Below are 288,358 nucleotides of genomic sequence, written 5' to 3' on the forward strand. Positions count from 1 at the left end.
CCACCACCTGCACAGCCCTTAGTGTTGGTAACCCATCCCACTGCTTTCCTTCCCAGCAGCTCTGCACAACTGTTGTCTGATGTTGTACAAGTTGTCCATAAGGCAGTCCTAGTGGGATGAAATTCACATCCTTTGTAAGGCATCCAAAAGCACAGAAAACCAAAGGTATCTCCAAGCAACCCTTGCATATGTTCTTGTTTACTCCTAGCAAAAACTCAGCTGGTGTGTTAGGGGTGCCAGGGAGAAATTAAGCAGCCATGTGTTTCACAGGGTAGCTAGAGATGAATGAGAGTTACTGCTCAAGCCCACACAGATGCAGGCTGTGGAAGAATCACAGAACCAACCAGGTTGGAAAAGACCTCAGAGATCATCAAGTCCAACCTAATACCTATTACCTAATACCTAACACCCCCTGACAACTAAACCATGTCTCCAAGTGCCACATCCAATCCTTTTTTGATCCAGGGATGGTGACTCTGCCACCTCCCGGGGCAGCGCATTCTACTGGCCAATTACTCTTTCTGTGAAGAAGAAGAATAGAGATACATGCATCATTCATACTTTTAATTGAGCAGTAGTATGTTTCAATGGATTGCATTTATTGTAATTACATGTAACTATCCACACTCTTTGACCTCTGGAAGCATTATTTGTGGTTTTGTTTCTTTCCTTCTTTATTTCAGTTACAGCATGAGCATAAGCATCTCTTAATTTGGCTTTAGGACCAGACCTGCCAAAGGAGACCCAGGGCAGCACCAGAATGGGACAACCAAGAGCTCCTCAGGGAGATAGGACCTGCCCTGAACTGATCCACAGCTTCAGGGAGCAAGTCCTGCATGTCCTAAAGCATCTCCCTGGGGCTTGGGCACAGTTTTTTCAGGAGTGTTTTCAAGCAAGCAAAACTGTCCTGCAAAATCTTCAAGCAGAGACTGCTGTGCAGCCAGGACTCTGCAAACAGAGGTGACTAGATGGGGACAGGGGCTCAGGGTTGGCAGAGGTGGCCCTTGGAGATCATCTGAGCGATCTCAGCATTGCAGAAAGATTTCTTTCATGGACAGAATATCCTTAGAAAGCAGAGCCTGGGGCTTTTGCTGCTCAGTTCATAGGTAATGCCCATGCCTAAGGGGCTGCTTGAGACCTGCCAAGGCCTACTCTTCCCTACTGAATTCATTCTGAGCTCCCCAAGGTCTTACAATGGGACCATCAGACACAGTGAAATCAGCAGCTTACCTGCACCTCCCAGCATCTGCGTCTGCTGAGCTGGGCAGGTAATCAAGCAAGGTGGAAGTAGCTCTTGGGTGAGGAAATGTTTCAAGCCACCATGGATAAGACACAGGACCAGCAGTGCAGGAGGTCAAGTCACTGTGCTAATGCAGCTTTTCCAGAGCATGAACCAGGACTATGTTGCTGAGGGAGGATGGGAGATGGAAATCTCACAAATGGAGGAAACGTAAATTGCTTGGAAACATCCTTCTGACCGTTAGAAAAAGTGGGGGTTGCCCTCCAGGAAAGAATTTACCAATTCTGGTTTGTTAGAAAGAAAAAGAATGTAAACAGTTTCCCTAAGGCTGAATGGTTTGTTTCTCCTGTGAGACCAAGGGGGCAAACCCAGAAGTTTGTTGTTGAATTAATTGCCCAAATAGTAGTTTGGGTTTGGCATATGAGAGGCTGTCCACCTGGAAAAAAAGGAGAAGAAAACTGAAAATAACAGCCGGGGGGGGGATGGAGGGAGAAAGAAAAGAAAAGGAAAAGAAAAGAAAAAAAAGAAAAAAGAAAAGAAAAGAAAAGAAAAGAAAAGAAAAGAAAAGAAAAGAAAAGAAAAGAGAAGAAAAGAAAAGAAAAGAAAAGAGAAGAAAAGAGAAGAAAAGAAAAGAAAAGAGAAGAAAAGAGAAGAAAAGAAAAGAAAAGAAAAGAAAGCAAAAGAAAAGAAAAGAAAGCAAAATAAAGAAAAGAAAAGAGAAAAGAAAAGAAAGCAAAAAAAAGAAAAGAAAAGAAAAGAGAAGAAAGCAAAGAAAAGAAAAGCAAAGAAAAGAAAAGCAAAGCAAAGCAAAGAAAAGAAAAGAAAAGAAAAGAAAAGAAAAGAAAAGAAAAGAAAAGAAAAGAAAAGAAAAGAAAAGAAAAGAAAAGAAAAGAAAAGAAAAAGAAAAAGAAAAAAGAAAAGAGAAAAGAAAAGAAAGCAAAAAAAAGAAAAGAAAAGAGAGAAGAAAAAAGAAAAGAGAAGAAAAGAAAAGAAAAGAGAAAAGAAAAGAAAGCAAAAAGAAAAGAAAAGAGAAGAAAGCAAAAAAAGAAAAAAGAGAAGAAAAGAAAAGAAAAGAAAAGGAAAAGAAAAAAGAAAAAAGAAAAGAAAAGAAAAAAGAAAAGAAAAGAAAAGAAAAGAAAAGAAAAGAAAAGAAAAGAAAAGAAAAGAAAAGAAAAGAAAAGAAAAGAAAAGAAAAGAAAAGGAAAAGAAAAAAGAAAAGAAAAAAGAAAAGAAAAGAAAAGAAAAGAAAAGAAAAGAAAAGAAAAGAAAAGAAAAGAAAAGAAAAGAAAAGAAAAGAAAAGAAAAGGAAAAGAAAAAAGAAAAGAAAAAAGAAAAGAAAAGAAAAGAAAAGAAAGAAAAGAAAGAAAAGAAAAGAAAAGAAAAGAAAAGAAAAGAAAAGAAAAGAAAAAGAAAAGAAAAAAGAAAAGAGAAAAGAAAAGAAAGCAAAAAAAAGAAAAGAAAAGAGAGAAGAAAAAAGAAAAGAGAAGAAAAGAAAAGAAAAGAGAAAAGAAAAGAAAGCAAAAAGAAAAGAAAAGAGAAGAAAGCAAAAAAAGAAAAAAGAGAAGAAAAGAAAAGAAAAGAAAAGGAAAAGAAAAAAGAAAAAGAAAAGAAAAGAAAAGAAAAGAAAAGAAAAGAAAAGAAAAGAAAAGAAAAGAAAAGAAAGAAAAGAAAACAAAAGAAAACAAAAGAAAATTAAAAGAAAAAAGAAAAGAAAAAAGAAAAGAAAAGAAAAGAAAAGAAAAGAAAAGAAAAGAAAAGAAAAGAAAAGAAAAGAAAAGAAAAGAAAAGAAAAGGAAAAGAAAAAAGAAAAGAAAAAAGAAAAGAAAAGAAAAGAAAAGAAAAGAAAAGAAAAGAAAAGAAAAGAAAAGAAAAGAAAAGAAAAGAAAAGAAAAGAAAAGAAAAGAAAAGAAAAGAAAAGAAAAGAAAAGAAAAGAAAAGATTTAAACAAACAAAATGAAAGAAGAAAACACCCCAACTTGAGCTGCCCTCCTGATTTATTACTGTATCGTGTGCAGGGAAGTTAATTCCAGCTTTGTTGCTTTGGGAAGAGAGCACTTCCATTGTAGAGTACCCAAACAGGATGAATGAGTTGGCAGTTTGGCTTCATGAGAAAATGAGACTTCTGCCTCATCCACTCCATCCCCCATATCTTCTCTCTTTCCAGTGATAGGAAGTTTGCCACACTGATATGGAGCAGCATTGCTGAATACCCTAGCTAGCTATCTGTCTATCTATAGTGGGGATAAAGGGATGGCCTAAGTTACCCTGCAGGAGCATGGGGAGGAGGGGGAGGTTGCTAAACCATGCTATCTGAAGCAAGAAAAAAGAAGGCAAGGATATCTTTGGTCATGTTTCTTCAGTGTATCTCTGTTCACTAATGCTTGTTAAAATGGAGCATATTCCTCCAAAAATTGAGAGCAAAATCTCCATTTCAACAGCAGAACAGATGCTAAGCTGCCCTCTTTTAAAAATTCTCTTCCATGCCCTTCCTGCCTTTGGACTAAGTAGAAACACCCCCAAGGTTGGGTGCTGCATGCACATCTATTTAGCCTGGACCTGAGAAGAGCCCTGGCAGCCATGGCTGATGGCAGACCTTCCCCAGACAGCTGCTCCCTAATGTGAGAGGTCATCTACTGGGGTTTTTATGTCTGATAAGAACATCTGTTGTGCTGTAATGCCCATCAGATGCTGCTCCCAGGGTAGGCTGGAGGCCTGATAGCGATGAGCAGACAGTGGGGGAACCAGTCACAGGAGAGGGAGGAAACTGTGATGTGGGCAGAGCCAGCTGGAGGTAGGACTGACAGAGGGAAGATGAAGAGATGAGTGAAACACAGGAAGGGTAGAAGAAAAATGTGGGTTGAGGAGCACCTGCTGAGGGTCAGGGAAAGTAAGAGCTGGCAAGGAGCTTCAGAAACAAAGATTTTCATCTAGAAAGTGAATGAAGCCAGAGGTGTTAGTGTGGGAGAGATACTAGTGGGGGTGAAGGAAGCAGGCATCTGTGAACCAGTCAGCAGGGGAGTGCCAAGCAGAAGAGGAGGAGGATTAGTAGCATGGCATAGAGAGAGATGTAGGGGCTAAGGAGCAGATGGCTTGAGATACCTTCTGCTCCTTGTGGCTTGAGATAACAAGGACAAGTTGTTGGGCTGGCCAAAACACACAGTAAGCCTTGGCTTGTTAGGCTATAAATGGAAAAAGCATTCCTGAGCTGCAAAACTAAGTCAGCTACACTGCTCTCCCTCCCTGTTTTCATATACCAGCAGGATTAGCAGAGGTGTTTCTTGGGGGCTGTCATCACTGTGTTGCTTCACAAGAGCCATGAGCCAGTGCAATGGAGCTGCTGCAGGTCTTAGTGCTGCCAAAGGTACCAACTGCAGCCCTGCCCCAGCTCTTGCTCTGTTCCTTGTGCAAAGACCAGCCCCAGGGGATTTAGTTAGCTCTGGAAGGCACAAAACTCCTTTGCAGGAGGGAAGAGTGACCACTGTCACAGTGATGCCCCTGCTGTCAGAGCCCTAATTTCACATACCCGGGTAGAGGACAGCTCACACTGACTTACCACCCCGCAGCCTCACACACCTCCTCATGTCTGCTGACCTGGGAGCAAAGCTGCTCCAAAATCTCCAGTGCCTCAGTTCCTATTTGTGCCTCCCACATATAAAAGCACCTCAGCTCTCAGCCCCTCCAGCCTCAAACTCTCCCTGGGTGACCCTAGGGCTGCAAACACCTCCCAGCAGGGTCTTACCTCAGAGGATACAGCAGTTGTGTTGGCTATAGAAAGAAGTGTACTGCAGGAGGCAAGTGCAGGGGGCTGTTGGCAGTTCAGCCCCTGCCCAAAAAAAGCCTAACCTTTGTCCCTTCCTGTCAAGTCACTCCATTCCCTTGCCAAGCCTGGCACTGTGGGATGGGGTGAGCAGCCAGATCAGGGCAGGAGGCAGTTAGCACAGAAATCACAGTTTTGTTGCTGTTTTCAAAAGCAGCAAGATAGTAATTTGGGAAAAAAACCCTACCCAAACCCACCCACCAACTCAGATACTTGAGCTCTTCACATCACTGGGCCCCTGCGATGCTAAGAATCCCTGACTGAGTATCTTTAAAGAGAAGAGTTTGTGCAGTGTTTCCAAAGGGAGTTTGCTAATGAAAGGCAGAGGAAGAATGATTCAAAAGGGGAAGTGCCTCTTGGCTTGCAAAACTGAATAATCAGTGCGTGAAATGTTGAAAAGATCCACGTGGCTTTCGTGCTTCACTGCTGTGCCAGATACTCTGATGGCAAAGCTGTGTGGTCACCGGCACTGTGTATCACACCCCACCCCATTGAAATATTAATAAACCCCGTGTAATTAGTGTCAATTAGCATATTACCTCTAAAATGATGCAATGTTGCACATGGGCATATTCTACATATGGGCTGCTTCAAGAGAAGCATAGCCAGCGGGTTGAGGGAGGTGATTCTCCGCTCTGGTGAGACCCCACCTGGAGTACTGCATCCAGTTCTGGAGCCTCTGTTACAAGAAGGATCTGGAGGCACTGGAATGTGCCCAAAGAAGGGCCACGAGGATGAGCAGAGGGCTGGAGCTGCTCTGCTATGAGGAAAGACTGAGGGAGTTGGGGTTGTACAATCTGTAGAAGAGAAGGCTCTGAGGAGACCTTATTGTGGCCTTCCAGTATCTGAAGGGGGCTCCAAGAAAGCTGGGGAGGGACTTTGTAGGGTGTCAGGGAGTGATAGGACTGAGGGGAATGGAGCAAAACTAGAAATGGGTAGATTCAGATTGGATGTTAGGAAGAAGTTCTTCCCCCTGAAGGTGGTGAGACACTGGCACAGGTTGCCCAGGGAGGTGGTGGAAGCCTCATCCCTGGAGGTTTCTAAGGCCAGTCTGGATGTGGCTGTGAGCAACCTGCTGTAGTGTGAGGTGTCCCTGCCCATGGCAGGGAGGTTGGAACTAGATGATCCTTGAGGTCCATTCCAACCCTAACAATTCTATGATTCTATATGTAGTTTCAACATAAAATGGAAAACAAAACATTGGTTTAGGTGGTGCTTTGCCATCAGGTTGGTTGTTTGCTGCTCTCTTTCTCCCCCGGTCTCCTCCCTTCTGCCCTGACCATTGCAGACCCTTAAAGCTGACAAGACACCTCACATGTGACGTGCTACTGGCAGCACATATGACACAGCTACAGTGGCCAGCTGTCAAACATATCTCACACCACAGCTAAGCTGATATCATGCCCAGTTCCTCAGAAAAAGGGCAAGCCCATTCGCCTCATCTGACACCAGGAGCTGAGGGTACTCCAGCAAACCTACTGTGGCTTGGCAGGAGGAGGGCAATGGTTGATCTCTTATTTCCCTCATTTCCTGGCATCTCCTCCAGCAGGTCTGGTCACAGCCAGCCTTGACACTGGGCTTGCTGTAGTGTTGTCCACTAGGGCAAGCTGCACTTGGTCATGGGGATCCCAGTGTGTGCTGGGTTACACCCATCCTTGATGAGGGCTGAAAAGGAACCCAGCTGTGGCAGTTTTAGGCTATGCCTTTACAAATTTTTCACAGATCTTGAGCAGAAAGCAATAAAATGTAAAGAAATCACTACTGGGTGTAAAAAAGAAAATAGTCATTCAAATCAATCCCATTGGAGGTACCTACCATAAGATTTAGTTTGCAAAACAATCTTTCTCTCACCTTGCTTCCTTGGGCTGGGAGATACTAACTGGATTCTGCTTGACCTTGACTGCATTGTTGTGGCTAAGTTCTTATGTCTCTCTCTGCTCCTTTCTCTTGTGCCTTTTTGTGTACAGGGGGGCAAGGGGAAGGCAGGGAGGGAGAAGCTAGTAGCTTCCCCTGGTCTTTGACCAGGGAGGTCCTTGTGCTGTTTATTAATTGTAAACACCTGTAAATATTGTAAATACAGTATGTTTGTACATATTCATTGCATTTCATTGTAGATTGCAGTTTTGCTTGTAAATACAGCTTTCATTTGCTTCCAGCTCAGCTGCTCTGGCACATTTAATGTTAGGGGGGAATTTTCAACCCACCACACCAGCCCCTAGGTTGACAAAAGAAATCTGATCCAGGTGGGCAGAGAGAGAGACTTGATTTTCTCCCTCCCAGGAGGAGGGGTCCCCCTGGGTCAATGTTGGATTGGACAGCAGCACTCTGTGCTGGGTTAGGAACTGGCTGGAGGCTGAGCCCAGAGAGTGGTGGTGAATGGTGCCACATCCAGCTGGCAGCCAGGCACCAGTGGTGTCCCCCAGGGATCAGTGCTGGGCCCCATCCTCTTTAATATCTTCATTGATGATCTGGATGAGGGGATTGAGTCAGTCATCAGTAAGTTTGCAGATGACACCAAGCTGGGGTAGGAGTTGATCTGGTAGAGGGTAGGAGAGCTCTGCAGAGGGACCTTGCCAGGCTGGACAGAAGGGCAGAGTCCAAGGGCATGAGATTGAACACATCTAAGAGCCAGGTTCTACGCCTTGGCCACAACAACCCCATGCAGTGCTACAGGCTGGGGACAGAGTGGCTGAGAGCAGACAGGCAGAAAGGGACCTGGGGGTACTGATTGACAGCTGGCTGAACATGAGCCTGCAATGTGCCTAGGGGGCTAAGAAGGCCAATGGCATCCTGGCCTGTATCAGGAACAGTGTGGCCAGCAGAAGCAGGGAGGTCATTCTGCCCTGTGCTCAGCACTGGTTAGGCCACACCTTGAGGACTGTGTCCACTGCTGGGCCCCTCAGTTTAGGAAAGATGTTGAGATGCTGGAGCGTGTCCAGAGAAGGGCAACAAGGCTGGGGAGGGGTTTGGAGCACAGCCCTGTGAGGAGAGGCTGAGGGAGCTGGGGTTGCTTAGCCTGGAGGAGGCTCAGGGGAGACCTTATTGCTGTATACAGCCCCCTGAAGGGAGGTTGTAGCCAGGTAGGGATTGGTGTCTTCTCCGAGGCAACCAGCACCAGAACAAGAGGACACAGTCTCAAGGTATGCCAGGGGAGGTTTAGGCTGGAGGTTAGGAAGAAGTTTTTCAAAGAAAGAGTGATTGGCCATTGGAAGGGAGGTGGTAGAGACACCATCACTGGAGGTGTTTAGGAAGAGACTTGATGGGGTGCTTGGTACCATGGTTTAGTTGATTAGATAGTGTTGGATGATAGGTTGGACTCGATGATCTTGAAGGTCTTTTCCAACCTGGTCTATTCTATTCTATTCTAGTCTAGTCTAGTCTAGTCTAGTCTAGTCTATGCTGTGCTGTGCTGTGCTATGCTATTCTATTCTATTCTATTCTATTCTATTCTATTCTATTCTATTCTATTCTATTCTATTCTATTCTATTCTATTCTACTCCACTCCCCCTTCCTTTCCAGCAAGCCTATAAAAGGGGTGGACGTCTTTCACTTCTCTCTCTTCTTCCCTGCACATCAAATGCTTGAAAGCTCATCTCTGCTGCTGTTGCTGCCTGACCTACCATGTGGCTGCCAGAACTGCATCCACTCTTTCTAAAGAACTGAATCCATTTGCATCAAGGGAATCCAATGCCAGTTGGGCCTGGTTTTTTATGTTTTTTCTGTTTACCCTTTTCCTAATACCTTTGTAACCTTCCCTGTTACTGGTATGTATTTTGTTTAAAAATTACCTTTTCCTACTTCCAAACCGACTCCAGACCATGTCTTTTATGAATTTACCTACCCTTCCCCCTTCCTGATTTGTTTTACCTGACCAGGAAAGGGACAGGGGGGTGGGGTGGAATCTCAGTCTGTTACCATTTGGGCTTTTAGACCTTAAACCACAACACAGCGCCAGCCAGTCTCAAAGTCTTCACTGTGGTTGACGACATCAAGGCCACTGCCTTTCATGAGGGCAGGGGTTTGTTGCACCAGTCTTCATCTGCACCTTCTTAACCCATCACTGCAGCAGGGCTTGTGCAGCAGAGCCAGTCTGGTAACTATTGCCTCATCCTTCCCCCTGACCCCAAAGTCTGTTTTATGCTCTAGAAAGCACGTCCTCTCGGAAACAGAACTTATCTGAATGACCTTGCACCCAGTCCCTTCAATCAGTCATCTCATAAGAAACCAAAAAAATTGCTCTGATTTACATCTCTGAAGTCCTCACGCTCTACAGTTGCAACCAAGATAAGAGTCTTTGCCAGCTTTTTAGCACACAGCTTCTCAATTACCTTGAGTACTGTGTCCAGTTCTGGGCCCCTCAGTTTAGAAAGGATGTTGACTTGCTGGAACCTATCCAGAGAAGGGCAACAAGGTTGATGAGGGGCTTGGAGCACAAGCCCTATGAGGAGAGACTGAGGTAGCTGGGGTTGCTTAGTCTGGAGAGGAGGAGACTCAGGGGTGACCTTATTGCTCTCTACAACTACCTGAAGGGGGGTTGTAGTGAGGCAGATGTTGGTCTCTTCTCCCAGGCAACCAGTACCAGAACAAGAGGACACAGTCTCAGGCTGCATCAGGGGAGGTTTAGGCTGGAGGTTAGGAGGAAGTTTTACACAGAGAGAGTGATTGCCCACTGGAATGGGCTGCCTGAGGAGGTGGTGGGGTCGCCATCACTGGGGGTGTTCAGGGCGAGGCTTGACAGGATGCTTGGTTGCATGGTTTAGTTGATTAGGTGGTGTTGGATGATAGGTTGGACACGATGATCTTGAAGGTCTCTTCCAACCTGGTCTATTCTATTCTATTCTATTCTATTCTATTCTATTCTATTCTATCCTATCCTATCCTATCCTATCCTATCCTATCCTATCCTATCCTATCCTATCCTATCCTAATTCCCTTAAACCCCAGAACACTATTTCTTTAGCAAAGACATGTATTAAGGGGAATTAATTAACTAGGCTTGCCAGCTAGCTAATCAATTTTCTTGGTATAAATGGTTCTGATGGAGGAATGTTGCTCCCCTTGATTTCCCTGCATAAAAATGAAAAATAGGTCAATACCCAGCTGGAGGAATTGGGATGGGATCATAGTCTTTCTGTATATAGAGTTTTTTGCAAACTTAGAAAATGGGGTAAATGTTACTGGGATGTCACTTCAGAAATGGATTGGGAAGGTTAATGTAAAAACCATTCTGGTTTAGAGATCTTCCAACAACAGAAAATGGGAATTTTCATTCTGAAGCCACTTTTCCTTTAGACATTTAAAGACTGGCAAAATCAAGAGCAAAAATCTGAGGGAAATGTTTCAATTGTGTTAAAACAAACACAAATATTGACAGTGCCCACACTTTGTTGGTGGTGGCTTGGTTTTGTTTTTATTAAAACAAATCCTCATGGAAGAGTTTAATAACTCGGGGTCAGTCTTTCAACCTTGTGTGAAATGGAATCATAGAATCAATAAGGTTGGAAAAGACCTCAGAGATCATCAAGTCCAACCTGTCACCCAACACCTCATGACTAACTAAACCATGGCTTCAAGTGCCACATCCAATCCCTTCTTGAACACCTCCAGGGATGGTGACTCCACCACCTCCCTGGGCAGCACATTCCAATGGCCAATCTCTCTTTGTGGGAGAACTTTCTCCTCACCTCAAGCCTAATCCTCCCCTGGCGCAGCTTGAGACTGTGTCCTCTTGTTCTGGTGCTGGTTGCCTGGGAGAAGAGACCAACCCCCACCTGGCTACAACCTCCTTTCAGGGAGCTGTAGACAGCAATGAGGTCTGCCCTGAGCCTCCTCTTCTGCAGGCTAAATAATCCCAGCTCCCTCAGCCTCTCCTCACAGGGCTGTGCTCCAGACCCCTCCCCAGCTTTGTTGCCCTTCTCTGGACACCTTCCAGCATCTCAACTAAACTGTTCTGGTGCTGGTTGCCTGGGAGAAGAGACCAACACCCTCCTGGCTACAGCTTCCTTTCAGGTAGTTGTAGACAGCAATAAGGTCTCCCCTGAGCCGCCTCCTCTCCAGGCTAAGCAATCCCAGCTCCGTCAGCCTCTCCTCACAGGGCTGTGCTCGAGGCCTCTCCCCAGCCTCGTTGCCCTTCTCTGGACACATTCAAGCATCTCAATGACCTTATTAAATTGAGGGGCCCAGCAGTGGACACAGTCCTCAAGGTGTGGCCTAAGCAGCGCTGAGTACAGGGGGCAGAATGACCGCTGGACACACTGTTCTTGATGCAGCCCAGGATGCCATTGGCCTTCTTGGCCACCTGGGCACAGTGCTGGCTCATGTTCAGCCAACTATCAACCAGTACCCCCAGGTCCTTTTCTGCCTGTCTGCTCTCCAGCCACTCTGTCCCCAGCCTGTAGCACTGCACGGGGTTGTTGTGACAACATGGAAGATTTCTCTCCACTCCAGTAGTGCTTTTCACCACCAGCTGAAATCCCAGCAACAGGCCATGTTTCATGTTTTGTTCAACTTGACTCTACCCGTGTTTTTCCAGGCCTGGTGTTCAGCAAAGCATGGTCAAACTAATGACCCAACAGACTGGAACTTGGCAACACTGGCTGGTAACTCATCTGGTGAAAAGAAATTACCTTTTTTTCCTCAGGACGTATTTGTTTTAATGAAGGTGGATCCACTTTATTAGCAGCCAAATGTCTCCTTTAACTGGCATACCGTCCTGTGCTTCCTGAATGACTGATTTGACTACAAATTGCTCAGACTCTGTGATTTATTTTTCATCTCATTTATTGCAGGCATGAATACAGGAACAGGTAAACAGCTGAGCCATAAAAGTTTCTCTCTAGGCATGTTTTCAGCAAAATGCCATCATCTGATGATACATGCTGCTACTCAGATGAAACAAAATGGTGTGAGCCATCTTACCTTAAACCTGCTACCCTCCAGTCAATACTGCAACTGCCAAAGAAGCCTTCTCCTCCACTTATTCTTTCCTTCCCCTCCCTCTCCATGTCATCTACAGGTTCTTTTACAGCACTTTTTACAAAACACAGTTGTAAGGCTGATCTTACATGCAACTACTGATCAGCCTCTGTATATTTATTGCAAACTCCTTGAACATCAGGACATTGAAAAAAAAAGAAAGAAAGGAAAAAGAAAGAAAAAGAAAGAAAAGAAAAAAAAGAAAGAAAAATGAGAAAAAGAAAGGAAAAAGAAAGACGAAAGAAGAGGAAAAAAGGAAAGAAAGAAAAGAAAGAAGAAAAAAAGAAAAGAAAAGAAAAAAGAGAAGAAAAGAGAAGAGAAGAATAGAAAAGAAAAAAGAAAAGAAAAAATTAAAAAGAGAAAGAAAAAGAAAGAAAAAAGGAAGAAGAAAAAAAAAGAAAAGAAAAGAAAAGAAAAGAAAAGAATTAAAAAGAAAAAAGAAAAAAGAAAAAAGAAAAAAGAAAAAAAAATAAAAAAAATAAAAGAAAAGAATAGAGAAAAGAAAAGAAAAGAAAAAAGAAAAGAGAAAAGAAAATTAAAAAGAGAAAGAAAAAAGAAAAAGGAAAGAAAAAAGGAAGAAAAAAGAAAGAAGAAAAAAGCAAAAAAAGAAAGCAAAAAAAAGAAAGAAAAAAAGGAAGAAAAAAAGAAAGAAAAAGAATAAACATTATTTCATTGCATAATTATGAGTAAGATTTCATAACCAATGAACCAGAAATGCACTTAGGGGAAAAAAAAAAGGAATAAAATAGAAATAAAGAAAATAAATACAAAGCATATTTGTAAACAGTTCAAATGAAACCTGCCACTGCCTCCAATGAAGCATTTCACTGCTCCATTTCAAATGGGCATGTAGGCATCCTGTTGCAAGGGAGTTGTGAAGCCATGAGCTGAAAATGTCAGAGGAGCTGATTTTTCAAACACTGCACTTTCAGGCTCTAAGTATGTTTGAAACATGAAAGATCTGCACACACTGTGGGACTTGGCAGCGATGTGGGACCTCCAACAACATTTCTAATGAAAATCCAGTCATGTCTTAAAAAAAACCCCAAACCAAACCAAAATAGTGACAATAGCTGAACCACACAAACCCAAAGCACAGTTGGTTAGCTTCCATAAGACACTGCAACATGAGAAAATATTTATCTCCTTGCATAGCTATTTAAATGGCCAATAAATTTTGCTGGAATCACCCAAACATGACAACATTGCATTCTGCTGCTTCGAGATTTTATGCTGGAGAACTGGGATCTGCTAACTGGGACAGCTGGACTTGGGGCACTGTTAAAAGCCAGGGCCACCCCTGGGATAGGCTTTGCCAGTGTGGCTAAAGCGGGAGGTTTCATCAACCAGCTGCTCTCTGAGTGGGCAGAACTATAGTGAAGCCTCTGTGCTTATGCCACTATTAAGTTTCCCCAGCTCTCTGTTCTCCCCACTAGAGATAAAAGCTGTTCTGACAGCAGGGTGTTTCCAACAGTATATTTACACCTAACGTGCAAGGCTTTTGCTGGCAGAGCAAGATCATACATCAAAGCACCCTTGTATGATGTAGCTGTGAGGGCAAGGGTTTGCAGTGCACGCTTGACCAGAGGATGGAGAGCAGGATTCATCTCACTTAACTTTGAGCAATATAAAGGTAGACACTTAAGTCAGAGGCACCTCTGGAATGCAGTTCCTTTTGATCTCTTGTCAGGTGAGAGTTGGGCATGTTAATGTTAGGTGAGATGAACCCTTTCCCAGGAGAGCTGAAGAGACAAACTCCTCTCAGCTACCCTTTCCTGTCAACAGCTCTTAGAATCATAGAATCAACAAGGTTGGAAAAGACCTCAAGGATCATCAAGTCCAACCTGTCACCCAAGACCTCATGACTACTAGACCATGGCATATACCATCATTACATATATCAATGGACATGATAATGATAGCCTGTGCTGGGCTTCATGCTGCCACAAGTACATATGCAAGCTCCTTAAAGATAGCTCAGATACTTCTGCATTATTATATAGAGAGACCCTCAGGCAGAGTAGCCTTTAACACCTGCAAAGCTAAAGTCTAGGGGCAAATCTCAGCACGTGTTCATGTTGACACTGTCATGTTTATAGTGGTTTTGGGTAACAGGTGTCCTAACACTGTAATTCCCAAACAGAGAGGTGGAGCAGGAGTGCTTCTTCAGAGGATGTGAAAACTAAGACACTTGAGCACGGCTGAAGAAGGGGTACAGTAAGAAAGAACAAAGTGAGGACATTCTGCAATTGAAAGTTTAGTTTGAAATCAGGAAAACAGTTTCAATAAAGCTCCATTAGAGTGCTGAACAGGAAATGGTGGTGGCCAGTGGATAAGACACGAAAACAAGACAAGGCAATGTACTTGGGGTTGTTCTGTGAAGCCCTCCCCCAAGAAGCAAGTGGTCACAGCAGCCTTCTCCTCTTCTCCTGGTAGGAACCAAGGAGGCAGGAGTCTCTGCTCTCTCTCAGTGATGCCAGATCATGCCTCTGCTATATGGACTTGGCCACTGTAAAGTAACCTTGCTTCACATTTCTTGCTTTCCAGTTCCAATTCTTTCAGTTGAGGAATTTTGATAAAACAGAAGCAAAGTGTTGCATTTAAAATACTAAACTAATAGCTTGTTTATGAGCCAGAGTAGCTGATGGGCTGGTCTGAGTCAGGCACTCACTTTTGCTAAAGGCTTTTGCTTATGAGACTTGAGTGTCCTAACATGGGTAATTGGATATGTTTGCTTCCAAGTTTGAAGGCATATTGCAAGGCCCCCAAAGCCCACTCCCTGGCAATCAGTATGACTGAAGTGTGATGTGTTCAGATTTGGTTTTCCTGGTTTTCCTTGACAATGACTTTGCAAAACTGTTGCCAGTTAGCACACAACTGGGGGCTGCTTAACAGCAAGCAGAAGACCAGATTCATCCAGAGTCAGCACTTTGCCATTCCCAGTGTTACTTTGCTTTCCTCTCCCAAAACAGCACCTCTTTTCTTTATTTGCTTTTTACAGTGCTCACTTTTACCTGAGCGCAGGTAACATACGCTGCTGCTTCTCCCCTCTCTCCCTCCCCCCCAGCTCCTTCTGGGAAGTGGTGAGGAAAAAAGTAGCCTTTTGTGTCTCTTGCATTTCCCTTCCTTTCAGATTTCGTCACAGGGCTTTAATGTTCCTAATCCATTCTTAATAACCTTGGAGAAGTACAATAAAACGTAATGAACAGAAGAGTTCTAGCACTGTAGCTAGGCAGACAGTCACCCGATTACCCAGCAGAGTTACCTGAGTACTCCAAAATCTCCAGTCCAGGTGTGCTTCTATGGCTCCTTCTGCCCATTGCTTATGTTGAGCTACTCCATTACTTTCTGTGTTGTGAGTTCCTACCCAACAGCTGTGCTGTTTATTTTGTCCCATTCTGACAGCAACCAGAGAGGTTTGGGTTTGGTGGAAATAGCTGGGGAGCCTAATGCTAACTTTTTTTGTCCCACTAAATATAAACCAGACATAATATAAAAAAATACCTCCAGATTGCAATCCACAGTCTTGAGATGCTCCCAAGAATTCTCATTTCAGAAGAAGAGTACAAGCTCACTCTGCAAGAAACCCAGCCTCACATCAACCACTTCTCAGCCTCCACACAAACAGACTGCTTAAGCTGAGATGAAGCCATCATAATCAGTATTAAATTAAGGGCAATCTTTTATCTTAATACAAACAAGAGAATATAGTGTACAGAGTAACAGAAAAATATACATCTTCAGCAATACAAAATGCACAAAAGCTTTCCTGTTGGAAGAGTACCTTGTAGCTGACAACCAGGTGTTGGTAGCTTTCTAGATGACCCCACACGACTGAACTGGGGGAAGTGGAACTTTTTTCTTCTTCTTTTTCTTTCTTTCTTTCTTTCTCCCCAGGAAATCGTTGGCACCATCAGCTGTACACTATAGACACCTACCCTGGGGCTGTGGTTCTGCTAGCGCTGGACCGCCTGCCCCACCTGATGGAGATAGCTCCACTGGACCCAGAGGCTGCTTGCATGCTGGAGGTGAACGGGACATGTAGCCAGGCAAGCTCTCCATGGTACTGTTTGCCAGTACACACATGCTGATTAGTAGAGTGAAAAAATGCGTATAGACACAGCTAAGCCATAAACTATCATTGTTATTGTTATTATTTAAAGGGATCAATCAATTCATGTCAGTCAGGGAGGTGGTTTATCTACCCAGGAAGAAAAAAATCCTCCCCCATGCAAGCTACTTCCACACTGCTTAGGCTCTTCAACCTTCAGTGCTGAGGCAGAAGCTGTCTGAGTATGGGCAAACCCCAATGCCTAGGCAACCTGGAGAAGGTAAGACTTCTCACTTAGTTTACAAAAGTAGTATCAAGCTAGAAAATCAGTAGCAAATTACTTTAAACAACTGATTATGGTTTTTTCTTTTCATTAATGGAAATACAGTTAAGATTTAGTTGAAGGTTTAGGGCAAGACGACAAACTACGGGGAGCGTTGGGTGTGTACACCTGCATGGTGTGGTACCTTTCCCCTTTGCAGCTATTTATGTCTCTGAGTGAAGAAGGTTAAGGTTAGGAATTTACTAAGACAGCTGTTTATTTTTCTGTGGAGACTAACAGTCCTGGGGTTAGGATGTAATAATCATTCCTCTGCTTTAAAAATGGTTCTTTAACAAACAGCAGTAGCTCGCTGCAATTTTCCTTTGTACAAAATGACATATTTTCTATGATACTATCAAAATATTCTGCATAACATTAATTTCTGTGTACTTATTAACATATGTACAGAACAGTGTTTCCCCATAGAAATCAGTACATGCCTTACTGATCTTTCCCCCCCGCCCCCCGCCCTAGATTTACCAAAACCCAACCTCAAATTAATTGTGTTATTAGTAGAAAACCTCAGGAGAGATAAAGGATTGAAGGTTTATTTCCCATCAGCAAATGAATAAAGGAACTCCTTCAAGTTAGCCAAAGACTTAATCTTAACCAACCACGGTGAATCCAGGAGAGCCAGGATCGTCACACATTTTCCCAATGTGTTATGTTGAGTACACAGAAGCAGAGGAATGTAAACAGACAGAAGGCACATGAAAGGCCCCAATCCATTCTCCATCTGATGGAAGTATGAAATTCACAATTCTGTCATCAACAGTCTTTTCATCATTTTCTCTCTCTCGAGTTCACGCCTCAGAGTCTCAGCACTGTGTAATTAATGCACAAACAGCCAGTTATGGGAACAACAATAAGTCTCAGATTTCAACTTAAAACAATTAGCATTTTCAAAACAACAAATGGACGGGGAAGAGGGAAAAAAAGGGTCAGACTCGATTCAGTGAAAAGGCTGAGGATTCATAGAATCAATAAGGTTGGAAAAGACCTGAGAGATCATCAAGTCCAACCTGTCACCCAACACCTCCTGACTAACTAAACCATGGCTGATTCAAAAACAAGTTATCACTTGACACTGGAACAGGTTGCCCAGGGTGGAAGCCTCATCCCTGGAGGTTTTGAAGGCCAGGCTATATGTGGCTGTGAGCAACCTGCTGTAGTGTGAGGTGTCCCTCCCCATGGCAGGGGCTTGGAACTAGATGATCCTTGAGGTCCCTTCCAACCCTAACAATTCTATGATTCTATGATTCCTGAAGAGCGAAGAGAGGCAAAGGAAAAAGAAAAAAAAAAGGACATTAAAACCCCCATGTGGCAGAACAGTTTAGGATTTAAATTCAATCTCATTAAAGACTACTGATTTCAAAAGAAGCTGGAGTCTGAAAATGAAAGAGCTATAGTGAGTGTCATCACAAAGAGACTGATGTTACAGACTTCTGCTCCTCAGTGTGCTTTGATATTGGGGAACATCTATACAGGATGAATGTACGTCAGCCCTGCACACATTAGCATGTGGGAAGTAGAGCCTGAAGTCCTTGTTCTCACACTCCTAATCCCTCCAGAGCCTGCAGGTTCTGCAACACTGGCAATGCATTGAGTTAGTAATTCAATTTCTTCACAAATGATGTGGGTGGGAAAACCCCTGTTTGTGTGTTGTTCTGGGGGGTAAGTATCTAATGCTTGTAAAACAGTTTGTATATTTAAAATATGCAGCACAGAAACACTGCAGCCTGTTCACAGACCAGCAGGCATGGAATCAACCACTTGTGCTTGAGACATCCTACAGAAGCTGAGCTTGACATTACTGAGAAAAAACCCCAAAACACAGAAACCAAACCAAACCAAAATAAGCCAAAGCAAAGCAAACCAAAAACAAACCCAAAGAAAACCTGTGCTTGTTTTTCATTTAGAAGAGTAGATATTTGTCAACCTCAGCTTTCCCCCATGGACATTTGTGGTAGTTTCAGGCTGTACCTTAGACATTTCCCACAGATCTTGGACAGAAAGTAGTAGAATGTAAATAAATCACTATTGGGTGTAAAAAGGAAAATAATGATAAATGCTAAATAATCCCATTGGACAAACATCTTCCATCAAAGTTAGTTTGGTAAACTAACTCTCTCTCTTTTCAGCTTCCTTGCTCTGGGAGATACTAACTCATGCTTCTGCTGGGTTTTGCTGACCTTGGCTGCATTCTTTGTTGTGGCTAAGTACTAACAGACAACTCTCTGCTCTTTCTCATGTCCCTTGTATACAGGAGTGTAGGGGAAAGGGGGCAGGGAGTGGGGAATCTATTATTAGTCCCCTGGTTTTGTCCAGGGGAGTTTTTGTGCTGTTTATAAACTATAAATACCTGCAAATATATGTAAATATTGTATATTTTGCGCATATTCCTTGCATTTCATTTTAGGTTGTAGCTTTGCTTGTAAATGCAGCTTCATTTACTTCCAACTGGGCTAGTCTGGCAATGTTCTGTTTGGAGGGGGGTGTGTGTAATTTTCAATCCACCACACATTTAATTTCAAAAACCCCAATTGCAACAACAATTATTAAAAGAACGTTTTTGCAGTTCAAATAAAATTATTTGCCTGAGCAAGATCTGCACAAACCCCTCTCCAGGCCATAGGCCACAGGAATGGTATGCTGCTGGCTGCAGCAGTTAAGGAAGGTAGACTATCTTGCTCAGAGCAGGTATGGGTTACAGATACAGACTACAGAATTAACCAGGTTGGAAAAGACCTTTGAGATAATCAAGTCCAACCTATCACTCAACACCATCTAATTGACTAAACCATGGCACTAAGTGCCTCACCCAGTCTCTTTTTAAACACATCCAGGGATGGTGACTCCACCACCTCCCTGGGCAGCATATTCCAATGGCCATACACTTTCTGTGAAGAATTTCTTTCTAATATCCAGCCTTCCTCACATAACCTACTGTTCCACCCATCCTGGGGGAGGGCTGTGAGAGCCCTGCTTCCCCAGGGGACAAAAGAAACCTGATCCAGGTGAACAGAGAGGGACTTGGCTTCCCCCTCCCAGGAGGAAGGGTGCCCTGGGTTGAAGGTGGTCTATTCCACTCCCCCTTCCTGTCCAGCAAGCCTATAAAAAGGAAGACACTGCAGACATTTGCTCTCTTTGCTCCTGCCTCACCTGTTTGAAAGGACCAACAGCTGCTGCCAGCCTCCTGCTTCTGCCACATGGTCAGGCCTGAGGTTCAGACTGGATGTTAGGAAGAAATTCTTCACAGAGAGAGTGATTACCCATTGGAATGTGCTGCCCGGGGAGGTGGTGGAGTCACCATCACTGGAGCGGTTTAGGAGGAGACTTGATAGGGTCCTTGGTTTTAGCCAGATTTGGCGACGACGGAGGTTCTTGGAATCAATACGGCTGACCAATATGATTGGGTATTGATCCTTTATTGTTCCAGTATTGCAGGCCTATGGCTCAGGCCTATGGTGAAAGCATGGCACAGTAAAGCATGGAAGGAAAGGAGACAGGACAGGCAGGAAAAGAAGTGCGTAGCAAGGAAACTGCTACAATTTGGTATGCCTTGTTGGCATGGACTCATTGGTCCTCTATGAGTGACCACACACCACACTATTGTAGATTATTGGTCCAACTACGGATGACACACGAGGTTTGTTGATGCAGGTGCATGTCCTGTTGTCCCGAGATAACTTGCTATGTTTCTAGCTACCAGCGTCTTGTTTTAGTTACAGTGCTGCAGGCACAGCACTCTTTTGGCATACTGGTAGCTGGCTCTGCACTTATGCTGAGCATGGCCTACCACCATGTCAGGCTCTAGGCCTGCACTGCCAGATTGCTCACACCGCTCGTCGCTGGCATTCCTGCACTTGGTTGCATGGTTTAGTTGATTAGGTGGTGTTGGATGATAGGTTGGACATGATGATCTCGAAGGTCTATTCTATTCTATTCTATTCTATTCTATTCTATTCTATTCTATTCTATTCTATTCTCCCTGCTGCATCCAGGCTTCCCTGAAGGACTGAAATCCACATACATAGAGGGAGATACAAGGCCATCCAAATGGGGGTTTGTATATTTTCCTAGTCATCCTTATTCCTTATCCCTCCCCATTACCCCTATAGATAAAGATTTTGTTAAAAAAAATTACTTCTCCTACTTCCAACCCGACTCCAGATTGTTTTTTGGTAGATTTATCTCCTTCTCTTTACCCCTACCCCTTTTTCTCCTTTTTCTCCTTTTCCTTGGGTTTTTTGGTTTTTCCTTGGGTTTCTTGGGTTTTGGCTACCATCTGAGCTCTTAAACTCCAGTTAAGGCTCAAACCACTACACCCCTACCTATTTTGAAGTCGGTGTCAACTGGAAGCAACTGGAAGTCTTTTGGAAATGAAGGCAATGGCACTTTAGGGTAATTAAGACAGAAAGGGAGAGGATCAAGCTGATTCCTTTAATGAATCATAGCATTTCTGTGAAAGAACAGCACAGTACCTGTCTGCCAGCGAGATGGGATTATGCGACGTATAGATCGTCTGGACCGTCGGGGTTGGTATAGTCTCTGCCAAAGTTCTCAGTCCGGGTGATGAAGCCACCAGTGCTATCTTAGGAGATGACTGCACTGCAGAGCATTGTAATTTGCTGTCTGTAAATTCTGCCTAGTAAAATAAAATAAAATAATTTTAAAAAAATCAAAACCATAAAAAAATTATACAGGAACAGAAAGGAAAAAGAGCATAAATTAGCTTCCTCTGCTCTTGCTACCTTTTTACCGCCCCATTCCTTGCCAAACACTCAGTAACAGCAGTTAATAACGAGAACAAATGGGAGGCTGTAGCTGCAGCTGTTCCATGCGACCCGGGCAGATGCTTAACAGCCATCTCTTTGGATGGCTCTTTTGATGGCTCTTTTGGAGGTGTGCCTGAAGGAGAAGCCTGACGGCAAGGTGCTGTGTGAGCTGCAACTCCACATATGGGACTGGCAGCATGCTGCTTAGCACTATCGTGCTTTCATCATTGTATAACGCAGAATGCTCGCCACCTGAGACTTCTGAAAGCCTACACAATTTGCTGGTGGGTCCTCTGACTATTCTGTTTTCTAACAGCCAGGAGTGCAGGCTTGTAGAGTGCAGGTTTCAAAGTGTCTATCCCTTTCCCACATTTCTTAACTGGAACATATAGTGATTTATTTACATTTTACTACTTTTCTGCTCAGGATGTGTGAAAAAAATTAAAGGCATAGCCTAAAACTACCACAACGAGAAATAGCCTTTAGTGAGAGGCAACATTACAGCAATATTGAAGTGCTGGTTTGAGACAAACAGCAAGCAACCATCTCCTGCTTTTCAGGTGAGGCATATCAGCATTGCAATAATACAAGACTGGTCCAACCTATACAGCTGGAGAGAGGCCTGAAAATAAACCAGCCCTGTCTTGCTTTTTGCCATGAACTATTTCTTGTGCCAAACCACAGTGTCTAGTGACTGTGGTGAATGTATGACCCTGACCTGGGGAGAGCACAGAGTAATTGCAGTTTGCCTGCACATCAGGACCATTAGGATATGCTCCTGCTGGTATCAGATTCATTCTAACTTGATGACTTTTTCTTCTGAACTTGTTTGAGGCTGTAAGGCAAGAAGGAAGAAAAGTCACCAGTATAAGGGAGCAGCTATTTGAATAGTATAACTTTTTTTCCCCCCTTAATTATTTCTCAAATTCTGCAAGCCATAGAGGATCAATAAAGGCAAATCAGTTTAATCGGTGGGACAATTATGAGACCAGGAAATAATGGCTGTGGTAGGTTTGCTTGCTTGTTGTCGTTTTTTAACCTGTCTCTGTTCACGTTTCAGCTGAATGCACCCGATATGCTCCAAAACAACATCTGAAGCAAGATGAATTCCATTATTTCCACAAAATAAGTAAAATGGAAAAATGTAAAACTAGCTAAAGAAACTTGCCCTCCAGTCCTGGACAATTACAATGTGTAAATACTGGCTAATACAACATTTTCAAATGTCTCTAATGTTCAACGTCTGTGACTCATCTTACAAGCCCCAGAGGTGTCAAATTTGGTGTTCCTCATGCACCAGCTCCCTGACCTCCTAGGACTGACAGATCTTACTTTACAGCATGAGGAGGCACCAGTGTAAATTCTCCCAGCTTTTCTGAAATCAGCAGAGTGATAAGAAGGCTGAAGACTTGCCCTGAGTCCCCAAGTGAGTTTGCTCTGAATAATGGTTTTACAGTGGATATTCAAAGCGTCTTTTTATAGCTCTACGCTTGCACAGTACGTTTAAGCCAAATATTTAACTAGTCTAAACAGATATGGTTTCATTAATTTGTGACTCACACCAGCCTCAGAATATGGTCATTAAGCCTGCCATTTCTCCATGGAAATCTCTGAAATTCAGAGGGGTTCCTGGCATGAAGCTTATTTTTAAATGTCCCAGGCAACCAAGTTCTCTGTTTTTCCCTCTGTTAAACACAACGCAGTTGCGTACACACCGCCAAATTAAAAGCCCTATGCAAAGGTAAAGCCATCCAACTGTCATCATTCACAACTTTTCTTCCCCCTTCAATAATATTTCAATGTTTTGTTCCAAGCAAAAAAAAACCCAACAACAACAACAACAACAAACCCCAGACTAAAACCAACCACCACAAAACCAAACCTAAAACCCAACCAACCAAAAAGGTGAAGGGGGAGCAAGGAAAAGAAAACAGAAAGAAGAAAAACCAAAACACCAAACAAGGAAAGATATAACAAATGTTGCCAACTGAGACTGCCTGCAAGTTCTAGCACTGTCAAACAGCCTCGGCTTGTGCATCAGGATGAATTGAAACACTGCTGTCTTTGGGCTGAGACAAAGGACCTTGAAACACAGGACCAAAGTCTTATTGAACCTTCCTAATTGTTCTCTCATCTTTCTGCAGACCTCTAGGTAGCTGTTTGTTTACCATAGATATTTGTAGATAACTTGCTAAAAGGAGTGTATGGAATTGGATGATGACACATGGTTAGATTTTTATTGCTGTGGTGTTTTACATATTTATGATCTGGATTCTGCCCTCCATCCTACTCAGGAAAATGGGACTCTGTGGGGAGGAGAGGGAAATTCAGAAAAATGAGTTTGAATTACATTTTCCTTCTCAGCTCCTGAATGTTTGAATGTGCCTCGAAACAGCCATTTACTCCAAGACAGAAATTTCTGTGGGTAAGTATATCAGACTAGGTTCTAGGTTTAGTTTAAGGTTCTATCACTCTAGTGATGAAAATAAAGCATTTCATAGAGCCCTCCTAAATTTTGCTGTCATCATAACTGTTAGAAAAACAATGTTCTGACAGTCATCACTAAATAGTGGCAAAGCTATTCTGCATGCCTAGTTCTGCTTATTTAAGGCAGCACTGTGGAAGACACAAACACTGTAATTTTGGTTTCACCTTTCACACAGCTTGGCTGACCCACTGAAAAGTTGCTGTAACATATTCCCTTGTGGATTTTTTGGCTTACTTTCATTAGAGCTCAACAGTAGCTCTGACATGGCTTGGGAAGCACGCCTAATTCTGGCTTTTAAGTACCTATTTAGATAAAACCTAGCATTTAGATCAAATCCCATGATCAGGTTTACTGTGTGAAAGAAAAGCCTCTTTCTGTAAGTCATTAAATGCAGACAGTTATTGCACATGGCTGATAGTGACTGAAGTTACTTGTCACTAGTTATGTGCCAGTTAAGACTGCTGTTGCCAATAAAATTTAAGTCTGAAATGCTTAATTTTGCAAATTTAATTTAAAACTGCAAGTCAGTTACTGTGGTTTATAATTATAACTAGAGGCTGTGTCTTACAAAGTATACAATTTTGTCCTACTGATTACCTAACGCCTTTAATCTTAGAGTGGGAGTTCGATTTGGCCCATTTCTTTAATTGTCAAATAATAATTTTCAGGGTTTATGGAGTTGACTTTCACATTAGTCAGGATTTAGTGGGTTTGGTAAACTTAAACAAGAATTAAGTTCAGTACTTGATTCAAGTTATTAAGTAAACATAGACGTTTACATAGAAGGCTACATAGTAAACACGGAAGTAAACACAGAAGTAAACATAGAAGTAAACATAGAAGTAAACATAGCAGTAAACATAGGAGTAAACATAGAAGGTTACCATCGTAGTCATCGATGTAGACACTATAATTCTTCCTTCAAATTCAAATACAAATTCAATTAAAATCAAACCCCATTCCTGATGGCACAACAGGCAATTTCAGACAGAAGGCCATGCAACTGCTAGACAGAGGACTAAGCCTTTCCATGCCTTTATTGCTCTTTGCAAAGATGCTATGGAATGCCCCAAGTGTCCACTACAGTCCTGATCTGAAGAACATTTGGGGACCAACTGTATTAACAGCGAGCTTTGACCTTTAACCCTTAGTCCTCTGTCTAATAAGTAGCAATGTCTGAATGCAGGCAAGTTAATTGTTTCGACAATGGGAATATTAAACTGATTTTCACTTCAATTTCTACTTGAAGTTTATATTTTTTTTTCTTTTTCACTGTTTTTTTTTTTTTTCCTTTTGAGGACTGCTTAGTGCATAAGCTTCTGACATGGTTAAAAAAAACACCCAGCTGGAATTGTGTTAAATACACAGTTTTTCAGTTGCACATTCTACTTACAGAAAACTGTGGTACTGTTGTAAAAGGATCGAAAAAAGGATTAGATGTATCAGCAGGGAATGTCTTTATCTTTAAAAAAGATAAAGAAAAAGATGTTACTTTCAGAGCATAAAAATGCAAAAGAAAGAAAGAAAGAAAGAAAAGAAAGAAAGAAAGAAAAAGAAAGAAAGAAAAAAAAAAGGCAGCAAAGCATTGCAACTACAATGACATCATCCAACAAATTAGAGCAGTTCAGCAGTGCTTGAACCAGACCAAAAATGACCCCTCCAAAATGCATACAGAAACCTGATGATGAATAGTCAAGGCATAAATATGAAAAGTTGATAAATTAATTGCACCCTGTAATTAAATCTGCTGTGCAAACAGGGAGGTGATTGAACGCAATGTATCCTCCAGTTCTGCCAACTGCCACTGGATTATCATCTGCTCCCTTAAGGCAGCACTACACTTAAAAATATATAGTATGAAGTGCAGGAACTGCAAATTCTGTAGTGCAGGAACTCTGGTTGAAGAACTTGTGCCTTGCACGTGTGCTTTACTTCCACATTTTCAGTTACACAGTTGCTGCCAAAGGCAAACAATCACATAAAGTGGGATTAAAAAAAGCACTGGGGGACAACCATTTGTTTCATGCAGCTATGAGGTCCTGTATTGAGGAGGACTGTGGATATAGGATGATCTCAGGAGGTTGTTCTTGAGAAGGGCTTGGAGATGCAGAGGTGAGAGACCAACACGTCCATGTGCTGAGAAGCCCGAGAGCTCCCAGAGCTTGCTCCACAAGCATATGATCCCTGGTGTGACTGGGCCCTGCTGGTACTCACTCCTGCCCTTAAAATAATTTCAAATATTAAATGAAATTAAAGAGATATTAAAAGTAGCAACAATCTCTGTCCCACTTCACTGTGCAGGCAGTTTCTCATGATTCTCCTCTTTAGAATTCAGACCTTATTCATTCATTCAAAGACAGTGAATTAGCACCTAAAGGTGTCAGTTTTGAACTGTACTTCATATTTTCTGTTTGCAAACTCACAGACCCTAAACTTTTCACAGAATCACAGAATGTTAGGGGTTTGAAGGGACCTTGAACCATCATCCAGTCCAAGCCCCCTGCCAGAGCAGGAGCACCTAGAGCGCATCACACAGGAACACATCCAGGTGGGTTTTGAATATCTCTGGAGAGGGAGACTCCACCAGACCCCTGGGCAGCCTGTTCCAGTGTTCCATCACCCTCACAGTGAAAAAACTTTCCCTCATGTTTACATGGAACTTCCAGTGCCTCAGCTTCCACCCAGTACCCTTTGTCCATTCACTGGGCATCACCGAGCAGAGCCTGGCTCCATCCTCTTGGCACTCACCCTTTACATATTTATAAACATCGATGAGGTCACCCCTTAGTGTCCTCCTCCAAGCTAAAGAGCCCTCATCTCCCTCAGTCTCTCCTCATAAAGATATTCCACTCCCTTAATCATTTTTGTGGCTCTGTGCTGGACTCTTTCAAGCATTTCCTTGTCCTCCTTAAACTGAGGAGCCCAGAACTGGACACAGTTTTTGAGATGCAGCTTCAGCAGGGCAGAGTAGAGGGGGAGGAGAACCTCTCTCAGCTTACTAACCACACCCCCTCTAATACACCCCAGAACGGCACTGGCCTTCTTGTCCACAAGAGCACATTGCTGGCTCATGGTCATCCTGGGTGCTTTCTTGCCCCTGCTACAGCAGCATCTGTTGAAAGATGTCACTTAGGGACTGAGAAGGAAGAAGAGCAGAGCCATCTCCACCAGCTACCACAAATGTGAAGCTCCTCCAGCCTCTGGAGACTTTCATCAGCTACCAATCTTCATATGGGATTGCAAATATGAGAAGAAAAGGAAGAGGGAAAGGTAGGTGGACAGCTCTGTGTGCAGGACAGTCTCACGAAGATGAATTGCGGATGCTCAGACAAACAAAACACAGTAGCTGCTGGTGTGTGGACTGCCTACAGAAAAATTGCTGAGGCATTCTCTCTACTTTGTTATGGCCAAGTAAGAGAAATAACAGTGCTGAAATTTACAGCTGAGCACAAAAATGTCTGTGGTGGCAGGTGGAGCAGTAATTGTGTCCACAGTGCAGACCTGCTCAGCTGAACACATTCTGACACAATCAGGCTCTTCAACAGGAGCAAAAAGGACTACCTGGTGTCACACAGCTACAGAAACATCAGAAGCAACAAGAGGTCGAAGCTTCACTTATAAAAGCAAATGGAAGTGGAGGGAGATCAAGAAAAAAAATGAAAAGAGCATTTTTTCTCAAGTTAATGGATATAAAATTACCTATTCTTGGTATTTCTTGGTATTTCTGTTATTTCTACAGAAAGAAGAAGGAAGAAGTTCTTCATAGAAAGTGTGATTGGCCATTGGAATGTGCTGCCCAGGGAGGTGGTGGAGTCACCATCACTGGAGGTGTTTAGGAAGAGACTGGATGGGGTCCGTGGTGCCGTGGTTTAGTTGATTAGATGGTGCTGGATGATAGGTTGGACTTGATAATCTCAAAGGTCATTTCCAACCTGATTAATTCTATTCTATTTTCTATTTTCTCCTATTCTATTCTATTCTATTCTATTCTATTCTATTCTATTCTATTCTATTCTATTCTATTCTATTCTATTCTATTCTACTCTACTCTACTCTACTCTACTCTACTCTATTCTATTCTATTCTATTCTATTCTGTCAGAAAGCAGTCCTTATTATGCCCCAAAATACCACTTTTGGGAGAAAAGAGTTCTCTAACATTTGAGGTAGTCTGTATAATCACTGCCCTATTAGAATGTTCTTTCCTTCTGTGAAGGTCTGGTAACATTATCTGCTGTTGGCACTCTGCTTCACTGCCATCCCCTGTGCCTTGACTGGAGGCCTTTATAACATGATGGAGAAAATGTGTGACTTCACTGGGTTTGCACTGTCACTTTATATATTGGTTAGATGGAAGACAAACTTTAGGCCAAACACTTCACTAGCTTCTCAGCAGAAACAGAGCTATTAACACCTGAAGCAGTGCTATAAACACAGCCCTCAGTATACAGATAAAGCCAGCAGAATATTCCATGGTGCTTTATTTCGAAATACATCTGCACATCACAGAGACTTGGTTCTACTCAGAAAATGAGAAAACAGCAGCAGCCAAAACTTGTGGAGCACACTGGATTACCATTTCCTACCCCTGACATGCAATGTGACTTTAAAAACACCAGTTAACCATTAGACCTGGTTTCTAAAACCAGTGAATTGTTACTGAAATTGTTCAGTAAAAGTCTTTGTCTTCTGTCATCTGATTTCAGTGGCTGCAATGAATAATGGGCTGGAAAATGTAAAACCAAAGAGTTTCTTAAATCTTTCACCATGCAACACCCCAATGGGCAAACAAATTCTTTTGAGTGGGAGTAGTTCCTTTCTCCAATGATCAACCACTCAGTTAAAGCCAACTCCAGTTCACTCCCTTTGCATACAGCAACAAAACCCACGGGATAGGCAGGCAGGTATAATCACTGCCCAGGCAGACTGTGCAAAAACTTGGGTTCTACACAACAGCCTCATGCAGTGCTACAGGCTGGGGTCAGAGTGGCTGGAGAGCGGCCAGGCAGAGAGGGACCTGGGGGTACTGGTTGATAGTAGGCTGAACATGAGCCAGCAGTGTGCCCAGGTGGCCAAGAAGGCCAATGGCATCCTGGCCTGCATCAGGAATAGTGTGGCCAGCAGGAGCAGGGAGGTCATTCTCCCCATGTACTCAGTGCTGGTTAGGCCACACCTTGAGTCCTGTGTCTAGTTCTGGGCCCCTCAGTTTAGTTGAGATGCTGGAAGGTGGTCCAGAGAAGGCCAACAAAGCTGGGGAGGGGTCTGGAGCACAGCCCTGTGAGGAGAGGCTGAGGGAGCTGGGATTATTAAGCCTGCAGAGGAGGAGGCTCAGGGCAGACTTCATTGCTCTCTACAACTCCCTGAAGGGAGGTTGTAGCCAGGAGGGGGTTGGTCTCTTCTCCCAGGCAACCAGCACCAGAAGAAGAGGACACAGTCTCAAGATGTCCAGGGGAGGTTTAGGCTGGATGTTAGGAAGAAGTTCTTTCCAGAAAGAGAGATGGCCATTGGAATGTGCTGCCCAGGGAGGTGGTGGAGTCACCATCACTGGAAATGTTTAAAAAGAGCCTGGATGAGGCACTTGGTGCCATAGTTTAGTTGATTAGATGGTGTTGGGTGATAGGTTGGACTTGATGATCTCTGAGGTCTTTTCCAACCTGGTTAATTCTGTATTCTGTAAACCAGTGCAGCCACAAGAACTTGTAACAGGATGGAAACATAAATCAGCAAAACCATTGGCTAATCAGTTTTGGAAAAGGCTACATAGAAAAAAAGCCTTGACAAATCATATTTAGTGTGAATTCCAGGTGCACTGCATCACAGGCCACCTTATTTTGACCAGATGTAGGATTTTTTCTGCTTGTTGAACCAATGTCAATGTCAGCAGACAGATTTCAGCCACACACATTAAAGAGGGACAGTTTTGCAGAAAGGTACTATTAGAAACACCCTGAGGCACGAAATGTGACATTTCTGAGGAGCATGGAGTTTTGTGCAAGCTGATAAGCCACAAAGACACCATGTGTTCTGAACCTCACTGCCTGCTGCCACTCCCTCTGGGGCATTAATGCTGTGAAATCTCCCTCCTGACTCCATCTGATCTTCAGATCTCCCTTGCACGTCTTGCAAATAGCCAGAGGAGCCTGGAGTTCAAGGAAATGCTGCAAACAACATTGAGTGACATCTAAGAACCAACATAAGATAATTGAACTGTTTGAGTCATTTGACTTATCTACTTGGTGCAAGTTTCCACAGAACTGCAGGACTGCCATCCTGAGGCTCCCTCCCCACTTAATTCCTCTTGGCAAACTGAGAAAGCTTCACCTTGACAGTCATGTTAATTCCACAGTATCCTTGCTCATTTAAGTTCTGCTGGGCTCTCCTCACTGACCTTTCTCTGTCCATATACACCCCGGCAGCACACACCACAGTCTTGATGTCTCACTGAGGGGCTTGTGCAACAGGGCTAATACTTCACTCTCCGTTGGATGTTTTCCTTCTTCTTGGAATGACTTCACACAACCCTTCCTAACATACAGGCATTGTCAGGAGGTGGCTGCGTGGCTCCTTGGCTGTGCTTCAGTGACTTCTGGCCCCCAAAAGGACACTCAAGGGAATGCATGGGAGTGACGTTCAGCCTCTGCTGAAGCTTGGCTTTGCTGCAGCTGTAGCATTTCATAGATACTTAATGCATAGCAGTTTGTGGCTGCAGTGTAGGTCAGACACTATTTCGAAGGAGATCTACCTAAAACAGAGGTTAAGATGTCCCGGATAAAACCTCGAATCTTCATGACAACTTTTGCAAAGGCATCTGTGCAAATTCTGTTGTTGCTACTAGACAGAGTCCTCTGTTGATCTTCACTCTAATGATTGCAGTTCTGGTTTGCCAACACAGTGACTTCAGAAGTATTGGGAGGAGATAGGGGACAACAGCAGCTAAGTGTTATTGGTTGAGTTTTAATCTGCTGCTGTTAATCAAAACCATCCTGCCTCATGCCAGCTTCAGAATGAAACTGCTGGCTGGAGCAAAGTGTCATGGGGCTTGACGTTCAGATTGTAACATGGGAGGCTTCCTCTTCTGGCTGCTGCTTTTGGTTTTGGGTGCTGGCTCTTTTCTGCTGAGATGGCAGTGGGACAGGGAGGGATGGGGGAGCAGCTCCCTGGCTTGGGGTTTTAGCTTGCTTGCTTCTGCTTGCCATTTTCTGCTGTGATTTTCTGCAGAAAGGCTAAGGTAATTGTGCATTTGTACAATGATCATCTGATTTGCTCAGTAAACTCTTCACTTATCTCACTCTTTTTGTGCATGTGTTGTTCTTCCCTCATTTCTGCGTCAAGGGAGGCAGACAGGTTAACCTGCTGATTCACTTTAACCTGTTACAGAAGGTTGTTAACTCAGCCCAGCATCTCTACAGCACATCAGAAGGGAATGCATGTCCTGGATCATTCTCACAATGTATTGATTTGATAGGGGGAGCACACTGTAACATGTAGCTTTGAGAAGATACTATTTAAAAGAATACAGTACAGGAATAATTCAGATAGGACCAAAGCAAGATGGTGTCTGTGCTCTCAGAGCCTTCAGTACCCTTTTGCTGGTGCTGTGAATGCCAGCAAGCTTAAGCAGAACATAACCTCAGCACGTGCTGTCAGCCCAGTCACCATCCCCCGAGGAAAATGTGGCAAGGCAAAACAATGTCACAGTCTTGATGTGTTGGCTAAACTGCAGACTAAAGCTTGCAGCATTTCCATGGTCTTTCTTTGAAACACATTGGTTTCTACCAATGAACTCAATGATGATCCAGTGACAGGTGCCTAGATCTTGTGCACAAGCAAACAAATCCAGTGGCATCTTCGGCAGATGGAGGCTGCTGTCATAGAAGAAAGTCACTAAAGGTGAATAACATGAAGAGGAGGAAATGAGTGCTGTGATTCCTGCCGGCTGATTTCCTCAGGCAAGCCATATATATCCTGATTTCACTGCCAGCAAGCAGACTGTACATGCATTTTGTGCCAGTTGGAAACTCACCACTAGCCACACCTCTTTATTTCTGAGCACTGGCATCTCATCATCCAATAACTGTTGGTTCACCCTGACCTATACTGATGCCTATATATATTGAAGGGGTGGATGTCAGGAGGATGGGCACAGTCTTGTTTTTTAAACGGTGCCCAGTGGCAGGACAAACTTGAACACAGGAACTTCAATTGAAACTTGAGGAGGACATTCTTTACTTTGAGGATGGCAGAGCACTGGAACAGGCTGCTCAGGGAGCTGGTGGAGTCTCCACCTCTGGAGTAATTCAAAACTCCCTTGGACACAGGTCTATGCAACCTGCTCTAGAAGAACCTGCTCTGGCAGGGCAGTTGAACTAGATATCTCCAGAAGTCCCTTCTAACCCTTAAATTTTTGTGATTCTTTGATGTACATGGAAACTTCAAACTGAGGGACATTTCAAGACAAGCTAATCATGTATAATAATAATAATAATAATCATGTAGCAATCCTGTACTTTTTCAGTTGCATCAGGATCACACCCCTCTGTTGAAAAACTTATGACAGACTGATGCAAACAATGCACTGCCTGACTCTTGTCCAACACAAATAGTTCACCTTTCTGCTATAACCAATCTCTACTTGTGTAAGAGTAAAAGCTGGCTCAAAGTCCCAGAAACTCAACCAGTCACTGTCTCCTTGAATGTAAGGGTAGTAAGAAATGCTTTGCATTAATGTTGTCCTAGTTTTCTGGGCTACTGAACTCTGCCAAAATCCCCAGGAGTTTATGTTATTCATTACTCTAAAGGAAAAGAATAGCACAGGTAAATTAAAGTCAGTGCAGCTGCAGGGAAAGTGTTTCAATTATAAACTGGTGCAGTACTTTTATATCTATGGAAAAGGACACTTGAGCATGTGACTAGTCCCACTGACTACTGCAGCCTTAATCCATGCACATGCCTACAAATTTTGGATCCAAATGGGTTTGGATCCTCATGGACTAGCATATCCTCAAATACACAGATTCTGTCTTTACTGCAAGTAAAATCTTGTGTCCAAACATAACAGCTCATTTACAGATTCAAACACCAGCACTTTGCCAGGTTACCGCCATGAAACACATCAGATACCTCTGCATCTGTTGAGTCCCTCATTAAAGCAATACACTATCAAAGTAAAGGTATTGTTCCTTTTCTCAGTTTATTTTCATCTTTTCAAGAACAAATTGGCATGCTACCTTAAAAGCCAGTCTCCTGGTCTGAGACACTGTACTCGGGCATGTTCCATAGCTAAAGAGATTAGTCCCAGCCAAGGGATAATTCAAATCAACTAGGGTTATTACCACATAGGCTAACTCTCACCCATCCTTAATTACAGCAGAAATTTCTCCTTTGGACTGAGAGAAAAAGTACAGAACTCTCCTGCTCGAGTCAGAAATGACAGCTATTTCAATGCCAGAAGGCTGCTCTATCATTTGAGCAGAGCTGTGATTGCCCATAATTTGTTTAATGGGCAAAGGATGCAGGAGATCAATTATTAAACACATCTCTGTAAAACTGCCTGAAGAAGATTATAATGCTGCAGTGAATGGGAAAAGGGAAATGGGAGAGAGGCCAAACAATGGCAGTCCTCTCCCTGGAGGTCTGCTTGTGGCACCTCTTCAGGGGAAGAAACACCCTGCAAATAAAATGTCACAGGCAGATCCTGCCAGTGACTTCCTGCTCATCCCAGGAGGAGCTCACAGGGAAGCCAAACTGGGAGCTGGGGATTTCCTGCAAGGCACATTTCCTGCATCACTGCCTCCATGTTTGCTCAACTCAGATGCATCATGAGTGCCAAACTGTGCATAAATTCAGGTGACCAGAAGCCCACTGTACTTGGCACACAATTTCCCATCTTCAGTACTGCCAACAGGGTTCTCAGGAGGGTGTGTGCACATGGCTTAGTGTGTATACCAGATGGCATGGGCACCTCCTTCATCAAAATCCATCCTGGCAGCACCTGGCACTTTGCCAGAAGTGGTAAGGTGATGGTCTACAACATTGGAGCACTTGCAAGACTGTAGTCAACTTTTTGCCAGAGAAACAATAAATGACATCAACTTGCTAACTGAGTTTCATAGAGGTTTGCTCTCCTGAATTCCAAGGATGTTGCTCCTAAGAAGATGGTTGTTGAACATGAGATGAATGCTGTGCCATGAAGCAAGCCATAAATCCATAGTTACTCCATAGGGATGCTTTTGGGGACCGAGTTCCAAGGAATAAGTTTAAGGAGTAGGCAATAACTGTTCTCTAGTCAAGAGGTTGAAACTGGATGTACAGGACATCTACCTCTGTAGAAATTTTCTTCCTCAGCCCAAAACAGGTTAGCATGTGGTTTTTCAGAAGATGATACAAGGGGTAATGAACAGAGAAGGACTCTTTCTACATTGTTTTATAAGGCAGTTACCATGAGCGTTGATTAGCTGGAATTAAGCGACGCCTGTTTTCTTCCTTCCTCGATTAAACTACAGTTTTCCTCAATGATCTACATTACTTGGGATAAGGCACAGAAACCATGGAATTAACACAGACATGCTGAGATTTAGGCAAACTTCCATCTTACTACTTCACCTTCCTCTGAGTTACAAGACTGGTACTAGGCTCTGCCCAGGTCAATGCAAAAGATCTGGCCTGACGTCAATCTCACAAACCCATAACCAGGTCTCTGCTTTGCTTTTATTTGCTAGTAGTCAGACTACAACAAATTAAAGAGATATTATGCATCAGCGGGGGATTTTTCCCACTGTTGTAAACAACAATAAAAAGCAAAGGAAAAAATCAGTAGAATGGCCACGACAGAAAATCTGTGGCCACTTAGACCAGCACCACTTGTGGTTCATTAGAAGAGACTGGAACTGCTTAGGAATTCTTATCAGAGTGAATGCATTACAAAAGAATCAGTGTTGATTCATCCTTCTCCATACTTAAAAAGGTTATTTTTAAATGGTTTTACTCAGTGCTTTGTCAGAGGATTTTCTAGTGCCTAATTGAGAAATGTTTTGTCTAGAAACACGAGTTCATTGAAATTAATTAGTACTTGGAACGGAAACACTTCACAGTGAAAACATTTCAAAATGGCCTGATCCTTCTCTCTACCCTTCTTACCACACTTTGACATTTCATTCAGGATGTCTTCCAAAATATAGACTTGAAAAAAAACAAAGGAAGGCAACCAGATTTGATTTGTCCAAAGAAGGAGAAGAAAAAAAATCCTATCAGTTCTGACTATTCATCTGAGTGGCAAATAAAATTTGCTTGCTCTTTGTGCTGGTATTACAAGTTGTGTCACCCAGACAGTCATAAAAACAGCTCAGAAGGCAGATGTTTGCCTGTTCTGTTGGAGCTTGGAGGCAGCACTCAATTGAAGTTCCACAGAACAGCCAAGCATTTACCATCACACTTGCTATCACACTGGAAAAGATGTGAATTAAAATTACACATATATCAATTCATTAGTGGGTTGGAAAGCAAACAAACACACAAGAGTTGCTGGAGGCTAAATGCAGGTGTCACTAACCACAGTGAGGAAATGAGATTATGAACTTCACAGCTCCTGAGACCACAGGAATGATGTACTTCTCAGGCCAAAAGGAAAGGTGATTAATATGCCCTTTCCAAAAGACTTTGAGACATGATTGGTTGATCATTACTTTCATTGACAGCAAACATCACAGAATCAACCAGGTTGGAAAAGACCTCAGAGATCATCAAGTCCTGCCTATTACTTAATACCTAACACCTCATGACAACTAAACCATGGCTCCAAGTGCCACATCCAATCCTTTTTTGAGCACCTCCAGGGATGGTGACTCCACCACCTCCCTGGGCAGCTCATTCCAATGGCCAATCTCTCCCTCTGGGAAGAACTTTCTCCTCACCTCCAGCCTAAACTTTTCCTGGCACAGCTTGAGACTGTGTCCTCTTGTTCTGGTGCTGGTTGCCTGGGAGAAGAGACCAACTCCCACCTGGCTACAACCTCCTTTCAGATAGTTGTAGAAAGCAATTAAGTCTCCCCTGAGCCTCCTCTTTTCCAGGCTAAACAACCCCAGCTCCCTCAGGCTCTCCTCAACAGGGAAAGGCTCCTCATAAAAAGATATGCCTAGTTTTAAGTATGCTTTTTGCAGAGAAACTGAACATTTTTCTATCACATGGATTACTGTAGAGTCAGAAAGGAGATTTAGCCAGTGAATCCAAAAGTTGATGCTCTAAGCCTGAAAATCCCTATCTAGCTATTGTTCACTTTCATTCCTCTTAGGCAGATCTAAAACCTATTTTCTGCTGCTAAAAACATGAAACATGTTCACTTGAAAAGTGAAACAATAATCTGAAAGAACAAAAAGTCTTGACCAAAAGTATGATTGAATATATCAGACCTGATTTACAGCAAGATGCAGGTTCTAAAGATTTGCCTTCTCAGTTAGTTTTTTTCACCTCTCCTAACCACTGCTGAATTGCTGGCAATCTACATCACTTCTGAGACACTTTAGAAAACCTTTGGACTAAAAATTGTTATTTCACTTATTACACAAAAAAAGAGAAGGGCAAGACAGTCTTGCACTGCTTTGTCTATGGTGTTTGGCAATTGCAGGTGCTCTGCATCATTATCAGCAAATTTGCAGATGACACCAAATTGGGAGCAGATGTTGATCTGTTAGAGGGTAGAAGGGATCTGCAGAGGGACCTTGACAGGTTGGACAGATGAGCAGAGTCCAACAGGATGGCATTCAACAAGTCCAAGTGCTGGGTGCTGCACTTTGGCCACAACAACCCCATGCAGTGCTACAGGCTGGGGTCAGAGTGGCTGGAGAGCAGCCAAACAGAAAGGGACCTGGGGGTGCTGATTGACAGCAGCTGAACATGAACCAGCAGGGTGCTCAGGTGGCTAAGAAGGCCAATGGCATCCTGGCCTGTATCAGGAATAGTGTGGCCAGCAGGAGCAGGGAAGTCATTGTGCCCCTGTACTCAGCACTGCTTAGGCTACACCTTGAGTCCTGTGTCCAGTTCTGGGCCCCTCAATGTAAGAAGGACATTGAGACTCTTGAACGTGTCCAGAGTAGGGCAAGGAGGTTGGGGAGAGGCCTCGAGCACAGCCCTGTGAGGAGAGGCTGAGGGAGCTGGGGTTGCTTAGCCTGGAGAAGAGGAAGCTCAGGGGAGACCTCATTGCTCTCTACAAATACCTGAAGGGAGGTTGAAGCCACATGGGGGTTGGGCTCTTCTCCCAGGCAACCAGCAACAGAACAAGAGGACACAGTCTCAAGCTGTGCCAGGGGAGGTTTAGGCTGGAGGTCAGGAGGAAGTTCTTCACAGAGAGAGTTGTTAGCCATTGGAATGTGCTACCCAGGGAGGTGGTGGAGTCACTGTCCCTGGAGGGGTTCAAGAGGGGATTGGACGTGGCACTTGGTGCCATGGTCTAGTAGGCATGAGGTCTTGGGTGACAGGTTGGACTTGAGGTCTTTTCCAACCTTGCTAATTCTACGATTCTATGAAATCTTTTCTCTCAGGTTTGGAAAAGGCAAATAATTTCCTGCTGTTTTCCACCAACAGATGGCAGGTGAAGCTCTAGAAATTTATTCCCTTGATACAGCATGAAATAAGAAAACCTACAGTTTGCCAGTATATAGCTGGCTATAAATCAGCACTCTTTAATGTCTCTTCAAATGTGATCAAGATTTAGTCCTGGCTTATCCACCTGGCAGTGTAAGCTCTAGTCCAAATTTAGAAACATCCAAAGTTTGTATATAAAACTGTTCATTCTTAATTCTTTTATCATACACCATTAGGTCAAACCAAAGTTTGCCCACAGCATCTTTCTGTCATGGTTGATAAGGTGCTTCTCTGCATGGTGCAGTAGCTGTTACATTCACTCAGGTTCTTAGGATCCATTTTTCTGTAATTAAGCAAGAAAGCTCTCTGTTCACACCCATGTCACAAATCATACTGACTGTATGAACAGAATGGCTTGCCTGAAACTGAGAGCAGCCTGCAGAAAGGGACTTGGGGACACTTGTAGGAGAAGGGCTGATTTCAGATAGCTTTGGAAGGTTATGCTTGGTCTCTGAGTTGGAAAAGAATGTAAACACCTTGTTACTGAAGGAGAGAAATTGGCCAGAATTTGGTTGGATGAGTTCAAACATTGTTTAGGTTTTTTTTAGCCTATCGTATGCCTTAACTACAGGCATGCCAGTAAAGAATAGCCAATTGAGATGTGACACATATGTCTGCTGAGAGACTAGAGAACTTTGCTGTATAACATAATAAATGTCTTCCCCTGCTTACACCTTGTCCTGGAAGCTGTACTCAGGGTGGCGGGACAGCTAGACTACAACAAATGTTTCTTCACCATGAGAGTGGTGAAGCCCTGGAATGGATTGTCCAGGGAGGTGGTTGAGGCCCCATCCCTGGAGGTGTTTAAGCCCAGGCTGGATGAGGCTCTGGGGTGTCCCTGCCCATGGCAGGGGGGGTTGGAACTTGATGATCCTTGTGGTCCCTTCCAACCCTGACTGATTCTATGATTCTATGACTTTCAAAGCTTTGACTTCCAGTTCCATAAAAAAATAGAAACATGGGGAGAGAGGGGAGGACAGAGAGAGTCCAGTCACAGAAAGCCCTATTACACTGATAAAACTAATTTTAATAACTCCCATAAGCATACTTGTAATGTGATACTATCTTTCTTTACATATAATTGCACCATTTTTTCTTAAATCCCTTTTTTTTTAGTTCTGAAACACAGAATCAGAAGTGACTGAATCTCAGTAGATGAAGGAAAGGCTGTGGATGTTGTTATCTGGACCTTGGAAAAGCCTTTGACACTGTCCCCCACAGCATTTTCCTGGAGAAACTGGCTGCATGGGGCTTGGATGGGTGGATTCTTTGCTGGGTTAAAAACGAGCTGGATGGCCAGGCACAGATAGTGGCAGTGAAGGGAATTTAATCCAGTTGGCATCCAGTCATTACCAGTATTCTTCAGGGCTACATGCTGTGGCCAGTTCTGAACCATCTGGATGAGGGAATGGAGTGTATCCTTGGTAAGTCTGCAGATGACACTGAATAGGCTGAGTGTGTTGATCTGCTTGAAGGTAGGAAGGATCTGAAGAGGGATGTGGACAGGCTGGATTGATGTGCTGAGGTCAAGTGTATGAGGTTTAACAAGGCCAAGTACCAGGTCCTGTACTTGGGTTATGACAACTCCAAGCAATGCTACAGGTTTGGGAGAGAGTGGCCGGAAGGCTACCAGTTAGAAAAGGACCTGGGGGTATTGGTTGACAGGGACCAGGGAAGTGATTTCACTCCTGTAGTGAGCTCTAGTGAGGCCACATCTCAAGTACTGCGTTTGATTTTGGGCCCCCTCACTACAAGTAGGATATTGAGGTGCCAGAGCATGTCCAGAAAAGGGCAATGAAGTCTAGAGAACAAATGTTATGAGGAGCAGCTGAGGGAACTGGAATTGTTTAGTCTGGAGAAGAGGAGGCTGACAGGAGACTTCATTGCTGTCTACAATTACCTGAAAGAAGGTTGGAGTGAGGTGGGTGTTGGTCTCATCTCCCTATTATCAAGTGATAGAATGAGAGAAAATGAAATTGCAGCAGGTCAGATTTAGATTGGATATCAGGAAAAGTATCTTTACTGAAAAGGTGGTCAGGCATTGGAATAGGCAACCCAGGGAGGTGGTGGAGTTACACTCCCCAGAGGTGTTCAGAAAACGTGTGGACATGGCACTTCATGAAATGGTTTAATGGTTATGGTGCTGTCAGTTTGATGATTGGACTTGATGATCACCGAGGTCTTTTCCAGCCAAACCAATTCCACGTTTTAGGTGCTCAGTTTAGGTGCTTTAGTCTTTCTAGTCCTGACAATGAAGAAAGGTGTTTGATTCTCTTCAGGAAAACTGACTTATGTAGGAACCTGAGCTTCCAATCCTATCACCTCAGGCAAATGCCCCATGTTGGGCAGCACGAATGATCCCTTTAGATATTGCACCTGTCACTGAATGTGAAACAAATGGGTGCAATTAACAAGCCATTTCTCAAAAGCCAGGTCATAAGAGGCAAAACCAGCATGCTACCAGTGACCTGACAGTAACATGATACTAAGCTCAACGTGAACTTGACCCTCAAATGACAGCACATGTTAGCACAACAGAATTATTAAGTAATCACACTGGCTCAAAGTTATACATTTCCCCCTCGCTTGCTTTTGTCTGGAGACTCTCCCCCTGAAGAGTAAACTTTTCATTCAAACCTCAGCTGAGAGCAGCCTGTAGCCAGTGAAACTACAGAGAAAGGTCTGTAAACAATAACTGCTCTGTAGAGAACAAGCTGACCTTTAGAGATGTTAAACAAAACAAAAAAGGGTTGAGTGATGCTGTGCAGTATGTGGTCTCCAAAGTATTAAAACTAAGATAGTCCTGGAAGGTTAATTTATGAACATAAAGAGTCAGTGCATGGTGGGGTAGGAAAGGGGAAAGCAGGATTAGATAAAATATTTAGGGAAAATAGCCAGGAGAAAGAAAAATGTTTAATGCTGACTTCCACTACATGGAAACAACCCCCAAACTTATGTCATTTAGTGCAAGTCAGCTGCTAAAGTTTACATGAGAGATTCTTGTTAAAATTCTCATTCATAGGGTAAGATATGGTGTAATGTTTTTCAGAATAAGGAATTCATTGGTAAGCTCCAAAAGCTAACTGGTTACTGTTTAGCCACAAACATGTCATCAACACAGAGAAGGACAGCCTAACCTGTAGAACTTCATCGAATCTTTTAGGTTGGAAAAGACCTTCAAGATTGAGTCCAGCTGTTAACCTAATACTACCAAATTCATCACTAAATCATGTCACTAAATGCTATGCCTACATACATTTTAAACACTTCTAGGGATGGTGACCCAACCACTTCCCTGACCAGCCTATTCCAATGCCAGGTAAGGAATTTTTTGTAATATCCAATCTAAACCTCTGCCATCCTGAGGCCCTTTCCTCTGTTCCTTGGGAAGAGATTCAGTTCTGAGCTCCTCAGTTTAGGAAAGATGTTGAGTTGCTGGAAGGTGTCCAGAGAAGGGCAACAAAGCTGGGGAGGGGTTTGGAGCACAGCCCTATGGAGGAGAGGCTGAGGGAGCTGGGGTTGCTTAGCCTGGAGAAGAGGAGGCTCAGAGGAGACCTTCTTGCTCTCTACAACTCCCTGAAGGGAGGTTGTAGCCAGGTGGGGGTTGGGCTCTTCTCCCAGGCAAGCAGCACCAGAACAAGAGGACACAGTCTCAAGATGTTCCAGGGGAGGTTTAGGCTGGATGTTAGAAAGAAGTTCTTCATAGAAAGAGTGATTGGCCATTGGAATGTGCTGCCCAGGGAGGTGGTGGAGTTACCATCACTGGAGGTGTTTAGGAAGAGACTGGATGGGACACTTGGTGCCATGGTTTAGTAGTCATGAGATCTTGGGTGACAGGTTGGACTTGATCTCTGAGGTCTCTTCCAACCTTATTGATTGTATGATTGTATATGTACTGTACAATTCTTGGGGCACAAAGACTGTTCAGTTGACCAGGTTGGAGAGGAAGGACAAGAAAGGGGTTAGCAGGAACAGTGTAGATGATAGCTCTCGGATGAAAGGTGAAGAGCATGCTTATTGAACCCCTTGAAGTTACAGAGGGGCCATCAAATTCCTTCAGGGACTTTGTGAAGAAACAGTTCCATGGGCTTGAAACACTAGAAGGCAGAACAGCTAGATCTCTCTGTTCTTCCAGGGTTGGTGTTCATTCCCAAACTGCAATATACCACTGACAGTCAGTTGGTCCCTAGCTCCTGCCCAGCTCCCTGTACCAAACCTGTCTCCCCATCTGCAGCAAGTCTCTAGGCATAGCACACACATGTCTCAACATGCCTCAAAGTCAAAAAGTCATGGCTGAATATTCACAGCCCTGCCTGCAAGCAGGAAGGGGCCTAGGAAGGCATAAGCCTTCACTTCAGCAGACTTACAGGGGAAGCAACATCTCTCATCCAGTGGTAACAGGACACAAGCAGTTACTTACAAAAAGGTCACATACTGGCTCTGAAGCAAATGGCATGCTCCCACAGCAGCTTTCCAATACTCTAAACTAGAACTTTAGCATGTAGTGAAACCAATGCCCAGGACAGAAGTCCCTGGAACCAAGAATGTTTATGCCAAAAACATAGTACTGTACCTATCATGCTTTCTACATGCTTTTAACATGCTTTCTGGAAGACAGCAAAAATGGTTTTGACAGCACAAGGAGACAATTGGTACTAGGGCTAATTGCAATGCAACTAGCTTGGAGAAAGTTAAGGATCATACTGTGATCCTTTAACAAATCTGCTGGGAATCTAAAATGAAAGCCTGAGATCACTGAAGTAAAGAGGCATTTTGACTTCAGTGGGACCAGCATCTCTCCTTGGGTTTTAAGCAAGAACACAAAACACATACTTCTAAAAAAATGTTTTAAGAGTTAATAATCAACATGTTATAGACTGCTTTGCCTTCAAGTGGAGGAACTGCCCCTGTACTCAGCACTGGTTAGGCCACACTTTGAGGAATGTGTCCACTTCTGGGCACCTCAATTTAAGAAGGATATTGAGACACATGAATGTGTCCAGAGAAGGGCAACAAGGGTGGGGAGAGGTCTGGAGCACAGCCCTGTGAGGAGAGGCTGAGGGAGCTGGGGTTGCTTAGCCTGGAGAAGAGGAGGCTCAGGGGAGACCTTATTCCTCTCTACAACTCCCAGAAAGGAGGCTGTAGCCAGGTGAGGGTTGGTTTCTTTTCCCAGGCAACCTGTGACAGAAGAAGAGGGGACAGTCTCAAGCTGCGCCAGGAGAAGTTTAGGCTGGAGGTGAGGAGAAAGTTCTTCCCAGAAAGAGTAATTGGTCATTGGAATGTGCTGCTCAGGGAGGTGGTGGAGTTCCCATCCCTGGAGGTGTTCAAAAAGGGATCGGATGTGGCACTTGAAGCCATGGTTTAGTTGTCATGAGGTGTTAGGTGATAGGTTGGACCTGATGATCTCTGAGGTCTTTTCCAACCTTGTTGAGTCTATGATTCTGTGATTCTATGATTCTAAGAAAGTGCAGGCACACATCTTTGGAGTGGCTCTTGTGTAAGGCCTGAACACAAATTGTGGGCAGAAGGGACTTTTCAGACAACTCCCAAAAGCAAATCCATGACCACATTAGGAATCTATGTTAAAGGGACAAAGAAGCTTATGAAACCAGTGCAGCAACTGTAAAGATACCCAGACAGGAGAGAGAAATCAGCCAGCAATGAAAAAAAATCTCATTCAGATGATTAGCCATAACATTTGCTGATGTAGCCTGATTTCAGAGATGCTGATCTGAATTTGAGGGATATTCAGGATGACTGAATATCAAGGAAACTTACTTCATTCCTGTGCACTATCCAACATGCTGCACAGTAATCCCATTCATTTTGGCTGCAGAAAAATCACTGCCAAATTTTACATTTTTCCTGGCTGCAAACCGAAACTATTTACCATAGGTGTGGCCTCTGTGAAATCCATCAGGAGGTCACCTGGCTCCAAAGCAAATGCACTTCCAGCATCTGTGGAACTCTAAAAGCAAACAAGAAATCCAGCATTGAGAAAGACACTGCCTGGGTGATTTCTGTAATTGTGCTGGTTATTTCTGCATGCTTCCCCCCTAAAACATAGGTTGCCAAATGGATTTCACATTTCAGATTATGGTGTGTTTCTTTTTTGTTTATTATAGGACACAAGACAGACAACAAAATTAGGAACCTCTGAAATCAAGGTTAATATTAATTTGACTCTGATCCACTGCCCACTAAGCGATGAAAAACAATTACTGATTTTACTTTGTTCTCGTGGCAGGCTGTAAATGCTTTCTTACACAACATGTTAAACCCTATTACTACAACTCTGCATTAAAAACTACTCCTAAATGTGGAAGTACTTCATGCAAGGAAAACATTATCTGCAACTTCCTCCTACCCTTCCTGAATACATTCACATGGACATAAGCTCATCTCTTTGCATGTTACCTTGCCACCAGGTGAAACCTGTGTTTGTCCTTCTGATGCCTGTGGTGTACATGCTTTCTGTGACCCAGGAGATGCTGAAGACACAGGTGTTGATGTTGCTGCTGCTGCTGCCAGTGCTGGAGGAAGGTCATCTTCATCACTGCCATTGATAAAAGCAGACAGATCTTCTCATTAGGAAATGTCACCAGACTCTTGACCATGTGTTGGAGGAAGCATTGGCAACCTGTATATCAGTTATGGTCACAGTATCACAGTATCAAAGTACAGTAGAGGTTGGAAGGGACCTCAAGAGATCATTTGATCCACCCCCCAACCAGAGCAGGATCACTTAGGGTAATCCTCACAGGAATGCATCCAGGTGGATTTGGAAAGTCTCCAGAGAAGGAGACTCCACAGACTTTCTGGGCAGCCTGTTCCAGGGCTCTTGTCACCCTCACTGTGAAGAAGTTTCCCCTCATGTAGAGGTGAAATCTTCCATGTTCAATCTTGAACCTGTTGTTTCTTGTCTTATTATTGAGCACCATCAAAAAGAGCTTGGCCCCCTCCACTTGACACCCACTCCTGAGATATTTATACACACACTGATGTCCAGTCCTTTGGAGTGGAATTCTGTTTACTCTTGCATCTGTAATGCAGCCAACTTTTCAATTACATTAGATTTTTAAGAAGTTTTAATGTGTCTTTAAAAGTGGATTGTCGAAGTAATTCTCATCTGAAAATGCAAATCTCAGTATGATGGGCAAGTAGTGTTTCTATGGAGTATGTATACCTGAATAAACAAAATTATTTGATATTGCTCTGCTTCAATGTCTATTCTGTTGTACAAAAGCTGGCAGTACAGTATCTGAAGGGGGGCTACAAGAAAGCTGGGGAGGGACTTTTTAGGGTGTCAGGGAGTGATAGGACTAGGGGGAATGGACCAAAACTAGAAATGGGTAGACTCAGATTGGATATTAGGAAGTAGTTCCTCCCCATGAGGGTGGTGAGACACTGGAACAGGTTGCCCAGGGAGGTGGTGGCAGCGGCAGCCTCATCCGTGGAGGCTTTTAAGGCTAGGTTGGATGTGGCTGTAAGCAGCCTGCTGTAGTGTGAGGTGTCCCTGCCCATGGCAGGGGAGTTACAACTGGATGATCCTTGAGGTCCCTTCCAACCCTGACAATTCTATGATTCTATCTGGTCAGATCTATCCATGTGACTCTCCTTCACAAGCTTTAGATCAACAGGAGTTTTGAGACCTACTATGCAGCTAGTCTGTGCTATTATTTTCAAACTGTTTTTAAAGGACTTTGACTCCACAAAGGAGCTTTTAAGAAACATTCTAGTTTTCCCTGCCCCATTTATTCCATTTACAGAGGAAGTATTTCATTTAAACCATGTTGCATGCTTCCCTTGGGCTCTAGGCCACCAAGCTGAGATCTTTCCATCTCACCTATTGTCACCATTAAATGAAAGCCAGTAGAGAATATTACAACCTCATTTATTTCTGTAGAGGCCCATTGGCTATGAATCATGAGGCTCAGTGCACCTAGAGGCAGGACCTTTCCAATTGCTAATTCCAATTGCTAATTGCAATTACATGGAGTCACAATTATTGCAGTCACAATTTGCCTTACTGAACCTTTACTACTGGGAATGGTGTGTGAAAAGGAAAGACTGCAGCCTGACAGTTTAAAGCATGGGGGGAAATGATGAGAAAGTTATTTCTTTTCATAAAATGGCACAAATTTTAACTACCAACTAGACAGTCACTGTGTGCAAGAAGCCTGCCATGCAAGTCTGAGAGATGTTTCAAGAACAGAACTTGATTTGGTTTACTACTGCTTGAAGGCAGCATGCCTGGGCAACACAGTGGTTCAAAACTACATGGCATACAGGGTACATAGGCTTGTGGTGGATTGCTTGGGCAACAGCAATGGTTTCTTTTTTCTGTTATTATATAAAACTGTGGTGGTTAATGTTTTTTTTCCCCCCAGGCTTCAATTTGTATTTCTTCCAGTTAATGAGAGAAATCAGCACAAGAGGGTCAGAGTGGCTGGAGAGTGGCCAGGCAGAAAGGGACCTGGGGGTACTGGTTGATAGTAGGCTGAACATGAGCCAGCAGTGTGCCCAGGTGGCCAAGAAGGCCAATGGCATCCTGGCCTGGATCAGGAATAGTGTGGCCAGCAGGAGCAGGGAAGTCGTTCTGCCTGAAGGGAGGTTGTAGCCAGGTGGGGATTGGTCTCTTCTCCCAGGCGACCAGCACCAGAACTGGAGGACACAGTCTCAAGATGTGCCAGGGGAGGTTTAGGCTGGATTTTAGGAAGAAATTCTTCCCAGAAGGAGAGATTGGCCATTGGAATGTGCTGCCCAGGAAGTGGCGGAGTCACCATCACTGGTGGTGTTTAAAGGAAGAGACTGAATGAGGCACTTGGTGCCATGGTTTAGTTGATTAGATGGTGTTTGGTGATAGGTTGGACTCGATGATCTCAAAGGTCTTTTCCAACCTAGTTAATTCTGTTCTATTCTAAAATACCCTGGTCTTATTCAGGAAAGAAAATGCAAATCTTTTGGACCTGGTCAATAGCTTTTTTTACTAACACATTAAGCCAGAGTTGGCCTAGTTAATCTCTCATGTAACTGACATTTTCTCAGTCTTTGCTCCCCACTCTCAGGAGCAGTACACTGGCACCCTCCCCATCCTTGCTGGGCAAAGCTGCTCTATTGCACGCAAGGAAGAGGAAAACTGTCGAGAACTTGCCAGTTCAGAAAGGCTTCTTAGTGTCTGTGAACCAAAGCTAAGGGTTAGGGATCAGTCTTACCAGTCATCAAGCCATGAGCACCCTAGCAGTAAGACTGAGAATTTGCTTTCTTCAGTATTTCTTTCACAATACTCCTTTACAATTTCTTTGCATTTCCCAGTTTTGCATTCCAGACACAAGACAATGTAAATGGGATAGAATGTGAGCATATCAGCTAGGGCTCCTTTGGCTCTACATCTGGCCATAGCATAGATGACGTGTGGTTAGATGTGTTGGTGGGCTGTTCCTCATGCCTAACATTGGACAACTGAAAATCTATATGTAGGCAAGACATGCTCAAAATTGCTTCTTAAAAAAATCACAAATCAAAATCACTCCTGAACAGACACACTCTTTTTTTTATTCCCCCCTTGAAAAAATACTCTTTAAATATTGCATCTCTCTCTGTGTGTAATTACATTGTCTTTTCTATCACATGACCCTGCCCATAGTCTCCTTTCTATTACACCGGCTCACATCCCATTGCTCACCACATCAGCTCTTGCCATCTCAAACACCACTGCATTCTCCATAGTACTGTAACTCCTCATGGCCCCTAGCATCCTCATTTTCTTAGTGCTGTTCTCAGGTGTGGGGCCACATGTTCTGTATGAGCTTAAAGCTCTGGGGGACTGGCTGATGGGTCACTTACAGGAAAGGGAGGTGCTCAGCCTCTGGCCCAAGATTTTCTCTTTGCCATTTAAGAATAGGTTGGCTAAACACTTCCTCAAACAAAAATCAGCAAAACCCAGCAAAAATCTGCTGTTACTTCAGATAGGTCCCCTTGAGGTACCTATTTTCATTATTTTATGCCCTATTACTCACACTTCTCCTTTGTCTGTCAGACAGAGGAAGTTTAGGCTAAAGGTTAGGAGAAAGCAGAGAGAGCTGTTAGCCGTTGGAATGTGCTCCCCAGGGAGGTGGTGGAGTCACCATCCCTGGAGGTGTTCAAGGGGGCATTGGATGTGGCACTTGGTGCCATGGTTTAGTAGTCATGAGGTGCTGGGTGACAGGTTGGACTTGATGATCTTTGAGGTCTTTTCCAACCTTATTGATTCTGTGATTCTATGATTATTCTATGCCCTATTACTTACACTTCTCCTTTGTCTGTCATCTTCCATTTATTGGTACACACATTCCCTCTAGCCCTAACATACCCTGGAGCAATTAATTTCACCCAGATTCTTTAAAAAATGATTGCTGTCTAGTCTTTGATATCTCCAACATCAACTTACCTTATTACTTTACATCAATGGTTCCACAGGAAACTTCTTGCTTTTGTGTACATAAACAAGGTAACCTTTACATCAAAATTATGTACACAACATATGTCTGTTTGCCTTGTCTGCCATTTGTATTTGAGGACCAAGTTTAACCACCTCTTTAGGTTAAAAGTTAAATTGAAAGCTTTCCCCAGTGTGTGTACCAAATCTGTGACAATACCTGCAACACCAGATGAACTTCTTGCCTGTCCTTACACATTACTGTGCTTAAAGAGGAGGATCAGCTGCCACATCCTGTTCATTACCTGCCACATGAAGAGCATCAGATTTTTCACACTAGGGGGAATGGAACAAAACTAGAAATGGTTAGATTCAGATTGGATGTTAGGAAGAAGTTCTTCCCTATGAGGATGGTGAGACACTGGAAGAGGTTGCCCAGGCAGGTGGTGGAAGCCTCATCCCTGGAGGTTTTGAAGGCCAGGCTGGATGTGGCTGTGAGCAACCTGATGTAGTGTGAGGTGTTTCTGCCCATGGCAGGGGGGTTGGAACTAGATGATCCTTGAGGTCCCTCCCAACCCTAACAGTTCTATGATTCTAAATAATTGATCCTATCAGTGTCACAGCATTTTCCTTTGCTCACTGCTAGCTACAAGTCTCTGTGTTATATAAAAATCTGAACAATCAAATGCATCTTGAAATATGTAGGAGACTGCCTTCTCCTGGCTTGTAGAAAAAGAAGTAGTAGAAGCTGAGTCTCATTTGAGAACAGGACACTGCTGTCTGAGCTATTCTGAGGAGAGTGAGTAAGTAGGTTTCACTCAGGCCTTGGGAAACTGCTCTTACCAAATTCCCTGCTGCCAAATTCCCTGTCGCACACTAGCTTTAGGATTAGAATCACAGAATCAGCCAGGGTGGAAGAGACCTCCAAAATGATAAAGTCCAACTGACCACCCAACCCTAACTAATCCACACAGAATCACAAAAAGCAAGCAGTAGGGAAAGCTGGGTTCTCTTAATAGCTTGCACTATTAATTACTATCTCCTGTCTCATTTTCAAACCATACTGGTTGAGGAATCACACCAAAAAAGAACATGTTAGGTGGCCTGCTGACTATCTCGTGGCTGTGTGTTATACTCCAGCCTTGGTCTCTTGGACAAACACCAATTTGTCTAATTGCTTGCTGTCCTCTTAGTTTCAATTTGCTTTATTCCTCTGTTCTTTCTTCCTAATAATTTTTCAGGTTTGGTAATGTAGATTGTTATTGTTTTTCCATAACAAAAGCCAGTGTTCTTAGTAGTGAGACAAAATAAGCCATATACTGATATCTCTTGGAGAAAAGAAAAACTTTTGCTAATGTTGCCATGCATTTAATGACACTAAAATTGCCAGAACGACTAACAGTTGTTATTCCACACAGAAAGCACACATATTTTTTCTTCATAATGACATTGGTGTGCTTGTATTAACAACTTCATGCTGACATTGTCCATTTTTCCCCCCTTAGTTTCTGGTGGCCTTGTCTGTCCTTTCACATGAAGGACACATCAACAAACTGATTTCCACATCTCTTCAATATTTCACATCTCCAAAGACTCCACGGATGAATTATATGTAAATGGTATGCCAAAGCCCTGTAGGCACAGATAGTATTGCTAGTATTAAGAGACTTTGCTGGGTGTAGGTTTAGTGGGCTCAGCAATTTCTGCATGTGACAAAATCATGGAGAGAGGGAGAGACAGAGGGCACACTTCCTGAGTGGATATAGCTGACAGCGCAATCTGACTACTCAACAGCTAAGGACTGTTTACCTCATTTTGCAAATGGGGTTGCAATGAAGCACAGAGCAGCTTGCTCCAGCTCACACAAGGTCTTCAACATGTCCTTTGCAAAAGACATGTTTAATTCCTAACCTATAAGATCAAAAAAAGGCAGAGAGCCTGCAGTTCTGAGGGTTGGTAATTACTTAAGGATGGTGCATTCATTTCCTATTAGAAGCTTCTCAGCAAAGAAAGGAATGGTTTCAAGTATAACATCATTATCATGTAATTGCATCCATGCCTTTCAGAAGGCATAGCTAGAGCAACAGACAGCATCCCTCTTCATTTCCAGCTGTAGCAGGCAAAACCATAAAGATAACGCTGTATGTTACTTACAAACTGTACTGCCTTGTTAACTTCCTCACACGAGAAACTTTAATCTCCTGCTTTTCGGTAGGGCCAGTTGAGGGAGCAGTTTCAGGTCTCACTGGAGTTGGACTTCTAAAAATAGAAAGAAGAATATATGTGGCACAGCCTTTACTTAAACCACTTCAGGCATATCAACAAAGTTCTAACTCATCAACACATATTTATCTTGAAATGTAGCAAGTACCCATCGAAGATCATCCTTTTGTTCCATTTATAGTTCATAGGCCAGTGTGCATGAACAGAAAAGAATGTGTGAACTCACCATCCTGTGCACTGCATATCATTTATGAAAGCAGTGAACTGATTACAAACACAGAGCCTATGCCAGAGAGTATGTGAAAATGTCACTGTTTCCAAAGTGCAGCATTTCAATAACAGGCCAGCAAAACAGTCACTCCAGAAGTATTTTTGCAAAAAAATATGTTTAACAGAACCTCAAAAATGAGTTTATTAATTGTGAAACCTGTTCTGCTTAAAATAGTTTTTGCCTGAAAACAAAACATTATCTTTCTGCATTTGAAAAAGCAGCTCAAGGGGAAGAAACAAATGAATTTGATCCAAGAAAAGGTTACTTGCTAGGAAAAAAAAGCAAAACTCAGATATATTTCAGGTGCTCATGAATGTGAAACACATCTGCAGGGCTCCAGCAAAGGACAGAAATGGGAACGAGGGGACCCACATTAAAGAATATTCTTTATAACCATTTATCAGTAGATTTAATTAAGGCTTCAATGCAAAAAGCATAAATACTCAGTACAAGATATTCATGACCTTGGGAGGAAACTATTTGAACCGTGAGCTTCAGTGGCATGAATCACCTTAAATACTTTGATTTGAAGCAGCACATTATGGTTAAATATACCTTGTGTGTGTGTTATACATGTTATAAACACCATAAATATGCCAAATATTAAGAGTAATTTAAAAGCCTTGATTAACAATTTGTGAAATGGTACTCTGCCACATAACCATAAGTCAGACACTAAGTACTTAAGCAGCCCTACTGATTGCTGGTCGGACTGCTCACACACTGAGTTATGTTCCACAACTTGTAGAAGTGTCACAATATTGTTTCTAGTATTAATACATTTGGGTTGAATTTTTTGCATCTGCTTCTGTCATATTAGCCTTCAAAAGCCACAGTAAGATATTTAATCTTCAGGACTGTGGTGCCCTCTGACATCTCAGTAGGTTTTAAGCTTCAGTAATTTCTCAACCTGCTAATTTCTCAACCTGCTGCCCACCTACAACAGAACTTACTGGGATGGCACTGCCTTTGGATTACATCTTCAGTCTTCCCATGTGGCTTTTAGTCTTTAGGGAGGTCACATCTCCTTAATATGGAGCAATGGGAAGTATAAGAGTACATATGCCATACATCAATCATAAACTCAACTACTAGTTCCACTTCTCATGGAAGAAGTTTTGCTGGTTTTTTTTCCCCTAATTTTTGATCTCACTGATTTCAAGTCAGTATAGATAGCAGCAAGATTCATATCTAGCCCCTTCCTAAATTCAAATTTCAAGGTCAGTAATTTATATCTCAGATTCACAATGAGATTAATGCAGAACAATCCAGCCAGACTTTCAGGCATTTTGCTGAATTTGTGAGGGAAATGAGGGGAAGATAAAAAGAAAAGAAGCTCAAAGCACCTTGCTTTAACTTGAAGTCAGTATGTCTGATCTGGAAAGCTGTGAACCAACATCATGCTGGAAGACCTCAATGTCATTTTCATGAAGTCAGGCTTCAGTATGCATGGCTACTCTAGCTGTTCTTAGACAACTTTTGCTCGACCAAAGGAAGCTTTCAACAATGGAAAAAATTAGTTTAATTCAACCAGAATGATCTACAGTTCAAGTTCCAACAGGACCAAATTCACCCAACTGTCATGGAAAGTGAGAGAGAACCAAACAGGACCTACTCTTTATTCCCACAAATAGATAAAACACTTACTATCTTTCTTTAAATGCCATGAATTTACCAGTGAACGATACCAAAAAGAGCCAAGCAAGCAAACACCCCTCAAAAAAACCCAGCCAAGAAACAGTAACACTAGTCACACTTACTTCTATTTCAGTGATTAAGTGCTCAGATAAATTTTACTTGCATTTTGTATCCTGCCAGTAAAATACCCAGCTCACTTATTCTGCATGAGCAATACAATCTAAAGAGCAAAAGTTTCTTTCCTTTTATTATAAAATTTTGCCATATTGAAAAAGATCTCTGTGAGTCCAACCATCAATGTAACACCACCATAGCCATTAAACCATGTCCCAAAGTGCCATGTCTACACCTTTTTTGAACACCTCCAGGGATGGTGACTCCACCACCTCCTTGGGCAGGCTATTCCAATGCTTGAACACCTTCTCTGTAAACAAATTCTTCCTAATGTCCAATCTAAAGCTCCCTTAGTGCAATTTCAGGCCATTTTCTCCCTATTATCAAGTGATAGAATGAGGGACGAGGCTAACACCACCTCACTCTAACCTCAGTTCAGGTAGTTGTAGAAAGCAATGAGGTCTTCCCTCCAGCCTCCTCTTCTCCAAACAACACCAGCTCTCTCAGCTGCTCCTCATAAGACTTGTTCTCTAGACTCTTCACCAGCTTTGTTGTCCTTCTCCAGACACACGCCAGCACCTCAATGTCCTTCGTGGAGTGAGGGGCCCAAAACTGAACACAGTGGGTTGTGGCCTCACTAGAACTGAGTACAGGGTCATGATCACTTCCCTCATGATTTCTGATAGAAGCCAGGATGCTGTTGGTCTTCTTGGCCACCTGTGTACACTGCTGGCTCATCTTCAGTCAGCCAGGTCCCTCTGCTGAGCAGCTTTCCAGCCACTCCTCCCCAAGCCTATAGCGCTGCCTGGGGTTGCTGGGGCCAAAGCACAGAACCCAGCATTTGGCCTTACAGAAACTCATACAATACCCATCAATCTAGTCCATCTAGATCCCTCTGCATAGCCTCCCTAACCCTCAATCAGAAGAGCACTTCCACCCAGCTTCATGTCATCTGCAAACTTACTAAGGGCGCACTTGGATCCCCTCATCCAGATCATGAGGGGATCAAGTACCATGTGCGTGAAGGTTGGCCTGCCCTCAGAAACTGACTCATGGGAAAAACCCAAACCAAAGCAAACCCTGGATCATTTTTGGCTTCAGAATGCCCCTTGAGTGGGAATATGGTAGGGAAATCATGGGAATGACACACAAGGAAGAAAGGAAAGAAGAAGAAAAACATTTGACGGATACATTTTCTTGTATATAGAAGACAAAGAAGCTAAGCAAACACAGAAACATGCAAATCGTTTCTAAGTCTGTGCTCTAAGGGTTTCACACTTATTTCTTTTCCAAAGTTATGGCTGTCTGAAGTTAAGAAACAGTAATATGTTCTTTTTCACTCTGGTAGGCAGATTTTCTCAGAAGGCAGGTTAACAGGCAATTAACAGGTGCCCTGGAATGGGTCCGCACCAAGAGAGGGTCCCGCACCCTGGACAGCATGGTGGCTCCAGCGTCCGCGAGCTCTGGCTGGCCCATGAAAATGCTTAGAATCCATAACGCTTAGAAACTCCCTACAAAGTGCCCTTGGTTAAGGCCACAGTCCTGAAGACCTGATATTGTTTTGCACTCTTTGTAAGAACAGCTAGTAGAGAAAGTGTGCAAGAGAGCCTTGTGGGCCACAGCTATCTCTATCCATTGCAATTCCTAAACAAAAATCATCAAATCAATAAGGTTGGAAAAGACCTCAGAGATCACCAAGTCCAACCTGTCACCCAGCACCTCATGCCTAACTAAACCATGGCTTCAAGTGCTGTGTCCAATCCCTTCTTGGACACCTCCAGGGATGGTGACTCCACCACCTCCCTGGGCAGCACATTCCAACGGCCAATCTCTCTTTCTGGGAAGAACTTTCTCCTCACCTCGAGCCTAAACCTCCCCTGGTGCACCTTGAGACTGTGTCCTCTTGTTCTGGTGCTGGTTGCCTGGGAGAAGAGACCTGGCTACAACCTCCCTCCAGGTAAACAGCAATAAGGTCTCCCCTGAGCTTCCTCTTCTCCAGGCTAAGCAACCCCAGCTCCCTCAGCGTCTCCTCACAGGGCTGTGCTCGAGGCCTCTCCCCAGCCTCGTTGCCCTTCTCTGGACACGTTCATGTGTCTCATGAGTTTTGAAATTTCCAGCAGATGATAAGCAGCAGTAAAAAAATTCCACTTCTCTGAGCACAACACTACCACCTCAGAACCCCAGTTTTGCTTACAAAAAGGAAAGCTGCTTATTTTCTTGAACAGTTGTTGTCCTAACATGCCATAGAATCCTACATCAGTGTCACTGGCAGAAAAAGTCAGTGCACAGAGTAGGGATTGTTGGACGAGCTACCCTGACATAGACTGGAAGTGTACATATGGAGATACCGAGGTGTTAGTTTTGGATCCAAAATGCACACAGATTAGGCAAACATCGGTGCATATACTTCTGCATATATAGTCATGTCCTGACAGCACCTGAAAAAAGAAATGGTTCAGATTCAAACCACAGCAGGTGCATCAGCTGGTCAGACACAGAGAGATGGTAATTCAAATGTTCATAAGGTCTGTGCAGGTGAGGAAGGAAAGGGGAAATCACAAGAATGCAGACATTACTTTGAGTGACACTCCTCTCTTGATGATACATGAAAATTGTGTGTAAAAAGCTTCATCGCTTTGGTCAGCAAAGGTGTAGAACATATTGACATAAATTGAAAGGCAGCCAATCTCAAAGGCCCAGCATACATCAGATGTGCAAGCCACAGAAGGGGAATTACATTCTGACAACCTGTATGAGCAAACCTTCCTCTGCATGGGACATTCCAAAGAGTGCCTCTGATTACTTTGCCTGATTCATCTGTCCCCCTATAACTTGATAAAACAATATTTTCCACGCTTCTTTTCTGGTCTACAGCGTCATCAACCTCTGAGGTAATATTGAATTCTACAATACATGCTAAGCAGTTCCTAATGTAATTAGTCTTAATGTAATAGCATAATTTAGTTTTGGATGGGAAGATGTACGAGGAAAATCACAATACATGGATGCACAAAGCACCAGCTGGTGCTTATGCCTACTCCCACATAAGAAGGATATTGCTATTTGCAGTCCTACAAAAGATAAGATAATTCACATAACAAGGATCAACAAAGAGTGACACAGCAGTTGGTCTAAACAGAAAGAAATCCACAGACAAATCCTGAGCCATGCAGGATGCAAAGCATGCCAAAGCTGCTTGCAACCCAAAAGTATGCTATAAGGGAAAATACATATTGCAGTCCATCAATATACCACATAGTGCACAATAGCAAGTGGCAATATAAGCAATATAAGGATGATATTCAGACATATTTGAAGAAGGTACAAAGTAAGAAAAGTGTAGACCTTCATGTTAAGTATAGTCAAACTCTGTGTGTGAGGATCTGTGTGCACAGGCACACACACATACACACTATATCCTGACACAGGTGGTCATATCCAGAGAGACAACAGGCATCTCAAAGAATTTTCAGGAGAAATTAATGTATAGGCACTGGGCAAAGTTGTACAGATAATGCTTCTGCCTGTCAAAGCTTTGAATAAGGAGAGGAATAATGGAAGGAATTCTCTGGATGGGGTTTTGTGGCTAGCCGTTAATTTATTGCATTCAGCGAACGAACCTTGCTGGCAACTAAGTGGTAAATTTCTTCAAAGACAGTTAAAGAGGTTGCCCTGCTAGCAGCTTCTCCCTTTACTAAAAAATGGGTGAGGTTTATTAAAAGGTGAAGAGGTGACTACGTGATTTGCATTCATGTGACACACTGTAAGAGAGAAACCTCCACATCTCTCATCACTAGATCTGGGCTGGGTCTCTGTTTAAGAGGAGAGTGTGACCACAGGTGATAAGAAACTGCGTGACAACAATGTGTGGTTTTATATTTCCTACAATATTTTATGTTTCCTTCAATATACAACTGTTCTGGCAGGCAGCCTGAACCCTGATCTGTCAGGTCTACAAGAATAAAAAAGGCAAAAAAGCAGCATTTTGAGGCAGGGGATGAGAGCTTACCAAGATTATACATAAAAATATGCAGTAATCTCAAACCTGAGTTAAATCAGATATCTAATCAGTTGAATTCTTCCTGCATGCTTCTCTCTCCATACTTCCTGCACACCAAGGCAGGCACCTGATGTTTCTAACAGGCAGGGAAATACCTCTGTTATTCCCTTGTGTATCAGGAACAGTGTGGCCAGCAGGAGCAGGAAGGTCCTTCTCCCCCTGTACTCAGCACTGGTTAGGCCACCCCTTGAGTCCTGTGTCCAGTTCTGGGCCCCTCAGTTTAGGAAAGATGTTGAGTTGCTGGAACGTGTCCAGAGAAGGGCAACAAAGCTGGGGAGAGGCCTCGAGCACAAGCCCGATGAGGAGAGGCTGAAGGAGCTGGGGTTGCTTGGCCTGGAGAAGAAGCAGCTCAGGGGAGACCTTATTGCTGTCTACAACTACCTGAAGGGAGGTTGTAGCCAGGTGGAGGTTGGTCTCTTCTCCCAGGCAACCAGCACCAGAACAAGAGGACACAGTCTCAAGCTGTGCCAGGGGAAGTTTAAGCTGGAGGTGAGGAGAAAGTTCTTCACTGAGAGAGTTGTTAGCCATTGGAATGTGCTGCCCAGGGAGGTGGTGGAGTCACCATCCCTGGAGGTGTTCAGGAGGGGATTGGATGTGGCACTTGGTGCCATGGTTTAGTAGTCATGATGTGTTGGGTGACAGGTTGGACTTGCTGATCTTTGAGGTCTCTTCCAACCTTATTGATTCTATGATTCTATGTATACAGTATATACACCATTTATATATATATATATGGTGTGTATGTGTGTATATATATATATATGGTGTGTATATATATATATATATGGGGGGTGTGTGTGTATACATATATATATATATATATATATATATATATATATACCAGTACCAGAACAAGAGGACACAGTCTCAGGCTGCGTCAGGGGAGGTTTAGGCTGGAGGTTAGGAGGAAGTTTTACACAGAGAGAGTGATTGCCCACTGGAATGGGCTGCCTGAGGAGGTGGTGGGGTCGCCGTCGCTGGGGGTGTTCAGGGTGAGGCTTGACAGGATGCTTGGTTGCATGGTTTAGTTGATTGGGTAGTGTTGGATGATAGGTTGGACATGATGATCTCGAAGGTCTCTTCCAACCTGGTTAATTCTATTCTATTCTATTCTATTCTATTCTACACTAGTATAATTAGCTGATTAACAAGCCAGTGTGGTTGCCATGCTTGAAATCAGGTTTGTTTGTGTTGGTTTTTTTGTCCCCATCAAACTCTCCTCCCAGATTTGGACACTAAAGATGTCTAAAGTGATGGAAATACCTACATATAGTGCCAGGCAATTTCCAAGTACCCATGTTGTAACCTCTTCTTTAATCACCTGCTGAAAAACAGCATACTGTGGCATGGAAATAGTGTTTACAATTAATATGCCTCTTCAAAATGGCCAGCCTAAAAAGTAAGACTACTGCCCACTACTAACAGAGCAAAGTGCAATCACAAGTAGTCATTACTGCCTACAAGTGAGCTATTGTTTTGAAGGCTATGTATCAAAAGCCTTTCCTTCTGAAAACAAAATAACCACAACAAAACAACCCCCCACAAAATCAACAACTTGCATAAATCAAGAACACACAAACCCAGTTTGGATACCTAGCATACTTCTGGTAGAAAAGTTATGAAAACTGACTTCGTATAAGCTTTTTTATGTTTGTCTTTAGACCAGATATTTTTACCTTCAGCTTTTATCAGTTGTTTAAAGCATATTCCCTTGATCTCTTTTTATTTAAAGCTGAGTGTGACGGTTTAGGCTGTGCCTTTAAGAAAGACAGCTGGAGAATTCTCTAGCTGAATGTTTAAGTGTAAAAAGGAAAACAAAGATTAATTCTAAATGAATTTCATTGGTCAGATGTGAGATGTACCATAGCAAATATCTCTCCCATTGTTTTCTCTCACTCACTCCAGCTTCAGGCTGTCTGACTTTTCGCTTCTTAGCCAGAGAGCATGCAGCTGACCTTGGAATGAAACTGATGAGATAAGGAAACTAACTTTCTTAACAACTGCTTTAAGCTAATGAATTTCCCTTAATATCCTTTTCTCTCTCTTCCTCCTTTTTCACCTAATTAACTACTAGGAGAAAGGGGAGGAGGGGAAGAGAGGTTTGGGGGAAACCTGAGGGTGAATTCTCCTCAGGAGGATCTGTGTTTGTGTTCTTTCCTGTAAATTCTTGTATAATATAGTAAATACTGTATATTTTGTACATATTCATTGCATTCCATTGTAGAGTGTAGTTTTGCTTGCAAAATAACAGCTTACCATTCACTTCTCGGTCTGAGTTTAGCTGTGCTTTATTGTTAGTGCTTGTGGGCTAAAGCATCACACCACTACACTGAGCTTTTATTAAGTCTTCAACTATATCTGATATATGTGTATAAAATAGGCACCCTTTCTTCAGGTCATTGCTTGGTGAACAGCAACCTGGGGATGAGCAAATCCACCTACAACACCTGTTTGAGATAATGTTTGGAAAATGCCTCACTAAATTATGCATTTATTTGATGCTTTCCCTACGGACAAGAAGTAACAGACCTTACATTAGGGTCCTGCAGGGTGGAGGTCTTACTGGGATTTACAAAAGCGGTTTCTTCTTTCACAGCCTGTTAAAAGAAGGAACCAAAGTTTAGAACATTCACACATGTAGAATAATACAACTCACCTCACACAGAATCACAGGCTCACCAAGGTTGGAAGAGACCTCAAAGATCAAGTCCAACCTGTCACCACAGACCTCATGACTAAACCATGGCACCAAGTGCCACATCCAATCCCCTCTTGAACACCTCCAGGGATGGGGACTCCACCACCTCCCTGGGCAGCACATTCCAATGGCTAGCAACTCTCTCTGTGAAGAACTTTCTCCTAACCTCCAGCCTAAACTTCCCCTGGCACAGCTTGAGACTGTGTCCTCTTGTTCTGGTGCTGATTGCCTGGGAGAAGAGACCTGCCTACAACTTCCCTTCAGGTAGTTGTAGACAGCAATAAGGTCTCCCCTGAGCCTCCTCTTCTCCAGGCTAAACAATCCCAACTCCCTCAGCCTCTCCTCATCAGGCTTGTGCTTGAGGCCTCTCCCCAGCCTCCTTGACCTTGTCTGGACACGTTCAAGTCTCTCGATGTCCTTCTTAAACTGAGGGGCTCAGAACTGTACACAGGACTCAAGGTGTGGCCTAACCAGTGCAGAGTACAGGGGCACAATGATTTCCCTGCTCCTGCTGGCCACACTATTCTTGATCCAGGCCAGGATGCCATTGGCCTTCTTGGCTACCTGGGCACACTGCTGGCTCATGTTTAGGTGGCTGTCAATCAACACCCCCAGGTCCCTTTACGTTTGGCAGCTCTCCAGCCAGTCCGAGCCCAGCCTGTAGCTCTGCATGGGGTTGGTGTGGCCAAAGTGCAGCACCTGGCACTTGGACTTGTTAAATGCCATCCCATTGGACTCTGCCCATTTGTCGAATCGGTCAAGGTCCCTCTGCAGAGTCCTTCTGCCCTCTAACTGACTGACACCTGCTCCTAACTTGGTGTCATCTGCAAACTTGCTGATGACTGACTCAACCCCCTCACCCAGATCATCAGTGAAGATATTAAAGAGGATGGGGCCCAGCCCTGATCCCTGGGGGACACTACTGGTGCCTGGCCACCAGCTGGATGTGGCACCATTCACCACCACTCTCTGGGCTCGGCCCGCCAGCCAGTTCCTAACCCAGCTCAGAATGCTGCTGTCCAAGCCACGAGCTGACAGCTTGGCCAGGAGTTTGCTATGGGGGATGGTGTCAAAGGCCTTGCTGAAGCCCAGGCAGACTACATCCACAGCCTTCCCCATATCCACCAGGCAGTCACCTGCTCATAGAAGGAGATCAGGTTGGAGAGGCAGGACCTGCCCTTCCTAAATCCATGTTGGCTGGACCTGATCCTTTAGCCATCCTTCAGGTGTGCAGTTATTGCCACCAAGATAACCTCTTTCAGCTAAGATTCACTGTGATAAGCTACAATGTCCAATGTGCAGTGCAATAGTGTTAGAAAGAGCAATAGAGTGATAAAGGAGGAGAAAAAAAGGAATACTGATATTTCTGGTTCCTCCAGAAAGCATTTGAGCAGAAGCAATAAAAAAATCGACCTATGCAAACTTACTGCAGATGAGTTGTTCTTTTAACTGGAATAAACATTTATGTAGTCTAATCAAAAGAATTATACCAACCTGTTGTTGAATCTTTAAAAACATTAACTGAAAAAGAAAAAAGCCCCTATATTTCCTGCATACTGTACATGCAATTCACAGAAGATCTCACCCACTACTGCTCTCTACTAAATTACAGAGCTCTGCCTCACACACCAGTTGTCTACAGAGTTGAAAATACTAATACTGCAAAATGACTGCCCTGTTTTTTCTGGGACAGAACCACACAGTTCTGAGTTAGCTAGAAGAGTTGACCTGAGTCGGCCCACAGGTGTATCCCAGACCATAAACATCACACTCAGTTTAAAGATGGACGTTTGCTGATGTGGTGGTTTGGGCCTTAACTGGGACTTAAGAGCTCAGATGGGGGCAAGGCTGAGAATCCCTCCCCTGCTTCCCTCTCCTCTTTGTCAATAGAGAGGGAAAAAAAAAAAAGGAAAGGACCAAATCCACCAAGAAATAATTTGGATTTGGCTTGGAAATAGAGAGGTAAAGAATTTTCTTTAAACAATATATATGTATATAACAATTACAAGCAGGGTTCACAAGGGTAAGGAACAAGGATGGATGGGGAAAAAAAAGAAATATGCAATACAAAAACCACCTTTGCAAAGGTGTGGGTGCAGCAGGGAGGACCACGTGGCAGAGAAGCAGGGAAACCAGTGGCAGTCCTCATCCAAGCAAAATGCAGGGGGCCAAGAGAACTAATGGCTGCAGTGTCCTCCTTTTTATATCCTCGCTGGGCAGGGAGGGGGAGTGGAACAGGCCAATGTAGTTTCCCAGGGGGGAAACCCCCTGGAGGCAGGGCAATGCTCTTACAAGCCCTCCCCGCCCTGTTTCCAGGATGGGTGTTAACTCATCACACTTGAGGAGAGGGGAGCCTCATGCTAGAGCCTCCCATTCTTCCTGCTTCTGTTCCTGAGCACTTCTTTCCCATTTGGTGTGATTGCTACACCTTTGCTGGGCTGAGTAACAACTTCATATATTTCACATGGGCAGTGGTATCAGTTTTGTTGTTCCACTAAACCATTTTTCATTTCAGCTTCAAGCCTTCTCCCCTTTTCCCAGATCCACTTTTCTGCTGGGGAGGGGTCATCAGGTTATAGAGCAGCTGCTATAGTTTAGCCCCAGATAGAATCATAGAATCAATAAGGTTGGAAAAGACTTCAGAGATCATCAAGTCCAACCTATCACCCAACACCTTATGACTTCAAATGCTACATCCAATCCCTTTTTGAACACCTACAGGGACAGTGACTCCACCACCTCCCTGGGCAGCACATTCCAATGGCCAATTAATCTTTCTATGAAGAACTGGCTAAATTATTTCACCGTGAGGGTAACACTGGAACAGGCTGCCCAGGGGGGTTGTGGAGTCTCCCTCTCTAGACATATTCAAGATCCACCTGGATGCATTCCAGTGTGATCTGGTACAGGTGATCCTGCTCTGGCAGGGGTCTTGGACTAGATGGTCTTTCGAGGTCCCTTCCAGCCCCTAACATTCTGTGATTCTGTGAAATGTGGACAATGTCTTAGATGAAAATTGCTTGATTGTCCAGGCAGGTGTTTGTAGATTATGCTCATCAAATGAGATGCTGGGCTCCACAATCCATGTGTAAATGCCAGTGCCAACGCGATGCTGCATTGCTCCACATGGCTGCATGGCTGAAGACACAAGGGTATCTCCAAATCAGAAATAGGCTTGATAGGGTCTGGCATTTTCCTTCTGCCAAATGGAGAGCAGTGAATTGATGCAGTCCTAAGATAGAGTGATTTTTCAGTGCTTGGCATCTGAACTACAATAATTTGAGGCCAGTAGTTGAAATCAAGTGGAAGGAAATGTGTCAGTCTCGTGCTCTTCAAAAGGGATGAGACAGGTTTGTACAAACCCATCAAATACAAATCAAAGGATTTTCCAGACATGTAAAAATATCACAAATTTGAGGGGAGACCTTCCATTCAACACATGAGGGTACTCATTAATTTAAAAAAAAAAATATATATATATAAATAAATTGAAGATGAGTTTCTTCAATACCGCAGCAGTGAACTACAAAATGCCAGTAGGGATGCTCAGTGCTTGAGGAAATTGCCCAAGCTGTGATAGTTTTAGGTTCACTTTGCCCTTGTGCCAGAGAGAATAAACCTCTTGCTGCCACTTTTCTGCCCTGGTGAGACCACACCTGGAATTCTGTGTCCAGATTTGGGCTCCCCACTTCAAGAAAGACAGAGAACTGCTAGAGAGAATCCAATGGAGAGCCACAAGGATGATTAGGGGACTTGAGCATCTCCCCTGTGAAGAGAGACTGAGAGCCCTGGGGCTGTTTGGTCTTGAGAAGAGAAGACTGAGAGGGGATCTCATCGATGTGTATAAATATCTGAGGGGTGGGTGTCAAGCTCTATTCAGTGGAGCACAGTAGTAAGACAAGGAACAACAGGTTCAAGCCTGAATATAGAAGATTTCATCTCAACATGAGGGGAAACTTCTTTACACTGAGAGTGATGGAGCACTGGAAAAGGCTGCCCAGAGAGGTTGTGGAGTCTCCTTCTCTGGGCACATTTCAAATCCACCTGGATGCATTCCTGTGCAGACCACCCTGGGTGATCCTGCTTTGGCAGGGGGCTCGGACCCAATGATCTCTTGAGATCCCTTCCAACCTCTAATATACTGTGATACTTGCAAGGTCATTATTTATCAAAGCATCAGCCCTGGTGGGAATAGCCTGTCTCAGCTTGTACACACAATTAACTGTAGGGACAATTAAACTGGAATCACTGAGAGGCTGGATGGGGTGCTTGTTGCCATGGTTTAGTTGATTAGATGGTGTTGGGTGACAGGTTGGACTTGATGATCTCGAAGGTCTTTTCCAACCTGGTTAATTCTGTTCTATTCACTGAGAGCCTGGCAGAATGTGAATGCTGTTTAGCCCAGGCAAGTAGCTGAGGTGACAGGTTAGGAAGCATTTTGAGAAAAGTCCCTTTCTGTTAGAATTGTTGCACCTTGCACACTGATACCAAATGCACCATCACCAGTGAGGGGACCCTCTGAACCTCATCATCAGGTTTTTCCCTCTCCCAGGGGGCTAGTTTACACATAGGAAGCTAGTTCACAGCTGGTTTACTCAGAGGAGAACAGGACCAGCAGAGAAGCTCCACCCCAAGAGAGTGCTCCCCTGTATCGTGGTTTAATGTCCCTCAACCAGAGGTTTCCTCAGTCTTGGGCAAATGCTCTAAACCTCAAGAAATTAGAGAAAAGTGGGACATACACCATCACCACCAGTGTAATTCAGCTACTCCATGTTTTTGCAGCTAATGTTTTTCATTGGGAATAATTTCAGGACCAGAAGTGCAACTTTTAAATTCTAATAAATTCATAACTTCATGAAATTTAGCTCAGTTCTTTTCTTTTCTTTATTGATTTTTTTCTAGCAGCTCTGGCTAGCATAATGATTATCCAAAATCTAATGCTTTCTTGAGAGGAAAGAAAATGGTTTTTTAAGAAATGGAGAGAAAGCATTGAAAAATCATTCTTTGTTGACAGAAAGGAGCAATAGAGTAATGCTTCTTTGTTCCATAGAAATGATAATGTTTTTTATAAAGCTGTTTGGTTTCTGAGAGCTGTAAACACAAATCCAGCTGTCAGAAACCTAATACACAGTCTCTTCGTCCATGCTGATGTCTTAACAACATTTCATTGTTAAGCCTGACAAGGTGGATGCTTATTATATGTCAAATTGGTTAAGTTTTAAACCCATAAATTTTACTTTATTCTATTTTTCACCAAATTACTTGAGCTGCATTTGAAAATGCACTAGAATGCAACAATACAAAAGAGAATATGGAGACCAAGGATGCAGTGTAGGGGCTGTGACAGGGAATTAGCTGATTAAAATTCCACCTACTTAAACGCTGAAAGCTATGGACCTCATTAGCCAGTTAGAAGGGTTTAACTGTACTAGTCCCCAGTAGCTGACCCTTGGTTTCCCTCTCAGCTCTGTGACTGTATTACCTCTCTCCCTTGCATTCTCTGCATTGGAAGGTTAAGCCTGAACCTCAAGAAGTGGTGTATTCCTTAACAGCATGACTGACATCCTAAAGAACATCTCTTGGGATTACTTTTCCAGGTTATTACTCATGCTTCAGAGAATAGAAAAGACTCCTGCATCCACAAATAAGTACTAGAGACCAGTAAGCACCCAATGTGAACTGGAAGGAGAGAGGGAGCATGTCAAGAAATGGAGAGGCCTGAACAGACTCGGGTGATGAGGCACACACAGCGTGTGCCACAGATGTGCATTCACAGGTAGGTATTGATAAAGATGGCTAATTCTCCTTGTCTCTCCTCCATGCCTATGGATGAATAAACATAGGAAAATGTTATACCTGCAACCATTTTGGCAAAGGGCTTCAGCCATCAGGATCTGTACTGACTGACCTTGCTTTACTTGTTGGCTTGCTGACCTTACTTTATCAGGGGACATCATGTTTCTTTTCTTCTTCCTCCTAAAACTCTGCATGTCAGACTCACTAACCACACGAAGGCTTCTTCAGCCTTACTGAAAGGATGTGAATGTTACCCCAAAGTTGCACACTTGCACACAACTCACACAATTTAATTTGCAGATGGTTTGCCTACACTTGAAAACAAGTACATGTGGGATGTAGGATGCACTCCATCAGTGGAACATGAGAGTGCAGCCAAGGCTAACAGGAGTTACCTGATGAGAAACATATAGGGAGAGCCAAATAGAGGCTCTGTTACCCACAGAAAGACCAGCACTGAGCTGTGTAAGAACAGAGGCAGAAGCATGGAGCTGCTCAGATGTCCTTAACTAAGGCTGCTCAGCCAGAGGTTGCTGCTCTGAGAAGAGACGTTTCTGGGAGTATGTGGTAGTTTCACAGCTCTTGAACAGAAAGTAGTAAAAGGTAAATAAATCACTATTGGGTGTAAAAAGGAAAATAATGATAGTTCTAAACAGTCCCATTGGAGAGGTATCTACCATGAGAATTACTTTGGTAAATAATCTCTCTCTCTTCTCCCTTCCTCAGGCTGGGAGATACTAACTGCCTTTACTGACCTTGGCTGCACTACTTTTGTTGTGACTGGTATTAACTTCTCTGCTTCTGTCTCTTGTCCCTCTTGGTAAGGGGGAGGCAGGGAGGGAGAAGCTAGTAGCTTCCCCTGGTCCTTGGCCAGAGGGGTACTTGTGCTGTTCATTAATTGTAAGTACCTGTAAATATTGTAAATACTGCATATTTTGTGCATATTCATTGCATCCCATTGCAGTTTTGCTTGTAAATACAGCTTTTAGTTGCTTCCAACTAAGCTGGTCTGGCAAATTTAATGTTGGTGGGCGGGGGGCGGGGGGTGGGGGGTGGGAAATTTCAACCCACCATGGAGTAGCAGACCTGGAAACTTCATTTAGACATAAGCAGATCCATTTAATAATTACCCAAAGAGAAACAAGCTGGCTCTTCTGGCTACCAGATTGCTAACCAAACAAAATTAAAGGTCAATCCATTTAATCCATCCACACAATGTCATTCTCTTTTCTTATCTGCTCAGAGCACAAGAAAGCTTATTAGTATTCCAATTTCATATGCCATCAACTTTCTGTATGGTGTTAGAAACCAAGATAGAGCATTATTTTGTCATACTCAAGATGAGAAACATGCCTGGACCAAAAAAAAAAAGCTATTGTACAGGCTTTCTTTGTAGATAGATGCTATTGCTAAGAAATACTAGCTTCACTGAAAGATGAAAAGAGGAGAAAAGCTTCTAAGCAATACCCTAAGTGATCTACCTATGGGCTGCCAGGCTGAATAGAATAGAAGAGAGAAGAATAAACCAGCTTGGAAGAGACCTTCAAGATCATCACCTCCAACCTGTCATCCAACGCCACCTAATCAACTAAACCATGCAACCAAGCACCCTATCCAGTCTCACCCTGAGAGGATTGGACGTGGCACTTGAAGCCATGGTTTAGTTAGTCACGAGGTGCTGGGTGATAGGTCGGACTTGATGATCTCTGAGGTCTTTTCCAATTTATTGATTCTATGATTCTATGATCTCAACAGTTTTCAGACTGCTTTTCAGTCAACCCCTGAACAACCACCACCTCTGCTGCTGTCCCAGCAGCCAGGTCCCTTGGAGCCTTAGAAGAAGCGGGGAATGCTCCAGGGATGCTGCATCAGACCCTGCTGAGCTTCCCAGCAAGGGGTGGAAACACTTTCTGGCCCATAGGAGCAACTCCCCATATGAATTCATGAGCCCTGGTGGCTGGGTTTGCCTAGTGAGCAGCAGCTCCTTGAAGGAAGTGTTGGTGCCAAGATGATGGGGTACAGGACCTCCAAATGAGAGCTGGTTTCACTGAGCGTGTACCAAGTAGGAGAAAACAGGGAAGACACAACTTTGTCCACAGCCTTCTGTGCTTCTACTCAGATGACTAGCTCTGGCTGGGTCTGTAGGCTGGTGAGCCTTCACTGGGGCACTGCACAAGGCAGACACTGTTCTTCAAACCTCAAGCAAGCACCTTGGGAGCTAGTACACTCTATTCCATCACAAGAGGAATTGCTGTAGCTCTCACCCCTTCTGATCCACAACAGGAATATCTTAAATAAGCAAAAAAAGACTTCACAAAGAATCTGATCACTGCAGCCAAGGTGACGTGTCTGGTTCCCATCTGAGAGAAATGAGGGCCTGGAAGGCTCATGTGAAACATTTGATATCTCTCATTTAGCAATTTCACAAAGTTCTCAAATGCAGATAGGAAGGGAGAGCAACATAGCTTTCACATGTTTAGAGATCTTTGAAGGTGGGGAAGCAATCACTCTTACTGCAGTGGCCTGGAAATACTTCCCTCTCTTGGCTCCTTCCAGCTCTGTAATGATACTAAGGAGGTCTGAAGCATATCAGATTTTTCAGTTCTTTATCAACCTTTTTGTCATCAGCCACAGTAATTGCTGGCTGATCTCATCACCAGGAAGAATGCCCTGAGCAGGTAAAAGTACCTTGATGATATAATATGTCAATTGTATCCCTTCATGCAGAAAAGCATAACGGTTAGGTCTCTTGGGAACAGACTGCTGTTTTTCTCCTTCTTGAAAGGGCCTGGCACCATCTATCTCCTGGGCTACGGCAGGGCTCCTACCGATCACCATAATTAACAGTATGAGTCTCATCACAGAATCACACATAATCACAGAATCCCTCTGGTTGGAAGAGACCTCAAAGGTCATCCAATCCAATCCTTGACCCAGCAATGAAGGTTCAACATCAAAACATGTCCCTGCGTGCCAGGTCCACAGGCTGATTAAACACCTCCAGGGATGGTAACTCCACCAGTGCCCTGGACAGACTATTCCAATGTTTGATAACTCTCTCTGTGAAGAAATATTTCCTAACATCCAGCCTGAACTTCCCCTGGGGCAACTTGGAACCATTTCCTCTGGTCCTGTTAGAATACATAGAATACATAGAATAAACCAGGTTGGAAGAGACCTTCAAGATCATTGCGTCCAACCCATCAACCAATCCAACACCACTTAAACAACTAACCCAAGGCACCAAGCACCCCATCAAGTCTCCTCCTGAAAACCTCCAGTGATGGCGACTCCACCACCTCCCCAGGCAGCCCATTCCAATGGGCAATCACTCTTTCTATATAGAACTTTTTCCTAACATCCAGCCTGAACCTCCCCTGGCGCAGCCTGAGACTGTGTCCTCTTGTTCTGGTACTGGCTGCCTGGGAGAAGAGACCAACATCCGTCTGTCTACAACCTCCCTTCAGGTAGTTGTAGAGAGCAATAAGGTCAACCCTGAGTCTCCTCTTCTCCAGGCTAAGCAACCCCAGCTCCCTCAGTCTCTCCTCGCAGGGCTTGTGCTCCAAGCCCCTCACCAACTTCGTTGCCCTTCTCTGGACTCGTTCCAGCAAGTCAACCTCCTTCCTAAACTGAGGGGCCCAGAACTGGACACAGGACTCGAGGTGCGGCCTAACCAGTGCAGTGTACAGGGGCAGAATGACCTCCCTGCTCCTGCTGGCCACACTGTTCCTGATGCAGGCCAGGATGCCATTGGCCCTCTTAGCTGCCTGGGCACACTGCAGGCTCATGTTCAGCCTACCATCAACCAGCACCCCCAGGTCCCTCTCAGCCTGACTGCTCTCCAGCCACTCTGACCCCAGCCTGTAGCACTGCATGGGGTTGTTGTGGCCAATGTGCAGAACCCGGCACTTGGATGTGTTCTATCTCATGCTGTTGGACTCTGCCCATCTGCCCAGCCTGTCGAGGTCCCTCTGCAGAGCCTCTCTACCCTCCAGCAGATCAACTCCTGCGCCCAGCTTGGTGTCGTCAGCAAATTTACTGATGATGGACTCGATGCCCTCATCCAGATCATCAATAAAGATGTTAAAGAGCATGGGGCCCAGTACTGATCCCTGGGGCACACCACTGGTGACTGGCTGCCAGCTGGATGTGGCACCATTCACCACCACTCTCTGGGCTCAGCCTCCAGCCAGTTCCTAACCCATTGCAGTGTGCTCCCATCCAAGCCATGGGCTGACAGCTTGGCCAGGAGTTTGCTGTGGGGGACGGTGTCAAAGGCCTTGCTGAGGTCCAGGTAGACTACATCCACAGCCTGCCCCACATCCACCAGGCAGTCACCTGATCATAGAAGGAGATCAAACACCAAAGAGAAGAGGCTGGCTCACTCCTCACTCCAACCTGCCTTCAGGCAGTTGTAGAGAGCAATGAGGTCTCCCTTCAGCCTCCTCTTCTCCAGACTGACCAACCCCAGCTCCCTCAGATGCTCCTCACAGGTGATGTGTTCCAGGCCCTTATCCAGCCTCGTTGCCCTTCTCTGGACATGTTCCAGCATTTCAATGAACTTCTTGTGATGAGGGACACAGAGCTGAACACAGTACTCAAGGTATTGCCTCACCAGTGCTGAGCACAGCGGGATGATGACCTCCCTGTTCCTGCCGGCCACCAGGGTTTCTAATCCAAGCCAGGTGCCATTGGCTTTCTTGGCCACCTGGGCACACTGCTGACTCATGTTCAGTCGACTATCAACCAGTACACCCAGGTCACTCTCCAAGTTTCAGCTTTCCAATCACAAACCCCCAAGTCTGTAGCTTACTATGGGGTTGTTGTGACCCAGGTGGAGGGCCTGGCACTTGGCCTTGTTGAACTTCATACACATAGCCTTGGCTCATCAGTCTAACCTGTCCAGATCTCCTCGTAAAGCTTCCCTACCCTCTAGCAGATCAGCACAGCCACCCAGCTTGGTGTCATCTGCAAACTTACCGAGGGTGCACTCAATTGCCTCATCCAGACCATTAATAAAGATATTAAAGAGGACAGGCTCTAGTACTGAACCCTGGGGGACATCACTAGTTACTGTGTGCCAGCCAGAATTAGCTCAGTTCACCACCACTCTTTGGGCCCAGACATCCAGACAGCTTTCAATCCAGAGCAGACTGCACTTATCCAAGCCTTGTGCCATGAGTTTCTGAAGGAGAATGCTGTGGGAGACAGTGTCAATGGCTCTACAGAAGTCCAGGGAGATGATGTCCACAGCCCTTCCCTTATCCACTAGGAGGATCACCTTGTTGTAGAAGGATTAGTCAGGCAGGACCTGCCTTTCATAAACCCCTGCTGACTGGGCCTGATTGCCTGGTTCTCTTGTATGTGCCATGTGGCAGCACTCAGGATGACCTACTCCATAACCTTTCCTGGCCTGTAGTTCTCTGGATCATCCTCCTGGCCCTTCTTGTAGTCTGGCACCACATTTGCTAGCCCCAGTCAACTGGGACCTCCCCAGTTAGCCAAGACTCTTGGCAAAGAATGTTGAGTGGCTTGGAGAGCACATCTGCCATCTCCTTAAGGACCCTCGGGTCGATCCCATCTGGTCCCAGAGACTTCTACCCATCTAAGTGGCACAGTAGGCCATTGGTCCTTTCCTCCTGGATTGTGGGCCCATTTCTATGTCTTCCAGGTTCAGGGGCTGAACCCTCATGGAGCAACTGGTATCACTAACAAGTACTGAGGTGAAGGAGTCCTTCAGCAGCTCAGCCTTTTCCTTGTCTTTGGTCACCAGGTTCCACACCCAGTAATGGGTGGACATTCTCCCTAGCTCTTCATTTAACATACTTATAAAAGCACTTTCTATTATCTTTAATGACACTGGCCTGTTTGAGTTCTAGTTGAACTTTGGCCTTTCTAATTTTCTCTCTACATATCCTTGCAAGGGCCTTCTACTTCCTGAGTTCCCAGCACTTACACACATGCCAGCTATGAGACAGAGCTGACACATCCACAATGCATTGTTACAGCCTTATGATACCACTGCCACATTTGCATCCAGGATCCCAGGCAAGGAACTGAATGTTTCCCTTTTCCCATATTCTGGGTGTCTAAATCCTCTGTTCCCTTCTGTACTTTAGCAAGGCTATCACATCATCTCCTCAGCTCCCTCCCTGACATAGAGGTATCATTGCAGGCACACTTCTAATGAGCTTTCATCTATCATGTATTGATCATCCTGGCCCACACATGTTCCAAATCTTGTATTTTTATACCTCTGACACCCTTCATTTCCTGTAGCCTCACTTATAAAGTTGAGCAAACCTGCTTCCCTGTATGACTGAACACAGAGAATTGGAAGCTGAGTCATTTTTAAATCCCATTGTTACAAGCAATTATAACTGACATGATGTTGTGCTCACTGCTGTTCCACTCAAGAGTCCCAGCACACTTGTTTCTTTCTACCTAGCTTGAAATACACCAGAGAGTATATTGCTCATCCAAGCTGGTGACTAACAGCAACAGCTTTGGCAAGGAAGGCATCACGTATATAAAGGAGCTGTGCAAGCTTCCCCCACAGCCTGAACACCTCAGCTGTGACCCGTTCTACTGCAGTTCTGATCTCTGTGCAAAGACTGTCAAACTGTGCAAGAACTCTGTGCTGTGAATAAAGATGGGTGGAGGGAGGAAAGGAGGAGAGGGAAGCAAGCAGCATCTAATTGATGGTGGAAATTGGTTAAAATGTTGGAAAAGCTGATCCTTTCACGGTACTTAAGTTAATATCCAGGGAAAGCTAAGAACTCCTCTGGGGATCCAGCAGGATTTGTGTAAGTCCTATTATAAGAAAGATCACGTAAGAGTGTAAATCCTCAAGTCTCTTCCCCTTACCTACTCTGTTTTCATTCATGACATTATTAGGATTTGAATCCAGATCCCTTTAAGCAAGTAAGCCTCCAGAGACCCAGCTCACATAAAGACAGTGAATTTTTTTCTAGAACTAGGTGGCAAATACACCTGGACTTGGAATCAAGGGATTTCATATGCTTTGAAAAATACCTCCCCAGCTGCGAACTACCTTTCCCCACCACTTTTCCCTCACAGTATCACAGTATCACCAAGGTTGGAAGAGACCTCAAAGATCATTGAGTCCAACCTGTCACCACAGACCCCATGACTAGACCATGGCACCAAGTGCCACGTCCAATCCCCTCTTGAACACCTTCAGGGACGGTGACTCCACCACCTCCCTGAGCAGCACATTCCAATGGCGAATGACTCTCTCAGTGAAGAACTTTCTCCTTACCTCCAGCCTAAACTTCCCCTGGTGCAGCTTGAGACTGTGTCCTCTCATTCTGGTGCTAGTTGCCTGGGAGAAGAGACCTCACCTTGAGCCTAAACTCTCTCATCATGTTTACATGGAACTTCCTATGCCTCAACTTCCAGCCATAACAATAATCCACAGGGGTCTGAAGGCAGACAATAACCCATAATGTTCAGTGAGGAAGTGCTGGGTGATATGTCATGTCTGCTTATTTTCTGTAAACTGCACTGAAAAATGTACCTTGAAAATTACCTTGGCCTTCCTCTGGCAGCAGACAGACAAACAAACAAATGTGAGCAACGCAAAAATCAGGTGCAGCAGAAAGAGAATCTCAGTCCCTTCCCCTCTGTTTACCTGCTAGACTTACGTCAACCCAAGACTTTAGGAAAGCTTGGGTAACAGGTAGAGAATACAAACACCACCTGCAGAAGACAAACTCTGGAGCACAACACACACTGCTCATCAAATGAAAAATTCTCCATGAGAGAGCTATGCACAGGCTCAGGAGCCTGTGCTTAATTATCAGGATAATTAGGATTTGCCTGGAGCCCAAGTGGATATAAATAGAAACTGAAACTCGCTAGGTTTTTTCCTCCATCAGCTGGGCCATGAACTGCTTGGCAAGAGGGACTCTGTGATACTAACAAGTTGTCTGCTCAATCACAGCATATCAGCACTGACTTATTCAAGCTGCAGAGGAGTTTTAGATGCCAGAGAGATCTGGTCTTTTGTATTCTGGCAGCTCCTCACTGCTGCTTTATACCACTCCCTCTTGAATGAAGAATCTAGATTCAATGGAAAAAAAAGAAAAAAAAGGTCAGTTGCTTCACAGTGTGTAATGCTTCCCTGGAGCTTAATTATGTGGGAACTGTGATATGCAGTCTGCCAGCTAGAAGGTGACAGATCCCTGTGGCACAGTTTGAAAGGTACACTGTGAAACACTAGTCATTTGCTCCAGATCTGTATGGCATGCCCAGTACAAACCACAGGTTCCTCACATTTCTCATGCACACACACACACACACACACACACACACACACAGAGTAGATTGATTCTGCAGCTAGCAGAATGGCACTTATATATTTCCATCCTTACCAAATAAGCAAAGGCACTCGTGTTAGTTTCATGCCACTTTATAACTCCCAATCGCACACAGGGCTCAGTTATCAGCGTTATAAACGCACACATTTTCAGTCTCTAAGTCAGGACTATAGCCATGGGAGATGGTGTTTCCCCCCCCCAGGAATGTGTTAATCAGCTCTTCAGCATAATTGTGAAACGAAGCAGTGCAGAGATCATCTTCCAGAATGTATTTTCAAATGTATTGCAAAAATTCCCTGGTTTATTTTTTAAATCATAAGCATTAGAATCATTAATTTTCAAGGCTCTCTCATGGGCTGGTGTCTAGCCCAGTTGGCCAAGAAGGCCAATGGAGCACAGCCCTGGGAGGAGAGGCTGAGGGAGCTGGGGCTGTTTATCCTGGAGGAGGCTTGGGGGAGACCGTCTTGCTGTCTACAACTACCTGAAGGGAGGTTGTAGCCAGGCGGGGGCTGGTCTCTTCTCCCAGGCAACCAGCACCAGAACAAGAGGACACAGTCTCAAGCTGCACCAGGGGAGGTTTAGGCTGGATGTTAGGAAGAAGTTCTTCCCAGTAAGAGAGACTGGCTGTTGAAATGGGCTGCCCAGGGAGGTGGTGGAGTCACAATCACTGGAAGTGTTCAGGAAGAGACTGAATGAGGCACTTGGTGCCACGGTTTAGTTGATTAGATGGTGTTGGGTGATAGGTTGGACTTGATGATCTCAAACATCTTTTCCAGCCTGGTTTACTCCTATCCTATCCTATCCTATCCTATCCTATCCTATCCTATCCTATCCTATCCTATCCTATCCTATCCTATCCTATCCTATCCTATCCTATCCTATCCTATTCTATTTTATTCTATACCATTCTATTCTATTCTATACCACGCCATACCATTCTATACCATTCTGTTCTATTCTATACCACAAAGAAAGAAAACACAGGACAAGGGACAATAAACTACAGCACAGGAGGTTCCACCTCAACATGAGGAGGAACTTCTTCACTGTGAAGGTCACAGAGCACTGGAACAGGCTGCCCAGGGAGGTTGTGGACTCTCCTTCTCTGGAGACTCTCACAACCTGTTTGGATGCATCACTCTGTGACCTGTACTAGATTCTGTGGTCCTGCTCTGGCAGGGGGGTTGGACTTGATAATCTCTAGTGGTCCCTTCCAGCCCCTAACATCCTGTGATCCTGTGAAAACTACAGAAAAATTTCTGTCCCTGTCTGTATTTTCCACTTGCTAACATTCACTCCATTCTCAGAATTATCAAGTGACAGCTTCTGCTTCCACTGCATGCAGGAGGTGTATTCATTATCTTGTCACATCCTGATGTTAGTAGCATATGGTATTGAATAATATTCCTACTGCTTAGAAAGAGCTGATACAAATATTTTTGAGCAACAGTTTGGTAATTTTGGATGTGATACTATATGGCAGCAATAGTTTTCTCATGTCTAATGAAGATGCTCAACAAACTTTCATAAAGGACAAGTCAGACCACGGATTTTTTGGGCCTTTAGAAGAATGTTTGATTTCAAATAGCATGTGCCCAGGACAATCTTTCTTATTCCTTTTGCAAAGCAGAGAGGAGCAAATCCTCATCTTTTATTTTGTGATACCATGAAATAAAGGGAGAACTCTGGTGTACATGAGGAAAATCAGCTTGACTTGTGCTACAGCCCCAGGAATACACACTGTGGCTTACAGAACCTAGATATACTTCTTGCCCTGGCTGCCTTTTAACTTGAAATACAACAGCACAGAAAACAAGAGATGAGAAATTGGAATCTTAAGAACAGGGCCAGAAGGCAGGACATTTCAGGCATTTTATTTAGAACTGGCATCAAGAGAGAGAATTGAGCAGAGGATAACTTGGTTAGTTGTCTAGATATACTGGGCAGCAGGATATGTCAGATTGGGTCAAAGAGGGACAGGATTACAACCCTGGAGGAATACTTGCAGTGCAAGTTAGGAGCAAGTATTGATCTGTTAGAGGGTAGAGGACTCTGCAGAGGGACCTTGACAGGCTGGACAGACGGGCAGAGGCCAAGGGCATGAGATTGAACACATCCAAGTGCCAGGTTCTACACATTGGCCACAACAACCAAATGCAGTGCTACAGGCTGGGGACAGAGTGACTGGAGAGCAGCCAGGCAGAGAGGAACCTGGGGGTACTGCTTGACAGCCATCTGAACATGAACCAACAGTGTGCCCAGGTGGCCAAGAAGGCCAGTGGCATCCTGGCCTGCATCAGGAATAGTGTGGCCAGCAGGAGCAGGGAAGTCATTGTGCCCCTGTACTCAGCACTGGTTAGGCCACACCTTGAGTCCTGTGTCCAGTTCTGGGCTCCTCAGAAGAAGGACATTGAGACTCTTGAACATGTTCAGAGAAGGGCAACAAAGCTGGGGAGGGGTTTGCAGCACAGCCCTATGAGGAGAGGCTGAGGAAGCTGGGGTTGCTTAGCCTGGAGAAGAGGAGGCTCAGGGGAGACCTGAAGGGAGGTTGTAGCCAGGTGGGGGTTGGTCTCTTCACCATCCCTGGAGGTGTTCAAGAGGGGATTGGATGTGGCACTTGGTGCCATGGTTTAGTAGTCATGAAGTGTTGGGTGACAGGTTGGACTTGATGATCTTTGAGGTCTTTTCCAACCTTATTGATTCTAGGATTCTATGATTCTATTTTCTCAGCTTCAATTGGCTGTATTAATCATGTCCACTTGGAGAAACTTCCTTCTTCAATCAACTTAACCATTTTGACTTACCTGAATAATCTGCTGAGCAGCTAGAGAAACCCACGTCAAGGTGAATAATTCAGATTAAATAAGATGCTTACTTAGGAACTATGAGATGTGAAAAACTGGTGTAAACTATGCCAAATCTAGAAATGCAAAATATTAAACATGTTACCTGGGTGCCTACTCTAAAAGCAGCTTCCACTTGAGCTTTAAGGATGTTGCACTTCATATGGTCAGGTACAGGTGGAGGTGACACAGGGGCATGAAGAGTCTTTTCAGGTACTTTCTTGTCTTCACCCTGTATTTAATATAAAAGACAAGCACAGCAACATATATTAGAAAGAAAAATTGGTCAAAGGTCAAATTTCAACTTGTAACTCGATTCACCAGTGGTGGATAAAACATCCATCTTCATAAACTGAAAGTTACTTCTTACCAAAAAAAAAAGGGTTTTCAAAATGTTTAATGACTTGATACTGTTTTCAAGAGAATAAAAGCCTCAGGGAAGCCCAAGTAAATAGGCTCAAGAGTTAAGATGCAGATGTGGAGTTAAGACGAAAAAAGTCCAGCTGGGCCCTGGAGAGGTTGTTCAAACCTGTGATCCCACCGAGGAAACAAAACGTTGTCTCAGAATATCCTGCAGGCAAAATACAGCAGGCAGCTCACAACGTTCAGCTACAGTGAACACTGGTTTTTTTCACACTAGAGAATGTAAAGGGGCTTTGCAGATGTAATCAGAGGAAGATGAAGGAATCTCCAAGTAATTGTAAGCCAAGCAAAATCTCTATCATCAGAAAGAAAGTAAAATCCAGAGAGTTTAAACATCTTTGCTGCTATTTCCACTTGATACCAGCTCTTTACCTATGCAGTGACCTGGATCAGACACAGAATCATAGAATTGTTAGGGTTGGAAGGGACCTCAAGGATCATCTAGTTCCAACCCCCTCCTGCCATAGGCAGGGACACCTCACACTAGATCTGGTTGCTCAGAGCCACATCCAGCCTCAAATCTCCAGAGATAAGGCTGCCACCACCTCCCTGGGCAACCTGTGCCAGGGTCTCACCACGCTCTGGGCAAAGAACTTCTTCCTAACATCCAATCTGAATCTACCCATTTCTAGTTTTGCTTCATCCCCCCCAGTCCTATCACTCCCTGACATCCTAGAAAGTCCCTTCCCAGATTTCTTGTAGCTCCCTTCAGATACTGGAAGGCCATAGTAAGATCTCCTCAGAGTCTTCTCTTCTCCAGACTGAACAGCCCCAGCTCCCTCACAGTCTGTCCTCATAAGAGAGGAGCTCCAGCCCTCTAGTCATCCTCTTGGCCCTTCTCTGGACATGTTCCAGCATATCTAAAGCCTCAGGACAGATGTTACTTGTTCAAACATCACCTAATGGTTTTTTTTGCTCTGAACAGACTACATGCAGCAGAAATGCCATCAGGCATCAATTTCCCACGCAGAAAAGAAAAAAGGAAAGAAAAAAAAAAGGGGGGGGGGGGGGGACACAAAGGAAGAAAGACAACATAATACTCCTGTATGAACCAACAGGGTATAAATAAGACCAGGATTATAAAACACAAACTCTTAACAATCAAACTGTAAGTTCTTACTACATTTTTTCCACAAGAATTGGGCAGGGGAATGACATCCACTGCAAACCTGCCCATCCATGCTGGCAATGAGACCTGAGTTACCACCAAGTAATAGCCTACACAGAATCACAGAATCAATAAGGCTGGAAAAGACCTCAGAGATCATCAAGTCCAACCTGTCACCCAACACCTCATGACTAAGCCATGGTTTCAAGTGCCACATCTTGAGTATCTCCAGGGATGGTGACTCCACCACATCATGCATTCATTTTCCACACTCATTGCTGTGAAGAGCGAGTGGCCATATACACCCAGACAGCACAGGTATGTAACACTCTCGTTCGGATTTCAGCCAAAACAGGTAGAAAGCAGCAGTAAACCGGGTCCAGCACATTCTTGAGGTTCACCTCAAAGCACTTCAAGGCAGAGCTGGCCATCTTGTAGCCAGTGCAATCACCATATGATTAGACCTTTACATTGAAAACCTTTATCCTTTATCCTTCCTTCTGCCCTCCCCTACAGTCTCCTACTAGCTAACTACAGTCTCACCCACTCTTCTCTCAGGTCCCTGAACAATCACAGACAAAAGGCAAGAGCGAGATACAGCAGACACATACTGCTGCAAGTGGAGCAAATCACAAATGCAGTTATATTGCCTTGGGAAACTGCTCTGTAAACACTGAAGACGACTATTGACATTCAGTTCTGCTTTAGCCCTGTTTTTCTGGGTCACACTTTAAGGGTTTCACCTTCAAGCAAGCAAAACTTGGTTTGCTTGCACCCCACCAGGAGCAGCAGCACCCTTAGTGACTGATGGAACATGAAGAACAGACACTGATGCAGCTGCTGCTTGGAATCACCCTGCACACCAGATTCTGAGCCAGCAGCCAGAGCACACCACCTTCCCTGTTCAAGCAGAAGTGCTGACTGCACACAAACCCCATGTGGGCTTGGAAGGGCCTGGCCTGACCCAGACCTAATCTAGCTTCTGAACACAGGTTTCTTTGCGAGCCTACCTTGGCAACAATCATAGAATCATAGAATTGTTAGGGTTGGAAGGCACCTCAAGGATCAGCCAGTTCCAACCCCCCTGCCATGGACAGGGACACCTCACACTACATCAGGTTGCTCACAGCCACATCCAGCCTCACATTCAAAACCTCTAGGGATGAGGCTTCTATCACCTCCCTGGGCAACCCGTTCCAGTGTCTCAGCACCCTCATGGTGAACAATTTCTTCCTAACATCCAATCTGAATCTACCCATTTCTATTTTTTCCCTATTTTTAAATGGACTTTCCTGCCACAGCGTAGCACATCCTGAACTGTTACTGAATTCTGCTCTCACATAGCTAATTAGCTGAGCCTATTACCCATACAGCCAGTGGCACTGAAGATCCAGACTGAAAGTGAGCTTAAATCACAGACCAAAGTAGCACTTTCTTACCACAGACTATCAGCATTTCTAAGCATCTCTATAAGTTCCTGTTGTTTCTTAATGCCACTAATCTTTACAAACAAGCTTGTTCATCCCCCAGTTTAACTCCTAAAGTATAACTGTCATCAAGAAGGCAAAAAACCCCATAAAATAAAAAATAAATTCCACCCTTCAAGACTATACAAAACCATACAGTACCTTCTGTGGTTCATTTCACTAGTTTATAAGAAAATCAATGATCCAAAGCCTACCTGCATTAGAATTTTATACATAGTATTGCTGCCACCTATAATCTACTTTATTTTGCTGTACAATAAAGTGATGAGTGAAGCATAAAGACAGGAGCTGGGTATTCAAATGTTGTAGCAGGTTGGCAGTTGTTAAAATTTATAAACCAGGAGTTATTAGAAAACTAAATGTGACATAATGTTAATGAAGTTTCCAACAGTATCATTTCTAATTATGTAATGCCAAGAAATCTGAGATGCCCCTTTCAAATGAATGTCTGAGTCTTGAACTTGCACTTGTAATATACAATCTTCTTGCTCAAAACTGCCATCTAAACCCACTCTAAAAAGGTTTAGAAATGATGGGGGAAAACCATTAAGTTAAGAAACCTCATCACATTCCAATTTTCCATCTCCAGCTCTGCTAGTGCTGAAAAACTGCAATGTGGTCCCATCACTTCCACAACTGATGCAGAACTTCATTTTTTTTCCAAAGAAGGAGAACTCTGCAGAATTGCATTTAAATGGGTTTAATTGAAGTGGATTGAACAAGCTCAGAGAGATATATATATACATACACATACATAAAAATAGATGCTTTTTTCCCCCTTTTATAACTGAAGATTTAGGTTTGCTTTTTCCTCCCAAACACTTGCTTTAAATTGAATTACATTTGCTGATACTAGAAGGCAGATTTTTAGAGTGTTAGATAATGATGACACTGGCTTTTGCTTGCAAAACTAACTGAATATTAAGTACACATACAGAATATAAAAATAGTTGCATGAAACACATCGGTATCACTCCTGTACTTAACATTGCCCTTCTCTTTGCTTTAAAAGCTTCATGCTTTATTCCACCTGAAACTTTGTACCAAAGCAAGGTTCATGACCTTCAGCCTCTGTGAATTTATCAACAGTCACTTTTTAGAGTCATAGAGTTGTTAGGGTTGGAAGGGACCTCAAGGATCATCGAGCTCCAACCCGCTTGCCATGGGCAGGGACACCTCACACTAGATCTGTTTGCTCACGGCCACATCCAGCCTGGCCTTCAAAACCTCCAGGGATGAGGCTGTCACCACCTTCCTGGGCAACCTGTGCCAGTGTCTCACCACCCTCTGGGCAAAGAACTTCTTCCTTGTGACCATTTGAGGCTGTGCCTTTAAGAAAGGCAGTGTTGGGAACACTCTGGCTGAATGTTTTTGGTACTAGAACAAAACACTGAGATATTCTAAATGAATTTCATTGGCGGATGGGCAAAATGCAACTTGAAATTGTAGGGCAGTTGGAATTTTTTTCTCAGTTTGGGTTTCAGCCTGTTCTCCCTGCCTGCTTCTCAGCAAACTAGCTGGAGCTGACCTTGAGATAAGCAAAACTAATCCTGCATGGGCTTTTGAAGCTTTATAACATCTCCTTTCCTTACTAACTGGCTTTCTTTCTCTCTCTAACCCCTTTTTGGGAAAAAAGGGAGGTAGGGGGAGAGAGGGGGGTACAGGGAGGGGGGAACCCTCCTCTGGAGGAGGCATTTTGGTTGTGTTATTTTCCTTTGCTGTATATTTCTGTATATATATTGTAAATACCTGTATATATTGTGTTATATATAACCTGCTCTCCATATATGCTTGTAAATATAGCTTTGCTTCTCCGACTGGGTTAGCTGTGGTTTCTTTCTCTGTGGGGGAGGGAGAGCTAGGCCCTCTCTCAACCTACCACATTCCTAACATCCAATCTGAATCTACCCACTTCTAGTTTTTTTCCATTCCCCCTAGTCTTATCAATCCCTGACACCCTAAAAAGTCCCTCCCCAGCTTTTTTGTAGTCCCCCTTCAGATACTCGAAGTCTACAATTAGGTCTCCTCAGAGCCTTCTCTTTTCCAGACTGAGCAGCCCCAACTCCCTCAGTCTGTCCTCATGGGAGAGGAACTCCAGCCCTCTGATCATCCTCGTGGCCCTTCTCTGGACACATTCCAGCACCTCCAGATCCTTCCTGTAATAGAGGCTCCAGAATTGAATGCAGTACTCCAGGTGGGGTCTCACCAGAGTGGAGCAGAGGGGGAGAATCACCTCCCTCACCCTGCTGGCTGTGCTTCTCTTCATGCAGCCCAGGATGTGATTTGCTTTGTGGGCTGCAAGAGCACACTGGTGGCTCCTGTTGAGCTTCTCATCCACCAGCACCCCAAGCCCTTTTCTTAGCCAAAAGTATCTTTAAAACACATATATAGCTGGAGACATCTGAAGACTAGAAGTAGTATTTTGTTTAGGAATGCAGGTATTTTACATTTTACATTTCTACTCTTCACTGCTAGTAGGAGGTAAAATTTTAACAAAGACAACACAGATATACTATGTTCTGAGCACACATTAGCCATGTAAGGTCAAACCCTTTGGTTTCCTGAGACTCAACTACTCTGCAAATGTGCATAAAACCCTACAGACTCTTCTGCCCCCTCTACATCATGAAATTTAATTGAATTTTTTCCACATGATAGCTAACAGCAACTACAAACAGACACCATAATGGTAAGACTTGTATGGTTGTATTCTTGTTTGAGGAGGCAAAGTTTGCCAGCAGAAGCTGCATTGTTTTTTTATTAGTAAAATGCATTTGGGAAAAACAAACAAAAAAACCCACCCTACCCCTCATTAAGCTGTCAAATACAAAAGACCTTCCTCAGGTCAGCTACCAGTTGGGTCTCATGAAAGACGTAGCTCTGAATAGATCTTGCTCTGCTTAGATCCTTGGAACAAAGGCCTTCAGTTCCTGGTATAAAATGTGTTTTATAAAATGCTAGTGCTGATTATTACTATATCCTGCCTCTGTGGGTACCAAGCTTCATGATGGTCTTCCTAGGTCATGGTAGCCATGTTTCTCAGGGTCTGCCTTCTGATCAGTGTATCACACAGAGGAGTCTCAGATATATAGGAAGAGAGGAGAGGAGACTCGAGGAGAGGAGACTCGAGGAGAGGAGACTCGAGGAGAGGAGAGGAGACTCGAGGAGAGGAGACTCGAGGAGAGGAGACTCGAGGAGAGGAGAGGAGACTCGAGGAGAGGAGAGGAGAGGAGAGGAGAGGAGAGGAGAGGAGAGGAGAGGAGAGGAGAGGAGAGGAGAGGAGAGGAGAGGAGAGGAGAGGAGAGGAGAGGAGAGGAGAGGAGAGGAGAGGAGAGGAGAGGAGACTCGAGGAGAGGAGACTCGAGGAGAGTAGAGGAGAGGAGAGTAGAGGAGAGGAGAGTAGAGGAGAGGAGACTCGAGGAGAGGAGACTCGAGGAGAGGAGAGGAGACTCGAGGAGACTCGAGGAGAGGAGACTCGAGGAGAGGAGAGGAGACTCGAGGAGAGGAGAGGAGAGGAGAGGAGAGGAGAGGAGAGGAGACTCGAGGAGAGGAGAGGAGAGGAGACTCGAGGAGAGGAGAGGAGACTCGAGGAGAGGAGACTCGAGGAGAGGAGAGGAGACTCGAGGAGAGGAGACTCGAGGAGAGGAGAGGAGACTCGAGGAGAGGAGACTCGAGGAGAGGAGAGGAGACTCGAGGAGAGGAGAGGAGACTCAAGGAGAGGAGAGGAGAGGAGAGGAGACTCGAGGAGAGGAGAGGAGACTCGAGGAGAGGAGAGGAGACTCGAGGAGAGGAGAGGAGACTCGAGGAGAGGAGACTCGAGGAGAGGAGACTCGAGGAGAGGAGAGGAGACTCGAGGAGAGGAGAGGAGACTCGAGGAGAGGAGACTCGAGGAGAGGAGAGGAGAGGAGACTCGAGGAGAGGAGAGGAGAGGAGAGGAGAGGAGAGGAGAGGAGAGGAGAGGAGAGGAGAGGAGAGGAGAGGAGAGGAGAGGAGAGGAGAGGAGAGGAGAGGAGAGGAGAGGAGAGGAGAGGAGAGGAGAGGAGAGGAGAGGAGAGGAGAGGAGAGGAGAGGAGAGGAGAGGAGAGGAGAGGAGACTCGAGGAGAGGAGACTCGAGGAGAGGAGAGGAGAGGAGAGGAGAGGAGAGGAGAGGAGAGGAGAGGAGAGGAGAGGAGAGGAGAGGAGAGGAGAGGAGAGGAGAGGAGAGGAGAGGAGAGGAGAGGAGAGGAGAGGAGAGGAGAGGAGAGGAGAGAGAAGAGAACTAACCAGGCTGGAAAAGACCTTTGAGATCACCCAACACCATGTATTACCCAATACCATCTAATCAACTAAACCATGGCACTAAGTGCCCCATCCAGTCTGTTCTTAAACACTTCCAGGGATGGTGACTCCACCACCTCCCTGGGCAGCCCATTCCAATGGCCAATTCTGTGAAGAATTTCTTCCTAGCATCCAGCCTAAACCTCCCCTGGTGCAGCTTGAGACTGTGTCCTCTTGTTCTGCTGCTGGCTGCCTGGGAGAAGAGACCAATCCCCCTCCTGGCTACAACTTCCCTTCAGGGAGTTGTAGAGAGCAATAAGGTCTTCCCTGAGCCTCCTCTTCTCCAGCCTAGGCAACCCCAGCTCCCTCAGCCTCTCCTCATAGGGCTGTGCTTCAAAACCCTCCCCAGCTTTGTTGCCCTTCTCTGGACACCTTCCATCATCAGAATGAGCTGGTTTAATGAGATTTTTTTTCAAACCACCAGTGACTTTTGGAACTGCAGTAGCAGTCATGCATGGGGCAGGTAGAGCCACAGCTTTTTTGCAAGTGCATTTGCAAGCAGTCTGGCAGGGTAAGTGGGTAGACTTGTAATATGGTATTGACAAACTAGCAAAAGGTTTTGCAGAAAGTTTGTTCAAGGCATTGAGGCTCATCAGGCTGGCTCTGTATGAACTTTGCTTGATTTACCTGAAGCTTTGTTTAACTAGGTGCAGCTGTAACAGCAATAATTTTATATACAAATCACTTAAATGAGCAGTTATTCTTTGTAAAATGAAAGATTTATGACTCTAATACAGTGACGTGGTATAAAGCAACACATGGTAACAGAGTCCTTGAGAGGCAGAGACACAGGAGGTGGTGTACAGGAGCACAGGCATGGAGTGACAATTCCAGGACCACTGGCTGGCACTGGAGATCCCAAGGCTATAAACAATTCACTAATGGCCAGTTTAGAATAGAATAGAATAGAATAGAATAGAATAGAATAGAATAGAATAGAATAGACCAGGTTGGAAGAGACCTTTGAGAAGTGCAGACCTGGAGTTGGGCAAAACTAGTTTTAAGGCAATGAAGAGAGTGATGCAATAACTCTGTTTCATCCCCACGAAGCAGAAGGAAGAGAGCAATGGCTGCAATGTCCTCCCTTTTATACCCCTGCTGGACAAGGGTGGGGGGACCAAGTCAGTTTCCATGGGTGGAAAACGCCCTCCAGTGAGGGCAAAAACTCTCACAAGCCCTCCCCCACCAGTTTTCAGGATGGGCATAGCCCACCACACCATGCTTAAAAGCATATTTGCAAACATACAGCACTTAGGCTTTTCTCTCCTGGAGATTAAAGAGTCTACTAGCACCACAGGGCATCAAACACATGCTGAAACTTACTTTTAGCATTCAGTACCTGGACAGACATGTCCACTGTACCAAACAGCTCTGGAAAAGAGGTTGGACACATCCATTCATCACTCCCACTATAAGAAGGGTGTAGCAGACAATCAAATTAATTAACTGCTGAATCTAATTTCCCCAATTTCTTTTTAATTCTCTTATGGATTGGTTATGAAGCCTGACAAATTGTAGCCCCAAAGCACTTTGCTTAAAAAAAAACATAAGATAGTTAGCAACAGGAACAGAGGGAGGGAAAGTTAGGACTCCATGGCAGGTGTGGAAACCGTTTTCAGAAACAGAGCAAATGAAGCAGCTTTGGAACTGTTTCACTGGTCTTGTTTCAGTGTAATATTTCACAGGATGCAAAACTAGGGAATAAAAAGCACATAGCAGAACAGAAATCAATGAAGCTGTGCCAAAGAGCTGTTAATATTTCTCTTGTTTTGGTTTGTTTTTGCCAGAAACTGGACACAATGACCACTCATTAAAATCTATTACTGCTGGGCCAAGCAGCGAGTTACTTACCATAACCAAGGGAGCTTTAAAGGCCATACTCTCAGAGAAAAATGTTTGTCACTTCAGGGCTGTTCAGTGATGTCTGCCCTACCCTGCTGCCTTTGTGCTAGGTGATGGAATAGAATAGAATAGAATAGAATAGAATAGAATAGAATAGAATAGAATAGAATAGAATAGAATAGAATAGAACAGAACAGGTTGAAAGAGACCTTTGAGATCATCGAGTCCAATCTATCACCCAACACCATCTAATCAACTAAACCATGGCACCAAGCACCCCATCCAGTCTCTTCCTGAACACCTCCAGGGATTGTGACCCAATCCAGGGATTGGTACCTAAGGGTATTTCTAATAGTACCGTTCTGCAAAACTGCCCCTCTTCAGTGTGTGTGGCTGAAATCTGTCTGCTGACATTGACATTGTTTCAACAAGCAGTCAAAATAAGGTGGCCTGTGATGCAGTGCACCTGGAATTCACACTAAATATGATTTGTCAAGGCTTTTTTTCTATGTAGCCTTTTCCAAAACTGATTAGCCAATGGTTTTGCTGATTTATGTTTTCATCCTGTTACAAGTTTTGGTGACTGCACTGGTTTACAGAATACAGAATTAACCAGGTTGGAAAAGACCTCAGAGATCATCAAGTCCAACCTATCACCCAACACCATCTAATCAACTAAACCATGGCACCAAGTGCCTCATCCAGGCTCTTTTTAAACACCTCCAGTGATGGTGACTCCACCACCTCCCTGGGCAGCACATTCCAATGGCCATCTCTCTTTCTGGAAAGAACTTCCTAACATCCATCCTAAACCTCCCCTGTCACAGCTTGAGACTGTGTCCTCTTGTTCTGGTGCTGCTTGCCTGGGAGAAGAGACCAACCCCCTCCTGGCTACAATCTCCCTCAGGTAGTTGTAGACAGCAATAAGGTCTGCCCTGAGCCTCCTCTTCTCCAGGCTAAGCAACCCCAGCTCCCTCAGCCTCTCCTCATAGGGTTGTGCTCCAAACCCCTCCCCAGCTTTGTTGCCCTTCTCTGGACACATTCCAGCATCTCAACATCTTTCCTAAACTGAGGGGCCCAGAAATGGACACAGGACTCAAGGTGTGGCCTAACCAGTGCAGTGTGCAGGGACACAATGTCCTCCCTGCTCCTGCTGGCCACACTGTTCCTGATCCAGGCCACAACATTTCAGCCAAGTGTTAGTCTAATATTTACAGCATGTCTCTCTCTTTCATTGGAGAAGCCATCTGCTGAGGTGACTCCAGTCTCTGCCCAAAGCTCAAATACCTGCAGTTTGTGTACATGTGTACATGCAGCTCTGTGTATGTGTTTCACGAGGATCTAGGTCAGAGAACAGTGCTTGAAGAGGACACTACAAGACAGGGGCCAAAAGAACTTCAAAACTGGTCACAACCTACAGCTTGTAACGTGAGGGCCTGATCATGGAGGTGCTTTCCAGTGGTCACCCTGAGCCTGTTTCAAGAGCACATACAAATTTCAGATGGCTCAAAATTGCTATTATAATAAATTTTGAAGGAACAGGCTCCTTTGCATTCACATGGTAACGACTGTTCATGGGACTGTGGGCCAGCTCTTAAACTAAAATCTCTACAATTGACAGGGAAGGCTTTTCAGTGGAAAGTCCTTTGCCTTCTGCTGAGATTCTGCAAGAAACAGAAACATTTAGCAGCTCTTGGTGCTCACTGCAAGGCTTTTTCACCAGCTAAACTCTGACTGATGGCAGTCTCACCACAGCAGATGCAGGCTACATTTACTGTGCAGCTGCATTTACTGTGAAGCACTGAATTGCTGTAGTGCAGAGTTCTGCTAATTAGCTCTTAAGTAAATAATTCATCTGATTGAGGACAAGATTCTAAGGGTGTCATGACAAGTCAAAGAAAACCATTAATTATAGAAGAGATGAGTTCATAGGATCATAGGATGTTAGGAGTTGAAAGGGGCCTTCAAAGACCATCAAGTCAACCTCTCTGCCAGAGCTGGACCATACAATCTAGCACAGGTCACACAGGAACACATCCAGATGGGGCTTGAAAGTCTCCAGAGAAGAAGACTCCACAACCTCTCTGGGGAGCCTTTCCAGTGCTCTATGACCCTCACAGTGAAGGAGTTCCTCCTCATGTTGAGGTGGAACCTCCTGTGCTGTAGTTTATATCCATTACCCCTTGCCTTATCACAGGGTGCAAGTGAGCAGAGCCTGTCCCCTCCCTCTTGACTCCCAGCTCTCGGATATTTATAAACATTTATTAAATTGCCTCTCAGTTTTTTCTTCTCCAGACCAAACAGCCCCAGGGCTCTCAGCCTCTCCTCGTAGGGCACATGCTCCAGTCCCTTCATCATCCTGGTAGCTCTCCGTTGGCCTCTCTCCTTGTCGCTCTTGAACTGGGGAGCCCAGAACTGGATGCATTATTCCAGGTGAGGTCTCACCAGGGCATAGTAAAGGGGGAGGAGAACCTCTCCTGATCTGCTGGACACACTCCTCTATGGAGTTCTTCCTCTCTGGATTTTCAGAGAACAGCAGGAGGATCAGAGACTGGGCAAAAGTCACAGGTACTACTTGCACAGTATGCTGGGACACCAGATCAAAGTATTTTAAGCTTTCATTTAAAGAAAGGAAAAAGACCATAAATCTAATTTTGATATCACAAGGATACCATTGAGATTATCTGCTTGGATCATTTGTGCACCAGAAACCAGACGAGTTTACCCACTTGTGCACAGCGCTCAATATGGAAAGAGTCTTCTCACTTTTTCACTTTAGCCCTTTATGTATGCCAGACTCAGCTGTTGATAACTTTGACAGTGAAGGGGAGTCTCTTAAAGCATGTTTTGGACATTGCACCTAAATAAATGTTCTTAGCAGGTGTTCAGATAGAGTAGTTGTAGTCACATTTAACTACAGTGCTTCTCTCACAGGACCTGGGTATTTACTAGAGGAATCTGTGAGGGATGATCTTCCTTTGGCAAACTGCCACTGTTTAATTAGCTTTGCCCGTTAAAAACTGCACTCAATGCCAGTTAAAAGTGTTTCTGGAACTTGAGAAAGGTTCACAGGAAAAAGATGGCTTCTTTTCCATTGCATCCCCGCTTGTCCAATTCAAGTTTTATGTCTACTTTGTGGGTGTGGGTTAATTACAATTAACTAGAATGTTGAGGGAAAAGGTCCAAAATGTCATTTTTGATGCAAAGCACTTGACACTGATTTTTAACCTTGACTTCTATATCCTGGATTCTCTCATCCAGAGAAAAGAAAGATTATGCTATACAGCCTGTTTGTGCCTGTATTTTTAATACACTTTGCCATCTCTCCTTTGATTTTAATTTCCGTAACACTTTTCAGTGTGTCTGTTTATGACTTTTTAGGTGACCCTTTATGACTTTAGGGTGACTCTTTTATGACTTTCAGAGTGTCTTTTTATGACTTTATAGGGTGTCAGGTAAAGATAGGACTAGGGGGAATGGTGGATGAGAAGCTCAACAGGAGCCACCAGTGTGCTCTTGCAGCCCTTGGGCTGCATCAAGAGAAGCAACAGACAGCAGGTCAAGGGAGGCAATTCACAGAATCACAGAATCACCAAGGTTGGAAGAGACCTCAAAGATCATCAAATCCAACCTGTCATGACAGACCCCATGACTAAACATTGGCACCAAGTGCCATGTCCAATCCCCTCTTAAACACCTTCAGTGATGGTGACTGCATCACCTCCCTGGGCAGCACATTCCAATGGCTAATGACTCTCTCAGTGAAGAACTTTCTCCTCACCTCAAGCTTAAACTTCCCCTGGTGCAGCTTGAAACTGTGTCCTCTTGTTCTGGTGCTGGTTGCTTGAGAGAAGAGACCAACTCCCTCCTGGGTACAACCTCCTTTCAGGTAGTTATAGAGAGCAATAAGGTCTCCCCTGAGCCTCCTCTTCTCCAGGCTAAGCAATCCAATCTCCCTCAGCCTCTCCTCACAGGGCTGTGCTCAAGGCCTCTCCCCAGCCTCCTTGACCTTCTCTGGACATGTTCAAGAGTCTCAATGTCCTTCCTAAACTGAGGGGCCCAGAACTGGACACAGGACTCAAGGTGTGGCCTAACCAATGCAGAGTACAGGGGCACAATGACTTCCCTGCTTCTGCTGGCCACACTATTCTTGATGCAGGCCAGGATGCCATTGGCCTTCTTGGCTACCTGGGCACACTACTGGCTCATGTTTAGGTGGCTATCAGTCAGCACCCCCAGGACCCTCTCTGTTTGGCAGCTCTCCAGCCACTCTGACCCCAGCCTGTAGCTCTGCATGGGGTTGCTGTGGCCAAAGTGCAGCACCTGGCACTTGGACTTGTTGAATGCCATTCCCTTGGACTCCACCCATCTGTTCAGTTGGTTGAGGTCCCTCTGCAGATCCCTTCCACCCTCTAACTGACCAACATCTGCTCCCAACTTGGTATCATCTGCAAATTTGCTGATGACTGACTCAATCCCCTCATCCAAATCATCAATGAAGATATTAAAGAGGATGGGGCCCAGCACTGATCCCTGGGGGACACCACTAGTGATTCTCCCCCTCTTACTCCACTCTGGTGAGACCCCACCAATTCTGGACCCCTATTACAGGAAAGATCTGGAGGTGCTGGAACGTGTCCAGAGAAGGGCCACAAGGATGATCAGAGGGCTGGAGCTCCTCTCCTATGAGGACAGACTGAGAGAATTTGGGCTGTTCAGTCTGCAGAAGAGAAGGTTCTGAGGAGACCTATTTGTGGGCTTCCAGTATCTGAAAGGGGCTACAAGAAAGCTGGGGAGGGACTTTTTAGGGTGTCAGGGAATGATAGGACTAGGAGGAATGGAACAAAACTAGAAATGGGTAGATTCAGATTGGATGTTAGGAAAAAGTTCTTCCCCATGAGGGTGGTGAGACTCTGGCACAGGTTGCTGTGAGCAACCTGATGTAATGTGAGATGTCCCTGTCTATGGCAGGGGGGTTGGAACTAGATAGTCCTTGAGGTCCCTTCCAATCAGTCCCTTCTATCAATGACAAAAGGCTGCTTGTAAACCAAGGTAAAGTAATTCAGTTAAATTCTATGCTGAACCAATGGAAAACTCTCAAAACAGCACATTTCTTTTAAAAGATCTGTACAGTCAGTGGGGGCTCAGATGCATCTCACTCGAAGCCAGTGGCAATGCTCTCACTGACTTCACTTGGTTCAGCTCAGGAATGATGTGGTTGCAAAACAGAGGTCCAGGTCTCTGTGGCTCTATCCAGACTCAGCTCAAGGCACCTCACAGTGCACACACAGTGGGGTTTTGCCTCACATGGATAAAAGAAGCCACCGATGTGCTGGACTCTGATTTCTGGCATAAACAGTGGGACATGGCTGTTTTGCCACCCCTGCAAAAACTTACTCATAAAACACCCACTAACAGCAGATGCCAGTGGGGGTTAAGGCATAACACGGTCTCTTTGTGTAGAAACCCAAGATTTTTTTATCACTTAAAGTGTTGTTATTTTTTTACAGCTCTGGGCTGCCTAGATGACTAACTCTTCACAACTCAGCTAAAACTCTGTCATAACATTGTTGCAGCAGCTTCTGAAATTTTAAAAGGCAAAGCTGGAGGAAATGCTAAATCCAAAACCCAAACTTGAGTCCCATAAGAAGATGGTGAGAGGTGATTAAAAAGCAAGCCAGTTGCAGATGAATGCTGATTTGCATTGGAGGTGACAATATGAAATGACAAAGGGGGCTCTTTGGCATATATATGTAAAAATATATACATATATGCTATACCTTGTTCATGCTGATGTGCAGGGCTGGCCATGGTCCAACTACCTTCACACTCTCCGTTTCTATTTTCTTCAGATGAGAAGTTTCATCAAAAAGAAGGGGAAGTCCTGAGCTCAGTTCTATAAAGATGCCCAAAAGAAAGAAAGAAAAAAAACACAAACACAACAGTCTGAAGGGAGGCTACAGAAGAATTGCAGAGCATGACACTCAACTACATTTGAGGAAACAGAGGTCAGCAAATCATCTTCCCCATAAGATCATCTGAAGCGTTTCATAATTACTCCTGTCAGGTCATTTTGCCTTTTTCTATTTAGCAAACAATTCCTCCCCCTCCTCCTTCTCACCCATCCCTTCATTTCAGTAGGGCTTTAGACAGCTTTGTGTTAGATAATTCTCTCCTTACCTCCCCCTCTCCACCCTCTCTGTATTCTAAAACTCAGTTGACACCGGAGAGATTATTTATGCAGCCAAGGTGCCACTCTCAAAACATGTGATGCGTAAAAGAGATCACAGTATAGCTCTTAACTTCTCTCAGACATCTTTATTTATATGCCAGCCTCTTGAAGACTGTTGTCAGGAATTTGCTGTGCTTTGTCAACAGAGATTTTTGAGCAAGCCACTGACACAGAAAGATAAGACGAAATATTTTTCGAGACAGCTCGGGAAGGTCTCTGCCAACATCCTAGCATTGTGTGGGGTATATTTGTATATTTGCAAGGACTCTTGAGAAAAATGAGCTCCACCATGTGATGATCCAACTAATCTCTGTGTTCTCCTGCGTTTCTTTTTGCCATGGACTCTAGGTAACAACAGTTGGGAACAATCCGGTAATCTCTGGAGTCCGGTTCAAAGCTCACTGAAATCAATAAATCCCTTGCACTGATTACAGTTTGGTTTGGATCAGGTTTGTAAGCTGGCCTAAGAATGTTAAATATTGCTCACTCAAGATCTAATTCTGCAGCTGTTTAAATATACACTAAGGGCTTTGCTGACTAGAGACAAACTGCTAAAACCAGCTCCTAGGGATATAAGCAAAAAGCTGTTATACTGGGGAATAAATTACCACAGTCATAAGACATGATGATGGCTGGATAGTTGGGGGTTTTTTTGAAGAAACACTTTCATGTCAAGAGAGAATGTAGAGGGGGAAAAGTGCCTCATTTAAACTGTTTGAGTTTGCTGTGATTTCAAACTGACTTTTAAACTGTTTTGGTGGTGGTTGTTGCTTGGGTTTGTTGTTGTTGTTGTTGAAAGGGAGGGCTCTGGAAAAGAAGACAGCCAGTTTATCCTTTTAGCTGAACCTGGAAACCAGATTTTGGAGGGGAAAAAAAGGCAAAATTTGAAGTCCTACAAAAGACATGCATCTCCTGAGCTGGCATTAAGTCTTGGCAAAACCATGCTGTCATCCCAAGAAAAGAGCTGGCAGTACTGTGTTTTTTCAAAGCACTGTTTTCAGCCTGAAACTTGGTCTGCATTACACCATTCTCTGCTCAGGGTTACACAAGGACTTCCACAGAGAGCAGTTCAGGATTAAAGCATGTTTTGTTTTGTTTTGAAGTGATAGGCTGCAAGCTCAGCCCAGAGTTCAAGAAGCAAGCTGGGCCCTCATTTGTCATTCATTATTTTCTGTCATAAAAATTCTGTGAGCTACACTGCATACTTGCTGGCATCTGCTCTCAGTGATAGCCCCAGCTGCTGCCAGTAGCTGTGCTCACGCGCACCTGGTAATTCATGAGCAACACTGCCATGCCAGTTAGGCTAAGCAAGCAGCTCACCCTCTGTATGTGGCAGTGCTGGCACTATAAGGCTAACTGCTGTTGAATACCGTGGTCCCTGGAACCAGGGTTCTGCCGATTCCTCAGGAGAAGATCTGCTGCAGAAGAAGATACGATTTGTGCACATGAGCTTTGAGGTGAAGGGCAGCACCGAAAACAGAATGATCAGGCTGAATGCAGGATAACATCATCTGCTGCTGAACTGCCTTCATGAACACACATCAGATTTGTTTCACCAGATTTCACTTCTTCCAGTAACTGAAGCAGACAAATTACTTGGAATGTGAAAAATCAGGCAAGTCTGGCCCAGGTTTGTTTTCTGTAACAAAACCCCAGGCTGTGAGTTTGCTGCGAGCCATGTACCAGCACTTAAAGGGAACCTTGGCTGGCCGTATGGTTGCTTCGCTCTCTCCTGTCCATGTTCTGTGAATTGTGCTGGAATCTTGGCATTTATCAGGTGTAAGTGGAGGAAAGGCAGATGCTTCCTCCCTCTCTTGACCTGATGTCAAACAGCTATTGATGGGTCATTCTGCGTGCCATGTCCAATGGATTTCAAACCGCCTCAGAGCTCAGACACGAGTCCAGTCGACAGGAACTGGAAAAAGCCACAAAATGCCCATGGTCCCTCAAAAAACTACATGGCAGCCAAACCAAAGCACTAATCTGCACAGCTTCAGCTCTATCAGCCTCATGAGAAAGTTTCCACTATGACAGCGTATTGCCTGCATAAGAACGTTCAGCTTTCTTAGTATTTCCACTTTAGATAATTTGGTCACAAGTACTCTCTTCCTCGAGAGTGTCCCCAGGTTAGTGATCGCTTCCTGGAAACAGTTTCCCAGCAGCGGCATTTCCACACAGCCTGGAGGCAGGCATCAGTCCCCTGTGCCTCCACATTCCTGATGCAGACTCCTGATAATGTTTCCTCTCTGAGTTTTTCTTGTCCCACACATTCTGCCATGTGTGCCAACCCAGATAACTGATGGCCAGCCAGCAAGTTCCATGCTGTGTTTCAGCACATACACTACAAGCCTCTATGGCTCTCTGTGCAGTGGTTTCTTCAGCTGCTCAGCCTGAGAGGCATCTGAACAAATATATTAAAAACTTTACCAAGCTCACTGAGTACCAGCCTCAATGAGGCACCCAGACTTGTCACCCCGAACTGCATATGGCTAACTTTGATTCTGCTTTAGGAGATGGAGTTCTGTCCATACCACCACTGCTCTAATGCTGTAGATGTGCCAGGTCTAACTGTGGACTGGCCTTTCAAGTGAAATCAGCTTTGCACTTCTGGCCAGGTGATTCCTCAGGGAATCAGCGATGAGCGGCTGTGGGGCAGCATGCTTGCACTGTTATAAACCAGTGCACGGTCTGCACAGCTGCTGAACAGCTCAGCTGGACACAAGTGGCATGAATGCACCACAGTCTCCCCATGGAGGCGCCCTCTCCCTTTCTGCTCCCTTACAGAAACTGGGAATTGGCATTTGGCAGTATTGGCATTAGGCCATGACAGGAATGAGCACAAATGCTATTTTCTTTCATAGAATTGTATCACTGTTTTGGTTGGAAAAGACCCCCAAGATCATCCAGTCAAACAATTAGCCTAACCCCACAGTGGCCATTAAACCATGCCCATGAAGTGCCACGTCCACACGTTTCTTGAACACCTCCAGGGATGGTGATTCCTCCACCTCCCTGGGCAACCCATTACAATGCCTGACCACTCTTTCAGTAAAGAAAGTTTTCCTAGTATCCAATCTAAACCTCCACTGGAATAATTTCAGGACATTTCTTCTCATCCTATCACCTGATACTAGAAAGACTGAACCCCACCTCACTCTAACCTCCTTTCAGGTAGTTGTAGAGAGCAATGAGGTCTCCCCTCAGCCACCTCTTCTCCAGACTAAACAACCCCGGTTCCCTCAGCTGCTCCTCCCTCATAAGACTTATTATCTAGACCCTTCATCAGCTTTGCTGCCCATCTCTGAACATGATCCAGCAACTCAATGTCCTTCTTAGAGTGAAAGTCCCAAAACTGAACCCAATGTTCAAGCTGCAGCTTCAAGAGGGCCCAGTAGAGGGGCACAATCAATTCCCTACTCCTACAGGTCACATTATTCCTTTCAATTCCTTATATTTTATTACTAGAATGGAATGGGTTAGTCATGTTTTGGGGTTTTTTTATCATATGTATATAACAATCTGGAGGTCACAGAAATTATGTTTAAAAGGATAGCTTCAAATTTATGTGATCAATGTCTGACTGTAAAGCAAAGGCCAGCTTCCTAAAGCCTGATTCTTGGAATGACAAGAGGTGAGGCTGTCCATCTGCCTGATTTAGCCATGCTGTCTCTCCTTACTTCTCTGCAGCCCTTCCCAACTGCACAATTGCAGTCAAGGATAATTCGAAATACAAGTGCCTGATGTTGCTTGCCCACAGAGTCATCAGTGTTATCTGATTTTATACAGGAAGGGAAGATATCCAGGAGCCACACTCTTCCAAAATGTGGTTTGATGAAAAAAATTGGTAACTCCCAGGCTAGGAGCCAGATACATGCAGTTAGCACAAACCAAGCAAAGAGAAAGGCAAATCTGTCTGCAGGAGTAGCTGCAACATGCATGTTTCAGCTGCTGAAGTCCCATTCAAAGTGTCACAGATGTTGGACAGGCTGGGGAAGCTGTGTCCTCTGAGAGGTGTGATATCTAGGGGAGAGAGCTTGCCCTCCCCATGCCTGGAGGGACATAGCTTTCTGGGGCCCACACCTGATATTCCAGGTACCACTCCATGGGCACAGAGAACTGCTCTCAACGTTTGCCCTTAGGCTTTCCGATGCCTTTCCTAAGGTTATTTCAGCAACAAAAAGAGGCAAGAATGTAGTGCAAGAGGAAACAGAGCAGGAATAAACAGCCTGCACTGTGTTTTTGTTGTGGTTTCCTTATTCACCTTCTGCTCTAGAGGCTGGTAGGGCACATGGCAATGCTGTGGTGAGCTGGAGACTGGCCCTGCTGCAGTCACTGGGGCAGAAGCCAAGGTCCCTAGGGGCTGACCTGGAATCCTGGGTGCTGGATGGGATAAGAGGAAGTGGGGGCCCACAGTGCCTTCAGGGCATCAGGAGCATAGCTGGTTCTGACTGCATTTCCTGGCATGCTCCAGCTCTAATTTAGGAATGAAAAACACGGGCTGACACACCCCCTGGTGTGTCACCACCTCCTCCTGCACCAGGCTGACAGCCTGGGTGAGACTTTCCAGCTCAACCTTGCCAGCTTCCCTCCATCATCAGTGCTCAGCCACTCCTGATGGTGGTTCTGTGACCAAGCAAATGAGTCCCAGCAGGTGCATGGCCAGGGCAAATCACCAGCAGCTACACAATGGTAACAGAACCTGCAGACTGTGTCTGAGGTGTGGATAGCCTTCAGCAGTGCAAGACTGCACAGCAGCCTACCCCAGGCCTCTTTGGCAGCACCATGTTGGGGAAAGACCATGCTGGTGATGCACCATGTCAGCCCCATGCACTTTCCAGCATGATGGCAGGCCAGTGTGGAGTGGACAATCCACAGAAGACAGCATGCCTCCTGGAGATGGCTCCTGAGGGAGTAGCTTCATTGAGAGTCTCAGCAATTCATTTTGGTGCTTGGGATTCTTTGTTGCTTAAACAAGGCCATGCATTTTATTTCTTGAGCTTCCCTCCTAAAAATGTTATCTTCCTCTCCTTGGGAAAGAAAAGGTTTCAGAGTTTCTGAAACAAAGTCTGATTAAAGTGCTCAAGAAGGTTGATGCCTGTGGGACAGCCTATAGCCAAGTCATCCAGCAACATCCATTACAAGATCCTGGTTTCAGGAATTTGAAAGTCACCAGGTCAGGGTGATTTGCCACCGCAGATGATTGAAAGAAGACCTTATCATCCCCCTGAGGCAAGGAAAATCAGACATCATACCCTGTTTTGCTCGTCTCCCTAAATCCTTACAGAGCTTCAGCACCCTGCACACGGCAGCATGCAGAAATGTCACGTTTGGAGACCAAGAAATAGGATTGATTAATAGCAGGGATGTCTCCCTTCCGGTTCCTGTGTAAACCTACAAGCATTTGGCCAAGCTATATACCCTTAAAAAAGCCTATACATGTCCAGCAGCAGAGAATTGCACCCAGGCTCCCCAAGGCTGCATCAGGAACAGATATGCTCTCCTCTTTGCTTTCTACAAGCCAAAAATTTCTCCACTGAGCAAGCAAGCATACTCCAATTATGGGAGGTAAGGCTGAACAGGAATTGTACCCATTATCTAAGCCAAGAGCAACATGCTGTTAGTCAAGTGCTCTAAAATTTTTGTTGTGTCCAGGTATGAAAACAAAACTCAGCTCCAAACAATGAGGGCTGAAGGCCAGCTGGGTAGATCAGCAAAAGACAACAGCAGATGAGGGTAACTTTGTGAAACTACACAAATAAATGGTGACAATGAAAAGCACCCTGTGCCAAGTGGCTAGAGACTTGGTATCTGTGACTAATTGGGTATTTGTTCATCTGTGGAACACCAATCTAACAGCACATTCCCCAGCCCTGTAGCAAAGCCAGAAAATTGCAAATCTTGTCTTGTCTGCACAGCAAATAACAACAGAAAACCATCTTCTTCAACAGGAAAAACTGAAACATGTGCTGTTTTCCTTTTTCCTTTACCTCCTTGCCAGAGACAAATCTGAAAGCAGCACAATTACTGAAATGACACTCTTTGGAGTGGACTTACTGTTTGGGTTTGGAATCCCAGAAACAATGTCTTTGTTGTCAGGAGCAAGAGCACCATAATTGACGTGATGGTGGTGATGGCGGTGGTGGTGGTGCCTTGCAGGCATCTTTGTAGTATATGGCACTCCACCATTCTCCTCAATGTTGAACTGATGCAGATCACTGTTGTTCAGGGGATAGCTGCAAGATAAATTCAGATCAAATTACAATGGTAAACAGCAGGAGAAATTCTTTACTCTGAACATATTGGAACACTCCAACCCCCAGGGAGGGGCTGGAGGTGCCATACCTGGAGACATTCAAGGTCAGGCTTCATAGGGAATGTCCCTGATTACAGCAGGGGGTGTTGGATTTTTAAAGGCCCCTTCCAATCCAGTGCATTCTATTGTTCTATGATTCTAAGTTGTACTTTCAGAGACTTAGAATGCTACCTTTCTTAGGGGAAAATGCATAGCTTTTTTGTAAAGAATTTTTGTACCAAGATACTTCCCAAACCTTTACAGTTTTCTGTTAACAGAAGACTCATAAGCTGAGGAAAAAGGATGCCTCTGTCTAGCATGACTTTAACACCAGAGTTGTTTTTTGTTTTCCACACTGCACAATCCCTGCTACTCTTAAGCCAAGACAATGACAGACTGACTTATGGAATGCAATCCCTGAAAACATCAAAACTTGTCCTGCAGAAATTTGCAACATCACCTGGGAGAGGAAAGTGGGAAGGCAGCAAACAACTCCTTTAAAGTCAAATTGCCAGGAAGGCACACCAAGGAACAGTCCTAGAACAAGAAAATCTGGGGCTCCAAATTTAACAGTACAAAGCAGCTGTATGAAAATATTGTCACTTGGGGGAAAAAAAACAAAGAAAGATTGGAGATAAAGGTTTTACAGGTCAAACCACACAAAATAGCACTTGGTCAAAGAGGAATCAGGCCTGTGTTGGTGAACTAATGTGGTGGGTTGAAATTCCACACCCCCCCCGCATTATCTTTGCCAGCCCAGACCAGTTGGAAGAAAATAAAAGTTGTACTTATAGACAAAACTACAATCTACAATGGAATGTAATGACTATGTAGAAAACATGCAGGATTTACAGATATTTACAATTAATAAACAACACAAGGAAGCTACTAGTTTCTCCTTGCCTGTCTCCCCAGACCCCATGTACAAAAGGGAGAAGAGAAAAGAGCAGAGAAAGTTGCTGTTAGACTTAACCAAAACAATGCAGCCAAGGCCAAGGAGAAGCAAGTTAGTATCTCTCCAGTGTGAAGAAACAAGGAGAGAAGAGGAAATTGCTTTGGTGTGGCCAATCTTAAGGCAGATATCTCTCCAATCTTTATTTTCCTTTTTACACCCAATGGTGATTTATTTACATTTTACTACTTTTCTGTTCAAGATCTGTGAAGAATTTCACAGGCATAGCCTAAAACTACCACAATTAATAGTGGCATTCAACAAGTCCAAGTGCCAGGTTCTGCACTTCGGTCACAACAACCCCATGCAGTGCTACAGGCTGAGGACAGAGTGGCTGGAGAGCAGCCTGGCAGAAAGGGACCTGAGGGTACTGGTTCATAGTAGGCTGAACATGAGCCAGCAGTGTGCCCAGGTGGCCAAATAGGCCAAGAGCATCCTGGCCTGTATCAAGAATAGTGTGGGCAGCAGAAGCAGGGAAGTCCTTCTGTCCCTGTACTCAGCACTGGTTAGGTAACGCCTTGAGTACCGTGTCCAGTTCTGGGCCCCTCAGTTTAAGGAGGATTTTGAGACAGTTGAATGTGTCCAGAGAAGAGCAACAAGGGTGGGGAGAGGCCTCAGGCACAGCCCTGTGAGGAGAGGCTGAGGGAGCTGGGATTGTTTAACCTGGAGAAGAGGAGGCTCAGGGGAGACCTTATTGCTGTCTACAACTACCTGAAGGGAGGCTGTAGCCAGGTGGAGGTTGGTCTCTTCTCCCAGGCAAGCAGCACCAGAACAAGAGGACACAGTCTCAAGGCTTGAGGTGAGGAGAAAGTTCTTCCCAGAAAGAGTAATTGGCCATTGGAATGTGCTGCCCAGGGAGGTGGTGGAGTCCCTATCCCTGGAGGTGTTCAAGAGGGGATTGAATGTGGCACTTGAAGCCATGCTTTAGTAATGAGGTGTTGGTTGACAGGTTGGACTTGATAATCTCTGAGGTCTTTTCCAACCTTATTGACTCTATGATTCTATGATTCCAATTATTTTCACTTTTTTTGTTGGGGGTGTATGTCTCAGTAGGAGATGAACTGCTGTCAGTCAGAGGAAGAAAGGGAGATGTGCTGAAGCTGTAATATTTCTCTATCTCAGAGGTGCCAAATGACACTGCTGATCTTCTTCAATACTTCGAACTGATGCTGTTTTGGCTTACTGTTTGCAGTGATGCTGAATTTGCAGAAATGTGCTTTCTCTCCATGCCAGACTGAGCAGACACTACACAGATACAGCAAATGATGTGAATGCTCTTTCCCCAGGGGAGTGCTCGACATTTTCGCAGTTTCAACTTAGTCCATAGTGCTGCGTTAGACAGCAGGTGCAGCACAGCATTTCATTTCAAGAAGAGATTAATCCTCTGCCCATTTGAAAAGTACTGAAGAAATCTCCCACTGCATGGGTTTCCTGCTTGCTTTTATTATTGGCAGCAGCTGAAAACCCTGACAATATGGAACAGGACAGATGGAATAATTAAAGGAACAATGACAAAATTATGCCTAGCTACTCGCTTCGTATGTTCTCTGCTGATTAGTTGCTGATTCAGAGCAAAATTAACCAGTCCCCTGTAAATCACAGGATCATAGGATGTCAAGGGTTGGAAGGGACCCACAGAGATCATCGAATCATAGAATCAATAAGGTTGGAAAAGACCTCAAAGATCATCAAGTCCAACCTGTCACCAAACACCTCATGACTACTAAACCATGGCACCAAGTGCCATGTCCAGTCCCCTCTTGAACACCTCCAGGGATGGTGACTCCACCATCTCCCTGGGTAGACCATTCCAACAGCTAACTACTGTCTCTGCCAGAGCAGGACCATACAATCTAGCTCAGGTCACAGAAGAACACATCCAGATGGGCACTGAAAGTCTCCACTCCTTGTGTTGAGGTGGAACCTCCTGTGCTGCAGCTTACATCCATTGCTCCTTGTCCTATCACAGGGAGCAAGTGAGCAGAGCCTGTCCCCTCCCTCCTGACACCCAGCACCAAGATATTTATAAACATTTATTAAATCCCTTCTAAGTCTTCTCTTCTCCAGACTAAAAAGCCCCAGGTCCCTCAGCCTCTCCTCATCAGGCAGTGCTCCAGTCCCCTAATCATCCTTGCAGCCCTTCACAGGAGCCTCTCCAGCAGATCCCTGTGCCTCTTAAATTGGGGAGCCCAAAACTGAACACAGTACTCAAGATGAGGTCTCCCTGGGGCAGAGTAGAGTGGGATGAGAACCTCCCTTGATCTGCTGGACACACTCCTCTTAATACACCTCAGGATTGCATTGGCCTTCTTGGCCACCAGGGCACATTGCTGCCCCATGGATAACTTGTTATCTACCAGCACTCCCAGGTCCCTCTCCAAATAAACACATCATTTCCAAAGATATGCTGAAGCAGGCAACTCGGGACACTATTAATAATTACAGTCTTCTCAGCAACAACTTCTGACGGTATGGAGTTTCTGACTGAGTAGTAACTGAGTAACAGTTTGATTTGGTTCCTTTTTGAAAATGGGAGATGGAGAGTGGAACATTGTGTGCTGAGAGCCCTGGGGCTGTCTGGAGAAGACTGAGAGGGGATTAAATACATGTTTATAAATATCAGAGGGCTGGGGGTCAAGAGGGAGGGGACAGGCTCTGCTCAGTTGCATCCTTGGATAGGACAAGGGGTAATGGATATAAACTACAGCACAGGAGGTTCCACCTCAACGTGAGGAGGAACTTCTTCACTGTGAGGGTAACAGAGCACTGGAACAGGCTGCCCAGGGAGGTTGTGGAGTCTCCTTCTCTGGAGACTTTCAAGCCCCATCTGGATGTGTTCCTGTGTGACCTGTGCTGTATTCTGTGGTCCTGCTCTGGCAGGGGGGTTGGACTCAATGATCTTTGAAGGTCTCTTCCAATCCCTAACACCCTATGATCCTATTAATCTTGGCAGGTTCCTGGTATGTAGCAATGACTGCCAATCAAGGCATTTCTGATGCCTTATTTGCATTAAGGAAACAATACAAATAGGTGTCTGATCCACACAGTACAGCTTCGGTGAGCTGGCCAGGACTGGTCTGTGTTTTGAAACTGCACTATACATTCAGTGTTGAAGTCAAATCAAGCACATGCCTGCTCAGGGAACATGGTACTGGCTATTGACTTTGTACACTCTCCTGCACCCTCCCTTCAAGTGCCTGGGACTGATGTTAACATTTTATGACTGATAGGTGGTTTTGTTCACACATTTAAAACCCCTGCTGGAAACAAGAGGACACAGTCTCAAGCTGCACCAGGGGAAGTTTAGGCTGGAGGTGAGGAGAAAGTTCTTCCCAGAAAGAGTAATTGGCCATTGGAATGTGCAAAGCAGCAAAAAGCAGAAGCAAGCAAGCCAAAAACCCAAGCCAGAAAACTACCCCTCCATCCCTCCTTGTCCTGCCGCCATCCCAGTGGAAGAGACCAACACCCAAGAAGCTGGAACCCAGAAGCAGCAACCCGAACAGGAAGCCTCCCATGTTGCAATCTGAACTTCAAGCCCCCCAATACTTTGGTCCAGTCAGGACTTTCATTGTTGAAGCTGTCATGCCTGCAGCATGGCATAAATAACAGCAGCAGGTTCAACTCAACCCATGACATTCTCCATCCCTTATTCTATACCATCTGCATCATGCCCAGCAGCAATCAAGGTCAAACAGTGTACATCATACATCGGTCACTGTCCATTCTCACTCAAAGTGAGATTGCTTTGCAGTACACAGATGATTGCTTGTTGCAGATGCCCTGGAGCTCCACTCTGTTCCACTATAGTCTGGATCAGTCCATGACTGGTCCAAATGGTGGGGCTGAGTTTCCACCCCTGGGGCATTTGAGTGGGGCAGTTGAGTCCAATGACTCCTTCCACCCCTCCAAGTGAAAGTAAACTGTGGCTTTGTTCCAGTGCTCAGCTTCCAATGCACACAGGAGTGGAGATCCTTCTGTCATAGCAGAAATACAGACAGGCTCCACCTCTCCAGCCTGCCAAGACGTCAGTTCTGTACAGTCCAATAAATCCAGCTGTCCCTCCCCTCCACCTGGTTGGAAGCAGGGCCCCTCTAATTCTGATTGGAATCACCTGCATCTTGAAGATGCTTTGTGAGATCTTTCAGAAGAATCAGAAGCAGTATCAGCTTGTCTGTTCTCCTTGGGTGATTCTCCACTGGAAACTGAGGTGGCATTCTTCAAGGAAGAATTCCCTTATAATTCACATCTCATGAAGCTAGGACTGCAGTGTGTTTTCCATCCCATTTCCTCATGTCCTCCCCATGCTCACACAAGTAAAACCACAGGATGCTGGGGTGTGTACCCCCCAGAGTCTCTCCCTCAGAGAGGGGAGCACCTGCTCCTCCTGGCTGAAAACCAGGACCGTACAGGCAGGGAGCAGAACATGTTCTTCTTGAGTTGATGGACCTCCTAAGACAGTTTCTTCACAGCTGAAATACAGGCCTGGTCAGAGGAGGAGAGATTTATCTCCCTGGTATTGCTGAGGCCTTCTGTTTGCTTCATCCACTGTTTGCCCTTGGCTATCTTCCAAACCCAGAGATAGGAACAGTGCAAGTAGCTCTGTCTCTTTCTCTTGTTCCCATGATGGCCCTAGTTTGTCCTTATCTTTTCCAGGTTTCTTTTTCCATACAAGGGGAGCTGGTACTGGCACAGACTGATTTTTTGCTGCAGCCATGCCTGCCGGCCCAGAGACCTTCTCTTGCTCCTGAGCACTCTGAACACCGATGAGGGGATTTCGATATGCATGTGCTAATCCCCAACACACTGCAAAGATTTCTTTCTCTTGGGAACTCCCAGGGGTTTCCCAAACATTTCACCAGCTTGTCAGGCTTTTGCACTTGCTCAGGGGTGAATTTACAAATCACCAGAAGGCTCCACTGCTCTAACAGCTTACTCAGACATTCCCATACACCCTGCCACTCATCATTATTCAGCGCTGGGGCAGATCTCTCAGGGATGTTCTTAAGGAAGTCCAGTATTGCTCTGCAAATACCCCGGCATTCAACACAGGAGCCTGGCCTGCTGGCATTCAATACAGGAGCCTCAGAACTGCAAGCCATTCCCCTGAGATAAAGCTCATCACCAGAAGGAATAGAGACAAAATGCCAGCGCACTGGAGCCAGCTGCCAGCAGAAAGCAAATACTCCAACATCGTGAACACACAGGACAGGGGGAAAAAATAAATACAGAAACCACTTTTAACGAGCTTCAAGCCTTAATTGAATCCCCTTGGTATCTCTCTTCTTTGTTATCTCAATCCTTTTGTGTGCTGCCAAAACTGACTGTCTTAATTAACACAGCTGCTTTCACTGCCTTACGTTGGTGTGCCAAAATATATGTGATGGTTTGAATCTGGTTTGAATTTGGCTGGTGCTGGTCTCTTCTCACAAGTGATTAGTGACAGAACAAGAGGGAATGGCTGCAAGCTATGACTGGGTAGGTTTAGACTGGACATTAGGAAGAAGTTTTTCCCAACAAGAGCCATCAGGCACTGGAATGTGCTGCCCAGGGAGGTGGTTGAGTCGCCAACCCTGGATGTGTTTAAAGGTGGTTTGGATGTGGTGCTTGGGGATATGGTTCAGGGGGGACCCTTGTAGAGTAGGGTTATCGATTGGACTTGGTGATCCTGAGGGTCTTCTACAACCTGACTGTTTGTGATTCTGAACAAAGTGGGTCAAACTGAAGTAGTAGGTTAACCTGGCTATTTGTCCCAACACAGGAGTGAGGGAAAATTAACACAAAAAAACACCTGGGATTGAGAACAAAGCAAAAGCAGAAAAAGCGAGAGAAGAATAGAGTTTAGTGATCAAAAAGCAGGTAAGTATGGTACAAAATACCGAATTACCTGAGCCTGTTTGCAGAAGCAGCACAGCACAAAGCAGCAAAAAGCAGAAGCAAGCAAGCCAAATTAAATCTAGCCAGGGAGATCAAGAGGAATAACAAAAGTTTCTACAGGACCTTAATGGCAAAACAACGACCAAGGAAGGTATAGTCCCCCTCAGAAAGGAAATGGGAGAACTGGTGAAAAGTGATGTGGAGAAGGCTGAGGTTCTCAACAACTTCTTTAGCTCAGTGATCGCTGCCAAGAGCTCCAGCTGCACTCGTGAAATCACAGACAATAATGGCAGGGGCTGGAAGAAGGAACTGCCCATTGTGAGTGAAGATCAGGTTCATGAGCATCTGAAGAACCTGAAAGTGTTCAGGTCCATGGGACCTGATGGAATACACCCACAGGAGCTGAGGGAATTTGTGGATGAGGTTGCCAAACTGCTCTCTACCCCAGTGAAGTTCCCACTGACTGACTAAAGGGGAAACCTAACCCCCATTTTCAGAAAGGGAAAGAGGGATGTTCCAGAGAACTAAAGGCCAGTCAGACTCAGCTCTGTGCCTGTAAGATCATGGAGCAGATCCTCCTAGAGGCACTGCTGAGGCAGAAGAATAATGAAGATGTGATTTGGTATAGCTTCACCAAGGGCAAATCCTGCCTGACAAACCTGGTAGCCTTCTATAAATAAGGTCACATCATTAATAGATGAGGGACGAGCAACTGATGCCACTGACCTGGACCTGAGCAAAGCCTTCGACACTGTCCTGCACCACATCCTGGTCTCCAAGCTGGCGCAGGATGGGTTTGAGGAATGGACCATTCAGTGGATAAAAACTGGCTTGATGGCTGCACCCAAAGTGTGGCTGTCAATGGGTCCATGTCCAAGTGGAGGCCAGTGACAAGTGGAGTCCCTCAGGGATCAGTACTGGGACCAGGCTTGTTTAACATCTTTGTTGGTGAGATGGACAGTAGCATTGAGTGCACCCTCAGCAGGTTTGAAAACAGCACAGAACTGTGTGGTGCAGCTGACATGCTGGAGGAAAGGGATCCATCCAGAGGGACCTTGACAGGCTCCAGAGCTGGGCCCATGACAACCTCATGAGGTTCAACAAGATTAAGTGCAAGCTCCTGCATCTGGGTCAGGGCAATCCCAAGTGCTGATATAGGCTGGGCAGGGACTGGCTTGAGAGCAGCCCTGAAGAAAAGGAATTGGGGGTGCTGGGGGATGAGAAGCTCAATATGAGCCAGCAGTGTGCACTTGCAGCCCAGAAAGGCAACCAGAGCCTAGGCTGCATCAAGAGAAGCAGAGCCAGCAGGTCGAGGGAGGTGATTCTCCCCCTCTACTCCACTCTGGTGAGACCCCACCTGGAGTACTGCATCCAGTTCTGGAGCCTCTATTACAGGAAGGATATGGAGGTGCCGGAGCATGTCCATGAGAAGGGCTAGAGCACCTCTGCTATGAGGATAGGCTGAGAGAGTTGGGGTTGTTCAGTCTGGAGAAGAGAGGCTGTGACCTTTTGAGGCTGTGCCTTTAAGAAAGGGACAGTGCTGGCTAAAAGTTTTATAAATATACTGTGTTCTCAAGCCACCACAGAGGGCTCCAAGGAGACCCTACTGTAGCCTTCCAGTATCTGGGGCCTACAAGAAAGCTGGGGAGGGACTTTTTAGGGTGTCAGGTAATGACAGGACTAGGGAGAATGGATCCAAGATAGAGGAGGGTAGATTTAGATTAGACATATAGGAAGTTCTTTCCCTGGAGGGTGGTGAGACACTGGAACAGGTGTGGGGGTTCCCTGCCCATCACAGGGGAGTTGGAACTAGATGATCCTTGAGGTCCCTTCCGACCCTAACGATTCTATGACTGTATTCTGTGTCTAGCACTGTACTCATGCCCTTGCCCCATTTCCCCCCAAACTGATGTGAGGATAGTATTTATCACCTGTGATCAGATTACAGAAGAGTGCCCAAGTGGATGCTGTACTTGTAAAAAGATGATTTCAAACTCGAACAGCAAACTAACTTCAGAACAGAGTGGAAAAAGTTTGCACATAGAGTTCAAAAGGTACTGCTGAGCACATGCTTCAGTCAAATTCAAAAGGTGCTACCTCCTTCAGGCAGTTTGCAAGGCTTTTTTTAAATTACTTTCTTCTTTTTTTTTAAATGAAACCCCAACTTCTCTGTATGTTTAGAACACATTCAGAATGTGTTCTTCTCTCTGTACCTACCATGGTAGGCTGTATAACATGGTCTTTGCCAAGAATTGTGTGGCAATTCTTAATGAGGAATTCCTAGTTAAAATAGTTCAACACAAGGTAGAAACACTCACATACCAGGGCTGCTTAGCCTGGAGAAGAGGAGGCTCAGGGCAGACCTTATTGCTCTCTACAACTACCTGAAGGGAGGTTGTAGCCAGGCAGATGTTGGTCTCTTCTCCCAGGCAACCAGCACCAGAACAAGAGGACACAGCTGCACCAGGGGAGGTTTAGGCTGGATGTTAGGAAGAAGTTCTTCCCAGAAAGAGAGATTGGCCATTGGGATGTGCTGCCCAGGGAGGTGGTGGAGTCACCATCACTGGAAGTGTTTAGGAAGAGACTGGATGGGGTGCTTGGTGCCATGGTTTAGTTGATTAGACGGTGTTGGGTGATAGGTTGGACTCAGTGATCTCAGAGGTCTTTTCCAACCTGGTCAATTCAATTCTTATTCTCTTCTACCAAGTCCCTGCATCTATAAACTACCAGTGGCTTCCAGCAGCAGCATGAATCTAAGAGGTAGTGTTGATTTGTATGACCAGAGCTTTCCCAATACTTCATTTTGAAACAGAAGGTGCTACTCCATTTAACAGCTGAGTTAACCAAACCTTTCCCACCTTTCCTCACCTAATTTGCTTTTCACCTGCAGTGTTTTGTGAGGCTTCCAACAGAACTGCATTTCTAACATCACAAGGCCTGTATTAGTTAGTCACTTGTTAAAAACAGTATTTTGTCAGTTATGAGTGTGCTACTTTTAGGAAAAAAAAAATCAACATGCTTTTAAATTTAAAGCAACTCTTTTTTTTTTGGTACTACCCTGTTCAGATGGACTCTACCCACATCCACCTCTGTTCAGGTGATGTAAACTGCACAGATCAGTCACAGCAATACCAAGGGTCACAGAGGAAACAGGCAGAAATGCTCCCTTTTCCCAGCTGCATCACAGCTCATTTGCTACAAGAAGCCAACTAAGAGTAGAGGGAGGAATGACAGAAATTTGTGAAATTGATCTGTTCTTACCCAGCTGATCACTTGGTGTTTTGTTGGTGCACGCTTCTGCAAATAGCAAGGATATGGGACAAAAAAATGAAAAGGGGATTACAGAGTGCATGAGCTCCTTCTCCAGAGAAGCAATAACAACTGCTTCCCTCCAGGTGAGAGACAAACTGCAGAACATACAAGTCCCCCAAGTTGTTCTTCACCTGTGTGCAGTCCTCCTGCATAAGACATTTTAACACTGAAGGACTGGTAAGACCTTGTGCTGTCTTCAGATGTCAGGGAGATCCCTCATTCAGTGCACCTTTAGCAGATGACGACACGTGATGAGGAGGAACACTGACAATAAACCACACAGAAGCAATTACATTCTATGGCAAGAATGATACAGCATGTGAATCATGAAGCAACAATGCTACACTTTGATGTAAGCATTCCAAAAACTCCTCCTCCAGAGGGCATTCAGAGCAGCAGCTGGACTAGGCTCTTGTTCCAGTAACTCAAAGTGTCTTGTTCTTCCTTTCCAAATACAATGCTGCTGAAACAGAGGACTGGCCTGAGGGAACTGGAGACCCACCTTAAGCCTATTCAGGCATTTTCAGATCTCAGTGCACAATTGCTTTATTGTTTTCCCTCCCTCTACAGACTGCACTGAAAAACATCGATCCAGCACAGCATTCCAGGGCAAAACAGGTACAAGCATAAGGGGTATTGTATCTATCCACCCTTCCCCCCCAATCTTAAAAAACAAAACCAAAAAAAAGCATCATAACCAGAACTAGAAGACTGAAAAATTTTATTTGTACTTAGCACATACAGGAAAGATCAAACTGAATGTTAAAAGGCAGCGTTTGTAAACAACCACATTTCACAAAAAAGCTACATACTGGCGAATTTGCTGTGAAAAAAAATCCATAGGTATAGCCATTTCTGTGTATTTATCAAAATCAAGTTAAAAGGCCTACTTCATTTTAAAAGTACCCCAAACGAAGACTCATTCATCCCAGGAACTTCAGACACGCCACGAATGCAAGGCCTAATTAAAACAAGCGCACGAGCACAGATGGCACGACGATTTCCAGTGAAAAACCAACCAACCAAAAAAACAACCCCCAAACAAAACCACCCAAACTAAATAAAAACAAACCCAAACCACCCCAAATTGGCAAATGATTAAAATATCAACCGAGCCTATTTAAAGACCTAGGTTTGTGAAACACACATTCAGCTTTGAGCACACACGTAAAGCTTTGAGCTCTAGCACATCAAAGCCTACCTTTCAAAAAACAGAGCTACTTCACTGCACCACCCTCACCTTGTAGTGTACCAGCTATGAGCTGTGATTTTTGAATCCACTCACAGAAAAGTTACCAGCAGGTGGTTTTTATGTGACTGCAGAGTTCACGTCCATAATCACAGTAAAAATAAGGAAGACAGCAGCACCCTTTTAGCAAGGATTCTTTTGTGACATTCTTGCCTTTCCAGCAGCAGGTATGGGTTTGGGGAATGCTATGAATATCACAAGTCAGAAAAGAAAAAAAAGAAGTACACATACTGCATGGAGTTTATTATAGTGCTCTTTCCCTCTCCTTGTTCTCACCAGCACCTCTATTTTTGCTGCAGAACACAAGAATGAAAAACAAACAACAACCAAATCTATGACTGCTTTGGTAGGCTCCCTTTGCTGGTGGTCCACAAGTTATTTTGATTGTGTGAATTCTGTCCTTCCCTCCCTCCAACATCCTATTTGCATGCCAGCTAAAAAAGGTTTCTCAAACTTCATCTATTAGTTTGACTTGAAAGGAAAACAAAACAATATAAATAAGGTGCAAATGGCTGATTTTCAGCAGCAGGCAGAGAGCCACAGATTCAGAACTACAGAAGAATGTAAATCCCCACAAACAGGTCTGGTCTTGGGGCACTGAAAACTCTTAGCTCAGCTTTCACAAAAGGCTTTTCAAGATCTATTACAAAGACACAGAAAAATCCTTTTCATGACAACGTCCAGGAACACTAAACCAAGGATGGGTGTACATACAAAGACACACATTTTTACACACAGTTCACTCTGACATACTGCAGACAGACAAGGACCATGGAATGCAGTGATCATCGGGGATGGCAGGTGAAATGAAGATGGCTGCTTTCAGAGAGTCGTCATGAGTTTATCTTGGTACAGCATGCTTTGGACTCCTCCTAAGTTCTTCTGGTTTTGTTCCTGGATATATCGTAAATTGCTGTCCTCTCCACTTGTAAGGGGGGTCCAGTATGGCCTGTCATCATGATAGGGTGGCCTGTACCATTTGCAGTTATGGATTAGTGAGAGATGGAAATAAACTTGTGAGTGCCACACGGTACCATGAGTTCATCCAGCAAGTGCTAAGCATGCATAGGGTTTGATAGGCAGCTAGTGGTACAGGAAAGAAATGATAGGTCTGATGCAGAATCCACTGAAGCAAATAGGAATCAATTACAGCTGATCTCAAGAGGCTTTGAATCAGAGGTCCAACATTTTACAGCAGGCTGTGCATCAATGCCCCTGAATCCCAAAAGGATGGTAGGGAGAGGGGACGAGGCTACAGGAAATCTAAGTGCATACAACTAGTTAGTAAAATAAACCACACACATCATGCAAAAAGTTGAGCTCATGAGAATATATCCTTAAGGTGTAAAAAAAAATAAATTGAGAATTGTAACTCTATTAAGAATGAAACTTGCTCTTCTGTAAGTGGTGGTGGAGTCACCATCACTGGAGGTGTTTAGGAAGAGACTGGATGGGGTGCTTGGTGCCATGGTTCAGTGGATTAGATGGTGCTGGATGACAGGTTGGACTTGATGATCTCAAAGATCTCTTCCAACCTGGTCTGGTGTGGTCTATTCTATTCTGGCCTATCCTATCCTATCCTATCCTACTGCCATTGCTCATCACTGGTGTGGTTAATTACACTGAAGCAGTCTGTAAGTTACATGGTCACATTTTGTTAAGATGAACACCTACACTCTATACCTAGTTACAGTGCAGTGAAACTTGTGAAACATTATGAGGAAAAATATCTTTTCCTTATTTGTTCATGATTTCTCACTGCTTAGAGATATGAACCTCAACCACTCTTACAGGGTGTCCTGAATGGGACACATTCACATGGTGGGGAGGTGGGAAAGGAGGACAAATAAACAAAAAACTTGACCAGTCTGTAGGAAACCACAGTATTTAGCATTCCTGTATTACCAAACTGAAGTCACACTTTTCATTTTGGTGATTTCTTTGGATGCTAGTGGAAATTATGCATTTGTGATTTGTCCTCTTATCTCCAGAATACAAACAATGAGTCCTGGTGCTCCTGATGTTTTCTGGGTTGCATTTTTTTCCCCTACAGAAGCAGGATATTGAATAACACATCTAAGTGCAGGGTTCTACATATTGGCCACAACAACTAAATGCAGTGCTACAGGCTGGGGACAGAGTGGCTGAAGAGCAGCCAGGCAGAGGGGGACCTGGGGGTACAGGTGGACAGCAGCTGAACATGAGCCAGCAGGGTGCCCAGGTGGCCAAGAAGGCCAAGGGCATCCTGGCCTGGATCAGGAGCAGTGTGGCCAGCAGGAGCAGGGAAGTCCTTCTGCCCCTGTACTCAGCACTGGTTAGGCTATACCTAAGGTACTGTGTCCAGCTCTGGGCCCCTCAGTTTAGGAAAGATGTTGAGATGCTGGAACGTGTCCAGAGAAGGGCAATGAGGCTGGGGGAGGGGTCTGGAGCACAGACCTGTGAGGAGAGGCTGAGGGAGCTGGGGTTGCTTAGCCTGGAGAAGAGGAGGCTCAGGGCAGACCTTATTGCTCTCTACAGCTCCCTGAAGGGAGGTTGTAGCCAGGTGTGGGTTGGTCTCTTCTCCCAGGCAAGCAGCACCAGAACAAGAGGACACAGTCTCAAGATGTGCCAGGGGAGGTTTAGGCTGGCTGTTAGGAAGAAGTTCTTTCCAGAAAGAGAGATTGGCCCTCGGAATGTGCTGCCTAGGGAGGTGGTGGAGTCACCATCACTGGAAGTCTTTAAAATTGTACTGGATGAGGCACTTGGTGCCATGGTTTAGTTGATTAGATGTTGTTGGGTGATAGGTTGGACTTGGTGATCTCAAAGGTCTTTTCCAACCTGATTAATACTGTATTCTGTAAATATAAGCAGCTGAAGGCTACCTTCCTTTGGGAATATTCTTGTTATATAATGATGGCTGCTCATTGGAAGTAATTTTGTAAGACGACTGAAAAGCACTTCAATGGATGGATTTTACGAAGTCTGAGACACAACTCCACATTCTATTTCACAAATTATTTGACATAAAACACATATAACATGTATTTATTGCAGAGATAATTTAATTTCAGCCCTTGGTTCATCCTGGACATGCATGACCAACAGAAAGCATTTGTTGCATCTGTGCTTTGATCACAGTCGGGTGGATTAACCTTCCTCATATCAAACTCTCCAAGATGTTAAATGCCAGCCCTTCCACTCTGACTCCAAATTGGAATAACTTAAAAGTTTCCACTTGAATTACATATTTAAGAATGATTACCTAACTGGGACAAAAATTCTGACCATCTTTTCTATGAAGCTTGCACAACTGAGCTTTTAAGTACCATTTTTAGCCTCACAGGCCCAGCTATAAAAAAAACAACGCTGTTCATATTTCCCTGACCTTAATCTTTTCCTAGGCAGTGGAAGGGTTGCCTACACAGATAACAATACATTATTGTGCTTATTTCTAATAGCACTCTGCTGCAGGGTGAACTATCTGATTTTAAATGTTACAGACTAGTATCATAAATGAAGAAATCTCTCCAAGAATTTCAGCAAAGCTCCAAACAATTTATAAAATCATTAACCTCTCTTGGCAGTGGCTCTTGGCAATGTTGAATTATAGATTTTTAACTGCACACAGTTAAGTAGACAAGTAAACCCTAAACCCAGGAAGAATCTTGAATATCAAATACAGGTAAATCAAATACAGGTAAAATTAATTAACCAAGTTGAAGTCTGTTTCTAGCATAAATTTAGTATCTGCTTTACTGCTGTATGCTAGGAATTTTGAGGTGACAACAAGTATGCCTGCTCCTCTGACTAGTAAGTATTTCTAACCACATACTTGCCAGTATTTTGCATTCCTAGACTTAAACTTGGACCAAATTATCTTTTCACCCATTTTAAGATCAGACTCATCTCCAGAGCCTGCCTACACTAAGAACAAAACTTATGTAACCTGACGTAAGAATACAGAAAGCTAAGATGAATAGGAACGATCATTAGGGCATCAGCATTTTTCAATCAAGGCAGTAATTATTTGCCTAAAAAACTAATTAAATCTAAAAAGATTATTATTATTTATTTTTTTTTAGATCAGGATAGAACAGCAGCTGAGTTTTGTCACATGGGCACGCACAGGCACGTATCCACCAGCAGGTGCACGCCTCCCCTGTGCATTCCACCCAGCTGGCTCTAATTTGAATTGAATTTGTTCCAAAAGTTCTTTCCACTGACTTTGCCTCATTACTACTTACAAGGTTAACAGACAGTAGCATACCACTTACAGGACTATTTTTGGGAAACAGTTCTCAAAACCTCAATGCCATCGTTTCGTTAATTTTATTTTTCCATACTCATTTCTGAAAGAGCTGCAATGCAAGAATCTATTCACTCATAACTGAAGTTTACCCTAAAAGGTGGACTTTTTTTCCCCCTGTCTTATGAAATCAATGCTGATCAAACTGCCCTTAGTTTTATAGAAGCCACGGGTTATCTTTTCCATACAATTTATTCCCTAGTGTATTTCCAATTGCATTTCAAATTCTGAATGAAAAACATCATTTCAGGTTGATTTGCCAAGGAGATTGTGGCATTCCAAAGCAAAATTTAAAAGAGAAAGCATTTAATGCTGCCTCTAAATCACAACCTTAGATGTGATTTAGAAACTGAAACTTGTTTGAGTTTCATGTGCAGAAAATTAACCAATACCTGCACCAAAGCTTCGTGCCAAGAGATTAAGAAAGAAGTAATTATCTTTTTTCACAAAGTGAAGACTGCTTACCTCACATTCACAGGTGTATGTGGATGCCAGTGTGGCTGAGCAGGATGTATATTAGCATGATACTGTGGCTGCAAGTGAAAACATTGAGCCTGGTTAAGGAAATAATATAAAAGCTCCCTAATAGCTTCAAGTTTTTATTTTCCTGGGGTCACGAGGAACACGCTCCCCACTGTTTCAGACCATATCTCATGCCACTGAGCACATACACGAGACCTCTTGGCAATGGACTTGCTTGCTAGGGCACATTCATGGGAAAATAAAAAGAGAATTGCTATCTCTGGCACATAGAGTGTTTCTCATAGACAGCACATCAAAAGAATGTCACTTTTAATCAAAGGTGGAGAAGGAGAAAGGTTGACTATTAGAATTGCAGTCTCCAGAAGCCCACCTATCTTGGTGGCAACATTTCTTTCTTATATGCATTGGACCTTGAAGTATAACCAGTGAAACAAAAACCACTAGTGAGGCTTTTAATAAAATCAAGTGTTAAGACCAAGTTCTCATGCACACAGTTTGGATGAAGGCACAGCTTGCTTTACCAGCAACACTGACTGCTAGCATCACAGGTGAAAAACAGGTAAGTTTTCTCCCTGAAGTGTATAAAGGAGCTTGCTCAAGAAAGAACCAACAAACAGAGGTTTGATTAGCAATTACCTCCTTAAATGTTGTGATGAGGGAGACAGTTGGAACTTTGAACGTGTGGTCAAGGGTCATTCAGTGGGAGAGGCTGCTCTAGACAAAAGCTTATTCACAAAGCAGTCTCCAGTGGGCCTCTTCACAGTCCCAAAGGCTTTCACCTTTCCTTCTCTTTCTCAGGGAAAGAAAAGGAAAGAAGGGGGCAAACAGAGTGTATTCAGCTTGCAGAGTATCCAAGAACACAGAGGAACACACTCTCCCCAGTTTCCCTTTAACTTCCAGTGTGATGCTGTTTACTTCTGAAACACCTCAGTGTCTCACCTTAGAGTAAGAAAAAGTAGCTGTACTAATTATAGACAGCAAAACCAGGAAAATGACAATACTCTCCTTAACAACTGTTATGCTCTTACCTGGTAGTTATGGACTTCAGGTGTATTTTTAGCACTAAGGAATGAAAAGAAAAACAATTAGCCATACTGGTTACACAAAAGCTATGTCAACATTTCCTATACTTCAGGGTTTTACTCTTCAGGGAAGTATTACAGTAAAATAAAATTCATACTCTTAAGGACATCAATATTTTATTCAAGGAGCACCTCTCCTACGAGGACAGACTGAAGGAGTTGGGGCTGTTCAGTCTGGAGAAGAGAAGGCTCTGAGGTGACCTAATTGTGGCCTTCCAGTATCTGAAGGGGGCCTACAAGAAGGCTGGGGAGGCACTTCTCAGGATCTCAGATAGTTATAGGACTAGGGGGAATGGAATGAAGCTGGAGGTGGGGAGATTCAGGCTGGATGTGAGGAGGAAGTTCTTCCCCATGAGAGTGGTGAAGCCCTGGAATGGGTTGTCCAGGGAGGTGACTGGGGTGACGTCCCTGGAGGTGTTTAAGCCCAGGCTGGATGAGGCTCTGGGCAGCCTGATCTAGTGTGGGGTGTCCCTGCCCATGGCAGGGGGGTTGGAACTAGATGATCCTTGTGGCTCCAACCCTGACTGATACTATGATGGTATACCCCATAGCAATCACAGTGCACCAAAGAGGGGTGCAAAATATTTTTCTTCATTTTACATTTATGAAGCAACAGAATCACAGAACTATTGAGGCTGGAAAAGACCTCTGAGATCATCAAGTCCAGCCTATGACCTACCACCCCACCATCAGCTAAACCATGCCAAGTGTCACATTTAATCTTTTCTTGGAGACCTCCAGTGATGGTGACTTCACCACCTCCCTGGGCAGTCCGTTCCAGGGCCTAACCAGCCTTTCTGTGGGGAAGTGCTTCCTAATATCTAACCTAAACCTGTCCTGGCACAGCTTCAGACTATGCCCTTTTGTCCTGTCACAAGTTGCCTGGGAGAAGAGCCTGACCCCCACCTGACTACAACTTCCTTTTAGGTAGCTGTAGAGAGTGATAAGGGCCCCTCTAAGTCTCCTCTCCACATTTATGTCAGTCTCAACATTTATGAAATAACACTAGATAAGTTAGTACAACAGCAGTGCACAGAAAGGAAATGTTCTACTTTAGCCTGATTTCAAACACCAAAGGGAAAAAAATGGAAGCACTGGAGTGTCATAGGGCAGTCTTCATGAAGACTCTGGTGCTGCATGAGACATCCCAAAACAATTAATCCTGCACCAGAGAATTTGCTTCAACAAAAGGTCTTTGGACCAGTGTTAAAAATGGTCTTCAGAATCCTTTTTGCTCAACAACAGCAACTGAGAGGTAGAGAGATCTTGGACAGTTACTTACCACAGCTGTGCTGCTTTCACAGGATTGTTTGCTTAAAAAGAAACAAAGAACAAAACCTTAAGATAAGTGAAAAAACCCTTGTGACTTGTGAAATATCAGTCATTTTGCAGCTATTTTTATTGGGATGTGACACAACAGCCTAAGTAAATCCTCAGAGACACATTTGCACAAATACATAAGAATTGCAAGTGCAGCCCTGGGCTTCCTGCAATCCCTGTGTGAGTACATAAAGTATGAGGCAGGGAACAAACCTCCCTCTGCTCCTCCAAGACTCAAAGTCCATCAAAGATGACAGCAAACAGAAGTATTCTTCCTAAATGTCACAAAAGAAGGACTTCTGGCTGAAAAAGTTCTGCACAAACAGAACACTCCTTTTCTCATCTTGCTGTAGCTACCATGTCAACACCACTGAGTCCCTTGGAAATAATAAGCTACCTCTTGCAAAAACTTTGTGTCTTACAGAAACCAGAGGAATCCTGAAGCTGCCAGTGGCCTGTGCCTTATTATAGCGAACAATGGTGGGCTAAAAACCCCATAAACAGGGAATACAGAAAGGCATTGAGGAATCTTGTCCAACAAGGTCTTAGCTTATGCTTTGGACAGGCTGGAAAGAACAGTGAAGAAGGCAGCTGAGTGACATAGATTTATCATTTCTTCTTCTTTACAAACAGCAATATTTTTCAAGAGCACTGAAAAACTGCTGAGTGATACAGCTGAAAATTCAAGTCTGCTGAATGTAGAAAGTGGATGACAAATGTAACGAGGCACTGTAGAGTCTCAAAGAGACTGGAGCTAGGAGAGAATGCAACACTTGAGGACTGTCACTAGGTACAGATCTTAATGACCAAGAGATATGTGAAAGACAGTATCTAAAGGGAGTTTTCAGATTAAATAAGCACGCTGTTGAACCCTCTGGAGGGAGATCATCTGGGTGTGACAGAAGTTCTGCCTGCCTGCTATGCACAGAGAACTAAACTGAGGATAAGCTACACTTTCTTTCTTCTCCCTGGTCTCACAGACCTAAGTGTGAAAGCACTAAGACTCAAGGTATAAACCTGCAGGTCTGACAGATGCTGTTGTTGTAATACCAGAACAATCCATTCTGCTTATGAAATCACCTCCACTTACCATTTAATTGACTCTCCTGTATCTCACTGTATTTAACAAATGTAATCATTATGCATTTCCCTAAAAACTTGACATGTATAATGGAAGAAGGGGGTGGGTTTAAAGCTTCTAGAAGGCGTGTTTGCCAGTCTTTTCCCCCCGTTGTACATGAGAAAGAGAGAGAGAGAAGTGCCTCATAATGCCACAAGGACTCTTCATGGAACTGATGGAGGTTCATATTGTAGAAATGCAAAGACATCCTAAGGGAATGTCAGCACACCCTGCTGCATACAGCAGCTCTATCTCCAGACTCAAATAGCACATCATTTAAAGGTGGTTGTCTTGTAATGCTTGTTTCCTAGGTTTTTCTACATGGAAGAACAATCGCAGCTTAAGCTTTGAAGGACAAGCGGCGAAACCACAAAGGAAAACAACTCCCTGTCATTCCATTTCTGCTCCCAGAGAAAGTCAGTTAAGGTCAGAGTCTAGATAGGTGAGTAACAGTCAGGAAAGCAGCAATAATTGCACAATGAGACTGCTCAGTGACCCTAAAACTATCTCACCAGATAAGCAAGCCAACAAGGCTTTTGTACACTGCCCCACTTTACAGGACAAACACACTTCCTTCAAAGAAAGCGTTCCATGCTTTCCCACATTTAGTCTGATGCAACCTTTCTTTCATTGCCCTCAACAGGGCAATGAAATAAACCATAACAATCTCCTCCTCCACAGGTGGGGGACAGACAAAGTAAGAGCAGACAGCAATGAACAACAGCAGAAGCAAACAACAGACTGACTTTGGAGAAAAGCACCACCCCACATCCATTCCCATCTTTCGGGTGGCACAATACACTTTCATTTTTCCACTGTGGCACTGATTTTCTGCCTGGATATGTTACTTCTCTGGGTTAACAGGTTACTTGCACGGCTGGCTCGGTGAACACACAGACAAACACTTACCCTTAAAAGTTGAATGTCTTCGAGAAGGGTATCTCTTGCTGGGCCTCCTCTCAAAGGTACTAGTCCTGCGTAATCTTGTCCCGTGCGTTGCTTGGTACTCTGTTCGCCCACTTGAAACACAGAAATGAAGTTGATTACTGCCTTCTGCAGGCCGTCGTGCCCGCTCCTTTGCAGGAACACAAACACGTCACTGCTACTCTGATACATACCTGAATCTGAAGCGTGATCCCAGCCTGATCAAGTCGGATCGGCTGGATTTACTGCTTGCTGGGGCTCGCAACCTGAAGAAAGCGTGGTGCTCCACCGCGCACTTCCACAAGTGCTTGCAGGTTTTGGCACTGTCTAACCGGAAAACAAACGTGTGCTCTTGCTCTCTGCCCTAGATGCAGAAACAAAAGCTTGGGAAGTTGGCGTGCACGACGCTGCTGTCCTTTTGCAGGAGAAATACAGCCTGGGCCAACAGTGTGCTGAGGCTTCCTTGGGTTATTACCAGCTTGAGCACACACCACACTTTGTTGGATCAGGTCCAAGTAACAGGAGAAAGTTACCTGTTCATCATCTTCTACAACCACAAATGTTAGTTTGCTCTTTTTAAAGTCCATTTTTGTGATTTTAGGCCTAAACACAAGAAGCAAAAAGAAAATTAATGGAAAGGTGGTATTTTGTAACCTGGGTGTGCTGGGTCACACCCATCCTTGATGGGTGCTGATAAGAACCCAGCCCCCAGGTGGACAAAAGAAACTTGATCCAGGTGGGCAGAGAGAGTTGGTTGGGGTTTTTCCCCACCTCCCAGGAGAAGGGGTCCCCCTGAGTCAAAGGTAGTCTATTCCACTCCCCCTTCCCTGTCCAGCAAGCTTATAAAAAGGATGGAAAACTTTCACTTCTCTCTCTTTCCCCTGCACATCAACTGCTATGAGGAGAGGCTGAGGGAGCTGGGGTTGCTTAGCCTGGAGAAGAGGAGGCTCAGGGCAGACCTTATTGCTCTCTACAACTCCCTGAAGAGAGGTTGTAGCCAGGTGGGGGCTGGTCTCGTCTCCCAGGCAACCACCAACAGAACAAGAGCACACAGTCTCAAGCTGTGCCAGTGGAGGTTTAGGCTGGATGTTAGGTAGAAGTTCATAGAAAGAGAGATATGCCATTGGAATGGGCTGCCCAGGGAGGTGGTGGAGTCACCACCACTGGAGGTGTTTAGGAAGAGACTGGATGGGGTGCTTGGTGCCATGGTTTAGTTGATTAGATGGTGTTGGATGAAAGGTTGGACTTGATGATCCCAAAGGTCTCTTCCAACCTGGTTAATTCTATTCTACTCTACTCTACTCTATTCTACTCTACTTGACAGAAGGGCCCCTACTGCTCCTGCTTCCTGCATCTACTACGTGGTCCATGCTGCATTCACATTTTCTAAAGAACTGAATCCATTTGCATCAAGGGAATCCAGTGCTGGCTGGGCCTGGTTTTCTATATTTTTCTTTTCACCATAAAACTTTTTAACCTTCCCTGTTAATGCTACATATATATATATAGATACATGTTTTGTTAAAAAACTACCTTTTTTACTTCCAAACTGATTCCAGACCACTTCTTTCATGATCTTACCTCTCCTTTCTCCTGCATAATTTGCTTTACCTTACCAGGAATGGGAGAGGGGGAGGGAATCTACATCTGTAATCATTTGGGCTTTTGGACTCCAGGTAAAGCCTTAAACCTCTACACTGGGACTATCCCCCCAAATGTATGGGGGAATTTTAATCCTCAAACACTTCTGGAATTGTGCAATTTCCATGAAGAGTGACTATTTTTCAGCTAGTATTTCATATTTGAGAATAATACTTCTAACCAAGCTAATTTACCTTCAGATTTCACCTTTATATCTTAACCTTGTAGATTCAGAATACAGAATTAACCAGGTTGGAAAAGACCTTTGAGGTCATCAAGTCCAACCTATCACCCAACACCATCTAATCATCTAAACCGTGGCACCAAGTGCCTCATCCAGTCTCTTCTTGAACACCTCCAGTGATGGTGACTCCACCACCTCCCTGGGCAGCACATTCCAATGGCCAATCTCTCTTTCTGGGAAGGACTTCTTCCTAACATCCAGCCTAAATCTCCCCTGGTGCACCTTGAGACTGTGTCCTCTTGTTCTGGTACTGGTTGCCTGGGAGAAGAGACCAGCCCCCACCTGGCTACAACCTCTCTTCAGGGAGTTGTAGAGAGCAAGGTCTCCCCTGAGCCTCCTCTTCTCCAGGCTAAACAACTCCAGCTCCCTCAGCCTCTCCTCACAGGGCTGTGCTCCAAACCCCTCCCCAGCTTTGTTGCCCTTCTCTGGACACATTCCATCAAATCAACATCTTTCCTAAACTGAGGGGCCCAGAACTGGACACAGTCCTCAAAGTGTGGCCTAACCAGTGCTGAGCACATGGGCAGAAAGACTTCCCTGGTCCTGCTGGCCATACTGCTCCTGATCCAGGCCAGGATGCCCTTGGCCTTCTTGGCCACCTGGGCACCCTGCTGGCTCATGTTCAGCCTACTGTCAAGCAGTACCCCCATTACAAAAGACAGCCAAGGTCTCATCATGTAAAGGAGAAAGATTTTAACATTTTAGCATTTTAACAGAAAGGATTATAACACAACATCAAATTACCAAAAGAATAAGCCTATTTTGTTGGCTCCTTCAAAGATCAATATGCCTGTTGGTGTCAGTCCAAGAGCATATTCACAACCATCTCTTCCCTGCAAGCAAGCACAGAATCAATAATTGGTATGTCATTATTAGTGCAAATCTCACTAATATGTCAAAATCCCTAGGCTTTAAACTAAGGAAGTTTCAGTTTTTTTCTTTTGTAACATTACAGAGCAGGAGAATATGCAGCTGTACTGGGTGCAAACTGAAAGGACTTTGAAACTGGAGGCTGCAGGGTGTGGGAGGAGGCTGTGTGCAGATGACTCTGATGCCCGTGGAAACTGCTCTGCATCAAGACTGCACCCAGATGAGTGCTCTTAAACTCAGGTGAGCCCACACTTTGGTTCACCTGTGTTTAAGAGCAAACAGCAGCTGCCAGGGGAAGGAGACACTATGGGAAAAACCTGAGGGATATGGGAAAACACATGAAAAGGGACACTGGGGCACATAGCTGGAGATGCACTCTTGGGAGGAAGCTTGCAAAAGGGAGGTACCTCTGAGGGATCATGGTCCACAAGGCAATTCACACCACAATAAGGACACCCCTGAGGGACTAACCCACACCAGGGCAGGGACCACATATGAATAAAATAAATGGATCTTACCTTAACTACATGCATATCTACACCATACATTTCTAGCCATTTAGCTTTGTTCAAGTAGCACAATTCAGCCTGCGCCGGGCTCTTTCCCCTAAGAACATAACATTTATTTATGCTTTATGGCATGATGCTTTTGTCCATCTCAGCAGATTCACAATTCATCCCCCTAACCCTTGTCTTTGGTCCTTCAAGCTTAGCGACACTAAATGGTATTTAAAGCTTAGCTTATGCTTTTACCCTCTTCCCTTCAAATGAAAATGAATAAGAGGAATGAAAACTTCAAAAGATCTAAAACTGCCAATAAGAATGAAAGTTCAGGTAAGACAGCATCACTGAGGCCTACCATACTGATTAACACAAGACAGCAAAAAGAGTTTGCCACCACCCTGAACACAAACCTCTGTGTGGGCATGTGCAAAAGGAGGAGAGAGTTTTTCAAAATATAAACTGGAGAAAGAGATGACTGCACAAAATATTATGAAATGATTTAAAGAAAAAAACAACCAAAAAAAAAGTAAAAACTCACTCTACCAACCTTTCCTAAATTGCTGCTTGCCATTTCTAGGGGAGGGGAGGGCTCAAGGCATATTTACAATACTTCTCAACTGACAAACATAATAACGGTTTCATGTCTGCTGAAGGGGCTCTTGTGGACATATTTGACTCTGGAAGAGAAGAAAACCTCCTGTTGCTAGAGACACCACTGCCACACAAGTGTCCTACCTGCACTCTTTCCATTTCTGAAAAATGTCAAATTCCATTGCTTCAGTCTGGTTTGGTGCAAACCTGAATTCAGACACGAGTTCTGGCGTGTGCTCTGGGAGCTCGCACTCTCCCAGTTCAGCTGCAATCAATGAATCGAAAAGTTAAAACCAGAAAACATTTTATTCCATAATCTCCACCAAGACAATGACAGTTTCTAAGTATGGTGTAAAAGAATGCACTTGTGCCAGAAGTCTAAGTTAACCATCCCCCCCCCCCACTCCAAGACACTCAAACCACATTTTACAGTGAAAGTCAAAGGCATTTGCAGGAGCAGTGTAAGGGTATTGTACAGAATTCTACTATCCAAGAATGTTGGCATTAAACCAGCCTAACTAAAGCCACTTCTTTAGATTTTTTTTTAGGCATTTAAAGAAAATAAAGCTTAAAAATCAATGCACTAAAGTTTCAGAAGAGGTTACTCAGAAACTTCCATTACAATGGGGTCATTCTTTCGAGTCCAAAACACTTCCCCTTCCACTGCACGCTTCTTGCATTACCGTTTTGTCAATATATGAAGATAATCTTTGTCAAGAAACCTGTGATGAAGTTATGGTGTGTGTTTGGTTTATTTTTAAACCACAGTGGTGCCTTAAGGTTCAGATTAACTAATTTTTAAGGAAAGAAATACTCCTTAACATAATTTAGGTGCTACTTTCTATTTATTTATTTGTTTTCTCTGCTTAGGGCCTGGTCTCTTCTTTCCTAGGAGCAGAAGTCTTGCATACTCTACTGAGCTCATCAGGATATGCAAGTGCTGAGCATCTCAGTGACTGACACCCTTAACTGCTACGTGTGCAGCACACTTTACTGCTGGGATCTCTCAGCTATGCAAAGAGATTGCAATGTCACTGCCTCAGGACTGAGATAAACATCACTGGCAGAAATATCACATGGCACTTGGAATATGATACGATTCCAAGCCAGGTCTTACTCAGTTGGTTTTTCCTGACAACTACTACCACAAAACCAAAACCAAACCACCAAACCAAAAAAAAAAAACCACAAGCATAGAGATCACTTTTAAGAGAACATTTCACTGCCTCAGGGCATTTTTACATGTTACAGCTGCAAAATTAATTCACTCCCAGTCTTCAAAAATACACAGCAGGATGCATTAGAACACAGAAGTTCCATTCAAAATGCAAGTTGTTGACTGATACACCTACTATGTGGTTTTGAGCACTTGAGCTGCTTTGCTCAAACATTTAGAATAGAATACATAGAATAAACCAGGTTGGAAGAGACCTTCAAGATCATGGCGTCCAACCCATCAACCAATCCAACACCACCTAAACAACTAACCCATGGCACCAAGCACCCCATCAAGTCTTCTCCTGAAAACCTCCAATGACAGTGACTCCACCACCTCCCCAAGCAGCCCATTCCAATGGGCAATCACTCTCTCTGTATAGAATTTTTTCCTAACATCCAACCTAAACCTCCCCTGGCGCAGCCTGAGACTGTGTCCTCTTGTTCTGGTACTGGTTGCCTGGGAGAAGAGACCAACATCCGTCTGTCTACAACCTCCCTTCAGGTAGTTGTAGAGAGCAATAAGGTCACCCCTGAGTCTCCTCCTCTCCAGGCTAAGCAACCCCAGCTCCCTCAGCCTCTCCTCATAGGGCTTGTGTTCCAAACCCCTCACCAACTTTGTTGCTCTTCTCTGGACTCGTTCCAGCAAGTCAACATCCTTCCTAAACTGAGGGGCCCAGAACTGGACACAGGACTTGAGGTGCAGCCTAACCAGTGCAGTGTACAGGGGCAGAATGACCTCCCTGCTCCTGCTGGCCACACTGTTCCTGATGCAGGCCAGGATGCCTTCTTGGCTGCCTGGGCACACTGCAGGCTCATGTTCAGTCTACAGTCAACCAGCACCCCCAGGTCCCTCTCTGTCTGGCCACTCTCCAGCCACTCTGACCCCAGCCTGTAGCACTGCATGGGGTTGCTGTGGCCAATGTGCAGAACCCGGCACTTGGATGTGTTCAATCTCATGCTGTTGGACTCTGCCCATCTGCCCAGCCTGTCGAGGTCCCTCTGCAGAGCCTCTCTGCCCTCCAGCAGATCAACTCCTGCCCCCAGCTTGGTGTCATCAGCAAATTTACTGATGATGGACTCAATGCCCTCATCCAGATCATCAATAAAGATGTTAAAGAGCATGGGGCCCAGTACTGATCCCTGGGGCACACCACTAGTGCCTGGCTGCCAGCTGGATGTGGCACCATTCACCACCACTCTCTGGGCTCGGCCCTCCAGCCAGTTCCTAACCCATCGCAGTGTGCTCCCATCCAAGCCATGGGCTGACAGCTTGGCCAGGAGTTTGCTATGGGGAACGGTGTCAAAGGCCTTGCTGAGGTCCAGGTAGACTTTAGCATTCCTGCATTCCAGGTAGAATTTAGCATTCCTGAGGATATTAAACAGATTGACTTTGTTTCCAGTAACTGCCTCACATTTTTTTGTTCTAAACAGTAATCTTCCATGATGAATTACAGTATTCTTTTTTTCTTAAGAGACAGTTCAGCTCTGCTGCTGCTTGATCTGCATTGGAAGCCTACTCAGCTCAGATGTTGCCAGGAATTACTGGCAGTCCAGTCTCCAGTTTGTGAGAGGGAGCCACAAACACACAGACTAGTAAGGAAGACTTCAGGGTAAAAAAAAGTCAGAAACTGAAGTTTGATGTGTTGAAAATCATCTAGGAAAAATATGGGAGATTTCCTTACTATTTAACAGAGAGAAAAGGCAGGGGACACACAATAGCCATGATCTTTAGTAAACCTTGCAGAAACATTTTTAAAAGGAAGTTTCCTAGGAAGTTTTTTGAAAGCTGGAAGTCCATGTTTATCTGTAAATATATTGTTGATTCTTTTACACAGAAAGGAGGAAAAACAAGTTTGCACTGTGTCCCATGAAAATGTCTTGTGATTAAAACTGGAGATCTGAGATAAAGTCTTCCTTTTGGGTTTAACTAGCAGTTTCAAAAGTGTGTCTGATTACATACAAAAGCCACTCAAGACTAATGAGGGAGTTAAAAACTTAGATTCTAATAGTGATGATTCAAGTGTGCTTACAATCTTTCTGTAGATCATCCCTAAATGAAGCACACAATTATGTCTATGCTTCACAAGTCACCAACTACCTGAAGGGAGATTGTAGACAGGTGGGGGTTGGTCTCTTCTCCCAGGCAACCACCAACAGAACAAGAGGACACAGTCTCAAGCTGCACCAGGGGAGGTTTAGGCTGGCTGTTAGGAAGAAAGAGAGACTGGCCATTGGAATGGGCTGCCCAGGGAGGTGGTGGAGTCACCATCACTGGAGGTGTTTAGGAAGAGCCTGGATGAGGCACTTGCTGCCATGGTTTTGTTGAGTAGATGGTGTTTGGTGATAGGTTGGACTCGATGATCTCAAAGGTCTTTTCCAACCTGGTTAATTCTATTCTATTCTATACTGTAAATTGATCTTATTTGCTAGAGACATTCCTTCAACAAACCAACAGTATTTGTTTGAAAGGTGATTCACATAAAATGCCAGCCTTGGAAACTGCTTTTTGAAACTAAGAAAATTACTTAAACAGAACTTCCTTGATAATGAAAATGTATGAAGTGCAAAGGCTGACCCGTGAAGAAAAAAACAAGGTTTTCTTTTAGAGGACTTAAGAGTACCAATCCCTAAAGAGGAATTTGTAACTTTTTCTTCTCTCATAGGAAAGCCACACTAAGGGGCAAGACTGGACTTTACAGACATTTCCTCCAACTCCCACTAGCTGAAATAATGAAATCATTTTGAAGGAGTGCAGTGTGATGTCAAAATAGCAGAGAAGTGAAACTGAAAAAAGACAGTAGAAACGTAGAAAAGCATGCTCCCACTGCCAGTGTCAAGAAGTGTTTAGGTACCTAGTTGGAGACATTATAAACATGATGGATGGCTGTTTTATGACATTTACAGAGTAACCACAGGTATCAGTCACTACCCAACATGTTAACACAACAACCTATTACTCTTTTCCTGGTTCTCCTTGCTTAGTAAGGGAACCCACACCCTGTGCTGCTGAGAGAGCGGTGTCTGTCAGCAGAGGGAAATCTTCTCCTTCTCTTTAGTGTCCCCAGCATCAGAAGTACACAGAGATGTTGGAGTGAGGCCAGAGGAGGGTCACAAGAATGGTCCAAGGGTGAAGCCACCTCTGCCACGGGAACAGGCTGAGGGAGCTGGGGGTGTTCAGCCTGGAGAGGAGAAGACTCCAGGGGCACCTTAGAGCTGCCTTCCAGTACCTGAAGGGATCCTGCAGGAAGGCTGCAGAGAGACTTTTCCTGAGGGTGTCTAAAGACAGGACAAGAGGGAATGGTTTGAAGCTGAGGCCGAGCAGGGTTAGACTGGAACTGAAGAAGTTCTTCACTGTGAGGGTGGTGAGATCTGGAACATGCTGCCCAGGGAGGTTGGGGCTGCCTCCTCCCTGGGGGTGTTTAAGGCCAGGTTGGATGAGGCCTTGAGCAACCAAGTCTAGCTGAGAGAGGTGCCCTGGAGCAGATGATGTCTGAGGTCCCTTCCAACCTGAGCCATTCTATTATCCAGATCAGAGGTAAGGTTACCAGGGCTTTTATCTTTGAAAATGGAAACAACAAATCAAATATGGGCTTCAGATTTTCTTTATCTCAGAATGAAAAATGGAGTTTGCCTGCAGCAGTACTTTGCACATCTAACAATCAGAGCTGTGCTGGGCTAGTGCAGAATAACCCTAAGATTTATACCTTTTGCTGTTTGGAGCTGAATTCCTAGTTTTAGCCCATCTAGAACCAGCAAATTATTTCTGCTGCTGTATTGAACTAAAAGACTTTGCCTAAGCACTTCATGAGCCATTGCCAACCAGCAGCAGAACAGGAACAGTATTATTTACTTTGATTAATTATGCTGTTGGTATGGCTGAAATGGGCCAGTTCACTACACTTCCTTCCAGAAAAAAAAAAATTAACTCAATTTGAGCTTCATCACACAATTTTCCTTCCCATCCACAACACAAATCTCCTGGAATGGAATTAATGTTTTTATTAACATGTTAGCAGCAATAAATAAAGACAAAAAACCCCAAATAAATTGCCCTTTCCTGTAATAAACCAGGAAAATTTAGTGTCCTAGGATTTTTATTTATTTTTTTATCTTGCAACCCTTGCTCCTGACACATAAGTAATCTCAGTTCTTTCTGTCTGGTACCTGGTGCCCTGTTTCCTCCTTGCCTGGTAAACACCTCCAGTGTCCAGGCCTGCAGAGGCTTGGTCTCCTAAGGACTGTCCAGGCAGAAGCAAGTCCGTATTTGAAGCTACACCTGCAGGAACCCATCTACTACAGAGCATGTGCTGAAGGGCCAGCTGGCTGGTCAGGCTGAAGTGGTAACACTACACAGACAACACAGCTTCTCCCTCAGTATACAGCTATTTGAAGTCTTTCATCCTTGGTCAGCCCCCAGCTTCCACAAAACCTTTGGCTATCCATGCTTCTGAGGCTCTGCCACTTTTGGCAACTGTAGTTCAGAAGTAATGAACAGAGAGAAGTCAGGAAAGTGAGCTCTCTAAAAAGTCTTCTCCTCTGATAAAAGAGTGGGATTTACATTCTAACAATGAGAAGGCACTAGTAACAAAGAGTGAAAAGACACATTGAGACAAACCTCTTTCATAAAGACTGCCTACCTTGAAGACACAGAGCTGACAATTCAACAGCCGTTTCGTACGGGCATTTCAGTCTTAAAAAGAGAAAGAAAACAAATCAAGGCATAAAAAGCATATCCTTTTTGTCAGTGAGTTCCTCTTACAATGAAGCTAAACAGAAGTCTGACATAAGAAATGAAAACATTAACTTCTACAGGCTATTAATGATTTGAAACACACACAATTATTTTTTACTTTTATATGATTGCTTCCTAACTGGGTACATTTAAACTAGACACATGGTATGCTCCACCTTAAAACAAGCTTGAACTAATAGCAGCAACATTGAATCAACTCAGAAACCATTTTTGATTCAACACTGTCTTTTTGAACTTATGTTTTTGAGGGATGTGTGTGTGTCATGTAATAAAAATAGAACAGGTGTGAATTCATTGGCCAGGATGAGGCTATAAAGACAAAATCTTTTTGCAGGGTTGATCTGTACAGAGAGTACATCCTCGATTTTAGCCTACCACACTGAAAAACATGGCAAGCCCAAATTACATTTTCAAGTCATGGAAGTCAGGATACTGTTTGCTGTCTTGATACATTTCCATCACCTGGTCAATTCAGCAAAGGCCTTTACTCATTCTGTTTGTCAATAATATAGTCACAATGCTCACAAACTCATAGATTTCTGTATTCTAAAGAGGAAAAACCCAGCCAAACCAAAACCATGTGGAACTGTAAGTCATGTTTATGACCTGTGCATGACTATCATAAAGAATCAGATGATCCTGTAGTTTAGGTAAAATTTTAGACCACTAAGGGATGATCTATTAGAAATATTTTAAACTACAGCTACAAGAGTAAAGAAGTACTTACTTCCCTGACAGGATATCTTGTCGAAGCTGTAATACAAACAGGTACCTGACAAATAAAAATTCAGAAAGTCAAAAGCCCCAATGGCTGGAAAAATATCCAAATTGATTGAGCAGTCACAACATTCTCATTAACTTGCTCTTTAAAAAAAGACCTTTGAGATCACTTAGATACTCCCTGCAGCCTTCAAAGTTCCCACAGTTTTCACTAAAATCAAACCCAAGAAAACATTTTTCACCTACTGGATGTGTTCAGAATCAAAGAATAGCAGGGGTTGGAAAGGACCTCCAGAGACCATCTAGCCACCCACCCCTCCCCCCGCACCCTCCCCAGCTAAAGCAGGTACAAGTAGATCAGGTTTCACAGGAACTCATCCAGGTAGGTTTTGAAAGTCTCCAGAGAAAGAGACTCCACAATCTTACTGTTAGGGATGTGCTCTTAGCACGCACTACCTCAACCTGGATGTTATTGACACTCCAGTGTTTTTCTTGAACTCTCTCTTGCCCAGTTCAAGCAACAACTGACCTAGCGCCAAAACACAGGTGAAGGCAGGAAGGCTTCAGGGCTACTTTCTCAAACACAAATACACATGATGTAATGGGGTTAACAGTCTCTGCTTCCCTCCAACACAGATGTGAGAGAAGGTAACACCAAAAGATTCTGGGTTGAGATAAAGGGCTTTAATGACAAAAATGAGATAATGCAACATACAATTACCTTAGCCTATTTGCAGGGAAAGCACAGCAAAATGCAGACAGCACCAGCCAGCCAGCTAACCCAAACTCCCCCTCCACTTCCCAGTGCAAGAGAGCAATACTCCAAACCTGGAACCCGAAAGTAGCAACCAGTACAGGAAGCCTCTCCTGTTACAATCTGAACTTCAAGCCCCATAATACTTTGCTCCAGCCATTTCATTTTGAAGCTGGCATGAGGCAGCAGATTCAACTCAACACATGACAAAGGGAAAAACCCAAAGTGGGCAAAAGGGAAAGCTCAGACTGATTTTTCATTTAAAATAGCAGAGAAGTTCTGAATAAAAGAACTTGGATTCCACAGAGCCCACACAACTACTCAGAAGGCCAAGCAGGGTTTTACAGCCTTCCTTCCAATTGTAATAGTATTTTTAGCTGTTGTCAATCTTCAGTTCTAGGCACACTTCATGTTTCACAACCACTCAGCACTGGTGCCTGAGGCATGTAGATGCACTCCAGGTCATGCAAGAGCTCTCCACAAAATAGGATAGGATAGGCAAAGGCAGGCTCTGCACTGCTCTGGACACTGATGGGTGAGGCTTGCAATGAAGAGTGACTGAAGATAAGCAAGCATGAAGGACTAACAGGGAGTCAACCCAGTAAATGGAGATGTAAGCCTCTCCTAAAAATACAACGGATGCTAGAAAGGCAAATTGGTTTTCATCATAGAGGGTGTGTTGTAAACATGGTGAAGGATGAACAGTTGGAATCAGATAGGAAAACAGAAAAGGAAGATTCAGAAAGACTTATCATGATACACTAAAGCAGAATCAGATTTATCCAGGTTAGCTCTGTGTCTCTGATTCACATACTTGGTTAATATTTGACTTGGCAATCAAACCTGGGATTTTGCATGCGTAGATTAAAGGCAGACAAATGTATTTAGTGCTCTTGTTGTTTCTCTCTGATGATTCACAATATTATGAACTTTTCTAAATTTGCAAGAAAAAACCAGGGTAGCCCTTCCATCAGTGCCAGCTGGCCTGTGCAGCACCACCACTCTGCTCTGGTTGGTGTGATGGGTTACACCCATCCTGGAAGCAGTGCGGGGAGGGCTTGTGAAAGCATTGCCCTCCCTGGAGGTCGTTTTCCCCCTGGGAAACTAAGTTAGTCTGTTCCACTCCCCCTCCCTGCCCAGCAAGGCTATAAAAAGGACACTGCAGCCATTAGCTCTCTTGGCACCTGCCTTTAGCCCGGACGAGGACTGCCGCTGGTTCCCTGCTTCTCTGCCACGTGGTCCTCCCTGCTGCACCCACGCCTTTGCAAAGGACTGGTTTTGTATTGCATATTTCTTTTTTCCCCATCCATTCTTGTTCCTTACCCTTGTGAACCCTACCTGTTATTGTTACATACATATATATATCTATATACTGTTAAAAGAAAATTCTCTACCTCTCTACTTCCAAGCTGAATCCAAATTATTTCTTGGTGGATTTGCTTCTTTCCTTTCTTTTCCTCTCTATTGGGAAAGAGGAGGGGGGAGTGGGGGAGGAATTCTCAGCCTGGCCCCCATCTGAGCTCTTAAGTCCCAGTTAAGGCTTGAACCACCAGTTGGTATGGCTTATTCTTGGTCCTTTTCTGGGAGTAGACTGATAAGCTTTGGCATCTCCATTGCCAACTCTCCAAATAGGCAACACACCTTAGAAAATTCTCCACAACACACAGGTACAGACATATTCCTCTGTTATTTTTTCTAATTAAAGAAACTAATCAGGTTCCCTAAGAGTGCCAGAAGTAGTGCACTGGATTTCAGCTTTTAATGGAAAAAGCCAGGGTGGGTGAAAGGTTGCAACACTTCCCCATTACTGTGCTTATCATGGGATGTGACTCCAGCTTCAATACAGACCACAAGAAAAACACATCTCCACAAAGAATATTGAACACCCCTCCAAACAGGCCAGTTCATGGTTACTGTTGATGATTGTTTTATTTTCTCTTCTTCCTCTCTGGTGGGTTGGAAATTCCTCCCCTCACCCCCAACATTAAATTTGCCAGACCAGCCCATTTGGAAGCAAATGAAGCTGTATTTACAAGCAAAACTACAATCTACAATGGAATGCAATGGATATGTACAAAATATACAGCATTTGTAATATTTACAGATAATAATAAACAGCACATGAACCCCCACCCCGGCCAAGGACCAGGGGAAGCTACTAGCTTCTCCCTCTCTGCCTCCCCCTTATGCCCCCTGTACAAAAAAAAAAAGGGACAAGAGAAAGGAGCAGAGAAGTTAGACTTAGCCAAAACAATGCAGCCAAGGTCAAGCAGAAGCCAGCAGAAGCACAAAGTTAGTATCTCCCAGCCCAAGGAAGCGAGAAGATAGAGAAATTGTCTTTGGAACTAAATTTTATGGTAGATATCTTTTCCCTGGGATTGTTTAGAATTATTGTTATTTTCCTTTTTACACCCAAGAGTGATTTCTTTACATTTTACTACTTTCCGTTCAAGATCTGTGGAAAATTTTAAAGCCATAGCCAAAAACAATCATAGAATCAATAAGGTTGGAAGAGACCTCAAGGATCAGCAAGTCCAACCTGTCAACCAACACCTCATGACTACTAAACCATGGCACCAAGTGCCACATCCAATCCCCTCTTGAACACCTCCAGGGATGGTGACTCCACCACCTCCCTGGGCAGCACATTCCAATGGCTAACCACTCTCTCTGTAAAGAACTTTCTCCTCACCTCAAGCCTAAACTTCCCCTGGCACAGCTTGAGACTGTGTCCTCTTGTTCTGGTGCTGGTTGCCTGGGAGAAGAGACCAACCTCCACCTGGCTACAACCTCCCTTCAGGTAGTTGTAGAGAGCAATAGGTCTCCCCTGAGCCTCCTCTTCTCCAGGCTAAACAACCCCAGCTCCAAAACCATGGAACGCTTCACGAATTTGTGTATCGTAATCTCATTCCATTTCCACTTGGAATAATTTTCAGCACATAGTTGCTCATCTTTGCTTTTTACTCAACATGCTATATGGAAAACATGACCCAGCTAGCACAAAGATTCTTAAACCCCCAGCAACAGCCAAAACTACTTTCTTCAACAATAATAACTAAAAAAAAAAAAGGCAACTGTTAGCTCACTGTAAAATTACTTTCCAGCTAATTTTAATTTTTCTTCCAATGGCCTTCTGTCAAGCTTATAATTAACAAGAAAATGTTGTTCATGATACCAAAAATTGAGCTGACTCAAGTGTTTTTCTAACTAAAATAGTCTTCTGAAATGTCACCTTTCAGCAGTAATTAGATCACAAAGCACCAGAGGTTAATGCGTCCAGAGGAAATGTCTTGATCACAACAATGATCACACCAGCTCAGAAACCCCCATCTTGTCGTGACTAGGCTCATATGTTTCAGAGGATTAAGCAGGAAATCCTGTGGAAGCCAGTATCAGAATAATTTGACCACAGCAAAAACGTAATGCTTGTCAGTTGGGTACCCTGATGCATGGAGACTTGTGTGAGATTTCAGAAAATGTTATTTTTACTAATTTCACTGCTCCAAAATGATCCAGTCTGTTGGATTCCCTGAGACCTTATACTCAATTACAGAAGTGCCAGGGAGTTGTAGAGGTTAATTATACCTTATATAGGAATATGCCCATTTTATTGAATTAACACTGCTGCACTAAACTGATAATGGATGTTAATGCCAGTATCATAAGATGATGGCAATGAGCTCTTTGTTCTTGTCTCAGGCAGTAAAAAAAACACCTAAACATGTGCAACAGCAGACAGGAAAGGAGACAGTAAACATATGCCTGCAGGAATCAGTTGAATGTTAAGTGTCACATGCACATGAACTATGGCAGTCAACAATCTTTAAACACCTTAGGCTGACTAGAGTACACTGATTATTGCCAAGCAAAATAGAAGACAAAGTGCACTACATTGAGAAACAGAGCAAATAAAATCACATAAAGAGAGATGATTACTATGAAAGAAAACACAGATTTTTGCAGATACAAAAGATAAATATATCCTTTTCCTTCAGCTGCTCCTTTCCCAATATCCAGAATATACTCTAGATTCCACCAGGGTGCTATGAATCCAGTGAAGTATAGCCCTCATGGCACAGAAAAAACACCCCACCACCAAACCTCCAGGTATTCCAAGGTGACTTTTACATCTTTGCACCACCAAAAACTCATGGGGAAATGGAAGAGGTTCAATCAAACAACTGTTAATGAAGAGTTCAAGCTGCCTGTCCCTTATGACCTTTGTACCATTATTAAATCACTCCTGAGTCTCAGAACAAGTGGGACACAGCAGAGCATGTGTATTGTAGTGGGACAGAGGTATGGCAGGAGTCACTGATATAAAAAGCAGCTGTCTTGCAGCTGCAGCTCTCCCCACCCAATGCTTTCTTTCTCATGTTAAAGCACCAGAACACAGCATGTGCTACAGACTGAACCGCTTGGAGAGGCCATGAATGTTTTCTGGAGCAAATAAAAAAAAATGATGACATTTCCCTGACAGCTGGAAAACACCTACATCAGACAAAATGAACACCCTCAAATCACTAGCTTACAGTACCCACATATACACCTGTGACAGGTTGAGGCTAACCCCCTCCCCACCATGGGCAAGAAGTAACGACTCAGACAAACGGACTGCAAAAGCGGTGCAAAGTTTAAATGAGAAGCGGTGAATGCTTACAGAGAGCCAGAAGCACAGTGACAAAAGATATCCCAAAAGCACAACCAGAAATATCCCATCCCCACCTGAGGGTACACCCAAGACCCCCACAGCTCCTTCTTCTCCCCCTCCCACTCCACCGCTAGGCTAGTCTCAGCTGGCCAGATCTGAGACTGCCCATCCCCCTGGCCTTGGGCCTACCCAGGCCCAAGGCCGGCAGACATCTCCCCCAAGTTACCAGGTGGTGGCGAGGGAAGAAAGAGAAAGTGCCAGACCCCGCGCCGAGATCTTATAGTGGTGCAGGGTATTATGGGATGAAATACCTGGCTTCCTGTGTCCAGCCACTGGGCTGGGCTTCCGGACACAGGAAGCACCCCTCATATGAGCACAGCAGAGGGCACCCAGCCCAAACTGCTACAACATCAGATGTCTTATTCACCCCTCAGGCAGTTCCTACCTTGTAAACTCCTCATGAAGGTTGTTTGGTTCTGATGAGTAGTACTTAATTCGAAAATGCAATGTATATGGAGGTCCAACTGCATATGGGGAAAAAAAAGAAGTTTACACTCGTTTCAGCTGTGCTAAGGCAGAGCAACAGCCACCACCCCACAACCCAAGAAGCCCAAAACAAAGCATGGTTTTCCAATCCCTCAAAGAACCAAACATTTAATGTTTTTAAACAGCATGCAATAATAATCACAAAATATGATTACCATACTTTATGACACTCTAATCTTTAGATTAATCAAACAACAGTCATTTGCCAAACACTTTTATTCAAAGAGGTGTGCCTCACAGCAAGTTCCAGATATGCTGCCTACTGCTAGGGGCACGGAGAGGGAGGCAGTGGATAGTCCTTCTTGTTGCCAGCACAAACAGAAGTAAAAAAGAACACCCACCCTACAGATCAGCTTTCAATTGACACAAGCAGATGAGAAAAGGTAAAATATGGTGAAAAGTGCTAGAGAGGATTCTGGAAGGAACCCATGACCACGGAAATCTAGCTAACTCCATGAAGCAGACTTGCAAGAACTGTTGTTTTCTAATGCTAGAAGGTGAATTAGGTCCTATTTTCTGTGTAGCAGATAATAAAACACTACCTCACTATCATGACACTACGGCCAATGCATCTTTATCTGCCTAAGCCTCATCTTCCAGACGAACAGCCTGCTGATAGAGTAAGTGCTAGAAAAATTACTTTTCCACAGCTTTCTAAGGTCTTCTGTAACACCACATCAACCACATCAATATAAGTGCCTATTAATGATCCACTCTATTCCAGGAAGTGCAGCCAAAATTCTAAGCATAAGAGCTCTGATGTTGTGTCCAACATTAGCTCCTAGAAGACAGAGGTTACAGTACCCTAGGCTGAGTTTAGACACCACCGTTAAGGTCTGCATCAACAAGATAATGGGTCTTACCTGCCCACTGCTGGAAAAAGAAACCAAAGGCAAAAAAACCCAGTGAGAATATCAGCCATGAAAGAGGAACTCTCCTCAGATCACCTGCTGACTGCAAGGTGAAGTATCCTGTTGTGAGACTCACCAAATTGCTTTCATCTTTGGCATTCCCATCACAGGCCCACTTCCTTTCAAAACAGGCCCTTCACATATTAAACAGACAAAACTGTGCAACTGTACTGGTTGAAGGTGTTACGGAATCATTGATTTTTCACTTTAAGACAGATAAAGAAAAGGATGAAGTTATCACGGAAAGTGCCCCTGTAAATCACTTAGCAACCTAAGGTGAAAGTAGTCTGTCATATGATCAAGGACCAGTACCGGGACCAGGCTTGTTCAACACCTTTGCTGGTGACATGGACAGTGGCATTGAGTGCACCCTCAGCAGGTTTGCTGACAACACCAAGCTGTGTGGTGCAGCAGACATGGTAGAAGGAAGTGATCCATCCAGAGGAACCCTGACAGGCTGGAGAGCAGGGCCCATGACAAACTCATGAGGTTGAACAAGACTAAGTGCAAGGTCCTGCATCTGGGATGAGGCAATCCCAAGCACTGATATAAGCTGGGAAGGGACTGGCTTGAGAGCAGCCCTGAAGAAAAGGACTTGGGGGTGGTGGGGGATGAGAAGCTCAACAGGGGCCAGCAGTGAGCACTTGCAGCCCAGAAAGCCAACCAGAGCCTGGTCTGCATCAAGAGAAGCATAGCCAAGAGGTCTCACTCTGGTGAGACCCCACCTGGAGTACTGTGTCCAGTTCTGGGAGCCCTATTACAAGGATCTGGAGGTGCTAGAAGGTATCCAGAGAAGGGCCACAAGGATGATCAGAGGGCTGGAGCACCTTTCCTATGAGCACAGAGGGAGTTGGGGCTGTTCAGTCTGGAGAAGAGAAGGCTCTGAGGAGATCTTCCTGTGGCCTTCCAGTATCTGAAAGGGCCTACAAGAAGGCTGGGGAGGGACTTTTCAGGGTGCCAGGTAGTGATAGGACTAGGGGGAACGGAACAAAAATAGAAATGGGTAGATCTAGATTGAATGTTAGGAAGAAGTTCTTCCCCACAAGGGTGGTGAAACACTGGAACTGGTTGCCTAGGCAGGTGGTGGAAGCCTCCTGCCTGAAGGTTTTTAAGGCCAGGCTGGATGTGGCTCTGAGCAACCTGATGGAGTGTGAGGTGTCTGTGCCCATGGCAGGGGGCTTGGAACTAGATGATCCTTGAGGTCCCTTCCAACCTTAGCAATTCTATGATGAAAGGTGAGACAAATGCCAAAACCTTCCCCATAGCATCTATCTTTACCATCTGTGCTAGCAGACTGACACACACTGGAGAGAGAGCTAACTGTCCTGAAGACCTTTGAAAAAGTCCTCCACCATTTACAAATATTGTCTAGACATTTAGATACTTATTAGAAAGAAAGGCAAAGCACCACTGAAGCAATCAAGTGCCATCTCTGTAAGGTACTGCAAGGGGGACAATTTCCTTGCTGTATTTTAATCTCACAGAAGCTATATTTGAAACAGGCAATTGCTGCAGTATATTAACAAAATATGTTAGTACTGACGCTGCACTGCATCCAAGCCTGAAAACAGATTATTGCAGATCCAGGAAGAACTTGCCTGCATTAGCCCTTTTCAACAAAAAACTCAGTGGCCAAACCAAATCACTCCACTCAAATCTCTCTTTAACAGCAGGTATTTCACAGAATCACAGAATGTTAGGGGTTGGAAGGGACCTTGAGAGACCTTCTAGTCCAACTCCCCTGCCAGAGCAGAATCTGTTCATTTCATTCATAATAAAAACCAAACCAAACCAAACCAAAAACAACCAACCAAAAACCCCACCAAAACCATTACACAATGAAATAGTTTCCATTTACTCTCTTAAAAAAAAAAAAAAGAAAAGAAAAGAAACCAACAAAACAACCAAACAGGAAGCCTGCTCTGGAACAGAAGCAGTGTCAGAAACAGCGATCTGTGTCCAAGCAACCTGACTTCACAGATCACCCTGGAATTACCTGGGAACATACAATGCCTCAAACAAACAGTCCATGCTTAATAAGGGCTGCTGAAACTGGTGCATTGCTTGCAAGTGCACTTAGACATTAAATGCCAGCCAATTAGCCATTTAATTAAGTCTGTTCCTAAAGAAATATTTATTCCATTAAAGGCCATATTTCAACACTTCAAATCATGTTCAAATACTCCAAGTTCAAACTCTTAAAGAAACCACAAAATAAGCAGGGACACGGTACTTACTTTTTATTTGCTTCTTAATGAATTTTGAATGGTCCAACCAGTGCTAAAAAGAGAAAATCCACCTTTAAAAGCAGTTCTATGTTAAGATGTTGTTGACACAAGAATTATAGTAGAAATTCAACAGATAAGACTCTCTGGAAAGGAAGTATCACCATAGTTATTTGCTAAACTTCTACACATTTACCAAAGTGTTTAATTGCACATTCACCAACCTACCTTCTTTCATCAGGGAATGCTTGACTTATAAATACATCAGTACTGTCAGGGAAGTTTCACTCTTTCCAAGGGGAAACCTCAGAATCCAAAGACACAAAGCAGTTGTGTAAGGAAAACACCCTTTTGTCCCCAAGTTTAACGGGCACAAAAGTGCTGCTGTAGACAGCAGGACAAACCCCTGGGTTTCATTCTCCTTTCAACTCCCTTATTTGATGGAGACCATCCAGATCCTGTGCTGTCCTGCCTTTCATTGAATAGAGTAGAATAGAATTAACCAGGTTAGAAAAGACCTTTGAGATCATTGAGTCCAACCTATCATCCAACACCATCTAATCAACTAAACTATGGCACAAGTGCCTCATCCAGGCTCTTCTTAAACACATCCAGTGATGGTGACTCCACCACCTCCACAGGCAGCATATTCCAACAGCCAGTCACTCTTTCTGTGGAAAAACTTCTTCCTAACATCCAGCCTAAACCTCCCCTGGCACAGCTTGAGACTGTGTCCTCTTGTTCTGTCACAGGTTGCCTGGGAGAAGAGACCAACCCCCACCTGGCTACAACCTCCCTTCAGGTAGTTGTAGACAGCAATAAGGTCTCCTCTGAGCATCCTCTTCATTGCTCCACAGCAAAGTTTTTTCAAGGTAAGGGAGACTTAATTCCTACTACCAGGATTTCAGGAAATGCTGATGCAGACTCCACTTCTCTTTTCACATTAATGGCAAAAGATCTTGAATAAATGGAAATTTTATAATTAATAAAAAAAGCATGACTCCCAGTCAAGTTTATGCACTCTCTTGTCACTGCAAGTTGCATCTACAAAAGAGCAGCAATAGACTCTGGTGTAAATTTAGCTTAAATCTCTGACTGTCTCTGCGCCATGTCCTACAAAACACTGCAATCTGTTTTGAAGCTACCCCTGGTAAATGCTCTGGTTGCACAAGGTAACAAAACAGTATTTGGATTTCCTTTAAGTAAGTATTTTTCTATCTTTACACGCATATATCTATATTACACAAGAAACTACAGCAGCTCACAGGTTTGTGAAACTGCAAGTTTTTAATGAAGGAAGAAACTATCAAAATTTAAACTTTGGAACTTATACAATTCTGTTGCTTTCAGAACCTACAGGGCAGACCAATTTGTAAGGCTTCATATACCTACCAACAAAAATGACTTTCTCCTTAATGTTTATTTTGGCTGAAGAGAAACCATTCACAAAGACAAATATACAGATTATTCCACGAAAATGCACGTTCAGCTTCATGTGAAATAAAAGCAAACCTGAGTAACTACAGGAAAAAAAATACTAGTCTCACCTTTATAAATAAGTGCTGCACAATGTGAACTACATTCTTTCCCAAAGAAACAACAGCTGATAGTCCTAGCCTTGGAATGCAATGTTCTAGGTATATTAAAACTCAACAGCAAGTTCCAAACAGATTATTTTGAAGTGTAAATACTTCTGAGAAGGTTTAAAAATAACTGAGGAGACTCTAGGAACTACTTGCACAGACCACTAAATGAGACTAACCTACACAGGAAACTACCATCCACACTCCATAATCAAGGAGCCCGAGACAGATTGTTCCAGGATATAAAACACAGCAAACATTAAACTCGCCTCACTTCAGAAGCCAGGAGCTGCCATTTTACCCTAATCCCACATTGTACATCATCATCTCTGCGTGATCTGACCACCACACAGCTCTCACGTACACAAATGCCCCCAAAAAAGCTAAGCAACAACCACCAAAAGAAAACAAAACAGAGGTAGGACACAGACTCGTGGTATTATTGGCGCAGAGCTTCCAGGTATGGCAGTTTTCATGCAGATTTGTGAACCAAACCCGATTTTACAGTCAGGTATTTTGTGCCACTTCTCTGAAAATCAGGCTGAATTTCAACACTCCTTTGTCTCAGAGTTGGAGGTTGTGATGGGTTATGCCCATCCTGAAATCAGTGGGGAGGGCTTGTGAGAGCCTTGCCCTCCCTGAAGGAAGGTTTTCCCCCTGGAAAACTGAGTTAGTCTGTTTCATTCCCCCTCTCTGTCCAGCAAGCCTATAAAAAGAAAGACACTGCAGCCATTTTCTCTCTTTTGCTTCTGCCTTGCCTGGACAAGAGGACTGAGTTGCTGCTGGCTTCCTGCTTCTCTGCCACATGGTCAGGCCTGGTCCTCCTCTCTGCTACATCCATGCTTCTTCAGAGAACTGTTTGTTTTGTAGATATATTTTCCCCATCCATCCTTGTTCCTTACCCTTGGTGAACCCTTCCTGTTATTGTTTTTTTATAGATAGGTATTGTTTAAAGAAAATGTTACCTCTCTACTTCCAAATTATTTCTCGGTAGATTTGCCTCCTCCCTTTTCTTTCTTTTTTTTCTTTTTCCTTTCCTTATCTCTCCCTGTTCTTTCCCCCCTTCCTTTTTTTTCCCTCTTGATCAGGAAAGAGGAGGGGGGAGCAGAGGAGGGATTCTCAGTCTTGCCCCCATGGGAGCTCTTAAATCCCAGTTATGGCTCAAACCACCACAGAGGTCTTCCTCATACTGGAAATCACACCACCTTTCCAGATGCCCCTCTCAGCTGAAAAAAAAATACCAATTCACAGCATACTAGCTAGAGGCAAAAACTGGTTTGGGCTTGGCTACATAATGCATGTTGACTCAAGAACATGAAAGTGAAAGCAGTGAATGCTGAAGTCTCACTAGGAAGCTGAACAAAGGGACTTTTGCTCTGTCTTGGGCTCTGGCTAAACAACCCTACATCATTTCAGGATCCAAACTCAATGAAATTTAGCTATGGATGCCAGGGCACAAGACCAAGACTGACCACAGTCATTTCAACTATACAATGCCACATTCCCCATATCCAGTCTGGACTCGGAGATACCAGTGCAGAACAAAGAGGAGGAAATGGGTTCATTGGCCTAAGACTGTGTTATGAGAGGAAGATAGTAGCTAAACTAATTTGCCCACAGTAAAGGAAAACCAAACTAAAATAAACACCTAACCTTCACCAAACTGCAGGTAATCCATATTCTATGTTTACACGGAATGGAATAGAACAGAATGGATCAGATCAGTTGGAAGGGACTCAGAATGCTCATCCAGTCCAACTGCCTGACCACTTACCGAGGGCATTGCCCAAAAGCCTCTTAAACACTGAAACACCTGGGCCATCCACCACCTCTCTAGGAAGTCTGTTCCAGTGAACAAATGCTTCCTAATGTCCAGTCTAAAACTTCCCTGATGCAGCTTTGAGCCATTCCCATGTGTCCTATTTCTGGATATCAGGGAGAACAACTCAGCACCTCCCACCATTTCTCCCATCTCAGGAAGCTGTAGAGAGCCAGGAGGTTGCTCCTTTAGTGTTGTCAGGTAAACGGGAAATTCAGATGCTCTGTAATTTCAGTACAAATTCTTTGCCTTGCCAAATGCATGTTTCCTATGGTATTAACTACCATAAACCAGTAGTCACTGTTTGGGATTTGTGTGTTGAAGACCCACAGCAATCAATTCCACATGAAAGGAACAACACTTAAAACCCCAAAGCTTTCTTAAAATACTCAAAGTGTATAAATATATAGATACACAATCCCAGAATACCTCCTGTTGAGCAGTCACTTGAACTAACTGAAGAGAAAAAATAATACCTCAACATTCCTAAATGGTAGCAAACAATGTCTTCTCAAACTAGTCACACAGCAAGGGCAAGATGTATTTGTCTCAAGGCAAAACAGGTAACTTCTAGCTTCTGGAGAGGTCTAGGTAAGGACCACAGATTGCCAAATGGAGACTGAAAAGTGGAGTACCACAGGTTGACACACCTGAGCTTTGCAAATTCCATCGCCTTTCTAATGGCTTCCTAAAAGAATGAAAAATCCTTGTCTTGAGCTACACAGCCCTCAAAGGTGACCTGGAAAGGAAAAAAAATGTGTTTGATCCTTTTTGGTTGGCTTGCTTTGCTAATTTAAAACACATGAAGAATAGACTTGAATAGATTGTTTCCCCTTATGCTTATTTATACATTTAACTATCTGTAAGAGAAAGCCCTTTCTTTCTGGAAGTTTTATTTGCTTTCTGGAAAATACTGCTTAAATGCTTTCTCAAGCCTTACCTGGAGGTGCAGGAGGGAGAACCATGATAAATGCTCAGGTTCAGAAAAGAAGATGTGCTAAACAAAAGCTGGCACCTCTAAAACCAAAAGTCAATCATCTCTTCAAATGCCTTGTTCTCCAATTTCCTAGGCACCTGAATCCTACCAAGCCATCTGTCATTACCCACACGACGTGCTAAAATAGAGGTTATAAAAATGCATGTAACACATCTGAGGAAGGAACCACCAAAACCAAGTCACTAAAAATCCTACCCACTAAACCACAGTTTGGGGACTTCTCTACATGTGTAAACTATCACCGTCTACCCCTGGACAGGGATATCGTGCGGCAATTACCATCCTAAGCAAACATAATTAACTCAAGGAACCAGCACCAGAACAAGGGGGCACAGTCTCAAGCTGTGCCAGGGGAGGTTTAGACTCAAAGTGAGGAACAAGTTCTTCACTAAGCGAGTCATTCGTCATTGGAATGTGCTGCCCAGGGAGGTGGTGGAGTCGCCGTCCCTGGAAGTGTTCAAGGGGAGATTGAACGTGGCACTTGGTGCCATGGTCTAGTCGTGAGGTCTGTTGGGACAGGTTGGGCTTGATGATCCTTGGGGTCTCTTCCAACCTTAGTTATACTGTGATACTGTGATACTGTAATTGGACTTACTATCAACTATCAATTGAAGTAAGTTACGACATTCAGATGAAAATGTGGATTGCCAGGACAATTCACTGCAGGTTGGTCCTGGCTCTTGTCACCCCAGTGAGCTCTGGCCCCTGCTGTAGCCACGGGCAGCCGCAGGAATCTGTCCTCATACAGAAGTCTTACTGTGCACATGCCATAAATCCAGTGCCAGATGCACCAGGTGTGTGCATACATCCTCTAACTGGCTGCAGAGCACAATAGATCTACCCAGCTGCAAAAGGCTGCTCCATAGTGAACTTCTTTAAGCCAAGGGGCCTTTGTGACATTAGAGGAAGGACTTAAAGGACTTCTATGGATCACTAAAGATACACATGTAAGAAAAATGTCATTTTAATTCTTCTGCTTCCATGCATTCCAGCTGGAGTCTCACACCTCAAGAATTACAGCAGCTCATTTGAAAAAGGAAATAAACAAATAAATATCTATCATAAATCTTCCCCTTCAATCACTCTATAGTTGTTCTTCTGATCAAAAACAAAATCATGAGGGAAACAAATTCCAAGTTAACCAACACAGGCAATCCTTCTGTTCTGAATTCCCATAACATAGGGGAGGCTAGGATGGCATCCATGTTATGCCATCACAGGACAGACAACTGGAACAAGGAATGCAACTGCAGAAATGGAGAGAATCTCAAATGTTACGGTTCACAAGGAGCTGTCAACCACATCAGCTCTTTTTCTGACAATGATCTGGAATAAGGAACAAAAAAAGGAAGACAAACCTGGATAGAGGATGAATAAACATTAGCTACCAGCAGCCAAACCAACCATTGAGTATATTGGCACATGACCCATGCCTGCAAAGGTCAATAAAATCCTTCCTCATGGAAATTCAGCTTTAACAGTATGGTCTCACAAGATTTCATTATTGCTGTTTCCAACCTTGACTAAAGCTTTCAAGGCTTCCTGTTGTGCTAGAATACACACGCCATAGCAGAAGTAACTGAAAACCCAATAAGCATCACATTTCCTCTAAATCAATGCAGAGATCTCCTGCTTATGAGCAACACTTTCAATCACCCCAAGCACCACTTCCCTACTGAAGTCCTGTAAGAGCTGAACAAGACATTGTTTCTATGATTCTTATTGCCTTCATTCATTCCTCTTTTCCTTTTTTCCTTCTCTTTCCGCTGCCTTCCACAAACAGAACCAGAAAAGTAGAGCAGTGGTTTTACTACAAAATGATGGAAATGCTTGAAGAGCCTTAGAACGTTCCCAGACTCAGTAGAGCTGTCCTACAGCTTTTCTTGTGGTGGTACAAAAAGTCAAGAAGTGTTTGAGCACACACCTCTGATACAGCCCTACGTTTTTATGTATTATATACACATGCCACTGTACTACTGTATTATGCACATTGTAAAGTATACACAAACCCAGACATTAACAAAAAAGCTCAGAAAAATGAAAGAACCATCACCAGAAGAGCTGCAGAGCACTAACGCTCAGGAATTTTGGGGAGAGGAGGGAGAGGAGGGAGAGGAGGGAGAGGAGGGAGAGGAGGGAGAGGAGGGAGAGGAGGGAGAGGAGGGAGAGGAGGGAGAGGAGGGAGAGGAGGGAGAGGAGGGAGAGGAGGGAGAGGAGGGAGAGGAGGGAGAGGAGGGAGAGGAGGGAGAGGAGGGAGAGGAGGGAGAGGAGGGAGAGGAGGGAGAGGAGGGAGAGGAGGGAGAGGAGGGAGAGGAGGGAGAGGAGGGAGAGGAGGGAGAGGAGGGAGAGGAGGGAGAGGAGGGAGAGGAGGGAGAGGAGGGAGAGGAGGGAGAGGAGGGAGAGGAGGGAGAGGAGGGAGAGGAGGGAGAGGAGGGAGAGGAGGGAGAGGAGGGAGAGGAGGGAGAGGAGGGAGAGGAGGGAGAGGAGGGAGAGGAGGGAGAGGAGGGAGAGGAGGGAGAGGAGGGAGAGGAGGGAGAGGAGGGAGAGGAGGGAGAGGAGGGAGAGGAGGGAGAGGAGGGAGAGGAGGGAGAGGAGGGAGAGGAGGGAGAGGAGGGAGAGGAGGGAGAGGAGGGAGAGGAGGGAGAGGAGGGAGAGGAGGGAGAGGAGGGAGAGGAGGGAGAGGAGGGAGAGGAGGGAGAGGAGGGAGAGGAGGGAGAGGAGGGAGAGGAGGGAGAGGAGGGAGAGGAGGGAGAGGAGGGAGAGGAGGGAGAGGAGGGGAGAAAAATAAAGTAATAAAAAAGGAAAGAGTGCAGTAGATGCAGCTTTATTCCTAACCTTAAGCTATAAATTGTCATCAGTCAAGGTGCTGAACGCCAGCAGGCAATATTTCTGTGCTGTCTTTTAAACCTGACTTAGGAATAAAGGTTTCCACTAAATCAAACTTCTCCACACACTAACAATTCTTAACAACCCCTACCCCTCTCCCGCAGAGAACTTCTATTTCTGGAGTTAATACCAGATAACTTAAAATACAACAGTACACAAAGCTTTGCTTCAGAAACAACTACCAGATGATTGTCTACATCCTTCTATTCATGGATAGCTTCAAAAAGCACAAGATACAGAATGATGCAGAGTTCACTGAATAGGCTTTACTGCACTTTCTGTGTTATTGCTGCCATCCTGTCTTTCACAATTCTGTGAGTTGGGGTTGAATTGGAAGTGTTTTTTGAGAGGTTATTGAAAATAAGCTGTTCACAGAAATAAAGACTTCTCACTCAAATATTTGATTTTCTAAATCAAAGCTATCAACACAGCTTGTCCTACAGGAATGCAAAACCCACAGCACACTAAAAAGCTGCTGGCCTTGGAGCACACGGCAGAAGTCTGTTATATAGACTGTTCTGTGCTCTCTTATTTATAACAGTAACTTAAACATACTTAGCACTTAACAAGACATAATAAAGACAAAGGCTTAGAGCCTCAAAGAGTTTACACAACTTTAATCTCTGAGTCCTGCAATTGCCACTGTTTGGCTGGGCTGGCACTAAGCAGAAGCACATGGAGGCTATGCATTAATTGCCACGCAAATGAAATAAGCAGGTCACAAGTCCAAAACAGACCAAAGGAGTTTGTAAAATCATGAAACTTTTTTGCTGGGGAAGATAAAAACTTGTACTTTGAAGCTTTCTGAGGTCTACTCTATGCCCAGCTTGAGGCAGACAAAAGAAACAAACCTAAATGAGAGTTTTCAGCCTTCACTCCAGCAACAGTGAAGAATTCTGCCCTCACTACTCCTGTTAATTCAGGAAACCATAACCATACTACAAAAGCCCTGCAGCCAGTGTTGGCTTTTCTAGACACTCCAAAAGCTGTTCATAGCCCTTATCCCTCTTGCCATGGTTTACTTCCCCCCTCAACACAGATTAAAGAAATAACATACAAAGAAAGTTAAAACACTTGCACATATAGGCATGTTTTGTCCTGAATACCAGGGGTAGAGCTATCAATGGAAAACGTACCTGCCTACATTTGTGTTTCATCCTTCTTACCATTCAAAACAGTCCTTCAGTTTTGCAAATATACAAGAAAATGAGCATCCTCTGTTTCCTCAGCTAAGTCTTCTGCTTCTAATCTGCCCTTTTTCTTTCCAGGAACTGATGTTTCACTCTCCCTTTCTGCTTACAGAATTCCTTGCTAGGGAACCACTCCTAGTTATCAAGCTCCTACTTAGGTTATTTGAAAACCAGTAACAATATAATCAGCTTCCAGTGCTAAATAAATGCCCTTAAATTAACTGTGATATCAGGATAATGCTTGGATACTAGTTTTCTCTTCCCTAAAAGCACAGATTCCCTTTTTCAGTACCAAGTTGTTACAGCTGGACAGCTTTCCCATTTGGTTTAAAATAGATGGTAAAAATCAGATGATAATGCAGCTAGTAAAATACTGATCTGACCTTCGTCACAGTGACCCAAACTTACTGGAGAATAAGACTGAGAATTTGGAAGTGATAAAGTCAGAATCTGCATTTCATGAGATTCAGCCATGTTTTCCCATTATTTTATTCTAACAGCACAGAATACATCTGTCTTAGAATCATAGAATCAATAAGGTTGGAAAAGACCTCAAGTCCAACCTGTCACCCAAGACCTCCTAACTACTAAACCATGGCACCAAGTGCTACGTCCAATATAGAATCATAGAATCAAGGTTGGAAAAGACCTCATGGATCATCAAGTCCAACCTGTCTTCGGTTGCTTTATGGAAAAGAACATTTGCAGAGATGAAAAGCAAACACTTATTTTCCAAGTCTGCTTGTTCTCTCTCCACAATCCAGGTTGACTGTCATACCCACAACTCAGCAAATAAGGTAAGCAGGCAAAGGAAGATTACACAGCCATACAGTTTAACCACGAGGATGCAGTCTTTTAATCCTGTCTTCTTAGTATTTTTATCTACCTGCATCCATAAATTCACATATCTTAAAAAATTCTGTATGCTTTTTTAACATTGGACTGGGGAGAGAAGGAAAATGTTTCTCTATTGCAAATAAATTTACAGAGCAAAATAATCTGTGCATGTGTGATGGGTTATGCCTATCCTGAAAGCCGGGGAGGGAGGACATGTGAGAGCCTTGCCCTCCCCAGAGTGGGATTTTCCCCCTGGGAAACTGGTGGGTTGGAAGGGCTGATCCTCCCTTACCCCCACAGGCAGGGTAAAAAAAACATCAGACAAACGGATTGCAAAAGTGGTGGAAAGTTTAAATGGAAAAGCAGTGAATATTTTACAGAGAACCACGAGCACAGTGACAAAAGAGAGATACCAAAGCACACCCAAAAAATATCCCAGCACTTCCCTCTCCTCACCTGAGGGTACACCCAAAACCCCCAGGGCTCTTTCTTCCACCCCCCCACCCCCCACCCCCCCCACTGTTAGGCTAATCTCAGCTGGCCAGATCTGAGATTGCCCTTCCCCCCGGCCTTGGGCCTAGCTCCCCCCATTACCAGATAGGGACCAATCTCTATAGGAATGGTGAGGGAAGAAAGAGGAAGTGCTGGACCCCGCTGATGGTTTTATAAGAGAGCAGGGCATTATGGGATGAAATATGTAGCTTCCCGTGTCCACCCACTGGGCTGGACCCTTGGGACACCGCAGATGTGGCATGTGTGGTGGCATCAGGGGGGGGCACCCAGCCTGAACCACCACAGAAACCAAGTTAGTCTGTTCCACTCCCCCTCCCTGTCCAGCAAGCCTATAAAAAGGAAGACACCTTAGCCATTTGCTCTCTTGTGCTTCTGCCTCGGGGGGGGACAAAAGGACTAAGAGAGCTGCTGCTGACTCCCTGGTTCTCTGTGACATGGTCAGGCCTGGGGTTTCTCCCTGCTGCATCTTCAAAGGACTGTTGGGTTTTATATATATATATACTCTCCCTATCCATCCTTGTTCCTTACCCTTGTGAACCCTTCCTGTTATTGTTTTTTATACATATGTATTGTTTAAAGAAAATTTTTACCTCTAATTCCAAACCGACTCCAAATTACTTCTCGGTAGATTTACATCCTCCTTTTTTTTCCCCTTATTCCCCTTTCTTTCCTTTGTTTTAGAGGAGAAGGAAGCAGGGAAGGGATTGTCAGTCTTGCCCCCTCCATCTGAGCTCTTAAATCCCAGTTAAGGCTCAAATCACCACAGCATGGAATAGCAAAGACAGATGAAAAGAAACCAGAGATTTAACTTATTTTTAAAACCATGAGCCTACTAAACATAAAGCACAGTTTTCTTTACCTAGAATTATTGCCTTTTCATCTATGTGCAATCAAGTCACAGGCATATGGATTTGGATTCAATATGGATTCGGATTCAATATGGATTCATATGCAAGATGGCCCCATCCTCTTTAACATCTTCATTGATGATCTGGATGAGGGGATTGAGTCAGTCATCAGCAAATTTGCAGATGACACCATGTTAGGAGCAGACGTTGGTCAGTTAGAGGATGGAAAGGCTCCGCAGAGGCACCTCGACTGACTGGACAGATGGGCAGAGTCCAATGGCATGGCATTCAACAAGTCCAAGTGCCAGGTGCTGCACTTTGGCCACGGCAACCCCGTGCAGAGCTACAGGCTGGGGTCAGACTGGCTGGAGAGCTCCCAAGCAGAGAGGGACCTGGGGGTGCTGATTGACAGCCACCTCAACATAAGCCCAGGTGGCCAAGAGGGCCAATGGCATCCTTGCCTGCATTAGAAATAGTGTGGCCAGCAGGAGCAGGGAGGTCATTGTGCCCCTGTACTCCTGCATTCGTTAGGCCGCACCTTGAGTACTGTGTCCAGTTCTGGGCCCCTCAGTTTAAGAAGGACATTGAGACACTTGAACGTGTCCAGAGAAGGTCAAGGAGGCTGGGAAGAGGCCTTGAGCACAAGCCCTATGAGGAGAGGCTGAGGGAGCTGGGATTGTTTAGCCTGGAGAAGAGGAGGCTCAGGGGAGACCTCATTGCCCTCTACAACTACCTGAAAGGTGGTTGTAGCCAGGTGGGGGTTGGTCTCTTCTCCCAGGCAACCAGCACCAGAACAAGGGGACACAGTCTCAAGCTGTGCCAGGGGAGGTTTAGACTCGAGGTGAGGAGAAAGTTCTTCACCAAGCGAGTCGTTCGTCATTGGAATGTGCTGCCCAGGGAGGTGGTGGAGTCACCATCCCTGGAGGTGTTCAAGAGGGGATTGGATGTGGCACTTGATGCCATGGTCTAGTCATGAGGTCTGTGGTGACAGGTTGGACTTGATGATCCTCGAGGTCTCTTCCAACCTTGGTGATACTGTGATATTAGCTGTTTCAGAAGTATATCCCCTAATGCCCACATCTCTCCATGAAACTACACCAGTAAACATAGTCACTGTAGGCAACACAAACTACTGCAGAACACAAACATTAATTGAAGTTGTACTTACTTTAATCTGGGAAGCATCCATGAATTGTAGTCCAAAGTAATCAGTTTCGACAAGGTCCAAATGATACACAATCTGGTCAAACAACTCCTGTCCCTTTGCATTTTTCTGTAACAGAAAAGAAAGCGCAGGGTTTTGTTGTGAGTGGGTATGGGTTAGTTTGCTTGGGTGGGTATCTTCTGAAGTTCCAATGAGGGAGAGGTAAACGCACAATGGAAAGTAGTATCTGTTTTTTCTAATGAATTGTATTGTCATTTCTGTTTGTTTTCTTCAAGACACACACAGTGGCATGTTGTTCCTCTCTGCAGCTATTCCAATGGCATCAGATTTCACTCTCAAAGAAACTTTTGAGAGTTTGCTGCCACAAAGTGCAGAGAAAGGAAAGGACTATGTTGTGCAAGTGTCCTAAGACACAGAGCCAAGCCCCTTGAAGGCAGGAAGTTTTCCTCCAGGAAAAGGTTGCTTGACATACTGCCTGAAGTCTGCTGGCTGTTACCACATATCAACTGCAATCAGGCAGTGCCATGCTACCACACAAGCTGCAAAATTAATTCTGGAGAGCCTGAACAGAATCACCGAATCATAGAATTGTTAGGGTTGGAAGGGACCTCAAGGATCATCTAGTTCCAACGCTCCTGCCACGGGCAGGGACACCTCACACTACAGCAGGTTGCTCAGAGCCATATCCAGCCCGGCCTTAAAAACCAAAGGGATGTGGCTTCTACCACCTCCTTATGCAACCTTCCATACTCCAGACCACTGTGAGGAAAATTATTCGAATTTCCTAAGAACCCTTCAATAATGCTGCTAATTGCAATCACATTTACAGCCTTTCAATGCAAAAAAAACCCCAAAACTAGAAATTAAAAAGGTCTCACAAAAAAGAAGCTGCAATTCTTACTTGCCATGCCATCTGAAACACACAGGCATAGGGGAAAAAAAAAATCTACTCCCTTATCATGGACTACAGTTAGTAGCAGAAATGTTAGCTGATTTTAAAGCTAGGCTGCACTAAGCCTACTTATTCTGAGGTTAGGACAACAATTTAAATAACCAGTGCTTCAACTTCAAACACTAGAAGAAGAATAGCTTGGAGGTCATAGACAGGTAGGAGGAAGAGCGTATAACAAGCCAAATTTTTATGCAAATCTTGTTATATTACTATGGAAAGAAAGTCTTCAGGTTTCTGAGCAAGAAAAACCCCTAGGCTAAAAATACTTGAGATGATCATAAATCTCAGTAAGAGACTAAAGCTACCAGGAATAGAATAGAATAGCATAGCATAGCACAGCACAAACCAGGTTGGAAGAGACCATTGAGATCACCAAGTCCAACACCATCTTATCAACTAAACCATGGCACCAAGCACCCTATCAAGTCTCCTCCTAAACACCACCAATGATATTGACTCCACCACCTCCACAGGCAGCCCATTCCAATGGCCAGTCTCCCTTTCTATGACAAATTTCTTCCTAACATCCAGTCTAAACCTCCCCTGGGACAGCTTGAGACTGTGTCCTCTTGTTCTAGTGCTGGTTGCCTGGGAGAAGAGACCAACCCCCACCTGTCTACAACCTCCCTTCAGGTAGTTGTAGAGAGCAGTAAGGTCTCAGATCTAGAACTACTTTTGTGCCTGCTGTCCCTCATACACTTTTGATGATTTTTTGGTTTGTGTTTGGTGTAGGCATTTTTTGGTTGGTTTTGGTTTGTTTTATTTGAGGTTTTTTTTTAAGCTATAACATACTAGCCCTTCCCACTTCATCTCAAAATGTAGCAAAATTCACTGATTTTAGCTGAAGGGGAGCTAAACAGCATTCAGCTCCTTTAGTCTGGCCTTCTGCACAAAAGCAGCATTAATCATAACATGCAGGTCTTCTGTCTCCAGTATTCCTAGATGTCTAAAAATCTGTCTTCTCCAGCAAAAGACAAGATGAAGAGTTTCACCTCTGTGTTTTTCCAAGAAGCTCAAGCAAGCTTAGGTGTAGGCAGCAAATTTCCTTTGAGTTTTATGGATTTAGATTTTGTTCTCATTGGGTTTGTGGGGTTGGTTGGTTTGGTTGTTTTTTACTAACAAAGCAGAAGCACAGATATAGAATCTTATCAAATCTCAGGACCAGCATTATGAGATCCATTAAAACAAGCTGCAGAAAAACTTAAGCATTAAATGATCACCATAAGATAATGTTTTATTATTTTGGGGGGGGAAGAGTTGAGTAACTGAAAAGTTCAACACGGTAAGGAAGGCAGATGAGAATACTACAGCTTCTTAAAGCAGCATGCTGCTAAGAAACCATCACCTTGTGTGTACAATGATTGCGACCAGAGAAACAAAAGGTTTGCTAAAAGCAAACATTTTCTCACACGCAATAAATTCAGCACTTGCTAAAAGAAGCTGAACCAAAGCACAACAGAATTTAAAGTGATTCTTCTCACATGAGGGAGGAGAAACCCCTCCAAAGTACTAAAAATGAAACTGCAAGATATAGGGAATTAAAAACAACACTAAATAAAACTGATTTGACGCCCTATGATCACTCTATTCTTAGTTGCTTGCTTTATGGCATTAACTACAAGTATGTTTATCTTTGGCTGCTACACACCCAATAGAAAGCAGAGAGCACACTCCACCTTCTGTACCCAAATAGTAGTTAATGTTCAACATACATATTACATGGAGAATAGCCCTGCACAGCACAGCTAGACCATAAACCACAGCATTACACACACATCTCATAGGAGATTGTAACATTTAACTTGTCACTAAATGAACTTGGCCAGCAAATTATATCAGATAAAGCTGCTGCAGCCAACTGATTGCTGATGAAAAACTTTGAGATGTCACACTAAAGAGGGAGATAAAAGTGACTTCACTCCTCTACTAGCAGTAAAGGATGACCTGTTCTCCTTTTCTCTGCCTCTTCCCTGCCTGCCTTATCTAGGGATTCAAACTGGGGACTGAGAAATTGGTACCTGTGCATTGAATGAAATGGGTGGTGTTCCTCAGGAATTATACATGCACTAAAGTAGTCTCTAATGGAAAAACTGTCCATGTGAGAAACTTCTTGTTTTCATGGTCTTTTCCTCCTTATTCTAGATAATGCAGCAGCTTAACAAACAAATGAAAGAACAAACAAAACACCCTCCCCCCACCAACCCACCCAACCCCCCCTACAAAAAAAACCGCCCTGCTGTCTGTCCCTTTCCAAGCTTGGTACTGCAGAAACAATAAAGGCATTTTTATAGATGTAATCAGCTGGAACATAACAAATCACAGTTCCTCTGCAGACCTTCAACTTGTGCGTATTTTTTGAGGGTAGGTATTAAAGATCCCAATCTTAAAACTAATTTACAGTCCTACCTTGCTAAACAGATGGTTCAGAACTGTCAGATGTAAGAGACATGTAAGCTGCATCTCCAAAAAGGGATGCTGGGGCATATACTATTATGCAGTTACTACTTTGTTGTTATGAAACATACTGTATTTAGGTATCAATATTTATGAAACTTACTATATTTAGGTATTTGAGGAAAGTGATGCAACAAAAGTTGCAAAATCTTACTTGGTTTTGCAGTTGTTTTGAGAGTTATTTTTTGGCCTTTGTTGCTTATTGAGGGGGGGGACGGAATTGTGGATTTGGGTTTTTTTCTTTGGTTGTTGCTTGGTTGGTTGTTGTTTGGTGCTTTTTTTTTTAGAGCAACAGCTAAATCACTGATAGCTTCTGGTGGAGTGTTCCTTGGAACGCAGAAGAACTTGTGTAAGCACCATGAAACCTCACAGACAAAACACTGGGAAGGTGGAAGTGGGGGTTGTTTACGATGTCCTTTTTACACACAAAACTAGCCACAGTGCAAGATAACACTGAACAAGGAGGAGGGTGTCCCCTGTGTCCCCTTTTGCCTCTTTGTCCTTCAAGAAAAACAAAAAGACTGAATTACATTTTGCAGGTTGCGAAGCTCAATGAAAACAAACAACTACCTGAGGCAAGGGGAAAGAAGAAGAAAAAAGGTGTTTCTCATGCCAGTCAGCCCTCTCCTGCTTGACAGTCCTAGAATCATAGAATCAATAAGGTTGGAAAAGACCTCAAAGATCATCAAGTCCAACCTGCCACCCAACACCTCATGACTACTAAACCATGGCACCAAGTGCCACAACCAATCCCCTCTTGAACACCTCCAGGGATGGTGACTCCACCACCTCCCTGGGCAGCCCACTCCAATGGCTAACAACTCTCTCTGTGAAGAACTTCCTCCTCACCTTGAGCCTACACTTTCCCTTGCACAGTTTGAGACTGTGTCCTCTTGTTCTGGTGCTGGTTGCCTGGGAGAAGAGACCAACCCCCACCTGGCTACAACCACCCGTCAGGTAGTTGTAGAGAGCAATAAGGTCTCCCCTGAGCCTCCTCTTCTCCAGGCTAAGCTACCCCAGTTGCCTTAGACTTTCCTCACAGGGCTTGTGCTCACCAGCCTCATTTCCCTTCTCTGGACACAGTCATGCCAGCTTCCTCCACTCAGTATCCTGGAAACCCTTCTCAAGTAACTCCCCATAATATTTTCATGGGAACATGTATCATGGTATCAAAGAAAATCTTTGTTTAACAAGGGCTTATTGGTGGGTCCTCTTACAAGGACTCAAGTGGGCATCGGTATAAAGCACGTAGTAGAACCACAGTTCTATATTCTTATAAACCTCTTCAATCAGTTCCTTGGAAGAAGGGTAAAACAGATATTAAGGACACTGAGACTCTTGAACATATCCAGAGAAGGGCAACAAGGCTGGGGAGAGGCCTCGAGCACAAGCCCTACGAGGAGAGGCTGAGGGAGCTGGGATTGTTTAGCCTGGAGGAGGCTCAGGGGAGACCTTATTGCTGTCTACAGCTACCTAAGGTAGGTTGCAGCCAGGTGGCGGTTGGTCTCTTCTCCCAGGCAACCAGCACCAGAACAAGAGGAAACAGTCTCAAGCTGTGCCATGGGAAGTTTAGGCTCGAGGTGAGGAGAAAGCTCTTCACACAGAGAGTTGTTAGCCGTTGGAATGTGCTGCCCAGGGAGGTGGTGGAGTCACCGTCCCTGGAGGTGTTCACGAGGGGATTGGACATGGCACTTGGTGCCATGGTCTAGACATGAGGTGTGGGGTGACAGGTTGGACTTGATGATCTTAGAGGTCTTTTCCAACCTTGTTGATTCTGTGATTCTAGGACTGGTCATTGGACAGTGATCCATTGGGTTTTGACTCTTGTAGGCACATCAAAGCTAAAAAAAAAGCTGCATGGTGTATAGCACAATTGCTATGCTATCTAACAGCTTCAGCAAAGTGTCTATTTGAGGCCATGGCAGGGCTTGCAAAAGCTGCGGTGAAAACCACACTACCCATCCCAGCAATGCTGCTATAGGCAGTATTGCCAAAGATGGCAATATTTTTTTCCAAGTTCCAGTTTCCAGGCCACCACTTACAGATGACACTGTGCAGACTATATGCTGCTTTCTACAAACTAACCATTACTTTAGAGCTTGTCCCACCTTCCTCCCGGGCAACTAATGAATTGTATTCTTAAAAATTATTGATCAGAGTGTTACATTTTTTGCAATTGAAATTATGCAAATATTGGTTTCTTTCAGTACATAACAAATTCAGTGTTAAGACTTAAAAGAAAAGCAAGTTGTTTCTTAACATATCATACTTCCATAAGGCAATCTAACTCAAACTATACCATGGTAGGTTATTTTTGTACTAGTCAACCACTGACTCAAGTTTTCAGTTCTGGCTTAAAATCACTTGGACATTGTTCAATTAACCATTAAGCTTCTCACCCTGTCATGGCAGTAGCAACAACACTGCTTCAGAGTTTGCTACTGCATGCAATTTATGTTTAAATGTAGTAAGGACTGTAGGAAAAAGTAGCATTGCTGAATGTGCCCCAAAGAAAACATAACTGATGATGCAATTAAACTTTTAGCTGAAGGACAACAAAGTCTCTCACATCAGCCTAAGCTTTCTACTGCTACATGAGGACAACGAATACAAAGCCCAAAACTAAAAACACATCCAAGAAAACCAAACCACAAAGAATAAAGAGTAGGGAAGAATAATATACAATTTTAAAACTTTGCAATAAATAATTGGGGGAGGGGGAGAATAATTATTCATAAAGTACAAACTCACTGAGATGAGTAAGTATTGGAACAGCAGCACAGTGTGCTAGAGAATATACAGGAAAATATAGCAGAGAGGGTATTACTTTACATGCAGAGCCATCACTAAAAAGCCCCAAACCATGCCAAATAATCTGCTGGAAAGATGTTATATGCACAGCAACAGCTACAACAAATTTGAGAAGGTAAGGTGAAAACTGAAGGGTGAGTATTTGCTTTCCTTTGCTATCCCTGCTTCCAGCCACTTCCCCACCTCCAAAACACATGGTACCTCTTCCTCAAGCAGACAAGTACAACAACAGGTGGACCAGCTTTGTAAAATGATCTGCAAAGCTACCTTTTTCTGCAGGGTGGCTTTACACAGCTGTTTTCAACATATGCACTTTCACTATGCTGAGATTTACAGTAGAGCCCTTCAGAAACCAATTATCACAGCATACCTAGAGCCTCAGAAGTCCACCTTGCTGGTGGAAAAAAAAAAAAAGGAACATGAGAACGTTCTCTCTCAAGATCTACATAATCTAGAAGGGAGAATTTCACTGTTTGTTTAGTTTCTTTAAGGAAGGCTGGACACAGCTGGTTACAGCCATCCTCACCGGCTGCTGCTGGTGGTGGGAAAGTGGCTAGTTCACAAATCATGAGTAAAGGAAACTCACAAGGATCCACAAGCATTTCTGTTCCATTTTTTATGCTATATCTTCTTCCCCCATCCTGTAGATGTGGAGGACTGGATGAGGAGTTGGTTAGGAACACAGCTGTTGGCTAAGGCTAACTTACTGCAGTGGGTAAACCCTTATGCAGAGTCATCCACGTGACGTGCAAGCAGGTAGTACTGAGATAGGGGCCCTAAGTGCAATTTCTGCTGGCAACATTAGTGTTAACACTGACATTTTTGCTTTATTGGACCCAGAGAAAGGTGAGAGTTTCTGTTTACTGTCTCTATCACCTACATATACTAGTGACAACACAGACCTCTTGCACTGTGAACCCTGCTAAATGAGATCCTTAGACAACAGATAAAGACTACCATCGGTCACTGAACAAAGTAGTGAAAAAATCCTTACTTGTATCTTTATGTTCTAGAAGTGGGTGAAGACTCATTATTTCAAATACAGGTTACTCCATAACATTTCTACCCTCAGAGTCACAATAAAAAGTGGTATGGGAAGGCGATCCTTTTTCACCACTAAACTCCCAGCTCCCTCTCCTGACCTGCCTGAAATACTACATGCCCCTCAGGTTCAAGAACACAGCTGAGAAAACACAAAGTAGTTAGGATGAATAGAACAAAAACCTGTGCTGACACTTCTTAACCTGTATGATTTCACTTGAAACAAAATTTACAGTTCTGCATCCATAGAACTTGATAAAGCTAAGCTATGGATGGGGAACTAGCAGCCACCTCTAAGAGATGATGGTCAAATGCAATGTTATGCTTCCCTTGCATGACTTGGCCATCGCCTTCCTGCACAAATCACAGTGTGATAAAGGGGGCATTTTTCTGGAGAGCTAAAGGAGATTCTAGGTAATGACTTTAAATTGCATTTGAAAACTAATACAGAACATAAGCTAAGCTGACCTAGAAGAGAACAAAGCAAAGGAGGCAAATGCTATCAGAAGAGAATCCCAGGGGAGCTAAGCAGACTCTCTGCTTTCTTATGCTAATGGCAGTACCAAAGTTCCAACGGACAACTTTGCTTTTTTTATATATCTGCATGGGAAAACTTCTTGAGGAGAAAGGGTTTTAAATAGATACAGTAGTACAAAGAGTATTTTCCATATGGACATGTGTTTCACATATATTTTGTATCTATATGCATGCCTGACTCAACTCTTTCCATTTCTTTTAATTTGTTTATAAATATGACTGTCTATGTGTGGCAGTTTGGGCTGGGTGCCTCTTGCTGCTGCCACATAAGATACACCTTCCACGTCCCAGGTGTCCAGCCCAGTGGGTGGACACAGGAAGCTGTGTATTTCATTCCCATAATGTCCTGCTCCCTATAAATGCATCTGCAAGGTCTCAACACTTCCTCTTTCTTCCCTTTCTGCTCCCGTGGGAGATGCTGCCTATCGGGTAATGGAGGGGGAGTTATCTCAAGGCCTCTTAGGCCTGGCTAGGCCTAATGCCAAGAGGAGAAGGGGGAAGGGCAATCTCAGATCTGGCCAGCTGAGATTAGCCTACCAGTGGAGGGGGGGAAGAAAGAGCCCTGGGGGTTTTGAGTGTACCCTCAGGTAGGGAGAAGGGAAGTGCTGGGAGGTTTCTGGGTATGCTATAAGGGACTCTGTATGCTTTGGGATCTCTTATGTCACTGTGCTTGTAGCTTCTGTAAAACACTTCACTGCTTTTCCATTTAAACTTTCCATCATGTGGTGGGTTGAGAGAGAAGGCCCAGCTTTCCCTCTCCCACTAAGAAGGAATAGCCACGACTAGCTCAGTCGGTGAAGCAAAAGGGAATGCTGTATTTACAAAAGCAATTTGGAACGCAGAGAATTGATGTACACAAATATACAACATTTACAATATATACAGAAATATACAGCAAGGAAACAAGAACAGAAACAAACCCCCCAGAAGAGGGGGTTTCCCCCTGTACTCCCTTCCCCCCCCCTCCCTTTTTCCCCAAAGAGGGTTATAAAGAGAATAGAATAGAATAAAATAGAATAAACCAGGTTGGAAGAGACCTTCAAGATCATATCAACCTATCATCCAACACCACCCAATCAACTAAACCATGCAACCAAGCATCCTGTCAAGCCTTGCCCTGAACACCCCCAGCGACGGCGACCCCACCACCTCCTCAGGCAGCCCATTCCAATGGGCAATCACTCTCTCTGTGTAAAACTGCCTCCTAACCTCCAGTCTAAAGCTCCCCTGACGCAGCCTGAGACTGTGCCCTCTTGTTCTGGTACTGGTTGCCTGGGAGAAGAGACCAACATCCATCTGTCTACAACCCCCCTTCAGGTAGTTGTAGAGAGCAATAAGGTCACCCCTGAGTCTCCTCCTCTCCAGGCTAAGCAACCCCAGCTCCCTCAATCTCTCCTCATAGGGCTTGTGCACCAAGCCCCTCACCAACCTTGTTGCCCTTCTCTGGACACGCTCCAGCAAGTCAACATCCTTCCTAAACTGAGGGGCCCAGAACTGGACACAGTACTTGAGGTGCAGCCTAACCAGTGCAGTGTATAGGGGCAGAAAAGGGGAGTTAAGGAGGCAGAGGCCTAGTACAGCAGGATTAATGCTTATTAATGCTTATCTGTTATTTGGCCAGAAGCAGACAGCTGGAAGAGGTGAGCGACGAGGAACCGAACTGCCGAAAGTTCCAGCTGCACTGAAACTGAAGATTGTACTCCCACCTATCTACCAATGAAATTCGTTTAGAATACAATCTATTTACAAAACATTTAGCCAGCACTGTCCCTTTCTTAAAGGCACAGCCTCAAATGGTCACACATCATTTCTGCAATCCGTTTGTCTGATGCTCATCATTTTTCTGCCCCAGCGGGAGGCAAGGGAGGATCTGCCTTCAAACTGCCTCACTATGATAAAAAAGTTTACTAATAAGGTTCTACTCACAACCTTCCTCTAGCACAGACATGGCTAAGACCAGTAGTAACACCCAATGGGATGCACATGCAACACAAGCCAGAAGTACTTCATGTAAAGGAAGTCTGTGGGGTCCCTGCTACCCCAGCCAACCAAGTCACGGGTTCTGTGTCCAGATCTTACCCAAGAGGTTTGTCAGTGCAGCTGTATAGCTGTGTGCCTAGTAGACTGCCTGTGGGGGGAAGTTACATCAGTGTGACATCACTAGAAATTTAAGCTCAGAGCACTTTCAAGGCCCCTCCCCACACAACATACACTTACAGGCCAGTCTGTACAGTCAGTTATGAGGCCTGTCGTGCCAAAAGCTGTTTCTTGAATGCTGGGTACAGGGGCAAGGAAGCAGCCACAAAGCTGTGTTATGACTGGGAGACTAAACCTAGTAGGACTGCTTTAAAAACCAGTGTCTTACACAATGCCTTACAGATCATCTTTCTCAGAATACAGAACAGACTCTCAGCATACCACCACCTGCTGACCTGTAAAAGCAAAAAGGTGCAGGAATTATGTTCTCCTCCAGCAAAATACTTACCTGAGGGGTGGGTGTCAAGTGGAGGGGGCCAAGCTCTTTTTGGTGGCACACAGTAGTAAGAAGCAACAGGTTCAAACTTGAACATAGAAGTTTTCAGCTCAACATGAGGAGAAAATTCTTTACAGAGAGGGTGACAGAGCACTGGAAAAGGCTGCCCAGGCAGGTTGTGGGGTCTCCTTCTCTGGAGACTTTCCAGACCCACCTGGATGCATTCCTGTGCAGACTACCCTAAGTGATCCTGCTTTGGCTGGGGGGTTGGACCCAATGATCTCTGGAGGTCCCTTCCAACCCCTAATACACTATGATACTGTTCCTGTTCATATAATTCACAGACAAATATTTCTATTTACATATCATTTGTGGTACTTTTTATAGCAGAAAACTAATTCCACATTGCATTGTAACAGTAGCATTAGTTACCTACTCCCTTATCTGGCACAAACTCTTACAAAATGCTAAACCTTCTACATAAACCATATTAATTACTGATTACTCTGGCAGTTAGAGCTGGTGAATGGAGCTCAAAGATGTGAAACATAGATGCAGAGACCACAAAGGGAATTCAGAACTTGAAGACAAAGCTCTAAGATGGTCCTTGCTCAGAAGCTCTATGGATTTAAAATGCAAAGACAAACTCTTTTAGAAGTTACCTATTTATTCAGCCAGCCAACAGACTTCAGCACTCTTCACCCTTTATTCTTTCATACACCAAGTCACAGAACCTCTCCAGACAATCAACTTCAATTAGCTGCTACCCTCTGAAGAGAATCAGAAATCCAGACTTCCAGAAAAGTCAGTAAAACCTCTTGAAACTGCAGGTTTATAATCAGATCAAAACCCAGGGAAAGTTGCCACTAAAAATATTTTCAGTGGGCAGCCAGGCAGACCAATCTTTTTAAACACAAACATAATTAGCCAAGTATATGCAAGTGAGAAAGGTCACCATAAGTTACATTTCTTTTTAGAAAGAGAAAAGATGCACCAGGAACAGCCATGTGTTTTTAATCAAAAACAACCCAACCAACCAACACCCCTCACTAGTATAATTTGAATAAAGTTAGAATAAACAATAGCTCAAGCTTATAGTAATCACTTAGATGATGCCACCCCTCAGTAGAGAAAAAATGCCCCCAACATCAGACCTAGATTTATTATATTGGAAAGAAGTCCAGCACTCTGATCTTCTTACTGCTCCAAAGGAATTATATGAGACAAGGCAAATTGTCATCACACTGTAGAACTTAGCTTCTAACTTCTTATATATATATACACACACACCTGAAGGAGAAAAGTATACCTTACAAGCACTGAAACAGGGATAGCAGCACAATATTCTGTTTCTCTTAATTCTGAAAAATGAACAAGGATGTGCCTGGGTGTGGGGGTTTTTTGTTTGTTTGTTTGGTGGTGGTGGTTGTTATTTTAACTAAAGTAAAAGCATATGTAAGTTACGAGCATTCACATGAGGAGCTGAAAGACTGGGTTAGAGCTACAAGAAACTTCAGTTACAGAATGTCAGGGGTTGGAAGGGACCCCAAGAGATCATCTAGCCCAACCCTCCTGCCAGAGCAGGATCACTTAGAGTAGGTCACACAGGAATGCATCCAGGTGGGTTTTCAATGTTTCCAGAGAAGACTCCACCTCTCTGGGCAGCCTGTTCCAGTGTTCTGCCACCCTCACAATGAAAAAGTTTTTCCTCATTTCTTCTATTTCATGCCAACCGGGAGATCATCCAATCAAGTTGAGACTGAGAATATAAAAGCAGTTATTAACACTATCTCTTACCCCATTATTAGTATGTATTATTCGTGATCCTGCTTTGGCAGGAGGGTTGGACCTGATGATCTCTAGAGGTCCCTTCCAACCTCTAATGTACTGTGATACTGTGACAAGCACAGTATTGATCAGAATCTGAAGTGACATTTTTGGAAGACACAGAACAGAAGAATCAGAAATCTGCAAAAGGGTCAGATTTCTCCCATGTCAGGTTCCCTGCAAGCTGCAATGTTTGCTGTTCCCTTGGAGGGAATATCATATACCAGAACTTCCTTTGGATGTACTTCAAAAGATTGCCTTCAGAATTTAAGTCAAAATACAGATGAAAAGCAAAATATTATGAGGCTGCAGGTTTTAGTAATCTGCAGGAAGGTTTGAATTTTGTCCTTCCCTTTGAAGCTTGGCTGCCCCTGCCTGTCTCCATAACATTAAACAGATTCTGGCCATTTACATGCCATGTCAAAAGAAGTAAAACAGAATCCAAAAGACTATAGAGGAAATCAAACCCAGGCACCATAAAAAAGTGGTGGAAAAATAATCAGCTATTCAGCTTGATCATGTTACCTATGTATTAATCTCAATAGAAGCTTATACTCTTGATTCAGAACACCACACACAAACAAAGGAAAACTTGCTATTGCCATGGGGATTGAGAGAGATTCAGTAGAACTCATTAAGCTGGCAATGCTCCCTGGTTACTGTGACAGAGTTAATGGGGCACTCCTTGTGCCTGGCTCTTTCTACCTGGGCATTTTACTTCAACAGAATTTTTGCAATGCCTGACAACTTTTGCAAAAATCTTTTTCTGGGAGTCTGGACCTCAGGACAGGGGAGAGCAAACACTCCAAACTGGCCAGTCACAAACAGCTGAATGTCTACCATCACAATTGTTTAAAATGATAACTTGGCCGTTTAGTCAAACTTTTTTCTTCCCCCCCCCCCCCCTTTTTTTGTCCCCCAAAACTCAAATAAACAAATAGCAAGAATTCTTTACTCACAGTATTACTATATCACATCATGTTTGTGTGGTCAAGTTCATATTCAAAAGCCACTGTAACATGAAGCCAGTTCACACTATAGCTTCCACTTGGAGGGATAATGAACCAGTTCAAAATTAAATCCCTGTGTTGGCCTCAGCAATGGCTGTACCACCAGTTTTGCAGCTGCAGTACAGCCTCTATATATTGACAAAAAACTTTGTTTATAACATAGGTGTGCTAGCTTACACCCAGCCCTGGAGGGGGTGGGCTGAAAAGCACCTAGCCCCCATGTATACAAAGAAACCTGGCCCAGGTGGGCAGAGAGACTTGGATCCCCTCCCTTTTGGAAGAGTCCTCAGGTCAAAGTCTATTCCACTCCTGCTTCCTGTCCACCAAGCCTATTTAAGAGGAGCCATGTCCTGTCCCTCTTGCTCCTGTCCTTGCCTGTCTGAGATGCTGCTCCTGCTGCTGCTGTAACCACGTGGTGGGGCCTGATCCATGCTGCTCCAGACTCCTAAGGACTGCATCTAAAGAGAATCCACATTGCATCTAGAGAATCCTTTGCTAGCTGTGCCTGGTTTTGTATGTATTTTGATTTGCCCTTTTCCCTTATACCTTTGTAATCTTCCTTTTACTCAAAATGCCTTTTATATTTTGTTAAACTTAGCTTTTTACTTCCAAATCGACCCAAGACTCTTTCTTTCATAATTTCTCCTCTCTTTTCTCCTGTCTAATTTGCTTTCCCCTACCAGGAATAAAAGGGGAGAGGGGAGGCAACCTAAGTCTGTTCCATTTGGGCTTTTGGACTCCAGAAAAGCTTAAACAGGAGAGGAGAATTCCCAACACTTGAATTATATATTCAATCAATTTTCAATCACTCCTAATCCTTCAGCTTTAATACAGTATTGTGGTTGTCTGTAAAGTGACTACATCACTAGAAGATCAGACTTTGCTGTCCTAATTCCCTATTCTATCACTAATCACAGGATCACAGGATGTCAGGGGTTGGAAGGGACCCAAAGAGATCATCGAGTCCAACCCCCCTGCCAGAGCAGGACCATACAATCTAGCTCAGGTCACAGAAGAATGCATCCAGATGGACCTTGAAAGTCTCCAGAGAAGGAGACTCCAGTCTCTTTGGGGAGCCTGTTCCAGTGCTCTGTGACCCTTACAGTAAAGAAGTTCCCCCTTGTGTTGAGCTGGAACCTCCTGTGCTGCAGCTTACATCCATTGCTCCTTGTCCTATCACAGGGAGCAAGTGAGCAGAGCCTGTCCCTTCCCTCCTGACACCCAGCACTCAGATATTTGTAAGCATTTATTAAATCCCCTCTAAGTTTTTTTTCCAGACTAAAAAGCCCCAGGTCCTTCAGCCTCTCCTCATAAGGCAGTGCTCCAGTCCCCTGATCATCCTCATAGCCCTCTGCTGGACCCTCTCCAGCAGATCCCTGTCTCCCTTGAACTGGGGAGCCCCACACTAAATGCAGTACTCAAGATGAGGTCTCACCAGGGCAGAGTAAAGGGAGAGGAGAACCTCCCTCGATCTGGGGGACACACTCTTCTTAATACACTCCATAAAACCCTAGGTTGGAAGGGATCTCAGGAATCTTCTGGTTCAACCTTTCTCAGCAAACACACAGTCCAGACAAGATGGCCCAGAACTCTTCCCGTCGAATATTAGAAGCTGCAACACCTCCCTGGGAAGTCTATTAATAGAAACAATGCTTCTCATTTCCAGACTTGCAGATTTGGACAAGAGTCAAGAGCAAATTCCAGTTCCTCTGTTGGAGCAAAGTTATACAAACCAAGCCAAACTCTGACCATACTGACAATTTGGCTTACTGATAGCTTTTAAATGACATCAACAACTCAGCTGACTTCCAAGTCATACCTATGTAGCCAGCAGAGCCTTTAACTGCAACCAAATACAACACTCTTGTCAATGACACATGAAGAACAAGTGTAAACTCAGTTGTTCAACTGTGTGGATTTACAGACAGCACTGATGAAGTTCATTCAGGCCGAGCAAGCAAGCACATATGACTGTTGATGGAGCCAGAAAGTGTGTAGATTAAGAGATTTCATTTTTCATCTTACTGTACAGAAAATACCATATGTTGTGAGGAAAACAAGCAATTCAGAAGAAGATAAACTGAGTGATCAGTCACTCACCAATCACACATAATGAAGATCTTATGTCCTCTTTTTAAATCTTGGATGAAAGACTAGCAAAAGTTGTCTGCCTCAGAGGTTGGGTTTTCAGTGAGACTACCCACAAGATCCTTGCATCCTGAGCTGAGACACTGCAGTGCAGATAGGTGTGTCATTGTCGATGGCTGCATCACTGGACTGAAAGGGTCCAGTTCTGAGCCCCTCAGTTTAGGAAAGCTGTTGAGTTGCTGGAATGTGGCCAGAGAAGGGCAACAAAGCTGGGGAGGGGTTTGGAGCAAAAGCCCTATGAGGAGAGGCTGAGGGAGCTGGGGTTGCTTAGCCCGGAGAAGAGGAGGCTCAGGGGAGACCTGAAGGGAAGTTGTAGCCAGGTAGGAGTTGGTCTCTCCTCCTGGGTGGCCCCCAGCACCAGAACAAGAGGACACAGTCTCAAGCTGTGCCAGGGGAGGTTTAGGCTGGATGTTAGGAAGAAGTTCTTCACAGAAAGCAAGATTGGCTATTGGAATGTGCTGCCCAAGGAGGTGGTTAGAGTCACCCTCACTGGAGGTGTTTAGAGAGACTGGATGGAGTGCTCAGTGCCATGGTTTAGTTGATTAGATGGTATTGGGTGATAGGTTGGACCCGATGACCTCGAAGGTCTTTTCCAACCTGGTTCATTCTATTTTATTCTATTAATGGTTAGTATACTATCTGGAAACCAGCTACAAGGGTGTTATGGGTTTAGTGCTCCCCCATTTCCCCCTCTTACCAAGACAGAAGACATGGAGGGGAAAAAAAAGGTAGGGAGAGTTTTCTAGTTGATTTTACACAGCTTACTCCTCCACTACAAAAGTATCAGGTTACATCAGTGTCTGTGTGTGTCTATGTGTATATATATACATACACACACACATATATATAGAGAGAGAGAGCGAGCACGGCGGGGGGTGGACACAGTCTCAAGCTGTGCCAGGGAAAGTGTAGGCTCGAGGTGAGGATGAAGTTCTTCACAGAAAGAGTAACTGGCCATTGGAATGTGCTGCCCAGGGAGGTGGTGGAGTCACCGTCCCTGGAGGTGTTCAAAAAAGGATTGCATGTGGCACTTGAAGCCATGGTTCAGTTGTCATGAGGTGTTAGGTAATAGGTTGGAATTGATGATCTCTGAGGTCTTTTCCAACCTGGTTGATTCTATCTATCTATCTATAATACAGACAGAAAGGTAAAGTGAAAATACCACCCAGAAATCCCAAAAGCCAAGTGAAAACACCTGCAAGTGAAAACATCTGCACGCTTGAGCTCCTGGGAAGCGAGAGACCCAGAATCCCCTGCCCAGTATGGTAACGCCCCACGGTCATGAAATGCCATAAATTCATGATTTCTGGGAGTGTGGAATATCAGGTTTTTTCAAAGCACCACAAAGGGGAATTCATCAGGGAACTCTCTTGGAAGCTATCCTGTTTAACACTTTCATCTACCCTATGGAGGAGGTGGTAGAACACATCGTCATTGACTTTTTGGAAGACATCAAGCTCATGTGTGCTGGTGATTTGCGTTAAGGACGCCAACAAACTAGAGATCAGGAAAGGGCCCCCGTGGTGTTATGAGGCTGGACCACAGGTCCCATCAGGTTGAGACAAGTATAAGATCACTACAGGCAGAAGAGACTCAACTTATGGAAGATGGTAACAGTTATAGGCTAATGCCTAGGAAAATTCCAAAGAAAATTGTAGCAATGTCAATAAATTACCATTGGAGGTAAAAGGAGAACAATGATAAGGTAATGGTAACTCCATTGGCTTGCTCATTGGCAGCAAAGTTAGTTGCATAAACAATTTTTCCTCTTTCCTTCTTCCACTCTAGCTGCTACTAGCTGCTGTCTTTGCTTAGCTTTGCTGACCTTGGCTGCATTCATTCTTGTGGCTAAGTACCAGCAAGCTACACTAACTCCTTTCTTCTTTTCTCCTTTTTCCCTTGTACGGGGTGGATGGAGAGGCGAGGGGGCAGTTTGGTAGCCAGAGGGGTCTCTGTGTTGTTTAGAAATTGTAAATATATGCAAATATATATATATATAGAGAGAGAGTATATATTCATTGCATTTCATATTTCTAGATTTTAGTTTGCTGGTAAATATAGCTTCATTTGTTTCCAAAACCTTCTGAGTGAGTCTGGCAATTTATTTTGGGGGTCTGGAGTCACCTCAGTCACTCTTAATGTATTATGTCAAGACAAAGTTATCTTACATCTCCCATACTCACCTATACTGAAAGGTAATACTCTCTACTCATAATACAGACCACCAAACTCATGTCCTCAACACGTTTTCACTCATTCACTTGCTGAGAAACAGGACGGCTCCTTCCTCTGTTTCTTTAATCCTCCTTCCCCATGCCCAACATTCAGAGAAGGAAATTACTGTTATTCAATAACTATAGGCAATTAAATTAAAAGACAACTCTTTAAAATATATTTAGTGATAAAACCACAATCAACCCATTAAAATACAAGTTACTCTGATGTAAGAGCACTCTCCCTTTCCTTCTCCAAGATTCCATACAAAATTAAGACTCCATGCACCACTGAGAGTCAGCGGGGAGCACATATGTGCTTGCAAACAACACCAAATGTTTTTCAGCCTCCTTTTTTTTCACATCAGGGGCTGCAAAATCTTATGTATTTGAAATTGTCCTTTCCCAGCCCAGGTTACTTTTTCACTCTTAGAGAATCCATTCTTCCTGGCGAGTCATGAAAACATTAAATTTATAAACTACAATATGACAACATTTAAACCTTCAAAAAGCAGTTTCAAGCTTTGCTTTACTTTAAATGTAAATGTAGGGTTAGATTTATCTCCCATCTGAGTTAAACTCTGCCACTTTTCCTCTTCTCCTAATTTAAGCTTTCTGACAGTGAAAAGACATAAAATTAACTGTCTGTTGGTAATAAGCCTTTCCATACTTTGTTTTTCACTTACACCAAATTAATACAGTTTTGTTTACAATGCAGCACTGTATTCCAGTTAGTTGTCTTCTGGCTTTCATCACTGTTGAAGTTGCTGGTTGTTTTGAATTTTCATGAGTATTAAATTGTAGGAATTTGCTGAAGGATAATGGCAGACATAAAACTAAATTAAACAATCATCTCTGCTATTCAACTCCAAAGCAAGTGTGAGCACCTGAGAAATGGAAGCCTAATTGCAAAAGCAAATGTTAAAAAATAACCCAAACAGACAAAAAACTACAAACAAACATACAAACAACAACCCAAAACACTGATATAATACATGTGGTTCCCAAGACACACAAGATCTAATAAGAATTTTCAGAAGTCTATGTTGCACTGGTTTGTTTTAATCTGACACAGTCAGTGCTTAAACCATTATCTTGCAGACAGACACCAGTTGTCTTCAAGACACTGTAAGGAATACATGGATGAAGGAATGAGTTATGCCTTGTTTGCCCTTTGGATACATAGAATAGAATACATAGAATAAACCAGGTTGGAAGAGACCTTCAAGATAATCGCGTCCAACCCATCAACCAATCCAACACCACCCAAACAACTAACCCACGGCACCAAGCACCCCATCAAGTCTTCTCCTGAAAACCTCCAATGACAGCGACTCCACCACCTCCCCCAGCAGCCCATTCCAATGGGCAATCACTCTTTCTGTATAGAACTTCTTCCTCACATCCAACCTAAACCTCCCCTGGTGCAGCCTGACACTGTGTCCTCTTGTTCTGGTACGGGCTGCCTGGGAGAAGAGACCAACATCCACCTGTCTACAACCTCCCTTCAGGTAGTTGTAGAGAGTAATAAGGTCACCCCTGAGTCTCCACCTCTCCAGGCTAAGCAACCCCAGCTCCCTCAGCCTCTCCTCATAGGGCTTGTGCTCCAAACCCCTCACCAACTTTGTTGCTCTTCTCTGGACTTGTTCCAGCAATTCAACATCCTTCCTAAACTGAGGGACCCAGATCTGGACACAGTACTCGAGGTGCGACCATGACACCCTGGAACAGCATCCCTCTGTAAGATAACGGACATTTCACTCACCTCATGGAGAGGCTGTGCTATGAACGATTTATTCTAGATCAAATGCTGCACCTTGGAAAGAGAAATTTCTCAGGCAATTGAGCACCCATTTCAGAATAGGTGGTCTACAAGGTAACCACAGCAGAATGGTTCTGCTAGAACTACTATAGCTAAGTTCCTTGGCTCAGTCTTAGTACTAAAAATAGATTAAATGCATTATCATTTTCCACTGCATAATGAGACTGACTCACTAAAGATTTAAAACAGTTCAAGTGGCATACCAAAAACATTGCTCAATTAAATTAACCCCCTAAAAAATAATCTATTCACAACCCTGAATATAACTTATCAGTAACTGACTGTAGTGTGCAGACTACTCAGTGGCGTTTTCCAATAGCGATGTTTACATCATACTTAGAGATGCGAATTTACACAAATTGCAAATGTCTTCCTCACTTTAGAAAGCATCAGCAGTCTGATGTACTATTTACAAAGCTTCTTAGGGAAACTTGAACCGCCTTATTTACAGGTCAGAACAACAGTACGTAATGAAATGACATCACACACTGTATTTTTATCATGCACTAACACTGCTTCTTAATTACTTTCAGCAACTCTAGACGGTGTCTGTGTTTTCTGCACATTGTAGCAGCTCAGCTACTGATCCTATATTCTTTTTCTCCAGCACCTTGATAAAGTGATTAAATCTTACTTTGATGTTTTCAGACAGGGTAGGGGCTAGTGGGGACAAATAATCTTCTGTTCGCATTGTTACTGTATTAATACAAAAGGAGTAACTTTGTCTGTATTAAATATACAAGGCACACTGGTAACCTGACAAAGAAAGCACACAATACAAGGAGTGTTTATCTAACAACTCATGCTACTGATCCAGAAACTGAACAAATGAAGTCACTGCTGTGAAGTAGAGGAGAAAGGCTAATTGAAAGGCTGCAACTGCACAAACGTTTAAGAGGCAAGAGAAGACACCAATAACACTGAGAAGAAGGGAACAAGAACCACAGAAGCAGGTGTAGATTTTGATATAGATGAGGTACAGTTGAGAACTGCAACTTGGGGAAACACAACATGGGAGAAAGACAGGAAAGTGCCTGCTGTCTTCTCTTAGCCTGTAATCCACAGGGATTGCTAGCATTAACAGAACAAACATCTTTATTAGATGGTACACACACTTTACTAACTCTTACAAGATCTGTTTAAGGTCATAAATTTAACTGGCTGCCTGATTCTGCAGTGCTCAGGATCTGTGCCTTAATAGCGCCTGGTGCATGATCTAGATGGTCTTACTATAGGCTTTGCACAGACTGGAGAGGAGACTAGTATCTAACTTTTGTCTAAAGACAGTTCTTAATAGATTTCAGAGAGTTTTGGGGGGTTGGAAAGGACCTTCAAGATCATCTAGTTACACCCTTCACTAGACCAGATTGCTGAAGGCCTCATCCAACCTGACCTTGAACACCTCCAGAGAGGGAGCATCCACAGCCTCCTTGGGCAACCTGTTCCAGTGTGTCACCACCCTTACTATAAGGAATTTCTTCCCAGTGTTGAGTCTAAATCTGCCCTCCTCAAGCTTCAATCCATTCCCTCTCATCCTATCACTACATGCCCCTGTAAAAAGTCCCTTCCTGGCTTCCTTGTAGGTCCCCTTCAGGTACTTGAAGGCCACCATTGTAAGCTTAAGCTACTTAGAAGAACTTTCATTACAAAGCAAATGAAAAGCCAAACTGGAGGCCCCAGAGCAGGGAAGGGGATGGCATTAGAAAAATAAAGCAGACAAGATGTTTATGGACAAATTTGTTAAAACTAGTAAAAAATTTCCAAAACTAAGAAAATTCTTGCATGCATAGATGACTGTACTAGAGAACACACTGCAAGAATCAAGGTGCAGGAGGGACATGAACTAGGCAATCAGTTGGCAGAAGGCCCTGAATCAACAGTCCATACTCAGAAGATTGCTTGAGCAACACATTGCCCAGATGAACAGCTCCAGAAACTTGTAAAAAGTCTGAAGTGCCAGTGCCTCAAATTGAAAGCAAGGAAGCACAGCTCTCTCACAATCCACTACCCTACTATGACTTTCAAATATAAATTCACGAGGAGCTCCTTTGGCTTTTGTACTTCAGGTTCACAACACATGCCCACTACAGAATAGCTAGACTTGAAAGATGACTATAAAATGACTACCAGTTTCAGATGAAAAAACCCAAAGTGCAGAGGTATGCCATGCTATTTCTCAATAACTAAGCAGCATCTAAGATGAAGTTAGGGGGATAATCAGGGGCATACTAGTCAGAATAGAGGATTTTCCCATATTAAAGCTATTAAGCATAGCAATTTGCACTATGTTGCTGCAGCAAGACAACGCTTATGCTCAGGAAGTAAGCTCAGTCTTCAGGTGTGAATGTAGAGAGTCCTTACTAACTCCTGAAGTCACAAACAGCAAGTACTAACCACAATGTAAGAATTCATAAACTCTCCACTGCTTTCACTTTTCTTGCTTCCTATTATCCTGAACTTGAATTGCCAATCCATCAGAGAGAGAAAGCCCTTGTAATAGAGATGCTGATTTAGTGAAATACAAGGAGCTTAAGAGTAAAGTGCTTCTGAGGTGTTCTCTGCTCCCCAAAGCTGTCAAGTGTGTGCATGTGCACACGTGAAGATACCGTCACACACTTAAGATCCTACTTCCTCAGTTCCGTTTCAGTCAAGAGGCTGATTCAAAGCAGTGAAGGCTGTAGGGATACTAAGGATTCCCCAACAACACTCTTAGAATTCCATTACTAGAAGGGAAGTTCTCATCATTATGGAGAAGATAAAAATAAATTTAAAACAAACCAACCAACCAAGCAACCCACCCTTGCCCAACAGAACTCTGCCTAGGCTCTGGTGCCCTGAGAGGAAGAAAAACCAGATTGCAACCCTGAAGCCAGAAAGACATTCCCCCAGGACAAAGACCAAAAGACTACTGGTGCCAATGCTGAACAAGGCATTCTTGTTCAAAGGTACACAACTGTGATTCTTTCTCGACCTCTGCCTCTACACACTGAAGGCACATTAATTAACTGCAAAGCATGCTGCTAGAGCATGTCAAAACAGCTCTACTGAACACACTGCCAAGTAAAATAAAACCACACCAAAATAATGCATAATGATCAATGGAGAGGGGTCTCAAATATACCTTTTGTCTTGCGGATCAAGACACAATAAGGATGGATGACAGACAACTCCTGAAAACCTCTAAGATTAGGGATTTCATGGCTTCTCTGAATAACCTGCTCTAGCACTACACTGTTGTCCTAGTGGAGAAGTTTCTCCATAATGTCCAGTGTGAACCTCTTAAGCTGAAAAAAGGTCTTTGGTCTTGTTACACTGTCTGCCACTACCAAGATATGCTGGGCTCTGCTGTCTTTCTAACTGCTCCTCAAAGTGTTGCCAGCTGCTACTGGATCACCCTTTAGCATATTCTACATCAGACAAAACAGACAACCCTGGTAATCATTCACTGAAACTTCTGCAGTTTCTTGGCATTTACTTTAAACTAGTGGCCCCAGAGGAAATGTTCCTGGATGTAGGTTCATCAGTACAGAAGAACAACAATCTCCTTTGATCAGCTGGTCATACTCCTAACTGAAGCACAGTACCAGATTTATCGACAGTGCCAGTACATTACTGGTTCATATTAACTTAGTTTCAACCGTAACCCCCAGGTCTTTTGGGCAAAGATGCCACCTGGCCTAGCAGTTCCCAGCCTGCAATGATTCACAGTATTGTTATGCCTCAGGTGCACAACTCTGCACTTTGTATTCAACTGCACCACGCCTCTGATGGCCCAGTCGTTAATTCACTCAAGATCCCTTATGCTCCATCATATATCATACAAGCCACTCCCAGCGATGGGTTAACCCCCTGACATGGGATGGCTAGGGGTCTAAATAGCTGGGCAGTAGCTCTGCTGAAAAGGACCCAAGGCAGGCAGATTAAAGGAACTCAGTATTTCTTCATAGTCTGCATTTGTAGGATCACATCTGGGAGGTGGCATCTACTTTGAGGACAAGTACTCTCTTCTCCACTCTGGTGAGACTCTACCTGAAGTACTGCATCCAGTTCTGGAGCCCCTGTTAAAAGAAGGATCTGGATGTGCTGGAAGGTGTCCAGAGAAGGGCCATAAAGATGAGCAGAGGGCTGGAGCACCTCTGCTATGAGGACAGACTGAGGGAGTTGGGACTATTCAGTCTGGAGAAGAGAAGGCTCCAAGAAGACCTCACTGTGGCCTTCCAGTGTCTGAAGAGGCCTACAAGAAAGCTGGGGAGGGACTTTTTAAGACTAGGGGGAATGAAACAAAACTAGAAATGGGTAGATTCAGATTGGATGTTAGGAAGAAGTTCTTCCCCATGAGGGTGGTGAGACACTGGCACAGGTTGCCCAGAGAGGTGGTAGAAGCCTCATCCCTGGAGGTTTTGAAGGCCATGATGGATGTGGATCTGAGCAACCCGCTGTAGTGTGAGGTGTCCCTGCCTATGGCAGGGGAGTTGGAACTCGATGATCCTTGAGGTCCCATCTAACCCTAACAATTCTATGGTTCTATGATGCTATGTAAAAGAATAATGGTTGGAAATGGAGTAGGCTTTGCAAACGACCACCATCATAAGGGGATTGCAGCAGTTCCGTGAAGAAAGGCTGAAGGAACTGGGTTTATCTAATCCAGAGAAAAGAGGCACATGATTATGAACTGAAAGCATCTAGAAAGTTCTCCAACAAGAATATTCTCTAGTTATACCAGGGATTTTCCAGTTTAATTCTCCTCTGAAAAGACAAGATTTGGACAGAAAGTCTACCTCTTTACATACCACATAACTGTTTTTCCTTTACTGGAGAAATTCAGTTGGTTCCATAACTTAAGAATTTTGGAATAGGAATAGAATAGAAATAGAACAGAACGGAACAGATTAGAACTTGAATTAACCAGGTTGGAAGAGACCTTTGAGATCATTGAGTCCAACCTAACATCCAACACCATCTAATCAACTAAACCATGGCACCAAGCACCCCATCAAGTCTCCTCCTAAACACCTCCAGTGATGGTGACTCCACCACCTCCCCGGGCAGCACATTCCAATGGCCAATCTCTCTTTCTATGAAGAATTTCTTCCTAACATCCAGCCTAAACCTCCCCTGGTGCAGCTTGAGACTGTGTCCTCTTGTTCTGGGGCTGGGTGCCTGGGAGAAGAGACCAACCCCCACCTGGCTACAACCTCCCTTCAGGGAGTTGGAGAGAGCAATAAGGTCTCCCCTGAGCCTCCTCTTCTCCAGGCTAAGCAACCCCAGCTCCCTCAGCCTCCCCTCACAGGGCTTGTGCTCCAAACCCCTCCCCAGCCTTGTTGCTCTTCTCTGGCCACATTCCAGCAGCTCAAAATCTTTCCTGAACTGAGGAGCCCAGAACTGGACACAGGACTCGAGGTGTGGCCTAACCAGTGCTGAGTACAGGGGTACAAGGACTTCCCTGCTCCTGCTGGCCACACTGTTCCTGATACAGATCAGGATGCCATTGGCCTTCTTGGCCACCTGGGCCCACTGCTGGCTCATATTCAGCCTACTATCAACCAGTACCCCCAGGTCCCTTTCTGCCTGGCTGCTCTCCAGCCACTCTGACCCCAGCCCGTAGCACTGCATGGGGTTGTTGTGGCCATTTCAGTAGCTTATAAAGTATCACATTATGGCACTCCATTACAGCTTCTAAACTTACATTGCACCAAAGAAAAATCTGCACTCAAAGACAGAAGATAAACTCCTGTCTTTCTGTGATATGGGGGGGGAGGGGGAAATAAAAAAGATCAGCATGAGTATTTTTATCTACCTTTAGAAGGAGAGATTTGAAACTATTTCCAGTGTTTTAAAAGCCCTTCTGCACTGAAAAGTATAGAAACATCAGTTGATGTTTTGCAACAGAATATGCATGAGAACACATGGGAGGGAGCACTCCTTCAATTCCTGATCTTTTTTTGAAAAGAATGGAAAAATACTGCACTGAGCAGCAGTCAACAGAACAACATTTTATGCCTGCTCAGAGATCTCTGCAGTAGATGACATTTTCTGCTGGAAAGAAGAAATGGCACTTCCTGAAAAAGGCTGGAATAAGTAATTTGTAAATAACAATAGCCAGTTTGTGATGCACTTCTTGCAGATACTCCATGAGGCATCTTTTTTCCTGTGTCTACAATTCTGTCCAGAAGGGGGCAAGGTGGGAATCTTTCTGCTCTATTACAGATAGAGGGATCCACAAGCAACATGAGCCTCAGAAAAGCCTTCTGGCTTGTTTCTTCCAGAGATGCAGAGTGCTCTATTACCCTGTACCTGCAAATCCTCAAGCAGGCAGCAGTTAGAAATATTACTCTTTTACCACCAACCAATCTTCCATATGCCATTTTCCTTATCAACCTAGGATACCAGAAAAGCAAAGCTTGCTTCCACAGCCAGTTCTTCTACAGGAAAAGTTACCACTGAATTGGAAAAGAGCAATACCCAAAGTAAATCCTTGTAACAATATATCTCACTTCAGTGAGATAAATACAGAGGGAAAAGCTGCTAAAATATAAAGTGGTCCAGACCAAGAAAGCAGTTTAAGTATGCCCTTCCACAGAACTGGATCCTACCATATTACTAGCAAGCAAACTCATACTAAGAACAAAGAGGAGAAAAAACCCTCTGCTGTACTAATCCCTAACATATTCCCTTAGAACAACAGACTTGGGCAAATATTTTTGAAACAGATTTATTTATTAATTCTCTGTATTCCTTAGAGAGGACTTGATTTGTCTAGGAAAGATAAGAGCAAGTAAGATAAATGCATTTACAAGCTTAAGTAAAATGCCAAAAGTTTTGAGTGCTACATTCTCCAGCTTGTGGCCTCTAGCAGAATAGGACTGCCCTCTTTCCATAATTAGAATGGGTTATTTCTGCAAATTCTCAGTATTTTGTGTTTCACTGCAAAGTATTTGGCTCCTTTTCAATGGAGGAGGCATACATGAAGATGCTATGCTACTTTCCTCCCACCTCAGTATTTCAAGTACTTCCACAGAACATACTACTTTCAAGGTTTCCACAAGGATTCAAGCCCCCCACTTAAAAGTCCAAATAACCACAATGCAGAAGACAGACCTGACAAGAGAATTAAGGTGGATGTTACCTCATAGCAAAGACTGTTCTTTCTATTTCAACAGAGCAATTAACCCAAAGGTTGAAAGGAAAACTGCAAGTGAAGTACAGAATAGAATAGACGAGACCAGACCAGGTTGGAAGAGACCTTTGAGAACATCGAGTGCAACCTATCATCCAACACCATCTAATCACCTAAACCATGGCACCAAGCACCCCATCCAGTCTCTTCCTAAACACCTCCAGTGATGGTGACTCCACCACCTCCCTGGGCAGCCCATTCCAATGGCCAATCTCTCTTTCTATGAAGAACTTCTTCCTAACATCCAGCCTAAACCTCCCCTGGCACCGCTTGAGACTGTGTCCTCTTGTTCTGGGGCTGGGTGCCTGGGAGAAGAGACCAGCCCCAGGCAAGTTCTATCTTAACAGGTTCCCAACATAATTCCCTAAAACATGTGAGCATTTATCTCATTGATAACTGCACTCAAGACAGCAACTAATTAAACAGCAAAAGGGCATTTAAAGTTATTTCCTGAATCTGATACTTTCCAACAATTTTAGCTAGTGGTTGGAATGACAGAATGGGTAATGCTTTTAAATATTTATAGATGGCATCAAGACTGCAGCTCAAATAACTTAGGCAAATGTATCCAAAATAATTTTATACCAAGAATGATTTTTATAGATTACACTAAAAAGTCAATGTGGTATTAGTAAAGGAAGTATTGACCAAAAGAGGTTTAAATACATTTAAACAATAAGCAAATCCATCAAATATAAGATGCTATATAAAGGACAGAAAGCAGTGAGGCAGTACAGCAGAGGAGAGCAGAGTGGCCACAGTGGATTAAGAACCACACACATGGTCACTACTAGATCCTTGCCAAAAGAAGCAGGGTTGTTATCCTAGATAGTCAGTGAGATAGTAACAAACCACAACTGGAATCCCATACTCAGGTTGGGGTTCCATGTTTTAAATTGTGACAAAGTACCCAAGAAAGAACCCCAAGGATTATGGTTTTGGCCAGTGTGGCTTGTAAGGAACAGGTAACAAGGCTGTTTGGATGTCTATTTCAAAACCACAAAAAACTATCCTGCCTACAATCTATGAATCCATAGCCCACCCACAACAGTCTAAACATACACTCTTTCAATACACAGAAATGTCTTATGAAGAGGACAGCAATCATTGATGCTCTGGATGGAAGAGGAAACTATTAGCTGACATTATTTAGATTAGAATAAGGTTTTAGTGATTGTAACACCAAAGCAAAGGAACAAGATACTGAAGGATGTTGTGGGATCTCTTGCCTTTGATAATTTGGCAGATGAAGTTACTCAGCCACTATCCATCATACCTGAGAAGTTGTGTCAGTCTGGTCAACATCCCACTGACTAAAAATGGTGAAACATAGAATCAATAAGTTTGGAAAAGTCCTCAAAGATCATCAAGTCCAACCTGTCACCCAACACCTCCTGACTACTAGACCATGGCACCAAGTGCCACAACCAATCCCCTCTTGAACACCTCCAGGGACGGTGACTCCACCACCTCCCTGGGCAGCACATTCCAATGGCTAACAACTCTCTCTGTGAAGAACTTCCTCCTCACCTTGAGCCTAAACTTCCCCTGGTGCAGCCTGAGACTGTGTCCTCTTGTTCTGGTGCTGGTTGCCTGGGAGAAGAGACCAACCTCCTCCTGGCTACAACCACCCCTCAGGTAGTTTTAGACAGCAATAAGATCTCCCCTGAGCCTCCTCTTCTCCAGGCTAAACAATCCCAGCTCCTTCAGACTCAGGGGGAATAAAAGACCTGAGGAACTACAGGCTAGTCAGTCTCATCTTCATACCCAACAAGATAATGGAGCAAATCCCTCCTGGAAATTATGCTAAGGCACAGATTGACTGGTGTCAACCAAAATAACTTCACTAATGGCAAATCATGCCTGATAGAATTTGGTGGCCTTCTATGATAGGGTTAGAGCATTGGTGGGTAAGGGAGGAGCGACTGGCATTACCTGCCTGGACTTGGGCAAAATGTTTGACTTTTCCTGCACAACAGCTTGGTCTCTAAATTGGACAGACATGGATTTGATGGATGGACCACATAGTGGATTAGATGGGTGCTTGAGTTGTAGTCAACTGGTCAATATCAACCAGTAATGAGTAGCATTTCTCAGGAGTCAGGCACTCTTTTAACATTTCTGTTGGTGACATGGACAGTGGGAGTGAGCACACCCTCAGAACATTTGCCAACGACACCAAGCTGTGTGGTGTAGTTGTGGGAGAAAAGAGATGCTACCAGGAGGGACCCTGACAAGCTTGAGAGCTCTTTGGACAAATAGTCCAAAGAGATTTGATTCTGCCCTGGTATCTTGGGCAAATAACATTATCACTTGTGTTTCTATGGTCCAATGTGCCTTTGCAGTATTAAGTCCCTGATATCTTCAGAGCGATTTTGTTCCTTAATTTAACAACTGCACATTTTAGGAACAGAACCAGAATGGCTGAGGCTAGAACAGACTTCTGGAAGTCATCTGGTTCACCCAACGATAGAAGGTTGTCAGAACTGTATCCGGATGCTTTCCAATTATATCCATGGATGGAAAGTTCACAACCTCTCTGGATAACCTGCTCCACTGCTTGGCCACTCCAACAGTAAAAAAGGTTTTTTATGATGTTGAAATGAAGCCTCCTGTGTTTCAATTTATGCCCACCAACACCAGGCACCACTGAAAAGAGCCTGGTTTAGCCTTTCAGACACCTTCCCTTCAAATATTTATACATATTGATAAGATCCCACCACCCATTCCAAGCCTCCTCTTATCCAGGCTAACCAGTCCCAGATCTCAGCCTTTCTTCGTGTGCCAGACACTCCTGCCCCATTATCACCTTAGCAGCCCATCATTCGACTCACTCTGATTTATCTGTGTCTCTCTCTTGCACTGGAGAGCCCAGAACTGGACCTAGCACTCCAGGTGTGGCCTTACCATTGCTGAGCAGAGGCGAAGATCACCTCCCTTGATCTACTGGCAACGCTCTACCTAATGCAGCCTAGAATGCCATTAGCATTCTTTGTGGTGAGGGCACATTGCTGGCTCATGTTCTACTTGGTGTTCACCAGGACCCCCAGGTCCTTTTCTGCAATGTTGCTTTCCAGCCAGTCAGTCCCCAACACGTACTGGTGCTTGGGGTTGCTCCTGCCTGAATGTCGGACTTGGCATGTGCTTTGGCTAAGGGGCAAGAAGAGGAAGGTAAGACTTCCTACCAAGTTACAAGCCAGTCTATGACTCAAAGACAAAAAAATCTTGTTTCTTATTCTTCTAGAATAGAATAAACCACGTTGGAAGAGACCTTCGAGATCATCATGTCTTAAAAGGTTTCTAGAGGGTTTCCCTAGCACTGTTGTAAGAACAAGCTGAAAGAGGTAATATGTGCACTTTTCCATACTTTACTGCAAGTCAGGAGTCAAAATGCAAAGAAAGTCCTCACAGGTAAGCTCAAACCACATACTTGAGAATGGACAATGCCACAGCACTTAGGCATGTTTTGATAGAAGCAAAGACCAAAATACTTTTTTTCTTGTTTATTACTCTTTTTAATTTATAGTTCATAATGCTTTTCATCCCTTTTTAATATATTAAATAGCAGAACTTTCATAGCATCATGGAATCAATAAGGTTGGAAAAGACCTCAGAGATCACCAAGTCCAACTCATTACACAACATCTCATGCCTAACTAAACCATGGCTTCAAGTGCCATGTCCAATCCTTTTTCAAACACCTCCAGGGACAGTGACTCCACCACCTCCCTGGGCAGCACATTCCAATGGTCCATTACTCTTTCTGTGAAAAACTTTCTCCTCATCCCTGGCACAGCTTGAGACTGTGTCCTCTTGTTCTGGTGCTAGGTGCCTGTGAGAAGAGACCAACCCCCACCTGGCTACAACCACCTTTCAGGTAGTTGTAGACAGCAATAAGGTCTCCCCTGAGCCTCCTCTCCTCAAGGCTAAGCAACCCCAGCTCCCTCAGCCTCTCCTCACAGGGCTTGTGCTCGAGACCTCTCCCCAGCCTCCCTGCCCTTCTCTGGACATATTCAAGTGTCTTGATGTCCTTATATTGAGGGGCCCAGAACTGGACACAGGACTCAAGGTGTGGCCTAACTAGTGCTGAGTACAGGGGCACAATGACCTCCCTGCTCCTGCTGGCCACACTGTTCCTGATGCAGGCCAGGATGCCCTTGGCCTTCTTGGCCACCTGGGCACACTGCTGGCTCATGTTTAGCCAGCTGTCAACCACTACTCCCAGGTCCCTTTCTGCCTGGCTGTTCTCCAGCCACTCTGACCCCAGCCTGTAGCACTGCATGGGGTTGCTGTGGCCAAAGTGCAGCACCTGGCACTTGGACTTGTTGAATGCCATCTTGTTGGACTCTGCCCATCTGTCTAGCTTGTCAAGGACCCTCTGCAGAGCTCTCCTACCATCTAACAGACCAACTCCTGCCCCCAGCTTGGTGTCATCTGCAAATTTATTGATGATGGACTCAATCCCCTCATCCAGGTCATCAATAAAGATATTGAAGAGGATGGGGCCCAGCACTGATCCCTGGGGGACACCACTAGTGACTGGCCTCCAGCTGGATGTGGCACCATTCACCACCACTCTCTGGGCTCAGCCCTCCAGCCAGTTCCTAACCCAGCTCAGAGTGCTTCTGTCCAAGTGAGGGGCTGACAGCTTGGCCAGGAGTTTGCTGTGTGGGACGGTGTCAAAGGTGTTGCTGAAGTCCAGGCAGACTACATCCACAGCCTTCCCCACATCCACCAAGCAGTCACCTGGGCATAGGAGGAGATCAGGTTGGTGAGACAGGACCTAAATCCATGTTGGCTGGGCCTGATCCCTTGGCCATCCTGCAGGTGTGCTGTGATTGCTCCCAAGATGATCTGCTCCATAATCTTTCCTGGCACTGAGGTCAGGCTGACAGGCCTGGAGTTTGCAGGTTCCTCCATCTGGCCCTTCTTGTGGATGGGCATCACATTGGCCAGCTTCCAGTCACCTGGGACCTCTCTGGTGAGCCAGGATTGGTGGCTCTGTTATGTTTTTCTCCTCAAGATTAACTTGAGCAATGTTTCCCATCTGATTTTATACTTTACCCATTCTGTATTTTCTTCTGAATTTTTCGTCTTCTACCAATTTTTTTTTTGTTCTCTGCCTCATTTCAACAACTCAATAGTGCTCTTCAGTGCTGTAAGTTCCTTACAGATCACACTTGCCTTGCTACAACTTACACTTCAAGACCTTGTCGAGCCTGTTCTTCAAGGTGCACACACCTTCAAGCTAAACGAAATATTTAAATGAAGTCTGAAATTACACTTGATAAACAGCACAGCACTGGTATGGAGTCTCAGCAGTGACTCATCTCTACCATGGAGCCAATATATATGCATGCCAAGATCAAACAGAACAAAATAAATGCCATCAAGACCAAAAAGGAAACACATGCACAGAAGTTTGTATTTACAAGACAGCTCAAAGGAGTGCACCTTCGACTGGAATGAAGTGAAAGTTGGACACACACCACCAACCTCCAAGGCACATAACCTTCAGCTATACTTCAGGTTCAACTGAAGAACAAGTAAACAAGTAGGCAACAATCAACAGGAATAAATCAGCAGTGGGGAGCAAACTTCAGGTTTTAAACTGTAGATTCTGCTATTGCTTCAGTTCCTTATTTCTCCAATTTGTTAAATGGCTATTTGTGAAGTTTTGAGATGTAAACAATAAAGCACAGACAGAGGTCTATACTGCTTTCAATTAAGCCTGTCCAAATAATTTCACTAGGAACATAGTTTGTGAAAAGCTGCATGTGTTCCAAATGCTGCTGCCAGTAATAGTGTTCCTTACTCTGGTTCACTGTGCATGTCTGTCTGCTTCCAAGCACAGAAGCAAGTTGTCAGTTATCACCCTGCTGTTTCAACACCCAAAACTCAGATGCAGAGATTCAGATAGGTAGTGAATCTTTCTGCATTAGTCTCTCCTGTGTATTATCACACAGCTACAAACAAGCTATGACTGGAAGAAGCTTGCTTTCTAGAGGGTATTTAATAGCACTGAGTTTATATTTTCTCTAACACACGGGGAATGGTTCTTGATAACACACATCAGACAATCCTGGAATGTGGATTCAAGCTTTCACTGAAGCATTGCTGCTTTATTACAAGCAGTCAGAGTGGTCTCTACATAGTCAAAATGCTCTAATTTGCTGAAACCTCTGGCCTCTCTGCTGTCTGGGATTTTAGCACTTTTACTGGAAGAAAAGTGTTCCACACCCCTCCAGTTTATCTTGGGGAAAACCATATTTATCTGTGCTAGCTAAGTCATCATTCCAAAGGCTCTAATTGCCTCAGTAATTTGTTTTCATACACAAAAGGAAAAAAAAAATTAAACAGGTTTTGGTTTGTTTTGTTTGTTTAAATGCTTCCAGCTGTCAGGAAAACATTTACTCTATTCAGAAAAATCAAACCAGGATGTAAATATTTATGTGAGATAAGATTCAGGGACTTTTTTTAGGGTGTTTTTTTTTTTAGGGTCTTTTATTTTAAGCCTGTAATTCCTTAATGTGTTGAAGTGTATAGAGAAAGTCACCAAAATGAGTTTTCTTCAAGCTTACATAACATAAGCAACCCCTCCTGGCACGTGTGTCATTCAGGAGTAGGGAAAACAAAAAAGAGAACTATGAGGAATTAAACCAGGTGTCAATACCAAGAGCTACAGCGTGAATGTCTCTTCAAATTGCACACACATGCACAAGAACAAACAACATGTCAGCCTCATTCAAGCTGCAATTAAGATTCAGAATATCTAAAGGCTGGTATAAAAGCATCCATTAGTGCTGGCTCTTTTGAGTGAAGGAGGGGGGCAAGACAATCTCTCATTTATGTAAGCAGCTATTCCAAGAAAACTCGTTCTCTTTCTAAGGGAATGGTAATTCCTCCTTTTCATTCAGCAGCTGAACAACAAGTCATATATACCTGTGTTACACAACAGGATTGAGGCATGGACTCAAAATCTTTTGGGATGCTTTCAGAAAAAAATTATTTATACATTAATAGATTAAAAAGAGATGGAAGTGGTGGTGGTTTGTTTTTTTTTTACTAGTGGCTCCCTTACAGTAGAACACAGGACAAGTGCACAGCGAACATGCGGAAGGTTTGTCAAGAGTACAACAGAAGCAGATACCACCAGAAAGCTGTCCTTTAGCTTGAAGCATATTTTGCATATATTGGGCACAAGCCAGCCTCATGAGGTTCAACAAGACCAAGGGCAGGGCCCTGCATCTGGGTCGAGGCAATCCCAGGCACAAACACAGGCTGGGCTGGGACTGGCTGGAAGGCAGCCCTGAGGAGAGAGACTCGGGGGTGCTGGTGGACAAGAAGCTCAACATGAGCTCTCAGTGTGCACTTGCAGCCCGGAAAGCCAATCAGATCCTGGGCTGCATCAAGAGAAGTGTGGCCAGCAGGTAAAGGGAGGTGATTCTCCCCCTCTACTCAGCTCTGGTGAGACCACACTTGGAGTAGTGCATCCAGTTCTGGAGCCCCTATTACAAGAGGGACCTGGAGGTGCTGGAGTGTGTCCAGAGAAGGGCCACAAGGATGATCAGAGGGCTGGAGCACCTCTCCTGCGAGGACAGACTGAAGGAGTTGGGGCTGTACAGTCTAGAGAAGGCTCTGAGGTGACCTAATTGTGGCCTTCCAGTATCTGAAGGGGGCCTACAAGAAGGCTGGGGAGGGACTTCTCAGGATCTCAGGGAGTGATAGGACTAGGGGGAATGGAATGAAGCTGGAGGTGGGGAGATTCAGGCTGGAGGTGAGGAGGAAGTTCTTCCCCATGAGAGTGGTGAAGCCCTGGAATGGGTTGTCCAGGGAGGTGGTTGGGGCCCCGTCCCTGGAGGTGTTTAAGCCCAGGCTGGATGAGGCTCTGGCCAGCTTGATCTAGTGTGGGGCATCCCTGCCTATGGCAGGGGGGTTGGAACTAGCTGATCCTTGTGGTCCCTTCCAACCCTGACTGATACTATGATATCAAAAGTCACTCTCCTGTCAGTACATATGCAGGTTCTGACATCCCATCTCATTACCACAAGCACGCATGGTACCTGTGCAACTGCTACAATTTCCTGCTGAAAGCTATTTGCAATGACTAGGCAAGGTTAGAAAACCATCTACAACCAACACATCAATTTGGTGTGGATAGTGCTGTGATTTGTTTGTCCCTCCACACGAAAACATTTAGCTATGAAATGAAATTAAGTTCACAGCACCATTAGCATAAAAATCATTATGTGCTTCTGTTATGTTCTGGATGTCTAATTGTAATACAATAGATTACATTATGACACATGAAAACGTACTAGAATTGCAAGATTTAGCTGCAGTTTCCATGTTTATCAGAAGGCAGGAGATAAGGGAATCAAAATCTCTTTTTGGTTTAAATGCGAAATAACATTCCTCTGTTCTGAGCCTGTGGTCACCACAGCAGCTTCTGCGCCCTCTCACTCTTGATAAGAGCAGAATATGCTGTCACTTTTGTATGCAAGAAGATGGCTCCCCACCATTACTCTCTCTTCAGTACCTGGATCTCCACGCTGAAAACATGTCTGTGTGGATTCCACATCTCCCAGGTGAGCATCTCAGAGTTTTATGACGGTATACCAACAGGCATTGTTCCCAAAGACAACTCACCTGTGCAGAGCACAGACTTTAGAACTTCTCAGTACTTCAGATGTGTGAAGCTTCTATAGAAAGGTACCTTAGTCTTTGCTGTCCCACTTCCCTTGTTAATGCTTCATCCCAGCATTAACCATGCTGAAGAAGTGGGCAGAGGAGGAATGCAAGCCACACAGAGTCTGAATAACCACAGGTTGTGTATGATCTGTTTCCTCCTAAGTACAATAAGGTGAAGTACAAGGTCCCTCACCTGAGTCAGGGCAATCCTTGTTATCAATAGAGGCTGGAGGTGATGAGATTGAGAGCAGCCCATCAGAAAAGGACTTAGGGGTACTTCAGTCTAGAAGTCAAATTGTATCCTGGGCTACATCAAGGGAAGTATGACCAATCTCAAAGCCTGCAAGATAAGTCTTAGCTACCTAAATACAAACAAAAGAACCAGGCTCCTGCTGAATTATTTTGGGGAAAGGAATACCTAGGATGAAGCAGCAGCCCCACAGACACCAATACACTTTTTTTCACACAGAGAAAAGCTGCCAGGACTCCTTTTTGAAGTGAAAAAGAGCAGCTGTGTTAGCTAGGAATCTCATTGGACAAGTCAGGAACAGTCCTCATTTGCTCATGCTCTGCTCTACCAGCAAAAAACTAATGGACTTAGAGATCTCCCAGGCATAAAAGTGACTTGAGGAAGAATGAGTACAACTAACATTCTGGTTTAACTGAAACTAGACTGATATGTTAAGCAACTGGAAGGTGCACGAAAAAGAGGAAGAAGGATCAGAGCAGCACCTTAATCCAAGGTAATTAAAGCAGACAGTGGCTTAAGTAGCTCTTTTAGACTGAACTGAATTCAGGGAGTAAGCTTCAGGACTGAGCAACCTTAGCAGGGATTAAAAATGGCTTACTATATAGGCTATAATACTGGCCAGGCAAAAATTGGTGAAGTCATAGCAATAGAAAAGAATAGAGTAGACCAGACCAGGTTGGAAAAGACCTTTAAGAGCATCGCGTCCAACCTATCATCCAACACTATCTAATCAACTAAACCATGGCACCAAGCACCCCATCCCATCTGAGCTACCATAAAACATTCCTCTTAGCAATTTTTAAATAGTGAATTGTAAGGGCTAAGCTCAGGTGAAAAACACCTACTGTCATCAGTCTTACAAAAAGGTTTCTGTCCAGGGTGGATTAGGCTTGGTCTATTGTCCAAACAAACCAGTTTCCAAAATGGAAGACAGTGAATCTGAGGGGCACCTAAATGCTGTTAACTGCCAGACCTTCTCTGACTCTCCAGTTTCTCAAATCCCCACCTCCCATATCACACTTACAAAGTAGGCACAGACTGTGATAACAAAAGCAGTTTGAGGCCTGATACCTGCTTCAGAGCACAAAATGTGATACATTCTGTAGAGACAACAGCTACACCAAATCTGGTCCATGGAAGAAAAGTTCGTCATGGCTGTCTGAATATCACTTACCAAGATAGCCTATCAGACCTGTGTTTGTTCTGGACAGGTTAAAAGTCTGTTGAGATAGTATGGTTTGCACTGACAAGGGTGGAGCACTGAAATAAGCAGGTCTTGGCTTGTTGACACCACAATAAAGTCAGAAATACTCATCTTGCTCTGGTTTTGTCCAGAAATGTTAGCTATGTCTTCCTGAGTTTCAAGTATAGTGCTGCTGAGTGAAACAGCTTTCTGTACTTTCATTCAAGTACTAGAATGAAACAGGACCTGAACATTCCCAGGAGGGGAATGCAAGTATATATGAGCTATATACGTGTGTGTATGTGTATATATATATATACACAAACTCAGTATGACCAAGGTATCCATCATCAACAAACAGATCCATGCAAGTAAAAATACCCAATTACAAACTACAACAACTCACTGGCATTAGCAATGACAGGCCTTCACAACAAGCCCATTTTAAGTAGCAATACTAAGACCACTCACATTTAATATCAAGACTTTTTTTGTGCCACCAGTTTAGTTTCCTTAGATCCACTGATGAAGATAACACAGAATCACACAATCAACCAGGCTGGAAAAGACCTCAGAGATCAACAAGTCCAAGCTATTACCTAATACCTAACACCTCATGACAACTAAAGCAACTTTCTCCTCACCTCAAGCCTAAACTTCCCCTGGTGCAGCTTGAGACTGTGTCCTCTTCTTGTGGTACTGATTGTCTGGGAGAAGGGACCAACCCCCACCTGGCTACAACCTCCTTTCAGGTAGTTGTAGACGGCAGTAAGGTCTGCCCTGAGCCTCCTCTTCTCCAGGCTAAGCAACCCCAGTTCCCTCTGCCTCTCCTCATAGGGCTTGTGCTCGAGACCTCTCCCCAGCCTCCTTGCCCTTCTCTGGACACATTCAAGTGTCTCAATGTCCTTCTTAAATTGAAGAGCCCTGAACTGGACACAGTACTCAAGGTGTGGCCTAACCAGTACAGGAGCACAATGACTTCCCTGCTCCTGCTGGCCACACTATTTCTGATGCATAAAACATATTACAACTTTTCCTTAATTGTCTTCTACCTTTCCTCCTCACCTCACAGTCTTGGGGAAAATAAATCACCATGCAACAGTTAAACATCGTTCCAGTGTCACAAGCAGCTATCTCACATTTTCAGTGTGAATGAACACTGGCCTTACACTGCTAAGGCTCATTTACAAGACAGCTGGATCAGTGCTTTCCTAGTTCATTTGCTTTCAAGAGTGGCTTCATTCTTAATTCAAATGACAAACTGTTCCAGCAGTCACACATACACAGGGTTTCCTCAAGCACAGCATTTTTGCTTTAATAGAGCTTTTTAAATTGCCAATGTTTTAATTACTAAATAATGCCACATACACATTAATTACTTGGAAAGAACTGTGCAAAGTAGACAAGCATCCAACTTTAGTACATAAATATTGCAGCCAGGGAAGGATGCTTTAGCTATTGAATGGGATTCATACTGTCGATTTTTCTCCTTCATTTTTGATGCATTTTCCTGGCAGGAAGCTTCTACTATCATGAACTAAAAGAACATAATCTCTTAAACATCAGGAATTAAACCAACTCTGTTGACCTGAATCTGTGCTCCTATCAGCTTCCTCTATTTGAAAATTGGCACTCCTGCTAAATGGACAATATAAATAACAGCATTTTGATGATTGTTGTTTCCTGCATACGCTGCTTCTACTTTCCCAAATTGCTCTAGGAGAAGCATATTTGTTAAAGTAATGACCTTATTTAGATACTGCCTTCTACTAAATGCTTTCCTTCTTGCTCATTTTGGGCTGACAGAATTACTCATTTCAGAAGAAAGATGGCATGGCCATCTCAGTTTCTCAACACAATAACATCATAAACTGTACTTCATCTTTGCTGGACTTTTAACTTGTACAAAGCACTTGTGAAAGCCTTTATTACTAGGTATCACAATTACTGCAGGAGGGAGGGAGGAGGAAGAATTAGGACTGGGGTATGTTACAGGTGTGTACCTTGCCTGCATTTGTTATTAGCGAAGCGTAACCTAAGTGTAATTAGTCAGGAAGCACAAGTCCTGTTTCATTCTATTCTGGCAGAAGTGCACTGAGGTGATGATTACCAACAAAGTCAACCTGCGGTCTGGAGTCGTTAAAAGGTGTGCATATGCTGCCAGCCAGCCACCAGTCACATTCTTACTGCCTTTGCTCTCACTTTTAGTGCTCTTTTATTCATGTGACTTTCAAAACTAACACAAGGTTCCCTACTTCTACATCACAGCTTCCACAGCAGAGGATATAGTCTCATTAGAATAGAACAGACCAGGGTGCAATATATAATAAAATATAAAATATAGGCAACCAGAACAAAAGGACACAGTCTCAAGCTGTGCCAGGGGAGGTTTAGGCTGGATGTTAGGAAGAAGTTCTTCATAGAAAGAGTGATTGCCCATTGGAATGGGCTGCCCGGGGAGGTGGTGGAGTCACCGTCCCTGAAGGTGTTTAGGAAGAGACTGGATGGGGTGCTTGGTGCCATGGTTTAGTTGATTAGATGGTGTTGGGTGATAGGTTGAACTCGATGAGCTCAAAGGTCTCTTCCAACCTGGTTAATTCTATTCTATTCTATTTGCTTCCAGAAACCTTATGTCAACCCTGATTTTAAAACCTAATGTTAGCATAAAACACAAACCAGCACTGGAAAAATGCAACCATAACTTATATAAGGACAATATCCTCTGGCTGGCTATAACACAATCTCTGTAATAAAGGCAACCAGAAATCACAGACTTAACCAGGTTGGAAGAGACCTTCAAGCTGATCAAGTCCAACCAATCACCCAACCCTATCTACTCAACTAAACCATGGCACTAAGTGCTTCATCCAGACTTTTCTTAAACACCTCCAAGGACTTTGACACCACCACCTCCCTGGGCAGGCCATTCCAATGGGCAATCACTCTTTCTGAGATGAACTTCCTCCTAAGATCAAGCCTAAACTTCCCCCTGCACAACTTGATACTTTGTCCTCTTATGCTGTCACTGGTTGCCTGGGAGAACAGACCAACCTGCACCTGGCTACAACCTCCCTTCAGGTAGTGGATGTTAATAAGGTCTCCCCTGAGCCTCCTCTTTTGCAGGCTAAACAACCCCAGCTCCCTTAGCCTCTCCTCACAGGGCTGTGCTCCAGACCCCTCCCCAGCTTTGTTGCCCTTCTCTGGACTACTTGACCATAGGAGATGATTATCTTCATGAGAGCAGCCAAGTTTTTCCCCTATCAAAACACCTTTTTCTTTCAGGAATGCAAGCCACAAACCTTTTCTTTCTTCCTCCACTTCTCCCCTCACACTAAACAAGTACATCCTCTACACTGGAAGAACAAATAAAAACATTATTTTATTTTAATAAACTCTGGCAGTTTTAGGCTGATGCCTAGCAAACTTTTCACAGATCTTGAGTAGAAAGTGGTAGAATGTAAATAAATTACCACTGGATGTAATGGGAAAATAATTATAAGGTCTAAATAATCCCATTGGTCTGATAAACTATTCTTTCTCTCAGCTCTTTGCTCCAGCAGATACTAGCTGGTGGCTTTTGCTTGCCTGTTGCTGACCTTGGCTACGTTCTTGTTGTGGCTAAGTAACTCACTTAACTCCTTTCCCTTATACGGGGGGAGGGGGAAGTTGTCAGAGAGGGGGAAGCTATTGGCAGCCCCCTGGTTTTGTCCAGGAGGGATCCTTGTGTTGTTTATCAATTGTAAATATATATAAATATTGTCTATTGTGTACATATTCATTGCATCTCATATTTCTACATTTTAGTTTGCTTGTAAATACAGTTTCATTTGCTTCCATCCCAATCTGGTCTGGTCTAGCAATTTTATTTTGGTGGGGGACATTCTCCAAATTAGTTGGGGGGTAATTTCAACCCAGAATCACAGAATCACCAAGGTTGGAAGAGACATCAAAGATCATCAAGTCTAACCTGTCACCACAGACCTCATGACTAAACCATGGCACCAAGTGCCACGTCCAGTCCCCTCTTGAACACCTCCAGGGATGGGGACTCCACCACCTCCCTGGGCAGCACATTCCAATGGCTAACAACTCTCTCAGGGAAGAACTTTCTCCTCACCTCGAACCTAAACTTCCCCTGGCGCAGTTTGAGACTGTGTCCTCTTGCTCTGGTGCTGGTTGCTTGAGAGAAGAGACCAACCCCCTCCTGGCTACAACCACCTTTCAGGTAGTTGTAGACAGCAATGAGGTCACCCCTGAGCCTCCTCTTTTCCAGGCTAAACAATCCCAGCTCCCTCAGCCTCTCCACATGGGGCTTGCACTCGAGGCCTCTCACCCACCACATAAACCAAATTAAGGTTAGCTTTTACATCAAAGGCAGTTTTCCAAACACTGTGCTAAGTACTGGTGCCAGTTTGTTTATCTGCAGATTTAGAATTCAGTTTTTATCTCTGTGTATCTTTAAGTCCCAGGGCTGTACATAGAGTTTCCTTTGCCTAAAGCAAGTACAGAATACACCAACGTACAATTAAGCTACGAAGTCAGGAAAGAGCCATTAAAAATTCACACGAAGAACACAACAGCTTCAGGAAGAGAATGGAAAAAAATAAACATAATGGCATGAGTTTGGTTTGTCACCACAGCCCATCCCCAAATGAGTCATGGTAACTCAAAACTGAGATCATTAGATAGTCACAATGCATAGATAATGAAGTTTTAGTGAACAACAGGAGCACTTCAGCATTATTAGAGCAAAAGAACCTAGTCACTGCATGGTGTGAGCAGATTAGCACCAATGAATAGAATAGGTTTTATTCCAGTTTACCAACTGTTTATGTATTAAAAAACCAAACAAAAAAAACCCACACCACCACCACAAAAAACCCCAACCTAAAATCCAAACAAGCCAAAACCAACCACCTTTCTCAACTCCTATTATCACATTTGCACCTATTTATCTGCAAGTTAGCAAACACCTTCAATTCTTAAGGGTAGGGAAAACCCCATACCTCATCATCACAGGCTGATTTTGTCTAGTTGCCCTGAGGATCTTAAATTCTATTGCTTCATGGTCACTGCAGACAAGGTTATCCCTGAGCCTCACACTGGTCACCAGCCCTTCCCTATTGTTGAGAAAAAGGTGCAGCATAGCACCTTTTCTTGTTGGTTCCTCTGTCATTTGGAGGAAGAAGTTGTCATCTATGCATTTCAGGAACATCCTGGATTCATAGTGCCTAGCTGTGTCATCCCTCCAGCAAATGACAGGGTAGTTCAAATCCCCCACGAGGACCAGGGTTCGAGAACATGAAGCTGCTTGTTTGCTTGTGGAGGGTCTTATCTGCTTGGTTCTGCTGGTCAGGTGGCCTGTAGCAGACCCCTACAGTAACATCACCTTCCCCTGTCCTCCCTTTAATCTTCACCCATATGCTCTCCACCAGCTCATCATCCTTCCCTATGTGGAGCTTCAGCTGGTCACTGGTACAGAGGGCAACACCTCCTCTCCTCCTCCCCTGACTGTCCTTCCTAAAGAGTTTGTACCCATCTATTCCTACATTCCAGTCATGGGATTCATCCCACCAAGTTTCAGTAACAGCCACTAAGTCATGGCATTCCCATGGCACAATGCCCTTAATTCACCCTGTTTGTTGCCCAAGCTGTGTGCATTTGCATAGAGGCACTTCAGCTGGGCTGGCCCTGTCACCCTCTTAGGTGAATCCCCCTTGATGCCCTTGGGGTGTCCCAGTGCTTTGTCCTTGGCTTGCCTCAGGGCAACAAGTGGAGAGCCCTTGCTAGCACTCCATCCCTCTCCTTCTAGTGAGCTGCCCCACTGTTTGTCACAGCAAGCATGAGATTAATAACCCCTTCCCCCTTCCAATCGAGTTTAAAGCCCTATCAACCAGCCCTGCCAAGTCCTGCTATGGCTATGCTGAGTTGCATGGTTTGTAGAATTCTGCCTTATTATAAACAAATGATGATAAATTGCATGAGTTCATGCCATCTCTGCCTTTAATACAACAATTTTAGCGTTCATATTTGTTTAAAAAAAATGCACTTCAAATGGACTGCTGTAAGCTGTTTGGGCTCTAACTTCAGTACCTTGCCATTAATCTTTTCATGTGTTAACAGTTAACATTCCATTTCACTAAATCCCAATATCACTAAGGTTCTTAAAAAAAATATTAACCCACCTTTCAATTGTCAGTTTTTGATGAGCTTTAAGACATGGTCTTATTTACTAGAAGGCCTGAGCCAGAATGACTTGTAAAGTCTTTATCCCCAGGTTAAAGAAACTGTACACGAAACATGAGCCAGCAGTGTGCCCAGGGGGCCAAGAAGGCAAATGGCATCTTGGCCTGGATGAGGAACAGTGTGGCCAGCAGGAGCAGGGAGGTCATTCTCTCCCTGTACTCAGCACTAGTTAGGCCACGCCTTGAGTCCTGTGTCCAGTTCTGGGCCCCTCAGTTTAGGAAAGATGTTGACTTGCTGGAAGGTGTCCAGAGAAGAGCAACAAAGCTGGGGAGGGGTTTGCAGCACAGCCCTGTGAAGAGAGGCTGAGGGAGCTGGGGTTGCTCAGCCTGGAGAAGAGGAGGCTCAGGGCAGACCTTCTTGCTGTCTACAACTACCTGAAGGGAGGTTGTAGCCAGGTGGGGGTTGGTCTCTTCTCCCAGGCACCCAGCACCAGAACAAGAGGACACAGTCTCAAGCAGTGCCAGGGGAGGGTTAGGCTGGATGTTAGGAAGAAGTTCTTCCATAGAAAGAGAGATTGGCCATTGGAATGTGCTGCCCAGGGAGGTGGTGGAGTCACCATCACTGGAGGTGTTTAGGAGGAGACTTGATGGGGTGCTTGGTGCAATGGTTTAGTTGATTAGATGGTGTTGGGTGGTAGGTTGGACTTGATGATCTCAAAGGTCTCTTCCAACCTGGTCTATTCTATTCTATTCTAATGTACTGAGGTCTAGAGCATCATAAAGGTCTCTACTACTTGACTGAGTAACACTTTACTTGCCAAGTGTCAACAGAAAACAGTTTAAAATCATTCTCATCTAATCAAAATGAATACAATAACCCTACTTTGCTTAAAAATGTTGTCTAAAATTATATGAGCAGTCTGCAGATGGCAGCATGATGGATACTTGTTCTTAAATGACACTTTATAGGTGCCAATCATATGGCATGCCTTTCACAGAACTGAAATTTCCTCCTCAGATTTAGCTTTCAGAAGAGCCAGATTCCTCAAAAACAAGATCCCAGGTAAAGTTAAGACACAGGGAGTAAACACACTTTCCACACACTGTCATCAAGTATCAAAAACATGGCTTGGATCAGTAACCCACAAGTATTAGCCTTGAAACATTTCTAACAAAAGACAAAGTTCAACACAAAACAGCAAGGGAGAGAAAAAAGCAGGCTTCGAGAGATGGGATATGGTAACTACCATTTCACTGACCTGCTCACCACAGTACTTATGCAAATACACATTCTTTCCACCAGGCTGGAAAGCAATACACCACTGAGCTTGGCACACTAGAACAGAGAGTATTTCAAATTCAGAGAATGAAACACAAAGCACATAAAACTGATGCAAGAAGGACATTCACTGGGGAAGACAGATTAGCTCTATTGGAGGCATATTAAGACAAAAATATATCTGAGCACCAATTATATTAATGCAGTCTTGAACAGTATTGTCCAACGCAGTTGCAACTGATGGGGAAAGGTTTATCACAGTAGCTCTTATCAGCAGCATGAAGTTTGGCAAAAGCCAGTGATCACTTGGCAGATTCTTAGAGACATCAAAAGAATGGTGCATCCAAGTCTTTCAAATACTGCTGGAAAAGATGTGGAAAGAGAATGAACTAGAGATGACATCAAGATTAAAAGAAAAAAAGTAGTGGTGGTAGCCCTTCCCCATCATTACTGGTGAGAAAAGGAAAAAACACCAAACACCTTACAAAATACTGCACCTGCCTGAAAAGCAGCTTTGATTAAGCTTTTAACTTTGAGGTTAACTTTGTTTAACCTTGTAACTTTGAGAAAGGACACGATCCAGGTTCCTTCTTTTATGCATATTCTCTAAGTTCTGTTCAATCTCTTACCCGTATACAAAGCCACTAACAATCCAGGTTACCATGTCACACTGACAGCAATGTCAAGACTCAGATGATAGCTGAAATCTTAATTTACTTTGACAACTTCATAATAGAAGTATTAGGAAAAGAAAAAAAAAAAAAGAGGCAAGATACCAGGTTGAATTTGAAGGGTGACCTGCTCTGGGCCCGAAGAGAAACAGAAGATATAAAGATTCAACTAATAGAACAGGATAGGATAGAATAGCATAGAAAGGATAGAATAGGATAAATCAGGTTGGAAAAAACCTTTGAGATCATCAAGTCCAACCTACCACCCAACACCATCTAATCAACTAGACCATGGCACCAAGTGCCCCATCCAGTCTCTTCTTAAGAAAACACCTCCAGTGATGGTGACTTCACCACCTCCCTGGGCAGCACATTCCAATGGCCAGTCTCTCTTTCTGTGGAAGAACTTCTTCCTAACACCCAGCCTAAACTTCCCCTGGCACCGCTTGAGACTGTGTCCTCTTGTTCTGGTGCTGGTGGCCACCCAGGAGAAGAGACCAACCCCCACCTGGATACAACCTCCCTGCAGGGAGTTGTAGAGAGCAATAAGGTCTCCCCTGAGCCTCCTCTTCTCCAGGCTAAGCAACCCCAGCTCCCTCAGCCTCTCCTCACAGGGCTGTGCTCCAAACCCCTCCCCAGTTTTGTTGCCCTTCTCTGGACACCTTCCAGCAAGTCAACATCTTTCCTAAACTGAGGGGCCCAGAACTGGACACAGGACTCAAGGTGTGGCCTAACCAGTGCTGAGTACAGAGGCAGAAGGACTTCCCTGCTCCTGCTGGCCACACTATTCCTGATCCAGGCCAGGATGCCATTGGCCTTCTTGGCCACCTGGGCACACTGAAACTAACATCATTCAACACCATGGCACTACAGAAATGGCACTTTTCAGACCAAGACTATCCTGGAAGAAAAACATGTAAAGATAGGAAATTAAAATCCTGTGAGCTACACTAGATTTCCCATTTTCTACTCTGTACCTAGCTACCCAATGCAGGAAGAACTTTGAAGTTGTTACACTTGATGCCTAGCATACTCAACTAAAGGCAACAGAATTTCATATTTAAATGCAGAAGGTTAAAAGCAGCATCAGCATCAGACAAAGCTTTCCTTCTCTTTCATGTGGAAAGGAAGGCTCTTAGTTAGCTACAGGGTTTTACCACTCCATAGCACAAGACAGCTGAACCAAAAAGAACTACTTTAATATTTAGTTGAGGTCTGTCAGCTCCCTACCCTTAAAACATATGGTTATTACAAACTACAAATACGCTTAAATACATAGATACACACATACACAAAGTTGAAACACACAAGTAGTACAGTGGACTAATTTGCCAGGCAACCAGCACCAGAACAAGAGGACACAGTCTCAAGCTGCACCCAGGGAAGTTTAGGCTGGAGGTGAGGAGAAAGTTCTTCACAGAGAGAGTTGTTAGCCATTGGAAAGGGCTGCCCAGGGAGGTGGTGGAGTCACCATCCCTGGAGGTGTTCAAGAGGGGATTGGACGTGGCACTTGGTGCCATGGTTTAGTCATGAGGTCTGTGGTGATAGGTTGGACTTGATGATCTCCGAGGTCTCTTCCAGCCTTGGTGATTCTGTGATCTCTTTCACAACCGCAGAGATCTCTTTGCTCCTAGTTTGTCAGAACTGCACACTCTGAACCTAGCAGAATAAAACCAATTTGAGAGAAGTCTGCCTATTTACAAGAACACACATACCTCACTGAGACTGGTATATATTAAAGTATTTCAGATGATGCACAAGATATGAGTACTGCATTTAACTTGCCTATTTTGACTTACTTTACACTGACAGAATGAACTACTAATTTTTGTGTTTGCACAAGCCACAAACCTAGATGATTCCACATGAGGACTTTGTTTCCTTCCCCTCTTGGAGTCAGCAAAAGTGCTTAATAAAAGTCTCAAAGCAATCAGAGGACTTAACTTCATTAATTTGGAATTGCCTCCCTAGCCCCACCCTTTCATTCTGTTAATTTAAAGCACCTGGGTTGTGGAAATATCAAACTGAACTTTATGCAATAGTTTGAGAAGTTTATGACAAATACTCGGTTTTCTGCTATTAGAAGTGTGTAACAAGTCACTAACACATACCTAGAATACTTACACTGTCTGGGCTAGTTGTAGCACAGAATGCTCAGAATTGCATTTCAGTATATTACCAGCTTTGCCTATGCTTTAGCACTGTTCTTAATCAAGTTCTTCATGCCCAATTTCATGTAAAAAGCTTCAGGTTTTTCATTTAGGCTTATTGGGTGTTCCACAAGGAAAACTTCTCTTTTCTACCCTGCATCACAAGACAGTCACCTCAATTCAATAAAGAACATCAAAGCAAAAGGAACTTTGTACTGTAATACTGCAATACCTTTAGTCAACTTGCAGTATTTGTGTAAGGTGAATTCTGCTTCCAGAACAAAGTTCAGATAAAAAGGCACTACAGCTGAACAGATTTCCCCAGTCTCATGCAGTCAAGAGGCCTTCCATCTACAGGGCATGTCTTAGATTTCTGTCATTTTATCAATCCAATCTCTCATTTTCTCCAGGATAAAAGTCTGAATTCATTCCTGAAGTACATTTGTAGTAGCTTCTAAGGGCTTTCCAGGGGAAAAAAAAGGCAAAGCAAAACAAACTCTAGAGGAATACAGTGGATGCAGAAAGAGCAGTCCAGAATCCTGAAGCCTGACAGGGCAAGCAACAACTGCTCCAGCTCCTCAGACTGCCACAACAGTGCTCAACTCCTATGACATCTGTCACACTGCAGGCACAGAGCTGCTAAACTAAACCAGTGAGCTCATAACACAATAGCAAAGCACTTGCTATCTCTTTGCTGGTGAAGCATGCCAGAAGAATAGACTTTTCCTTATTAAGATGCAGGTCAAAATGGACAAATTTGCTGCAGCTGTTGAAGAGATTCAACTCTCTACAAAGCACATGCTCTCAGAACTCTACTAGAGATCAACATTTCCTCCACAACAAGCCCCACACTTTTATCTCTGCTGCTGCTGCAATGGATAGGCTAAGATAGGGGTGCATGTCAGTTTAGTCACAGAGAAAGACAGCTAGAGGCAATAATCTCTTGGGCAATCTCCAGTAATCTTTTTGCTGCAGTTTATCAAAGCCTCAAGTCTTTCTGTCCAGACGGGGATTACAGACATTTTCACCTTACTACCCAGACAGCATAACACCTCCAAAGATGCTTTGGGAACATCAAAAGAGGAGCAGCAGATGCCTGCATCTTAAAATAAACAAACAATAATAAACAAGTTAATCAAATCTTAAATTGGAAACCTTCATCCACAAACACCAAACCAAACACCTCAGCTCTCTGGTTATCGTACATTCACTGTTTAGCTTTCCAGAACAGGGAATAAGTTGATCTCACTCACCCTGCAGCTGCAGTGCAACATCCATGACTGTATATGGATGCTAGCATGCATGTACACAGAGCAGCACCAGATGGTCAGGGAACTCTTGTTTTCTCAAGGATTTTGAGAATTGGATTTATTCCACAAACCCTCAGAAGAACACAACCAGTTGGCTGCAAGAAAGAAAACTCTGAAGAAAAACTTTGTTTCTCTGACAAGAAAAAAAAAAAACAAACACACAAACAAACCAACCAAACCAAACCAAACCCACTCTGTTTATTAGAATGTTTAAAATAGTTGTCATTCTATAGTTGGAACTTCTATTCTGAAGGAAGCTTGGGGATTTGGGAGCTAAAAGCATACTTTCCAGTGGAACTTTTTCAGTATGGTCCAGAACTGTCAATTTGTGCTTTCAAGACAAATATGCTTCCACCTGATTCTTCAAGTGTTGTTTTAGATCATGCTCTTCAAATGTCCATAAATGGGATAATCATTAAACATTGTGGGGTTCATTTAGAAAATGCGAAATGAAGTCAAAACCCACCCACAGTTTCGTTTCCAAGTGAAAGAATAAAATACAAGCCATTGAGGAATTAGGAACATGAATTCAAATTTTATGTCTTTCTATTATCTTTCCATTGGAATGTGTCCAGAGGAGTGCAAAAAAGATGGGGAGGGATTTGGAGCACAAGCCCTATGAGAAGCTGAGGGAGCTGGGGTTGCTCAGCCTGGAGAAGAAGAGGCTCAGGGCAGACCTTATTGCTGTCTACAACTACCTGAAGGGAGGCTGTAGACAGGTGGGGGCTGGTCTCTTCTCCCAGGCAACCAGCACCAGAACAAGAGGACACAGTCTCAGGCTGTGCCAGGGGAGGTTTAGGCTGGATGTTAGGAAGAAATTCTTCACAGAGAGAGTGATTGCCCATTGGAATGGGCTGCCCGGGGAGGTGGTGGAGTCACCATCACTGGAGGTGTTTAGGAGGAGACTGGATGGGTTGCTTGGTGCCATGGTTTAGTTGATTAGATGGTGTTGGATGATAGGTTGGACTTGATCTCAAAGGTCTTTTCCAACCCGGTTTATTCTATTATATTCTACTCTACTCCCAGTAAAGAGCTACTGAGTTTGTAGAAGCAGCAAGAGTAATTTCTGGACAATCAACAAATATTTACAGTTAAACTCAAACCACTTGAATTCTACCCCGTTAGGTTAGGAATCCAGACTGCTCAATGCAGCATCCTATTTCCTTAACAGCATCTTTCACCTCTCTTGCAGCCTGCCTCAAAGAGCTGAGGAGTGTAGGAGAGGTACTCTGCCTCAGGGCGTCTGCATCAAGTAATGACTATAACCTTATTAGCTCTCGTTCTATTTGAAACTCCATAGGTGAAACCTAGAAAAAGGTGATCTTCCCTAAAATTCTTAGAATCTTTCTAATTTCAGTATCAGCTGTGAAGCAAGATCAGAATCTTAGTCATTCTGGCTTCCTGTTAGATTCTGAAAATAAAAACTAGAGATGTCTGGGTCCAGTCACAACAAACAGCAGCAGCAGAATTCATCGTGCACAATGACGTCAAGAAAATTAAGTCTCATTTAAGAAGTCTTAATTTGCACCCCCATGAGAATATACTTCTATTTGATTGCACCACTAAGGATCCCTAGAACACATTCCTACAAGATACCTGACTTTTTGGCACAGATGAGTTCTTGCAGATCTAGCTTGAGTTACTTGCCACTATTTTTCTGTCACTGAACCACGTTGCTGCAACAACTAAGCTTTTCTTCCCCATTTCATACTAATCTGCCTGACTTCAATGGGGCAGGCAAGGAGCACTCACATGATCAAACTGTGAGAGCAGTAAGTACATGAATCAAACCATTCCTAAAGTGATTATTTATACTCTCAAGTCCAACTCAACAAGATGTGCTTTTACAGCACTTTTGCCTTAAAGAGCTTCCATGCCCCTTGTGAGGTTTTCCCCTACTGCTCAGCTTCTTACTTAAGCCATATCTGTAACAGATTTTTAGAACAGAATAGTAGAATAGTATAGTATAGTATAGTATAGAATAGTATAGAATAGAATAGTATAGAATAGTATAGAATAGAATAGTATAGAATAGAATAGTATAGAATAGAATAGAATAGAATAGAATAGAATAGAATAGAATAGAATAGAATAGAATAGAATAGAATAGAATAGAATAGAATAGAATAGAATAGAATAGAATAGAATAGAATAGAATAGACCAAGCCCTACAAGGAGAGGCTGAGGGAGCTAGGGTTGTTTAGCCTGGAGAAGAGGAGGCTTAGGAAAGACCTCATTGCTGTCTACAACTACCTGAAGGGGGGTTGTAGCCAGGAGGGGGTTGTTCTCTTCTCCCAGGCAACCAGCACCAGAAAGAGAGGACACAGTCTCAAGCTGCACCAGGGGAAGTTTAGGCTTGAGGTGAGGAGAAAGTTCTTCACAGAGAGAGTTGTTAGCCATTGGAATGTGCTGCCCAGGGGGGTGGTGGAGTCACCATCCCTGGAGGTGCTCAAGAGGGTATTGGATGTGGAACTTGTTGCCATGGTTTAGTAGTCACGAGGTGTTGGGTGACAGGTTGGACTTGATGATCCTTGAGGTCTTTTCCAACCTTCTTGATTCTATGATCATGAGCTCTCAGCTCAATGCTAGCAGGCAAGTAACCATGGGCTATGAATGCACAACAAGGTGTTACAGCTTAAGGGACTAGTTTCTTAATTGTAAATAAGTTTTTCCAGAACATTCGAGTTCTGTTTGATGGACTTCTCAAAGGGGCTAAGCAGAATATAAAAGATAAATTTATTCCATTTCATTGGTTCTACAAATTTATATATACTTAGGGAACACAGCATGTCTGGCTTTGTTGCCTTGCTTCTTTCTCTCTGTCTCTGCTTCTGACCTTGCTTGCTTGGCTTGCTGGGTTTTGTTTAGGTAATTGGTAAGAAACAGCGACAGGAACGAGAGATAGAGATAACTTCTGAGCTAATAACAGCCCTTGGGACCTTTGTCCAGAGGAATCTGGGTCTGTACAGGGGGAGGGGGTTTAGCTGGGTTTTTGTCTAGTTTTTTTATGTAAATTTATTATTGTGTATCTTTATTACGCTATACTTTTACACTTGCCCATCTTTATTACTTTATATTTGCCTTGTCACTAATAATTTGATTTCACTTCCAAATTCTGTGAAGCGTGGTAATTTACTCCTTGGAGTAAATTTCCAAACTCTGTGTGGTGTAAACCCACCACACAAGGCAGCTTTAACTAAGGGGCAATGCCATTTCATGTAACACACAGCAAATTATTGTAATGACATTGCTGTACTCAGGTCAAATGCCATTATGTACAAAGTCAGAAAAAAAATCTACAAAGAATAATTTTGAGTTTGAAAATCTCTTCAGGTGATCAAAGATAAAACTAAGAGGTGGCTTGCATGTGAATTTCACATACCTTCCTCTGGAGAACATTTTTCCCATAGTGCCAGGACTTAACATAGAATGATAATATTGTTAGGGTTGGAAGGGACCTCAAGGATCATCGAGTTCCAAGCCCCCTGCCATGGGCAGGGACACCTCACACTGGAGCAGTTTGCTCAGAGCCACATCCTTCAAAACCTCCAGGGATGAGGCTGCCACCACCTCCCTGGGCAACCTGTGCCAGTGTCTCACTGCCCTCATGGGGAAGAACTTCTTCCTAACATCCAATCTGAATCTACCCATTTCCATTTTTGTTCCATCCCCTCTAGTCCTGTCATTGCCTGACACCCTACAAAGTCCCTCCCCAGTTTTCTTGTAGGCCTCCTTTCAGACACTGGAAGGCCACAATTAGGTGTCCTCAGAGTCTCCTCTTCTCCAGACTGTACAGCCCCAACTCCCTCAGTCTGTCCTCATAGGAGAGCAGCTCCAGCCCTCTGCTCATCCTCGTGACCCTTCTCTAGACACCTTCCAGCACATCCAGACACTTCTTGTAATAAAGGCTCCAGAACTGGATGCAGTACTCCAGGTGGGGTCTCACCAGTGTGGAGTAGAGGGGCAGACTCATCACATACCTGCTCAGGGGCCAACCAAGACAAGGAATAACAAGGACCATAAAAACATCCAATGTAGAAAAAAAAAAACTATTATTATTCTGAAGAGTCCACATACAACCTGAATAAGTAACTGCTTCTCATTATAAACTCTTAAAAGCAGACAAACTAATGAGATCCAAGGAGAGAGATAATGCTAAAAAACGAAAGAGGCTTAAAAATATGTTCTTGGAAGAAGTTTTAGAGACTGATCAGGAATGGAGAACAGATTAAGTGCTCACAATGATTCTTTCTGACCTGAAACAAATCTACAGTTCAGAGCCTATTCATTTACAAGACATCCATATGATTAACCTTCCAATATAATTTGAAGAGTCCGTATGATATCTAGGGAGAGCTGTCAGTAGACTTCCATTTAACATTGTCTTAACAGCCTTAACAAAAGACATTAATAAGAGGAATAAAGAGGAGCAGAGAGAGGTGGAACCTCTGACAGCCACTTAACCAAAGCAAATTTTCTTCATTATCAAATGCAATAGCTCTATTGGAAGTGGGAATGGAACTGCTACAGTTCCAGGGAGGCTGGGGAGAAGATACAAGCAGGTTACAACAGTATTAGACTAAAATGTTTACAGAAAATCACTAACAACTTCCTTCAAAAAATAACTGCTTGTATACACAAGAAATCCTGTTTAAGTTTGTATTCATTTAATCAGGCTGTAAGACAACTCCCTCTCCCTACTAAAGCACAAAAGTACAAAAAGAATACGTGTCACAAATCCTAGCTACCTCAAACACCTATTCCTTATTGCCACCAAAAACCTGCAACCTCACAAGGGTTTGTGAGATACAACAGTTGCTTTGAATATGACCATAAATTCATTTGGCTCTGAAACAAAAGCTGCATGCTTGCCTGCTAGCACTAATTGCAGTGCCTGTTTCTGCATTTCACAGAAGTGTTAGGGTTGGAAGGGACCTCAAGGATCACCCAGTTCCAACTCCCCTGCCATGGGCAGGGACACCTCACACTACAGCAGGTTGCTCAGAGCCACATCCAGCCTGGCCTTAAAAACCTCTAGGGATGAGGCTTGTACCACCTCCCTGGGCAGCCTGTTCCAGTGAATCACCACCCTCATGGGCAAGAAGCTCTTCCTAATATCCAGTCTGAATCTACCCACTTTTTTTTTTCATGCCATTCCCCCTTATCCCTAAAAAGTCCCTCCCCGGCTTTCTTGTAGGCCCCCTTCAGGTACTGGAAGGCCACAATAAGGTCTCTTCCATTTATGACCTATACTTTAGCAAACTAACCACTCCATATTTGTTAGCACTGCAGGTTATATCCATGTATAGGACAGAAACAGAGCGCACATTTCCTCATCAGCACTGCACCCAGTCTCCCATTCCATGGCTCATCTCTGGAAGAGATTCCAGTGCCATCTGTCCAGAGGCAGAGGTTACCCAAGTTTGAAACTTTACAGAACATACTTTTTAAGCAAAGGAGATGATGGTCTTGGAAGTAGACAAAGTGGTCACATCTGCACATTGTCTACCTGGACTTTGACACTGTCTACCACAGCATTCTCTTTCTGCAACTCATAGCACAAGGTGTGGGTTAAGTACACTATGTACTGGATGAAAACTGGCTACATTCACCACTAGAGAGTGGTGGTGAATGGAGTTGAATCTGGCTGGAGCCCAGTCACTAGTGGTGTCTCCCAGGGCTCAGTACTGAGGACTGTCCTCTTTATCTTCATTAATGATCTGGATGAGGGGTTTGAGTCTACCCTCAGTAAGTTTGTATATGACACCAAGATGAGTGGCTGTGTCGATCTCCTAGAGGGTAGGGAAGATTTACAGCAGGATCCAGACAGTTTAGACCAATGGGCAAAGACCAACTATATGAAATTCAACAAGGCCAAGTGCCAGGCCCTGCACCTGGGTAAAAAAAACCAACACAGTAAGCTACAGACTTGGGGATTTGCAGTTGGAAAGCTGAAACTTGGAGAGGGACCTGGGGGTACTACTTGATAGAACATGAGTCAGCAGTGTGCCCAGGTGGCCAAGAAACCAAATAGAATCATGGCTTGTATTAGAAACACTGTGGCCGGCAAAAACAGGGAGGTCGTCACCTTCTGCTCAGCACTGGTGAGGCCACACCTTAAGTATAAGGTTTGGTTCTGAGCCCCTCATTATAGGAAGGATATTGAGGTGCTGGAGCATGTCCAAAGAAGATCAATGAGGCTCGTGAAGGGCCTAGAGCACATGAACCATTAACAGCTGGGGTTATGCAGTGTAGAGAAGAGGTAGCTGAAGGGAGACCTTATCACTCTCTACAACTACCTGAAGGGAGGTTGGAGTCAGGGGTTTCAAGCTGCACCAGGGGAGGTTCAAGCTGGATGTTAGGAACTATTTCTTCACAGAGAGAGTTATCAAACAGTAGAATGGGTCTGCCCAGGGCACTGGTTGAGTCACCATTCCTGGGAGCATTCAAGTGGTGCGTGGACCTGCATGCTTAGGGACACGCTTGACCCTTCAGTACTGGGTCAAAGCTTGGACTGGATGATCTTCGAGGTCTCTTCCAACTAGATACATTCTGTGATTCTGTGCATTTGTATTTTGCCTTCAGGGACATTTCTTCAGCACCACAAACTGCTGCTGGATTGCACAGGGTCAGACACCTGTCTGGCTGCTTATTTTCATTGAGTGCTTCAACAAGACTGGAAAAACAAAATAACTTTGCTCTCCATCTCTCCTGTATCGGCTCTGCAACACAGACTATTGAACCATTTTACAAACTTGTAGAAAAAGTCTGCTGTTCTCCAAGACTCACAAAAGGAAAAGTGGGAGAAACATTTTCTTCCAAAATACATACCAGGGCTTGGAGTTGACCCAAAATTCCTGCAGGAAAGCAGGCGGCCCTGTTCTGAGAGCTGCTCTCTGCGGGGAGACCTCCGCAGGCCTGGGATTGTTCACGGAATCTATATTTGGTAGCTCCCACAAGTCATTTAGTGCTGCCCTAGTCTTGACAGCCTTATCCTGTTATTGAGGTTAGTGCCTATGTAATAAAAGAGGAATTTGTACTCTTTAAATATTGCCCTATCTTCCTTGCAACCCAATTGTTCATTTGCCCTGTAGCTTGTGAGAACCAGCTTTTCTGAAAACATCCTGCTAAAGATTTTGGCATTACTTAAAAGCTCTGTCTGCTTTATATTAAGAAGTAACTTTTGATTTCAGTAAATGGTAAGATGCCTTGAAAACCACAGAATGGTAGGGGTTGGAAAGGGGCTCTGGGGATCATTTAGCTCCTCCCCAGGTACAGGACTCTACCCTCGCCTCTGCTGAACACCATTAGGTTTCCCACCTCCCAACTCTCCGTCCTACCCAGGACTCACTGAATGGCAGAACAGCCTTCCGGTGTGTCAGCCACTCCTCCCACTTTTACATCATCACAAAACTGGCTGAGAGTACGTCCCTTCATCCAGTCATTGATGAAGATGCTGAACAAGATGACCCCTGGGGAGCATCACTAGCTACAGGCCTCAAACTAGACTCTGCACTGCTGATGATAACCCTCTGAGCTCTGTCATTCAGCCAGTTCTCAATCCACCTCACTGTCCATTTATTTAATCCACACTTCCTAAGATAACCTATGAGGATAAGAGACATAGGCAAAATTCTTGCTGAAGTCCAGGTATACAATATCCACTGCTTTCCCCTAATCTACCCAACTAGTCACAACATCACAGAAGGCTATCAGATTGGTCAAGCATGACCTCCCCTTTGTGAATCCATGCTGACTACTTCTTTCCACCACATGCTTAGAGAGGACATCCAGAACAAGCTGTTTCACCAGCCAAAATCCCCAAAGCAAAACAACATAGTTCTTTTTGAGGGCTATCTATCAAAATAGTACTTACACTTCAGCTTGCCCAATTTCAACAACTCCTCATAGTCACAGTGAAGCCACAGAAGTTCTTCAGACTAATTCACTTCCTAGAAAGCTTTCAGCACTCAGTGTACTGGAATAGCTGGGAAAGTTCTCCAATCCTGGCATTACACCAATACTGAGAAACTCTAAGAGGGAAAATCCTGCTTTCTGAAGCAAACTTCTGGTTAATAATCTTTTCAATTTATGAAAGATCACATTTCTGTTTTGTGTGACAATTTTTCAGATTATGATCATGTGATCAGATGATCTGTTTGACAAAGTAAGATTAAATTCTTTGATAAGAAATACTTCTATCAGTATCTAATATCATAACACAGGGAAAAAATATCAAGGTCCCCTTTCTTGGCCATAACCATATTCTTAAAACCTTTACTGAAGCAGATGAACTTCTTTTTTTAATAATAAAATACCTTATGATCAAATTATAAACCAAAATATATTGGGTGATTAATGTGAAAATGCATCAAAATCCAAGCACACAAACTGTAAAATGAGAGTATCAGCTGGCAAATTTCTACAGCAGCAAACAAAAAACACTTGGTTTTGTCTCACAGTGCTCAAATTTCCCATTCCCACTCCCCATCGCCTTCAGTCTAATTTTTGCTAATATACAGATAAATTTTCTAAGTCTTTCCTCATTTTCCTCTTTATTTTTTAAAGCCAGAGATGACACATTAGGAAGGAAAAATATGTAATGCAAACCATATATCAGCATTCTACCCGGGGAAACAGATGATTGTAAGCAATACTTACAGAGGGGATGGCTCAGAGAATTCGAGAGGGGAAAAAAATGAAGGTGCTAAGTAACCTCCACTTGTTTCCCATTCCAAGTTTAAGAAAACTATAAAAATATTTGTTGTGCAGATTATTTCTTCATAGGCTGATCTTCTAAAATATACCAAGCACTAGTCATGAGCCACTAAAACCCATCAATTAAAATAATGTTTCCCCTCCAAGCAACCTACTGTTTGCAACAATTTGAGCACTGTGGCAAATATTTTGATGTCCCAAAGGCTCCCTAATTTCCATGCCTAAAACCCAAGGTTTGATTCCCTATTTTACAAGTTTTGCAGCAGTTCATCCAAGAGAGAAAGGCCAACTGTGAAATACCATTGTAAAAGAGGAGGGAAGCGAAGGGAGACCAAGCAGACATACAGGCAGATGATAGCTTAAGCAACCTTCTTAAAGGAGAAAGGGAAAAGTACTACTCAGCATTTAACGGCTTCACTGGCTGTGTGAAAGGAATCCACAATCTCTGCTGTCTTAGTAAGTAGGTAATTTCCCCCACTAAGGGGAAAACCCATCAAAATTAACATTATCTAATTAGCTGGAAGTCAAGAACAGAACTCCAAGGTGCTGCTGAGAGCTGTGTGTAGAATTAATTGTGCTAGCAAGACACTGGGCATACAGAGCCACCCTGCAGTTCGGTGTTCCAAGCCGAAGCTCAAATCATGGCCTTGGCAGACAACACTCAGGAGTGGTCACAGACCAGCGCTGGGAACACTCCTCCTCAGAGAAGGGGCATGTCAGTAAAAAACAACAACAACAACAAAAAAAATCAGAAAATATCCTGTCACCCTCTCTTCATTGCTGGACAGAAGGGAAACAAAAAGAAAAAACCCTGAATTGAGCCAAATACATGAAATAACAGGACGAGGGAGGAAAAGAGAAAGTCTTTTTCACAGCAATGAAGTTATATTGCTGCTCTATTAAACCAGCTCTTCCCTCCACAGAGCTACAGCAGGACATCTGAATTCAAGATATATACACTGACATCTAAAGATGACAACATGAGAAAAGACAAGTGGTTACAGACCACTGGACTTCACACTTTCAGGTACCACCTATCCTAGTGATACAACCTATTCTGAAGAGTATCACCACCCTTCACTTCCGTGCTTTATGCAGAGAGGTAACAGACTCCTCATCTCTCGAAGCAAAGCACTCACGGAAGGTTTGTTATTTGGAAAGAATTTCTACTCATTAAGTAGCCTGAACATGAAACCTACATACATACTGAGGATTTGCATTTTTACTGAATAGTAATCCTTGTTGCAACACAGCATTGTACAGAGCACCGCTGTTTTCAGATTTGCTTATGAAGATGAAATTCTTGGCTTTTGTCTTTTTATGTAAATGCAAGCCCAACAGTCACGGTCCTACCATGCCACAGCTCCAGGAAACACTAACAAGGTATGAGAGTTATTTAAATGACAGAAAACAGCCTTGACAAATTCTTCATGAGAACAAGAGAGACAAAGGAAAAACTAACAGACTGCTCCTTTTATCTCAGAAAATGTCAACAACATTCACTTACACAGTTAAAGCAGGTAGGATTTGAATATTAAGTAATTCTGTTCAGACCATATCAACAACCACAAAAAGATGTGATGCAGTAACCATGTTTATTTTACCCATCAATATTAAAATGAGCATTTCTTCACAGATGAGGATAATACTAAAGCTTAACAGCCAGCTGAAATTGATCATCATCTAATACATAACTGACAAGACCTCACGTAGTGAAATGTACACAGTAAAGAAACTTTAACATTTCAAAAAGTTGTTTCCTAGCTTAGTCTCAGTTTAGGCAGAAAAAGAAATTGATGTTTTCTCACTCAAGCCTACATTTACTTACATCTATAAAACATCAACGAAAATAACATACAATTAACCACTAGTACCGTGAAGAACTGCAGAAAGCATCACTTTCCAACAGCTGGAAACAAATTAATCTTTGCATAAGTTATTCTCCGAAATAATCTTGTATCCTACAATACTTTAATTACAATCCCTGAGTCATAACATTGTATTTTGTAACCATATGTTTGATGCTGGTAAATTCACAAGCGTCCAAGTTGTTTAGAAGAAAGGACCTGCACTCTGCACATATTTGTGTAGAGTTACTTGTTGTACTTCACAAACATTAAATTCTACCCTCCATTAGCATTTCCAGTCTCTATTTATCAACTGTTCCACAGGCCACTGTATATAATGATTTTAATACTTCTCAATGTAATGTGTTTGTCAGTACATTTACAAAACAAACAAAGGAAGATGATGACATTTGTTATTTGTTTGGATAAACTATCTGTTGTTCCATAACAACAAGGAGGGGAAATAAACTGAATCTGCACAGCTCGAAAATATGAACAGCCGATAAATTAATTCTGAACATCTTTCATGCTTCAGAGCTGGACTCTGGATCTTCAACAAATACTGCAAAATAATCTCATCACAAAATAGCTAGTGGTCCAGGAAATATTTACATTGATGTGTACAGATAAATGGAAACAGCAAGTCAAATGAAGAGCAGATGGTCATTCATTATCCTCCATCCCTTTTATATCTAATGTGGAAAGAATACAAGAACGCTCAGCATATTCTGCATTGGAAAATGAATACTAGAAAACTCCATGTGTTTCCCAACTAATTTAAAATATTCACCCAGCAACAGTGTATGTAAGGTAACAGCTGTCAACCTCACTCTTCCAGTAAAAAAGAAATCACTTGTATTTACTCATATTTCATATACACATATTAATGTGTATGTTCTCCCTTCTTCTCTCAACCTCCTTCCTACAGTATTTGAATTTACCTGTCTATTTTTGTTGTCTCATATGAAACCATGCATTTTTAAAGTGAAGCAGTTTAACTTCTGAATTAATAACATTTGCTTTACAACTGGGGATGCTCCAGACAAGTCATCATCTGCAACATTTGTGCCCTGAGAGGGCAGTCTACTAGTCAAGCTGGCTGAATGAGCTGCTAATCGAGCCACAGATCCCCATCTCTGGCCAGAGCTAGAAAACTCTATTTTTGTGGAGAAGGAACAGGATTGAAGAGCATTTCAAATTTCTGACAACTGCAGAGAACCACAAAAATTATCTAAACTGGTAAGAGGGAATAGGACAAAGAACTGTGCTCAAGGTCCAAACCAGAAGGAAGCAGATTTGTAGTGCTCTTTAAATTGTCTCCCTAAAGAGATCTTGGCGAGCTGTTTCACACCTTGCGTAGCTGCTCCTGAGATACAAAGGAAAAAAAACCACTTTTACAGGTTAGGAAAACAGAACTGCTCTTCTTAAAATTATTTAGGTATCATGCTAGTAACACAGATGATATCCACACACAGAAAAAGTATAGAGAATTGTTCAGGAAGGAGACCGCAAAAGAAGGGTGGGTGGCAATGGATGGAATTTAAAGATAGAAGTCCTGAGTCTTAAAATGGGACTTGTGCTTGGAGCAAGAGAGACACTATATGAAGCCAGCCTCTCAGAGAAAGTTGCAGGAAAGGAGAAATGCTGCAAGAAGCACCACAAAGGAGGACATGAGGAAGAAAAGCATGCACAGAGAAGCAGTATAGGTATCTGCCTCTTCTGTTTCTGAAAAGAACTGGATAGACAATACATCCCATACTTTATACACCATTTCTGGTTTTTTCAACACTGCAGCCTGTTTCTTCCAGCACTACCTTCTTCACCCCAAACAAAACTAGTCCTCTGCTTTCTCTTCTATATGGGCTGCTCTCAAGTCTCTTTGTTTCTATTTCCTACCTCATAAGAAATTTTACATGCCCTGACATTCTTTTTCCTCTTCAATACCATTACTAAGAGCCTGAAGCTACAGGTTTGCTAGCCAGCAATCTAGTCTAGAACATAACCACGGAGGAAAAAAACAGTAAAATGTTTACAAAACCCCACAACAACCAAATAAAAAGCCAAACACCATTTTATAACTGTTCTGAAAGTTTCCTTCTTATTGACCATCTCTACTCAAATCCATGACGGGCTTCAGGGTTTCTGCAGTGTTCATGAACTCGCAATTAAGCCTATTGCAGAATTGCCACTGAAATGCATTTTTATGCTAACAAGAGGCCCAGCAACACTGACACTTCACATGGTTATTTTCCTATGTATAGCTGTATTCTAATGCATTGCTTCATGAAAGAATGCATACAGCAACCTTAAACTCTCCCCATCTCTTCAAACACATAGCTCTCCAACACAGGATTAGTATCATCAGGTGCTCATACTTTTGTCTTTGCAGTATACTACTTTCATCACTGGCTTTCTATCCCTCCCTGGTTGTCGATTCTATGCAGTAGCAGACCTCTTATCCTCTCTATCTGTACTGCATTGAAACATGGTACTGTTTTCCATAAATTACTGATGCAACTCACAAGCAGAATTTACCTAGCATATGCCAAAACAAAATGCTTTTCATTGTCCTACCCTTCTACTATGTATTGTTGAAATGACTTTTATCTGCTGTAGACTTATTGGGGATGTTTGGTAGGGACACCAAGGGCCTAAAATTCCCTCTTCTCCCTCAAGAAGCTAACACTGTGGATTTCAGTAGCACAGCTGCAGTCACATGTGCATACCCCATCGCATTCCTCTTTCTCTGAGGCTGTGCATGTCCCTGATTCAGTACGTGACTCTACTATGAATGCTTGTCACACACCTTCAGTATACACAGCAATGCATCAAGGTACACAGTGCACAGACAACATAATTAAAGGGTACCGCCAGAAGGCAACATATTGAGTGCTAGCTACAGTTACTTGATTAGAGCTGCAAGGTAATGAAAAAGCACTTGAACATGAGCTGCAGAATCAAAACGGAGCTTGATCAGTTTTTGAGGGGGACTACAGGTGCTGGTGCCCACAGGAGTTCATAAACACGAGAGGCCTTTTCAGTGCTGCAAATATGCTTTTAATAATTTTCCAGCAAGTACTCTAATTTTCTGTTGTTGAAAGGCAATTTCTGCATAAAGGAAGCATATTATGAATTTAATTAGTCAGAAAAGCTTTAAAGAAATAATAAAAAAAAAAAATTCCTGCGGCTCATCTGATGTACTACACCTATTTGAGTGTGTGTGGGGGGAGGAATTCCTCACTTAGGAGACTCCAGAGAAAAACCTGAATCCAAATGCACGTATTAGTGCATTTCTCTAGAGTTAATATTCCTGGAATGTCATTAGGAAATCATGTTTCACGGAAAAGAAAGAAAAAGTAAATTGTACTTCTCTCACAATATTTTTTATTTTATAAAGTCAAACACACTAACCAATAATTGTAAGGTAAAGATGACAGCTCAATAGTTAATTTAACAGTTATGCTTAATGTAAGCATATAAGCCAGACAGCAAATTTTGTTGTTTGTGTTACTCCTGTTGGAGTAACCAAAGGATACAGGGTATAAAAGAGTAGAGATGGGGAAAAGAGTATTGAATAACAGTTCCTATCCCTATCCTGAAGTGTTTCCATAGCAGCCGAAACAATTATTAGAATAGATACACCAAAAGGAAGGCAAAGAAATAAAACAAAAGCTATCCATCTGAAATCAGTTCACAGATTTGAAGAGTCATATTTGACTTGTTCATTAACTTCATAATTAAATACCACCTACTTTCTAATACATCACATAGGACTTTGTAATGATATTCATAGCTGCACAGACATTTACCAGCACACGGTGATTTCCAGAAAGGAGTATTTATGACACGCAACATGTTAACTGCTATGACTTCATGACACAGAAAATGTGAGGTATTCTGTAACTGCTTCTCAGGATGAAGATTTTCACAGCAGAGTAAATTTACCATTAGTTCTTTCTTTTTTATCCTACTTAGATCACACAAACCCACAAACACCTTGCAAGGGTTTATTCCACTCCTGCCCTCTTCCAACTTGTCACAGAATACTGTTTCCAGTGACATCAAGGGACATCAATTCCTAATGCTTTGGACAGTCTCAGCAAATAGTCATCTTTCATATACTCCCTTTAAGCTCTTACAAGATGCATGTAACTAAAAATTGGAGAATCTGTTTTTAGAAATTCCAGGAATCATGTCTTAAAGTCCACAAAAATTTGGCTTTTTGGCCTCATCTGAGAGCCATCTATAGGCCGTTCCATTTACATATTAACTAGCAGGCATCATCATCGCTGTGTAAATGTCAATGTTCTTTCCCTGCATTCATTGAGTAAGAACTCAGCCTCATCCATAATCAGTTTTTCTTCTATTAAAGTTATGAGTCCTTCAGAAAAAGGGGCAATACAGTTTTGATGGCAGTGAGCAAGTGGCCTTCTATCTGCCTACAGCTAAGTTACAAAATCAAGTAATAGTGTCCGCTGCAAGTGGAGATGAAACACAGAAGGTACTAGACAGGTTCTCACTAGTAAAAAGGAGTACACTGCTATCTATGTGAGAGGGAGGAAAGGAAAATTTCTAATACAAGTATTTTTCTCCTTGCATCAGTTCTTATAACAAGATTTGCAATTTGCAGACGTGGTGTCAGGTCAAGAGGCAGTAATGACACCATTTACGCTCCCCTTCCCATGGGAAATCACCCCACAGCAACTGCCACTCACTCCTATACAACCAACCTTAATAGCATCTCACATTCAATACAGGGCCCTGAGGAGCTCATGGGTTTAAAAAGCCATCCATTTCTATTTAGAAAGAATATTTTCAAAGTACATGATCTTGCCTTAAGAGTGAACAAAAAAAGACAGCATCATTAAGCAGGCCTTGAAATTTCATGTGAGAAGCTGCATATAGAAACCATTATCCAGGGGTATCTCCAGCACACAAAATAATTTTACGTAAACATTTGTATGGGAACAGACGGGTAGGAAACAAGTTCAGGAAAGCCAGAGAATATCTTGGAGTGAAAGAGTACACAGCACAGTCAGAGGGTAGGCCAGCAGATGGGGTAGTCTGAGGGTAGAGGACACGCAGGAAAAAAAATGTATGAAGTACAAATGCCCCATAAGGAAGTAGGCATGGAAATACAGATGAAGAAGAAAGGCGACTGGCCACAATACTGCTGTGCAGCCTAGAGAAGAACAAAACAAGGAAGAGCCTGGAGAACAAGGGTAAATCTTTACCTCTGTTAACATGAGGAGTAGATCAGAGCTTACCAGATGTGTGGAATAATAGCATTAACTTCAAAGACAGTTTATCAACCTACTGATGTAGGATTTACTTTTTCAATACCACCATCAGCGCCCTCATGTGAGAAAATACTGTGGCAGAACCTGAAACATCTGACTGGAACAAAATGTTGTGGGGTTAGCTTTATTTGAGTCTTCATTAAAACCCAAAGCAAACCGAACAAACAACAAAACAGTAAGTCAGCAAGGAACTCTGAAACTATTTTTTATTTTTACATGTATAGCAAAAATTCTCCCAGTAAGGTCTTTTCTGTCATTCCTCCACACAAATAGTCCCTGTACTCTTTAAAAATCTAATAAACCTTTTGAAGTGAAGCCGTAGATAGAAGTTGTAGTTGCAAGAGTATTTTCACCTTGTATCAACAAGTTTCTTTTCCTACTGGGAAGATAACTGGGATGTAAAGTTAGCAGGTAGTAGAAGAGCACATTTTACAGATGCCAGCATGTCCTGAAATACATGCGTGTAAACACAGCCAGCACCACAGTTAAGTCCTCTGCAATTATCTACATATTTCACGGGTAAGATGCTGACTGGTGATGAAGCCCACGCTCCCTCCCTTTCCATAAAATTTGAGCTGAAATGGAGAGTAACCACCACAAACTATTTATTTTCTTAATGGAAAAGATTCTTACTTTCTTCATCTTAACCAGCCCTGTACCACAGCTTCTGAGGATTAAAGCATGTTCTGTTTAATGGCCTAATCCCACAAAATCTAGAGCTGCAGAGCTCAGAGAAACTTTACTGATCTACGTCTATAAATGGTGCAACGCCTCTTTCAGTTTTTCTAACACAGTGTGGGTGTCACTTTTCATGAAAGAAAGAAAAGGCATGAGGAACAGCTACTCAATTCAACAGAATAGTTTTTAATCCTCAAGACGCTGACAGCTATTACATGATCAAGACTCCTCCACCAGTCTAAGCATTTCACTGAAAAAACCCTCCAATTTCTCACCCTGCCTTTGGACAAATGAGCTGCAACTACCACATGAGCAGCTCTCATTCTGAAAACACTGGCAGTCTAAGGCTTTGTTTGGATGTTTGTGCTTCCCATCCTCTGCTGGACCAAGCAGCTACTTTCATACACCTTCACTACTGAACGACTAAGAAGAGTACCTCAAACGGTCACAACTTCATTTTCTGATGCTTCAAAACCACAGACTGCCTTAAACAGGCTCTATAGCATAAGCAGAACTCTGATAAATCAGAGGGAATATAACCTTAAGCAAAATATTTACTGAGCTTATCTTCATGTACCTCTATAAGAAAAATCACCAACATGTTGATAACATTCATCAAGTCTTCTTCAAAAATGATTTGTGGTGAGATGTTAGGAGGACTGCAGAAAGTTGTGAAGATGTGAGGAGAGGAAATAAATTAGCATTTCCAGTATCTGGGAATGTGTGATCGAGTCAGCATGGCAAGGGAGGCCTGGTAATTCTGCAGAAAGTATCTCTAGATGGCTCCATCCACATGCTTCTGTATTCACTTGCAAGAGTGAAACTGTAGCCCTTCAGCTTCTTTTAAGCAGAAACCATAGGGCTGCCAAATTCCACGTTTTAGTGAAATGATACCGATGCATACGGGTACAAAAGGCACACAAAACTCAAAACGTACTCTGAAAAGAACACTCCTGTTCTACACAAGTGGCGATTATAAGAGTGTGTAATTTTTAAGGTTATTACATTCATTAGTAGCAAGTTCCCCTACATGTTTTTGAGGGCCAAGCTTAATGGCTGGTGATTAATTGGTTTGATATTTAAATACGATTAAATGTTTTTCAAATGTGATAACCTTTCATACCATTGCAAGGGATATTTGGTTTTCAAGAGAGAATGAAAAGGTCAGCAACAATGGACGGGTGTCAAGTATTTAGCAGCTGTGAAGACTGACTGTCTGACAAACCCGAGACTCTCTAAATTAACAATATACACTGTGAAGCTTCCTTTAAGGAATAAAGAAAAAAGGAACACACAGCGGGCTCTGGGGATGGCAAAACACCTACAAACTTCACCAAGCAAACACAAAGCCCCGCAGGCCGGCACCGTCCCTTCCTCATTCCTCGGGCACAGCGGCAGGAGGAGCAAAAGTTCAACGCGCACCGTCCACGCACCCGCCCGCGTAGCGGCCTCGGTCCCCCGCCGCCGCCGGAGGCACCGGCAGCCCAACCGCCCGGCACTGCCAGCGACCGGCGGACCTGAGGGAGCCGGCCGGCAGCACCAGCATACATCCGAGGCCCCGGGGGTTACCCGACACCGCGTCCCCCCACGTAGGTGTCCCTCCCCGCACGGGACGGGCGCTTGCCCAGGACGAGGGTAGCCCCTCGAACGCTCCAGGGCGCAGCGCAACACCAGCTGAGGGGAGGCGAGGACGTTATAAAACCAGGAATAAAGAGGCGGTGCTCCCGCAGCCCTCCGCCGCGCTGGGGACACAGCGCGGCCTCGCCCCGCTTCCCCGCCGGCGCCACAGGTGCTGTAAGGCCGCCCCTGCCGGCTACAAACCGGAGGGTGCCAAGACCAAAAGGCACCGCTCCCCGCAGAGGCTTCAGTATCCCACCACACATCGTGCCCGTGGTGGCCCTGAAGGCCAGCAGTGCTGGGCGGCGACCCATCCGGGGAAGAACATAGGTAGCGCACCGCAGGAACGACCCTTCCCGGCAGAGCTGCCGCTGAAGTACTACGAAGGGGCTGTTTATCAGCAGCGGCGGGGAGGCGAGCAAGTGCCAAGCTCAATGCTCGCTGGAGGAAAGAGGCACGTAGTCAGCTTCAGCCAGCACGAAGAAGGCGGGCAGCGGGGAGCTAGCAGAGAGGCGGACATGGCGGGGAGGCACGACACGCACCTGGCAGCAGGTGCATGCGGGCAGGGACGGCGACGAAAACGCCCGCGGAGGGAAGGAAAAAACTAGAGAAGCTTGCCCGGAGAACGGCGCATACTGGGCAGCCGCGGGGGGACGACACACACTCATTAGTGCCTGTCACCAGGAAGGGGGGAGACGATGCGGAGGAGGGGAGAGGGCAAATGCAAGCGCAGGCAAGGGAGGCAAACACAGGTTACTCACTGGTAGCTCCACGTTGACTTCGGTCCCGTCCAGCAGAAGGACGCGGCACTGCAGCACCGGTTTACTGCCGCCGGCCGCCGGGATGTGGACGGGGGCTCCGGCACTGTGCACGACCCCTCCAGGGTGCGGCGAGGAAGGGAAGCCTCCTGAGCTGCTGACGGCGGCGGCGGCTCCTCCTAGCAGCCCCCCGTCCCGCTCGTCCCCCTCACCGCCGAGCCCACCCCGCCCGGCTCCGCGTCCTGCTCCTCGCCCGTAGCGCTGCATCGACCGCCGGCTAAAGGTCCTGCGCAGGAACCGCAGCATCCTGGGGGCGCCCTGCCCGGCCGCTCACACCCCCAAACCCACAGCTCCGCGCCCGGCCCCACGCCGCCTCCCGAGCAACGCAGCAGCGCCGCCCGCCGGGAGTCAGCCCGCGCCGGGCGCCGGTCGGCCCGCCCCTGCCGCCCGCTCCGCCCTCTGCAGCGCCGCCTGCCACCGGCGGGGCTGGGCGGGCCGCACCGCGGCCCCTCCTGTCACCGCTGAGGTGGGGAAACCCGAGCGGCGGGCAGGGGGAGCTATTGAGGTGGGCGGCAGGAGGCCACCTGTGGCAGCGATGGCGGGGTTGGCGTTCGGGCAGTCGTCCTTAGCCTGCCGCTTCCTGCTCCCCAGACCCTCTGGCCGCTTGCGACCTCGCAGCACAGCGGTCGGAAGCGCCGCACCGCCCCTCCAGCAATGTCCGCGAGCGCTGGGACTGTCGTGCCGGCGGCTGGGGCGGTGGCTGCCCCTCAAGCAGCGGCGGGGCGCGGGGAGCAGGGCCTATCCGGGCCGCGCTTGTCTCCGGGCGCCTCGTTCCGATCCAGGGGCGGCCCGCCGGGGACGCGCTGTCCGGCCGCGCACACGGGGGCCAGGGGTGGGCCGTCCTTGTCGGTCTGCCGCTGTCTGCCCGTCTGCCGCTTGCGCCCCTTCGGAGTGGGGGGGAGCGGATGGGGGAAGCGAATAGCGAAATGAGAATCGACGAGGTGCAGAACTAAGTAGCCCAGGCGCACGGAGAAGGACGCCTCTCGCCTTTGGTGGGAAAGGCCGGCGCGGCGGGTCCCGCGGAAAGGAGGAGGGCACCGCACCGCCTTTCCCGCCGCGAGTGCTGCTGCTTACGTCCCTTCTGCATAGAGATGTCTGCCCAGCGGTTGAAAATGCTCCCGCGTTTGCCTTTGCAATTAGCATGGTCTGGGGGTTTAAAGAGGATTCGAGAGCGCGATCTCGTGGAAAAGCAGACCCTCCAGACGTTTCTAGGCTTTTATTCCCTTTGGTTTCTGCAGCCGTGAGGAAGGAGCGTGGTTTTATTTCAGTGTCACAGCAAATCCATAGGTAGGAACGCTCTTTCACACAGTTGCTCTCCCAGTAAATGAAATATTAATGTGTTTTGGCTTGAGTGGGACTGCTTTGGCTGAATTGCCATGTATAAAATGCTGGACATGAATCATGCCTCGCAGAAACAATCCGTGGGACTGATGCTGTGACTCCATAGTGAGGTGTGATCTAAGGGACTTCTTAAACAATTTGCTACTTGTAAAGGTGGTGGGGTTTGGTTTGGTTGTGTTTTTTACTGGTGTGCATTTATGGCCCTTAACCTTGCTGCCAGGCGGGTTTGCACAAGCATTGTCCTATTAAGTATTCAAAAAGCTTGCCAAAGTGTCTCAGCTTGTCGTTTTTTTATTGACACTCGATAGAATTAGGTAACTGCCTGCATCCTTTTCTGTGTTTCTTCATTGCACTACATCAGGTCTCGAAGTGCCTCATCAGCTAAGACTGTCAGGCAGTTGCCTGATCTTTAGCAGGGATGCATCTGCAGTCCTTCTGTACTGTCTAGCTGTATAACATTTTAGAGAAACAGAGTGGAAAGGCGCTAGTCTTTGCCTGCTAATGTTCACAATGAAAAGTAGACCCTTACTATAGATTGGGGGGGGGGGAAGGGAAAGGGGGGTGGAGTTTGAGGGTTTTTGGTTTTTCATTAGGAGGAGACTTTTGCCATTTTTAATTTTTTTCAGATCCTGAATAGTGTGCCATACCTCGGGGTTATTTTATTGCTTTGAATACTGTGGCGTTACCACAGTCCTATAAAGCTCCTTTGCCTAACATAAGCAGCAGAAAGAGTTGGAAATACTGTTGTCTCTTGTGGGAGCTACAGCAATTGTGTTGCAAGGGCATGTGGGGTGAAAGGGAAGTCTGGCATTACTCAGGACCAGCCTGTCAGAAAACTTTGCAGTGTTACAAACTTTACTCAGCTGTAATACTTCAACCTTTTTAAACCTAGGCCTGCTTGGCTTGCATTAGCAGTGCACACGATTACAGGCCAGTGACCGTACAGCAGAGACGGTGCTTTGTTTACAGAACCACCGTAAAGATACCAAGGTCCCATTAAATCTCACATGAAGCAATATTAGATAATGCTTGTGTTAAAGGATCTTCTGTAAGGAGCTGGTGGTGAGGGGAAACAAAGCTGCTGCTTTAGTACACAGTCTCTCTTGAAGTAAATAAATTTCACCATTATTTTGCCTGTTACCAGAGGAGATACCTTTAGCCTTGGAATAAGAGCCTTGAGCAACTGTGGGTACTGAGGGTGCCATGACACATTTATTGCAAGATGAGGGGTATTACACTACGTTTGGATTTGTAGTATTAAATTCCACTCATCTGTATCCTCTCTTCATTTTGAGGTGGGCAAGCCCTGAAGCGATTCAGTTTTCTGGTACAGCCCTTCCTACAGCCCTTCTTCAAGCTACTACTTGCTTTCTTTCCAATGAGAGGCACAAACAGGAACTGCTGCGGTCCTCATCTGTGCTGTAGTTAAGGGCATTACTTTCAAATCTTTATCAAAATAGCCCTTCACTGTAACATCTACTTCTAATGGAGTACTCCAGTCTCCCCTGGGAGATAGAATTTGATCGCTACTACAGGGAAGGTGGTGACCTAAATGGATTGTTTGTACTAACCCGTATCACAGTTGCAGTCCCTGCAAGCTGGCAGCTTTGCCAATGTTTTTTCCATAATGCTAAGCACTTGTGTTAGTGGGAGAGTTATTTACCAAAATCCTTGAACAGGAGAGCTGTTACTTATCAGAGGCACTAATGCTGCTCATGACTAAATGAAAGTGCGATAAGCACTTTATTCTTGCCCTTTCATTCAGAGTTTTGGTTTTGTTCAAATCCTGTCTGATGGCTTGTTGAAAGCTTCATAATGAAGGCAGCCACCTGTGGTGGGTTGAAATTGCCCCTCCCAACATTAACTTTGCCAGACCAGCTCAGTACTAAAAGTACCACACCACCTAATAGGGATGGGGAGTGAAATGCTGACGGTCCTGTGAGGAGACTTCTGCAGTGGGTATGTATGCACTTGCCCGGACATCAGACACCTTACTTTATTTTCTGTCACTGCAGTCACATTTGTGGATTTTTTTCCTGGCCTACCAGGCTTTCACTATCTGCAAAGGCGTGATCTAACTTTAATTTGCATGCAGCTGGAGTTTCTGCAGTTTTGAAGAAATGTTATCTTTACTGAGTAACTTCAAGAGGCTTGTATTTTGCAAGCTTCTGCCAGGGCATGTTTTTTCAGTCGTTACTGAGGGAAAGGAAACTCATGTAAAGGGATTCAAAGAACAAGTATTGACATGAAGCCAAATATCTGTGTAAATAGACCTATGAGGAAAAAAGAGGAGTTATGACATATGTTCACTCAGGGCTTCAGATACGAATTTTTTTTGGTCTTGTTTCCTAAACTTTAAGTTGTTTTGTAAAAAAACATAAAAAATCAATCAAGAAAATACTTTTAATTGTGAACATTCATTGGATTGCAACATCCATGCAGCAGTCAGCAGTTCTGTGTGCTTTCCCAAAAGTATGTCAGTTACAGGAGCAGGCCTAGCATCACTGTCTTTCAGGATTCCTTTGCACACAGATAAAATCAAGAATAAAATGCAAAGGTAATTCTGAATTGTGCAGCTGAGGATAATTTGCATTTCTATGCAGTCTTTCAGCTAGAGAGATCCCAAAGCACCTTCGTTTAAAAAGAAAAAAAGAGATGCAGAACCATTTCACCAGCACTGAAATGCTGCAGCAGAGGAAAATACAAAGAATCTCTTCCATGGGAGTGTAATGCAAACAGGAATTTGGGTGGGCAGAAAGTTAGCCTGAAAATTGTATTGCCATAATGGATAGTGGATGTACTCCTGCAAAAGATACCATGTGATTGTAGATAGTTGTGTCTTTGACAGGTTCTACACATGGGCCACAACAACCCCATGCAGTGCTACAGGCTGGGGTTAGAGTGGCTGGAGAGCGGCCAGGCAGAAAGGGACCTGGGGCTACTGATTGACAGCAGCTGAACATGAGCCAGCAGTGTGCCCAGGTGGCCAAGAAGGCCAATGGCATCCTGATCTGTATCAGGAACAGTGTGCCCAGCAGGAGCAGGGAAGTCATTGTGCCCCTGTACTCGGCACTGATTAGGCCACACCTTGAGTCCTGTGTCCAGTTCTGGGCCCCTCAGTTCAGGAAAGATGTTGAGTTGCTGGAACATGTCCAGAGAAGGCCAACAAAGCTGGGGAGGGGTTTGGAGCAGAGCCCTGTGAGGAGAGGCTGAGGGAGCTGGGGTTGTTTAGCCCAGAGAAGAGGAGGCTCAGGGCAGACCTTATTGCTGTCTACATCTACCTGAAGGGAGGCTGTAGCTAGGTGGGGGTTGGTCTCTTCTCCCAGGCAACCAGCACCAGAACAAGAGGACACAGTCTCAAGCTGTGCCAGGGGAGGTTTGGGCTAAATGTCAGGAAGAAGTTCTTCATGGATAGAGAGATTGGCCATTGGAGTGTGCTGCCCAGGGAGGTGGTGGAGTCACCATCCCTGGAGGTGTTTAGGAAGAGACTGGATGGGGCACTTGGTGCCATGGTTTAGTTGATTAGATGGTGTTGGATGATAGGTTGGACTCGATGATCTCAAAGGTCTTTTCCAACCTGGTTAATTCTGTTTCTATTTCTATATTTGCTTTATAATACATCAACTATCTCTTGCAAGTGTTACAAAAGAACTGCATTAAGGAAGAAATGTATTGCTTCTGCATGTGGAATAATACCACTGTTAATGTTAGACATGAATTTTGGCAGTTGTTGCTGTTCATGTGACTCCTTATATTCTTGAAACAAGAATTTCTTTTTTTTTTCTTCTTCCTGTCAGAATAAACAAAAAGGCAACTCATTCCAGAACAAGTGCCTCCACTCAAAGAGCTGTTCTACTATATCCACAGGGGCTAGTTTGTAAAGATGCAAGAGCAAAACACTTCCCATTGGAAAATAATTAGGGGGGGAAAAATGGAAATTTTTTTCCACAGAAAGAAAATGTTTCATGCCGAGTAAACACCTTGCAGTGCTTCCTGTCCATTTAATAGCAGAATCACAGAATCAATGAGGTTGGAAAAGACCTCAAGGATCACCAAGTCCAGCCTGTCACCCAGGACCTCATGACTACTAAGCCATGGCACCAATCCTTTTTTGAACACCTCCAGTGATGGTGACTCCACCACCTCCCTGGGCAGCACATTCCAATGGCCAATCTCTCTTTCTGTGAAGAACTTTCTCCTCACCTTGAGCCTAAACTTCCCCTGGCATAGTTTGAGCAGGTTCAATATGACTTAGATGTTCTTTCTTTCAGTGAGCATTTCTTCAGGTTTGTACTGACCTCAATGCACAGAAATTACTTAATTTTCTAGCCTATGATTAGCTTTATAGCATTAATGGAAAAGTTTTCAGCCCTATGTTGAATTGTGGAGATAGCAGATGTTCAGCTGAAAAATCAAGGCATCTTTGCCAAGGTGAACTCTTGATTTTAATCTTAGGAGAGCCTGGAGGACTGCTCAGAATATTCCCTGTAAACAGATACCACATGCTGAAGCACTAATGTTTCTTGGAAATATCTTGTAATAATAATGTGTGTTTTAATTAGATCTCTGCTGAAGAGAGACATGCACAGCTTCTTGGACTGGGCAGGGATTCTGCAACAAAGATCCCTTTGACTGACAGCAATGCTGAATGATACCTTGTATGGGTGTGGTGGGGCAGCCAACCATTTGTGAGAGCTGCTGGAAACCTTCAGCGTACATTGAAAGTCATCTTAGAAATAAAACAAAGGTGAAAGTTATAATGAATAAACACAATGTTAGATTTGGGAAATTCAAAAAAGGTTAAGTCAGATACTTGAGAATTTTTGCTCCACTGTCAGGACAATAAGCCAGCAGCAGAAAGGAGATTTCCTCATGTGGAGACTTGGACTTTTTCAGATGCAAAGAACAAGGGACAGATAAAGGACAGAGGAGGAACTTGCTGGAGACAAACTAATGAGTATGTGGTTCTCTGTGTGGAAAATAAGCCCTGGGTAGGAATTGGCATTCTGAAGGAAGATGATGTAGTAATTTGCACTTAAAATAAATATAAGACATTGCTTTATGTCAAGAGTTTTGGGGGGGGGGGGGGGCGGAAATCTGTCAGTGTGGCAGGGTTTTAAGCCTGATGCATGACTTCAGATCTTTTTTAACCTGAATTGATCTGTGCATGGAGCTTGCAGTCCACTGGCTTTGGGGTATGATTCAAAGACTGCATGATTCGCAGTGAAGTGAAACTGAGTACAGGAAAAGGAAGGGTTTTAACATTTCGTGGAACTCAGTCACTTCACTTTTGAATCTGGTGAGGCCCTGGTGAGGCTGCATCTGGAATATTTTGTCCAGTTCTGGGCCCCTCAGTTCAAGAAGGACCTCAGGGAACTGCTTGAGAGTGTCCAGCTCAGAACCACAAAAATGATTAAGGGAGTGGAACATCCCTTAAGGATCCCTGAAGGAGCTGGGGTTCTTTAGCTTGGAGAAAAGGAGCCTGAGGGCTGACCTCATTAATGTTTATAAAGATGTGAAGGGTGAGTGCCCAGAGAGTGGAGTCAAGTCAGGCTCTGCTTTGTGATGCCAAATGACATGACAAGGGGCAATGATGGAAGTTGAGCCATAGGAATTTCCATGCAAACATGAGGAAATTTTTTTTTCACTGTGAGGGTAATGGAATGCTGGAACAGGCTGCCCAGGGCGGGTGTGGAGTATCCTTCCCTGGAGATATTCAAAACCCATGTGGATGTGTTCTTGTGTGACCTGCCCTACGTGCTCCTGCTCTGGTGGGGGGGTTGGACTGGATGATCTTTCGAGGTCCCATCCAACCCCTAACGTTCTGTGATTCTGTGAATAGTCCACAAATGAAGAGTTGAGTCAAGAGAAGTAAGTATTTCTAAGGGAACAAAAAAGTAAAAAATCAAACCAAAACAAAGCAAAATCAAAACCAAGCAGGCCCTGACATGACTCAGACGTATGGAACCAAACTGCTGAATTATTACAAAGGTACTGTATGAAGTGGAAATGTTCTGTGACTGTTGTTTTTCAGAAATGGCATTTTCCTAGACAGCAGCTCATTTAAGAATATAAAATATATATTACTTAAAAAGTAGTCTGTATCTGAATGATAACCTGAGTATAAAATTAAGTAACACCATCTTCTCCCCAATGAGCAAGAATCCCCCAACACAAGTGGAACCTGCACTGATGTTCGAAAGAGGCAAGACAAAGGAGAACGGAATCACCTATTCACCCTACAGCATTTCTGTTTTATGGCAAATTAGTGTGGAAGTGTACAGTCCTCTGTTGTTTGTATATAGGTCTTAGCCTCTAAGATTGATTGTCAGACACAAATCCAAGTTTATTTTACAGTAAAAAAGAGCACAGTTATGGCCTGGAGGGCAAAAACATTTTAAAGGTGTTAAATGACTTAACAGCTACTTGATCCCTCTCTGACATACTGCTTTCCTAATGAGTTTGTGGGGGGGTTGTTTCATAAGAAGTACAACCAGCTGAAGTAAAATAATCTCTGAATCCTTCCTGTCTGCTTCTTTTCCACCATCAAATATTAATACGTACATAGATTGTCAAGATGTTCCTCCTTGCCCACCATTTTCCTCTCCTTTTTTTGCCCTGCACCATGCTGTCTTGTGCTGTCTTGCAGTGATATAACATCAGAACATTCTAATGTTCTTCTGAGGCTGTTTTCTTTCTTTGTCATGTAAATGCATTTTTATTTAACAATGTTTTTATTCTCTGTAGATCTGCCTTCAGGTGATAACAGTGTAAGGTGAAGAGATACTTAGAGCACAGAAAGAGTCATAATGCTACTAAGGGTAGAAAAGGGTTCATCTTTCTCTTGAGAATTTCTCATGTTTATGACAATTTACCAGTTCAAGTCACTGGGCAAAACTTCTGGTAGGTTTGCAGAAGCCCCTTCTCAAAACTGAAAGTAAAGTAATGTAAACTAACTGGAGCGTGCAGAAAGACCAGAAAGATCCTCCTTGCATCACTGGAAGGAAATTTGTTTCTTGTTAATTTTGTCAGAAGGAAAGGCAGCAAGTCCCAGGCACACAGAGAAATTAATTTAACTTTCTCATCTTTCAATAGACAAGCAGGGATACAGAAAAACATGATTTCTCTGAAAAAGCAAGCATCAAAAGACATTTGATGAAGACTACTTCTGCTCAGAAGATGTGGCTGCATAATGGCATGCAACAAAGTTCTGAAAGCCTCATCTTGATCAAGGCAAGTTTAAGGAAAAAAAAAGGATAATCATTGTCATATGTATCCTCAATCACAGAATCATAGAATTGTTAGGGTTGGAAGGGACCTCAAGGATCATCCAGTTCCAAACCCCCTGCCATAGGCAGGGTCACCTCACACTAGATCGGGTTGCCCAGAGCCACAACAAGCCTGGCCTTGAAAATGTCCAGGAAAGGAGCTTCTACCACCTCCCTGGGCAACCTGTTCCAGTGTCTCACCACCCTCATGAGGAAGAATTTCTTCCTAACATCCAATCTATGTATACCAATAATTAATTATAAAGAGGTTTTTTAAATGATATCTTTGTAAGGAGGCTTGCTGGCTTTGGCAATATCATAACACACTGCTGAAGAGACAGAAATAATTATTTGTTTACCTAAATTTTCCTTAAGCGTAGTCCAAGTCGCAGCACACAAGAAATGTGTCTAAAAACTAAGTCACTCGAAAACCAAACATGACTGTTTAAGAGAATTCTATCTGAAATGAACAAATCCATTTAGACACCTTCATTTTTATAAGAAAAAATAACCCCCACAGGTATTTGCTCTGAAATCCTTGGCTTGCTTTCAGCCACACCTGAACTCAGTTGACTGGGTGCAGGTCTATTCTGAAGCTAGTGGCCTGACTGCTTTACAAGTTTGAACACAGGAACTTTTCTAAGAGCTGCAGTGCAGGGAAAAAAAAATCTGTCTTAAACCCTGGTAGACAGGAACCACTTGGAGACATGGCAAAGTCACTGGGTGGCTTTAGGTGATGCTTGGAGATCAGGGAGCATTCCTTTCTTGTTCACTGGTGTGAAGCCATGCAGAGAGAAGTTTGTTGGGCTAGACTGGATTTTTTTTTTAACCCTGTCAGCTCATGAAGGAGTAAGGCATATTTATACTTAATGAAAATAATTGTAAGCCTGTTAAAATGTAAGGGTTTTTTATATTGTACATAAGGTCATTGCATTGTAACTCTTAGCAAGTAAAACAAAAAAAGAATAGATCCAAGGCAGAAGTAAAGAAAATGTTAGTAGCTGTGCCTCACAGTACCTCGCTTCCCCCACTGAAAGCACGACAGATGTTTGGTTCCCATGTTTACCGTTTTGGAGGCAGGCGTAAAAAATTTGTGCTAACAGGCAGGCAACCATAAACATTCTTTGTTTGGATATTTAAGTATTCTCACTATCAGAGATGAGAAAAATAAAATGGCAAAATAGACTGGGTTGTAAACACGTTGCCCTGCATGAAACAATGCATCAATGATAAGAGGAAAAGATTTCTAGCTGCTTCTCTGTGATGTCCTTCCATCCACTCACTGGAACGCCCACCAGACAGGTGCTAAAAGGATTGAAAAGGTGTTGATACAAGAGGCAGAGCCTCTTTTGTCCTGTGGCATTAGCAAGTGTGACCTCCACTTTTTGTTGTGGCTGCTTCAGGATCCGTGTGGCTGCTGCTGCAGTCAGCATGCAGAAGATGACGAAAGTGCTGGTCAAACCCATCGTGCCAGGACCCAGCGTGGTCCAGAACCTGTTGAGACACAAGCATATCCTCTACCCCAGGTTATTAAAGCATAAGGTCCTTCCCACTGACCTGAATTCAGATCTTTTATCTCTACTTGTGCCTTTCATTTGACTATTTCCTCCCCCAGAGTGCCTATATATTGGTGGTCCTTCTTGTGTCCAGCAATTAAACAAATTAAGAACATAACCTGCTTCAGCAATTCCTTCTTGTGGCGTCATACCAGACTCCCCCTTTCTTGTTGGACTTGAGGGTACCATGTGCTTGTTCTATGGTTGCCTGAGCTGTTGGAGAGTGTGGGATTCCTGTGATGTGCTAGATACTCCATTGTTGAAAAAATGCAAGTGTCTTTTGTGTTACATAGCCAGGACCATTATCAGCTTTTACTGTGTGTGGCACCCTAAAGCGGCGAAAGCAGCCATGAAGTGTCAGCACATCTTCGGCTTTTTCACCTGCATGAACAGAAGCAAAAATACATGTGGAGTATGTGTCAGTGGATGCATGAACATACTTCAATTTTCCAAATTCAGGGATGTGTGTAACATCCGTTTACCATACCTCTAAGGCTTTTGAGCCTCGGGGATTGATACCTATCAATGGATTTGGCAAGGTGCGTTGGCAGTCTGAGCATGATTGTATTATTTGCCCTGTCTGTTCCTGCATAAGTTGAAATGAACATTGTAAAACTTTGGCACTCTGGTGATAAAAATCATGTGAAATTTTAGCCTGATCAAACTTACCAGGGAGCACCAGAGCGCCGGCTAATACATCAGCTTTCACATTCCCTTCAGCAACAGGTTCTGGCAATGCAGTATGAGATCGAATATGCTGTGTAAAATATGGGTTTGAACAGAGGTCCAAAAGCCATTTCAATTTATACAATAATGGAAACAAATGAGGATTAGAAGTATCCTTCAGACAGGCTCGCTCCAACCGAGAGACAAGACCTGCCACTTATGCTGAATCTGTGATGATAGAATACAATTAACCAGGTTGGAAAAGACCTTTGAGATCATCAAGTCCAACCTATCACCCAACACCATCTAATCAACTAAACCATGGCACCAAGTGCCTCAACCAGTCTCTTCTTGAACACCTCCAGGGATGGTGACTCCACCACCTCCCTGGGCAGCACATTCCAATGGACAATCTATTGAGTGCATTGAGTACACCCTCAGCAAGTTTGCTGATGACACCAAGCTGTATGGTGCAGCAGACACGCTGGAGGGAAGGGGTGCTATCCAGAGGGACCTTGACAGGCTGGAGAGGTGAGCACAAGCCAACCTCATGAGTTGAAAGAGTTGGGGCTGTTCAGTCTGGAGAAGAGAAGGCTATGAGGTGACCTCATTGTGGCCTTCCAGTACCTGAAGGGGGCCTACAAGAAGGCTGGGGAGGGACTGCTCAGGATATCGGGTAGTGATAGGACTAGGGGGAATAGAATGAAGCTGGTGGTGGGGAGATTCAGGCTGGACATGAGGAGGAAGTTCTTCACCATGAGAGTGGTGAAGCCCTGGAATGGGCTGTCCAGGGAGGTGGTTGGGGCGCCATCCCTGAAGGTGTTTAAAACCAGGCTGGCTGAGGCTCTGGCCAGCCTGATCTAGTGTGGGGTGTCCCTGCCCATGGCAGGGGGGTTGGAACTAGATGATCCTTGTGGTCCCTTCCAACCCTGACTGGTACTATGATACTATGATCTCTCATTCTATGAAGAACTTCTTCCTAACATCCAGCCTAAACCTCCCCTGGTGCAGCTTGAGAGTGTGTCCTCTTGTTCTGGTGCTGGATGCCTGGGAGAAGAGACCAACCTCCACTTGTCCACAACCTCTCTTCAGGTAGCTGTAGAGAGCAATAAGGTCTCCCCTGAGCCTCCTCTTCTCCAGGCTAAGCAACCCCAGCTCCCTCAGCTTCTCCTCACTGGGCTGTGCTCCAAATCCCTCCCCAGCCTTGTTGCCCTTCTCTGGACATCTTCCAGCAACTCAACATCTTTCCTAAACTGAGGGCCCAGAACTGGACACAGGACTCAAGGTGTGGCCTAATCAGCGCTGAGTACAGAGGCACAAGGACTTCCCTGCTCCTGCTAGCCACACTGTTCCTGATACTGGCCAGGATGCCATTTACATTCTTGGTCAACTGGGCACACTGCTGGCTCATTTTCAACCTACTATCAAACAATATCCCCAGGTCCCTTTCTGCCTGGCCGCTCTCCAGCCACTCTAACCCCAGCCTGTAGCACTGCATGGGGTTGTTGTGGCCAGTGTATAGAACCTGGCACTTAGATGTGTTCAATCTCATGCCCCTGGACTCTGCCCATGTGTCCAGCCTGTCAAGGTCCCTCTGTAGAGCCCTCCTACCCTCTAACAGACCAACACCTGCCCCCAGCTTGGTGTCATCTGCATGATGTTGGTGGGCTCAGACCATTGTTTAAATGCCTTAACTACTGCTGTCAGTTCAACTATCTGTAGTGATCCTCTCATGACAGTTATGTCACTTTTCCATTCCCCTGAGATACCTCTCCATACCACTATGGCTCGTCCAGTTCACCCTACCATCCGTGAAAACAGTGAGTGCTTTCCTAAGGGGGACAAGACTTAGATTAGGAACAGGCAAAAAATATAAAGCTTTAAATGACTGCAAACAGTTGTGTCCAGGAAAATGTACACTAATTCATCCTGTAAAGTTTACAAAGGCACACTGAAAAGTTAAGGATTGTTGAAAGAGAAAATCCAACTGTCTCATGTCTATGGGTAAATAAGCATCATGAAGTTCTGTCCCATCTAAAACCATCAATCTTGCCCTGCCTTTTTGGACCACTAAAGCAATCATTTCTATTGGAGTGATTTGTGTGGTAAAAATATCCATTCAAGAGGGATCAGAGGATCTCTTTCCTCTGTTACCCATTGGGCTGATAACCCATAGGGTTGGAATTCAGAATGAAACCCAAAAAGGCTTATGGGAAAGTCTTTTCTTCTCCTTTCGGCTTTCTGTGTGGTCATTTTAAAGTCTGGTCTTTGTAAAGCTTCTTCTGCTTCATTTGTCAGTTTTCTAGGAGAATTTAAACCTGAGCTGATAGCTCAGCTATCAGCTAAGGTATAATTTTACAAATCCCAGTCAGTAGCTGATGAAAACCTCATTGCCAGCATGAAACGTGGCTCTGCGCCCATCAAGCATCAGGGCTGTTTAGCATGCCACATCACAGGAGGAAAAGGGCCTGTTCTAGTCTTCCCAAACCAGAGAAATTTGAAGGAGACATTTGGAGGTATGAGATCATTCAAGATTAAAGAAATTCAAAATCATTCAAAATAAAATAATGAAAAATTAATTGATGAGCCTGGAATATGAACATTGCAAATAAGAGAGCTAAGACCCAAATAATAAAATTACAGAAATAGGGGACTGCTTTTTTGTTCTCCCTCATGTCCACCTGGTGTTGCTGGTGCATGAAAGCATGAAGAAAAATGGGTGCTTGTCCTACCCCTGTGCTTCTAGAGAGCTGTATTGCTATTGTTTCCATCCTTCCAGAGATGGGCAAGGTCTGGTATTTAATCTACAAACGGAGGTGAAGGAGTTATGGTCCTATTGCTTGCCAGAAAGGGTGGCAAATCCCTTTTAGTTGGTTCAGAAACAGCATTATTTGTGCACAGTGAAGAGGAAATGTTGCACTCTCGGAGCCTAGTGGGCTGCTCGCTCAAAGTGGGTGCTGCCTCTAAAAGTGACACACCATTATCTGTCAGCTCATCAGTCCTCTCTGCTTGGGAAAATTGGTTCTCTGAGTCCCTCCAGCTCTGCTTAGGAAGAAGAGGCGTTTGTGTGGGTTGCTCCCTTCTCTTGTATGAAGGGAAAGGTTTCCTATGTGTGGCTGTAGAGGAGTTATCATTCTTCTCCTCCTTCTCTCTCACAAGCACAAGAATAGATGTAGCAAAACATGTTGTGGAGTGAAGGGTATGCTTGAATAGTATAGCTTTCTTGTCAAGTGCAAAGCAACTACAGCTTTGGTGTACTTGAGTTTGCCTTATTTAGATGGAACTATTAAGAGTTCATGTGCACTTCTTCCCTCATCCTGTTTGTGGGATTTGCTAGTTTATCTAACAAAGCTTGCACATCATGTAGTCCTTGATATCACAGACTATCCCACTGTCTGGTTTTATACCTCATTTTAAGGTGGCTCTTGGTAAGCCAAAGTTGCTTGATGTCCACAAAATAAAGAAGAGCAAGGTGGGAAGTGAATGTAAGTGCTGCACCATACTCTGCTTAGGAAGATGCACTTTAAAACAGAATCCTGTCAGCCCAAGGCACAAGCTCTGCTATACTTATCTTTGAAGGCATACAAAATAACCATCTAGTGCATACATACAGATCATGAGTTATTCAGTTAAGTCTGGCAGCACTACATCCTAACCAAATAATCTACTCCTTCTTAGCGCTTTCCCTCATTAAAGCATGTTACAAACCCTGCCTTAATTAAAGTTCACAGCAGCCCTGCAGGTTAGTAGATGTCATTATCCCAATTTTACAGATGAAAAAATTGCAACAGAGAGTTGAAACACTGTGCTTGAGGCCACAGGTGGAGACAGTTTTGGAGGCAGGATTAGCCATTGGGACCTCTTGGCTCTGTGCAGCACAGGCAGCTTCTGAAAGCACTGAACAGGCACTCAAAGAGATGCTGAAAATAATGCTTCCCCCATAGGGCTCCCTTGCTGGCTCTGTGTGCTGGCTCTGAGGTGGCAAAGGAGACTGATATGGGTACTGACATCGCCTGTTAATCTGTATGTACCTTCCAGAACCAGGCTGTGCCAGGTATGCACCAAAGAGAAGGAAGAAATCAGCAACATGACCTTGCTCAGGCTATTGTGAAATCTTAGAGAGCTGCCCTGTGAACTAAATGGGGCCACAAACAAGTTGCAGCAGCTTCTGAGGCTGTGCACAGCAGGAACACACTACATTTGACCGCTGCTGGATTCAGGAGTGGCTCGGGACTTAATCTCCAGGGCATGCAGCCTTGCTGAGGGAAAAACATAATGGTGACTGCAAACAAGGATGGCTAGTAAGCTGATGCAAAGACTAATCCAAATGGTGTGCTGTTCGCAACCCATCTGGAGTGATGCAGGGTGCAAGCTTCTACTCTGAGTCATGCAGCAGAGATCAGGCCAAGTCTCCCACCTTTTGAGACACCACCCTATCCAGAAGGCTCAGCTGGATGCAGCTGACACTCCTACACCTTCCATTTCCTTGTAAGTGTTCAAAAGGTTTAATTTTTTCCCAATAAGAAAGAAAACCCCTTTTTCACATGTTAAAAAAAGCATTACCACAAGCAAGATCTTCACTCATTGCACAGATGAACATAAAACATTTGGGTCAAAAGACATCTCAGGGTGTCTTTAGTCCCACCTCCTGCTCAAAGCAGGGGTAGCTTTTTGATGGGACTGGGTTCATCAAGGGTTTATTCAGTTTTGTCTTGAAAATCTCTGGGAATGGAGATTGCACCATAACCCTGGGCATCTAGCTCAAATACCTGATTTACCTCATGGTGATTTTTTGTTTGTTTATCCAAATGGAACCAGATCAAGTCTTGTCCTAGGAAAAAGTGTGTAAATTCACCTGGTTGTGGCCCACTTTGAGCCTCTTCTTAAAAATAACACACCAACCAACCAACCAACCAACCAACCAACCAAATAAAAACCTAACCAACCTACCAACCAACAAAAGGAGATAACTACATAACTTTTAAGTATGGACTTTAGCACCATAGCGTGCTGTCAAGATCTTGTGCTGCAGTCTCATGATTACATCAGAACTCTTGGAGGAATGTATCTTTTCTTGTGGCAGGGTGCAGCAGCCTTTTAATGACTCAAGTATTATTTCATTTCCCCCTGCTTTGTTTGAATAAGACATTGGTTTCAAATCTCTGTAATGGAACACAGATCATGTCTTAATACCCCAAGGCATAGGTATCATGATTGTGATTTACTGCTGAAATTCACCTGTTATGTTTGTGTTGCAGCAGTAATATTACTCACCTGTTACTTTCTGAAAATTCTTTCATAGAAACAGAATACTCAGATTTTCTGTGGAGTTCTTTCTATATTTGCTTTCCTGACATGGAGGGTGGGGGAGAAAAAAGTGCAGTGCAGGAGCTAAATTTCCCCTGAATCACCCCTTAGTATTTATACACACACAAAAGCCAGGAATTCAGTATGCCATGCAAGTGAAGGAGAAACTTTGGTCTCATTTGGCTTTAACTATTTTGACAAACTGTGCCATAATTCTAACACAGAATCAGAATCACTTTGGTTGGAAGAGACCTTTGAAATAATCAAATCCAACTGTCAAGCCAACACTGCCTGGTCACCAATAAGGCATGTCCTTCAGCACCACATCTATACATCTTCTAAATCTCTCCAGGGATGCCGATTCCACTACTTTCCTGGGCAGCCTGTTCCAATACTTTACACCCCTTTCAGGGCATAATTTGTTCCTACTATCCAATCTAAACCTCCTCTGATGAAACCCGAGGCCATTTTTACTTGTGCTATTTCTTGTTCTTTGGGAGAAGAGACCAAAACCAACCTCAGTACAACCTCCTTCCAGGTAGTTGTAGAGAGCAAGAAGGTCTCTCCTCAACCTCCTTTTCTCCAAGGTGAACAACTCCAATTTTCTCAGCCACTCCTCAGAAGCCCTGTGAGCTAGACCTCTCACCTTTGTTGCCCTTCTCTGGACCCACTCCAGCACCTCAATATCTTTCTTCTAGTGAGGGCACCAAAATGGAACCTGTTATCTGATGTGCAGCTTCACCGGTGCTGAGAACAGGGAACCAATCACTTCCCTGTGCCTCCAACTGCTAGAAACACCCTCAGGAGGGTGATTTCAATAACATCACCTGTAAGGATAGAATTGTCCATATTTGTCAGTTGGATCAGGGTCTTGAAACATATTTCTCCTGGACCTGCATTTTGTGAGCAAAACTAGATATTCTGCCTGTGCTGAAGTCACGATAATTTGCCAGATCTCTTGAGTGTAGAAGGCGGCTCACAAACCTGCTTTCTTGCCCTGCCCTATTTTCATAGGCCAAATACCTTGTAGGAAAAATGAACAGAATCACAAAAATGTTCAGGTTGGAAAAGGCCCTCAGGATCACCAAGTCCAACCGATAACCCTACTCTGCAAAGTTCACCCCTAAACCATATCCCCAAGCACCACATCCAAACCATCCAGGGTTGATGACTCAACCACCTCCCTGGGCAGCACATTCCAGTGCCTGACCACTCTTTCTGGGAATTTTTTTTTCTCTAATGTCCAGTCTAAACCTACCCAGTCACATCTTGAGGCCATTCCCTCTTGTTCTATCACTAATCACCTGTGAAAAGAGACCAGCACCAGCCTCGCCACAACGTCCTTTCAGGTAGTTGTTGACAGTAATGAGGTCTCCCCTCAGCCTTCTCTTTTTTGAACTAAACAGCCCCAGCTCCTTCATTTGCTCTTCACAAGATTTATTCTCCAGGCCCTTCACCAGTTTTTTTATCCTCCTCTGCACTCTCTTCAGCGCCTCCACATATCTCTTGTATTGAGGTGCCCAAAACTGAACCCAATATTTGTGGTGTGGCCTCACCAGTGCTGGGTACAAGGGGACAATCACCTCCCTGCTCCTGCTGGACACAGCATTTCTAATACAAGCCAGGATGCCATTGGCTTTCTTGGCCACCTGGGCAAAAGAAACCAAAACCCGCTACACTTTCTGCTTTGGATATGGCTAGAAATATTCCACTTTCCAGAGGTTTGCTCTATGACCAACAATTAAGGGCACTCTTAAGGAAGGATGTTGACTTGCTGGAGCATGTCCAGAGAAGGGCAACAAGGTTGGTAAGGGGCTTGGAGCACAAGCCCTATGAGGAGAGGCTGAGGGAGCTGGGGTTGCTTAGCCTGGAGAGGAGGAGACTCTACAACTACCTGAAGGGGGGTTGTAGTGAGGCAGAGGTTGGTCTCTTCTCCCCGGCAACCAGTACCAGAACAAGAGGACACAGTCTCAGTCTGCGTCAGGGGAGGTTTAGGCTGGAGGTTAGGAGGAAGTTTTACACAGAGAGAGTGATTGCCCATTGGAATGGGCTGCCTGAGGAGGTGGTGGGGTCACCGTCACTGGGGGCGTTCAGGGCGAGGCTTGACAGGATGCTTGGTTGCATGGTTTAGTAGATTAGGTGGTGTTGGATGATAGGTTGGACACGATGATCTCGAAGGTCTCTTCCAACCTGGTTTATTCTATTCTATTCTATTCTATTCTATTCTATTCTATTCTATTCTATTCTTAAGTCATAAGAGGTACACTGAAAGCAAGGAAACTATACCATAGCATATTGTCTCTCCACAGAAATAAAGTAACTTTTGGCTATAAGCAAACACAGCAGCATGTGAATCCTACCACTGTTTCATTAAAAATATTATGTGGATTCTACATTATTTTTGTATCCATAGTGAAATATTTTTAGCTGGGAAAGAAGATTTGTGTAGGGAAGTGCTTATACCTGTAAATCCATGGTGCTGGGGCATATAGGATATATTAGGCACTTCTGGTCATTAAAGTTATGGATTTTATTCCTAAGTGCTGCTTTTCTACCCTGATTAAGGGGCCATTGGAGGATGAATGAAGGCATGTACCCCATTGCCATATAGCCAGAAATGCAGAGACTGGAGGATCTCAGAAGTCCTCCCAGAAGTCCTTTATTGCTGTGTGGTAGAATCCCCAGCATTACAGAGGCTCAGAGTCCCACTTATAGAAGTCCCAGAAGCTCTTAACAGATGAAGCAGCTAACAGAAGTCATAACAGAACATATCCCTAGCAGCATCCCTACACATCCCTAGCAGAAGCCTTAGCTGAATCCCTAAACAGAGCCCTAACCCAAAGGCCCTAACTAAAGTGACAATTGCTCAGAGTGTTTTTATATTCTTTGTTATTGATCCCTTAACCAGTAAACCCCAGCCACATATATCAGCTAAAATCTTTTCCCAGTAAGAAATGCCATCATGTCAAGGAGACAGCTTCTGCAGCATGTTCCAATCCCAGGGTGCCAACGTGAGGATGTTGTTCTTGACTCCCATGGACTGCTGTTGTTTTGCTCTATACAGCTAAGGAATTGGTCAGCTGAGGAATCCTGCACTCTGCACGTGTCCAGCAGCTGCCCTCAGAGCAGTGGCTGCGACATCTGAGGAGCACGTGTGGGGAGGTCGTTATCAGCAAAAGCATCTATTGCAAAACAACATCTCCAATACACTATTAGTAGTTCCAAACATGAAGTTTGAAAAACAGGATTTCCCAGATTACCACCTATTTCATACTTCATCTAAGGTGGAAGGTATCTGTTGCCTCTGATCTTTAACAGGAGAACACAGAAGTGAATAATGAGGACATGTTTAAAGGATACTTATGTTTCCTCAAGTAGGCGCAGCCTGGAGAAGCAGAGGCCAGCAAGGAACATGTTCTCTAGAAACCCCATTTTCCTGCAACACTGCACAATTTGCATTAATTATATCATTTGCAATTGCATCTGGCACTAATCTGGGATTCTCTAAGCAAACAGGAGATGCCATAGTTCACAGAATCACAGAATGCTAGGGGCTGGAAGGGACTTTGAGAGATCATCTAGTCCAACCCCCCTGCCAGAACAGGATCACCTGCACCAGATTACAGAGGAACACATCCAGGTGAGTTTTGAATATCTCCACAGAGGAAGACTCCACAACCTCCCTGGGCAGCCTGTTCCAGTGCTCTGTCACCCTCACAGGGGAAAAAAAAATCCTCATATTTACATGAAACTTCCTATGCCTCAATTTCCACCCACTGCCCCTTGTCCTGTCACTGGGCATTGCCAAGCAGAGCCTGGCTCCAGCCTCTTGGCACTCACCCTTTACATGTTTATAAACATGAATGAGGTCACCCCTAAGTCTCCTCTTCTCCAAGCTACATAGCCCTGGCTCCCTCAGTCTCTCCTCATAAGGAAGATGTTCCACTCCCTTAGTCATTCTCATGGCTCTGAGCATGTTGTATCAATAGTTTTGCTTTGTCTGTCAGTGAGTTGGTTTTTCACTTTGAGTAGAGTGTGCTTCCATAGCCATTTTCCTCGAGGCTGATTTTGCAGTAAAGATTCTCCATTTAAGAATTTTAACACTGCACAGAGAGCATTCTGCAACCTGGAAGTGGTTAGGTGTTTGAAGGTATTTCAGTGATGTTTGAAAGGCCAAACTGCGTTTTGATATGTGAGATTTGTAAGTTATAGTTAGTTGTACATATCAAAAAGAGCTTTTCAAGAACGGTCAGGCACATGGTGTGCTTTTAGACAAGCATGTAGGCAGAGAGCAAACAAACAAAACTGCAGATTTAGTCAGGAAGTTAGTGCATAAAAAATCATTCAAAACTTTCAAATATGTAATTGCAATGTGAGCTGAAGAATAAATCTTGAAGTGATGTTGCTCTGAAATTCTGTTAGGAGTTCTTTGAAAGTTTTCCTTCTTCTCATGGACAACTGTAAAGTCCTGCAAGGCATAGAATCATAGATTTATTAGGGTTGGAAGGGACCTCAAGGATCATCTAGTTCCAACCCCCCTGCCATGGGCAGAGACACCTCACACTACAGAGGTTGCTCAGAGCCACGTCCAGCCTGGCCTCAAAACCTCCAGGGATGAGGCTTCTACCACATCCATGGGCAACCTGTGCCAGTGTCTCTCCACCCTCATGGTAAAGAACTTCTTCCTAACATCCAATCTGAATCCACCCATTTCTAGTTTTGTTCCATTCCCCCTAGTCCTATCATTCCCTGACACCCTAAAATGTCCCTCCCCAGCTTTCTTGTAGGCCCCCTTCAGATACTGGAAGGCTACAATTCGGTCTCCTCAGAGCCTTCTCTTCTCCAGACTGAACAGCTTCAACTCCCTCAGTCTGTCCTCATAGGAGAGGTGCTCCAGCCCTCTGATCATCCTTGTGGCCCTTCTCTGGACATGCTCTAGCACCTCCAGATCCTTCCTGTAATGGGGGCTCCAGAACTTGATGCAGTACTCCAGGTTGGGTCTCACCAGAGTGGAGTAGAGGAGGAGAATCACCTACCTCAACCTGCTGGCTCTGCTTCTCTTGATGCAGCCCAGGCTCTATTTGGCTTTCTGGGCTGCAAGTGCACACTGGTGGCTCATGTTGAGCTTCTCATCCCGCAGCACCCCCAAGTCCTTTTCTTCAGGGCTGCTCTCCAGGCTGCTCTCAAGCCAGTCCCTGCCCAACCTATATCAGTGCTTTGGTTTGCCCTGACCCAGATGCAGGACCCTGCACTTGGTCTTGTTGAACCTCATGAGGTTGTCACGGACCCACCTCTCCAGCCTGTCAAGGTCCCTCTGGATGGATCCCTTCCCTCCAATGTGTCTGCCACACCACACAGCTTAGTGTCGTCAGCAAACCTGCTGAGGGTGCACTCAAGGCCGCTGAAGTCAGCTGCCTTCTTATACTGGTGAGCATCCTGAAACACAGTCTGCCCTTGCCTACAGTGCAGAACTGCTTGCAGCTTCCAGTCCTGCGACAAAACAACTGTAACAATCATTTACCTGCTTTACTGTATGCTTTATAAAAAATAAGTATATGTATGCAAAATGTGTTATGTAATTATATGCACTATCTATAATATCTAGAATATATTGTCTCTAACATATTTTAAAATTGCATAAATAATTGAGTCCACTTCCTGCAGGCCTAGAAGGAGAGACTGTTCCTGACAGAGAGAACTCCAGAAATCCTCAATTCTTCAGGAATCTATTCCCTAAACATTTGAGTGACTATTTCCACAGTGGTTTTCAGGCTGAAAGTGACTAAAATGTAACCATTTTTACGACTACCAGGAATAACATAATCATTCCCCATCAATTTCATATACTCATGAATATGCATGCACTACTGCTTTCTTCACAGAATGGGAGAAATGTGATAAAACTCACCTTTGTCTCCAGAATATGTTAAACATTTCACTTACAGGACTCCCATGAAGATAGATTCCCCCTGCCACACCACACTGGACTGTACCAAAATCATGAACAGATTCACTGCACTCTTCTCATAGAATCACAGAACACAGTTGGAAGAGACCTCAAAGATCATCCAGTCCAACCCTTGACCCCAACTGAAGGGTCAGCACTAAACTATGTCCCTTAGTGCCAGGTCCACAGACTGCTTAAACACCTCCAGGGATGGTGACTCTACCACTTCCCTGGGCAGACCATTCCAATGTTTGATAACACTCCCTGTGAAGAAATATTTCCTAATATCCAGCCAGAACTTCCCCTGGTGCAGCTTGAAACCATTTCCTCTGGTCCTCTGGTCCAACAAAAAGAGCCTGGTCTCCATCTCCCTTCAGGTAGTTGTAGAGAGCAATGAGGTCTCCCCACAGCCTCCTCTTCTCCAGACCAAACAACCCCAGCTCCATTAGATGCTCCTCAGAGGTGATGTGTTCCAGGCCCTTCACCAGCCTCGTTGCCTTTCTCTGGACATGCTCCACCACCTCAATGTTGTATTTGTAGTGAGGGGTCCAGAACTGAACACAATGCTCAAGGTATGGCCTCACCAGTGCTGAGAAGAGGGTGATGATGACCTCCCTGTTCCTGCTGGCCACCATGGTTTCTAATCCAAGCCAGGCCAAGCTGTCAGCCCCTGGCTTGGATGGGAGCACACTGCGATGGGTTAGGAACTGGCTGGAGGGCCGAGCCCAGAGAGTGGTGGTGAATGGTGCCACATCCAGCTGGCAGCCAGGCACCAGTGGTGTGCCCCAGGGATCAGTGCTGGGCCCCATGCTCTTTAACATCTTTATTGATGATCTGGATGAGGGCATCGAGTCCATCATCAGTAAATTTGCTGATGACACCAAGCTGGGGGCAGGAGTTGATCTGCTGGAGGGTAGAAAGGCTCTGCAGAGGGACCTCGACAGGCTGGACAGATGGGCAGAGTCCAAGGGCAGGAGATTGAACACATCCAAGTGCCGGGTTCTGCACATTGGCCACAGCAACCCCGTGCAGAGCTACAGGCTGGGGTCAGAGTGGCTGGAGAGCAGTGAGGCAGAGAGGGACCTGGGGGTGCTGGTCGATGGTAGGCTGAACATGAGCCTGCAGTGTGCCCAGGCAGCCAAGCAGGCCAATGGCACCCTGGCCTGCATCAGGAACAGTGTGGCCAGCAGGAGCAGGGAGGTCATTCTGCCCCTGTACACTGCACTGGTTAGGCCACACCTCGAGTCCTGTGTCCAGCTCTGGGCCCCTCAGTTTAGGAAGGATGTTGACTTGCTGGAGCGTGTCCAGAGAAGAGCAACAAAGTTGGTGAGGGGTTTGGAACACAAGCCCTATGAGGAGAGGCTGAGGGAGCTGGGGCTGCTTAGCCTGGAGAAGAGGAGACTCAGGGGTGACCTTATTGCTCTCTACAACTACCTGAAGGGAGGTTGTAGACAGGCAGATGTTGGTCTCTTCTCCCAGGCAACCAGCACCAGAACAAGAGGACACAGTCTCAGGCTGCGCCAGGGGAGGTTCAGGCTGGATGTTAGGAAGAAGTTCTATACAGAGAGAGTGATTGCCCATTGGAATGGGCTGCCTGGGGAGGTGGTGGAGTCACCGTCATTGGAGGTGTTCAGGAGAAGACTTGATGGGGTGCTTGGTGCCATGGGTTAGTTGTTTGGGTGGTGTTGGATTGGTTGATGGGTTGGACGTGATGATCTTGAAGGTCTCTTCCAACCTGGTTTATTCTATGATTTTTTATTTTTTTTTCCCCCAGGTGCCATTGGCTTTCTTGGCCACCTGGGCACACTGCTGACTCATGTTCAGTCAACTATCAGCCAGTACTCCCAGGTCACTCTCCAAGCTGTAGAATTTCAACAACACATCACCAAGTCTGTAGCTCCCCATGGGGTTGTTGTGACCCAAGGGCAAAACCTGACCCTTGGCCTTGTTGAACTTCACACAATTAACCTTGGCTCATCAGTCTGACCTGTCTAGATCGTGCTGTAAAGCTTCCCTACCCTCTAGCAGATCAGCACAGCCACCCAGCTTGGTGTCATCTGCAAACTTACCGAGGGTGCACTCAATTGCCTCATCCAGACCATTAATAAAGATATTAAAGAGGACAGGCTCCAGTACTGAACCCTGGGGGACATCACTAGTTACTGTGTGCCAGCCAGAATTAGCTCCGTTCACCACCACTCTTTGGGCCCAGACATCCAGACAGCTTTCAATCCAGAGCAGACTGCACTTATCCAAGCCTTGTGCCATGAGTTTCTGAAAGAGAATGCTGTGGGAGACAGTGTCAATGGCTCTACAGAAGTCCAGGGAGATGATGTCCACAGCCCTTCCCTCATCCACTAGGAGGATCACCTTGTTATAAAAGGATTAGTCAGGCAGGACCTGCCTTTCATAAACCCCTGCTGACTGGGCCTGATTGCCTGGTTCTCTTGTATGTGCCATGTGGCAGCACTCAGGATGACCTACTCCATAACCTTTCCTGGCCTGTAGTTCTCTGAATCATCCTCCTGGCCCTTCTTGTAGTTTGGCATCACATTTACTAGCTCCAGTCAACTGGGACCTCCCCAGTTAGCCAGGACTGTTGGCAAAGAATGATGGGTGGCTTGGAGAGCACATCTGCCATCTCCTTAAGGACCCTTGGGTCGATCCCATCTGCTCCTAGAGACTTGTACCCATCTAAATGGCACAATAGGTGATTGATCATTTCCTCCTGGATTATGAGGGCTGCATTCTGTTCCACATCCCTGTCTTCCAGTTCCTAGGGCTGAACCCTCATGGAGCAAGTGGTGTCACTGACAATAATAATGCATACATAGATAATTCATAAGTGTCTATATACATACAATAGAGTGGGCAAGCTATTGGGGGCATATTCAGCATGTTGCTCAGGCCTACTGGAGCTGCTGGAGATGTCAGGAAGTGAAAAAGTGAGTCCTACTCTGAACAGAAACCCCCCCCAGCAGCACCGTGTACCAATTAGTCCTTGTCACTTATGCATACTGAAGAGGACTTGACAGTCTTCCATTGTCAATGAGCATCAAAACAGGTGCAAGCTGGTGGTATGAAGAAGAATGTGTTCTTGGTTCTCCCCATCCAACACAGTTCTCCTTGGCTCCCCACTCCCAAGACACATTTGCTAGGAAGTGAGATACTTGTTCTGCCATTGCAGAAATTGAGAAATGGGCTATGGTCAGTCCTGGCAGGAGCTGGTATTGCCTACCAACCATCAGGAACACACAGCGCACTTCCAGTGCTGCTGCTGACATTAGGTCAGGCAGAAGGGCTTTACATAGCACTATTGATGCTGACTGCCTCACTTGTTTAAAAACAAGCCTGCAAAGTTTATTAGATGGAGCCATCTGCTTCTCAGCTGTTCTCCTACACCATCCGTGACATTGAATGACAAGAGAGAAACAATGAATGTACAGCAGTGGGTGAGAATCAATTACATTTCTGATTCCTCTTCCAGAGTTGCTGGAGCCTTTACAGTGCAACCTGGGGTATTTTCTAACTTTTAGAGCCTGAAGTATTCATGGACACTTTTACTTTGTTCTGAAAGAGCTAATGGGGAAGACCCCAGAGAGGAGTGAAGTGTTTGCAGTCACAGTATCACAGTATCGCCAAGGTTGGAAGAGATCTCGAGGATCATCGAGTCCAACCTGGCACCACAAACCCCATGACTAGACCATGGCACCAAGTGCCAGGTCCAATCTCCTCTTGAACACCTCCAGGGATGGTGACTCCACCACCTCCCTGGGCAGCACATTCCAATGACTAATGACTCTCTCGGTGAAGAACTTTCTCCTCACCTCAAGCCTAAACCTCCCCTGGCGCAGCTTGAGACTGTGTCCCCTTGTTCTGGTACTGGCTGCCTGGGAGAAGAGAGCAACATTCGTCTGTCTACAACCTCCCTTCAGGTAGTTGTAGAGAGCAATAAGAGACCAACCCCTTCCTAGCTACAACCACCTTTCAGGTAGTTGTAGAGGGCAATGAGGTCACCCCTGAGCCTCCTCTTCTCCAGGCTAAACAATCCCAGCTCCCTCAGCCTCTCCTCACAGGGCTGTGCTCAAGGCCTCTCCCCAGCCTTGTTGCCCTTCTCTGGACACGTTCAAGTGTCTCGATGTCCTTCTTAAAGTGAGGGGCCCAGAACTGGACACAGTAGTTCACTACTGCTATTCAAGATAAGGGAGGGGCAGCTTCACCATGACAGGCCTGCGGTTTTGTTTTGTTTTTCAAAGGGACCCATTCAAAAGTCATTTGGATCTTATTGAGATACAGCTGCTTGATTTCAGTAGGTTTTGAATTATGCTGTGAGTGTATGTTCTTTGAACAAGAAGTTTTCATTAACTGATTCCAGTCTAGAACAGGCAATGTCTTGTCACAAATACATAAGTTTGGTCGTGAATACTTCCATCACTAAGGAAAAACTGAAAACATTGTGAGTGTTTTCCCTGATATTTCCCTGATGTGAAAATCAGGTTAAAAAAATATTATGAAGTCTTGTCAAAATGAGAGAAGAAATCACTTTAGTTCACTTGTAACTACAAAAGTAATGTATTAGTTATGCACCTTCCACTCCACGTCTGAAAAAGAAACTTTATGTCCCAAACCTTAGCTGCTTTTCAAACTATATTGGTTGATCTAACTAACAATAATAACTTTTGTCTACAACCCTTCAATGACAAAAATACGGACTCTGTTGAAGTTAATCAGTGACTTAAGGCAACAGCAAGGCTGATTTCTGTCAGCTGCTCTAACAGATGAAAGAAACAGGTGAAAGAAGTTGCTGCCGTTTCTATGAGCTCATTCAGGTGTCCTCAGGAGTTAGTTGCTCACCTGCTGTATATGTTGTGCATATTCTTGGTAGGTTTTGTGAAGGAAACAATTTGCAAGCAAAACAAACCACTTCTCAGCAGAGAAAAGAGGCCTTGGGCTAGCTGCCACATAAGGCCTGCCTTTTCAGTGCTCAGATGCTCAGGGGCAAACACAAGATCTGCTAAATTGAATCTGCTTCACTTATTAGCCTGCTGGCCCTTCCCAAAGGGTTTGTCTTCACCTTGGGCTGCCTGTGCTTTGTGGAATTCTTCTGGCAAGCAGCACCCTGTCAGCGTCTTGCTGGACAGCCACCAGTGCTCAGAGGTGAAAAATCCTGAGACAGTGAAATCTTGAGCAGATTACATCCTATTGCACAGTTCCTGGGCTCTATCTGTGTAATGCCTTGCAGGTGCTGCTGGCATGATGACCTTCTTGCAGCCATGCTCACTGTGGGCTGGAAAACAGCAAGTTCAGGTAGTCCAAACCCAGGCAGCATTCTGTCTGCTTTGGCTGCCCATATGACAAGTGCTTGCCTTCTCTGGGGCTTGTTTCGTGCCTCACTGTGTGGCCAGCTGCTCTTCTCTTATTTTACGCTGCTCTGTGGGTGGCAACTATGCTCATTCACATTTAAGAAGGCCCAAGCCCAAGGAGGAGCAGTGCCCAGGTTGACTCCATGCTGGAGCTGCATGTTGCTGGAGGAATCAGCATGCTAACATAGAAACTTGCAAAGTAGCCCAAAGAAGATACTTAGGATAGGGTGTGCCCTAAGCTATGCCTATCTCAGGGTAGAGCATCAGGAGCCACTGTTCCCTTAAAAGTCTGCAAGACCTTGCACTCTTTTCAAGATGGATGCCTAAAATTCTTGTGTTTTCCTCCCTTTGGGGATTTTGATGTATTTTGGTGTTATGTCAGTAGCCAGCTCATGCAGGCAGGTGTCAAAAGGCTGTTCCCTGTTCTAGACAACATAAGTCAATGTCTCACACCTTCCCAGGCTGTAGCACACAGAGAGATAGGATTTGGGGCACTCATGCTTCTCCTGCAGAAGTTGTCCCTTTTTTCATGACATTACTAATCGTTAAATGGAAGAGAGAAAGAGATCACAGGTGACCCAGGCAGAGTGTGATCACAACATTTCGCCTCTGGGAACAGGGGCTGGGCTGCTCTAAACCCTTCCCCTAGAGCACATCTCAGATACTGCCTCCCCATGCACAAGCTTGCCAACTGTAACCATAGCTGCACAGAGACATGTTCATTCTTGTGTGCTTTTTTGCCTTCTAGACACATTTATTTATCTCATGCAAAGGGGAAGAGCATATATAGGGGACTGTGCCTTCCTGGAGAAAGGCATAGCATAGGCCTGGCCATTGCAGCACATTCCTGGGCAGGAGTTTGATGCTGCCCTCGAGCAGGCTGTGCTGATGGGACAGACAAAAGAGCACCTCAGTAAAGGGAGGTGTGCAATAAGAGACCAGCCCCCACGTTGTTCAGCATTGTCAAGGCAGGAGCACATCAGAGCACGCTGAGAAACAGAACACAGCAAGCCTGAATTTCTGGCGTGAGAGCAGCTGCAGGAAAGCCTCGGTAATGGCTAGCTGAAGCTGTGCTTTAAGTTGGGTGCTTTAAGGGCTTCTGGGTTGCTTTAAGGGTTTTCTGAGTGCAGAAGGACCACAAGGGACAAGCAGAACTGGTGGGGGCTGTGCTCCAGCATGCCTGCTTGGGAAGGTGATGAGGCTGAGCGGTCTTGCCGTGGAACCGCACGAAAGTTAAGCAGCAGTTAGCGCAAGTCTGGCACTCCAGCGCAAGAGCGGCTGCGGGAAAGCTAGCCTGCCCACGGGAACGTGGTGAGTAGCATGTGAGAGGTAAAACAAAACCAAAACCAAACCCACCGCACACCAGAAACCCTAACCTACAAACCTTATCAACATATAAGGTAAGTATAATGGTCTCCACCCAGCAGAAGAAGGGCAAGCTCCTGGTGCCAGCTAAGGTGGAGATGGGAACACAGATGGAGGACAAAATGAAGCAGGCAATGATCCAGATCACTGGCTGCAGAGAATGCCTCAGTCTCTCCTTGGTACCAGGGAGTTGTATACACTGTGAGCAGCTAGATTTCCTACTCAAATGAGGTGCACAGCTACAGGATGAAGTTGAAAGATTAAAAGACAAAGTTCACAGGCTTAGAAGCATTAGGGAAGCAGAAGATGAGATAGACAGGTGGTGCCAGGCTCTAACTGCCCCAGTGAAGAGACAGGACTACCCATTGAAAGATACTGAGGGTCAAGTACTTCCCATAGCCTCCCCCTGCCAGTCTGAGGCCAGTAACCTAAAGGAAAAGTAGGGATGGAGGCAAGTCCATGGCCAAGGCAGTAAACTAACTCCTGCCTTGTCCACCCACCCCACCCCCTCCACGGGGGGCTGTGGCAACAAGTTCCCACCCAACATGGTGGGAGTGTTGCTTCAGTTACTACCAGAGCCCCCCAGGTGCCCATGCAGAGCAGGTTTGATGTCCTGCAGGTGCAGCTGGCCAATGAGGAAGGAAGGTGAATCGTCTAGCTTGGAAGAATTCCCAAAATAAAGGAAGCCTAAGCTCACCATACAAACATCTTCTATCAAAAAAGAGAAGAGTCATTGTTATAAGATACTCCCTTTTGGAGGGAACAGAAGGTCCAATATGCAGACCTGACCCACTTCAAAGGGAGGTCTGCTGTCTGTCGGGGGCCCAAGTTGAGGGTGTGATAAGAAGGCTTCCCTCCCTGGTATAGTCCACAGGTTACTACCCATTATTAACCTTCCAGATATGTAGTGATGACCTTGAGAGAAGAAAATTGAAAGCTATCAAGAGAGACTTCAGGGCCTTGGGTCAATTGGTCAAGGGAGTGGGAGCACAGGTAGTGTTCTCTTCTATCCTCCCTGTTGAAGGGACTAACCTAGAAAAAATGAGGAGGACTCACCAGCTCAACTCTTGGCTTTGAGACTGGTGCCTCCAGCAGTTCAAGTTTTTTGACCACAGGTCACCCCACATGACACCAGGTTTGCTAGCAGCAGATGGGATCCATCTCTCTCCAAGTGGAAGAAGGTTTATAGTGCAGGGGTTGGCTGGGCTCATTACTCGTACTTTAATCTAGGTTGGAAGGGGGGGAGGGAAAAAGCCAGGCTTACTGCAAGCAAGCTTGTGACAATTGTGAGGCAATGTGTCAGCTCCACTGCTATCTCAGGGGAGGTAGACAACAATGAGTTGTGTGTTGGAGAAGAAGCAAGGGATAGCAGTGGGTACAAGCTGAGGGACAGCACACCAGGGTGGGAGGCTAATAAGAGCCATCAGCCTGTTACCTTGCAGCATGCTGGAGACACACAAGAACTGTTTAAGTCTTACAGAGACATACCACGGGGATCAAGTAATAAGGGATCAGCACATGCAGAGCTCACTGCTAGGTTGGAGGCCATGGAAGTGGCTGGGAATGATCAGACTGCAAGAGTGAAAGCAAATAGACTAACTCCCTCCCTGAAATGCTTATATACCAATGCATGGAGTATGGGGAATAAGCAGGAGGAGCTGGAGAACTGCATTAGGCTGAATAACTATGATATAATTGCCATCACTGAAACATGGTGGGACAGCTCCCACGACTGGAATGCTGCCATGGATGGCTATGTACTGCTCAGGAAAGATAGACCAGCAAGATGAGGTGGGGGAGTTGCTCTCCATGTGTGACAGCAACTGAAATGTGCTGGGATAGATCCAAGGGGAGAGGCAGAACAGGTTGAAATCTTGTGGGTAAGAATTAAGGGATGTGGAAAAGGAGGTGAAATGGTTATAGGTGTCTACTATAGACCACCAAACCAAGAGGAAGATGTTGATGAGGTCTTCTACAGTCAAGTGAAGGAAGCCTCTAGAGCAAACTCCTTGGTACTCACGGGTGACTTCAATCACCCTGATATTTGCTGGGAAGCTCACATAGCCTGGCACAGTCAGCCCAAAAGGTTCTTGCAGTGTATCAATGATAACTTCTTGATGCAGGTAGTGGAGGAGACGTGCACTGCTAGACCTTGTATTAACTAATACAGAAGGACTGGTTGAGGACACTAAGGTTTGGATAGCCTTGGTGACAGCAATCATGACATGGTGGAGTTTAGTATTATACAGGGTAGAAGCAGACCCAACAAGTAGAATTACAACCCTGGACTTCTGCAGAACTAACCTTGTATTCTTCAGAGACACACTTGCAGAAATCCCATGGGCTAAGACCCTGGAGGGTAAAGGAGCCAGGGAAAGTTGGCTAATTTGTAAAGACCACATCCTCCAAGCCCAGGCTAGGTGTGTTCCCTTGAGTAGAAAATTGGGTAGACATGATAGGAGACCTGCATTGCTGAGCAAGGAGCTCCTGAAGGAAATCTCAGGGAAGAAAGAAACTTACAATACAAGGAAGAAGGGAATTGTCACTTGGGAGAACTATAGAGAAGTTTTCAGGGCACATAGGAGAGCAACAAGGAAGGCCAAGACCTTCTTGGAACTGAAACTGGCAAGGGAGGTAAAGGAGAACAGGAAGGGCCTCTTCACCAACAGGGAAGGGCTGGTGGGTGATGTGGTGGTCGGAGGCTGTTTAGGGGCCAGCGACCACGAGATAATTGAATTTTCAGTATTTGGTCAAGTTAAGAGGGGCAGCAAGAAGACCTCCACTCTGGACTTCTGGAGGGTGGACTTCAGGTTGCTCAAGGAACTAACTCAGAAGGTTACTTGGGAGACAGCCCTTAGAAACAAAGGGGTCCAGGAGAGCTGGGACTACTTCAAGGAGGAACTCTTGAAGGCACAGGATCAGGCTGTGCCAATGCGCCGGAAGAGGAGCCGCCGGGGCAGACGGCCAGCCTGGATGGGTGATGAGCTTCTAAAAGAACTAAGGGAAAAAAAGAGGGTGTATCATCTTTGGAAGAAAGGTGAGGCAACCCATGAAAAGTTTAAGGATGTTACTGGGTCTTGTAGGAAGAAAATTAGGGAGGCAAAAGCACATTTGGAGCTCAGACTGGCCTCTGCTGTGAAGGACAACAAAAAGTCCTTCTATAAATACATTAATAGCAAGAAGAAGGGCAGGGACAACCTCCACTCCTTGGTGGACACGGAGGGGAATGTTGTAACAAAGGATGAGGAGAAGGCAGAGTTACTTAATAACTTCTTTGCCTCAATTTTTTCTAGCAGGACAGAATGTCTTCCAGACAGCTGGCCTGCAGAGCTGGCAGAAGGACTTAGGGAGCAGCATAGTCTTCCTCTGTTCCAGAATGGGGTAGTTGGTGATCTGCTTAGCCACTTGGATCCCCACAAGTCCATGGGACCAGATGGGATCCATCCCAGGGTGCTGAGAGAGCTGGCAGATGTGCTGGCCAAGCCGCTCTCCATCATTTTTCAGCAGTCCTGGCTCACAGGAGAGATCCCAGATGACTGGAAGCTGGCCAACGTGGTGCCCATCCACAAGAAGGGCCGGTTGGATGAGCCAGGGAATTATAGACCTGTCAGCCTGACCTCAGTGCCAGGCAAGATTATGGAACAGGTCATCTTGAGTGCAGTCGCACAGAACTTGGAGGATGGCCAAGGGATCAGGCCCAGCCAGCATGGGTTTAGGAAGGGCAGGTCCTGCCTGACCAACCTGATCTCCTTCTATGATCAGGTGACTGCCTGGTGGATGTGGGGCAGGCTGTGGATGTAGTCTACCTGGACCTCAGCAAGGCCTTTGACACCGTCCCCCACAGCAAACTGCTGGCCAAGCTGTCAGCCCATGGCTTGGATGGGAGCACACTGCGATGGGTTAGGAACTGGCTGGAGGCTGAGCCCAGAGAGTGGTGGTGAATGGTGCCACATCCAGCTGGCAGCCAGGCACCAGTGGTGTGCCCCAGGGATCAGTGCTGGGCCCCATCCTCTTTAACATACATACATAGAATACATACATAGAATAAACCAGGTTGGAAGAGACCTTCAAGATCATCGCGTCCAACCCATCACCAATCCAACACCGCCCAAGCAACTAACCCACAGCACCAAGCACCCTGTCAAGTCTTCTCCTAAAAACCTCCAGTGATGGCGACTCCACCACCTCCCCAGGCAGCCCATTCCAATGGGCAATCACTCTTTCTGTATAGAACTTTTTTCTAACATCCAGCCTGAACCTCCCCTGGCGCAGCCTGAGACTGTGTCCTCTTGTTCTGGTACTGCTTGCCTGGGAGAAGAGACCAACATCTGTCTGTCTACAACCTCCCTTCAGGTAGTTGTAGAGAGTAATAAGGTCACCCCTGAGTCTCCTCTTCTCCAGGCTAAGCAACCCCAGCTCCCTCAGCCTCTCCTCGTAGGGCTTATGTTCCAAACCCCTCACCAACTTTGTTGCTCTTCTCTGGACTTGTTCCAGCAAGTCAACATCCTTCCTAAACTGAGGGGCCCAGATCATCTTTATTGATGATCTGGATGAGGGCATTGAGTCCATCATCAGTAAATTTGCTGACGACACCAAGCTGGGGGCAGGAGTTGATCTGCTGGAGGGTAGAGAGGCTCTGCAGAGGGACCTCGACAGGCTGGACAGATGGGCAGAGTCCAACGGCATGAGATTGAACACATCCAAGTGCCAGGTTCTGCACATTGGCCACGGCAACCCCATGCAGTGCTACAGGCTGGGGTCAGAGTGGCTGGAGAGCAGCCAGGCAAAGAGGGACCTGGGGGTGCTGGTTGACAGTAGACTGAACATGAGCCTGCAGTGCGCCCAGGCAGCCAGGAGGGCCAGTGGCATCCTGGCCTGCATCAGGAACAGTGTGGCCAGCAGGAGCAGGGAGGTCATTCTGCCCCTGTACACTGCACTGGTTAGGCCGCACCTCGAGTACTGTGTCCAGTTCTGGGCCCCTCAGTTTAGGAAGGATGTTGACTTGCTGGAGCGTGTCCAGTAAAGGGCAACAAGGTTGGTGAGGGGCTTGGAACACAAGCCCTATGAGGAGAGATTGAGGGAGCTGGGGTTGCTTAGTCTGGAGAAGAGGAGACTCAGGGGTGACCTTATTGCTCTCTACAACTACCTGAAGGGGGGTTGTAGTGAGGCGGAGGTTGGTCTCTTCTCCCAGGCAACCAGTACCAGAACAAGAGGACACAGTCTCAGGCTGCGTCAGGGGAGGTTTAGGCTGGAGGTTAGGAGGAAGTTTTACACAGAGAGAGTGATTGCCCACTGGAATGGGCTGCCTGAGGAGGTGGTGGGGTTGCTGTCACTGGGGGTGTTCAGGGCGAGGCTTGACAGGATGCTTGGTTGCATGGTTTAGTTGATTAGGTGGTGTCGGATGATAGGTTGGACACGATGATCTCGAAGGTCTCTTCCAACCTGGTTAATTCTATTCTATTCTATTCTATTCTATTCTAAATACATAAATAGAAGAAAGAAGAATAGGGAAGGTGTGGAGCCACTGCTGAATGAGGAGGCAGCCCTGGGAGCTGAGGATGCAGAGAAAGCAGAGTTGCTGAATGCCTTCTTTGCTTCACTCTTTACACCTAAAACTTGAACTGCCCTATGCACTCCAGACCCTGGATGAAGGAGAAGAAGCCTGGAGGAGGGAATGCTCCCCAATGGTCAGTGAAGACTGGGGTAAGGATCAATTACACAAATTGAATATTCACAAGTCCATGGGCCCTCATGAGATGCACCCAAGAGTGCTGAGAGAGCTGGCTGATGTTATTGCTCTGCCATTCTCCATCAGTTTTGCCAAATCCTGGCAGACAGGAGAGGTGCTGATGACTGAATGAGAGCCAATGTCACTCCACTCTTCAAAATGGGCAAGAAGGAGGTTCCAGGGAACTATCAACCAGTCAGCCTCACCTCCATCCCTGGAAAAATGATGGAGCGGCTCCTTCTGGAGGGCATCTCTAGGCACATGGAATAGAAGAAGGTTTTCAGGAGTAGTCACCATGGACTTACCAAGGGGAAATGGTGCTTGACTAACCTGATAGTATTCTGTGATGCCATAACTGAATGGGTAGATTCAGGGAGATCAGTGGATGTGGTCTACCTTGACCTTAGCAAGGCCTTTGACACTGTCTCCCGTGACATCCTAGTGAGCAAGCTCAGGAAGTGTGGGATGGAAGAGCAGACAATGAGGTGGATTAGGAACTGGTTACAAGATAGAACTCAAAGAGTGGTGATCAATGGTACCAAGTCCAGCTGGAGAGCTGTAACTAGTGGAGTCCCCCAGGGATCCATGCTGGGACCGTTGCTGTTCAACATCTTCATCAATGGCATTGATAAGGGAACAGACGGAAAGACAGACACAGTCTGCTCAGCAAGTTTGCTGATGACACCAAACTGGGAGGCTTGACTGACACAGCTGAAGGTTGTGCAGCCATCCAGCAAGACTTGGACAGACTGAGAGCTAGGCAGAGAGGAACCAAATGAGGTTCAGCAAGGACAAGTGCAGAGTCCTGCATCTGAGGAGGAATAATAAACTGCAGCAGTACAGGCAGAGAGGTGATCTGCTGGAGAGCAGCCCTGTGGAGAGGGACCTGGGAGTGCTGGTGGATAACAAGTTATCCACGGGACAGCAAAGTGCCCCGGTGGCCAAGAAGGCCAATGGGATCCTGGGGTGTATTAAGAAGAGTCTGTCGAGCAGATCAAGGGAGGTTCTCCTCCCCCTCTACACTGCTCTGGTGAGACCTCATCTTGAGTACTGCGTTCAGTTTTGGGCTCCCCAGTTTAAGAGGGACAGGGATCTGCTGGGGAGGCTCCAGCAGAGGACTATGAGGATGATTAGGGGACTGGAGCACTGCCTTATGAGGAGAGGCTGAGGGACCTGGGGCTTTTTAATCTGGAGAAGACTGAGAGGAGATTTAATAAATGTTTATAAATATCTGAGTGCTGGGTGTCAGGAGGGAGGGGACAGGCTCTGCTCTCTTGCTCCCTGTGATAGGACAAAGAGTAATGGATGTAAGCTGCAGCACAAAAGGTTCCAGCTCAACACAAGGAGGAACTTTTTCACTGTGAGGGTCACAGAGCATTGGAACAGGCTCTCCAGAGAGGCTGTGGAGTCTCCTTCTCTGGAGACTTTCAAGGCCCATCTGGACATGTTCCTCTGCAACCTGAGCTAGGTTGTATGGTCCTGCTCTGGCAAGGGTGTTGGACTTGATGATCTCTTTGGGCTCCTTCCAGCCCCTAACATCCTGTGATCCTATGAATAATCAAGTTTGGAAAATACTCCAAATCATAGAATAATACAATTGTTAGGGTTGGAAGGGACCTCAAGGATCATCTAGTTCCAACCCCACTGCCATGGGCAGGGACACCTCACACTGCAGCAGTTTGCTCAGAGCCACATCCACCATGGCCTTAAATACCTCCAGGGATGAGGCTTCCACCACCTCCTTGGGCAACCTGTTCCAGTGTCTCACCACCCTCAGGGGGAAGAACTTCTTCCTAACATCCAATCTGAATCCACCCATTTCTAGTTTTGCTCTATCCCCTCTAGTCCTGTCATTCCCTGACACCCTCAAAAGTCCCTCCCCAGCTTTCTTGTAGGCCCTCTTCAGATATTGGAAGGCCACAATAAGGTCCCCTCAGAGCCTTCTCTTCTCCAGACTGAGCAACCCCAACTCTATCAGTCTGTCCTCATAGCAGAGGTGCTCCAGCCCTCTGATCATCCTCATGGCCCTTCTCTGGACATGTTCCAGCACCTCCAGATCCTTCCTGTAATAGGGGCTCCAGAACTGGACACAGTACTGCAGGTGGGGTCTCAGCAGAGTGGAGTAGAGGGGGAGAATCACCTCCCTTGACCTGCTGGCTATGCTTCTCTTGATGCAGACCAGGCTCTGGTTGGCTTTCTGGGCTGCAAGTGCATACTGGTGGCTCCTGCTGAGCTTCTCATCTACCAGCACCCCCAGGTCCTTTTCTTCAGGGCTGCTCTCAAGCCAGTCCCTGCCCAACCTATATCAGTGCTTGGGATTGCCCTGACCCAGATGCAGGAGCTTGCACTTGGTCTTGTTGAACCTCATGAGTTTGTCATGGAGCAGGGGGGAAGGAAAGCTACAGAAACAATTCATCTGCTGTTTGTGGGCAGTTTGTTGCATCAGGAAGCACACAGTGAATCCAAGAAGCATTTGTACATTGTTAGGTCACCAGAGAAAGTGAGAAAAAAAGAAACATAATGCTGTACTGAGCAATGAGACTGGGTGATGATTATATTAACCTAAGTCTGCAACAAGCAAATGAGTGATCTGTAAAAGAAAGGGGGGGGGAAGATGTCATGTTACCTCTTGGAATTGCTGCAGGGTTACAGAAGTGATTCATGGAAATACCCACTACTCATCAAGAAATACTGCCACTGTCTCACCCCATCAGTAGCAGGAGAAAGCTGGCATGTGCAGACCTTCTTGGTGAAAGCACTGGGCACATCATCCTTCTGCAGCCACCTCACCTAGTGGCATAGCAAAGCACTTCTAGCTTTAATTGAAATAAAGAGTTGAGGTCATTTAACTTATGGTAGATATCTCAACTGTTTTGCCTCTTGCAAAATCAGGTACTATGGCCTTTTGGGGGTTTTGGGGTTTTTTTCTTTATCCATGCTGCACAGGTACCCTCTGCTCTTACATGAGAGCAAGTGAGGGAAAAAGGCAGCAGCAGCAGCACTATTTTCAGGTATTCTCTGGAGCAGTTCATCTCTAGCTCCAATGATCTGTGCTTTCTTTTTATAACAGCACCTCTCCCTGTGGTATTTTAGAACTGCTAAGAGGTAATCTTGGAGAATAAATACATGTCCACTCCTCTGACTTGCCTAGATTGGATTTGTCCTTTAAGGCCATGTTTTGTTGGGATTGCTTATGTAACAGAGGGTTTTCTTCTTCATTAAACTAAGGTTAGAGTTCCATGGCATGGAGAATTAGGCAAACATTTCATATCACAAAACTACATTCTGTGGGTGTGATGAGCTTTGGGGCAGCATCTCTGAGCAAACTAATGGGTTTTGTCCTTTTGAGGAGTTCAGAAATCAGACAGATAATAGAATAACAGAATAAACCATGTTAGAAGAGACCCTCAAGGTCATCATGTCCAACCTATCATCCAGCACCACCTAATCAACTAAACCATGCAACCAAGCACCTTACCAAGCTTCCTCCTAAACACCTCCAAAGATGGTGACTCCACCACCTCCATTCCAATGAGCAATCAATTCCTAGCCTCTGGCCTAAACTTCCCCTGGCACAGCTTGAGACTGTGTCCTCTTGTTCTGGTGCTGGTTGCCTGGGAGAAGAGACCAACATCTGCCTGTCCACAACCTCCCTTCAGGTAGTTGCAGAGAGTAATAAGGTCTCCCCTGAGCCTCCTCTTCTCCAGACTAAGCAACCCCAGCTCCCTCAGCCTCTCCTCATAGGGCTTGTGTTCCAAACCCCTCACCAACTTTGTTGCCCTTCTCTGGACACCTTCCAGCAAGTCAACATCCTTCCTAAACTGAGAGTCCCAGAACTGGACACAGGACTCGAGGTGTGGCCTAACCAATGCAGAGTACAGGGGCAGAATGACCTCCCTGCTCCTGCTGGCCACACTGTTCCTGATGCAGGCCAGGATGCCATTGGCCCTCTTGGCTGCCTGGGCACACTGCAGGCTCATGTTCAGCCTACCATCAGTCAGTACCCCCAGATCCCTCTCTGCCTGACCGCTCTCCAGCCACTCTGCCCCCAGCCTGTAGCTCTGCATGGGGTTGCTGTGGCCAATGTGCAGAACCTGGCACTTGGATCCCACAGAGATGAGAAACTGTAAATGTCTTTCATTAAAAAAATACTTTCTCAAGATGGTTTCAACAAAGATGTTGAATATTGGAAAAGTTACACCTTTTTTTTTTTTTGGCATTGCAAATGTAGGCCAGAAGGCCTGTTTTAAAGGGATAAAAGGGAGGAATAAACCCCAAAAATGGATAAAAAGCTTTAAAAAAGAAACAATCCCAAATATGTCTTATTTCTCAGGGAAACAATCAGTATACCACAGATGTTGATGGAGAAGATGATTTCCTAGGAAAAAATACATGACACTTTCTGTTGAGGAAAAGGACTTTGCATCACGATTTTGAATGACTGCATGAGGGACATATACAGTGTCATTTTGGTCTCTCATGTTGGGGTAGCTTTACCAAAGAACAGTGAAAACCACCCATAAACAACCTGGTGAACTGCCCTTTGTGAACCTAGTGCCTTTCCATGGTGCAGTGACTACATCAGTGGACAAGGAATGACCTATGGATGTTACTTATCTGGACTTCTGCAAGGCTTTCCACACAGCATCCCCTCCTCCCACCACCCCAACATCCTACTTGCCACATTAGAGAGATATGGATTTTACAGGTGCACTGTTCAGTGGATAAGGAGTTGGCTAGATGGTCACACTCAGAGGGTAGTGGTCAATGGCTCGATGGAGATGGCATCCAATGGCATTCCAATGGCATCCTGGCCTGTATTAGGAATAGTGTGGCTAACAGGAACAGGGAAGTCATTGTGCCCCTGTACACTGCACTGGTTAGGCCACACCTTGAGTACTGTGTCCAGTTCTGGGCCCCTCAGTTTAAGAAGGACATTGAGACACTTGAATGTGTCCAGAGAAGGGCAACAAGGCTGGGAAGAGGCCTTGAGCACAGCCCTATGAGGAGAGGCTGAGGGAGCTGGGATTGTTTAGCCTGGAGAAGAGAAGGCTCAGGGGTGACCTCATTGCCCTCTACAACTACCTGAAAGGTGATTGTAGCCAGGAAGGGGTTGGTCTCTTTTCCCAGGCAACCAGCACCAGAACAAGGGGACACAGTCTCAAGCTGCACCAGGGGAGGTTTAGGCTGGAGGTGAGGAAAAAGTTCTTCACCGAGCAAGTCGTTCATCATTGGAATGTGCTGCCCAGGGAGGTGGTGGAGTCACCATCCCTGGAGGTGTTCAAGGGGAGATTGGACATGGCACTTGGTGCCATGGTCTAATCGTGAGGTCTGTTGGGACAGGTTGGACTTGATGATCCTTGGGGTCTCTTCCAACCTTGGTTATACTGTGATACTGTGATACTGTGAGATAGGTGACAAGTGGTGTCCCTCAGGGGTCTGTACTGGGACCAGTATTGCTGAATAATTTTATCAATGATATAGACAGTGGGGTCGAGTGCACCATCAGCAAGTCTGCAGATGACACCAAGCTGAGTAGTGCTCTTGATATGCTGGAGGGGCAGGATGCTATCCAGAAGGACCTGGACAAGCTGGAAAGTTTGGCTCAGGTGAACCTCATGAGGTTCAACAACACCAAGTGCAGGGTCCTGCACCTGGGCCAGAACAATCCTCACTATCAATACAGGCTGGGCAATGAGGTGATAGAAAGCAGCCCTGCAGAAAAAGACTTGGGAGTTCCAGTGGATGAGAAGCTGGACATGAGCCAACAGTTGGTGCTTGCAGCCCAGAAGGCAAATCTCATCCTAGGTTGCATCAAAAGAAATGTGAGAAGTGATTCTGCCACTTTAATCTTCTCTGGTAAGACCTCACCTGGAGTACTGTGTCCAGCTCTTGTGCCCTCAACACAAGAAAGACATGGACCTGATGGAGCAGTTCCAGAGGAGGGCTACAAAAATGATCAGAGGGCTGGAACACCTCTGCTATGAGGACAGGCTGAGGGAGCCAGGGTTGTTCAGCCTGTAGAAGAGAAGGCTCTGGGGAGACCTAATTGTGGGGTTTCAGTACCTGAAGGGGGCCTACAAGAAGGCTGGAAAGGGACTGTTTACAAAGAGCTGCAGTGATAGGATGAGGGGCAATGGCTTACAGAAGACTAGGTTTAGCTTGGATGTTAGGAAGAAGTTCTCTACCATGATGGTAGTGGAACACTGGAACAGGTTGCCTAGTGAGGTAGTTGAGGCCCTATCCTTGGAGATATTCAAGGTCAGGCTCGACAGGGCTTTGGACAACCTGATAGAGGATGCCCCTGCTTACTGCAGCAGGCTTGGACTTGATGATCTTTGGAGGTCCCTCCCAACCCAAGCCATTCTAAGAATCTTCCCAGAAATTCTCCATAGGTTGACTGAAAAGATTAATGCATGTAGAGTAATGTCTTCTTTCTGGAGATCTAGGCAGCATCTGCAGTCTGACTGGGAGCAGCTCCACATTCAAAGAGGGACACTCTGCTACTCACCAGTAGAATGTTTTCCTCTGGTACCCCTATTCAGTATGTTTTCTATTACCTTGTACATGAAGAATGAAATTAGCACAAACCAAACAATTCCCCTTGCACAAACACTGCTCTGGCCAGCCCTGCAACTAGAGGATTCAAATCTTTGGCTTGGGGCAGAGGGACCTTGTGTCTTTCATGTCCTTGACAGCTACAAGACTAACCCTCCAACTCTGCTGGGACAGGATATGACTAGGGCTGATGGAGCAGTTGTCATAGGGAACCAGCATCATCTCTCAGAAATAGTCAAGCCAAGGGAGCACATAAACATATTTTCAGTGGTGCAAAGCAAGGTTGACACTGCCTTTCAAAGAGGAGAGAGGTGATGAATTAGCTGCCCAAGTAGCACTGTTTTCTTCTGTAACATAATCCCACCTTTGAAGCTGGAAGACACACTGCTGAGGGTCCTTAATCATTCATGTGGGATACTAAGGTGAAGATTCACCACTGCCCTGGGAAGACACTTAGGGACTGGGAGTTTAATGCCATATTCTTGTATCATTGTTCCAGCTCCAGCATGTTTACTGTGGGGCCACATGCTAGTCAAAGAATCATAGAATCATAGAAGTGTTAAGGTTGGAAGGGACCTCAAGGATCATCTAGTTCCAACCCCCCTGTCATGGACAGAGACACCTCACACTACAGCAGGTTGCTCAGAGCCACATCCAGCCTGGCCTTAAAAAACTCTAAGGATGAGGCTTCCACCACCTCCCTGGGCAATCTGTTCCAGTGTCTCACCACCCTCATGGAGAAGAACTTCTTCCTGACATCCAATCTGAATCTACCCATTTCTAGTTTTGTTCCATTCCCCCTAGTCCTATCATTCCCTGACACCCTAAAAAGTCCCTCCCCAGCTTTCTTGTAGCCCCCTTCAGATACTGTAAGGCCGCAAGAAGGTCTCCTCAGAGCCTTCTCTTCTCCAGACTGAACAGCCCCAACTCTTTCAGTTTGTCCCCACAGGAGAGGTGCTCCAGCCCTCTGATCATCCTCATGGCCCTTCTCTGGACATGCTTCAACATGTCCAGATCCTTCTTGTAATAGGGGCTCTTCCGTCTTTTTGCCTTCATTTAGCCCACCTGAATGACTTAAAAGCTGGGCTTTGCAGATCAGTTATTTAATAAATTGTATTGTGCTTTGCATATACAGCACATGATTTAAGCATCCCTGTGGCTGTGCATGTTTATTCAAAGCCCAAGAATGGTGGTATTACAACAGGTGAGCATATTTTCGCAGCACCACTTTCACAGACTTATCACCCTGCAGACAGAATGTAATGTGATTTCAAATAAACCATGTGAAAATATTGTGAGCTCTTCTATTTGTTTGGATCAGCATAAGCCCTTCCTCCCCTCATCTCCTTTCTTGCTTGTTTAAACTACAAATAAAGCTGAATTTAAATATAATCCTCGTGTCTTTGCCAACTCATCTTCACTGACAAAAGCACATCATTAAGAAATAGTGGAGTAAAAGGGGACTGGCACCCTGTCTCCAAATATAATAAAAGCAAATGCATCCAAAACACTGCTAGTGATTTAAATTTATCTGCTGTGCACAATAAAATTGCTGTCAAAGAGCCTGCACATTCAAAAGAAAAGGAAGAATAAAAATAAAAAGGGAAAGGGAATGGGAAAGGGAAAGGGAAAAGAAAAGAAAAGGGGAAGGGAAAGGGAAAGGAAAAAAAGGAGAAGGAGAAGGAGAAGGAGAAGGAGAAGGAGAAGGAGAAGGAAAAGGAGAAGGAAAAGGAAAAGGAGAAGGAAAAGGAGAAGGAAAAGGAAAAGGAGAAGGAAAAGGAGAAGGAAAAGGAAAAGGAAAAGGAAAAGGAAAAGGAGAAGGAAAAGGAAAAGGAAAAGGAAAAGGAAAAGGAAAAGGAAAAGGAAAAGGAAAAGGAAAAGGAAAAGGAAAAGGAAAAGGAAAAGGAAAAGGAGAAGGAAAAGGAAAAGGAAAAGGAGAAGGAAAAGGAAAAGGAGAAGGAGAAGGAGAAGGAAAAGGAGAAGGAAAAGGAAAAGGAAATGGAAAAGGAAAAGGAAAAGGAGGAAAAGGAGAAGGAAAAGGGGGAAAAAAAAAAAGAGAAAAAGAAAGAAAAAGGAAAAGAAAAAAAAACACAACAGAAAAAAGGAGAAAATCTCTAGGTTCAGGTTTACCAAAGCATTTCTGTACTTTTGGGATGCATTCCTCAGTTCATGGCACTCATTCCTTTTCAGCAGACCCGGTGCCTGAGGAAAACATGCAGTTAATTTATTACTGATTGGTTTTACAATCTTCAAAAGCAGCCATAGTGTGTCTCAGGGCAGACATGGAGAAACTGAGCATGCAGTGCCTACCCTCGGGAGCTGCCGGTGCCAGTTCTACCTGCAAAGTAGGTAGGCTGATCCAAGCCCAGTGAAGCTGGGAGAGGTCATAACCTGATACCCCAGCTCAGTTAGCAGTGTACAGACAAAACTGCATGCATCTTTTGGGACTGGGATGGTTTTAGGTTGGTACAAGATGGGCTTCTGCAGGAGCAATTACTTCTTGCCAGAGTGTCTAGGACCTGAAACAGCTCAGCACCAGCAAGCTGTAGAGAAACACTTGAAAAATGGTCCAGCTGTGGCTTGCTGAGGCTGGCACTGTGGGACCTACAGCAAAGATCCCACCAACCAGACAGGAAGGTGGTTACAAAGCAAGTGAATTCGGCAGAGCTAGTTAAAAATCACTTTTCAGGAAGACATCTTACCAGAAAGAAGATGTAAGTACCAAAATCTTTAGAAAACCTCTATCTTTCCCCTACAATTTACAATTTTTCTACCATTTACCACTTCTACCATTCCCCTCTGTTATTGACTGCCCTGCATCTATCCAAGAGAAGCATAGCCAGCAGGTCAAGGGAGGTGATTCTCCTCCTCTACTCCACTCTGCTGAGACCCCAGCTGGAGTACTGTGTCCAGTTCTGGAGCCCCTACTACTGGAAGGATCTGGAGGTGCTGGGACATGTCTAGAGAAGGGCCACGAAGATGAGCAGAGGGCTGGAGCACCTTTGCTATGAAAAGAGACTGATGGAGATGGGGCTATTCACTCTAGAGAAGAGAAGTCCCCAAGGAGACCTTATTGTGGCCTTCCAGTATCTGAAGGGTACCTACAAGAAAGCTGGGGAGGGACTTTTTAGGGTGTCAGGGAATGACAGCAGTAGAGGGAATGGAACAAAACTAGAAATGGGAAGATTCAGATTGGATATTAGGAAGAAGTTCTTTACCATGAGGGTAGTGAGACTCCGGAACAGGTTGCCCAGGGAGGTGGTGGAAACCTCATCCCTGGAGGTTTTGAAGGCCAGGCTGGATGTGGCTCTGAGCAACCTGCTGTAGTGTGAGGTATCCCTGGCCATGGCAGGGGAATTGGAACTGGATGATCCTTGAGGTCCCTTCCAACCCTAACAATTCTATTATTCTATGATTGGAGAAGATAGGGACTGCTCAAATGGACTGGAGGCACAGAAACATGTAGTTTGATCATGACCAGTTATCTCAAACAAAAGCAGACAGAAATGAGACACCAGAAGTGGCCTGCCACTTGTGCTGTGGCAAGGGGAGACATACAGGGAAACCTTTGGCACATATATGTCATCAGAGACCTCAGAGTGACCATACTGAGTCAGACTGTTTGTCAGTTTGGCCCATTATCAAGCCTCTGACCATGGTCATAGCAGACATGTATGCAACAGTACAAGAACAAGTCAGTCCTGTTTTCCAGAATGCAGATCTTTGAGAAATCAGAGAGTTGGTTTTGAGCCAGTATGAATATTTCACCCCATCTCTGCAAAGAACTCTGCTTATTGCCAGTTCTGCCCTGGCTATCCCCTGGTGTCACCAGGTACCCTTGGGACACCAGCCTTGGGTGAGGCAATCAACACTCATTCCCTACCTGCCTTCCCATGCCACATGCTGAACTTCTAGCACATATGTCCTTGAACACATCCTTTCCTGTTTTGGAGAGTTCTGGTGGCTGATCCTGGTGTAAAAGCCATACTACACCTATGACTCTTTTCCCATCCTCTCATATCTGTGATGAGGACAGATGTGCCCTCTGCCAAACAGTACCACAGTTATGAGGTGTTATCACTATCTCAGTAGCTGCAAGACTAGCCTTGCATCCAGCACTAGTCAGCCCAGTCCTGCCCTGCTTCCATCCACTCCTCCTTTTCCTCCTCTGACCTAGCTGCTCCGCTTTACCTGAAGCTGGGCAGGGTAACGCTTCACTTGTATTCCCCTTCCTGTCAGCTGTTCTGAAAATGATCATCACCTCTGCAGCTGAGCACCAAGTTCACAGCTGGGCTCCAGGGTTCTTGTCAGCCCCCAGCAGGAGGGAGTTGACCCCAGAAGCAGGTCCTTTCCAAACAAAATTGGGCAAGCTATGGATGGGAGGAGAGGGAGAGGTGTCACAGAATCAACCAGGTTGGAAAAGACCTCAGAGATCATCAAGTCCAACCTATTACCTAATACAGTATCACAGTATCACAGTATAACTAATGTTGGAAGAGACCCCAAGGATCATCGAGTCCAACCTGTCTCAGTAGATCTCACGACTAGACCAAGTGCCACGTCCAATCTCCTCTTGAACACCTCCAGGGACGGTGACTCCACCACCTCCCTGGGCAGCACATTCCAATGACGAACGACTCGCTCAGTGAAGAACTTTCTCCTCACTTTGAGTCTAAACCTCCCCTGGCGCAGCTTGAGACTGTGTCCCCTTGTTCTGGTGCTGGCTGCCTGGGAGAAGAGACCAACCCCCACCTGGCTACAACCTCATTTCAGGGAGTTGTAGACAGTAATAAGGCCTCCCTTGAGCCTCCTCTTCTCCAGGCTAAACAACCCCAGCTCCCTCAGCCTCTCCTCATAGGGCTGTGCTCAAGGCCTCTCCCCAGCCTTGTTGCCCTTCTCTGGACATGTTCCAGTGTCTCGATGTCCTTCTTAAACTGAGGGTCCCAGAACTGGACACAGGACTCAAGGTGTGGCCTAACCAGTGCTGAGTACAGGGGCACAATGACTTCTGTGCTCCTAGTGGCCACACTATTCTTGATGCAGGCCAGGATGCCCTTGGCCTTCTGGGCCACCTGGGCACACTGCTGCCTCATGTTCAGGTGGCTGTCAACCAGTATCCCCAGATCCCTTTCTGCCTGGCTGCTCTCCAGAAACCCATCACCCCAATATCTCTGGCCTCTTCTTCACAAGTTTAATACTTGATGGAATAGCAGTGGTCTTGTCTTTTCTCCCGCATGTCAGTTGTGTGAAACAAATGTCATCCTTCTCATGTAGCTGAGACTCACAGCCATGAGCCTTGCTCTCAGAGACTGCCCAACATTACTGGCACATCACACTGTAAGCTTACAGCCAGTTATCTGACTTTGCCCCACATCATTGCACCCAGAATTTTTCCAGACATTTTCAGCCCTGTCAAACAGATTTCTTAATTTCTGCTGGTTGTCCTAGTTTGTGTTGACCAGGTTGCATTTTATTACTGTGCCCTCCAGAAAGACCTAGCCCATACGAGTGAGTCTTTGCCTCCTACTATGAGATTAGCTGCAAATTTAATTTGAGAGCTATTCAACCCCTCTTGATTAACAACAATAAAATTAGAATCTGACAACTGAGTTTTCCAGCACCCTTTGGGTACCAGCCCTTATTTTGATATATGGTTGTGGATCATTTGGTTTGATCTATTTACAGTCATAGAATTATAGAATTGTTAGGCTTGGAAGGGACCTCAAGGATCATCCAGTTCCAACCCCCCTGCCATGCACAGGGACACCTCACACTCAATCAGGTTGCTCAGAGCCACATCCAGCCTGGCCTTAAAAACCTTCAGGGATGAGGCTTCCACCACCTCCCTGGGCAACCTGTGCCAGTGTCTCACCAAGTCCTTCAAGCAGTGTTTGGTATACAGAGCAGCTCTCTGACATGCTCTTAGTCACCTTCTTTGAAACAACAGTGGAAAAGATATTGAGCTGTGAGCCAGTACTTTTGGGACCATGTTAACAGTTTACTGCAGTATTTCAATTACTTGTACTGTGCAAAACAACCCAAAATGTCCCTCCCTCAGGGTATTAACTAAAGATTGCAGCCCCTGTGATAAGGGAAGATTCTGACAAGCACTGATCTGCAGGGAGCAGTTCACAAGGAAATAAAGGGCAAGAGTATTGCTGAACAGTCGTTTCTTATTCAGGGGGAGCTTCACAAAGGCGCACACACACGTTTGGGAAGGAACCCACTTTCTCTAGCATGAATATCTGTTTTTCAGCACCCAGAGCTTTCAGTTTATGCAGATTTAGAAAATCCTTAATTAAACAACAGAAGGCATATTATCCTGTCTCTTTTCATCAGCTTGGTATCCATCAACTACAGCTGACACAAACCAATTATCCCTGTGGCAACCACAGCTTTTGACAGCTCTTGACACCGACCACTTTGAACTTGTAGGCACCCCATGCTATTTTTGTGCTTTGTGCAGATGAGGATTGAAGGTTGTGTTGTGCACTTCCTTTTCTTTGGGGAAGAGGTGCTGGTCTTCTGCAGCAGTGGCTGCAGAAGGATGATGTGCCCAGTACTTTCACCAAGAAGGTCTGCACATGCCAGCTTTCTCCTGCTACTGATGGGGTGAGACAGTGGCAGTATTTCTTGATGAGTCGTGGATATTTCCATGAATCACTTCTATAACCCTGCAGCATTTCCAAGAGATAACATGACATCTTCCCCCCACCTTTCTTTTACAGATCACTCATTTGCTTGTTGCAGACTTAGATTAATATAATCATCACCCAGTCTCATTGCTCAGTACAGCATTATGTTTCTTTTTTTCTCACTTTCTCTGGTGACCTAACAATGTACAAATACATCTTGGATTCACTGTGCGCTTCCTGATGCAACAAACTGCTCACAAACAACAGATGAATTGTTTCTGTAGCTTTCCTTCTCCCCCAAATTGATGTAGCATTCTCATTTTGAATATTTGGAGTATTTGCCAAACTTGCATTTTTCAGGATGGCCATGTTCTGTTTCTCAGCGTGCTCCAGTCTGCTCCTGCCTTGATAATGCTGAACAGTGTGGGGGCTGGTCTCTTACTGCTGAGCAGTCCCTTTACTGAGGAGTTGCAGGAGGAGGTCTTTTGCCTGTCCCACCAACACAACCCGATTCAATGGCTGGTACAAACTGATTATCCTTGTGGCAACCACAGCTTTTGACAGCTCTTGACACTGACCACTTTCAGCTTGTAGGTGACCCATGCTATTTTTGTGCTTGTGCAGATGATGGCTGAAGGCTGTGCTTTGTACTTCCTTTTCTTTTGGGGAAGAGCTGATGGACTTCTGTAGCAAAGGCGGTCAGGAGAGGACTTTCAAGATTGCTTTTCACTAGTGGTGGGAGCCTGTGGTGGCAGTGCAGTGGCCTGTGGCGCAGTGGCCCGTGGTGCAGTGTAGGAGACGCTGGCCATCCTCGTACTTGGGAAGGAAGTTGCAGTCAATGTGCTTCTTACTGTGCTGCTTGTTCTCTTCAGCCCATCACTGCCAGAGTCAGTAAAGTATACCCTGAGGTAAGCCTGTGTGACGGGGCAGTCCTCACCCTCCTGTTATACAGTAGCAGTATGATGCTGTAACTGTTTGAGCTTTACCCAGAGTTCAAAAGCCCAAATGGAAACAGATTTAGATTCTCTCTGCCTCTCCCTTTTTCCTGGTAAGGTAAAGCAAATTCAGCAGGAGAAAGTTAAAAAATGGTCTGGAATTGGTTTGGAAGTAAAAAAGGCAAATTTTTTAAAACAAACCAAAAAAAATCTATATCTCTATCTATATCTCTATATATCAGTAAGGGGGGGGGTTACAAAAGTATAAGGAAAAGGGTAAGTAGAAAAATATACAAACCCAGGCCCAGCTGTCATTGGATTCCCTTGATGCAAATGGATTCAGTTCTTTAGAAAGTGTGGATGCAGCATGGATAGGAAAGGCCCTGGCCACGTGGTGAGTGCAGGAAGCAGCAGCAGCAGCAGATGACCTCTCTGGAGTGGTGAGACAGGAAAAAAAAGAGAAAGAACCCAAAGATGTCTGCCTTTAAATAGGCTTGCTGGACCGGAAGGGGAAGTGGAATAGTTCTTTGACCCAGGTGACTTCTCCTCCTGGGAGGGGGAAAACCAAATCTCTCTCCCTGCCCGCCTGGATCAGGTTTCTTCTGTCCACCTGGGAGCTGGGTTCTTTTCAGTCCCCATCAAGGATGGGTGTGACCTAGGACAGATGCACATCTCACCATGCAGGCACTGGGAGATGATCTGTTGTTTCATGCTGTCCACGAACTGCTGTGATCACCTGTAGGGTGTGGAGTAATATGCAAGGCAACAGAAACATGTTGCAATGTCTGAGAGGAGAGGGGAAAATAATAGTATCCTGAAGTCTTTCAAGGCACCGTCGGTTCATGGATAATTAGAGAGTGATGACCAGACTGGCTCTGCTTCATGGCTGTTGTGCAGCTGATGAAACCCTGTGGGTGTCCGGGAGCTCAGGTGCTGGGCTGGGCATCTCCACCCCACTCAACAGAAAAGCCAGCCAGCACCCTGGCAGTCACTTCCCACACAAAGATGGTCTCCCAGCTCAAAGTGAGACTTAGCATCTTTCTTGGTTTGATTCATTTATCCTTCTCCAAGAGCCTGATGCCAAAATGTATTGGCTCAAACAGACTTTACACCAGGATCTTAGTTTGTTGGAATGAGGCGCAGATTAAATGGTCCTAAATGTCCTTGTTTATGAAAATGCTACTTATTTTCCCTCTGTGCTTAATTCCATGACCAATCTAACAAAACTGTGAAACAAGTAGTAGGACATAGTCACTGTCTTTAGGACAAAAAAAATTGTGTTTTTCTTTGCAACACTTCCCCCCCAGATTTTTAGTCCAAATCTCTTCTCATGGAAATCAATGAACATTTCAGAAGTGAGATCAAGGAGGATCCAAAGTGGAGTTCCTTAGCGATTTTTGTTTGTCTCAGTAAGCAACAGCTCTTGGTTTTGATCTTGGGTATAGGTTTGCATACTTCCCTCCTTTCTTTTAACAGAATCCTTTGTTGGCACCATTTCTGGATAAATCTGCAATATACCCATTTTAAAAGAATCAATATAGAGATTGTCAAAGAGTCAAGATTCTGATTTCACACGCACGCACGGAGGCTGGGTGTTCTTTGGGGGGAACAAGAAATGGAATAGAAAGTAACAGTCTTAGGAGTAGGGGAACATTTTCATATTCTTGGAGTTTACATTTAAAAGGAGGTGTCTAAGAACTTGAGGTTGCTATTTTATATGTTGCATTTGGAAGTGTTTTCTGAAAAGAAATTTCAGGGGAATCTTCCCCCAAATCCCCCCTTGCATGTTGAACTGAACCGGCCTTGGAAAATCTTTTCTTCTCTGAAAAGATAACATTTGATAAACTTCTGTGTTAAAATTGTATGGACCTTCATGAAGACTGGAGGCACTATCAGACGATTGGATACCTCTTTAACACACTGGTAATTTAGACTCTACTATTTCAGCCACTGGAGGGCTCCCCAATTTTTGATTAATCGAGTAGGACATAGAGTATGAAAGAATGGAGGATGGCGCAAGACAGCCCTAGCCTGTACCACAGTCTCTACAAAGGCTAAATTTCATGCAGTTTCCAGGTATTCTGTTGTACATTATTCCTCAACCAAAACAATGGAAGAAAATAATTTTAGCATTTCTGGTAGAATAAGTATACCACTGTGAGTTTCAGGACTTGGTGGCATCAAGCAATCAGGCAAATTCACCAAAAGTTTTGCTTTAATGTATCATTTTTTGTGTGTGAATGATTTACATTACCATGACAGCCTGCCATAGTCCCAAGCCTGCCAATGCATCCCTATGCTGCCATGTGGCTGATATGCTCCTCAAAGGCAGCTGGCCAGAGAAACTGTCTTGGGGTTTTCTTAAAGAATGATCTATGTTTTCTGCACTGAAGATGGTTGGTCATGGCTCGATCAGGTTGCAGCAAAGAAAAGAGTTTACTCCCACATCCTGCTATGGCTGTTGTGCTGTGAGTATGGAGCTAACCAACTTCCAAGATCCTACTCTTCACTCAAGGAATGTCTTCCCATTACATGGAAGAAAGAGAGGAGAGCAAAGAGAAGAGAGAAGACATCCTAAGATAAAACCACAGGAAGAGTGCCTGGTGAACCAAGAACACCCTTCTTTCCCAGAAGTGGAGGTGTCCTAGACTGTGCAGGGCACAGACTCCTGCAACCACACATACAACCTCTTCTTTTGTGTGTATGCATGACTACAAAGGTAGCACTACAACCCTGGTTTGCCTTTCTGGATGCAGTCTACCCACAAAACTAACTGAAAGATTGGTTTCAGCTTCACAGACCTAAGCCACAGCTAAAAAGCAGAATCTCCCTAGAGAAAGGTGTTCACTATCCTGTTATGGTCAGGGGACTTGCTGGACAACCTACAATATACATGCCCAACCATGTCAGAGACCTAGTGGTGTGCCTCTTGCCAGAGCTCTCTGCATTTGTGTTCCCTACAGAAGGAAAGGCCAGTAATCCTTTGCAATGAAACATTTTCTGGTGAATACTGGACAACAGATCAGCACTGGTTACGCCACACCTTGAGTACTGTGTCCAGTCCTGGGTCCCTCAATTTAAGAAGGACATTCTGGTGCAATCAGCACCAGAACAAGAGGACACAGTCTCAAGCTGCACCAGGGGAAGTTTAGGCTTGAAGTGAGGAGAAAGTTCTTCACAGAGAGAGTTGTTAGCTTTTGGAATGTGCTGCCCAGGGTGGTGGTGGAGTCACCATCCCTGGAGGCGTTCAAGAGGGGATTGGATGTGGCACTTGGTGCCATGGTTTAGTAGTCATGAGGTCTTGGGTGAGAGGTTGGACTTGATGCTCTTTGAGGTCTTTTCCAACCTTATTGCTTCTATGATTCTATGATTCTATATGCATGCCTGTCCCACAGGCAACCACCTTGTCAGAGCTAGGCTTGAGCTATTTTTATGTATAGCATCCCAAACCTCTGCATCCTATTGACTTGCCAGCTGCCTCGCCAACAGCATCCTGATCAGGCACAGACCCAGCAGTCTGGTGTGATCAGGATAATGCAGATGTTGGTATGCACTATAGAGAGCAATTGATGAAGGGAAAGTAAATGTAGGTTTTTAAGGGAGAAAGTAGATGTATGTTTTAAAGGGAGAAAGTAAATGTATGTTTTAAAGGGAAAAAGTAAATGAAGGGTATTAAGCACACAAGAATCCTGTTCTTGGGTGATAAGATCTTTCCTGGCCTCAGGGTGTCTTCACAAAGCCAGGAAGCAGAATAATGGATAAAAACCAGAAGTGACAGTTAGGCAGTCAGAGACCACTGATAAGAAGGATGTCATGGGAGGACCCCTCTTTCTCAAAGGAGAGGTTCTGTTTTGTGAGTCCCTGGCCAGGTATGATTATATTTGAAGAAGAGGAGGACACCTGTGTTAATGAGTTCCTGAAGATAGTTTGCATTAGCTACTACTATCCTCAGAAACCTGTTGAATATGTATACCTCCCCTGCTGAATATGTATACCTCTGTAACTTAAACCCCAGCTTGTGCAGGTGAATTTTATGCGAGATTGGTGGAACGATCCTGCTTGCACCTGGTACTGTTAGTAAACATACCTCTTCGTGACTCCATGTGCATTGTGAGGTCTTTTCTGCAGGTCACAATGTGGATGGGGAAAAGCTAAATTACGTGGCTCAGATGTGCAAATCAAGGGACAGAGGTGTTGTCAATATTATAGTTATGAATGAGTGGCAGAGATAGTAATAAACATATTAAGAATTTATTAATGTACAAACTATGCAAAAAATTGTTTACAGTTAATATTTACAGGTATAGGGTTTCAGTTGTGTCATGGTAGGGCCAAATGAGCCCCAGCATTAACCCAGACAGACCCTCATGTGTCTAGGCATGGTCCCCTTCTCCCCCTTCCTTCCTGCAGAAAGTTGGGATAACATGGGAAAAGGAACAAAGGGGACAGGACCATGCACGTCTGGTAAACAACTCTCCTTCTGGGGTAAGGGCATGTGTATTGGCCACTGCTCCTGTCTGACCAGGCCTATGTTTCTGCCTTTTGTGGCCACAGCCTGGCAGAACCCCTTTTACATGCTGGCTTCAGTTGCCCTATTGGCCCAATTGAATCTTGGGTAAGATAAATGTTCAAGAGGGGAGTGGACGTTGCACTTGAAGCCATGGTTTAGTTAGTCATGAGGTGTTGGGTGGCAGGTTGGACTTGATGATCTCTGAGGTCTTTTCCAACCTTATTGATTCTATGATTCTATGATATATACAGGCCAATCTCTAGTCACCGTGCCTTGCTTGAGCCTTGCCTTGCTTGGACCTGTCTGGCTTGAAGTGGCTTCAAGTTGCATCACCTCGAGTGCCTGCTCCAGAGCCTGGGATAAAGCCATGAGCCTACATACTGCAAGCTACGAGAGAAGCCATGAACCTTGACGCTGGAGCCAAGCCTCCTTCCCCTTGCAACTAGAATTTTGCCAAGCTTCAGTTCACCTAGGACAAAGCAAGTGTCCATCATGAAGAACACGTCAAAAACTGCCTGTCATTTGCTGAAACCAAACCAGCCCGAGACCTTCTTGCCGGCGCATGAGAGTGCCCCAAAGCTCAACAGCTAATAGCAGCAGCACTCCCCACTTGGGTGGAACCAGCTGTGAGTAATTAATTAATTGCCTCTTTGGCTTGATGGTTCTTGTTGTGTGGGGGGGACTGTGATGAATCTGTGAACCTTCTGAAGAGCTCTGGTGAGAAAATATCACTGTGTCCCATGAGAAGCTGGAAACTCCCTGGACTGAATGTCTGAGGATGAGAAACTGCAAGATGACATAGGAGCCTCCTGGGCTGGCTGAACGAGTAACCATGGCAATGCTATCAGTGACCAGTGAGAACCTTGAGACAAGTTTGCTAACCAATCACGTGTAGCCACACTAACAAGATAGATACAAATATGTGTTGCTTGCTGGAATAAACGGGGTCTTTGGTCTTTCTCTATACTCTTCATTGCTCTGACCGTCTCACCCTCCCCCTATCCCTATACAGTGACAGTTGTGTCTCCCCCTGTGTGGCTGAATGTCATTTTGCTCTCAGGGGTAGTCTCCTTCAGATATTCCTACCAGTTTGCTTAACATTGTTAAAATGGTTATAGTTGCCTAAATACTGTACATGCCCATTGTAAATAGATATTCTAACCTTACATTAAGCCCACTTAACAAGTGTTGGCAATTTTTCATATTAATAAAAGGTAATTAATATTTTAATTAATATTTGCCCTATAATTTATAAATTAAAACATGGAATTATAGAATCAATAAGGTTGGAAAAGACCTCAGAGATTATCAAGTCCAACCTGTCACCCAACACCTCATGACTACTAAACCATGGCACCAAGTGCCACGTCCAAACCCTTTGTGAACACCTCCAGGGACAGTGACTCCACCACCTCCCTGGGCAGCACATTCCAATGGCTAACAACCCTCTCTGTGGAGAACTTTCTCCTCACCTTGAGATTAAACTTCCCCTGGTACAGTTTGAGACTGTGTCCTCTTGTTCTGGTGCTGGTTGCCTGGGAGAAGTGACCAACCCCCACCTGGCTGCAACCTCCCTTCAGGTAGCTGTAGACAGCAATAAGGTCTGCCCTAAGCCTCCTCTTCTGCAGGCTAAGCAACCCCAGTTCCCTTAGCCTCTCCTCACAGGGCTGTGCTCCAAACCCCTCACTAGGTTCGTTGTCCTTCTCTGGACATGTTCCAGCAACTCAACATCCTTCCTCAACTGAGGGGCCCAGAACCAATGGCCAACAACACTTTCTGTGAAGAACTATACTGTGAAGAACAGTATATGCCTTAGCAAGTTGAGAGAACCATATCTACAGAATGTGTGCGTGTGCATATATGGATATATATATACAAGCAATCTGAACAATTTAGACACATTAGAAAATGTAGACAATTTGGAAACAGTGCTTACTTTGAAAAGAGAGGACCAACCGGCGACTGGCAAGCCTGCAAAACAGAGCAGCTTGGCCCAAACCTTAACAGAAACTTCCTAAGAAAATATTTGGTTTATTCACAAATTAAGAATAAGATCTTTCTTAGGTCCTGGGTTCATGATCCAGAAATTATGACGTGGATGTGCTGTAATAAGCAAAGCCAAAATGGTGCCAACCACATGGCGCCTTGTGCCGCAGGGCTGCTGCCTTTGCCAGAGGAAAAGCTCCTGGTGCCTTCTCGGGGAGATTTTCAGAGGCTGTGGTGGGTTGAAATTTCCCCCCAGCATTGAATTTGCCAGACCAGCTCAGCTGGATGTAAATGAAAGCTGTATTTACAAGCAGAACTACCATCCTCAATGGAATGCAATGAATATGTACAAAATATACTGGAGTTACAATATTTACAGGTATTTACAATTAATAAGCAGCACAAGGACCCCCCTGGTCAAAGACCAGGGGAAGCTACTAGCTTTTCCTTCTCTGCCTCCCCCCTGTACAAAAGGGAGAAGAGAGAGAAGCAGAGAAGTTAATACCAAAACAATGCAGCCAAGGTCAAGCAGAAGCTAGTTAGTATCTCTCCAAAAGCAAAGAAGTGAGAAAAGATAAATTGTTTTGGTACAACCATTTTTAGTGCCTTATCTTATCTTAGCTGGCAGATGAGCTGGCCAAGCCATTCTCCATCATTTTCCTCTAGTCCTGGCTCACCAGAGAGGTCCCAGAAGACTGGAAACTGGCCAATGTGGTCCCCATCCACAAGAAGGGTCGGATGGAGGAACCTGGAAACTCCAGGCCAGTCAGCCTGACCTCAGTGCCAGGGAAAGTGATGGAACAGATTATCCTGGTGGCAATAACTGCACCTGAAGGATGGCCAAGGGCTCAGGTCCAGCCAGCATGGATTTAGGAAGGGCAGGTCCTGCCTCTCCAACCTCATCTCCTTCTATGATCAGGTGACCCATCTGGTGGACGTGGGGAGGCCTGTGGATGTGGTCTACCTGGACTTCAGCAAGGCCTTTGACACCGTCCCCCACAGCAAAATGCTGTCTAAGCTGTCAGCTTGTGGCTTGGACAGCAACACTCTGTGCTGGGTTAGGAACTGGCTGGAGGGCCGAGCCCAGAGAGTGGTGGTGAATGATGCCACAGCCAGCTGGCGGCCAGGCACCAGTGGCGTCCCCCAGGGATCAGTGCTGGGCCCCATCCTCTTTAACACCTTCATTGATGATCTGGATGAGGGGATTGAGTCAGTCATCAGCAAGTTTGCAGATGACACCAAGTTAGGAGCAGATGTTAGTCAGTTAGAGGGCAGAAGGGCTCTGCAGAGGGACCTCGACCGACTGGACAGATGGGCGGAGTCCAACAGGATGGCATTTAACAAGTCCAAGTGCCAGGTGCTGCACTTTGGCCACACCAACCCCATGCAGAGCTACAGGCTGGGGTCAGAGTGGCTGGAGAGCTCCCAAGCAGAGAGGGACCTGGGGGTGCTGATTGACAGCCACCTAAACATGAGCCAGCAGTGTGCCCAGGTGGCCAAGAAGGCCAATGACATCCTGGCCTGCATTAGGACTAGTGTGGCCAGCAGGAGCAGGGAGGTCATTGTGCCCCTGTACTCTGCACTGGTTAGGCCACACCTTGAGTCCTGTGTCCAGTTCTGGGCCCCTCAGTTTAAGAAGGACATTGAGAGACTTGAACGTGTCCAGAGAAGGGCAACAAGGCTGGGGAGAGGCCTCAAGCACAAGCCCTATGAGGAGAGGCTGAGGGAGCTGGGATTGTTTAGCCTGGAGAAGAGGAGGCTCAGGGGAGACCTCATTGCCCTCCACAACTACCTGATAGGTGGTTGTAGACAGGAAGGGGTTGGTCTCTTCTCCCAGGCAACCAGCACCAGAACAAGGGGACACAGTCTCAAGATGCGCCAGGGGAGGTTTAGACTCGAGGTGAGGAGAAAGTTCTTCACTGAGCGAGTCGTTCGTCTTTGGAATGTGCTGCCCAGGGAGGTGGTGGAGTCACTGTCCCTGGAGGTGTTCAAGAGGAGATTGGACGTGGCACTTGGTGCCATGGTCTAGTCATGAGGTCTGTGGTGGCAGGCTGGACTTGATGATCCTTGGGGTCTCTTCCAACCTTAGTGATACTGTGATACTGTGACACTGTGATCTCTTCCAATGAGAAGAATTATCTTTATTTTTCTTTTTACACCCAATAGTGTTTTATTTACATTTTACTATTTTCTTTTCAAGATCTGTGAACAAATTTTAAAGGCATAGCTTAAAACTACCACAGAGGCTTTTGCAGCTTAGTCTGTGGGGCATGCTGCCTGAGAAAGGGCTTCCTGCCTTGCCACTGAGGGTTTGCAGGGCATGGCAAAATGGCTCCTCAGGTTGGGGGGAAGGGGGTGTGTGTGGGGTGACTCCCTCAGCTGCTTGCAGGGTTTGGCTGGGCTGGCTGCCAGCTGGACAAAGTCGTAGCCCCCCTGGTGGGACTGTAGCAGTCCGGGATGAGCAGTGTACAAGGGTGACCATGGTTCCCTGGCTCAGCGATGGGTCAGGCAGCAGTTGGCTCCATCTGCAGGACAGGGGATGTGCTCCACAGAGCCTGCAGCCAGCAGGGCACTGCCTAGAGCCAGGCAGCGGTGGCTGCCCTGGCTGCTGCCGCTGGCATGGCTCTGGCAAGCGGCTGTGGGCTGAAACCAAGTGCTTAGCAATGCTGCTTCCATTCCAGGCAAAGCAGAGCTCTTGGCAGCATGGAGTGTGGGGGAAACACAAACACCGTCATGGGCACTTGTTTGCCCAAACAACCCAATGGAACATTTGCCACAGTGAACACTGGACACATAGCAAACCTGTACCCAGAATAATGAAGCAATGCTGTGGTGTTTCACCACACAGGGGATATGCACAGGCATAAACAAGGCAAGCATCAGGAAATTGGTGACCTGGTTTACCACAAAGGTGGAGAACAGGCCCCAGTAAGTTGTTTACCTGTTTACCTCACTGACCCTGGTTCCTTTGATATTGTTGCCAAAATCCACTCCCCACTCCAGCAGGCAGGGGGAAGAGGGGGCTTGAGCAGAACATGCAGGGACATGTCCTGGTAACAGTTGGGGCATAATTCTAGGCATAAGCATCCTTCACCACAAGAGAATGCAACACCCATCAGTGTGGATACAATCAATCCATCCTTAGGAAAGAAGAAATGAGCGACATAGTTGAGTTTCCCTCAGCTCTTGTCTTTTGTTCTACCTCTGTGCAAGGCCACCTGCGTCTTGCCATGGTGGGCAGTAGTTGTAGATTCCTTAGAAGAGAGGCATGTTTGCTGCTAATAAATTGACCTAGGCAAAGGGATGGTAAAATATTTAAATATCAGATGTTGTTCTACTCCTCAGCTTCCTGCTTGGTACAAGTTGCTGCCATGATCTAGAACAGGATCAAAAATATTTCACAGGTACAAAGAGGCTACCTTGTAAAGAAAGATTAATCCCTCTACAAGGCCAGTCTGGTTGGAATTTCTCCTCCCCCTTTTCATGCTGCAAGGCTCTCAAGGTTTTTTGTGATTTTGTAGAAATGTTTTTCACCAGCATGACCTACAGCCTTTTGAGGTTATGCTTTTTAATTCAGAGACCAAGTGGCTGAAGATTCCTGTTTATTCACTGTGCAAGTACTATCTTTCCCCCCCCCGGCACTGTGAATATCTTTGCAGTAACCCTTCAGCCTACTTCGAGAAGGGAAAGTACAGTCACAGCGAGCCCTGGAACCAGAAGAGATGATGAGCAAAGTGCATATGAGAGCAAGTCATGGGCCAGCAGGAGCAGGGAAGTCATTGTGCCCCTGTACTCCGCATTGGTTAGGCCACACCTTGAGTACTGTGTCCAGTTCTGGGCCCCTCAATTTAAGAAGGACATTGAGACTCTTGAATGTGTCCAGAGAAGGGCAACAAGGCTGGTGAGAGGCCTCAAGCACAAGCCCTATGAGGAGAGGCTGAGGGAGCTGGGATTGTTTAGCCTGGAGAAGAGAAGGCTCAGGGGAGACCTTATTGCTGTCTACAGCTACCTGAAGGGAGGTTGTAGCCAGGTGGAGGTTGGTCTCTTCTCCCAGGCAACCAGCACCAGAACAAGAGGACACAGTCTCAAGCTGCACCAGGGGAAGTTTAGGCTGGAGGTGAGGAGAAAGTTCTTCACAGAGAGAGCTGTTAGCCATTGGAATGTGCTGCCCAGGGAGGTGGCGGAGTCTCTGTCCCTGGAGGTGTTCAAGAGGGGATTGGATGTGGCACTTGAAGCCATGGTTTAGTAGTCATGAGGTATTGGGTGACAGGTTGGACTTGATGATCTTTGTGGTCTTTTCCAACCTTATTGATTCTATGATTCTAAGATTCTATGATCCTAAGTCATGCCAAATGTAGTGCAGATACCTAGAGGTCATGGGATATGAGAAACAAGGGGAGCACATGGTGATCTTCTCTTCATGTAACGGAGTTTCACCTAGAATGGTGATGAAGGCCACAATTCAATTACCTGTGTCATGGGACATCTTTGCTTTTTATTTTAAGTGGGCTGCCCCATCAGTTTGATGGGTGCCCCTTAGAGCTCTGAGAAATTGTGGATTGTCATTTCCTATGCATCTTTCTCGCACCTTTGCTGAATGTGATGGCTGCTTGCCATGTTTTCCTCACTTCTCTGTCAAGAATTCTCATAAATGTTGTATATCCTCACCAATGGCATCATGAACTGAGAAAACACAACTGTGGCTTTAGTTGAGGGTTTCTACACCAGAGTTTGGGACTGACTGCTTTCTCTTACCCAGCTTACCTCTTTCCTCAAATTACTATTGCTCCCTTTGAACAGGTGCTAGCTGACTTCAGAGCAAAGCTGTGTTAAGCCTGTTGGATTCACTTACAGAAGGCTTAGACTCTGACCTAAATAACCAGGGACAGAGGATGGGAAAAGGGAAGCAATGGTATAACTGCCCTGGGCAGGGAAATAATCTCAAAACTGTGCTTGAGGCCATTTGCTATAGCAAGCTTTGGAATTATCTGTTGGATAACCCCACCACACACACACCTTCAAACCCCTTGCCCAAGCAGTGTTCCCTGCTGTGGTGCCTCCCCCTGGGGCCTTCACCACCAGTGTCAGCTTTGTAGGCAGCTCTTTCTGCCCCACACCTCAGGCACAGAGGTTGAAGTTCCTGTACTTGCCCCATTCTGGTGTTGCTGGTTGACCTCTATGTTTTCTCTCCCCTAAGCTGGCAGGAGCTAAGTTAGCTGGCACTGAAATACCAAAATCACCCAGCAATGCCATAAGCAAATGCCATTTCTTCTTTGCTATAGACAAGTCTGGACTTTATGTTGCAGTTTGAAGAAAGATGTCCTCTTAGTTCACTGTGTAAAGAAACCCAGCTGGCACCAAATAAATGACATCAAAGAAACTCTGTGGTCTGAAAGCAGCACTTTTCACCTTATGAGAGCCAGCTGCCTACCCAGCTTGCCCTGGTGCCCTGGGATAAGCCCTACTACATGTTTTGGTTTAGCCATCACTGTAGCAGAGCACCCCCACCCCCCCACCCCCCCAAGCATCTTCCAGATATGTTGATCAATTAGTTAAATTAATTTAAACAACAATTTGACTTTAGAGCTGTCATGGAACTTTAAAATCATTAAAGTATTCAATTATTTCCTAGAAAAGCTTTGAAGTGGTGCTTTTAAATTCAGCTCTCCAGCTGCTATCAGCAAGGTGCATTTGCATACCCCTAGCTTGAATGCTGGCAGCTTTCCTGTCTATTATTTTGTTGGGCAAGATGCAGATTGTGGCAATAATGTAAAGGTTTGTCAAAGTGGGTTGTTTTTTTTTTACTCTTTGGTTTAAATTTACATTACAAATGCCTTTAAAAATGATCCAGTTAATCTCAGCTTGGCCTGCTGCCTGGGAAATTTTTCTCTGTGGTGTTTAATATTAAACATAGCTCTTGAAGATTTCTTTATTTGCTGGAGTGTTTATAGTTATGTATGTTTTCATCACAGCTTGAAACTGGTTGTTTTGTGAGTACAGAGGTAAGAATGAGGCTCTTCCTGTGCTTCATGCAAAAATCACCATCATTTTGTTAATCACAGAAAAGGTATTGCTGGTACATTAGCATGCAGAAGAGGGGAAAGGGAGAAGTGAAGCGTTTCTGTAAGAATGCCTAAAGAAATGGCAGAAACATGATACAGCTTTCAAACACAGACAAGGCTTCATTCTTTCTGTCTTGTCTGATAAAAAATGAACCATGTAGGGAATGCTGTAGCTTCATGTTACTCCTGTCAAATCTTTAGTAAGTGGGTGTCCAGGGAATTAGATCATAAGCAGGGAGAATGTTCCTCTCATTCAAAACGTTTCTCATTGTATTTGTAAGTTAATCATTGACTTTAAGAAGGCAAAATATGTTGGTTTTAAAGGGATTCAATAAAGTGAGATCTGTCTGACCCTTTTATAGGCTATTCTGAGAGAAACTTACCCTGTGTATCAATGGAAATATCTAAAGAGAATACATGTAATGTAATTATTCATAAAGAGAAGCTAAATCACTGAGCAGTTACACATCACTTAGGCTGAAAATATCTTCAATTAAGGTACAAATGAAGTAATATCACTTTTTATGCAAGTTCCCATCAATAAACTTGACACATGCCAGTTCCCATTTAATAACATATTTTACTTATAATAATTCACCTTTTTTCTCCTGGTTCAAAAAAATTTGGAAGAGGGCTCAACTCTGTCTTTCCCAGCCTGGTCTATTCTATTCTATTCTATTCTATTCTATTCTATTCTATTCTATTCTATTCTATTCTATTCTACACAGAAGTGAACTGTGAGAAATAAAAGATTTCATGGTTTAGGGCACAGAATGATCCCCATCTGAGGAGACTAAAATGCATTTTCCTGCTTGGAAATTAACACCAGCATCACTGGTGCCTCATCAATGGACAGAAGAGAACAGGACAAGAGGGAGCATTGTTTAAAATGACCCTGACAAGTCCTGGGATTCATTCACCTTCATTTCTGTCCTCAAAATATTTGGGAAATCTTTTCTGCATGACCCAGTGTTAATAACCTACTGTAAGCAACCCAAAATGTTCATATTTTGTGGTACACAAGTATTTTCAATGTATGCTTTCTCAAATTAAATGAATAAAATGCAATTTCATCATGAGTAGCAACAGGGAAGGGAAGAAGTGAAAAAAAGCAAGATGAAGTAGTTGGGTTAGGATTTGGATGTCGCCCTAAGCGGTGGGCCCCAAGAAGCCAGAGCACTATGTCCAACCCAGGCAATGTGCAGCAGACAGTGACCTGAGAGACCAGGCTCTTTGCTTCCATTAAGCTTTCTGAGTCCTGCTCTGCAAGCATTGCAGAGATGCAGTGCACATCCTGATTTGGCAAGATGTGTGGCAGGAACACTTTTGCTGGTCCTTTTGGCCATGCTTTAGGTATTGTGATATGACAGTCCCATATAAAGCCTGGCCCCATTCGTTTTATATAAATAAAATTACTTTTTAGTTTCATAGGTTATTCATAGGGTATGGGAAGAGTGTGAGTAGAACTTGAGCTTTTCTTGCTGTCTTGCTGAAACCTATGAATATTCATGGAATCAGATTCATAGAATGGTTTGGGCTGAAAGAGACCTTAAAGATCATCTAGTTCCATTCCTCCCTATGCCATGGACCAGGGTAACTTCCACTAGACCACGTTGCTCAAAGCCTCATCCAACCTAGCCCTCAAAAATTCCAGGGAGCGGGCATCCACAACGTCTCTGGGCAACCTGTTCCAGTGTCTCACCACTCTCATAGTGAAAAATTTCCTCCTTATAGCCAATCTAAATCCATTCTCTCTTGGTTTAAAGCTGTTGCCTCTTGTTCTATCACTATATGCGCTTGTAAAAAGTTCCTCTTCAGCTTTCCTATAGGCCTCCTTCAAATACTGGGAGGCTCTTACAAGGCCTCCTTGGAGCCTGCTCTTCTCTGGGCTGAACAACCCCAACTCTCTCAGCCTGTCTTCACAGGAGAGCTGCTCCAGCTCTCTGATCATATTTGTGGTCCTCCTCTGCACTAGCTCAAACAAATCTGTATCTTTCTCATGTAGGGGGCCCCAGAGATGAACACAATACTCCATGTAGAGTCTTACTCTCCAGAGCAGAGAAGAGGAGGACAATCGCCTTTCTCAATCTGCTGGTCACACTTCTCTCAATGCAGCCCAGGATGTGATTGCCTTTCCAGGCTGCAAGCACACACTGACAGATCATATTCATTTTTTTTTCCCACCTGTATCTGGCTGGCATTTGGTAAGCAACCAGTTTTCCCAGTTCTCATTAAAGAGAAAAAACTGGAAATAAGAGGGATCAAGGAAGCTGTCAGTATCGATGAAAACATATGAGCACAGAGAGTATTCCAGTAAGGCTTTCCTATCCCTCCCAGGATGTGCTACAACAGAGAAATAATCCAACCCTCCAAATTGCAATCTAACAAGCACAAGATTAATTTCTGAGTATAAGCTACCCAGAAAACTGTAAGCATAACTCTGTTATACACATAAAAGGTATCAGCCTTCAGGAATGTGATGATTTCTTAGGTAAACACTGTTTCAAACAGGTCAAAAACTACAAAATACAGAATTACCAGGTTGGAAAAGACCTTTGAGATCATCAAGTCCAACCTGTCACCCAACACCATCTAATCAACTAAACCATGGCACCAAGTGCCTCATCCAGGCTCTTTTTAAACACTTCCAGTGATGGTGACTCCACCACCCTCCATTCCAATGGCCAATTACTCTTTCTGTGAAGACTTTCTTCCTAACAGCCACCCTAAACCTCCCCTGGTGCAGCTTGAGACTGTGTCCTCTTGTTCTGGTGCTGGTTGCCTGGGAGAAGAGACCAACCCCCACCTGGATATAACCTCCTTTCAGGAAGCTGTAGAGAGCAATAAGGTCTCCCCTGAGCCTCCTCTTCTCCAGGCTAAACAATCCCAGCTCCCTCAGCCTCTCCTCAGAGGGCTTGTGCTCCAAACCCCTCACCAACTTTGTTGCCCTTCTCTGGACATGTCCCAGCAAGTCAACATCTTTCTTAAACTGAGAAACCCAGAACTGGACACAGTACTCAAGGTGTGGCCTAACCAGTGCTGAGTACAGGGACAGAAGTTTAGGCAGAAGAGATCCCCACTGAATGTTTTATGGGAATGCACATTAAATTTCATAATACATACCTGTAAATGAAACTAATTAGAAAGTGAAGAAAACCAAAAGCATTTATCTTGTTGAAATGAAATGCTCTAACCTCCAGACAAAATTATTAAGTACTGAGTTAAAATCTCCCAGAAATTTCAGGTAGTGTAAAATCTGAAATGTTTGTCTCCTGTTTTCAGGTTGACAGGTGTTTTCCCCTGCCTAAAATGTTAGGACTATCCTTGCAACAGACATTCATGTTCCCACCAAGCTCTGCTATTGTGTCATTCATCTGTACTTTCAGTATGTTTACATGCCATCCAGAGGGACCTTGACAGGCTGGAGAGGTGGGTCCATGACAACCTCATGAGATTCAACAAGACCAAGTGCAAGCTCCTGCATCTGGGTCAGGACAATCCCAAGCACTGATATAGGCTGGGCAGGGACTGGCTTGAGAACAGCCCTAAAGAAAAGGACCTGGGGGTGCTGGTGGATGAGAAGCTCAACAGGAGTCACCAGTGTGCACTTGCAGCCCAGAAAGCCAACCAGAGCCTGGGCTGCATCAAGAGAAGCATAGCCAGCAGGTTGAGGGAGCTGATTCTCCCCCTCTACTCCACTCTGGTGAGACCCCACCTGGAGTACTGTGTCCAGTTCTGGAGCCCCTCTTACAAGAAGGATCTGAAGGTGCTGGAACATGTCCAGAGAAGGGCCATGAGAATGATCAGAGGGCTGGAGCACCTCTGCTATGAGGACAGACTGATAGAGTTGGGGTTGCTCAGTCTGGAGAAGAGAAGGCTCTGAGGGGACCTTATTGTGGCCTTCCAATATCTGAAGAGGGCCTACAAGAAAGCTGGGGAGGGACTTTTGAGGGTGTCAGGGAATGATAGGACTAGGGGGAATGGAACAAAACTAGAAATGGGTAGATTCAGACTGGATGTCAGGAAGAAGTTCTACGCAAGCACGGTGGTGAGACACTGGAACAGTTTGCCCAGGGAGGTGGTGGAAGCTCCATCCTTGGACATCTTTAAGGCTAGGCTGGATGTGGCTCTGAGCAACCTGCTGTAGTGTGAGGTGTCCCTGCCCATGCAGGGGGGTTGGAACTGGATGATTCTTGAGGTCCCTTCCAACCCTGACAATTCTATGATTCTATGTTGACATGAATTTGTTGACTTCAACTTTTCAGGAGCCAGTTAGAAAGTGTAAATTGTCTCTGAGCAGTCAGTGGCTTTCCTCTGTTGTTCATTGCACCACATCTTCATTACAGGCAGAGGAAGCAATTTCAGTGCTATCCTTCTTGAACAATATTAGAGAGCTTTATGGTCTGCAAAGGCAGTTACCTCTCTCTGTGCAGCTTCCGGGTACAACTATGATGTGATTCTGTGAATACACCCATATTTATTGAGCTGCAAACTGGCTTTAAAGTGTGTCTAGATAACAGCTGCCCTCTGTCACTGTTCTCAGTTACAGTAATGTGGTTAGGGACACATGGTCCTGATTTCTCTGGAGCAATGAGTTTTGGAAATGAAACGTGAAGGTGATTTTTGCACCAAGTGTTTGAGTCTGTAAAAGCAGTGACCTAACAAATGGCATTTGCTTATATCTAAAAAATGCCACAGAATGTATTTGGTTGGAAGAGACCTCACAGATCCCATCTAACCTTTGATCCATCATTGAAAAGTCAACAATCAACAGTGTCACTGTGTGCCAGGTCCACACATCGCTTAAACACTCCCAAGAGATGGTGCCTCCACTGCCCTGGGCAGACCATTCCTGTGTTTGACAACTCTTTCAGTGAATAAGTATTTCCCTATATTCAGCCCAAACCTCTCCTGGTGCAGCTCATATCCATTGCCTCTGATCCTGTGCTTGCCACCAGGGAGAAGAGTCCATCCCCCTCTGTATTGATCCGAAGGTTGGGAAGGAGACGCTGTTCTTTTACAAACATTCCTGTGAGTGAAATTAAGGCACAAGTGAGGTCATCTACCAGGACAAGACTATTTATTAAAGAGAGAGAGAATAGAGTAAACAGAACAGAGAAAGGAAGAAAAGGCAGAGAGGGAGAGGGAAAATGGAGAAGGAGAGAGCAGGAGAGGTAGTTACCACCTCATGGTAAAGAAAGAAAAGGGAGAGAGAAGGAGAGAAAGAATGGAGAAAGAGAGCAGGAGAAATAGTTACCCCCACCCACCCCCCACCCCCAGCCTTCTTTGGTGGTGGTAGTGAGAGACATCCTGGGCTGCTGCTTCTGAGATGTCTCTGGTAATGTTCCTCCCCATAAGCTGGTATAGCTCGGGGCTTTTATACTGTTCATTGTAGCTCCACCTGGCCCACTCCCATGACAGTGCATACGTGACTGTGCTGTCTCAGTGGGCAGAAATGACACATCAGGTGGGTCATGCCATCCATTGTTCACCACACCCCCTGGGCAACTGCTGTCTTATCAGGTGAGCCATCCAGGATGTGCTTATCTTTGTTGAGACATTCCTCAGATCTTGATGTAATCATCATCTCCCTAGGGGATTTGCATGTTCAAGAGAGGCCTCTCACACCCTCCTTACTCCAACCTCCTTTCTGGTAGTTGTAAAGAATGACAAGGTCTTCCCTAGCCTCCTCTTCTTCAGACTGAGCAACACCAGCTCCCTCAGCTCCTCCTCACAGGACATGTGCTCTAAGCCCTCCATGAGCCTCTTTGCCCTTCTCTGGACATTCTTCAGCACCTCAGTGTACTTCTTATAGTAAGGGGTCCAGAATTCAGCATAATACTCAAGGTGTGGCCTCACCAGTGCTGAGCATGGGGGGACAATCACCTCCCTGTTCCTGCTAATGACAGTGTTTCTAATACAAGCTAGGAGGTCACTGGCAGTCTTGGTCCCCTAGGCACATTGCTGACTCATGTTTAGTCAACTACCAACCAATACCCTCAGGTCACTCTCCAAGTTGTAGCATTCCAACAACACATCACCAAGTCTGTAGCTCCCCATGGGGTTGTTGTGACCCAAGGGCACAACCTGACCTTCGGCCTTGTTGAACTTCACACAATTAACCTTGGCCCATCAGTCTGACCTGTCTAGATCGTGCTGTAAAGCTTCCCTACCCTCTAGCAGATCTGGTGTCATCTGCAGACTTACTGAGGGTGTGCTCAATCCCCACAATGACTAGGGATAGTGATTCCAAGGCCATCATTACACTCACCATCATGCTTGAGACAGTTGAGCCCTTCCCTAACATACAGGCCCACCCTACTCCCTTTCCTCCTGGGCCTTCCTCTCCCAAAGAGCTGGTAGCCATCCAACACAAAGGTCCTGTTATGGGATGCCTCCCACCATGCTTCTGTCAGGGCAATTAATCATAGTTTTGCTGCGGGACAATAGTTTCAAGCTATTCCTGCTTATTGCCCATGCTACATGCATTGGCATAGATGCACTTCAATTGGGGTGCCTTTTTGAGGGGTAGGGATCTGCTCCCTGCTTGATCATTCCTGGGCATCACCATGCATCCTAGGTCATCAATGGCATCTTTCCCATCACATGGCCCACTGTCCCCTAGCTCCCACGAGACAGCAGTGGAGCCATTGGACTACAGAATCATGGAATAATAGAATTGTTAGGGTTGGAAGGGACCTCGAGAATCATCTAATTCCAACTCCCCTGCTATGGGAACTGTATCAGATTGCTCAGAACCACATCCAGCCTGGCCTTAAAAACCTGTTTCAGTGTCTCACTACCCTCATGGTGAAGAACTTCTTCCTAACAAGCAATCTGAATCTACCCATTTCTAGTTTTGCTCCATTCCCCCTAGTCCTATCATTACCTGACACCCTAAAAAGTCCCTCCCCAGCTTTCTTGTAGGCCCCCTTCAGATATTGGAAGACCACAATAAGGTCTCCTCAGAGCCTTCTGTTCTCCAGACTGAACAGCCCCAACACACAAATATTCCAGGCTTGTCTCCACCAAGCCTGATTTTCCCCTTTTCTCCCTTCAAATCTAGTTTAGAGCTCTGTCAATGAGCCTGGCCAACCTCTGTGATAAAATCCTTCTCCTGCTTTGAGAGAGGTGTAACCCATCTGCTACCAGCTGGCCTGGCATCATGTAAATTGACCCACGATCAAAAAACCTGAAGTCCTGCTGGTGGCACCAGGTTCAAAGCCTAGAGCTGGTCTGGTACCTTTGCACAGATAACAGGGCCAAAGCTTACAAGGACTGAGGCCAATGTATTGCAACAAGCAATACCAGAGGGCAAGGGTGCAGAATGGGGTTGCCATAAGACTAACTGGGAAGTCCTGAAGAAAACAAGGGCACGTGTGATACACTGCATGAGCTGTGGCCTCAATGCATTTTAAGTGCAGTAGTTCATCTGTAGTTGCAGACAGTGCAGGGCAGAGGCTGTACATCTGATCTGTCTGCCAGCATCAGATCTGCTGTGAGCATCCCTGTAAGATGATCAGAGCAGGCAGAATGTGCCTTCTTGTCCTCTGCAGGCAGGTCACAGCAATTGCTGCTGCTCCAATCAATTTGCCAGGTATTGATGGACAGTGTGACCCAGTTCTCCAAATGCTGCTCAGAGCTGGTGGCTGGACATGTATGGGACAGTTCAAGCAGGTGATAACATGAGCTACAAATAAAATGAAAAATTAAGTTATGATATGTGAAATCTCATACTAGACACCACCATGCTAAGGAATCTGGGGTAGTTTGACCTGGAGAAAAGAAGGCTCAAGGGAGACCTTATAATTCTCTACAGCTAACTGAAAGGCTCAACAGGGGGGGAAATAGAGGATGTGAAGGAGCTGCTTCCCATTGTATCCCGTTTGAAATGTCTCAGTTGTTCCCCAGGTACTGGGGAAAGTGGAGCAGAGACCCATGGCTGGTGACTGCTCAGAGTTTGTGCAACCTGTTCTAGCCTACTGTATAGGTAGGTAGCTGACAGATCACATGAAGAGAAGGTACTTGGAGCAATCTTGATCTTAAATGAAGATTTCTTTTTTAGCCCCTTTAATTACCAATTACCATAACAAATAAGCTGAAGGGGCTGATCTGATTTGTACTCAGGACAGTGTTGTTGCCACCTCTTTTGTCTTCTCTTGGGAGTAAAACTTGCAAAGTACCAGGGAAGAAACTTTCTAATAAACTGTTGAATTATAACTAAGCATTTGAAAGATTACCAATATATAGATCATCTATATATCAAGCTTACCTGTGTGTACAAAAGCATAGAAAAGCCTCAAGTTGACAGACAATATTTGTCTTACCTTATGACTAACAATCCCCCCTTACAAGTGACATGCTGTATTTTTTTTTTCCTTTCCTGTATTTTGCCATCATAATTTCTCTTACACTCAACCACCTGCCACTGCAAGCCAAGATAAGGAGCCAAAATTTGCAGTTCCCTAAAGAATCCTAATCATTTTGTCCCAGCACTCAAGGCAGATAGTAAGACACTTGCACTGTGTGATGCTCTTCAGGTTTTATCCCAACTATTATAATGTCAGAGTCCTACAAATATGAATGAAGTAATACCTGCCTCATCCTTTTCTTGTGCTTAACTTGTGATCAAAGCAGTCCCAGTTTCTACCCTAATTACTCTTAGGGCCTATCTGATACAGCATATGTGCTGTGGAGCTGCTGCATGCTGATGTGCTGCCTACAGCTGTGGTTTTCTGGAAGGACTGCATCCATCATGCAGGGTGCACAGGGTTTGTGTGGCAAGGTGTGACTGACACAGTGCTGTCAGTCTGGGCTTTTATAATCAGAATTATTAAGAAGGAGAAAGAAAAGGATATACCCAGAGTAACATGAGAGAACCTACATTTTTGTAACCTGTTACCTTTTTTCTCACTTCCCTTCTTTATCCCTTAGATGTCTGAGTTACAGCAAGTATTTCTTTTGTTCTGCATCACTGACAGGGGAGTTGGACTTGAAGATCTCCAGAGGCCAACCCCTAACATCCTGTGATTTGTGATCTGACTTTACCTTTTCACTTTGTAGGTTATTTTAGGACCAGGAACTAGCTTCCCTTTATATATCTGACATTCAATGTAACATCAAAGCATTCCATTAGGTTTCCATCCTTACCTTGTGCTTTACCTTGCCAGCTCACTATTCTTGTTCCAGGCTTTTCTAAGTTCTCACTGATGCCTTGCTCTTCCCTGCTGCTCATCACACTGTCAGTGCCCTCCCTGGAAATTAACTCCTGCCAAGTACCTTACTTCTTTTTTTTTATTATTCCTGTCTTCTGCATCCAGTTCTTGTAAACCCACTTGCTTTAGGATGTATTCCCATGGCAGAAAAATATGCCTCATTTGTTCCCCTCAGCATTATACCTCATGGGCTTCCTTTGATCAAGATGTCTCTAAGGGAAAGAGCTTCTCTTCATCACTATGTGCACTTTAGTCAGGAAAGCTCCAATTTGCACCTGCTTAAAGAAGCTAAAGTAATACATAGATGGGCAATGAGAGCACTGTAAAGATATTTTTTTTTCATTAGAATGTGCATCAGGGAATACAAGGGTGGTAGGTAGCTCTGCCTTTGTATGATTGGGAAAGTGTGCTTTAAAAGACTAGTGATAAATACTTGCAGCTCTGCAGTGAAGTCTGGTGTGATGGGTTACGCTCATCCTGAAAGCAGTGGGAGGAGGGCTTGTGAGAGCTTTGCCCTCCGTGGAGGGTGTTTTCCCCCTGGGAAACTGAGTTAGTCTGTTCCTCTCCCCCCTCTCTGTCCAGCAAGGCTATAAAAAGGAGGACACTGCAGCCATTAGCTCTCTTGGCCCCTGCTTTTGCCTGGATGAGGACTGCTGCTGGCTCCCTGCTTCTCTGCCACGTGGTCCTCCCTGCTGCACCCACACCTTTGCAAAGGACTGGGTTTGTATTGCACATTTCTCTTTTTTCCCCATCCATCCTTGCTCCTTACCCTTGTGAACTCTACCTGTTATTGTTACATATATATATATACACACACATACATATACACATACACACACACTGTTTAAAGAAAATTCTTTACCTCTCTACTTCCAAGCTGAATCCAAATTATTTCTTGGTGGATTTGCTGCTTTCCTTTCTTTTCCTCTCTATTGGGAAAAGGGGTGGGGGGGTGGGACAAATTCTCAGCCTTGCCCCCATCTGAGCTCCTAAATCACAGTTAAGGCTCAAACCACTACATCTGGCTACAGTAGGATTTGCTTATTTTCCAGCACTGATATACCTGATATTTGCCTTCTACAGCACTGATATCCCTCATATTTTTCAGCACTGATATACTGATATTTGCTTATTTTCCAGCACTGATATACCCATGATGAGCAGCTGAGAATGAAAACCTCACTGTGTGTGGGTGCATTTACACCAAACTCTGTCTTCTTGTTTGTCTGCAGGTACTCATTCTGAGACAACTAACTTTTCTAAAATCAGTTATGAAAG

At 44.6% G+C, this 288,358-nt stretch overlaps 1 protein-coding gene across 2 annotated transcripts; it reads right to left on the reverse strand.

The window, feature by feature from the left end:
• Positions 1–16,908: 16,908 nt before the first annotated feature.
• Positions 16,909–216,965, reverse strand: EPB41L4B (erythrocyte membrane protein band 4.1 like 4B). 2 transcript variants are annotated; one of them, XM_054164396.1, is made up of 25 exons: positions 216,582–216,965; positions 149,480–149,584; positions 137,651–137,693; positions 134,402–134,480; positions 128,559–128,603; positions 127,716–127,768; positions 122,005–122,125; positions 121,285–121,372; positions 120,641–120,729; positions 118,545–118,614; positions 118,206–118,375; positions 117,997–118,106; positions 115,930–115,960; positions 114,594–114,627; positions 113,548–113,615; positions 97,173–97,351; positions 90,667–90,782; positions 75,815–75,940; positions 58,559–58,626; positions 49,878–49,982; positions 43,724–43,862; positions 43,197–43,274; positions 25,066–25,134; positions 20,891–21,054; positions 16,909–17,230 (listed from the first exon to the last, which is right to left on the reverse strand). In XM_054164396.1, exons 1-25 carry the CDS (start codon positions 216,882–216,884, stop codon positions 17,161–17,163), a joined length of 2,523 nt encoding a protein of 840 aa, XP_054020371.1. In that variant the 5' UTR covers positions 216,885–216,965; the 3' UTR covers positions 16,909–17,160. The 2 variants fall into 2 exon arrangements, with proteins under 2 accessions (XP_054020371.1, XP_054020370.1); XM_054164395.1 differs by lacking the exons at positions 16,909–17,230; positions 20,891–21,054; positions 25,066–25,134; ... (5 more) ...; positions 90,667–90,782; positions 97,173–97,351 and adding an exon at positions 109,524–109,767.
• Between the last annotated feature and the right edge of the window lie 71,393 nt (positions 216,966–288,358).

The sequence above is a fragment of the Dryobates pubescens genome, chromosome 9 (assembly GCF_014839835.1).
Source record: "Dryobates pubescens isolate bDryPub1 chromosome 9, bDryPub1.pri, whole genome shotgun sequence".
NCBI classification, from domain to species: domain Eukaryota; kingdom Metazoa; phylum Chordata; class Aves; order Piciformes; family Picidae; genus Dryobates; species Dryobates pubescens.

What these genes read in the sequence shown, in the direction of transcription:
- EPB41L4B (XM_054164396.1), bottom strand. Translation starts at nt 216,884, where the DNA reads ATGCTGCGGTTCCTGCGCAGGACCTTTAGCCGGCGGTCGATGCAGCGC. An exon ending in CATACACCTGTGAATGTGAG is followed by an intron (nt 97,352 to 113,547) that starts GTAAGCAGTCTT and finishes TTTATCTTGCAG; the next exon opens with CTATCCCCTGAACAACAGTG. An exon ending in AGGTTTCACCTGGTGGCAAG is followed by an intron (nt 43,275 to 43,723) that starts GTAACATGCAAA and finishes GTTTGCTTTTAG; the next exon opens with AGTTCCACAGATGCTGGAAG.